This window comes from Hippopotamus amphibius, chromosome 10 (assembly GCF_030028045.1).
Source record: "Hippopotamus amphibius kiboko isolate mHipAmp2 chromosome 10, mHipAmp2.hap2, whole genome shotgun sequence".
NCBI classification, from domain to species: domain Eukaryota; kingdom Metazoa; phylum Chordata; class Mammalia; order Artiodactyla; family Hippopotamidae; genus Hippopotamus; species Hippopotamus amphibius.
This window is the reverse complement of record NC_080195.1, coordinates 113,771,746-114,019,757: the sequence shown is the minus strand read 5'-3', so window position 1 is coordinate 114,019,757 and position 248,012 is coordinate 113,771,746. Positions and strand designations below refer to the sequence as shown.

General features: G+C 52.3%; 3 protein-coding genes across 20 annotated transcripts; all 3 read left to right on the top strand.

The window, feature by feature from the left end:
• Positions 1–63,584: 63,584 nt before the first annotated feature.
• Positions 63,585–81,928, top strand: ZBTB21 (zinc finger and BTB domain containing 21). 7 transcript variants are annotated; one of them, XM_057697049.1, is made up of 3 exons: positions 63,989–64,865; positions 66,496–66,691; positions 74,706–81,928. In XM_057697049.1, exon 3 carries the CDS (start codon positions 74,718–74,720, stop codon positions 77,844–77,846), a length of 3,129 nt encoding a protein of 1,042 aa, XP_057553032.1. In that variant the 5' UTR covers positions 63,989–64,865; positions 66,496–66,691; positions 74,706–74,717; the 3' UTR covers positions 77,847–81,928. The 7 variants fall into 7 exon arrangements, with proteins under 7 accessions (XP_057553034.1, XP_057553036.1, XP_057553032.1 ...); XM_057697052.1 differs by lacking the exon at positions 66,496–66,691 and adding an exon at positions 72,310–72,461 and having other exon boundaries at positions 63,989–65,487; XM_057697048.1 differs by having other exon boundaries at positions 63,989–65,487; positions 66,558–66,691.
• A 29,665-nt stretch (positions 81,929–111,593) lies between these two features.
• On the top strand, positions 111,594–167,945 carry C2CD2 (C2 calcium dependent domain containing 2). Of its 7 annotated transcripts, none has more exons than XM_057696755.1 (15): positions 111,594–112,195; positions 121,004–121,102; positions 133,176–133,295; positions 136,057–136,161; positions 141,178–141,300; positions 143,153–143,273; positions 144,800–144,908; positions 147,913–147,977; positions 149,621–149,745; positions 150,210–150,384; positions 151,202–151,315; positions 153,246–153,373; positions 155,442–155,763; positions 164,926–165,082; positions 167,154–167,945. In XM_057696755.1, exons 1-15 carry the CDS (start codon positions 111,923–111,925, stop codon positions 167,164–167,166), a joined length of 2,049 nt encoding a protein of 682 aa, XP_057552738.1. In that variant the 5' UTR covers positions 111,594–111,922; the 3' UTR covers positions 167,167–167,945. The 7 variants fall into 7 exon arrangements, with proteins under 7 accessions (XP_057552738.1, XP_057552740.1, XP_057552739.1 ...); XM_057696757.1 differs by lacking the exons at positions 164,926–165,082; positions 167,154–167,945 and adding exons at positions 158,550–158,586; positions 158,714–159,944; XM_057696760.1 differs by lacking the exon at positions 167,154–167,945 and adding an exon at positions 119,959–120,012 and having other exon boundaries at positions 112,079–112,195; positions 121,006–121,102; positions 163,965–165,067.
• A 4,416-nt stretch (positions 167,946–172,361) lies between these two features.
• PRDM15 (PR/SET domain 15) lies at positions 172,362–226,173 on the top strand. Of its 6 annotated transcripts, none has more exons than XM_057697390.1 (25): positions 172,812–173,502; positions 181,597–181,702; positions 182,138–182,183; positions 182,703–182,796; positions 184,441–184,594; positions 186,790–187,042; positions 193,903–194,004; positions 195,265–195,489; positions 197,258–197,378; positions 198,753–198,934; positions 199,062–199,156; positions 199,506–199,593; positions 204,245–204,412; positions 206,528–206,625; positions 208,825–208,956; positions 209,558–209,692; positions 210,439–210,602; positions 211,480–211,559; positions 211,877–211,996; positions 213,394–213,525; positions 215,073–215,156; positions 215,532–215,707; positions 219,962–220,042; positions 221,712–221,921; positions 222,793–226,173. In XM_057697390.1, exons 3-25 carry the CDS (start codon positions 182,147–182,149, stop codon positions 223,267–223,269), a joined length of 3,408 nt encoding a protein of 1,135 aa, XP_057553373.1. In that variant the 5' UTR covers positions 172,812–173,502; positions 181,597–181,702; positions 182,138–182,146; the 3' UTR covers positions 223,270–226,173. The 6 variants fall into 6 exon arrangements, with proteins under 6 accessions (XP_057553375.1, XP_057553372.1, XP_057553371.1 ...); XM_057697391.1 differs by lacking the exon at positions 172,812–173,502 and adding an exon at positions 180,130–180,620; XM_057697389.1 differs by lacking the exons at positions 172,812–173,502; positions 181,597–181,702 and adding an exon at positions 172,363–172,439 and having other exon boundaries at positions 193,909–194,004.
• The last annotated feature ends 21,839 nt before the right edge of the window (positions 226,174–248,012 follow it).

Here is a 248,012-nt window from a genome sequence, read left to right as displayed (position 1 = left end):
AGGGATGACAGATGATAGCTGATTTGTTTTATTTCCGTAGCCATCATGCATTGTGTGAGCTGGATTTTTAAATTTCCTATCAAATACTTCCTAGTTGAGGACCCCTCCTTATTCCTCTGTTGGGTTGTCTTTCATTGCTTGGTATGACTTTTAACGTTGGACTAGGCACAGCCACTAACGTTAGATGAAGATCACCTTAGCTCTACTGAGAAAACTTTCAAATAGGGTCACAAAGATCCGTCTTGGCTACATGGTTCAGAAGCGTAATTCCCTTGTGTTCAAAACACAAAGCAGTGCTGCCAGAAGGGCCCTTCCAGCCGAACTCCCAAAGAACATCACTACGTCTTTTATTCTCGGGAGGTTAACCTCTGAGATGATTAACTGCACCTTTGCCTGGTTAATGACTAGATCACAGATGCCAGGACAAGAAGAGAAAAAAACAAAACAAAACAAAACAGAGCTGGAAGTAATCACGTAGCTAAGGGGCTCAGTGCAAGTCTCCTGGGGGGCAGCACCCTTTATAGAAAAACAAGACTCCAGGACTGACTCATAAACTCTGCTGCTCTAACGGGGGTGAAAAAGGGGTCAGTAAGAAACGAATACATGTTAAAGCTATAACATAATATTCAAGAAAATAAAATTTGCTCAGCACTCACAGAATACATAGGAAAAGTATTATAATGAAGGGCAATACGAACATTTAAGATGTGAGATGAATCGGACTACAACATCCTATTATCTCAGAACTTTTGCTACTACAACACGGGCACGTCTACAAAATACGAAAGCGGAATCTAAGATGATGTTATCTTTTAAAACTTGAAATTGGCCCCGTGCACCATTTTTTCTCATCTTCAGAGCCACCTTCTGAAGTAGGTCCCTTACCCGCCTGGTACAGATAAAGAAACGGAGGGTCCGAGAGGCCACACAGCAGCAGGTGGGATTCATCCACTCCACTCCGTGTCTGGCCACAGTGCCAAGAGAGGAGAGCAAACACAAGACATTTTGCCAGCTGAGCACTTCGTGATAATTGGAAATTGTCCATAAAATGTTGTCACCACATGACATATTAAAACTCATATGATTTTAAAAAAACAACCCTCAAAATTGGCAGCCTGCTCCTAAGTGTGTCCTCTCTTACCCTCCTGTTCACATCCTACAGGCACAGGAAGGGTAAGCGTGCAGTGGTTTCTAGTTCGCCCTCAGCGAGATGTTTCCTTTCAGCGTATTTTTGTGCATGACGGCCACGGGGATTTTCCTCATTTGACTTTCCCTGTAAACGCTTTGAGGAGGAATAACTGTGCACTGTAACCAGCGGAGAGCAGGCTGTGCCTCTAGGAGGCTGTGTCTGGGTGTCTGGCCACCAGAGCATCCAGCAAAGAGCCCCCTGGCCCCTCTCCTGGGGCAGCACATCCAGCATCTCGCTGACACTGTGTCCAATGACTGGGGATCTGGGGGAAGCCAGCAGGGTGCAGGGCTAGACCTAAGGACACACACACACTCATTCACACTCCCAAACTCACACTCATGTGTGCAAACACACTCACACTCACATGTATACACACAGGCACATTCACACACTCACACACGGCAGCAGTCCTACATGCACACTCACACACACTCACTCTCACACACATGCACACGTGCTCACACACATCCACACTCACACACACACGCATGCTCATACACTCGCACAAACACGCAGGATGAGGGTGAGTTCCCCGACCCTGGAACCAACCAGAGTCTCCTCAGACCTGAGCTGTGCTCTCTGCCATTGGTGACGTTGGTGACATTGGTGACGTTGGTGACGTTGGTGATGGAGCCTGGACGGAGCTCAGCCCACTCCCTTCGCTTCCTCCATCTGGAGAGGAGGGGGTTGAGTTAGGTGACCTCCAAAGGACCTTTCTCATCTCCGGTTCTGAGTTCTGTGGTCCTGTGAACCGTGGCTCAACAGATTAAATTCCATCCGTCGTTACCCTGCCGGCCAAAATACATAACGTGCCCAGCGCGGTCCTGGGATGTGGGATCATGTCCCAAGGGACAGATGTGCAGGGCCACTGCCAGTCTCCAGGTGTTGTCAGGGCGGGAATGGCACGGGCAGCATCGCTCCCAGCCTCCTGCCTGGAATCCTGCCCACACGCAGCCCTGGCCACGGCCATCCACCAGGCGGGGCGGGCGGGAGGGGCCCCGCGGGGCCGTCGGGGCTGTGCCCTACCTGGCCCAGGCCGGGGACGATGCGCAGGAGAGGCGTGGGCGGCAGAGGTGCGGGGACCGGGGTGAGGGCTGCCGTGGGACACATGGGAACTGGGGGGCTCTGGGCAGGGATGGCGTGTGGTCTGAAGAGGATTGTCGCCGACTGGTGAGGACAAGCGGGAGGTGGGGAGGCAACCCCGTCTCTAAGGCTTATGTCCAAGGACGCTAGACATGACAGAGGGTCATGATGAAGTTGTAAAAATGTTGGCTTTGGAAGACACCCTGAGCGATCTGGTCCAACTCCTGACCCAGTCCTGGCTGCCCTCTGCCGCCGCGGTTGCCTAAAGCCATGCTTCCTGGGGCGCGGTGAGAACCACCCGCATCAGAATCACTCCGCCGGGCTTGTCAGAAGTGCGGGGCGCGGGTGCAGAGAGGGGACCGGAGCGCTCGAGGTCTGGGGGGGCGGGGGTGAAGGGGAAGCTGGGACGCAGCGAGAGAGCAGCACAGACACACATATACGACCAACTGTAAAACAGATAGCCGGTGGGAAGTTGCTGTATAACAAAGGGAGTCCAACTCGAGGTTGGAAGATGCCTTAGAGCACTGGGACGGGGAGGGTGGGGGGGACTTGAGGGAGGGAGGGAATACGGGGATATGTGTATAAAAACAGATGATTGAACTTGGTGTACACCCCCCAAAAAATAATAAATAAATAAATAAAATTAAAAAAAAAAAAAGTGCAGGAGCCTCCTAGCCTCGCCCCAGACTTCTCAGGCTCTTTGGGGTGGGTCCCCAGGGGCTCGGGGCCCTCAGGGGCACACTAAAGCTTGAGCACACCCACCAAATGTCTCCAAACACCCGAGGACGCGGTCCTGTGTGGAGCAGCCCCTCCCTTGCAGGAAAATTCCTCCTGACGGGGCACACACACACACACACACACACACACACAGAGACATACACACACACACACAGAGACATACACACACACACACACACAGACATACACACACACACATACACACACACAGAGGCACACACAGTGACATACACACACACACACAGAGGCACACACAGTGACATACACACACACACACACACACACAGAGACATACACACAGAGACACACACACACACACACACACAGAGGCACACACACACAGACACATACACATACACACACACACAGAGAGATATACACACACAGACACATACACACACACAGAGGCACACACAGTGACAGACACACAGAAGAGGGGCCCAGGAACTCAGGGAGGTGAGGAGGTGCAGGAGAAGGGGCGGCCAGGGGAACAGGTCACCTGAACCCAAGGCACGTTCTGCACCAGCGGGGCTGCCTCTGAATAGATGTCCGGCTTAATCCGGCACCTGGAGGTGGCACCTGGAGGCAGGTGTGCTACACCCTCTGCTCTGCCACCATTGCAGGGGGGGAGGGGCAAGCAAGTGGCAGGTGGGGTGACATCCCGGTGGCTGCCTCACTGCCCCTCCTCAGAGGCAGAGGGGCTGTCCCAGGGGGTCACATCCGGAGGCTTTCACCTCTGCCTGCCCTAGAGATGGAGTAAACAACGGTCCTGGTTTGCCAGGGTTGAGGCACTTCTCAGGATGTGGGACTTTCACTACCAACCCCAGGAAAGTCCCATGAAAACCAGGATGAGTTTGTCAACTGCTGGGAATTCAGAAATACTGGTCTCCACCCCAGCCAAGGAAAGGGCTTAGAACCTCTGGGGGAGGGGCAGGACCCTCTTTCTTTAAGGTACCTGGTTGGGGGGGGTCAAGGGGCAGCAAAGTGGACAAGCTCTTGTCTAGTCCAGACCCTGGGCGGTTTGCCAACGAGGAAACGGAAGTGAGATGCCCTTGGACAAGGTGACCCCATGTAATGGGCAGAATGGTGGCCTCCCCAAAAGATATGTCCAAGTCCTAACCCCTGGTCCCTGTGAATGTGACTTTTTTGGAAATAGAGTCTTTGCAGATGCAACCAAGACAGAAGCCAGAGTGATCCATCCACAAGCTGAGAGACGCCAAGGGTCAGCGTCCACACCGGAAACTGGAAGAGGCAAGGAACGAGGCTCTGTCTGAGCCTCCGGAAGGAACCACGCTGCTGGCACCTTGGTTTCAGACCTCTGGCCTCCAGGACTGTGAGAAAATGATGTTCAGTGGTTTTTGGTCCCCCCAGGACACTCACACACCCCATTGGTCAGAGGTGGAGGCTCACCCACCTCTCATCGGACCCCCAGCTGGCACTCTTACCACCACCACCGCCCTCTGCCCATCTCCCCTCTTCACCCCCACGAGCCCTGCCCCACTTCCAGCAGAGTTTATTTGGGGTGAACAAGGAGAGACATTTGACACACGTGGGGTCTGTGGGCCACAGGTTCACTCATCCTTTCAGGAAGGGTAGGCATCAACCTAAAATAACACGTCCGGTTCTGTGACTTCCATGCGCAGGGCTTTCTGCAGCTTGCAGAGCCCCAGGCAGGCCTTCGGGAAACGTCTCCAGAGATAACTGAGAAGTCACATCCCTGGGCATTTCCCGTTGACAGCCCAGCCCACAGTCTTGCTCTGCCAGCCATGGTCGAATGGGTGTAGAACACCTTCATCCCACCAGGAAAGCACCTTTTCCGTCCTCTGGTGTGACAGAGCTGTGCTTGGGGTTGGGCTGTATTATCTCAGCCACATCTGGGTGATTCCCCTGCAGGGGCGACTCCCTGGTGGCCCACACTTGGTTGTTCACACTTGGCACGGGCCCTGCCTGGCCCTGCCTGGCCCTGCATGGCTTCTTTGCAAACCTGCCCTCGTTTGCTCTCAGTGTCTGTTTCTTGTTTGGCCTGCAGTGAGTGGTTTGCAGAGAGGGCTGTTTTGGTCCTGACGCCTTTATCCCACTGGATGGTCCTGGGGGTCAGTGCTGGGGCCTTAGCAGAGCTGAGGGTCTGGGCGCCAGAGCACCCAGCTCCCTGCATCAGGGCATCCAGGGCCCCAGCCCAGCCCCAGCCCCTGCCTCTCTGCCGGTCACGGCCTCAGCCAGGGGTCCATGGCGTTTTTTTTTTTGTGCTTCATGAGGAGAAAGGAGATTTGCCCTGACAAAACTGGCATGTGTGCTGTGGGCTGAATGCTTGTCTCCTCAAAATTCACAGGTCACAGGCCTCACCCCATTGTGGCTGTGTGTGAAGTAAGGAAGGTGGAGCCCTATACCAATGTTGCAATTCAGTGTTAACTCGTGGCCTAGCGACTCAAATCCAGAGTTAGCTCGACCCCCCAGCAGCCCTTGTTTCCTAACATAGGCTTTGTTTCCTGACTTAGGCTGGCTGATAACACGACCCCATATTAGGGAAGGTATTCACCACATAGGACCCTAGCCTGTCACCTAAGGATACCCTTTGCCTTACAGCACACTGACCAATTGATTAATGCCATTTTCCTAACAGGAATTTTCTTCGTCTTGGGGTTATAAAAACTGACTGCAAGCCCACAAAAGTGTTGGCTCTCCTCGACTACCAAGAAGTCAACCTGCTGTATTTATAGGGTGTCTTCTCTCTAATAGACTCTATCTTCCTTACATTCTGCCTTGTGTCTAGAAATTGTTTTCCAACCTACCTTAAACCACAGCAAGGAAGTATATAATTAAGGTTAAATGAGGTCAAAAGAGTGGGCCCTGATCTGAGATGATTAGCGCCCTTATCAGAGGAGACTCCAGAGCCCTCTCTCTCTCCCTCTTTCTGCCATGTGAGGACACAGGGAGAAGGTAGTAGTCTGCAAGCTAAGAAGAGTCCTCACCAGGAACCTATGCTGCTGGACCTTGATGGTGGACTTCCAGCCTCCAGAACTGTGAGAAAGTAAATGTCTGTTGTTTAAGTCACACAGTCTGTGGCCCTAGCTTACTAAGCGTATCAAGAAGCTACTAAGAATGTTGATGGAAGCAGCCACCCAGCACTATGGGTCTTGCTGGTTTTCTGAAATGAGGTCAGAGATGACTTCAGAGCCTCTGAAGGGGGAGGAGAAATCTCCCAAGATCACAGCCTGAGGGGCTTCGCGAGGCGCCCTGGGTGGGATTTTGCCTGCAGACAAGTGGAAACAAGAGGACATGAGAAGGCATTGCCTGGCCTCCAAAGGAGCAAGGAGGGTCTGCATCTCTCCATGCAGCTGTTTCCAAGGTGACACAGGAAGCCAATGCGGACGAGTGCGGGGCCAGAGCCCAGGAGAACGCGCCATCACGGCTGCTCTTTCTCCCGTGGGCATGTCCAGCTCTGACGGTTTGATACTGAAACAGATCCAAGGAGGGGCAGGAAACAGGAAGTGAGAAGGGGGGCGGGGGAGGGGAGGCCTTGACACAGAGAATTCGCATTTGAAAAGAATCAAACATACAAGAAAGGAGAGGAAGAGAGCGAGAGCTTGCCTGCCTGAACCAGACTCCTCTGGGATGTCCGTCCTTTTCATCCACAAGCTGTCTGCCATCAGCCTGTCTGTCCATTCATGCCACACACGTCCCAGCGGTGACTTCCGGGGCCACCTGGGGACTCAGCAGTGGACAGGGCTGACCTGGACTCAGAAAGCCCTCAAGTCTGCTGTGGGTTAAATTCTGTCCCCAAAAGATGTTCAAGCCTGACCCCCAGTACGTGGAAAATGAGGTCTTTGCACATATAATTTAATTACAATGAGGTTATCCTGGCGTAGGGAGGACCCTAAATCCAATATGCCTGGTGTCCTCTGAGGAGGGAAATTTGAATACAGACTCACAGAGACCGAGGCTGGGGACAGCTGCAGGTCAAGGGACACTGGGGACCGCTGGCCATCACAGAGTGGGGCACAGCCCTGCCAACAGCTCGATTTTGGACTTCTGGCTCCCGGGCTGCAAGAGAACAAATTTCTGTTGTGTTAAGCCCCCCAGTTTGTGGAGCTTTATTACAACGGCCCTAGAAATCTAACACAAAATGCAATGCAGATGTCCGACATTAAATATAATTTCACAACTAATTATGTCCTGACAACAGGGCCCGTGGAGAAAGCTGGGACCCGGAGGCCAGGCACTGCCTGCAAAGGCTCTGGGGCCAGGAGCCTGGTTCCTCCAAGGAACTGATGGAGGGAGGGGCCTGGGGGCTCACGAGGCCAGATGCAGCCCCAGGCCAGCACTTCACGCACCCTTCCAGCCACAGCCCAGGACAGCGTGGCATCTGAGGTCTTTGCCTGTGTTGAAGTGGGCACTGTGGCAGAGTGCCAGGGAAAGCATCCCCAAGTCCCCTCCACCTGGGAGCAAGGTGCTGACCTCCACGGGGAATGTGAAGGGGCCTCTGTGCCACTCAGGGCTGCGTCACAGGAGGTCGATGTCAGTTTCAGCAGAAGGTATGTGGGTCAGATAACCAGGGCTGTTAAGCCCCGGAATGCCGTATCGAGAGCACTGTGACGAGGAAATGCTGGCGCTGGGGCAGCTGGCCACCACCCCCCCGCCCCCTGCAGGCATCCACGGCACCAGGGTCACACCCACCAGCCCCTCCTCCACGCCTCCAGCCTCTGCATCTGAGATTACAGTGGCACGGCGAGGCTCCCTTCGCCAGGGGGTGGCTTCAGCTGGGGCTGAGCAGGCACTCGGCTAGGAGGAGCAGGATACAGAGCCAGAGGGACCCACTGGCCGCCCGGGAAGAAGAGGAGCAGGAGCTGCCCTGGGCCTTCAGGCCCCATGGACCCGGCTCCATCACTCCATCACCGCTGCTTTCCGGGCAGCCTTGGAAGGCACAGGGAAAGTGTGCCTCCTCACGGGTGGCCTTACAAGCTAGAGACCGTAGCATGTGACTGCAACCAGTGTTTCGTCAAGGCTGTGGTCCTTGCTCCGTCCTCGTGAAGGTGGAGAACAAGAGTGACCTTGAGATGACCTTGTGCAGGAAAGGGCAGTGAGGTGTCCGCTCCCGTCACGTCCATGCGTGAGAATGGCTGGACACATAGACTCCTTGCCACTGGTGGTCTGGAGACAGACAGGCAGGGCGTGGCCTGGGGGTGGACCTGAGGGGGGCTGAATGTGCTGGGAGGGAAGCTGCCCCCACTAGTGGTGCAGTGGGGGGTGCTCCACCTGGCCACGTCAGTAGCCTGTCAGGATTAGGGCAAGCAGGTGACACTGTGGCAGCCAGGCAGCATGGATCATGGGCACACGGATGCCACAGACAGGGAGCCAGGGCAGGGGTCAGCTGGCCAGCCTCCGGGAGGTCCACCAGGGGTGTCAGGGCTGGCCCAGGGCCACAAACTCCTGACCCCAGGAGGACAGTGCCCAGAGACATCTGGGGACAGGAGGGCCCCTGAACAGACCACAGGACCAAGGCACAGAGGCCAAGCTGAGCTGCAGGACCTGGGTCCAGGGTCCAGGCCAGCCTGGGGCTGGAGGCCAAGGTCAGGCATCACAGTTGGGGTCTGGCCTGAGGGAGCTGATCCTCGGGAAGGACCCCGGGGCCGTTGGGTCAGGGATGGACCAGCAAGGAAACAAATATTGGACCCATCAGCAGCAGCTCAAATACTAATTCCTCCTTGAGACCTCCTGCCCTCCCCCTCTCGCAACTCTCTTCTTTCGGACATTTTTGGCTCCTTTGTCCTTCTATCCACGTGACTAAAGGTCTCCTACCCTGATGGATGCTGGGCAACTCAAGGGGAGGAATCATGGCTCAGACCAGCTCTTCCTGGTACCCAGCCCAGTGCCTGGCATACAGTAGGTGCTCAATAAGTTCTGATTAACCAGATGGCCTTGGGTCAGCCTGCATGCATATTAGAGGATCACCAAGACAAGCACACAGAAGAGAGGTTCCCCATGGCCAGCCTTGGGAGCACCTTATTTTCGGCTCAACAAACCCCAACAGAATTATAGCCTTGCCTCCCAGAGTCATAGGACCACGCTGGTGTTAAGACCTTCAGGAAAATGCTTCATTCTAGTGACCAGGGCTCAGGCTGGTCGGGTGCCCTTGCCCACAGAGGTTACAAATGGGGAAAGGTACTTTTCAGCAGCTTTCTTCACCTGCTTCCTGGAGGAAGAGTCCAAAAGTGAGAGGAAGACCTTCCCAGATGAGAAACTGATGCCCAGTGGTGCGTGTGGTCTTAGAAATATGCCTAAATGTAATATTATTATGTACAGTAATTCCCCTACATACGAACCTTCAAGTTGTGAACTTTCAAAGATGCCAACGTATTATAAACCTATTACAGTGCAGTACTACATAGCCGATTGTGTTAGTTGGGTACCTAAGGCTAATTTTGTTGCACTTATGAACAAACTGGACTTACAAATGGGCTCTCGGAACGGAACTCATTTGTATGTAGGAAAATTACTCTATTTAAAATTCTGGGCTTCCCTGGTAGTACAGTGGTTAAGAATCTGTCTGCCAACGCAGGGGACATGGGTTCCATCCCTGGTCCAGGAAGATCCCACATGCCACAGAGCAACGAAGCCCATGCGCCACAACTACTGAAGCCCTCGCGCCTAGAGGCCGTCTCTACAACAAGAGAAGCCACTGCACTGGGCAGCCCGCGCACCGCAACGAAGAGTAGCCCCTGCTCGCAGCAGCTAGAGAAAGTCCACGTGCAGCAACAAAGACCCAACACAGCCAGTAAATTAAATAAACAAATAAATTTATTTTTAAATAATTCTTATGGGGGGCAGCTCCCTTTAAATCAGACCACTTTACAAATCATTGACCAAGAAAAGACTCTGAGTCTGCACCCTAGGACAAAGAGCCTCTGGAAAACATTGGTGGGTATTTGAACCTGGAAGAGACGCAGAGCCTAACGCAGAAATCTCTGCCGGACACTCAGCCCTGAGGCTGGGTGATGCCTTCCTACGGGCTGGACGGCCAGGTCACCACAATCACCCTCAGGGTTTGGCAACGGCTCCTTAAAACTGGGAACTTCCTTCCAGATGAGTAACTTCTTTTCTATTTTCCGAAGTCGAGGAGGGTTTTGTTGTTGTTGTTGTTAAGAAATACACTGGAAGCAATGTTAGGAAAAACATACCCTTTCAGAAAACCTCAAAGTATGTGAAGAAAGCCCACCAGCGTCCCAGCGCTTTGCTGAGGCTCTTCTGGGGGAGGGAGGGCCTGGAATTCCGAGCGCAGCATTTGCAGAGTAAGTGAACTAGTGTTTACCCCGCAGCGTTCGGCGGTTTGGGGCTTGTATAAATAAAAGACAGACAGATGAGAAAGCCCAAATGGAAAGACCGGCCTGGAAAGTCTCGCTGACTGGGGAGGCCATGGAGAGCAGTTTTCCATCCCAGAAGGAAACAGACCACGCACCGTTTCCAGCACGACACCCGGGGAATCTGCTGAACGAATTAGGAAGAGGGGATACGTGCGATGTCTGGGGGCAACCGTCTCGTGGATCTCGACGGGGCTGGAAGGGAAAAGAACAAGTAGAGGGGCACCTGAGAAGGAAACGAGGACAGCCAAGGGTGGCGGATGTAGTGGGTAGAACAGTGTCCCCCTGCCAAAAAAAAAACACTTCATGTCCACCCAGAACCTCAGAATGCGACTCTTTTGGAAATAAGGTCTTTGCAGGTGTACTTAAGGTACAGAGAGAGAATGAGGTCATCGTGGATCAGGGCGGGCCCTGAATCGAGTGAGCCCGTCCTTCTAGGAGATGGAAGAGGACACCCAGAGAGGGCAGAGGTTAGAGCGCTGCCTCTCCAGGCCCAGGGACACCAAGGTCAGTCGCAACACAGGGGCTGGAAGAGGCAGGTGGGTTCTCCCGCGGACACCTTGATTTCAGACTTCCGGCCTCCAGCCTGCGAGACAATAAACCTCTGTTGTTTGAAGCCATGAACGTTGGGTGATTTGTTGCAGCACCCCAGGACACTATTACAAATGAAAGGGATTAAAGGATCCCACAGGACTCAGGCGGGTCCCACCCAGCGTGTTTGCTCCTCCGCAGACATCACAAGGGCCACACCTGTTATAATGCTCGCTCAGAGCTAAACCACAAGGAAGGGAGTGATGCTCCGGCCGAGTTATGTCTGCTCACGATAGATGATGCCTCTGGACACAGAACCGGTGCACGAGTCTTAAGTGGTTTGCCCTCAGAATTTCCCAAACTATTTTGAGCAAATTAGACAAAGAAACTGTTGGACAGGCAGTGGCGGGAGAAGAGGATGGAAGGAGGGATTCTGAAATCAAGCTCCGACTCGGCTTCCAGGCTGAGGTATCTCCTCTCCCCAGGCCTGTGAGCCCAAGGAAGAGTGGCACTGTGTCACCAAGCGCCTTTGGGGGTGGGGGTGGGGGGCGGAGATGGGGAGGGGCAGGGGAAGGACCAACCAGGCTAGGCCTGGTCGTGCACAGGCAAAAAGGTTTAAACCAGCCCCACGACCACACAGGACCCTCACGTCCATCTGTCTACTGAGGGATCCGGCCACACCCCCCCTGGGCCCTGCAGAGCTGAAATCCAGTGACGCACAATAACTCTGAATTCTCTTTTTCCCAATTTTTATAAAATAGAAATAAAATGGCCTTTTGATCAGCTACTTTATCCGCTTGGAAATACTCTTCCTGAGAAGAATGGAAGGAAAGAAGGAAGAACGGAAGGGCACAAAAGAGGGAGGGAGGAGGGAAAAAATCCCAGCGAGTAGGCCGTCGCCTCGGGTCAGGGCCACCGTCCTCCGTGCTGGCTCTGTTCCCTGCGGTGCCACCCCCGTGGCCCTCGGATAGTGAGTCCGGCCCTGGCCTTGGACTTGTAGTCATGCGCTTGGAGCTCCAGCAGGGACACCTGTGACTTTGCCCTTGGGCCTTAATCTCTGTCGGTGGGGAGGAAACTCAATAAGATCTGTGCACCGCCCCGTGACCCGAAACTGCAGAGGCTGAGGAGAGGGGGTAGAGGGGGGCCCTTCCACCTGGTGTCAGCCCCTCGGCCCTGCGCCCTGCGTGCCCCACACAGAAGGTCCCGAGTAAGGAGACGTCCTGCCTCAGCTGCGCTCTGGGTTATCCCGCTCTGTGCCAGGACCGCTCCGGGGTGCCCAGGGCAGGGCTGTGAGGCAGGCACTCACGTCTCACTCTACCCTTTCTCGGGGGTCCTTCCTGCATCCCGAGCTCTCAGGCATCCTCCTTGCCGGCCCAGGCTCACAATGCCTGCCCCCCCCCCCACATTCTACCCGCATGGTGTGGGGCGAGGGCACAGCCAGGCTGGGCCCACCTCCCGCGGCCTGTCACACCAACCCCGCCTCACCCTAGATGCCCAGTCCTGGCCTGTCTCCCCTCTGGCCAACACCACCTGGAGTCCAGATCTTCCTGGATGCATAGGGCCAGCACTCATTAACTGACATATCCGCAGGAGGAGAAAAGATTGACGGAATATGGACTTGCTAGGCAGGGGGTCGGGTGTGGGCAGAACAGACGTGGTGCCCACATATGGAAATAGCTCCCCTAGAAAAGACTGAAGGCAGGCGTGATGGCTAAGGTCAAATGTTTGGACATCTGTCGTGGAGAAGCAGCACATATTTGTTTGGTAGAAAGCCAAATGTTAGGGCAAAGGACAATGGCTGGAGATTATTCCCAGGTGGGTTCTGGCTCAGTTCAGGAAGAGATTTCTCATGGTCAGACCTGGCCAGATGGCTACCGGGAATGGTAATGAGCTCCCCAACACTGGGAGTATTCAAGCAGACTGCAGGCCATGGAAGGTCCTCCGAGCTGGAGAACTGCAGGCAGGCCCCATGCTGCCAGCATGGGCTGAACCCTTGCCCAGAGCAGCAGTGTTAGACACTGATTCACAGGAAAGTCCCTGAAGGGAGAAGTGGGTTGTCCACTGAGTGGGAAGGAGCTCTGGGGAGAGAGAACAGCCACAGAGCCACAATCTGATCTTGGGTCACCTAAGAACATCCAGAGGCCAAAGACATCCTCTGGGGCTACTCTGGCTTTCGGGAAGGAGAGCTCTGCCCCAGGCCTGGGAAAGGGACCTTACCTGCTGGGCGTCACGCCTGCGCTGCTGCCTGGGCGGGCCCCGCAGGCTGGGACGTTCCCAGACTCTGTCCCTGCGGCACCATCGCCTTCCGGCCAGGGCCACAAAGAATGCAACCAGGGCCATGGGGCCAGCGGGGGCCAAAGTCAACACAGAAAGGGTTCCCCCCCCACCCCGAGCCCAAGTTCTCCACACACCAGCCATGAGGGTCTTCCTCCTGGACTTTGCTCACCAAGGTGAAGAGCAGCCCTGAGCACCTCTCCAACATCTTCTTATGGTTGCTACCACTGTCTGGAGGGGTTTTGGGGGCTGAGTGAGAATGGGAGGTGGAGTCCTCTGTAAAGCACCAACCCCCGGGCTTCAAGACCAGAGGAGATGTAAGAACAGCTGGCGGAGGCTTCACGGTCCTGCGGGAGAAGCCGGCATCTGGAGTCAGCTAGGCTGGAGCCTTTGTGAGACTGCCCAGCAGCTCTGCCACTTGGGCCTCAGTTTCTTTCTGTGTCAAACAGAGAATTAAAAATATCCTACCTAACACACTGGACACTCTCTTCCCGAGAGACATAAGCCAATCACAAACTCGTTCTCACGGTGACATGACCACCCAGGCCCTGCCCTTTTCCTGGACACGGTGGGAGAGGTGACGAGCACACCTCCCCCTGCCCAGCAGCAGAGCAGGGCCAGCCGGGGTTCTCGGAGGCAGAAAAGACAAAATTTAGACTCTACACAATTTTGGAGCACTGGCCCTGGAGCTGTTGACCTGGATAAAATGTAACAGGCCCTCAAAGATGGATGGAGGCAAAACAGAATATGAGGTTGGGGGTTTTGAAGGGTCACTGACGTTGCCCTCCAGAGTGGCTAAACTTTTAAAAAGACAACATAAAATTCTGACAAAGCTGTGAAGTGACGGGGGCTCGCAAACCTGGCTGGTGGAAGCATCCAGTGGTGGGAGCCCTGAGGGAAAAGTCTGGAAGTTTCTTATACAACTGAACATCCTACCCTAGACCCAGAAATTTCACCCTAGACATTTACCCAAAATACACAAAAAACCAAGATATCCACACAGAGATGTGTTCTTGCATGTTCCTAGCAGCTGAATTCATAATAGCCAAAATAGCCAACCTGAGACTCCATTAATGAGGGGATGGATAAACAAACCGATGTGTGTTTGTATAACGGGACACTACTCAGTAATAAAAAGAAATGAATTTTTTTATTAATTAATTAATTTATTGGCTGCTTAGGGTCTTCATTGGTGCACGCGGGCTTTCTCTAGTTGCAAAGGGCAGGGGCTACTCTTCATTGAGGTGCTTGGGCTTCTCATTGCGGTGGCTTCTCTTGTTTCGGAGCACGGGCTCTAAGCGCACGGGCTTCAGTAGTTACGGCACACAGGCTCAGTAGCTGTGGCTCGTGGGCTCTAGAACGCAGGCTCAGCAGCTGCAGCACATGGGCTTAATAGCTCCACAGCATGTGGGATCTTCCCAGCCTAGGGATCAAACCCATGTCCTCTGCATTGGCAGGCAGATTTTTAACCACTGCGCCACCAGGGAAGCCCCAAGAAATGAACAATTTTTAAAGATTTTTTTTTCTTGATGTGGACCATTTTTAAAGTCCTTATTGAATTTGTTCCAATATTGCTTCTGTTTCACCTTTTAGGTTTTTTTTTTTTTTTTTTGGCTGCAAGGCATGTGGGATCTTAGCTCCCCAACCAGGCATGGAACCCACACCCCCTGCATTGGAAGGTGAAATCTTAACCACTGGCCAGCCAGGGACATCCCCAGAGGTGAACTTCTGAGGAATCACAAACAACATGGAAGACCACAAACAAACCAGACGCTGAGTGGAAGTAGCCAGAAACAACTGAGCACACACTACGTGGTTCCATTTATGTGAAGTTCTAGGACACACTTAGCAAAGCTCTGGTGGAAAAAATCAGAGCAGTAGTTGCTTCTGAAGGAGATGCATGGGCACCGCTTGGTAAGGGGCATCAGGGAACTTTCTGGAGTTCTGGTGGCGTTCTGTACCTCGATGGAGCTGTATACTTTCGTCAGAACTCAGTGGATGTGCAAGTAACATGCGTGCATATCTAAATTTTATTTCCAAAAAATACACACTACTCTATATAAAATAGATAAGGACCTGCTGTGTAGCACAGGGAACTCTACTCCACACTCTGTAACGACCTATATGGGAAAAGAATCTAAAAAAAAAAAAAAAAAAAAAAGAGTGGCTGTAGGTATATGTATGTATAACTGATTCACTTTGCTGTATGCCTGAAACTAACACAACATTGTAAATCAACTATACCCCAATAAAAATTAAAAATATATATATATAGATACTTTAGGAATAAATAAATAAAATACTTTAACAAAACAAAACCAAAAAAAAGCTGTAAAGAAATGTTAGACTCTAATGTTACCCGTCGTGAAGTATTTAGGGTGAAATGTCTGGATGTCTGATGAAAAACAAGAGACCAAGGTGAGCAGGTGGGTGTGGCAAACATCAATTGTTGGGCTCCCTGGTGGCACAGTGGTTGGGAGTCCGTCTGCCAATGCAGGGAACACGGGTTCGAGCCCTGGGCCGGGAAGATCCCACATGCCGTGGAGCAACTAGGCCCGTGTACCACAACTACTGACTGAGCCTGCGCTCTAGAGCCTGCGAGCCACAACTACTGAAGCCCGTGCGCCTAGAGCCCGTGCTCTGCAGTAAGAGAGGCCCACAATGAGAAACCCGCGCACCAAAATGAGGAGTGGCCCCCGCTCGCCACAACTGGAGAAAGCCTGCATGCAGTGACAAAGACCCAACGCAGCCAAAAATAAAATAAATGAATAAATGGTAGAATACATCTTTAAAAAAAAAAAGGTTAATTGTAGCATCTAGGTGTAAACCTTCACAATTTTTTCCAACTTTTCCTTATGACTGAAAATTTTCAGAAGAAAATGTTCAGGATGAAAAAGCTGGCTCCCGGGAAGCCCTTGCCCCCGATCCCTGACAAGGTGCATAGACAGCACTTGCAAGCCCGGTGAGGTCCCTTCCGTGTATTTGATCGCATTGCTAAGATCCAGGCAACGATACGGCTGCTTTTGTGTGCGTGACCACGCGAATTCCTTGAAACAACTACGGGAGCAGAGAGGGAAAGGTGTCCACGTACTTGTTTCCAGACAGAAAGTGAGGATTCAAAGTCAGAGCATCAGATCCCACACCCTCGTTCTGCCTCAACAGGGAATCGGGGTGCTTTTGACAGAAAAGTAGGTGGAAGGGAGTGTCGTTTTGAAATCATCAAAGGGACCAGAGCGGGACATGCCTGGGAGACCAGGGCAGAGGCGGTGCCGACCAGGGGCAGAAGGCTGTGCTCCCCTTCCCGCCGCCCGAGGGCACCTCCAGGTAAGCGGCTCCTGGCTCACACAGCATCCCCGCAGCCTCTGCGGCCAGGTCGTACCATGGTCACCTCTGAGCTGGTGACCTCTGGGATGATGATCTCTGAGGTGGTGACCTCAAAGGTGATAACCTCTGAGGTATTGACCTCTGAACTGATGACCTCTGAAAATTTTAGAAGTCACCTCTGAAACAGCCTGACTCCACCCCTCACTGGCTGGGTCACCTTGGACAAACCTCCTACACGCTGTGAGCCCATCCTCCTCACCTGCAAAGGAGGACAGGTGTTGTAGAAATGTTTGTTTTTATCACCACTATCAAAGCACATTTAAGAAGGTGAGACCACCTCAGCACCCGCATGGAAAAATGTAATGTGGGACCCAAGCCAGGTTTAGTTACCTTGTAAGTATCTTCTGTCCACCCATGAAACGCCCTGGTAAAATGTCTAATAAATGTTAGAAAGATTTTTTTTTAGAAAAAGGGATCTTCATTTTGTGGGTGGTCCTTCACAGTCTCACCTGCTGGAGGCTGGGATGCAAGAGGTCCCAGCCCGAGGTTGGTCAGAGGCTCTGGTCTAGATCCCGCCCTGGCTCAAGACCTGAAGAGTGTGGCCACGAAGCACCTCAGCATCACCTCTCTCGTCCCTTATCTGCACCACACAGGCCCTCGGAGATAACGCCATCCCACAAAAGGGCTTTGAGGCTGAGGTGACTGACCTCACTCTGGACAAAGAATTATTATTCAGTTATGGAAGACGGGCTGACCACTTGACACCTGGTGACTCGAGGCTTTAATTCAGCCGGGAGGCTTTCGTTCCTTCACCTCTAGGGCAAAATTTGTGATCAAGTTCCTGATCGAACAGCGTGGTCAGAAATCGGCCTTTCAACACAAGAGCAGGGTCTAAACTCCGATCCAAGAGCAGAGAAACAGGCACTGTCATGTAAACAGCAGACTCAGGACAGGCCGGGGTCAGGACCGCAGTGCTTCGTAAACTGACACCTGAAGCCAGGCCCTGGTACCCTCTCCTCCCCGATGTGATGTCAGTCACCGGAGGCTTGCCCAGGTCGATTTTTTTTTTAGATTTTGTTTTCCAATCGATGGACAGGATTTGTGGATTCCAAGTCTTTAAATAAAAGCAATGTTTATGCCATTGGCTCCAGTTTTATACTTTACTAAAGAAAGTGAAAATACCGTCTCTCGATAGCATTACAATCATGACAACTAAACACAAAGTGTGTTCTGGAGAGCACTCTGGACCCCAAAAACGTAGTCATAAGGGGCATCTATTTTTTATTTTCTTAACTAAATTTTATTGGAGTATAGTTGCTTTACAAGGCTGTGTTAGCTTCTGCTGTACAGCCAAGTGCATCAGTTATACTTATACATATATCCACTCGTTTTCAGATCCTTTTCCTATACAGGTCATGGCAGAGTATGGAGGAGCGTTCCCTGCGCTGCACAGCAGGTTCTCATCATGTGTCTATTTTATATATAGCAGTGCGCATATGTCAATCCCAAGCTCCCAGTTTATCCCTCCCTCCACCCCCCACCGTCACCCCCTGGTGACCGAAGTTTGTTTTCCACATCTGTGACTCTATTTCCGTTTTGTAATTTTGTGTTTTATAAACTACCGAAAAGGTGAGCTCACTTGCAGGACTTCCTTATTTTCCTCCTTATCAGTGGCAACATCTCCCCCTCGAGAGGTATCCCTCCGTTCCCCAAAGGAAGTGATGTCTAGACAAGTAATCATTTGAAAGTTTTTCAAACCCTCTAGACCTCTTCAGTGGAATAGAAACAGGCAAAGAGAGCCTCCCTTGTTTGTCCTGGGGAGGGAACGTGTGAGGACGATGACAGCGGACTGAGCAGCCAGCAGCCTTGACCCACCTGGAGGAGGCAGCAACAACGCTGTTCCCCTTCACGGCCTCCTGCCCGCGGGAACACCCACCATCCCTGTGATTTGCTCTAACGTACTGATGGTGGAAGTGGTAACTGTACAGCATCCAATATTTGTGCTATACATGTTTTTAACGTAAACAAGGCATTGTATTTGAATATAGATGATGAACCAGAGACTAGGGTCTAGCATCGTTAAGTCTCCTGGTTTTCATAACTGTACTATAGTGACGTAAGAGGGTATATTACACACACGCACACACATGAAAACATAGGTAAGAGACAGAGATAGTATATGTACATATGAGAAGACATACACAGAGATGACAATATATGTATGAAAAGATACACGTATGGATAGTGTCTTAGTCCGTTCAGGCTGCTGTAACAGAACACCACAGGCGGGGGTGCGTGGCTTATAAACCATAGACATTTATTTCTCACAGTTCAGGAGGCTGGCAAGTCCAGATCAAGACTCTGGCCGACTCAGTGTCTGACGAGGACTTCTTCCTGGAAGAACCACTTCCTGGTTCATAGATGCCATCTTCCCGCTGTGTCCTCACATGGTGGAGGGTGAGGGGCCAGACCTCTGTGGGGTCTCCTTTATGAGAGCATTGATGCCATTCATGAGGGCTCCACCCTCATGACCTCATCACCTCCCAAAGGCCCCGCCTCCTAGTACCATCACATTAGCGATTAAATTTCAACAGATGAATTTTGGGAGGACAAAACACATTCAGGCTACAGCACAGAGGTTATAATATACGTATATCAATATATATATGTATGTGTATATATATATATGTGAAAAGTTTTACAGATTATACTATATATATGTGAAAAGTATATATACAGACTATTCTGAATGTATCAATATATATCAAAGGAAATATATAGAGACAGATTATACTATAAATATCTAAGCTATCTATGCATAGATGGAGCTTATAGTACATATATGAAAAGATATAGACAGACAGAGATTATACTATATAAATGGAAGACAAGATATATACATAGAGATAAAACTAGAGAGAGAGAATGGAGCAAAATTCTACCCAATTGGTGGATCAGTTGAAAGTACAGGAATTGTTTTGTCCTGTTCTTCCAACTTCTTTCTAAGGCTGAAACTGTGTATCACAATGAGAAGTTTGGAAGGCATCACGGTGGCAACGCGCTGCCCTGATCCCTGAGGGCTGACCTGGGAAAACTGAAAGGTGGTCTCTTGCCAGGCAGGACCTGTCTGAGCCGTCTGCCCTGAAGACCCCTCCAAGCCGAGGTAGCTGCCCGGCGTGTGCCCACGTGAGGGCTTCGAAGGGCACTTACAGAGTCAAAAGCCTAAAATAAGGCTTCATGGGCTGCCGTCCACCGGGCTGTGCGGGGACCTCAGTGGCCGTGATGAGTGGGGACATTCAGGCCACACATCCGTGGAGCGGAGGGTCCTGGGAATGGGGGCCCAGTGTGAGTTCCTCCTCCAGGACCCTCTCGGGGCCCTCAGGCCTGTCCTTGCTCCCGGGCCCCGGGCACTTACACCTGAGCAGACGCCACCCCCCTCTGTGAGGCGACACCCAGCCCCCCAAGTCAACAAAGGCTCCAGGAGGGGCGGCGCCCGGGACCATCCAAGTGGCAGCTCTGACCCAAGTACGCGGAGCCGGATGCCCAGCTAGGCCGCTGCCTGGTTGGGAGCCCAGCACAGTCCGAGCCCCCAGAGCCGCGGTAGGTCCCCTTGGCCCCACCGATGATAACCTGGGGCTGCACCAAGCCCCACGATTTCTCCTCTGGAGATGCAGGCTCAGCGAGCTTCTTCTCCCCGCCAGTCCGACAGTGACCCTGCTCGGGCACAGCGCCAGCAGGAGGAAAACCCATCACCAGCCACCCACTCACCCCCCAGGTGGTCTGAGCCAGCCTCCTGCACTGATGGGACCTGCTCCTCTCACGGTCCTGCCCCATTTCCACTCCATCCGTTCAAGGTGCACTGACTGAGAACCTGCCGTGTGCCACCAGCCTGTCCCAGGCCCTGGAGTCCGGTAGTGACAGTTCAGACTGGGGCTCCTCGGAGCTCTGCGGGGACAGGGTCGTCTCTGCCTGCTTCTCCAGGACCCAGCCTTGAGTTCCGCCTGAATCCAGCACCAGGCTGCACTTGGTGCTGCAACAGGAGAGCCCCTGGCCGCCCACTCACAGATCCCCCCAGGTCTCTTCATGGGCGTCCAGGCCCCACTCGGCTCCCCTACGCCATCCTTCTTCTTCCTTTTCGAGATGGACCCTGCTGTCCTGCTTCCTCCGTGCAAGAGCCCCTTTGCCTTCGAATGAATCTCAGGCCCCCCAGGGCCTCCTCTTCTCCAGACCTCAGTGTCTCCCATCCACACCTTCCTAGCTGATGGAGAAGTCAGTCTTTCCCTTGCTTCCCACCAACAGGAACCCACTGTCCACCCACATTCAGGCCATCAGCTGGGCCAGGGGGTTATGTCTGTACTCTGACCTGTCAGGATTGTGGAGAAGTGTTTCCCAGCACCCAGTGTGCTACGGAGGAAACCATATCGGGAGCAGGTCTGGAAGTCTCCTGAGGTCCAAGGAGGTTCTGGGTTGGGTTACTCAAAGTGTGGTCCCCGGACCAGGGGCAGCAGTATCACAGGCAGCTTGTTAGTCACGCTGAGCCAGGCTGGCTCCAGACCAACTACATCAGAATCTGCAGTTTTACAAGCCCTCCAGGTGACATGTGGGCACACGAATGTTTGAGAAGCGACCGGTTTAGAGGATGCTTGCTATGGAGAAAAAAGGAAAGAAAAAAAAAAGTGACAACGTTTCAGTCAAGGACATCTGCCCGGGAGCAATGAATCCTGCTGCAGGTGTGAACACTGAGGTTTTGGCACAAACTCCCACCACTTCCCACCCATCCGTCCCTGGGATCAAACAAGCAGCTCACGGGCCGTTACAGACGAGGTCAGTTAGATGCCCTCAAGCAAGTTGCCAGAGCAACCTGACCACCCCCCACCCTGTTACTATGGAGGAAAGGAAACACTCAGATGGTTTTCCTGAACCCCCACAGGACGGGAGCAGCCGCCACCTCCCCTGGACCTCGCCTCCTCACAGCACAGCACCTCGTGTGCCAGAAAGTATCGGCTGGAATCAACAACAGCAGCAAAGCATCTGGGGTGGCGGGTCCTTCGCGAAGCGGTCCGCAGTGCGGCTGTACATCTGGCCTCGGCAGCAGCCAGCCAGTGACCTCACACCTGGCTTTGGTCTGGGCGTTGCGGTAATGACCTAACGCTGGAGAGAGGCATTTTCGTCTCCAAGACAGGGCGCATTGCTCAGAAAATAAAGTCCGAGGTGATGACATCAGAATCTTAAAATAAATTCCTTTTGGCCACAATAAGGGCTAGAAGTACAGCTCGCTAATGCTTTGCTCACACCTTCTAACTCCTGACATGCACAGTGGGTACCTTCCCTTAGAGTCAAGTGATGGCAAGCCTCTCTCCCCCAGTGCCTGGCCCATCCCGCTGCGAGGTCACGCTGGACTCAGCACAATGAGGTCACCCGCTTCCCCGACAGACATGGAAACCAACAGCTCCCCAAATGTTTGGACTAGAGACGCTGAGACCCAATTTTGGTTTCCCGGCATTCCTCCCCCCCCCCCACCCCCACCTCCCCCAGCACAGCCTCTGTTACACCAGATTTTTTTTTCCACTGAGACAGGTTTTGAATAAATACTGCCATCAAAGATTCCATCCTGCTTCAACTAAACATGGAACAGTCAGTTGCCAATTTCTAAATCCTACCTTATTGTTTTAAAAACAAATTTTAAAAGCCGTGATCCCCTGGCCCTGCCTCTCACCAGAGTCTGCTGAAATGGTCTGACTTTTTCTTTTGTACCTCGGGGCACAGAGAGGACGGGTGATGACCGTTGCCCTAAAACGAGACTGAATCGAGGAAGCAGAGTTTCTCCCTGAGCCACTGGTCCCGTCTCTGGCGGGGAGATGGGCAGATGCTAAACAGAGGTCAGCCTTGGTTCGGGGGAGCCAGTGGCGATCTCCTGAGGCGCCCAGACCAGCTGGACGGCCGGCCTCCAGCCGTTCAGGCAAAGGTGGACGTGGAGACTATAGTCGTGGGAGACTAAAACGGTCCCCTGGTGACCATGACAACGGAGCCACCTCTGAGCCCTCTGGGAAGCTAGGGCAGGGATGCGGAATGTTTCCTGAATGCAATCATGTCCTACACAGAAAGCCAACACTTCCGATTCTCCTTGATGTTTTTCGGCTTATTTATCCATGATCTTCCCCACCCCCCTTGTGGAAAGGGCTGCTTCTGATCCTTGTGGAAGCCAGTGGATCCTGTGTTCATTCACTCAGAGCTGCTGGAGGGACTCTCCCCCATCCGCTTACTCCGCCCTGCATCTCCACGGCCACACGTTGAGCAGACAACCTCCCCCCAACCCCCCGCCTTCACCTGCCCCACACATGCATCCCTTTGGGGGCGTTTCAGGACAGATAGGGGCTATCTTAGCCCAGGTCACACTCAGTGAGAAATGCAGGACACAGGGGAAAAGACTGCATGCAGACAAATCGTTGTTTTGCGTGTGCTACACTCTCTGCCACGGACTCCAGCTATGAGAAGAGTTGTCTGTATTTGAATTCCACTTTCAGCACCAACAAAGCAGATCTGAATCCTCCGTCCTTCCACCTGTCCGGGTCTGTGCTCCTACCAGGCATCCGAGGCTCATCCCACACCGCGACAGATGCCAGCACTCGGCGGCGGACTCCAGGGACCACGGGAACTTAGTCATCCTGAAACAAATGGGCAGGGAGGGGGCTTTACCAAGGTGGGCGTGGGGGGCGGGCGAGGTTTGGGGAGGAGAAGGGTAGTGAAAGCAAGGACACTTGGGCTCCCTGGGTCTTAAAAGTCTTAAGGTGGGAAAATTCATAACAATGCCACATACTCTCACACGCACGCACGTGCGTGCGCACACACACACACACCATTTAGCAGCAATCTCCCTCATGAGATTTAGCTACAGGGTCTAAATGCAGTTGGCATGTGACTGGCCAGCCCCAGGGCCCGGAGGACTGAGGGGTCAAGGCTGAAGTTCCGACCCCCAGGGCATTTCCTTCAGCCCCATCCCCATGCCCCTGCCCACCCAGCCCCCAAGGGAGCCTGTGTACCCACGAGCCCTGAAACAGGCAGGACCAAGACCTCAGAGGGCCCAGGGAAGCCTGAAGACTGCCCGAAGTGGACAGGAGAGGGGTCCGCCCCCTCCTGCCCCAAGGACACCAGGCTGGCGAGACAGAGACCAGAACTTAACGGAACCAGAGGTGCCGGGTGGGGCTGAGGCTGGGGACAGTGGCCCATGAGGGCAGTGAAGGCTGGTGGCTGGGCCAGAGAAAGGCTGGGCTCAGATGTGTTTACACAAATTCCAGGCCTTGTAAACAAGAGGAGTCCCGCACAGTCCAAAAGAGGGACGTAAGCAAACAGCACTATTTTATGCAATAGCTTGTCAACTTGTGGAATCAATTTCTTTCTTCTCCCTCCCACCAAGAAGGGGTCCAGGCTGAAAATACAAAATATAAATAGACAACGCCTTAGTCCGCTCAGGCTACTTAAACAAAACACCAGAGACCGGGCAGCGAATAAACAGCAGACATTCGTTTCTCACAGTCCTGGAGGCTGCAAGATAAAGGTACCTGCAGATTCCGTGTCTGGTGAGGGCTCTCTTCCTGATTCTTAGACGGTGCCTTCTTCCTGGTTCCTCACGTGGTGGAAGGGACAGGGAGTTCTCTGGGTTCCCTTTTATAAGGGCACCAATCCCATTGGCGGGGGCTCCACCCTCATGACCTCATCAACTCACAAAAGCGTCACCTCCTAGCAGCATCACATCAGGCATTACGATGTCAGCATGTGAATTTGGGGGGACACAAACATTCAGACCACAGCAGCTATGCAGGATTGTGTGATGGTGGAATTTGGGGGTCCAGCTTCTTCACAGACACCTGCAACGTGGGGGATGGAGAGATCTTGGAGAAGCCCATTCCAGGGATCAAAGCCACAGCACAAGGAGTGCCTGGGGTGAGCCGGGGCTGGAATCTGATCCCCAGAAGAACGCCCCCAACCCACGCTGAGGCAGACTGGGTGGGGAGGGGCGTGAAACAGGGCACGGAAGGTGGGCTGGAGAACCTGCCAAGAGGAATGAGTTAAATGGGGCCTATATGTCTGAGCCTTTAACCAAATGGCGGTGGGGTCCCAAGGCTACACGTGGCCCCTGTTGGCCACCCTACAAATGATGCCCTTGGTTTCCAGGGACTGAAGAAGAGCTCACGGATGGGGCTGTGGGGCCGACCAGGACACCTACCCTCCCGCACATCCACAGGCATCCCAAGAAGAGCCATTGTCACCAAACAGAGCCAGAGGCAGGCCCTGAGGCTCAAAGTGCTGCTGGGTCCCAGCTTCATCACTTACCACGAGCCGGCCGCAGCTGTCTTCCCTGAGCCTCTGCTTCCTCTTGGGTAAAATGAGGATGTGACGAATACTTGCCCCCAAATCCTTGTCAGGATCCATTGAAACCATGGATGGGAGAAGCCTTTGTAAATGTAAAGTGCTTTCAGTTGTTACTGTCATGGTCAGTGCTGTTGGAAACACTGATGATGGTACTAAAGTAGATGCCACGGGGACAGCCATTGGCCGGAGGTTAGAACACACATCCCGTGCACCTCACCCTCAGCATGGCGCCGGGCGTCCTGCGGCTCACTCGTTTCCCCCAAGTTTCCCCCAAGAGACCACGCGGTCCAAGGTCTCCAGCACGTGGCAGTTACCACCCTGGTCTTCTGACTCCATAGACCAATAAGTCAGGAGCCCCTAAAGGGAGAGAATCTGTCCTGGATGGGGAGGGGGCACCACGATTTTCCCTAGCGGAAGGGTAAACAGATGCTCTGGAATATTACATCGCTCTTTAGATCCTGTAGTCCCCTGGACCCACCGCCACCCCACGCAGCCCACCTGGGACTCCCCGTGGGGGGAACCCCCGCCTCATCCTCAGGCAACACAGATGGCCGTGAGGGGCCAGCAGGGGCCCACCTGCCACCCCGGGGCTGGCTGGGCAAGGGCACCAGTGAACAGCTACAGCAGGAGAAACGTAATGAACTAGCGCACGTCCAGCTGCTATGCGTCATTCTGTTTTTGGCTGCAATTACCTCACGGCCGGGCGTGTTAGAAGGAAGGTTGACTAGGACTAGAGTCTCTGCCCATCCTCGACTCTGGTTTGGGTCACAGCAAAACATCTGCCTTCGTGATTTACCGCTGCTGTCAATTAAAACATCTCTGAGGCCCGTCACGTATAGATTCCCAGCCGTGGGCTCAAGAGTGCACGATGCTTGCAGGCACCTGCTACCTGACATCCGGAGCTCCCACCGTGTTTTTATCTGTTTCAGATCTCACCCTGCGGGAGACACCAGCTGGGTGTAAGTGAGGGAAGAGTTGTGTGATCTTCACGGCGGGAAGATCAGTGCTGACTTGTGGTTCAGGCCCAGCCTACCCGACGGTTCCTCCACGGTGTGATTGAAAACTCGTTAGGAAGGTCAGCTCACCCCAAACACAGCCTGCTGGGCTGAACCTCTCCTCCCCATCATGCTTAATCAGAGTAGGATGGCAGTTGGCAGCTATACATCAATTTTGCAAGACAAATTAATTTGGAAGCAAGTTTCTAAATGTCAGAAAAACCTAGCTCCAGATGTTTTGTTATTATCCAGCACTCACCATGAATACTTTGGACTCATTATGACGGAATGAAATGTATCACAGAGCGTTACTCCTGGAATAATATTTTCTCCTTCTGAAACATACTGTGCCCTTTTTCGTTTTTCAGTTAAGTGGACATTACACACCCTTATCAATTTTCCAAGTAAATGAACGTAATTGACCATAGTACGTAAGGAGAACTTTCGTTCAGAACTTCTGAATTTCACTTCCTTTACAGCAAACTCCAAGATGAGGATAGGTGTGCAAGTAGTTGGTTTGGATGGTGGTCCCGGGAAGCATGGGGCTGAGGGTGAGGGTGGTGGTCCCGGGAAGCACGGGGTGAGAGTGAGGGTGGTGGTCCCGGGAAGCGCAGGGTGAGGATGAGGGTGGTGGTCCCAGGGAACACGGGCTGAGAGTGAGGGTGAGGGTAGTGGTCCCGGGAAGCGTGGGGTGAGGGTGGTGGTCCCGGGGAGCACGGGCTGAGAGTGAGGGTGAGGGTGGTGATCCTGGGGAGCACGGGGTGAGGGCGAGGGTGGTGGTCCCGGGGAGCACGGGCTGAGAGTGAGGGTGAGGGTGGTGATCCTGGGGAGCACGGGGTGAGGGCGAGGGTGGTGGTCCTGGGGAGCACGGGCTGAGAGTGAGGGTGAGGGTGGTGATCCCGGGAAGCATGGGGTGAGGGTGAGGGTGGTGGTCCCGGGGAGCACGGGCTGAGAGTGAGGGTGAGGGTGGTGGTCCCAGGGAGCACGGGGTGAGGGTGAGGGTGGTGGTCCCGGGGAGCACAGGGTGAGGTGCGGGAATTGAATGAGAGAGTCAGTCCCCCTGAGACTGCATGGAGGGACCAGGCGGAACACATGGCAGAATTGTCCCAGTGAGGAAAGCAGGAGCTGAGGCTTCTCTGCAGCTTCCAGGCCCATTGCTTGGGGGTCATTTGCGGACCTCGCCTCCCCACCTTGTAGCCCGTCCTGTGAGCCGGACAGACTCACGCCTGAGGTCAGGGAATGTCACTCTTGCTGTTGGCACAGAGCAGCCAGGCCTTTCCGGGGGAGGGCACCCTGCGATGTTGGCTGGGGCGCCGACCACTTCCAACGGGAGGGGCGATACTTGGTTCTGTCCTCTGCATACTGTAGTGCTTTCCTGTGGGGTGGGGGGGGGAGGAAGTTGAAGAATCTGGATGCTTTCTTGGAAAGGCCTGCCGTCTCTCCACAGCACCCCTCTCGTCCCACCCTCATCCCAGCTCCGCTGGCTGTGCCCGTGACAGGCGTGTCTGTGTCCAACGTGGAGCCACGTTCCCAGCCCCACAGGTCGCCTCTTCTCTGCACCTGTTCCCTCCTTAAAGGATCCCACAACCCACCAGTCGTTCATGCCAGAGACAGGGTCACCGTGACCCTCCCCACGCCCTCATCCCCCACGTTCCATCAGCCTCTGGTCCAGGGAAATTCAGCCTCCTGGATCCTGTTTGTATCTGGCTCTGCTCCCCTGCCGTCACTCTGACCCAAACCACTACCCTCCCTCCGCTCCGGACGTGAGTGGCCACTTCCAATGTCTGCTGCCCCGTGGTCCACACTGTACACAGCTGCTCTGGGCACCAAACTCTCTGTCCTCCAGCCTGTGGTCCAGGTGCTCCAGAGGACGTCCCCAAGTGAGTAAACGAGTGAGTGAATGACTGCTGTTCCCTTCACACGTGTTTGGAATGCACCACCTGCCCTCCACACACACACACACTCACACACTGCCCTTCGCTGCCGCACAACTTCCAACTCTTAGCCTAAATGCCACTCGCAGATGCTTTGTCTGGCTCTGAGGGCAAATGAGGTCCAGTTATAACAACACGAACTTTCTCATCAAACCCCTGATCACAACGGAATTCAAGATTTGTAGAATTTCAGGGAATTCCCGGCGGTCCAGTGGTTAGGACTTCATGCTTTCACTGACAAAGGCTGGGTTCCATCCCTGGTTGGGGAACTAAGATCCCACAAGCCGCGCAGCGTGGCTGGAAAAAAAAAAGATTCATAGAATTTCACATTTGGTAATTGGGTAATCACGTGTCTTCTCCCTAAGACCGTGAACTCCCTGGAGGCCAGAATGACCGCAGACTCCCCAGCCCTGGTGCCCAGCAGGTAGCCAGCACGGCACCTGGTGGCTGGTACCAGAGAGTCGAACTGGATTTGAGGCGGCAGCTGCTGCGAGTCCTCGGAGCCGGGGGTGGGGGTGGGGGGCGTCCAGCACTCATGAGACGGGGGTGTTCAAGTGAGCTGAGAACTGAGAGCCTCCCTCGAGGAGAAACCAGAACTAAGATTGCCAACTCTGAAGCAAGAAGGGACAGGAGTCCGCTGCGGGGGGCGGGGCAGTGGGGGGCGCCAGGGCGGGGGGCGGGGGGAGCTCTAAGGCAGCTGGACCGGGAAGCCTGGCTCCTGGTCTGTCACCCACGGGCCGGGGAGGGAGGCTTCGTCAAGACACCAGCTTAGGACAGAGATGGCACCGCTGAGCCTCAGCTGAGGAAATGGCCTCCTTAGCCAGCTGAGGAGCGTGCTCCCAGCAGATGAAGCCAGCAGAGGGAAGGACCCACCCAGAGGCCAGAAACACAGGTGACAAATTCCGGAGGTCCAGGCGGGTCCCCAGGGGCTGGAGCCGTGATGCCCCAGGGAGGCGAGGGGGACCCGGAGTCTCAGGACAGGTGAGGACGAGTCTGAGAATTCCCTCCAAAGAGATGGTGAGGCCACCCCAATCTGAGCTGCACGGGGGTCAAGTTCAGGTTACCCAGCTCAAGCTCCACCTCCAGGCTTGGGCAAGACTGACCCCTCTGCGAGCATTGGGAAACTCCGGGATGAGCTTTAACAGGGGAGTCAGAGAAGAAGCGGTGGAGAAAGGGACCTGGGCTTGTTCCTACCGGGGGAGGCCTGTGTCCACACAGCTAGTTTAACTTTTAGGATTTCTAACAACTCCTCTTTTTTTCCAGCCTTGCCAGTCTCCCTGCCTCGGCCAGTAGTAAACCTGGCATATCAGCTTCCTGTGGCTGCTGCAACGACCGACCACAAACAGTGCTTGGAACGGCACAAGTGGACGACCTTCAAGTTCTGGAGGTCAGAAGTATAAAATCGAGGTATTGGTGGGGCTGCATTCCTGCCAGAAGCTCGAGGAGAGACTTGGCGTCCTTGCCTTTTCCAGCGTCTGGCGTCCACCTGCACCCCTGTCTCGGGGCGCCTCCCACGGCCAGCAGCACAGCATCTTCTCCCCTCCCTGATCTCTGCTCAGTCGCATCTCCCCTGACCCCCACCCAGCCTCCCTCTCTCTCTCCCTTGTTAAGACCCTTATGATCACCCTTGGGACCCGGCTGGGTGATCCAGAATACTCTTCCCCTCTGAAGATTCTTTTAGTTTTTTTTTTTTTTTAGGAACCTTTTTTTAAAGTCTTTATTGAATTTGTTACAATATTGCTTCTGTTTTATGTTTTGGTTTTTAGGTGGAGAGGCATGTGGGATCTTGTTCCCAGACCAAGGATCAAACCCTCACCCCCTGCTTTGGAAGGCGAAGGCTTAACCACTGGATCACCAGGGAAGTCCCTGAAGATTCTTAACTGAATCACACCTGCAAAGTCCCTTTGCCATGTGAGAAAACACATTCATGGGAAACGTTCCTATTTTGAGGATTAGGGCCTAGGCCTCTTTGAGGAGCCACTATTCTGAATGCTGCAGCCCTTCGGAATGAAAAGCAGGTTGTGTCCTTGTCTTCAAGAGAACAGAAGAGAGAAAGCAGCAGGAAGCTTGCACCCAGCTCCCATACTGGGAGCTGAGAGGAGGCGGGGCAGATGAACCCAAGGGAAGCCAGTCATCACAGCCAGGGCAGAGCCTCGGGGAGGGGGAAGCCCAGACCCCAGGGAAGGGAGGGGGGAGGAGGAGGGAGCCGTGCAGAGCTGAGAAACAAACGGCTCTGTGGCTTGGCCAGCAGGCAGCAGGGGTTTTCCACCTTGGATACAGACAGGATTCTGGAGACACGCTCTTCAAGGTCATCTCATCCCACCAGACATCATCTCTCCAAATGTCACTGTGGAAGGAGTAATATCTCAGTTAAGAAGGACTCTAGAATCCCACCAGTGTGGAGAGCTATCGTAGCACGTGTTCCAGAACACGTGGCTCCAGATGGAGAGAGCGAGACCTGTGCCAAGAACCGCAGCGACTGACAAAGTTTTATGTCAGTTCAGGATGAAACTTGTCGTGTCCTGACCAACCTGGATGCTGCAATGCTGCATCTGTTTACACTCCTGTCACTCATTTATTCGGTTGTGCAATACCCCAGTCCCTGGCAGAGACTGCTCACAGACCTTCGACCTGCTCCAGGAGTCGGGCCTCTTTTCCTGCCGCTTCCACTGAGAAAGCCATGGCAGTCAGGCACCGTGCTGACTCCCTGGAGACCAAATGACAGCATGAGAATTCAACTAGAAAGGTCAACATACTGTATTCTGAAATAGAACAGGGCCGCGGTGGCAGGTCCCAGGAGCAGGAGGCCTCCAGGTCAGCCTTGGCGACACCTAGACGGTCCGCAGCTGCTGACCCAATTTTGTTTCTTTTTTCTTTCTGTCCTGACAGCTTTGTTGGGTTACAGTTCACATGCCATACAATTCACCCGTTTAGAGTGTAAAATTCAATCATTGTTAGCACATGCGTGGAGTCATGCTGTCATCACCACCATCCTTTTCAGGACACTTTCACCCCCCCAGGAAGAAGCCCTTCAGCGATCGCCTCCCCAGGCCTCCCAGCCGCCCCCTCCCCGCCAGCCCTGGGCAGGCACTCCTCTGTTTTCTATCGCTGTGCATTTGTCTGTTCTGGACCTTTCATATAAACGGGATAATACAAAATGTGACCTCTTGGGATTGCCTTCTTTCACTTAGAATGTTTTCAAGTTTCAGCCATGCTGTTGCAGGTATGGGTCCTTTGTTCTTTCTCATGGCTGAGTAACACTCCCCTGTGCGTATAGAGCACTCTTGTTTTCCGAGCCGTCTGTCGATGGGCACGTGTGTTGTCTCCACCTCTGGGCTGTTGTGAAGAAGGCTGCAGCACCCCCCGCCTTGAGTTCTACCTTCTCACAAGAGAACTGTGCTCGTTTGCAGCAGGGAGGGCCCCTTTGTCCCACCAGCTCTAGGTTGAGGCCGTGGGTGCCCCCTTCTCTGTCTTTTAGGCAGAAGCCTTGGGGAGCACCCCACTTCCCTTCGAAGAGCCCCAAAGCTTTCATCTCTTGGAATGTATGGCCAGCCCTGCCCCACTTAGTGTATGGCCTGAGGACACGCGGAGCCCATTTCCTGCCACCAATGACCCGTGCATTAGGTCAAACCCTGTGTAAGAACTTTCAGCAGGTCCCCTCTTCCTGGGGGGCCTAAGAGTGAACGCTGAGGACCCTGGGGTGAGTCCATCCAGCCCACGTGCCACCAGCCCAGGCCCAGGGGCCCGCAGGAGGCTCGGGGGGAAGATGGTGGCCACTGCGGGGCTGTGGCCATCGCACCTAAACCACAATCGTTAGGTTCCGGTCACCTCGTGCCCTGGAATTTGGCCCCTCACGAGTGCTAGCAACTATAAACTCAAGAATCGGTTTTCATAACCCTGATCAAAACACCATGACGTGCGTTGCTGTCCACACCCGACACGGTCGTTATAACATTCTTGGAGCAGAACCTTTCCCTGCTCACCGTGCTTTCTTCTCTGGGGTCAAATCCCACTGAAACCAACAGGTTACTTCTGTTCTCACGGAGAAATTGGTGGGAATCCTACCAAAAACTGTGCTATACTCAGCTCACCGGGCATGAAACACGGGCAGGTGAAAGGGGAGAAGCAGCTCACTGTGTGCAAATCACAGACTCCGACATACACCCTGCATGCTTGTGCACACGTGCACACATGAGCACACACGCGTGTGGTGTTGACTTGTCTCTCTGGGCCCCAAAAGGTCCCCTCCAGTTATGGAAAAAGGAAGAGGTAGTGGGTGATGTGTCCTGAGGACCATTGGGTAAATGACCCAACCAGGGCACGGCCACATGGAGGGTGTTTTAGCCCCACAGAAGGAACCATGCAGGGAGAACACCAAAGTCAAAGTAGCTGGAGGTTTGGAACTGGGAGAAGAGACGTTCTGGTGACTATAGGACACCGTGGAAGGAAAGAGTGGAAAAAGCAGGAGTAATTGAAAGGAACCAGCAACTTCAACCAAACAAGGGCACAGACTGGGTGAAAGGCCCTGAAAATCCATGGGGGAAAAGGGCTGAGGAAGGAGAAAGCTGAAGATGTCTGCTACAGCATCTCTAGTGGGTGAGCTGCGGGTGAGGAAAGTAATGTGAAATGAATAGTGACCCAGAGAGAGAAAGCACATAGAATGCTTAGAAGGAAACATTAAGTGCTGCAAGGAGCCGGGAGAATCTACGAAAACACTGGGACTCGGGTGGAAGGAGGAGGCCGTCTGCTTTCCACCCAGAAGCAAGGTCAGGGTGTCAACAGCAGTGGTGTCTGTGCCACACTTTGCACGGCCGCCCAGCCCATCTCACCTGGTCTTCACGGTACACCTGCGGGGGGGCGGGGGGGTGGGGCAAGCGGTAGGGTTGCTCCTGCCATCCCCATCCCCAGGCAGAGGTGAGGACCAGGACTGGCCCAAGCTTGTGCGCAGGACCCAGATCAGCCCAGGTCTCCTGGCCTCAGACTCTGGTCCACAGAAGGGGTCCTCAAGGGGAGGGCTTGGTGAGCTGACAGCCGGGCAGCTGCCCCAATGCCCAGCTGCCCACCCCCCGTGCCCTGTTCCACCATCCAGCCTGTGCTGAAGATCTGTCTGGGGTGCAGCCTAGCATCAGGCTTTCAGAAAGTTCCCTGGGCAAGTCTGATCACTACCGAGATGAGGCTGAACACGGCTGCTGGGGACGGGGGGACTTCCATGGGGCCAGGGAGGTTCCATCCTCATTCTAGAGCCTGCCAGCGGGCCAGTCACCAGCCACGCACAATGCAAAAATGTTTAAGTCTACAAACAGCGCCATCGGGTCATTCGTGGGACTCTGTGTTTTAAAATGAGCTTTGAACCAAAGGCCCCGCAGGGAGGATCCGCACCCAGGAGCAAGGGCGGTTCCCCATCACCCACCCCCTTGGAAGGGCAGGTTCAAGGTGAGCCACTCCCATGAAGGCACAGCACCTGCCTATCAGGTTAGACCAGTCCTGGGGACACCTGACAGCCAGAGAGCATCTCCTCTGGATCAGCCTGGACATGCTGTGGGGGCTACCTTATCATGGGCCGGATGGGACAGCCCGAGCTGAAGCCGGCCCACCCTGGGCTGAGTCTCAACTGGGCAGGGACCCGCCAAAGAAAGCCTGAGGCCAAGGACAACCTCCTAGGCCAAGGACAACCTCCTAGGCCCTCGCCTTTTAAATCCTCACCCCGGGGCGTGGCTAGAGCAGAGCAACCTCTGCATGAACTCCGCCTCCAGGTCCTCACAGTATCTGGAAGAATTCTAACCCCTTAGAGAGGGGGAAGGAGAGCGTCTTAAGAGTATGCAAAGCCCAGGTGCGCCTAGTCTGGTTGCTGTTTTGAAATAAGTCATCCAGTTCGACCACAGATACCTTCCGTCACTCAGCAGCAATTACTGAGTGCCCACCGGGCGCCTGGCTCTGGCCCTGCCCTTATCTGTGGCCTAGTGGCCATGCTACTCGCTACTTGTAGCTGGGCCAGAGTCCCGTTGTCGCCTGGGGCTCGCCCCAGGACCGTGGCCATAGGGACGTGGCCCCCTGTGCTGACCTTCTGGGATGCCTTTGGGGTCTCTTCCACACCCCCACCACCCTGGCCTGCACCTGCCTGGGGGACAGGCAGTGGGCACCGAGGGCCCCGGAGCTGCGCTTCTCCCAGGCCTAGTCCCACCCTTCCTTCTCCCCACTTATTTTTCCAAACTGCAAAGCTCCAACCGACTTCCAAAGTCACTCATTTTACAGAGGAAACACATGGAAATGCCAACGTGGATTAAGATCGAGGGAAAGCCAAGAAAAGAAAACAAAGGAAAGGAAAAAGCTCTTCACAGACTCTCTGGCGGCAGCAGCTCGGCACACTCATGGCTTCGCGGAGTGGCTGCCTGGGTTCCGAAGGGCTTCCTCTGGAGGGAGTGTGGGGCGTCCGAGTTGCTCATGCGCGAGTTTCCCAGGGCTTCCACTTCCCTGGTGACCCGAGAGAAAGTAAAGCGGTAAATGTGGGAACCTGAAGGACACCTCATTTTCCCGAGTTCACCATTTAACTCAACGATTCTTGGGCCCCACGGGGCAGCAGAAAAAAGGCGGAATTTCTAGTCACCAAACACATGCTCATGTACTTTTCTAACGTCTTGGTGTCCAGGAGTCATTTGATCTTGGTCCATGGAAAATGTTAGGATTCAGTTCAGTTGAATATAGCAAAGATCTGATGACAGTGGCTTAAATGCACAAAGGTTTAATTGTCTCACATAAAAGACATCTGAAAGCAAACATTCCGGGGCAGATACGGCAGCTTCATGAAGTCAACAGACCCCCACGCCGCTTCTATTTTTCTGTCCTGCCACACGTGGCTTGCCTTCTCAGAGTCAACTCATGGAACAAGATGGCTGCTGGACCTCCAGCCGTGGCATCCACATTCCAGGAGTGGAAAGAAAGAAGCAGGGGGGTGTGAGAGAAGTGCCTCCTCCCTTTGGAGGAGACTTACCAGAATTCCCACATTTCCATGGACATCTCTTTGGCCGAACATTACATGAAGGCCAAGGGGGCCAAGAGGCTGGTAAAGGCAGTTCTTTAGCTGAACACATTGCCACTTTAAATAAAATTACTCGGGAGGAAGGGGCAGGTGGGAGTGGGGGCGGGTACCAGCAATCTCTCACAGATGCTCATTACCCTGGTGAAAAGGTGTAAAGGTGATGGTCACGGCCGGTCTCCTCCTTTATGTCCATAGTTAACACGTGAAGAGGGTAAAAGCTGCAGACGATGCTGGCACAGTTTTCCTAGGACCTTGAGGGGGTTGATAAAACCTGGAGCGGAAGGGGAGGGGTGTGGCAAGATTTAACTTACCTTTTTTGGTTTTTTTTTTTTTTTTGCCTTGATTGAATTTCTGTGTCCACAGCCCCATCTGCTAACTAATCAGCAGTGACCAGGTGTTACTTTGTGCAGGTGACCCTGGCTTGGAGATGACAGCCTTCGTGGGACTCTCACCTGAAGTCAAACACTGCTTCTGACTGTCCTCCCCGACCCCCGTCAGCTGTGGCTGCCGTAGTGAAATACTGCAGACTGGATGGCTTCAACAGGAGGCATTTATTCTCTCGCCATTCTGGAGGCTGGAAGTCCCAGATCAAGGTACCAGCAGCGGTGGTTCCTCCGAGGCCTCTGTCCTCGGCTTGGAGGTGGCCATCTTCCCCCTGTGTGCTCACACGTTCACCCCTTGGTGTGTGTCTGTGTCCTCATCTCTTCTTGTAAGGACACCAGTCGCACTGGTTAGGGCTCACCCTGATGCCCTCATCTCAGCTCAATCACCTCTTTAAAGACCTCTCCAATAAGGGCACATTCTGAGGTACCGGGGGTTAGGACTTTCAATATGTGAATTTTCAGGGGAACAATTCAGGCTGTAACACCCCTCAAAGCAGGACGCCTGTCACCACTGTCTAAGACACCACTAAGAGTCTAATGGAACTACACTTCAATACTTCCGCAGAGTATTCCTCCCGCCCATCTGTGTTTCACCAGAGCAGAGGGACATTGTTATCTGTTTCGGATGGTTGTTTCCTGGAAGCTGTAATAAACAGAGCCTCAAAAGGTGATCGTGTTCTACCACCAGGCTTTTGGCATTTCTGGGGGGAAAAAAGTGAACTAATTTTAGGGACTCTGTCATTTTCCTAGGTAAGTGAAGGAGCTCCCGTTTTGGACCGTTGATCCTGAAATAAGTTCACTACTAAGCTTGAGTTCCTTGAGGTCTCTCTTTTTTTTTTCCTTTTTAAAATGTATTTATTTATTTATTTTATTTATTTACTTATTGGCTGTGTTGGGTCTTCGTTGCTGCGCACAGGATTTCTCTAGTTGCAGCGAGCAGGGACTACTCTTCATTGTGCTGTGCGAGCTCCTCATTGCAGTGGCTTCTCTTGTTGCGGAGCACGGGCTCTAGGCACGTGAGCTTCAGTAATTGTGGCGCACGGGCTTAGTTGCTCCACGGTATGTGGGATCTTCCTGGACCAGGGACTGAACCCGTGTCCCCTGCATTGGCAGGCGGATTCTTAACCACTACACCACCAAGGAATCCCCTCTTGAGGTCTCTTAAGCCTCTCAGATCAGCCCCAACCTTGGGTCTGCTGCAGTTTGACTGCATCCCAACAGCTGTTTTTATGCAAAGCCAGCCCGGAGGTGGACCCCAAGTGTACAGGAATAGAGACACAGCTCACCTGTGCAGGCTCTGGAGCCCTGAACTGAAAGGTGGGCAGCAGGATGGCACTGCCATCCTACACGCTGCACGTGCCGGGAAGGGAATGGACGGCACCTGTACTGCAGGGAAGGGAGAACATCCCACACTCCAAGACTTTGGGGCCAGGCGGCACCACCACCAGTGTCTACAAGGACATCCAGAGCTGGTGAAGGAAGAGCCAAGTGCAGGACCTGGACACCTGGTACTGTGGCCCCCGCCATCAAGTTCACCTTCCCACGAGAGGCCCAGCTTTAACCTGGCACTGATGTTTCATCGCAGGATGGAAGGGGACCTTTCCCAGCAGGCTGGAGACAGGCAGAGGCTCTATGCAGCCTTTGCTACCCTTGGAGAAAGAGCCCTGGAGTCAAAGATCTGAGTTCTGGTTCTGACGCTGCCCCTGGGCTGGACAGCTCGGCTCCCCATCTGAAAGGTGAGCAAGTGGAACTAGAGGCCCCCAGGCCCCTGTACATCTCCAGAGTCCTACGACTTTTTCTTGGGAACCAAGAGGAACTGATTTGCAAGCCAGCCTCGTAAGGTGCAACTTTGCCTTTCTAATCCAGGAATCCAAACCTGCCATGTTCCCCAAGGCCCTGTCCCACCCCCTGCCCACAGGGAAGGCTGAGACACATGCTCTGTTTGGGTTCAGCCAGGCTCAGCTCGCCTTCCATCTCCCACAGCCATCTGCAAGCTGCTCTTTATTAAGCATGAGGTATGATGGAAGTACAGCTTTAAGGATGCGGAGCCCATGGATTCCGAGTACTGACTGTAAGGGACTTGAGCATCCTGGGATTTGGGTATCAAAGGAAAGTCCTAGAACGAATCCCCTGAGGATACCCAGGGACACCTGTATTAGAAGCAAACTCATTTCTTTCCACTTCTTAAAATAGATATACATTGATATACGCTTTCAAAAGAATCTTCCTTTATCTCAGTTAGAAAGAGACTAAGTCATACATGTGTCCTGCACTTTCTGGTTGATTAAAGAACAGCTCGACCCGATAAATGGAAATTTTAAGGCGCTTACAGGGCCTGGAAAGAAACGTGGAAGCCAATTTGAGCGTAGAATAAAAATACCATCTGGGTTTCGGTGACAATGAGTAACACTGTTGGCTCGTCTGAGCTCAGACAACTATTACACGAAAAAGAATTTTTTTAAGGCTGCACAGTTAAAATGGTAAAAGATGTTTCATGGTGAAAAAAAAGAGACGAAATTAACCCCCATAGTCATGCATTGCACACCCTGGTACCCAGGGCGTTCGTTATGTTGGAAACAGGCAGAGGATGGAGAATGTCGTCAGGGACATCTTCAGCCCGGATGGGTATGAGATGATATCATCCTGTGTTCGGAGTTTCTGGTCGCCTCGTACACCCAGGAACTGACAGGCGAGGGTGGGGTGGAGATGAGGAGAAAGATGAGCTCGGACTATGGGCACTTTCTCAAAATATCTGGACTCAACTGAAACCCGCATGTGTCAGTGGCGGATCCCCTCGTCTCTTAGTCTTGTCCGGGAGACTCCGTCGTGTCTTTGAATCAGGACTAGACATCAGTCCCCCATTCAGCATCTTAGCCTGCCTGTCTAACAGCCCCAGTCCTCAGGCCACCCACCTTCCCCTGGTTCTGGGACTTCTGCCTCCCCTAGTCCCAGTCTGCACCCAGGCCAGCCCTAGAAAGACAAAAATTTCTCTCTTCAAGGCTAAAAGCCACCTCCATGGCTGTGGGCGAGGTGGGGATCCCCACCCCACTGATAGGGAGCAGAGATGGGCGTTGAAGGAGGGATGCTCAGGGCTCTGAGTTCCCCAAGGCAAGGAGGAAGCCACAGACGTTTCTGCCAGTGTGGTTCCAATCGCAGCTCACACTGAGTGAGCCTTTATGTGTGCCAAGCACAGTCCTAGGTGCTTTTTTGTGTATTGTTTCATATAAAAATAATCACCCAACAGTTAGACTCCTTCCCATATGTAAACCACAGAACCCCTGACCTTCACTTACTGTCTGGACACCATCCTGCTTTCTCTGCTCCCCCGCCCCACCCAACACACACACACACACACACACACACACACACTCTCACACACACACACGCACACACATTGCTGTCCTCATTCCTTGCCTTGCATTCTTTTTTTTTTTTTTTAATTTGGTCTTGCTGGGTCTTAGTTGCGTCTTATGGGCTCCTTAGTTGCAGCATGCGATCTCTCAGTTGCAGCATGCATGTGGGATCTAGCTCTCTGACCAGGGATCAGATCCGGACCTCCTGCATTGGCAGGTTGGAGTCCTAACCACCGCGCCACCAGGGAGGTCCCTGCCTTGCATTCTTGAACCAACTTTCATCAGGCCGTCATCTCCTCCGCGTCCCCCAAGCAAATCTCAAGGTCACCAGTGATGACCCTGCTACTCAATGTGGAGCTCGATCCTATTTTTTTTAATTAAAAATATTTTATATACAATTTAAAAGGTTACTTTCCATTGACAGTTATTATAAAATATTGGCTGTGTTGCCCGCGTTGTACAATACATCCTTGAGCCTACTTTACATCCAAAATTTGTACCTCCCACTCCCTGACCCCTGCATTGCCCCTCCGCCCACCCACTGATAACCACTAGTTTGTTCTCTATGTCTGTGAGTCTGCTTCTTTCTTATGTTCACCAGTTTGCTAAACTTTTTAGATCCCACACGTAAGTGGTAACATACAGTATTTGTCTTTCTCTGTCTAACTTATTTCAATTAGCATAACACCCTCCAGGTCTATCTATGTTGTGACAAACGGCAAATTTTCATTCTTTTTATGGCTGAGTAGTACTCCATCTTCTTTATCACTCCTCTGTCAATTGACCGTTAGGTTGCTTCTGTATCTTTGTTTTTGTTCTTTGGATACGTACCCAGGAGTGGAATTGCTGGGTCACATGATGATTCTATCTTCAGTTCTGTGAGAGACTTTAATACTGTTTTCCCGTCAGCCTCTTTCTTGACTCTGCAGGCAGCACTGGACATTGGATCACTCCCATCCTCTAGAACACTTTTGTTAACCACCCACTTCTGGCCTGTGTGATGCCTTTGTGTAGATCAAAAAAAGCCACCGCGCAGGGCACATGCAGCTCCATGGGCATCCAGCCCATAAGCAGAGTGAGGGTGGCCCCCCTTCACCTGGAGCCTTTATGCAGTGTACAGACTATACAACTGTACAGGGCAGTTCTGCAGGGCTACAGGCTGAGGACAGGCTATCTGACAGTGAGAAGTCAGAGGCACAGAACAGGGAACTCGAGCAGACCGCAGAAAAGGTAGGTGGAGATAGGACAAGGTTTTTGGAAGGAAGGACAGACTGGAGGAGAGGGCATGTCTTCCTGTGGGATAACATCTTCCCACTGATCTCTCACCGAGAACCTGACCCAGGGCTTATGTGAGAGCATATTCTGATTATTCCGGAATAAGGCTCAGGAAGCATGTAACTTACAAGACTCAGCCCATATCTGTGTATGTATGTAAAGAGGGAGAGCAGAGGCGCAAGAAATGGGGCTGAAGGTAGATGGACGTTCTATGTACTCTTTCTGCACTTGCAAGTGACTTCCATCCAAGATGCTCTTTTAAGAAGGAAGGAAAAGCAAACCTATGGAGATGGTAAGGAGATCAGAAGTTGCCAGGGGCTGGGGAGGAGGAAGGATGAAGAGGTGGAGTGCAGAGGATGTGCAGGGCAGTGAAACTGCTCCGTGTGGTATTGTCAGAGTGGATACATGTCATCACGTGATACACGTGTCCTCACCCAGGGAACACACAGCACCGAGTGGCCCCTCACGTAAACCTCGGATGACAGTGATGAGTCCATACAGGCTCATCAGTGGTGACAAGTGTACCATCTGGTGGGATGTCAGTAGTGGGGAAGGCTGTGCCTGTGTGGAGAAAGGGGTTTGTGGGAAATCTCTCCACTGCTGTGAACTTAAAACCATTCCAGAAAAATTATGTCTTATGTATTTTTTTAATTTGTTTTGTTTTTTTGACCATGCCACACAGCAGGTGGGACCTGAGTTCCCCAACCTGGTATTAAACCTGGGTCCTCAGCAGTGAAAGTGCAGAGTCCCAACCACCGGACCGCCAGGGAATCCCCCAAATGTCTTTAAAGTTTTTTTAAGTAGCAGCAGCTGAGCCTGTATGACAGCCAGTTAGCAACCCAAAGAGCCCACCTTCATGCAACCCCAGATGGGCTGTGGGGCAGGACCACGTGCTCTCAAGGACCTGCACCCGCAGATCAGCTTCTCAGAGGCCCAGGTGTCCCCTGCAAACTCTTCATCTCAGGCCTCCTCCAGCATGGGGCCCAAGGGGCGAGGCCATGGGCTGGGGAGGTGCTGTGTGGACAGGAACCCGGGAACGCCCACGTAGCTGGGAGCTCTGTGCGAGGAACAAAGGCCAAATGCCGCCGTATCACCGGATTCACATCCAGGGAAGGCGCCGCTGGCTCCGGTCCCCACACGCAGGTGTCTGGGGCAAGCTGTCCAGAGGCCACAGCTGAGGTCCGGGGGCTGGACTGAGACCTCCCGCTTCCGCACAGACCCACACCCCAGACTCAGCTTGCTGAAGCCCACCTGCAAGGAGAGGGGACGGCCAGCCCCAGGACAGCATCTCCTGACCTGACCCAGGAGGACAGCCTGGCTCTACCTCCCAAGGAAAGATCCCGAAGGGGGCAGGAGCAGCGTCTGGGCTGGTACAAGGGACAGACCTACAACCTGAGCTCCACTGAGAACAGGCCCAAGGCTCCCAGCCTGCCCTACAGGGCCCGCTGCCCTTGCCCTCTCGAGAGCCGTGCCAGGGACCCACGGGCTGGGCAGTTCTTCCCACGTGTGGCTGGGCCTGGGGCAGACGGAAGCAAGTGGACAAAGGCGGGGAGGGGGGAGGCCGAGCCCCACCCTACCCAATGGCAACCATCTCACTTTCCCCATTCTGAGGTCCAGGGTCGAACGGTGGCTCCCAACAGATGTAGTCTTCCAACTAATGTTTTATTTCAAGGTGTATAAACTTCGTAGCATTGGTTTTGACTCTTCAATCAAAAATATCTGCCCAAACGAGTGATCTCACCATTCACATTTCTGCATTTAGAAATATTCAAAGAGAACAAGTCCCCACAAGCAATGCTTACTACAGATATTGTTTCCTAGTGTCCTTGTTTATGGAAAACTTAGTGTCTGTACCGAAGGTTCAGCAAGGAGTTGCGGGATGGATCCTTGTGTGACGGAGGCCATCATAGTCCCAGAAAACATTCCTACATCTTATGTTTAAACAGATCAGGAAGCTCAGGCCCAAAACCTAAAACCCAGAAAAGAAAAGATTCAGGAGGGATTGCTCTGAAACTCTGTCTTCCTCTGGGCTTCTCAGGGGAGTGTGGTGCAGGGTAGAAAGTTTTCCCTTCTGCCCTTCTAGGTTCTTTGGCTGGTATGATCATTAAACCCATAAAAGAGAGATTCACAGGAGAAACAAACAAAGATGACTTAGGGGACTTCCCTGGTGGCACAGTGGTTAAGAATCCGCCTGCCAATGCAGGGGACAAGCGTTTGATCCCTGATCTGGGAAATCCCACGTGCCACGGAGCAACTAAGCCATTGTGCCACAACTACTGAGCCTGCGCTCTAGAGTCCGTGAGCCACAACTGCTGAGCCCACATGCCGCAACTACCGAAGCCCACATGCCTAGAGCCCGTGCTCCACAACAAGAGAAGCCACCGCAATGGGAAGCCTGCGCACCACAGTGAAGAGTAGCCCCCCACTCTCTGCAACTAGAGAAAGCCCGCACGCAGCAACGAAGACCCAATGCACCCAATAAGTTACTTAATTATTTGGGGGGAAAAAAAAAAGAAGAAAATGACTTAGGTATGGGAGCACCAGAAAGACATGAAGACTCAAAAGGTAACTGAAGCTTGTGTAACATCCTGAGTTAAGGAAAGGGGAGGAGGGCCCTTCACAGGGAGGCAGAGGAGATGTTTGGAAAATACAGGTTGCCATGTTACCCAGGCAAGCGTCTCAGGTGAAAAGGCGTGCCTGGCAAGAGCTCTCTTCCTGGTACAGGCCCCCCCTGCAATGTACATAGGCAGAGCAGGAAGTACAGAGCTTTTCCTGAATCTGCTGGGGATTTGATTGTGCTTCGCTCAAAATCGTCACTGGGAAGGGGCACATTTGGGGTGGCAAAATCTGCCCCCCTTCAATGGCAAGATTTCAGAAGACTTTAGGACCATGTGAATTTGAGTCTTCACGCTTTCTGAAGGAGGGCTTGTTTCTCATTCTTCATGTTTTTCTCTTTAAGACGGATTTATTGAGGTGAAATATACATATGATAGAATTTACTCATTCCGTGATATATGCCTGTATCAAATCATTATGTTGTACACCTGAAACTAGTACGATGTTGTATGTCAATCATATTTCAAGAGAAGAGTTCATCCTTTTCAGCTTTGCTGTCAGTCACCTCCCCACCCTCCCCACCCCTGATCTATGTTCCTATATTTTTGCCTCTTCCAGAATGTCGTATAAATAGAACCATGGAGTACGTAGTTTTAGTGTCTGGCTTCTTTCACGTAGCATGATACTTTTGAGGCTGTCATGTTGCTGTGTTGGCGACTGTCTACTGCTAAGGAGTGTTCCGTTGTGTGGAGGTGACACTTCTTTATCCAAGTGCCAGCTGTTGGCCGTGGGGGTTGTTTCCACTTTGGGTGATGAAGCTGCCAGTTGTTTTCTCCTCTCCTGGGTAAACACATGGGAGTGACACCGATGGCTCACTGAGGAAAGCAGATGTTTAACTGCAGGAGAAATTGCCAAACTGTCTTCCAAAGGGGCTGTACCATTTCACATTCCCCCCTGCTGTGTGATTCCCAGTTGCTCCACATCCTTGCCGATACTTGATCGTGCTGGCGTTTAAAATGTTAGCCATTCTCATAGATGTGTAGGGTATCTCATTATCACGTTAATATTCGTTTCCCTGACGACTAGTGATGCTGAGCATCTTTTCATGTGCTCATTTGGGATCCGTCTCTCTTCTCTGGAGTCTGCGCAGCCCATTTTTAGACATGGAAGCTGTATTTTCTTATTCGGGCTGCTAATGGGTGGTGGGGTAGGGCGTGCGTGGGAGGCATCTCAACCTGTCGGTTCTAATCATTTTTCTTCACACCACCTCTAGGATGCCCCGAGCATCCCTGAGGTTCTGTAGGACACACGCAGCCATCCTGGAAAGGCTCCTCGGAGTAAAGGTCTCAGGACCTGGGCGTGTGGGTCACTTGTGATATGTGACATCCTCTCATGGACCCTGTAGGGATGGTTCAAGGGCCTCTCCAATTCTGTATTCACATGCCCTTCTGAATAGAAGAGAAAGTGTGAACCATGCAGCTGGCACGTTTAGAATCCCCAGAACCTGTAGCCTTCCTGGTGCTGGGCCCTCAGGGATGGTCGGATTCCAGCTGGTCTTAACCAAGTTCTTATGGCAGTGAAGGCCATGGGGCCCTATGGCAAGGCAACCCTGAGGCTCTGGCCAGAAAGGGCAGGGCAGGACCCAGAATGGACAGCCCCAGGCCTCTGGAACTGCATATAGGCTCCAACATGAAAATGTCAAGCCCTGCAGCTCCTGGGCTCCTGTCCCCATTTGCACTGCCACCACCCTCCACCAAGGTCATTGCCTTCCCTGTGCACAGTCTGTGTGGCCTCGTAGCTTCGGCCCGCGGTGACCCCCTTCCCAGGCTCCTCCCACCCCCTATGCAGCCTGGCTCCTGCCACCCACGCCTGATGTTCTGGGCCCCCCCCCCCCTAGCCAGGGGACATTGGGCAATGTCTAGAGATGTTTTCGGTTGTCAAAACTAAGAGGGTTGCTACTGACATCTCCTGGATGTGGGGCCAGGGATGCTGCCCAGCCTCCTGCAATTCACAGGACAGCTCCCACACCCAGGAATGACTCAGCAGCCCCCAGCACGTCCCGATTCACATCTGCCAGGCACCCAGCCAGCCCGTGACAGACGTGTCCAGTGCACCGGCCCATCATCGACACTGATGGTACCCTGGGCCGTTGCCATGCTTACGAGCTGCCATGTTATCATTAATTATCATTAATCCCATTGTATTTTCATCCTCGTCAGGGAAAAAAAGCAACCAGGAAAAAGGCAAAGATAAAGACGGCACGAGTAAGGTACGTGCCCGCTCATTTGGACGGAGCTGGGACTGAAGACAGGAGTGTCTGCTGATGAGGCAGAGTTACCGCTGTGCGTCTGTCCTGCACAGATGCTGCGTCCGAGGTCTGAGAAACCCACCTGTCGTTCTCTTCAGTGGTGAGGCGTCTCTATTTTCATTCTCACATTGTTCGTTTTAATTGGGAGGCTTACAAAAACTTAACTTGTTTATAAAAATAAAGCTAAATTAAAAGCTACATGAGTCATATGCGATGGTTAATTTTACCTGTCAGCTTGGCTAGGCTGTGGTACCTGGATTTTGGTCAGAGATGATTCTAGATGTTTCTGTGAAGGTATTTTTTTAGATGAGATCAACATTTAATCAGTAGACTTTGAGTAAAGCAGGTTGCCCTCTGTATTGGGAGAGAGGGGTGGTCTCATCCAATCAGTTGAAGACAAAACAGACCCACGTCTCCCAGAGAAGAGGGAATTCTGCCAAAAATAGACTTTGGGTCCAAACTGCAACTCTTCCCTGAGTCCCCAGTTTGCCGGCCCAGACGGCAGATTTTGGATTTGCCAGTCCCAATAATTGTGTAAGATAATTCCTTCAAATAGATATTTCTCTCTTTCAATATACAGTAGATATATAAATACACACACACACACACACACACACACACACACACACACACAGCCCCTCTTACCCTGTTGGTTATGGGATATGTTTCTACGGAGAACCCTAACACACTATACTCTTTTTCTTGTAAAATGGCACTTGTATGGGATTTTTTAAATGGCTGATACTTCATCATTCACATGACTATTTTCCCTTCAGAAAGACTTTTTTTTTCCTTTTTTTTCAGGATGTTGAATATATCCCTGTGCTACACAGCAGGGGCTTGTTTTTTTGCCTATTTTACGCATAGTAGTTTGTATCTGCTAATCCCAAACTCCTACTTTATCTCTCTTCACCCTCTTCTCCCCTTTGGGAACCATAAGTTTGTTTTCTATGTCTGTGAGTCTGTTTCTGTTTTGTAAATAAATTCATTTCTATCATATTTGAGATTCCACATGTAAGTGATATTGTACGATATGTCTTTCTCTTTCTGACTGACCTCACTTAGTATGATAATTTCTAGTTGTATCCATGTTGCTGCAAAAGGCATTATTTCATCCTTTTTTATGGCTGAGTGATATTCCATTGTATATATGTGCCACATCTTCTTTATCCATTCACCTGTTGATGGCCACTTAGGTTGCTGCCATGTCTTGGCTAGTGTAAATAGTGCTGCAGTGAACATTGCGGAGCATGTATCTTTTCAAATTAGAGTTTTCTGTGGATATATGCCCAGGAGTGGGATTGCTGGATCATATGGCAACTCCATTTTTAATTTTTTGAGGAACCTCCATGCTGTTTTCCATAGTGGCTGCACCAACTTACATTCCCACCAACAGTGTAGGAGGGTTCCCTTTTCTCCACACCTTCTCTAGCATTTATGGTTTGTAGACATTTTAACGATGGCCATTCTGAGGTGATACCTCACTGGAGTTTTGATTTGCATTTCTCTAATAATTAGTGATGTAGAGCATCTTTTCTTGTGCCTATTGGCCATCTGTATGTCTTCTTTAGAGAAATGTCTGTTTAAGTCTTCTGCCCATTTTTTGATTGGGTTGTTTGCTTTTTGTTATGAGTTGTAAGAGCTGATTGTATATTTTGGAAATTAAGCCCTTGTCAGTCACATCGTTTGCAAATATTTTCTCCCATTCTGTAGGATGTTTTTTTGTTTTGTTTATGGTTTCCTTTGCTGTGCAAAAGCTTGTATGTTTCCCTTCACAAAGATTCTGAATTCCATCGATACCTAGGTCACCAGGTGCACATGTAGCTTGTGTGATCACAGTGGAGAGGATGTCCGAGGAACAGTGTCGAAAGCGGCTGTCCCGTCACCCACGGCAGGGACGCACAGACACAGAGCCTCCGTCAGATGCAGCCGTGAGCAAGACACAAACAGAAGCTCAGATCACACGTGTCCCCCTCCTGGGTACAGGGAGAAGGGTGTGGGAAACCAGCTCGATTTGGAACGGAACATGGGACATTTAGAGGAGAAAGAAGCTCAGGACAGGTTCAAGCGGGAGAAAGCTGGACCAGAGTTAGAGGACCTGTGTTGTGAGACAGAGCGGGAAGGGCTCCCCACCACTTGCCACTGACCAGCAACTCCCAGGAGATGATGGTGAGGAGCACCAGGTCCTCATACCCCATTTTATCTTTCATAGACACGAGAATGCAAAGGAATACAAAAACAGCCACTGAATGAACACGTGAATGAGTGAATCCCATACAGTCAAAGTATAGGAAGTTTCTGTGCACACACAGATGGGTTGATCCCTGCACTCTCCCCAGCCACTGAAGAAACCTCAGGCAGGAGCGGCTGGCACCTGCTCTCACACATGCGTCAGTGGTGGCCCAAGGCTCATGTGTGAAATCCGTTTTCAAAAACCTGTCATTTCCCGCATCTTAAGTGAAGATACCTCCCCACAATTTCTAGTTTTCACAAGAGGCAGTGTGGTGCGGTGAGTCGTGTCCTCCAAAAGATACCCTGGAGTCCTGATGCTGATGCCCACGACTGCGACCTTCTTCGGAAGCAGGGTCTTTGCAGATGTCATCACATTAAACTGAGGTCATTGTGGAGTGAGCTGGTCACTAATCTAATGCCTGGGGTCATTAGAAGAGAGAGAGATGAAGACACAGAGGAGGACCCACAGGGAGGCTGTGTGATGACGGGGCAGGGGTTGGAGTGATGTGTCTGCAAGCCAAGGAGGGCCGGGGAGTGCGGCACCCACAGGAGCCGGGCGAGGCGGGAAGCATCGTCCCCTAGAGTCCTCAGAGGGGGCACGGCCCTGCTGGCTCCTCCGTTTTGGACTTCTGGCCCCCAGAACTGTGAGAGCAGAAACTTCTGCTGTTTAAGCCGCCCTGTCGGTGGTGCAGAGAAAGAGCACACATGAAATGCCACAGAACAAGGCTGCGTCCTGGGAGCCAGCACTAGCGCTGAACTGAACAGGAAACAAATGCTGAAACACGTAACCAGCACCCTTAGGGGCTTACGTCAGGCTGGGCACCTGTCCACTGTCTAACACTCCAGACTCATGACTCAACCTTTCAACCACCCGGGGGCAGGGGCGGCAACCAAGGCACAGAGAGGTTAAGTAACTCACTCAAGGTCACACAGCTCATCCCCGGCAGGGTGGGGATGTGACTAAGTTTGGACCCAGAGCCTCTTTCTTCAGCACTAAGTGGTTCAGCCTGTGTTCTTGTCCTGCTGTAACAATGTACCACAAGCTCAGTGGTTTAAAATAACAGGAGTTTATTCTCTTACAGTTCAAAGAGTCCAGAAGTCCAAGATCAAGGGGTCGGCAGGGACTACGCTCTCTCTAAAGACTCTAGGGAAAAACCCCTGTGTACCTCAGCATTCCTTGGCCTGTGGCTGCCTCACTCTAATCTCTGTGTCCTCACACGGCTTCTCCCTGGGTATCTGTGTGTCTGCAAATCGCTCTCTCCTCATAAGGACACGGGTCATCGGATTTAGGGCCCACCCACTGCAGGATGACCTGGTCTTAACTAGATTATATCTGCAAAGACCCCATTTCCAAATAAAGGTCATGTTCACAAGTTTGGGGGTTAGGAAGTGAACATATTTGGTGTGCAGCCCTATACTAAAGTCACAAGACAAAATGCCAGAGTTAACCCAACCCCCCACAGCAACCTAATCCCCAAATTAACTTGACCCCCATGGCAACGTTTGATTCAGGACTTGAACTAGGCGATAACCCGACCATATATTAGGGAAGGTATCCACCCTATAGGACCCTAGCCTATCACCTAAAGACACCTTTTGCCTTATGGTACCCTGACCAATCGATTAGTGCCACTTTCATAACAGGGATTTTCTTTGTTTGGGGTTATAAAGGCTGGCTGCGAGCCCAAGAACGTGTCGGCTCTCCCTGGCTACCAGGAAGTCAGCCTGCTGTCTTCACAGCGTCTCCTCTCTCTAATAAACTCTATCTTCCTTACATTCTGCCCTGTGTCTGGGAATTCTTTTCCAATCCTAGCTCAGACCCCAACATTTGGGGACATGCTTCCACCCACTACCTGCTCAAACCTGCCTCAGGGATGCAGTGTCCTCAGGGGTGCTAAGGCCAGCTGGAGGAGGCAGGAAGCAGGGCAGTGCCCCAGGCCTCCCCCAGGGCCAATCCCGCTGCTCTCCGGGGCCAGAGAAAAGTGCCTGAACGCACATGCAGCAGGAACAGAGATCTTGGCGACCACAGGTCTCAGGAGACAGGACCCTGGCCTCTGCACTGCCCTGGATGGGGCTCCTCCGTCGCTTCAGCTGAGCCTCTGGGTCTGGAGGCATCCTCTCCACGGCACCGTGGTTTCCCTACGAGCCCCCAGGGTTATTCCCAACAAGACACTTTGCGGGCAGCACAGCGCCAGGACGTGAAAGTGAGTTGACCGTGTCAGGAGAGACGTGAAAGTGTTAACTGGACAGCTATTCAGTGAGCAGCTACGATGTCCAGTCACCACCAACCATCAGAAATTCTGGGTTGGACCTGCCTGCACACACTCGGCACTTCTCTTCCACTCTGCCTCCCTGCCCCATCCCCACCCTCCTGCCCCACCTTCCCAGCCCCACCTCCCCCATCTTCAACTCCCCATCCCCTCTTCCCCCCCACAGCTTCCTACTCTGTCCCAGCCCTGCTCCAGGCCTCCTGCTCTCAGATGCCTTGTACCTGTGACCAGACGCCCCCTCTACACCTCTGACCATGTGACCCAGTCCTTCCTGGCCCTGCCTGCCACCATCAGAGCTTATGACCATCTCCCAAGTCCCATCCGCCACCCCCCACACCAATCCAAATGTGTCCCCCCTCGTGCCACGCCCAGACCCATCTTCCTTTCCACCCTCATCTCCTTGATCTGCATCCCTCTTCTGGTCCCCAAAAGCATGACGCTTCTCTACATGCCAGGCAGGATAGTAAACCCCAGGGCTGCCAGCAGGAAGAAAAGGTACAGGGGGACAGGTGAGAAGATACCTGTGATTGCACCCACGTGATAAGTGCTGTGCCCAGAACACACCTGAATCCCAATGGAACAGAGAGGAAAAACTACCAAGCTCTGTGCAGAGGTCTAGGAGGGTTGCCTGGAGGAGGTGACACCAGACTGAGTCTGGGAGAATGGGGAGGAGCTGGCCAAGTATAAAGTGGAAGGACATTCCAGGGAGGAGAAGGGAGGAGAGAGAAGCTGTGCAAGCTACCTGAGCTGAAGTTAGCTCTACCTGGTGGCAGCTCAGCCCGCCTGTGGGCCTCAGAGGGCCAGAGAGACAGGCATGAGCTGTATCAGCCCGGCCTGCATGCCTTGCCAAAATCCAGAGGTGGTAGGACAGCCCTAACTGCCACTGTTGAATTTCCACCCCTTTAGATTCTATTCATACGTAGGTTGCTTATTCCTGGTTCTCTTTCCAGGTGTTTCCTCACCTCCTCCGGACCCAGAGAGCTAATAGCACGGGGCTGTTGTGCTGGGGTCAGCCTCCCTGTGCCTTTTGGGGTCAGTGCAGGTGGGACGCTGATCTTAGGCCCACTGTGGCAGTCCCATGCTGCGCTGGGCACGCGTCAACGTGTGGGACCCAGCTTGGGGATGGGAAGGCGGAGGACACAGGGACCCGTTGCCTGGCAACAACACCCCACCCTTGCCAGCCCAGCCCGCCCTGGTGGTACCTATTGTGACTTAGTTTTCCTCCAACTACCTGCACGGCGACCGCACCTTGTCGTTGCAATTTGCCCTACGTAAGATGCTGGTGTGGGGGCTTCCCCCTGCCCTGTGCCTGGGCCCCCTTCCCCCCAGTGGCTGACGACCCTGGAGCACCTTCTCCACCCCTGGGTGAACCAGCTCCCAATCCTGGGGTTCCAGAACCCGACTCCTACCTGCTCATCCCCAAGGCCCTAAATCCACCTGCTTGGTCACCAGCCCACTCTTCTGCACACCTTTTGCAGGTCCTGGCTTGGTTCTCTGGTCCTCTGACTGCATCTTGCCTCACACCCGAGGCCTCCCGAGCCCCGGTGCGTGCACTGACACTGTCAGGTGAAGGCCTGCGTCTGCCGCGCATCCCTGATTTCCCAACACGCTCACGACTTCACACCGTCACTCTTCATTCTAAGAAGTCACGTTTCCCACCAGTTGCCAGTTTCTGCATTCAAAGTGCATCTCCTGGACTTCTGCGAGCTCCAGCACGCTGCCCACCCAGACCACAGCAGGGCTTGTGCCTCCAGAACGGGTTTAAGAAGCACCATTAACAGACGACTAACCCCCTTCTTAGCATGTGTGTAATACAGTCGAATCCCTCCCCATCCGAGGCAAAAGCTGCTTACTGAATGGACTCTGCCCTATTCGGGAGGGTTAATTAATTAATCTGCGATTGATTAACGCAGCTGGAGCAAAGATTCAACAGGCAGGTGGCAGGCTGTGGGGCGGTGTCCTGGTGTCCGGGAATAGCATGCCCGAGGGCATGAGAAGGAAGGTGGGGTGGGGAGCAGCGGTTGTGGGCTGGGCCCTAGGGCACACCTCCCTCCCTCTCCACCCAGCAAACCCAGGGAGCCACAGTGACCTAGAATCTCCCTCCCAGATGTTTGCATCAGTGACCACAGATGCTGTCTTATTTCAGGCCCTTTCCATTTCTCATCACAAACATTGCAGGCGACTCACAGCTTCCAGGCTCTTTCCTCTCCTCCAGTCCTCTGCAGAACACCCAGCCTCACAAGCTGCACGTGGCTCTCCTGATGGTGGAGCCTCTCCCTGTGTCCCTGTTGCCCAAGGGAAGGCCAGGCCTGGGCACGTGCTCACAGAGCTCCCACCCATCCAGGCTCAGCCCTCACCCCCGTGGGTGCCAACTGGGCCCACATGAGTGCAGCATGGACTCCATGAGGGCAGGAGTTTTGCTTTGCCTGTTGATCTATCCTAAGGGCTAGAACAGTTCCCAGCATGAAGTAGGTGCAAAAGAAAGAGAGAGAGAGGGGAAGGAAGGAAGAAAGAAGAAAGGAAAGAAAGAGGAAAGAAAGAAAAGAAGGAAAGAAAGAAGGAAAGACAGGAAAGAGAGAAAGAGGGGAGGGAGAGAGAGCAAGGGGAAGAAAGAGAAAGAGAGAAAAAGAAAGAAAGAAAGAAGGAAAGAAAGAGAGAGAGAGAAAGAAAGAAAGAAAGAAAGAAAGAAAGAAAGAAAGAAAGAAAGAAAGAAAGAAAGAAAGAAAGAAAGAAAGAAAGAAAGAAAGAAAAAGAAGGAAAGAAAGAAAGAGAAAGAAGGAAAGAAAGAAAAAGAAAGAAAGGCAAATAAGTGGCCTCTGGGTTTGGTCACATGGACGTTACCAGTGACCTTGGCAAGTGGTGGAGACTCAGGAAGACTCGAGCGACCTGAGGAGCATCCAGGGGGAGGGGTGTGAACAGAAATGGGGACACAGACACCTTTCCAGGGTCCTTATCACACTGAATTTCACGTTGATGACTTCGTGTGCATCATCGGTCAGCTGAGCTTCTTCAGGGCGGGGCCTGAGCCCCGCACATCTCTGCAGCCCACCAGCAGCACAGAGCACCCCCGCCCCTTGGCACATGCTCAGTAAACGTACCGAACACCTGAATAAAGCTGTTGGTGACAAACCTCACTTCCGCTCACAACCCACCAGCCATAACTGGTCACGCGGTCATCCCTGACGGCAGGGGCAGGACATCTAAAGACTGTGAGTGCCCTGGGGTGGAGGGAAGGGGACTCAGAGGGACGCACAGGGACTGCCACTCCATCCACTGTGGATGGAGCCCCCCTGGGGCCGGCGCCCACCTGCTGAGCATCTTCAAGCTGAGAAACAACCATGTCGGGGAAGAGGCGGGCTCTGCCTTACAGAGCTCACCACCTCAGCCTGGTGACCGGCATGTAAACCCACATTTCTGGAGGAGAGGAGTGTCCCAGGCACTCCCTGTGGGAAGGACCAGGGAAGCAACACCCAAAGGCGGCCTTTGAAAGATGGACTGGTGTTTTCCAGCGCGCCTGCTCTTCAGGGAGGCGATGCCGCGCTCACACATCGTGTGCCCCCGACCAAGGACGATGGAAGGTCTGTCGCAGGCACCGTCAGACCCTTCACAGGGTTCCAGTGATTCTGTGTAAAACCATTGGGGTCATCCGTGTACGGCAGAACCCTGAAAGTTAACTTAGAATGTCCCGGTTATCAACGAATGTCTGTTTCCCCTGTCAGATAACTCCGTGATCAGGTTTACAGTTCCCATAACTCAGTAGCGAATTTCACTACCAAAAATAATTTTGAGCTGGTTAGGTGAGCGAGCATCAGGGTGACCCTCGGTAAAGCACCAGAGGAGCAGCGCATCTCAGTGCCGCGGATCAGATCCCCCCACCTGCCAGGAGTCGCTTCACCCCGAGATTTACCACAGGAGCCAGGCACCACCACACGCGCGTGGGAACCTCCTCTTCACATCCTGCAACCAGCATCCCTGACACGGCCATGCTCAGAGCACATCCGGAAACTTCCCATCTCACCCGAATTTAGTATCTCTACTTAGCAACACCTCCTGGGGTCCTATTTTTAAAATATTGTAGATTTGTATAGAATTTCCTTGCATTTTTCAGTGTGTACCAATTTACAGGTTTCCCTGGCTTTTGGATTGCCACTATTTTCAAATGTGAATATATGCGATTTTGAGCAAATTACTTCTATCAATTTATTATGACACAAATCATATCACATGAGGGATTCTGTCTTTATTTTGTGAGCTTTTCGTTATCCTGCATCATTCTTTTGCTTTGTTTTTTAATTTATTTTTTATTGAATAATGTGTTAGTTTCCGGTGTACAGCAAAGTGATTCAGTTATACATACATATAGATTCTTTTTCATGTGCTTTTCCATTATGGTTTATTATAAGATATTGGATATAGTTCCTGTGCTATACAGTGGGACCTCACTGTTTATCCATTCTATGTATAATAGATTGCGTCTGCTAATCCCAAACTCCCAATCGATCCCTCCAACCCACCCCTTGGCAACCACAAGTCTGTTCTCTATGTCCGTGAGTCTGTTCCTGTTTTGTAGAGAAGTTCATCTGTGTCATGTTTTAGAGTCCATGTATAAGTGATATCATCTCATCATCGTTTTTTAATCTCATACTCAGGAGTGTCCCAGACAGCACCTTCTCGGGCTGGTTCCGCTTCATCTGTGCGCCGTCCCCTCCGGGAATACTCCTACCTGCACTTATTCTAGATCCAGGAATTTTTCCCTGGAATAGAGTAGTTCTTTAAGGAAGGAGTAGAAATAACAGCAATAATACCTAATTCTCGTTGAATGCCTGCTCTGCGCCAGGCAGGGCTAAGCAAGACCTTTATTATCTCATTTTATCCTCATACAGGACCTGCGGAGGTGTCGATTGTCAGTGCTCCCATTTTAGGGAGGAGGAAACTGCAGGTTGCAGAGGTTATATATTGATAACTTGCGCAGGGCCACCCAGTTATTCAGTTGAAGAGCTCGCACCTGAACCCAGGACAGATCGTCCTCACCTCACCACACTCTCAGCACCGCCTATTCTGCTTCTCAGTGCCCTCCTTTATAAAAAGAAAAAAATCAACACCCCCTGCATTTCTGTGGCTGCGTCTGAGCCAGACGAGCCATGCCTAGCAAAATCACCGCAGCTCAAGTTCTCCTCCACTCTAATCAGTGACACTTGGTTCATCATTCCTAATTGCAGAATTAAACCCTACTTTCTCAGCAGAGGGAGGCTTCTTCATTCACTGTACAATTGATACCAAGTCGCAGATGTGCAGGCATGTCAGTTTCACTAACATCTCCACAACAGCTCGACTGTGCTTGGTGACATTCGTTTTTATGATATGTCTGGTGATGCATCACTGGTATAATTTTTACTTATTGTCTCTTTACATTTTTGTACAGATTTGGCCCCACTTAAAACATTATCTGACCAGTGCTCTCCTGAAAGTTAGTTTATTCCTGCTAAAAGAACTGATGGCTTATACTATCGTATCATTTTGGTGGCCACTTAGATTTTTTTGGTACCTGAGCCCAAGATAGGCCACTCCCCCTGCTGGGCAGTAAAAGACAATTAAAACAGTGAGGCCCCCTTTCTTGCAGCACTGGGAGGGGATCTGAGCTTTAATTCAGAATTCTGATGAGCTAACTTCAAGCCCAGGAAAAAGATCACAGCACTTAATTTTAGAATAATTATTACACTGCTGATGACACAGTGGTGATCATATCTCAATAAGCATGCCATCATGACAAAATCAATCACTCCGGTCCATTAATTGCAAGGGGAGAACTAAATCTGAAACGGAAATTAGATTTCAGAGGGATGCCGAAATATTTTTCACCCTTACCTCCCTATCACATACTCCGAATATCCTATTTTTTAATCTAGTTGATTTTGATAAGTCAAAACTTCTTGGGAATGTTTCTAAGAATCCTTCGAGAACTCTAGACTTATCATAACCAGTGATACATCAAGTGAATTAAATGTGCAGCCTTGGTAACATCTCAGATGATATCACTGCGGTTCTTGGTCATTGGTCAGCATCACCTATCAACTTTCAAAGCGTTAAGACGTTGGCAGTGATTTGTCTACCTTATTAAGAAAGCTAGCAAGTGTAAGAGGGTCAGGGCATCTATTTTTAGGAGTATTAATTTCACAGATATCAGGGAACCAGACAGGGTACCAAATCGACTGAGTAGCATATTGGAAGAGGGGTGTGCTCGCTAATGGATAAAGCAGAGTAAATCATTTGAACCAGCTTCGTAAGCAGACTTCACGTTCTATGTTTTATCAAGTTTAGTTCTGTAATTGCTATTTTAATATTAATTGGGGGGGACTATTAAAGATGTTTAAATGTGTCAAATGTATAGCATAAAACAGGCCAAATATCTGAAGGCATCTTGGAGGTGATTAAGTACAGTAAGTATTTTTAAAATCAGATTTAAATGCACATTCATATTTTTTTTTTCAATAGGGTGACTCCTGTTCTGGACCAGGCTCAACAAGGCTAACTCTTGCCAGAAGAAAAGGAGCAAAGCTCTAAAGGCTCCAACAGGAATAAAGACACAGACGTAGAGAACGGACTTGAGAGGCTGGGACAAAGTGAGAGAGTAGCACTGACATATATACACTACCAAATATAAAATAGATGACTAGTGGGAAGCTGCTGCATAACACAGGGAGATCTACTCGATGCTTGGTGGGATAGCGAGGGCGGGAGGGAAGCTTGGGAGGGAGGGGATGTGGGGATATATGTATACATATAGCTGATTCACTTTGTTGTACAGCAGAAACTAACACAACACTGTAAAGTTATACTCCAATAAAGACGTTAAAAAAAAGTCTCCAAGACTTTTTTTAAAAAAAGGAAAAAAAGAAAAATAAAAAACAGTGACATCTCTGATCTTTCACAAATGGCTTCAGGGTCAGATCGAATTAGTCAGATCAATTTTTAGTCCTCTCTTCACCATGTGCACAGAAATACACAAAGCTTCAGGTCCAAATGGGACACACGTGCTCAACCGTTTGGAATGTCCTGGTGAGAGATGCCACCAGGACACCACACACCATTCCGCTTGTAGATACCCAGAACAAACATCTGTGTGGAAAGCGCTGCCTGACCAATGCCTTTTGGTGAGTTTGTTTTTCTCCCACAATCTGGTGTCTTGGTCTAGAAACCCAGAATGACTGTCAGCTCCCCCATGCTTGCCCTAGACCCAGCACAACCTGTGTCGGGATTGAAGCTGGAACGCCTTATTTTGTGGCCATTTATAAGAAGTGGGTGGCTAACTGATTCCAGAGCTCTCATCATGGCACAGAGAGGACAGAGGCTGACAAGGCCACCTCCAGCCTCAGGCCCACCCACGTCTGGGTCCCTGGGAGAGGCGGAACTGCCCCCTTGGGCCCCACAGTTCTGAGCACACACGAGTGTCATAGCATTTACCACCTGGACCAATGGTTCACATCGACTTCCCCAGAGAGCATGCCAGTTCCTCGAGGAAAGGGACCACCTGGTATTCAGCTTTGCAGTCCCAGAGCCGGGGTCACAGCACACAGGTAAATCATAATGCTGAAGGCAGGAAAGGTGAAAAGGAGACGTGGGGACTCCCCTGGTGGCACAGTGGTTAAGAATCCGCCTGCCAATGCAGGTGACATGGCTTCGAGCCCTGATCCGGGCAGATCCCACATGCTGCAGAGCAACTAAGCCCATGCGCCACAACTACTGAGCCTGCGCTCTAGAGCTCATGAGCCACAACTACTGAGCTCACGAGCCACAACTACTGAAGCCTGCACACCTAGAGCCAGTGCGCAGCAGCAAGAGAAGCCACTGCACTGAGAAATCCACATACCACAATGAAGAACAGCCCCTGCTCGCCACAACTAGAGAAAGCTCACACACAGCAACGAAGACCCAATGCAGCCAAAAATAAATAAATAAAATAATAAATAAATCTTCAAAAAAAAAAAAACGAAAGAAAAGAAAAGAAAAGGAGAGGTGAACAAGGACCCGAGGATGTACGTGGTCCACATCCCCACACATCTCACTCTTTACGGAAAAAGTAGCACATCCGCCAACTCACTTATCAAGCACAGGCTGTGGAACAGACCCTCTGCTTCCTGCCTCCTTCTAGCTTTCCCGACGGCACACACGATTCCCCCTTCCCCAGCCATCTAACCAAAGCTCCGAGCTCTGGATTACCCCTTCCTATTAGACGAAAAAGAAGATAAAAGGCTGACCCGTTAACAAACTCCCCCCGCACATCTGAAATATGTTCAGAGCAGCTTCTCTGAAGGTCTTGGCCTCTGCTGTCCGCCCTGGTTCTGACTCCTACTGCTCCACGTCCTAGTCTCCACGAGCCTCACTCTCCTGGTGTGTAGGTGGCATTGGTTGGCATTGGTCATCACAAAGGGCAGGGTAGTGGTGGGCGTCCGATCACGATTGAGGGAAGACGCTGTTCAACAGGGGCTGCCGTCCTTCACCCCACCCCACGGCCTGGGGACGCGGGTCCATCCTCCTTTACCAAAGACATCCCGCGGTGCGGCATTTAAAAGAATTGCGTTCCTCCCCACCTTTCATGAGAGCAGCTTATGGAATGGCACACGAGAAATCCCACCTGAATCCATTTTCTCTTTGCACAGTTCATCATCAAATACTCAGAATTACAACTGCAGTCCCCCCCCCACCCCCACCAACACACACACACACACACAGTCCTCGCAATCTTGCGGAAGGCAAAAAGGCTGCTAGGAACTGGTGCTGAGGTGTTGATGTGATCCAGTGGCCATCTGTGGTGACTGTTGGCTGAACTGGAGGACCTTGAGATGTCTAGGTCTTTAAGGACCAGGGTGGTGAGAAGAGAGAAAAGGGGTGATCCGGTCCTGCCCAGGAGGGGAAGAGCATGGGGGGGCTGATGCTTCTGCTCGGGGAGGTTCTTCAGTTTGGTACCCTCCCTTTTCTTACCATAATGTGTAAAGACCAGGTTTTTCAACAGTGAGAATGCAGTGGAATTGACACTCAATCTGGCCCAATTTTAACCATGCTTGAGAGCTGGGGCCCGCCCAGTTCTGAGGCTCACTGGGCACCTGATGAGGCAGGCACCACAAGGCTGCTTGTCATAATTCATTCACACAGAATCTAACATTTCCCCACTTCTCATTCCCTCTTTTTTTCTATTTCATCGTATGCTTTTCAAAGACCTTCCCCCACTGCTAACATGCAGACAGGAACACCGTCTTCACGTGTAGTAGGTTAACTAGTAGCCTCCAAAGATATCAGGTCCCGATCTCTGGAACCTGTGATGTGACCTTATATAGGAAAGGGGTCTTTGCGGATGTGGTTAAGTTAAACCTCTTGAGATGGGGAGATGGTCCTTGATTCCCCAGGTGAGGCCTGAATGCCATCCCAAGCGTTCCTATAAGAGAAAAGCCACAGCCAAGGAATGCCGGCCGCCACCCGCAGCTCACAGGCCACTGTGGACTTCTCCCCTGTACCCTCCAGAGGGAGTATGGTCCTGCCAGCACCTTGCTCTCAGTCCAGCAATACTGACTTCCGATTTCTGACCTTCAGAACCATGAAAGAATAGATTTCTGCTGTTTTAAGTTACCAAGATTGTGGCAATTTCTTAAAGAAGCCACAGAAAATGAATCCACCACCCTCTATCCTAACCTGTTTAAAGGGACAACCCCTTGTTGGGCAAATTTGGTTGTCTAGACACAAGTTCAAACTGAAACGGAGAATCACAGCTGGTTAAAACTTCCCACTTCCAGGGAATTCCCTGTTGGTCCAGGGGCTGGGACCCTGCATTTTCACTGCCAAAGGTGCCGGTTCAATTCCTGGTTGGGGGTCTCGATCCCACTAGCCACTCAGCCCAAAATAATAATAACAAATGAAAACTTCCCACTTCCACATGTATAGAGGCTAATGTTTTTAAATCCCAATTTATGAAAGGGCTGTTTGGTACAAGAAATGAGAACACGTCGAGTTACAGTGTTACTGACACAGACTCCGACATCCCTGTGACACCAGTTTCTGAGGGAAAACTGGCCATCGAGGGCAGATGGCCCAGGACACAGCACTAGCGACAGGCCCCAAACTCTGGGGACACACGGGTTAACGGGAACAGTCTCTGCACCAAGAGCCCACAGGTGCAGCAGCTGACCTGAGAGCAGCCAGTAACCAATGCCTAGATGTCACAGCATGGCAACAGCAGTACAGGGCAGGCAGCCTGGGGCTGCTGCTTGGAGGAGAAATGGGGTCTGCGAGCGGACTGAATTTTTTTTTGGGGGGGGCAGTGCCCATCCCAGCCGTGCATGGCCAGAGCAGTTGGTGAAGGGGGGACACCCAGAAACTGTCTCCACTGCACTTTTTTTTTTTTTATAATTTTATTTATTTATTTATTATTTTTTGGGGGGGTACACCAAGTTCAATCATCTGTTTTTATACACATATCCCTACACTGCACTTTTTAAAAAAATTATTAGTATATTTTTATTTTTTGGCTGCATTGGGTTTTCATTGCTGCACACGGGCTTTCTCTAGTTGCCGCGAGCGAGGGGCTACTCTTCATTTCAGTGCACAGGCTTCTCATTGCGGTGGCTTCTCTTGTTGCAGAGCACGGGCTCGTGACTCGAGGGCTTCAGTAGTTGCGGCTCGAGGGCTCTAGAGCTCAGGCTCAGTTGTTGTGGCTCACAGGCTTAGTTGCTCTGTGGCATGTGGCATCTTTCTGGACCAGGGTTTGAAGCCATGTCACCTGCATTTGCAGGTGGATTCTTAACCACTGTGCCACCGGGGAAGGCCTGCCACTGCACGTTGTAAGCTGTGCCAGCTCTGAGGCTACAGACAACATCCGATTTGCCCTTAGAGAGGTAAATCGGACTAAAACCGAACTGGACTTGGACAGGAAGGTGCAGACCCGAAGCAGGAACTTGGTTGAGTGGCTACAATGCCTGGCCAGAGGCCCTGGAGGCAGGGAACAGCAGCAGGAGGTCAGGTGAGGACAGATCAGGGTGTTTGGAGGTAGATTGATAGGCTGAGTGCCAGCTGAATGCAGACATTGAGAGAGAGAAGTGTCTAAAATTACCGTCAGGTTTCTGGCTGAGGTGACAGGGCAGCCCCACTAAGTAGGACAGGGACAGGGGAGGACGGACAGGTTCAAGGGAAGAGAGAAAGCCCACAGGAAGTTGAGCTATGTGAGTGCATAGCTGCAGGTTATCCAAACGGTGATATCTAACAAGAAGCTGGCCAGATAAATGATGTGAACTGTGTCTAAATAAATACACATGTATATGGAGCTAGAAATCCTGCCGGGATGCATTCATGTATGGAAAACAAGCAATGAAAATGCAAACGCCTGGGACTTCCCCAGTGGCGCAGTGGTTAAGAACCGGGTTCGATCCCTGCTCCAGGAAGATCTCACAGGCCACAGAGCCACTAAGCCCGTGCGCCACAACTATTGAGCCTGCCCTCTATAGCCCGTGAGCCACAACTATTGAGCCCATGTGCCGCAACTACTGAAGCTCACATGCCTAGAGCCTGTGCTCCGCAACAGGAGAAGCAAGTGTGATGAGGAGCCTGCGCACCGCAATGAAGAGTAGGCCCCACTCACTGCAACTAGAGAACGCCTGTGTGCAGCCATGAAGACCCAATGCAGACAATAAATTAATTGAAAAACAAAAACAAAAAACGAACTCCTACTACAGGTCAGGCTCTGTGCTGGGCACCAGGCAGGCCGCAGGGAACAGGAAGCCCACTGGGGGGAGAGGGTACCTGGTGCACAAGTGTGCACCAAGCTACACAAGCCATGGGAGTCGGGGGAGCACCAAACCCAGACCGAGGCTGAGTGATGACAGGGGAGGGGGCCGGCGGGGTCCTGGAGGAAGGAACGAGAGCCGGCAAGATAAAATTATCAAGGGGAGACTGAGTGTGCAAGGGGCAGAGGGAAGGACAGCTCGGGGGGCGGGGAGGACAACTCCTGAGGACACTCAAAGGTGAGAGGCAGAGCGTGACTTGTTCGGAGAGGATGTGTATCTGTGTGGGTGCGGGGACACGGGGTTAGAGGCGGGCTGTCACCAGTCTGGTAGGTCTCACATTATGAAATTTGAATGTCATCCTTAAAGCAAGAGACCATCAACAACTTATGCAAGGGAGTGGCGTGATACCTTTCGGAGTTTTAAAAAGATCCCTGGGACGGCAAGATGAGGGTGGGCGGAACGGGAACATCCTGGAGGCTGGGGAGCCGTTAGGAAGTCGGGGACTGGCCCATGGCTACAGGATCAGAGGAAGTCAGGAGGTAGATGGCCCAGACTTGGTGACGGGCTGAATACTGGCAATGAGGGAAGGGCTCTAGCTCAGGCAGCACGGCTCACGCCCCAGGGATGGATGGGACTGAATGGGGCGAGGGGAACAAGAGGGCCACGGGCGGTACATCAGGAGACCTAAAGTGCGAGGATGGTTTGGGCAGCGGAGCAGACACAGGAGGCTGAGAACCAGAGGACGGGTAGGGGGTAGAAAACCCAGGGGAATGAGGCATCACTGAAGCAAGCAGGCAGAAAATCCAGGGGAGGGAATCCCTGGCGGTCCAGTGGTTAGGACGCTGCACTTTTAGTGCTGAGAACGTGAGTTCAAACCCTGGTCAGGGAACTAAGGTCCCGCAAACCACGTGGCTAGAGTTCAAAAAAAAAAAAAAAAGAAAAGAAAATCCAGGGGAATGCAGCATCACTGAAACAAGTTGGTTTCAAGAAGGAACTGGTAGAGTCACAAACCAAAGAGGCCAACTGAACAGACTGAAAGGTTCCGCTAGATTAAGCAGTCAGGCCCCTTTTAGTGAAATGGCCTGACCACATGGCTTTCAAGAGGAGACAGCAAGGTGCATCTCCCCGAGGCTGGAAGGGATGCAGGCAGAGGGAGATTGCTTCTGGCATACAGGACAGTACACTGAAAATGAAAATACCTAGCTTCTAGCTCCGGCTACACAGCTGGTACAGGTTTTCTCACCTGTAACGTGGGGACAACGATGTGTACTCGCCCAGCCTAACCACAGGGGACCCTAAAAGTCAAGGCCCTTTGAAAGGCTTACAACCACTGTTCTTTTACGTTCAAAGCCACTTTTTGCTCTGCTACCAATCAGTTCAAAATACAAAGACACTTTTTAAAGTTTTTAAATAGTTGCAGAAGAAAATTTTTAGGTGCAAGATTCCTCCTTCGAGACTGAGTCCTCTTAAAATTAGTGAAAAGAACTGACAGTAGAACTCTTCATTTCGCAACGTTTTTAATTTTAATCAACCTAATGCAAGATTATTCCTTACACACATCCCTCGCACACTTCACAAATTATTTTACCTAGGGTCATGTGCATGCATTCAACGTTAAAAAGTTACCTTTATCTGAAAATTGACATCTGAAAAATGTTAAACAACGTGGATTTAAACTGCGGGAATGTAAGCATCGGCCCTAAACCTCCTCGCTTTAGAAGGCCGTGGCGGGAATTCACCAGCGGCCCAGCGGTTACGGCTCAGCGCTCCCACTGCGGGGGCACCTGCTGGATCCCCGGTCTGCGCACTAGGAACCCGCGTGCCCGGGGAGACAGACAGACACGCACGCACGCGCACACACACACACACACACACACACACACACGCGCCACCGAAAAGCAAAGAGAAGAGGCACTCTCCTGCCCCGCCGCCCCCGCTCCGCCCGGCTTCGCGGAGCACGTCCAGGCGTCCCGCGCGCCCTGCCTAAGGCAGCCTCTCTCCGGAGCTCGCGCGCGCAGCCCCGCGTCCCTGTCGCTGACTTTCTGGCTCCGGACGCGCGGGAGGCGAGCTCGCCAACCGACGGCTCGCACCGTTCGCGCAAGAGCGCGACAGTCCACGAGGCGGCGAGGGAGACCCGGCGGCGAGGGAGACCCGGCGCCGCCGGAGCCCCTGCCTGTGAAGGGCAGACGACTCCGCCCGCGGCCGCCCGCGGGATGAGGCCGGAGGCCGGTGCCCGTCCCCCCCCCCACCCCCCGGTCAGCCCCGCGCGGCCCCCGGCGCCCGGCCGGGAGGGGCCCCAGCCGGCGAGCCCACCGGGGCAGCCGGCGGGGCCGAGCTCGCCCCGCGCCTGCAGCCGCGCCGCCGCCTCGCCTCAGCGCCCCCGCGGACCTCGGCCCGAGGCGGGCGCGGGCGCGGGCGGGGGCAGGGGGACGCCGCGCGGGAGGCGCGCGCGGGGACGCGGCGGCGAGGCGGCGGCGACCCGGCGGCCGTCAGGCCCGCCCCCGCTCGCGCCCCGCCCGCGCCCCGCCCCCCGGCGCCCGACAGCCAATCCCAGCGCCGCGCACGTGACGAGCGCTGCCTGCGATGACCTCATCCCTGGTGTGGGATGACGTCAAATTCAAGATGGATGGAATCACAGCGGCAGCGGCGGCTGCGGCGCGCGCGAGCCGAGTGTGAGCGGAAAGGCGCCCGGCGTCTGCCTCGGGGCTGAAGACCGGTGAGTGACTGTCACGCCCCTCGCCCTGGCAGAACTGCGGGGCCCGTGGGAGCCCACAGCCTCCCCGCAAAACGCGGCCCTTCCTGACGTAACTCTGAGGTGATTTCTCTCCTCCTTTTTCTCTCCGCCGGCGGGTTGCGGGCTCGCAGCGCTGCTGCGCGTGCGCCGGCCCCGGCTCTCACCGCGCATGCCCCGGGCTCCCACGTAGCCGCGCGTGCCTTCACACCGCGCATGCTCCGTGCCCGCACTTGGCCTCGCCCTCGCCACTGCGCACGCTCCGTCCCCGCCTGGGCTCCCCTCGCCGGGCCGGGCGCCCCCGCGCCGGGCGGTTGGGGCGCCTTCCGGCCGCGGGCGCGTGCTTCGTCCCGGGCCGGCGTGGAGGCTGGCCGGGGGGCGGGGGGGCCCTGCACCTGCCGCGGCCCGCGCCCCCGCCCCGCCGCTCCTCGAGCCCCGCCTGGCGGCCGCCGGCGCCTCCGCCCGGCGACCCGAGGGGACCGCTCTCCCTGCCCAACCTGCTGGCCGGGCGCCGCAGACCCCCGGGGGGACCCGTGGCCCCGGCTCTGCGCCGCTGGCCGCGAGCGCCTCTGCCGGAGGCGGGGGGGGGGAGGGGGTCCCGGGTCCCGAGCGGCCGCGCCGCAGACCCCCGCCCGGGAACCTCCGCTGGCCGGAGTCCCCGAGGTCTCTTCTCGTACCGCCCAGAGCGCTTGCCGGGAGCGAGCTCACGAGCCGCTTCCCGGACTGCATGCCTTGCACCGCAGGAGCGCCCCGCGACCCTGGCCCTTCCCCCGGCTGGCTGCGCGGTTCCGGAGGAAGCCGCTGCGGCAGCACGTTAGCGGGCGGGCGGTTTTAGAGGCAGGGTCTCCAGCGGGCTTGCCCGGCAGGGTCCAGCAGCATGGGGGTCTTCGTGCGAGAGCGCCCAGCCCCCGCTCACGCCTAGCAGGCGAGGGCACCGGCCTCTTCAGCAGAGCCCATGACTGTTCATACCGGTGACCCCGAGTCATCGGTAGCAGCCAGCAGTGTGCTGGTTCCTTGTTCGGAGGAAAGTGGGTTCATCCCTTTTAGAAAGGTCTCTCGTTGACAGTTGTCTTTGAAAACTTAGGTGCTTGGCGGAAACCCTTCATCCCTTTAATGACTAAGTCATTACGTTTAAATTTGAGTACCGCTGAATATCGAAGGTAAAAAGAAAGTAGAAATTTGGAGCACTGCTTTACTTAAAGATAACTATGTTTAATTCATTCTTCATGTTAACACTTCGATGTAGAGTGTGCTTCATTCTGTGGAAATGAAAGTTGAAGAGGACATGACCCCCGTCCTTGAGGAACTTAACAGTGTTCATGGCAGGGCGTGTGGTAGGCAACAAAAGAGGGACCAGGCTGCCGAGAGAGTCTGGGTGAAGGGGGATGCCTGGAGGAACCATTTCGTTTGGCCCAAAGCCAATGGGGGGATGCGGAGAGCAGATTCTAGAGCCGTTTATGAGCAAGGCTTGACAGGCTGTGGTCACTGGCTGGAAAGGAAGGGGAAGAGGTTCCAGTTTGGGAGACCTACTGGCTGGCAGCACCCCAAACTAAATAGGGAATATGTGAGGACCAGCACATGTGGGGGTAGAGGGTAGGGTCACATGTGTGTACCATCCTGGACAAGAGGGATGTCCTGTGATGGAAGAGTAGTGAGAAGCCTAAGCAGGGATACAGAGTTGGGAGTCATCGTCCAGTAGGAATTAAGGCCACACGCGCTCGTGCAAAAAACAAAGACACCTGCCACATGCCGTGCCCTGTGCCAGATGCTGGAGCAGCAGAGGTGAGCCAGCTCCGGTCTCCAGCCTTAGTGATGGTTTCTCTCTCTGCCCAGTAGGCACCTGCTGGGCCTGCACTAAGCATTAGGAATACACAGATGAAAACAAGGGTTCTTCCTTTTCTGAATTGTCATGAGAGGGTAGCTATAAAGGCAGATCACTCAAAATATTCGTGATATTGCAGAGAAGATGAAGTATTGTAGCTTAGATGGCTGAGCTACTGGCCAGGGAGCACAGCACTAGAGCTTCGTAGAGATGGTGACATTTGAGCTGGATCTTTCTGTGGGAGTTAGCCAAGTAAAGGAAAGGTAAGATAGTCGGTGGAAAGTGAGTGTGCAGGTTTGTAGGGTAGATACTCACCCTTATGCTGTGCGGTAAGGGTGGTGAGATGAGTTGTGATCAGAATATGAAGACTCTTGCATGCCAGCCGATAGAGTTTGGATTATCTAGGGAGGAGTAGGAAAATCAATGTAGTATTCTAAAGGGCACTGGTGGGACCAGCTCTGCTTTAGGAAAACAAATAAAAGGCACTGTTTCCACTCCTGCATCTAATTAGAGTGTCAGAGTACAGGAAAATCAACAAGTGTTTCTTGTTGTGTAAGATACCATGTTTGGCATTGTGAAGACTGTCAGAAGACATTAAATAGATTCCTAGTCCTTCAATAGCTTACAGTTCTGCTGGGGAGACAGACAACTAACAGTATACGGCACTGAATAAACCTGGTGCAAATGGTGTCCCTCTGTAGTACTGGAGCGGAAAGGTGTTTGCTCGTTATAAGCTGGCATGCTCAAGGACGGTGTGTGTATTAGTTAGCTGGGGCTGCCATAGCAGAGCACCACAGATCGGGGGCCTTGACACCGGAAGTGTATTTCCCACAGTTCTGGGGTGCAGAAGTCCAAGGTGAAGGCTCCAGCAGGGTTGATTTCTCCTGAGGCCTCTGCTCGGCTTGTGGTCAGTCATCTCTGTCTTCACACGGTCTCTGTCTCAGTGTCCTCATCTCCACCTCTTACAGGGACAGGTCGTGTTGGATTAGGGCCCACCCTTAAGGCCTCATTATAACTTAGGATCTCTTAGAAGACCCTGTCTCCAAATACGCTTACATTCTGAGGGGCTGGGGGTTTGGACTTCGACATAGGAGTCGTGGGGAACATTCCAGCCCATGACTGAAGGCATAGTGGAGGAAACAGCCATGAGCTGAGCTCTGAAGGGTGAGTAATGTTCAGCTGAGTGGTGTCAGGGGAGGGGTTAGCAGGGGTCTGGGACATTGCAGGTTGGGTGATGGGAGAAGTGAGACCTGCGGGTTGTGTCTCAGGGACAGAGCTTCTGAAGCAGGAAGTTATCACAAGGAGATAAGGGAATTTAGTTTGAAAATTTTAAAAAGTAGTTTGAAACCAGAGCCTTGATGTCCGTGTTTTTAAAATATCACATTTTAACCCAAGGGAGAACCATCTTTTTTTTATCATTTTATTTCTTTTTACTCAGGTCTTAGGTCTTAGCTGAACTGTCACACTGAGACATTTCCTGACCATCCTCTCCAAACCCTTGTTCCTCCTCCAGTCCTCGCTCCCTGTTTATTTCCATTGTAGCTCTCAGCACAGACAGAAGTGGTCCTTTCATTTGTTTCCTTGTTCATTATCTGGTCTACCCCACTACAAAGGGGGGCCTTGTCTGTCCTGTGCACCGCTGCATTTCACGTGTGTCTAGGTGTGCCTTGCACATAACAGGAGCTCAGTAAATAAGATGAATTAGAAGGAGTAATATGTAATGCGGGCATCCAGTGAATGGTCAGACCTCTGGTTCAGGAAGCTAGTCTAGCAGCAGTATTGTAAACGCTGGATTTGGGGGTATGATAGGGAGGATGAATACCGCGTGGAAATACATTATTTGGGTCCTTTAATAGCAAGAGCAGAAACTGACAGGCCAGCTTGAATAGAAAAAGAAATTTAAAGGTAGAGGGTTACTCTTGAGGTTGAAGGAAAAGACAAAGAATTGGGCCAGGAAGGACAAAACCCAAGGTAGCTGTGTGGCGGGCACTGCAGGCTGCGTTTGCAGGCCCGGGCTGAGGTGAATCAGCTCTGCTCGCTGCTGCCTTTGTTGTTCTCAGCCCATGTTCCAAAGGAGAAAGTTTCTCACGGGCCTGGCGGTGGTTGTGTGCCCAGCCCTGAGCAGGACGGAGGCGCCCCGGTGGGAGGAGCAAAACAAGAGGCTGCTCTGTTACCTGGGGTGCGTTGTTCTGCTGGGTGTGGCACAGCCCACAGCCGTGGGCCAGATCAGACCTCCCCTGGGGAGACTGAACGTGTGATGAGATGGGATCCCAGGGAGTGACCTCCCTGCTCATGAGGGGTCAGGTCAGCGAGGCCAGCTTTGAAATCCGAGGAGCTTTAGATGATGTCTGGATATCTGCATTGTGTCCAAGGGAGCCGTGATAAGACCTAAACTCAGAGCCGACTTCCTGTCACCATCTCATGGTACAATCAAACGGAGAGGGTCAGGGCTACATCCAGAGGAGAGGGTTTGGGGGTAAGCGGTGTGTATGTTTGTATTCCGAAGTCAAATGCAGATGCTGTGTTTTTCTAACGAAGTGTTTGCTTTGTGTTACATGCATTCCTTCTTTTTCCCAGTGTCACGGTTAGGACCAAATAGTCTCCAGCATTCCAAAGGATTGTGTGACCCGAGTTCAGTTTCACATTAATGTTTTGGACGTAAAGAGAGATTTTCCTGTAGGACTGGTAGTGAGGGTTTTGTGGGCTAGTCTTGGTTGGAGCAAGTTTGGTGTATGATGTATCTTAGCTCTGATACCAACCTGAGTCTCCAAAACTCAACAGCTGGTGTGAGGGTATTCTGGTCCCTTCGCACCTCCCTTTCTGGGCCCCTCGTTCCCCTCCTGGTGTCTTTTATCTGAGTGTCTAGCTCTGCTTTGCTCTCTTCTGTTGATATCTCCAGAATGTTCTGTAGTCCAAAGCTGCCTACGTTTCCTCCATCTCCTTAAAAATCTTAACTTCCTGCCTTCGGTAGGAATTATTTGAGGGAATTATTTGCATTGAATTAACTAAAGATATGAATTCCCTGCCCCTCTTAGCACTTGGTACCTGAGGACTTTGAGGTGATGGCATGATAGAATTTTTCTGAAACCCATTCGTGAAGGGCTTTGTATTCTAGGGAATTGGAACTTCAGGCCAGGAGCTTCCGGAGTTCTTAAGCCCTGGCCCTCCTAGATGCATGTTTCTGAAGAGCATCTACAGTAGGATGCTGAAGGGGGGACCCGCAGTACCAATATTGTTACAGTCGTCCAGTGAGCGGTGCGTCCCCCGTCTCCCCTCCCCGTCTCCACTGTTCACTCATCGAGCCTCCCACTCCTGGGCCAAATTCACAGCTTCCTGAAATCAGGATTCTCACAGCACTTTTTGTATGCCTCGTTACGTTTAGTCTTAGATGTCTGTCTTACCATGGAAATGTTCAGGAAAGGAAGAGGAGGAGGAAGTAAGCTGCCTGCTTGCAGACGGGAAGCGCTGTAGGTACCAGGAGCTTGCAGGCATGCTGCGCCTTTTGTTCTTCGTGAGAATCCTGTGTGCGGGCAGCGTTCACCCCACTGAGCAGGCTGAGGAAACTTGTACTCAGGTGGCGTGATCTTTACAAGGTTACGTACCTGATAGGTGGCAAAGCCAGGATTTGAGACAAGGGAACCAATTTGAAAGTCTTTCCCATGGAGCTATAGTGACAGCCATGAACTGTTAACCCTAAAGATTCTCTCATTTTGAAATATCAGGAAACAGCATGACATAGAAACAATTCAGGCAGTTTGGGAAGATACTTGTGTGCAGGGGTCCTAGTGGTAAGTAGGCCAGCCCTGTTTCTCAATCTGGTTTTCCTGGGGCATTTCCTCCCAGCTTTTTCTATGGTAAAGGGGCCTTTTCTTCCATATTTCACCCACTTTTCTTGTAAGAGCGCCAAGGTTTCCACCATGGCCAAAGTGGCAGCGGGAGCTTAGGCACTGGGGACTCATGGAGACGAGCAGTGGGGAGAGGGGCCGGGACGCAGGGCAGCGCGTGTCCACGTGAGAGCCTTCAGACGTACGACGCGCTGTACTCTGTGAATCAGAGGGCCTCAGAGTCCACAAGGAAGACAGGCATGAGAGGCTGGAGTTTGATGAGCCGGCAGGTTTATGGAGGAGACGGTGCCTCCAGCACTGGAGCTGGGCTTGTCGGAGGCTGAAAAGCAGAAAAGGCAGACGGGTTTGAGCGTTCAGTCTGCATGCCCACCAGCCACAGAGGGCTTCCTGGATCATCTCGTGGCGCTCAGCAGTCGTGATTTCTCCCCATTTTTGCCTGCATTCTTATTGTAGCATTTTATATTTTTAATGAAGTTGTTAAGCTCAATAAATACACCTACTGTGTCATTAAAACACAGAAGTCCAAAATGATAATTTTTGCAGCTGGACCAGGAAAGGGCCTTTGTGAAGCTTTGATGATTGAATTACAAGGTAAAAGCAAGGGCCTCTAAGTGAACGTAAGGAGTCTGCACTGCCGTGCCTGCTCCTGTCACCCGGACACCCAGCGCCCTCGTCCTGGGCTCCTGAAGAGGATGGGAGAGGCCACTCCCTTCCGATGACCCTTGAGGGGCCTTACTCTTGCTCCCAAGGCCTGGTGCCTGCACTCCCTCCCCAGCCTCCTCACCCGCCGTCCCCTACATGTGTCCTTTGCTCCAGCCGGGCACTCGGTCTTATCTCTGTGTGCTAGACACACTGTTCCTGTCCTTGACATGTCCTTCACCCTTCCTTCCTGACTCCCCTGTTTCCTGACTCCCCCATTTTCTGACTCCTGCTTGTTCAGGAAACTTCTTTTGTCGAATGCCTTCCCTGACCTTCCTCCACCTGGCCCCAGCGCCATCACCTGTACTCCATCTGGACCTCTGCCCCCTGCCGCCTGGTGCTTAGCACACCAGAGTGTGTAATGGGTTGACCCGTCCTGTTCCCGCGCAAGACTACAAGCTGTAAGGCAGGACCGTGCTTGTTAGACTGATATCCTCCCTGTCTGGCCAGTTCTAGCACATACTAGACAGGTGCCCAGCCATGAGAAGTGTGTAACGTGGTGACTGAGATTTCAGGCTCAGGGGCCAGACTCCCAGCCCCACTGTTAACTGCCTGGGTGACCTTAGGCACACTACCTGACCTCTCGATGCCTCGGTTTCCTAATTTGTAAAACAAGGATGATGGCAGTGCCTAGCTCAGGTGTTCATGTACAAATTAAAAGAGGAGACTAGAGGTGGTATGGCGTGCTGGTTAAGAGCTTGGCCTCCGGAGCCAGGTCACCTGGTGTGATTTCTGCTCTGCTGCTTATTATCTGTGCAAACTTGAGCCTCAGGCACATAACCTTAACCATATGTTGCCTCAGTTTTCTCAAATGTAAGATGGGGATGATAATAGTACTGCCTCCTAGGGTTGGTGTAAGTATTGAGGTAATGCATTAAAAATGTTTACAGTAGTATGTGGCAGAGTAAGCATTCGGATATTAGCTGTTATTCATGTCCAGTCAGTGTCCAGGGAATGGAATGGAAAGTCAACACCTGGAGTTCTGCACTGGTTGTCAGGGATTCGGACACAGCCACTTCTCAGTTCTCGTTAATGACTCTGAATGATGGCTAGGGTCAAATGAATAGTTTTAAATTCCAAATAATTTTCAAGGACAGTGACTATTCCTCTTACAGCTCATCTCTCAGTGATTTATTTTTCCCTAATTCCCCGTTTCGTTCAAAGAGTGGTTTAGGGATTAGAAGCAGTTACTTAGAACAAAAATAGACATGATAAGTTGAAGGAGGAAAAAGAAGGAAACTTTTCCGAACAATTAAAAGTGAGAAAACGTTTGGGGGTTTTTTGGCCTGTAGAAATAGGGAGCAGATGGTACGTGAATTAGTATTGCTTCACGTCCAGGGACATAGAAAATCTCACTTGGTTTAGTCCTCACACAGTTGCTTGGTTTCTTAGTTTGGGTTCCCCCAAAAACAGACCCTGAGACAGGGATTCTGATGTAGATGTTTATTTGAGAAGTGATCCCAGGAAGCACAAGAAAGGTTGTAGGGAAAGTAAAGCAGGAAAGGATGCCCATAAAGGGTACATTAATGACCGGGTTCCTACTCCCGTTTAGAATATCTAAACTGAATTCCTGAAAAAATCTGAACCAGTTTTTCTGTCAACTTTCCTCTCAAGTAAGGACGTCCTTCCAGTTCTGGCGGGAACCTTGAAGACACCCTTAACCCCTCACCCTCTCATCCTCTGCGGTCAGCCCGTTAGGAATCCTGATGTCTGTCTACCTCCACCGCTGCCACCCTGGTCCAGGCAGCATCCTGTCCTGCCTGCATCCCTGCAGTGGACTCCTAGCTGACTTCCCAGCTTATATACCCTTTCCCATGGTCCACTCTTTGCAACGTAGCCAGAGGAGTCTTTTTGAAACAAAATTCAGGTTGTTGTCATTCCTCTGCTCAGAATCTTGCGACGGCTGCCCTGGTAAAAGGTGCTGTCCTTCCAGTGGCTCCCGGCCCTGCACAGGGTCTCCTCAGGCTCCTTCGGTGTCGTCGTCCACAGCTCCGTCAGCTCCGCCCCAGGCCTGCTGTTACCTAGGCTCTTCCCTTTGCCTGTGAGCTCTTCCGCCAGTGATCCTCACAGCTCATCCTTGCGCCCTTCAAGCCTTCTCAAGTGCATTTTGTTGAGTGAGTGAATGGGTGAATGGCGTGTGAAGTTCTGGTACAATTTGTAGTGTGTCGTGGGTGCTGAATAAATGGTAGCGATGACGGGTTTCTCTCTCAGTTCTCACAGTAACATCATTGTCTCTAGTTTACAGTGGGGAGCACTGACTTTCAAACTGTCTTAACTGTGACCTACAGGAAGGAACGTATTGTACAGTCAGTCCTCCGTATCGACAGGTTTCACATCCATGGATTCAGTCAGCCACAGATGGGAAATATTCAGAAAGAAAAAAAATCCAGGTAGTTCCCAAAAGTAAAACTTGAGTTTGCTGCACACCAGCAACTATCTAAATATCACTTACATCGTATCAGGTATTGTAATGAATCTAGAGATGATTTACAGTATATGGGAGGGTGTGCACAGGTTACGTGCAAGCGCTGCACCATTTTGTATGAGAGGCCTGAGCATCCGTGGCTTTTGGTGTCTGCAGGGGTCCTGGAACCCATCCCCTGCGGATACTGAGGGAGGACCATACGTCTCCACCCAGGGCCCGCTTACACGTGTGGACATGTACATATGTAACATGTGCAAGCATCGCAAGATAATAGGCAGCCTTACTGCATTTGAGACATTCTGACCTTTTCTACTCTGCCCTAGTCATTTTTTTTAATTGTTCATTTCAAATCACTAAATTGATTTTAAGAAACCCTTTTGAAAAGTACAGTCTAAGCCTTTGATTCTGCCTCTGCTGCTTTTCCTTGTGGCAGCATCTGAACTAGCTGTGTGAAAAATTGTTTGCACTAAAAATAGTGTTCGGAACACAGCCGAGTTATGAGGGTGGCATTATAAGCTTATTTTTTTCTTTGCTGACCTCTGTAAATGATGACAGGGGTTTCTTTGCACCTAAATAAATGTGTGATTATAAAGACAGTATAGTAGATTAAGGGAGAAATTTAAATGAGTAACCCCCCCCCCCAAAAGAAGGAAGGGAAAACCTCCCTCTCAAGCACTCCCCATCGAGGTGAAATGATGCCGGGCAGGAATGAACCGCAGCTCTGCACAGGCTGACCACGGCAGCCATCTGTGCACGGGCTCCAGCATCGTCCCGAAGCACTGTGGCGCCTCCCGTCAGTCCGTGGAGTCAGCACCCCAACAGGAGCCAGAGCGGTGGCGAAGAGGACCGGGGACCCCGCTTGGCCACTCCAGGTGGTGGCCTGGGAAACGCTTCTCTGCAGGCTCTTCTGACGCGCTCGGGCCGGTTGACAACAAAGGCGGCTCCTCTGAAGCCCGAGGAGAGGCTGCAGACGTGCGGGTGCCGTGTTCGGTGTATCTGTGGCTCACCCTCTAGAGGATAATAAAATTGTCCAAATAGTCTTAGTTACTCTGAATCCATTTTATATTAAAAATAAATGTCATAACTATTTCAAAGAACAGGTGGTGTTATAAAACCAACCCAAAGAGATGAGACATTCCTGTAGCCACAGCCTGCGGGAGGGTCAGATTTGCAGTCAGACGTTGTCTCTGTGTGAAATGGCTTCATCTTCGTCTGGGGTGACTCTGGACCCTTTTATTCTGAATTAAGTGTCTATTAATCCTGCAATTTCTGAAAATTAATTGCACATTACAAAGTATGAGATACAGGCTCGTGTAATTTCTGCAACAGCCCTAAAGGAGGGCACAGTTGTTACCTGTCTCACGTGAGAGACCTGATAATCTGAGACCCTGGTTGACCACAAGGGAGGAGCCAGCATCTCACCCCCAGCCTCTCAGCAGACGCTGTCCCCGCCCCTAGGCCTTTCGATCTCACCTTTAGATTTGAGGAGCATTTCAGTGGAATCAGGTCAAGCCCTAGGTTAGAATTAGTGCAACTAAGCTTCGATCCAGGCTAAAGTTTCCACTGGGCTATGGTTGAAAGTGTAATTTGTAAGAAACTTACTTGGGTTGCAAGGTGTTTAGTATAAGAAAGAAAACAAAATTTTTTATTCTTTAATATTTCTACTCTTTGCTAAACACTTTGATGCACTAGTAATTGGCAAATGATTTTCCAAATTCTTACCTATTTTTGAGACCTCTGCTTTACAGCCTGCTGTTAATTCACATTGTGTTTAATCACATCCAGTAATAAAACTGCTTTCCTTTCAGAATTCTGGACTTTATGGGGTTTGGTACTTCCTGCTTTCTCTCCGAGCTAGTAAGGACTAGAATTACACATCAGCTGGATGAGGGCCCTGAATAATAAGCCTTTTTTCCAAATATTGCTTCTCTACATACCCGCCAAGTTCTAGCTGCCTTTCTGATGGTATGAAATGCCTGTCACAGGCTTTAGTTCCTAAAATTCTTCAGTTTTAGTGATTGATGACCTGCTTAAGCCGTGAGACTTGTGTCTTTATCTTTTCCATGTTATTTAAGTAAGGTTGTTCATCGAGAAAGCTCTTGTCGGGCCACAGTCTGCTAAGTATTGGCGCCTGCGAGAAGACAGCTCCCTGCCCTTGAGGAGCCCTCACCTGGGCGGCGTTCACAGTGATTGTACGTTTGTCTTTCAGGTAAGCCCGAGCATGGAGGGGCTGCTGCATTACATCAACCCAGCCCACGCCATCTCTCTCCTCAGCGCCCTCAACGAGGAGCGCCTCAAGGGGCAGCTGTGCGACGTGCTCCTCATCGTGGGGGACCAGAAGTTCCGAGCGCATAAGAACGTCTTGGCTGCCAGCAGTGAATACTTCCAGAGCTTATTCACAAATAAGGAGAACGAGTCACAAACTGTGTTCCAGCTTGACTTCTGTGAGCCAGATGCCTTTGACAACGTGTTGAACTACATCTATTCTTCGTCTTTATTTGTGGAGAAGGGCGGCCTGGCTGCCGTGCAGGAACTGGGCTACAGCCTGGGCATCTCCTTTCTGACCAACATCGCTTCTAAGACGCCCCAGGCCCCGTTCCCAGCGTGTCCCAGCAGAAAGAAGACCTTCACGGAAGACGATGAGAACAGTTCTCAAAAGAGAAGCGTCATCGTTTGTCAAAGTAGAAACGAAGCCCAGGGGAAGACCGCGAGTCAGAACCCACCCGATCTGAGCCACCCTCCCCGGCCCTCGCCCGGCATCGCGGTCAAGGCCAACACTAGTAAGGCCCCCGGTCCCAAACCCACGGAGCTGCCACATCATGTGGCGTCAGCTGAGAAGAGTTGGCCGAAAGATGGTCCCGCGGGCCTCGGGAGGCCCCCTGAGCTCGCCGGGCCGTCTGAGGAGCCGAGCCGAGGCGGCCTGGCCAAGCGGAGCACGGCGCCGCCTTCAAAGCCCCTGCAGGACCGGGTGGCTGCCGACGAGAGGCCGGGCGCCAGCGCCCCGCTCCCCAAAGGCGTGGCCGTGGAGCTGGCGCTGCGGAGCCCGCGGCCACCCGTGCTGGCCCTGCGCGGCTCCCCGGAGACGCCCTTCCTGCTGAAGGAGGCGGGCCGGGCCGGCGGGCCGGGCGAGGACAGGAACCTGCTGTACTACTCCCGGCTGGGGCTGGTGATCCCCGCCGGGGCGCCGGCGCCCGGAGGCCAGGCCGTGGACAGGAGTGGCCCGCTGGTCAAGAGCCTCCTCCGCCGCTCGCTGTCTATGGACAGCCAGGTCCCCGTCTACGCGCCCGCCGCCGCCGACCTGCAGCCCCCCCAGGGCTCGTCCTCGGGCGCAGGCGACGCGGCGGGGGGCGTGCGGGGCGCCTTCTCTCCCAGGCTCTCCTCCAAGGACGCGAGCGAGACAGCGGCCCCCGACGCCCGGGCCCCGGCCCCGCAGCCACACCGCCTCCGGTCCTTCAGCGCCTCTCAGCCGGCAGAGCGGCCCGAGGTGCGGGTCAAGGCCGAGCCGCACAGCCCCCCGGAGCCCTGCGACATCATCCGCGTCACCGTGGGGGACGCCGCGGCCGCCACCAGAGACCTGGCCCTGCAGGCGCAGGACGACCGGCAGGACGCCGGCCGGCTCCCGGCTAAAAGGAGCTTCCAGGCGGGCAGGAGGCCGCCAGCCAAGCAGCCCAAGGCTGAGGGCGCGGGCTCACCGGGCCCGGGAGACCCCCGTGAGGAAGGCTCGAGCCCGCCTCTCCTTGAGGCCGACTTCCCAGGTTCTGACTTGAGCAAAGACGAATTCGGTGAGTTGGAGGGAACCAGACCAAACAAAAAGTTTAAATGCAAACATTGCCTTAAGATCTTTAGATCCACGGCCGGCCTTCACCGGCACGTGAACATGTACCACAACCCCGAGAAGCCCTACGCCTGCGACATCTGCCACAAACGCTTTCACACCAACTTCAAAGTGTGGACGCACTGCCAGACCCAGCATGGCATCGTGAAGAACCCGTCCCCTGCTGCCAGCGCCCACGCCGTCCTGGATGAGAAGTTCCAGAGGAAGCTGATCGACATCGTGCGGGAGCGGGAGATCAAGAAGGCCCTGATCCTGAAGCTGCGGCGCGGCCGGCCCGGCTTCCAGGGCCCCGGCGGCTCCCCCGCGCAGGCCATCAAGAGGGGCCTGCGGTCCCGGGCCAAGGGCGCCTACGTGTGCACGGCCTGCGGGAAGGCCTACCGCTTCCTCTCGCAGCTCAAGCAGCACGTGAAGATGCATCCGGGCGAGAAGGCCCTCGGGGCCGGCCGGGCCGCCAGGCCCAGGGAGCGCGCGGCCCCTGGGGGCCCGGCGGGCGGCGGCCCGGAGCTCTACCTGTGCCGCCTGTGTAACGCCAAGCTCTCTTCTCTCCTAGAGCAAGGGAACCACGAGCGCCTGTGCCGCACGGCCACCGTGTGCCCCTACTGCAGCCTCAGGTTCTTCTCGCCCGAGCTCAAGCGCGAGCACGAGGCCAAGTGCGAGTACCGCAAGCTGACGTGCCTGGAGTGCATGCGCACCTTCAAGTCGGCCTTCAGCATCTGGCGGCACCAGGTGGAGGTGCACAACCAGAACAGCATGGCCCCGGCCGCCGGCGCCTCCCCGCCCCGGCCCGACCTCAACGGTGAGGCTGCCGGCCCGGCCCGGCCGCAGGCCCCACCGGAGCCTGGCCGCCCCGACCCTGCGGCCGCCGCCAAAGACGACCCCGCAGGCGGCAGCGGCCCCGAGCCCGTGAACTTCGACTCGGAGGACTCGTCCTGCCTGCCCGAAGACCTCAGCCTCTCCCGGCCGCTGAAGATCCAGGTCAAAGAGGAGCCGGCGGAGGAGGCCGAGGAGGAGGCGCCCGAGGCCGGTGCGGCCCCCAAGGACCTGTGGCCCTGCGAGAAGTGCGGCAAGACCTTCCCGGCGCCCAAGCAGCTGGAGCGGCACCAGGAGCTGCTGTGCTCCGTGAAGCCCTTCATCTGCCACGTCTGCAACAAGGCCTTCCGCACCAACTTCCGGCTCTGGAGTCACTTCCAGTCCCACATGGCCCAGGCTGCCGAGGACCCGGCACACAGGGAGCCCGAGGTGGGCCCGGGCCCCACCGGCTCCCCCTCGCCGCCCCCTCTGCCCCCGCCGCTGCCCAAGATCCAGCCCCTGGAGCCCGACAGCCCCACAGGCTTGCCTGAGAACCCCGCTCCCGCCACCGACAAGCTGTTCGCGCCGCGGGAGTCAGACACACTGTTCTACCACGCGCCGCCCCTCTCCGCGATCACGTTCAAGAGACAGTTTATGTGCAAACTTTGCCATAGGACATTCAAGACGGCATTCAGCCTCTGGAGTCACGAGCAAACCCACAACTAAAAGGCCGCGCCCTCTCCCTCTTAGGAGCCGGGAGCCGGTCTCCAGGTTTCAGCCTGAATCGTAAACTGTGTCATAAGAAACAAAATATTTTTTAAAAAAGAATAATAAAGGTTGCAAATCGTTATGCTTGAATACAACTTTGAGGTAAACTGATATTAACTAGTAATGTCCTTACTCAACCTAAAAAAAAACTCCACAAAACCTGTGCTTCTGGACCTTACAGTCCCAGGGTGACTTGACTTCATCACTGTTGAAATTTGTTCTTGGTCGTTTGCATGGTTCTCATTCCATGGTGTCAGCATAATCTTCCACTTGAGGTGGTGTGTGGGTTTTTTTCTTACTGATTTGCAATTAGTGAAACACTATCGAAGTATCTCTTTTGATTCCATTAAGACACCTAAGTTCTAGTTAAACCTTAGCCATGTTCTTAAGTCCAAAATGTATCGGAACGAAGTGGAGTAGTTTGCAGTATTAAGATCTTAGAATACTTCAGCAATAAAAAATGATAAACCTCAACTTTAATAAGTTATCCTGACACTTGATAAAAATAAATATTTGGTATTTTGTGGTCATTTAGAACTTTTTTATATGAAAATTGTGAGAAATTTAAATCAGCAATAGTAAATACTTAGATTTTTATAAAATAACAAAAACTTGCTCTTGGGTCATGTAATATAATTAGTGATGGAAGACTGGGGAAATGAAAACATTGAGATTTCTGGAAGCCTTCTACGTCAGTTTCCAAGGCTTCGGTAGTGACAGGCACGGTAATCCGAAGTGCTGCATCACGGCCCTGAATTCAGACCAGCGTCGAGGGGCTGTGCGTGGTTGCTTTCCCCTGGTTTGTGCTGTCACAAATTGAAACTCCGAGTGTACTGGGGCCAGAAAACAAAGAGAGTGTATGGTGCAGATTTTGAATTGAACAACATTAGTGTAACAAGTAAGGTCAGGACGTATATTTACGTAGATCGCAAGCCCCCGGAGGGAGTACAGCTGCTCTAAGTCCCGAATTACCGTTTACTTTCCAAGACTTGAAGCAGAGGGAGAAGCCACACTGCAGTCTCCATGTGCTTTTCAAGAACAATATATACAGTAATCAATTTTACTGCCTCTTTGTCTTGTGATCTCTGTTAGAATTTTTTGGAGTTTATGGTGGTAAAATGTCCGTAGTGAAACCATTCTGCTTTAAGTCACTGCCTAATATTTCATAAATGTGTCTTGAAGTACTATCAAGGGTCCAGAATTAGTGTTTACTACTTATTTTGGCCCATAGGGCTTGGGCTTCTTCTTTTTATTTTTTTTTCTATTTTGTATAAGTTGTAATTCAAAGCCTTTCAGTAGGTGTAATCCAAAGTTCAGTGGGGTGTTTCAAAAGGAAAAGAATTTTATTTCATTGGCAGGGGCGGGGAAGTGAGATATATAAAAGTAGAAATATTGTTGAAACCCCTAAATTCTGTTAAGGTAGTGATGGATTCAGCCTCCAGGTTTATTAATTTTTTTGCAAGCTCTTCTTCCAAATAAGAAAATCAACTGCTGTGACTAAGAAATCATCTGCTGAGTACTTAAATTGATGCTCTCGAAGAAGAGAAGGCTACTCATCAGTCTCATTGCCTGCATTCCATACCAGTGGTAGGAAAGAGATTCTTGCTTTTTTATTGAAACACAAGCATTTTTATAAGATTCTGACTTTGTACACTGTAGTTACATATGAAATTTTACCTTTTATTCTTTCATTTGGAACTACCAATAGTCCCCACATACGGTTACTTCCCGGTTTTGTTCTTAAATGTGATGGAGAGAGCAGAATTAAGGTGCAGTTGTTGACTATTACCATCTTTATATTTTCTTGAAGAAATCTATGCATTTTAAAGACAAAACAAAAAGCATGTGATTTTTTGTGAAACATCAGGGTGGATGACTGCTCATTGAATTCGTTCCCTATAAAATGTATTTCTTACTCCGAACACCTTGGTAGCTGTCACTTCAGAAGAAGACAGTCTCCTTCAGAGTGATCATTGCTTAGGCTGTTGGAGGGTGGGTTAAACTTCCATGATACATGGGGTCTTGGCATTGTAAACTCAGTATCCCAGCACTTGAACCTTTATGCTACATTTTTGAAGATTTTTTAATAATGTTAGTTAATGAAAAATATTTTTGATCTAAATATAGGCTCTGCATATCTGTTAGATTTTAAAAATCGCCAGTGTTTTGTCTTGTTCACATTTTTGTCTAGGCAAGGAACATAAGATTTCAAATAAAATTTTGAACCAAAAACATTTATAATGCAGTTCTGGTTTTTCTATTACTTTTTATACTGTACCTTAAAAGCATTAGGCTGAAAGAGTTTATTTTGGTGGTCAAAAAATAGGCTTCCACTCATTTTAACTATTTTAAATGTTAAGATGTAAAATAATGAAAGACAGGAATTGCTTTATTCAGTAAGGGTTTTTTTTAAGAATGTTTATCTCAGCCAGTAGGCAAATACTTGGTATAAGACAAGTTGGTCTTTTCTTCTTAAAACACGTTAGCTAGTAAAGATATTCTTGAAAATGTTTTTTTCTGATGGTAATTAATTTTTGAAAATGTAGAAAGCTCATTATTCCTTGTAAGTATTCAGGATGCCTGCTTTTTTATGCAATTGTGGAAAGAATGTCAGATGTTTTAATATATTATTTGTTAATCTGAAAACTTGTTATTGCATCATTCTCTTCATTTGGGGGAGAGAGGAACACCACGAAAAGTGTGTTTTTATCCAAGTAAGCAATGGAGGTAACAAATTGTGTGCATTTTTTATAGTAAAAATATTTAAAGAGTACTAGAATATTCACTATTAAAACTAGTTATGGTTAATATGCGTTTATAATTTTGTCAAAATACACAATTAACAGTTCGACAGTGATGTTGTCTACATTTGTAGGGAGATGGATGTGATTCCTGGTTTTCTGTTTGGGAACAGAGCATCATAGCCTTCTCTTAAAAAATATGCCCCAGCACTTCATCAGTGGTAGTCTTGTCCACACACAGCACCCACTGGTGCTAAGAGTAGAAACAGAGACAGGAGTAAAATGTGCCCTTTGGTGGAGAAAAGAGGTGTATTCAGGCCAACCGGATGGTCGGATGAGGGAGGGACAGGAATGGACTGACCCAAGCGGGCCTTTGTTCCCTCAGACTGTGTGTGTGTGTGTATGTGCACGTGCGCGTACGTACAACCAAAATCTGGAACTTTAGGAAATAAAAATTATCTTCATATTCTTACTGCAAAAATAGTGTCATTCATAACAGGTTTTTTTATAAATTGCACTAATTAATATTGGAATGTTACGAGTCAGTTTATCAATTTCTGATGTGTCTGATGTTTTTTGCAATAATTGTGAAAAGCATTATTGATTTAAATAATGCTAGCACTTATTCTTTAATAAGTTCTTTAACACTGGCTTTTTTTTTTTTTTAAGTTTTACAAATAGGTTTTTCTCTTGTGGCTTTAGCACTTTAAGGAGTCTGGCGTTTGCATAGTTTTTGGTGTCCCGGTGTATGTGCTAGGGCACCACGTTGCCACGTGACTGGGGAGAAAACTCATGGTCCGTGTTTAGATTCTGAAGGAGAAAAAAAATGAGTCAATGTCAGGTTTTTTAAAAATTCCATTTAGAGACAGTCGTTTGGGAACCAAAGTATTTTACTGTAAATCTTTAATTGAATTCAGTGCTCTCTAGTTGTTTATTAGTGCTGTCTAGATTTTCCACAAAGTTATACTTGGTTGATACTAATTCTCAAAAGGTGATAATTTCTTATTGACATTAATCCAAGACTGTTTCACAATTTTCATTGAATAAATGCTTATCGCTAAAAGAAAAACAGGTGTGGTTTTATAACTGTGTGTATTTTGTTGTCATATGCCTCAGCAGAGAAATCATTGTTCAGTTTTATTTAGGAATAAGCTTTTTTGGACTGAAAATTCATAGTAAAATAGGACTTCTACCTAATGTTAAGCCATTGCTTATTTGTATCCAATTGTCTGTTTACTTTGCTTAAATCTTAACTAAGATTGATTGGAGTCAATAAATTTGTACTGTATTTTGTTTTGAGTCATGCCTCATTGGTATGTTTTGGACTTTAATGATATAATTAATAGCATTTAAATTTATGGAAGTTTAATTTATGAGATAAAGCCCTTCTCCTTGGGTAGTATGAGTAGCCACTTACGAGCTATGAGAGAGGTTTCATTCCCCGCCACTCCAGGTGACTTGTAGACTGAAATTTGCACTCAAGCTTAAGTTATCTGAGCACTACAAATACATGATAATTAAAACCTCATCGGGACTTCCCTGGTGGTCCAGTGGTTAAGACTCTGCTTCCACTGCAGGGAACAGGGGCTGGATCCCTGGTCTGGGAACTAAGATCCCATATGCCACCCAGTAAGCCCCCCCCCCCCACCAAAAACCCAAAGCAAACAAAAAAAACGGTAAGTGGCAATCTTTGCCTATTCACCTTTTTCTTCACTGTTCAGATGAGTAGTTTTTAAGATGATTGTGGGGTAAATGCCTGAAAAGACCGTGTTTAGCACCCTGCATTGACATTTCAGTGCAGCAGTCCATAAACTAGTTTTGTTCCATGTTTTAAGGGATTCCACGGGGCAGCATCTTTTATCATTATAATCAGCCTCTTTCAAACCACCAAGACGAGTGCACTCTTTATGCTGTTAGCTTTCCCTGTAAGTGAAGAGCAGGGTGACCAGGGCAGACGCTCTCCACCTGGACTGCCCTCGCCTCTTGCCGTGATTTTGTTTTCCCAGCTCCTCTCTTGGGAGCCTCTAGCTAAAAGTTTCTTGAACACACTGCACCAGGAGTAAGTGGCTTAATCTTTATTTTAATCTGCTTTAGCCATGCTATTCAATTTGCCACCAAGTATTGTTTGGTTTAAAAAAACTTAGGTTTACCCTTTGTTGTTGGTAATCACAGGCGTTTGGGGGTTGGGATCGCGGCACTCCTATTGCATCCTCGGTCTTAGGCAAACACCCAAGACAGCAAATGCTTGTGGTGGCAAAACCATGTCTCCAACATGTAATACTTTCCCAGCCAGAGGCCAGATCTTGACTCTGTGAACTGTGGAAGTTGAGTGGCAGGTATTCCTGATACTCGGCGTTTGGAGAAAATGATTCCCCATGTTGTCACAGAAGCACTCTAAAAATGTGGCCCTGCTGTAGCTTGAACTTGGCTATCACGATCGGCAGTCAGCCCCCATCCTCTGCGGTAGGATCCCTGGGTCCGTTTGTTGACCTCGCAGTAATGCAAACCTGCTTTTCACCCGGCTGAATGTCTTATCCCACGTACTGTGGTTGTGTCATTTCTTCCAGCAAATACCTCCTTCCCCTGTCCACCCACTCCTCACTCCAGCCCAGAGTAGCCGCCCTGCTAAGGGTTCCCGTAAGACCCTGACAGCGTGCTGCCACTCCCCTTGCCACCTCCATCTAACCACGTGTGGTTTGTACCAGGAGACTGGGAGGGGCCCGAGGGCAGGGGCTGTTATTATCCATCTCCGTTTCCAGGGCCAGGCAAGGGAAGGGGCCTATTAAGTATTTGGTAAATAAATACAGCAAAAAATCCCGTCCAAGATGAGAGACAAGCAGACCATTGGTTTTCAGCTAATATTAGAAGGAAACGTCCTGAACACCTCTGCATATATTCCCCAGAATATTTTGATTCAGCTACTCAGTAAGAGATCCAGAGTGTATGGTCGTTTTTGTGTGGTTCTCAGTAAGCCAAGGGAGGAATGGAAATGTCCCAACAGCAGGTCTTAGGTGGATGAGCCCCTGACCTCCGTAGGCGCATCACCCTGGTGCTGCTCTAACCGTTCTGGACATGTGGCCCAGCACTGTCCAAGTGCCCGTTAGGTCACGCCAATGTGGCCAGTTGCCTGATAAGTCCATCAGTAAACCTAGGAGCAGCAGTAGCGAGTTGACAGCTGTCCCCAGTACCGTAGGAATAACAGACGCTGGTGCTCACCGCGTGTGAAGCACAGCGCACGTGTGTCTGGGACTTTGTAAAGGGGCAACAGGTTTGTTCTCCTTCCATATTAGTTTTGACTTTCCCTTCCTGGGCTTCCTAGGTGGCGCAGTGGTTAAGAATCTGCCTGCCAATGCAGAGGTCACGGGTTCGATCCCAACTCCAGGAAGATCCCACATGCCGCCGAGCAAGAGCAACTAAGCCCGTGTGCCCAAAAAAAAAAAAAAAAAAGACTTTCCCTTCCTGCCCCCTGTACTCCCGCCCCCTTCTCAGATAGCCCAGTACTCTCTGGTCTCCCTCCTTCTGGAATATTCCTCAGTCTGTCTTTGACGTTTGTGGCCTTGGTCATTTTGAAGATTGTTGGCCAATCATCTTGGAGATTCCCTGAACTGGAGTTGGTCTGGTGCTTCCTCATGAGGAGACCACGTCCTGCGTCTTTGTACCAGACTATCACAGAGGCTGTGTTCTCTCCATATCAGCCTATGGGGGGCACACGATGCCTGCTTCTTCTGTTACCGGCGGCATTCGTTTTAACCATTGACTGAGATCTTTTCTTCATAATCCTTCTCCTTCTTTGTTGTTAACAGATGTTTTTCAGGGAGACTCTCTGAGACGATGTAAAATCTCATTCTTCATCTCAGTTTTACCCACTAACTTCTCTGTTGATGTTTCTCTGTCTTGCCCGAATTATTTTTATAGTTGTCGCCCAATGGGGATTCTCGCAAACCTTCATTCATCTGTGGGATTTCTACTGCAAGAAAAAAAATATTCCGTGAGTCCCATTAATTTGTTCATTTACTGGTTGATGTGTCGTGGATTCGTGGATTCCTGTTCTGCTCAGTGGGTTATATTCAGTTGCCATCCGTTTTGTTTTGTTTTGTTTTCGTTCTCAGATTATCCTAGATTTAGCCAGTGGGAGCGTCACCCTGGCTTCTCTGGCCTTGGGCATATCCCCTTCATTCCTTGAGTATCTTCTTACTTTCTGACACATCAAGGTGTTCCAGACCCCTCTCATTCCTCCTCTGCCGGAGCCCTGAAATAAGCCATTTCTCTGAAGAGTCTGATTCCTTTTAGTGGAGAATGGTGTTTGGAGACCAGGATCTAGGTGTTAAGTGTGTTGCTTCTAACTCATGTCTGGACGTTCCCAGGCCCTTCTGTGGACAGGCTTAGAAGGGAAACACACACACACACACACACACACACACGAATTTATCTGTGAATCCCGTAGACCTATTGACGTATGGTTCACACCCATAGCTTCAATTCCAGTCCAACACCACACGATGTATTCTGCGGCTGCCTCTCTCCAGGTTTGTATGTCTCCTCTCTGAGGATGAGAAACTCAGCTTCCATTACCTGTCTCCTTGCTTGTAGCCAATCTCCAACCCCCTTGGGCCTGCCTGCCACACTCAGGCTGACTGCCCTCCACATGGGCATCTCCCTAATGGCTTTTAACAAAGGAAAGAGGATGGAGGAAAGAAGGAGGGAAGGAAGGAAGAAGGAAGGGAGGGAGTGAGCACGGAGGACTATAATTGTTTCTTTCCTTTCAGTTCTATTAATTTTTATATCATGTAGTTTAACACTAATATTAGGTGCATAAATGTACAGGGTTGATTAATCAACCCCTTTATCATTTTTAAAATGACCTTCTTTGTCTACTGTGAAACCTTCATTGATATTAATGTAACTACTCCAGGTTTCTTTTGACTAATTTTAGCGTGGTATATTTTTTCCATCCTTCTACTCGTAACCTATTTATGTCATTATATTTAAAGTATATTTCCTGTAGGCATGTATTTGGGTATTGATTTTTTAAATCCAATCTGACATCCTCTGTCTTTTAATCAGGGTATTTAGATCATTTACATTTAACATGATTATTGATATGATTGCAGTTAAATTACCATCTTATTATTCATTTTCTAGTTATTTCACCTATTCTGTGTTCTCTGTTTTCTCTCTTTCTTTTTTTGGATTAACTGAGTTTTTATGACTTCATTAATGATTTTTTAAAATCATTTAAGGATTTCCTTTATCTTCTTTGTTGGCTTATTAGCTATAAGTTTCTCATTTTAGTGGTTGCTTTAGGATTTACAGTGTGCATCTTCACCTTATCATAGCCACCTCTCAGCAGTACCATGCCAGCTTATGGATGATGTAAGAACTGACAGCAGGTGCTTCTCAGTCTGTGTGCTTGGTTGTCATACATTTCATGGCTGTGCATGGCACGAGCCTCACACTACATTGTCATTATTTTTGCTTTAAACAGTCAATTAAATTTTTTAAGGAATTTGGTTAATAAGAAACAAGATCTTTATATTTGCCCATATGATTCCATTCCTTGAGCCCTTCATTTCACCTGCAGATCCAAGTTTCCATATGACATAATGGTCATATGGAAAAGACATTAATGTTAATATTTCTTGTAGAAAAGGTCTACTCATGCTAAATTATTTCAGCTTATGTATGTCTGGAAAAATCTTTATTCTGCCAATTTTGTTTATTTGGTATTGAAATATATTTGATTTACAATGTGTTAGTTTCAGGTGTATAGTAAAGTGACTCTGTTACACATATATATGTGTATATCTATATTCTTTTTTAAAATTCTTTTCCATTATAAGTTTCATTTTGCCAATTTTGAAAGATAGTTTTCCTGGGTATAGAATTCTAGAATGGATAGTGGGGTTTTTTTTCAGTACTTTAAAATATTGCTTCACTGTTTCTACCTTGAATTATTTCCAGTGAGAAATCTACTCTCCTTAATTTTGTTCCCCTAGACATAACATACCAATTTTGCTTTTAGATTTTTCTCTTTATTACCAATTGTATGCAATCTGATTATGACACAGCATGGTGTACTTTATGGGGTGGGTGGGTGTGTGTGTGTGTGTGTGTGTGTGTGCGCCTATGCACACCTGGGCTTATTTAATTTCTTAGATGTTTGAGTTTATAGTTCTTATCAGATTTGGACATTTTTCAGCAATTATTTCTTTAAATATTTTTTTTTCTGCACTTTCTCCTCTCTCCTTCAACACTCCAATTACACATTTATTGGGCCACTTGAAATTGCCCCAGAGATTGCTGTTACTTCATTAAAATTTTCCCTTGTGTTCTTTCTGTTTCATTTTGGATGGTTTCTATTACTAGCTTCTAGTTTACTAATCTTTTTTTTTTCCGCAGTGTCTAATCTGCCATTAACCATCTGGTGTAGTTTTCGTCTCTAGAAGTTTGATTTGGATCTTATATTTATCTTATATGTCTCTACTTAACATTTTCAGTCTTTCCTCCAGCTTCTTGAACATATGGAATACAGTTATGACAACTTTTTAATGTCCTTGTGTACTAATTCTATCATCTGTTCCATTTCTGGGTTGGTTTCAATTTACTGCTTTTTCTCCTCATTCTGGGTAACAGTTTTCTGCCTCTTGGCATATCTGGTAATTTTTTTTTGGATGGTAGACATTGTGGATTTTACCTGGTCCGGTGCTGTGTATTTTTGTATTCCTATAAATATTCTAGAGCTTTGTTTGGGGGACATAATTAACTTACTTGGAAACAGCTCTATCCTTTTAGGTTTTGTTTTTAAACCGTGTTACGTGGGATCCAAGCGACATTTAATCTAGGGCCAATTTTGCTTCACTACTGAGGCAAATACACTCCTCTACCCAGCGTCCCGTGGATTATTCAAAGCAGCCTGAGTTCTGAGATTGTTCCCTCGAATATGTTCGGGTCATTCTTTTCTGGCGTCACACATGTTTCCTCACACACGTGTGTTGATCAGTACACACTGAAGAGTCAAGAGACCGCTCTGTGCAGCTTTCTCCTCTCTGGTCCTCCCCCCATGTCTTCCCTGGACTCCAGCTCCAGCTCCTCAATCAGGGAGATGCTGCTTTACCTCATTCCTTTCTCATCCCTCCCTGGTCGCTGTTCTTCATTGCCTGATGGTCAATGTTTTAAAACTCATTCTTTCATATGTTTTGTCTGGTATTCAGTTGTTTCAAGCAGGATGGTAAATGCAGTCGCTGTTACTCCATATTGGTCAGAAGGGGAACTGAGACTAGTTACTGTTATAGCTTAGCTGATGTGTCCTAAAGCATCTACCACTGCATGTTTGTAGATGCTACATGAAAAAACTGTCTGTGGAAAATTCTGCCCAATTCTAAGCAGCTTGTAAATGAAAGAATGCAACAGGGATTTTCTCCAACTTGACCAAAAGATCACATACACATCTCACTAAGTCTAAACGAAACCTGTCCCCTCCTCACCTTGCCTTTAATCGGATCTCAAAAAGCCTCCATTCACCTCAACACCAACCATCACAAAAGAAAAGATGGCAGAAGGGATGTCAGGATGGAAACAGACAACCGTTCTCTTGTGTTTGGTATGTGCCTGGTCACACTTTATTATACAATTTGCCAATAGTTAGATAATTTATGAAGTGTCCTGCACAAGTGAGGGGCCCTGGAGCCTAGCTTCATTAGCTACACATTAAATCTGCCTCTGTTTTATTCATTTATAGTGAAAAACCTGTCACAACCTGTCACGTGGATTTCCTAATCTAGTAATGGGTCACAACCCACCGTGAGATGCTTTATCCTGCCCAGGTCTTCAGATAACTGGGTGTCAAGGGTGTCCCCTGTAGGAGGAAGCCAGGGGACCTGGGACTTGCTGGCTGAGGGAAGAGCTGTCCCTTTCGATCCTCAGTGTTTTGGGTGGCAGAGATGATAAGTAGTTAAAGTAGCAAGTGCACCAGACCTGTCTTTCTCTCTCATGTGATAAACACATCAGGATGAAACCTTAATTTGTTCCCCTTGAATCAGGAATTTGGTGTGTAAGGAAGCAGAGATTTGGTTCTAATGGTCTCAGTGATGAAAAGTAGGGGTTCACAGGCATTCAGGTTAAGTCCCCAAGTTGAGTTCATTGAGTTTATCAAGAACCTAAGACTCCACTCTTCCACTGCAGGGGGTGCAGTTTCAATCCCTGGTCGGGGAACAGGGAACTAAGATCCCACATGCCACATGGCACCCCCCCCCAAAAAAGGCTCGGTTTCCATTCACAAAATCAAAGACCAAAGATGGATTATTGATTATTGAATAGTTTGTAACGTTTGTTGTTATTTTTGTCTGTTTTTTTCGTAACGTTCAAGAACATAAAGTGCGAAATAGCCTCCTAGCCCTCGTTTAAAATCAAATCATTTCCATCACGTGCTGTTGGGTCTCTAAGAAGAGCTGAGCTCTGTTTGTAGCCATAGAATCTTAGAAACATCAGGGCACTTCTCCAGATTTGTTGCGTTGAATAGTTGGAAATGACTGTAGCCGACCACTAAGAAAGGTTTACACAGTTCAGGAGCTGAGGCTCTTTCTCTGCAAACTTACTTTGGTCCAAAGCCTTATAGTTGAAAGAGTTACCAGAGCTCTGGAACAGTCTTACAATGTATTACAACTTAGAAATTTGTTTTTTGAAATAACCATATTTCCAGTATCAATGCTAGGAATATAGTGTGTTCCCAATAAGTGATTTTCTTAATATGTCGAAGGCAGGGCCACATTATAACTTTTGTTGGCCCCAGACACTTTGGGGGAACATTTCTTCGGTAGAAACATATATATTAAAAATTATATTTTACATTTAAAGTACAATATGTTTTTCATTAAAAAAGAAAAATATAACTCAGGCTGAATTGAGTTAAAACATTTTCCAAAAAAAAAGAGGTAAAACATTTTCTTCAGCTCTTCAAAGCTCGTTTTTTTTCCTTCTGATTTTCAAAGAAATTAAAATATTTTGTGGTCCCTATAAACACACTTTTGTGGTTCCCCAAAAGTATCATGGACCCTAAACCCTGTGCCTAGTGGATAAACCAGCCCTGATTGCAGGAAGGATGAGGCCAGCAACTGTGCAAGCTGCCGAGAGACCCAGACTCCCCAGATAGAGAGATGGGACCTGGGCTTCCAGACTTTCTGGTTAAGAAGTTATTATTCAGTGGATGACCCCCTCCCAACATTTATGTTTATTTTTTTTTTGGCCTAATACCTGAGATGAGGAATTCTTACTGGGTTTTTTTTTAAGTATTTAAAAAAAATTAGTGCCCTTATGAAAGAGACCCCAGGGAGCCCCATCCCCCACCCTTCTGCCAGGTGAGGACGTGGTGAGAAGACCCCGTCTGTGGACCAGGAAGAGAACACTCATCGTGCGGGCCAGTGGCTCTGACCTGGCTCTGTGTTGACATCAGCACGGTGACTGTTAAGAGACACGGGTGCCACAGTCACAACCGTCCAGACGGGAAGTGACCCATCACCCCCAAGGGCAGCCTGACGTGCTCCCACAGTGGACGTGTGCACCGTGGTGTGGACGGGGCAGCTCAGCTACGCGCAGCAGCTTCTAGAAGAACCACACCCCCTGACCCCGGGCTGTCCGCCGTCATCACCTGGTTACCTGTGGAGGGGGCGAGGCTGGGAGGGAGTCCGTCCGAAGGGCCCCGGGTGCTGGTCACGTTTAGCTTCCCGATGCGGGTTACGTGGGGGCCGCCCATGGGTGACGACTCACGGAGCTGAACACAGGATTCATGCATTTTGATGTGTATTATGCTGCAGCAAACGTTCACAGCGTGACTGTAAAGTACACAGTGCTGGGCCCACCCGCAGGCCAATCAGAGTGTCCGGGGCAAGCCCAGGCCTGAGGCAGCCGTGCCCGCTCTCCGGGCGCCCCGGGCAGATTCCGATGTGGGAACTGAGCGCAGCGCCTCTCAGACAACAGTCAGTGTGCATCAGCTCGCCTCGCGTCTCGTTTACTGCAGCCCCTGCTCTCCCAGGCCCAGGCGGGCCCAGGACTCTGCATTCCTGCTCGCATCAGAACAAGCCGAGCGGAGGCGATGCTGCCCGGCACAGCAGCACCCTGGGGGCAGCCAGGTGGTGACCGTTCACTGTCCATGCCCAGGGCGCCTACGGACCTGCATTTTATTTTTTAATTTTGTAAATTTTTTAATTTTTATTGGCGTATAGTTGATTTACAATGTTGTCAGTGTCTGCTGTACAGCAAAGTGAATTATATATATACATATACCCACTCTTTTTTAGACTCTTTTCCCATATAGGTCATTACAGAGTATTGAGTAGCGTTCCCTGTGCTCTACAGCAGTTCCTTATTAGTTGTCTATTTTATGTACAGTAGAGTGTACATGTCAACTCCAATCTTCTGATTTATCCCTCCCCCGCACTTACACCCTGGTAATCAGAAGTTTGTTTTCTACATCTGTAACTCTGTTTCTATTTTGCAGATAAGTTCATTTGTAGCCTTTTTTTAGATTCCACATATAAGCGTTTTCATATGATATTGGTCTTTCTCTGCCTGACTTCACTTAGTATGACAATCTCTAGGTGCTTGCATGTTGCGGCAAATGGCATTATTTCGTTCCCTTTTATGGCTGAGTAACATTCCATTGTATGGATGCACCACATCTTCTTTATGCCTTCCTCTGTGGATGGGCACTTAGGTTGCTGCCATGACCTGCCTGTTGTAAACAGCGCTGCAGTGAACATTGGGGTGCATGTGTCTTTTGGAATGATGGTTTTCCCAGGGTATATGCCCAGGAGTGGGATTGCTGGATCCTATGGTAGCTCCATTTTTAGTTTTTTAAGGAAACTCCATACTTGTTCCTTAAAAAACTAAAAAAGGGACCTGCCTTTTAAATAAGCACCATGCTCCTTAGGCAGTTTTGAAAAATACTGATCCGCTTCCCCATTGCCTCTTCAGGTGGTGAGAATTTCCTTAGAATTCACTGTTTTTCTCCAAATGAGAAAGTTGGCTTAAGGGATTTCAGAAGCTACTTTAAAAAATGATTTTTAGAAAGGGGGAGAAACCAGCCAAGGGCAGCAGGCACATTCCAAGCTGGGAGGTGACTTGGGGCGGGCACTGCGCAGGTGAGGAAGGAAAACGGGGAACCCAGAGACACCCCTTCATCTCAAGGGAGGTTCCCCAGAGCCCCCACGCTGACGGCACCCTGGCCGACCAGCTGGAGACAGAGCTGGGACCTGCTGGGCGTCCTGAGCAAGGCCGACAGCCTGGGAGAGCGCCCGCCCCTCCGCTCTAGGGGCCCCCATTCTATTCCGATTTGCTTCTGGTTCTCCCCTCACCCATGACAGCAGTCCCCAAACTAAACACATTCAGCCAGAAGGAGCGGGGCGTTGCAGCCAGAGAAGAAGACTCTTCAGGTCAGGTCCTCGGGCCCGGGTGGGTTAACACTGCCATGCCGGCAGGTGTGACGAGAATCCCTGTGCTAGGAGCTGGCAGAGCGGGGACAGGTGTGTAGGGGCCTCCTTCCTGTGAGCCCCGGCCCCCTGCAGCCCTGGGGCACCCTGCCCGGCAAGAAGGGGGCCGAGCTGCCTGCAGGAAACAAGTCTGTCCAGCCCTGCCTGTGCCCGGGCGCTGGGACCGACCTGATTTGGGGCTCGGCTAAGAGACCCTGGCTGAGTGGTCCTCTAGGCTCACCGGCACCAGTGTTGCCAGTCTGCCTCCTTGTTTACTGGTTACTTCACTCCCAGCTTATTCGGAACCTCGGTGAGGAAGAGCAGTGCTAATTTGGGGAGGGGGCCCCACTCAGAGTGTCCAATATAAGGTGTAGTGAAAAGGGGAGTGGAAATGTCCCGATTGTTCTGCAGACCCCAGAAAGTTTAGTCTGGCGATGTTGGCCCTGAGCCCTGACAGCACTCCAGGTGCAACATGAAGCAGGTGATGTGCGAAGATCTGGAAAACAGCAGAGACTCGCAGCCAGCCAGGTCCCCACCATTCAGCCCCAGTGCACGTCGCTGGTTCCCAGGTTCTAGACCCATCGCTGCAGACACCTAAGACATAGCGTCCCCCTCATGGACCCAACGTCCACCTCCCTCTCCCCTCCAACCTGCTCTCAGCCCTGCAGCTCCACAGAGGATTTCACTCCCACCCATGGAGGACACCCGGCAGTTGCCCCATCCCTGCCTCTGCCTCCCCCCAGCCCAGATTCCTCACCAGGTGCCCCTACCCTCCGCAGAGCCCCACAGGACACAGTGCCCTCCCCACCCACCCTGCCAAAAGCATCTGCTTCAAAGTGTCCTGGGGTAGGAACTTCTCAAATTTGATTTTTATAAATTTATTTATTTATGTATTGGCTGCATTGGGTCTTCGTTGCTGCATACGGGCTTTCTCTAGTTGCAGCGAGCAGGGGCTACTCTTCATGGCGGTACGCAGGCTTCTCATTGTGGTAGTTTCTCGTTTGGGAGCACGGGCTCTAGGCGCACAGGCTTCAGTAATTGTGGCACATAGCCTCAATAGTTGTGGTTCACGGTCTCTAGAGAGCAGGCTCAGTAGTTGTGGCGCATGGGCTTAGTTGCTCCGCAGCATGTGGGATCTTCTCGGACCAGGGATCAAATCCGTGTCGCCTGCATTGGCAGGTGGATTCCTAACCACTAGCACCACCAGGAAAGCCCTCAAAATTTAATGTGCATTGAAATTCCCCAGGCTCTTCTTCAAATGCAGGCTTAGGGACTTCCCTGGTGGCTCAGTGGTTAAGACTCTGCACTCCCAATTGCAAGGGGCCCAGGTTCGATCCCTGGTCAGGGAACTAGATCCCACCTACATGCCACAACTAAGGAACCCTCGAGCTGAAACTAAGACCCAGCACAACAAAAAAAAATAATTTTTTTTTTTAAGTGCAGGTTTGGCTTCCACGGGGCCTGAGGATCTGCATTTCCTACAAGCTCTGACATACTGTACAAACTCTTCCTTGTTCAGCCCTTGGCTAGTTCCCCTTCCCTTTAGGGCTAAGACCCTGCTTTCAGCATGGCCACTTCTGGCCAGGTCCTGCCTGCATCTCCACACTCATCTCCATCAGGTCCAACCAAACACGTTTAACATCAGCCGCAGGGGCCAGAAGCCAGCACGGCCTGCTCTTACTTCCTGGCCTTTGAACTCCCTGCTCCTCCTGCTCCTCTCTATGCCTGGCCCTCCCGGCCCCACTTCCCCTTCAGGCTTGCTGACTTCTGCTGGTGCCCAAGACCCTGTTCAGACTTTCCCGGACCCATGGCCTCCCCTCACAGTAGGGCTCTCTTTCCTCTGTGCCCCCTACACACACTGTTCCGTAGCTAATGGTTCAGGGGTACCTTTGTCCATCCCTCTGGACTGGGAGCCCTTGTGCAGCTTTCGCTGGGTCTCCCCAAGGGACAAGAGCCTGCCCCTGGTGGTTCACTTTTGGAAGCAATCCTAGGGAACAGGTAGGGGCTGGGAAGAAGGCCCCACCCCCGAGAAGGTAGAGTATTAAGCTAGTTATGCTGTGGGCACAGGGGCTGGCCCCTCCTGCTGGGGCTTCTCTGAGTACAGGCAGAGGGGACCTCTGAGAAGGAAGACACAAAGAGGGCAGTGCTTGTCCTGCATCTCCTGTCACCACCAGTCAGGGCTGGCCCAGAGCATACTGATGTTCTGTCATTTCAAGACTTATGTGTGTTCCAGAATGGTTGTGCTGTCCATGAGGAGGTAATAGAGAAAGCTGGTGCTAGGATCCATCCATCCATCCATCCATCCATCCATCTGCCCATCCATCCACCATCCATCAATCATTCATCCATCCATTCATCCATTCATCCATCCATTCATCCATCATTCATCCATCTGGTGCAGAGACAAAGTGGTGCTAGGATCCACCAGGCACAGCCAGTCATCAGGCAGGACTGAGGCTAAGGGTACATCAGGAGGGGCCAAAGCACCTGACACCAGGCAGGACTGCAGCTGCCCCTGGGCGTGACCCAGACCAGGGACCACCGCACCGGGCATGAAGCTGGCTGTGAGCTGTGAACACAAGGATGTTGAATAAATGGATGGGTGGTTGATTGATGGATGATGGATGATGGATGGATGGATGATGGATGGATGGATGGATGGATGGATGGATGGATGGATGGATAGATAGATGATGGATGAATGGATGGATGATGGATGGATGATGGATGGATGGGCAGATGGAGGGATGGATGGATGGGTGATGGATGGATGGATAGATGATGGATGGATGGGCAGATGGATGGATGGATGGATGGATGGATGGATTATGGATGGGTGGATGGATGATGGGTTGATGATGGATGGATGGATGATGGATGGATGGATGGATGAACAGATGGATGGATGGATTGATGGGTGGATCAATGGATGATGGATGGATAGGTGGATGATGGACAATGGATGGATGATGGATGGATGGATGGGTGGCTGAAAACAAGTAGCTTTGTTTTCTTTGCGGATCTGCTTGTCAGGCTGACAACCAGGAACTAATCAAGGCCTCTCCTGAAGGTGGGTGTCGAAGCATATCTGGAGCATACAGCCCACACCCACCACCACTCGGAGAACCAGCCTCAAGACAGAGGCTGAGGACCAGCCCATTCTTGGCTGATTCTCCATCTTTCTGAGGCCTCAACCAGTGCTGGCACCCATTTCTCAGTTGAAGACTTTGAGGTCAGACAGACATTGCTCAAATTTGCAGATAAAATCAAAGCTGGAAGAATACCAAATAGATCATGGGCAAGGCAAAAAGAAAAAGAAAAAAAAATCTTTGTGGGAGCAGGAATAAGCTGGGCCTCTGCAGAACTGCTTCACACGTTGGGAGGAGGTTAGGGTTGGTTAGAGATGCTAGAATCCATTTACCCCTCTAGGTGTCAGGGCATTAGAAACACCTTCAAAAGTGTGTGAGAAACAACACTGAGGCGTGCGGGGTTGGGCGGGTGGGACATGGTCTGTCTGGGGGACAGCTTAAACCGAACAAGAAGATAACGGAAACACGGTGGGTCTGCCGGTGCTCAGATGCTGATGTGAAAACAGCCAGGAGAGCAAACACTGGCTCTTTAAACTGGAAACGTGAGTATGTGAAATGAAAAACAAGTTATATTTGCTAGTGGCTTCCGCACATGTTTATTTTGGAACTCACTGTCACAGCATCCTCCTCTAACCCCCACCAGCATCCATGTGTCTTCTTCCTCTCCCGGGACAAGAGAACAGCCGAGCCCCCGTGTAAACCCCCAGAAAAGCTGAAAGGGTCCCCGGCACTGCCTGTGTCAGGAAGCACCAGCTCCTACCAGAATTTTGTTTTCTGTAATAATCCAAATGCATTGGACTACAGGTTTGCTTCTCTGTCTTCACCCTGTGGTGTGGTTCCCTGCTTATAAGGGACGTCAGCAAAGTAAAGTGAACGTAAACCAGAACAACGGAAAACCCGAGACCTGATCCGGAACCCATGGGGATCGAGCTCCTGAAATGGGACTGTGGTTGAATTTCCCTCTGAGTCAGGAGGCCGCTGAGGAGCCAGCCGTGGCCGCCTATACAGTCACGTCTCAGGTTCAACGGGGGGACGACCACAGGCTGGCGGTAAAGGAGGAATTTATGACTTAACTGAAGGGTCCTTGGTGAAATAACCAAGTCTGCTGTGTTTCTGAGAGACCAGAAATGTTCTTTAAACAAATTGTTTTTATATTGGACCCTGTTAAAAGCTGAAGGTCCATCGTTAATGTTAACTCAGGGAGATTCTTCCCATGGGGGACAGAAGCGAGGTGCTTTTTCCTCACAATTTAACTTAAAACAAGACAGAGTTTCAGAATCCCAGAAGAAAGGCTGCTCTAGGTGTAGGTAAGCACCTGATTCTGTGAGTCGTCTTTCCGAAGCTGGATGTCGATGTGGCCCCAGCGCCCACGGGTCTCCCTGCATCCTCGATGACTTTCACGGACCAGGGCCTGATGGACCAAGTTCTGTGTGGCGTTTGCTACCAATAATTTGCTGTGACTTGTGTTCTCACCCAGACCAAAGCCCACCTATGTCCCCAAAGTGGAGAACCACGGGGCCCCTCTATTCTAGTCCACAATTATCTATAGGCCTGTACTGGGGGCCCAGGCTCCCGTGACGGGTGAGGGACAGCTCAGACGCAGGTGCTGCTCGGTGGGGCTCTCCATCGGGAAGGCCACCCATACAGATTACAAGCGCGGAAGGGATTTCAGAGGGGACGGGCAGGTGACGGTGGCGTGAGCCCCACCGAGGGCTGAAGGGCACCCCCCCTGCCCCGGGGGGGACCCAGCCAGGCCGGCGTGCCAGAAGGGCGCCTCCAGAGGGAACGACTTAGAAACCATAGCGCTGCCGGGAGAAGAGGGTGGGAAAGAGCACGTGGGGCCTGCGGATGCCAACCCCGCGCGCGGAGCAGGAAGAGAAAGCAGGGCGGGTGGAGAGCGTGGCGGGGTGGTGGCGGCACAGCCTGGAGGAAACGGCCTGCTTTCCCCCGACGAACGTACGGGCTCTCGCCTGCCAGGGAGCTGGGTCCCAGGGTTCGTGGGTGAGCCGTGGGCAGTGAGGGGAAGGCCGCGTGAGACGTGGGGCCAGGTGTCCAGGCCTGCGAGGGGGACCTGCTGGCGCCCAGGGCGCCTAGCGCCGGTGAGCGCCTGGGGCTGGTGCGCCCGGGATCGCCCCCCCCCCCCCCAGCCTGTTTGTCTCGCAGCTGCACCCGTGGAACCCGCCCAGCTGTCCCCCTCACGCCCACAGGAGACAGAGCACAGCTTCTCTCTCCTTAAAATAGGAACACCCTCCCTGCCCCGAGCCCGCACAGCCTTAGCCTCTGAGGGGCTCTGCTTCCCAGCCCGCGCGGCTGCCTTTGCAAACCCTTGAGCCCTGTGCAGCCCGGGGAGGACAGGGGAACTGGGGCTGCCGCCGGCCCGCAAGGACCCTCTGTGTGTGTTAGAGAAAGATGCCCCTTCCTCCAGGCAGATGCACCAGGATTCAGGGCAGCCCCAGTCACCCCTTCGCCTGATGTCCTTGTGCAGTGAGCAGCCTGAGCAACTGAACAGGAGGTCAGGAGTCGTCATAGGAACCCCTAAGGGGTCTCAACCTCCAGGGCTGCTGCCAGGGCCTCCGCTGTGCAGTGAAAAGAGGCACAAAGGGGGTATCCAGTGGGGCGGACCTTGGGCCCCCAGGGAACCCAGAGAAGAAACGGGAGGGAGAGGAGGGCTGTTCCCACCTAGTGTGTGTGAGTCTGAGACAAAGGAATACCCAGACACGGAAGAGAAGCCACAGGCTGGCTCCTTCACTCCGAGTTTTCAGGCTTCATGGACGTAAAATAAATGCAGCACGGAGAACTTTGGTTTTTAAATGCATTTATTGTCCATCCTAGATCAAGATGAATAACCGCAAACTTCCCCTCATGCGGAGATGGGATAACGGCATGACCCTTGATTTTGACGCCAAAATCACACTTATTTCAAGTAGAAGCGTTTCAAATCAGGGAAGCCGTTCTAGCATCCAGCAGTCGGGGGACTCGGGGCTGTCAATGGCTCACGAAGGTTGCCCTGCACTTGAGTCCCTGCCCAGGAAGCCCCAAGGATGCTTGTAAGGGGAGAATGCGGACACGGAGTCGCCTGTAGTGACCAGAGGTCACAAGGGACCACTCTCGGCCTGTGATTCACCACCCACGACGGGCGGAGAAAATCCCGGGTGACTGTGGGCACTGGTGCATATTCAGACTCTGGGACCTTGACTTGGGTTCTGTCTGGACATTCAGGCAGCTGCTCTTCGCCCGAGGCCCTGCTGGGGAGAGAGGGGCGCTCCTCCACCCAGCCCCACAGGCCCTCCCCGAGGGAGACAGAGGAGACGTCCCTGTCCGGCACCAACAGGCTGACTTTACACTCGGGGCCAACAACCAAAATTTCACTTGAAAGCTTGCTTGTTGATTTTCACTGCATTCATTTATTCGTTCATTTGTGAATGAAATCTACTGCCCGCCACACCGGTAAACAGAGGCTGTGGCAGCCATCAAGCCATCACACTACAGCTGCCCGCTGGTGAGCCCTGAGGGAGCTCAGGATGGAAACAGGGTGCCCGCCGTCTCGCCAGCAACCCCTGCAGACATCCATGCCCCCCATCCCCCCTGAGAAGACTCAAGATGGGAAAGCACAGGACACTGGCCCCAGGTAACTAAGGCGCACATCTAAGGAATGATTTCAGTGGGCCCAGACTCTTGCATCTTCCCACATCTAGAAAAGCGCTAAATTACTTAACTTGAGAGGTCTGGTCTTTCTTTAATTAACAGTGATCCTTTTGGTTTTTGTTGCAAAAACTCCTGCATATCCTGGCTCCCCCCCTTGCCTCTTCAGAGCAGTCCCTCGGAGCGATCTGAGACACTGTGTCCCAGGCTGGAAGTCTGCATAATGTCCACCAAATAAAACTTAACTCTTGACTTGTAGGTTGTGTGATTTTTCAGTTGACACATTCAGTCATCCAACAAATATCCACCGAGCCTGTGCCCTCTGACCTGTCTCCTATTTCGCGCTGGAACACGACACTGCAGAGGACAGGAATTCCCGGTCTCGTGAGGGAAGAGACACAGAAGAATGACCACTTCTGCACATCACCCAAGAGGCCTCGAGAGGGCCGGCCAGAGCCAACGGAGAGGCCTGGGAGCTGGACCACTGCCGGCACTGTGCTCTTACACACGTGTGTTAGCTTGTTCGGTCCTCTTAGAGATAAGAATAATAACCCCAGTGCACAGATGAGGAAACTGAGGCACAGAGAGATGAAATTACTTGCCTGAAATCACAGGGGCCAAATCTGCCCTCAGGCGGTCTGACCTGGAGCCTGAGGTCTTAACCCCCATGTGACAGTTCCTGTTAGGGGGCGACTTTGACCTGATCCTGGAAAGAGGAGAGATGTTTGCAGGTTCCGGAGAAGGAGGGAGTTGCAGGCAGAGAATGGCCTGGGTGACGCCGACCATTGGCTTGATCTAGGGTCTGAGGAGGCCCCACAGGAGGCTGGACGTGGCTGGGGAGGGCCCAGCGGGACCCTGAGAGGGGACAATTTGCCATTGCTTCCAGGCTGAGGGCAAGCAGCTCTACCCGCCTGTTGGCATCACAGGAAGACAACCCTGGTTGCAGCGGGAAGGACCAATCCCAAGGGAGGGGGGCAGGGTCTCTTGTCCCCGAGAGCAGACTGTGCACACCTGGGTTCAGGCACAGACGGCAGCCCTAAACCCAACTTAACTCTGGGGCTCGAGCTACAAACCTCTAATCCAGATAGAGAGATGCATCCCAGATACCTGCAGATTCTTACAGAGAGAACTCAAAGGACTGTGGTCTCAGTCCTAAAAGAACTTGAAGTCTAGCGGGGCTGCACACACACACACACACACACACACACACACAGGAATATCCGTGAAGATCCCTGTAGCAGTCCCGCACAGTGGAGGAGGTGTGACAGCAGAGGGCGTGCAGGCTCAGGTCCCGGGCAGGACCCAGCAGGTGGGTGGTGCAGGGAGCACCGGCTGAGGGCTGTGACCTGGGGGAGGACCGGTCAAGCAAACGGGCAGTGGAGGGGGCTGAGTGTGTGCATGGAGAGAACCAGGGAGCTCAGTGCCAAGAAGTACTCCTGGGCAGCCATGGACCACACCTGACCCTCTCACCTGTGCCCGGCACCATGCAGGAGCCCTACACCCGCTGGGGTCGCCAGGTCCCCGAGCGGCCAGTGAGCTAGGAATCCTTGTGCCTGCTTTGCGAGGGGAGGTGAGAAAGGCAGGTCACCCAGCCTGGAAGTTGCATAGTGGAGGGGGAGTGGTCAGCCACAGCAGGTAATTGGAAGGTGGGAGGCAGGTGTTGTGGAGGAGAAAGTGACACAGCCATGGGAGGACCAGCTGGAGAGCCCTGCAGACAGGACCTGGGATGAGGGAAGCAAGAAGCTGCATTCAGACTGAAAAGGATGGGATTTGGGTTCTGATCCACCAGATGGGATGAGAGAAGAGTTGGAGAAACGAGGCTGGCAAAGATGATTCTGGTGTGCTTGTGAGAGACCACGATGCCCCTGGGGCACAGGTAGAGAAGCTGGAGGGCAGGACTCTGTCTGTTGTTGCATAAACATTTTAAATTGTGCCTGTGTGTTGCCTCTCCAGCAAAGTAGATGCTTGGTAAGCACAAGCTACATGAATGAAAGAGCCACTCCCTTCCCTTTGTGCTTTCTTCCTTGGCGTGTAACAAACAGAAGCATCGCCTGCCATGGATGGGTTATTACGTTCTCCTTTTACTCCATTCACTACGATTTTTCTTTAATAAATACAACATTCCCATAACATAAAAGTCACCATTTTACAGTGAGCACTTTGGTGGCGTTTAGCACATTCACAGTGTTACGCAATCATCACCCTAATTCTAGGACGTCTTGATCGCTCCAAAAGGAAACCCACAACCATTCGGAGTCCTTCTCCATTCCTCCCCACACCCAGTCCCTGGCAGCCACTGAAGTCTGTCTTCTGTCTCTATCCATTGGCCTGTTCTGGACATTTCGTATAAAGGCAATCACACTCCCTGTGGCCTCTCATGTCTGGCTTCTTTCACTCGGCATCACGAGTCAAGGTTCATCCACATGGTACCGTGTGTCACTACTTCATTCCTTTCCGTGGCTGCATACTATCTCATGGTACCGGTCACCCCTTTGCTGATCCATTCATCTATCGATGGACACTTGGGCCTCCCCTCTCGTTCCTGCGGACTCGAGTCCTTGCCTTCTTGTGGCTGGTCCCAGAGCTGCAGGATGAAGGGACGGTTACCTTCAGCCTCACCTGGCATCATCTCAGGACAGAGCTCATTAAAAACGATGGATGGATCAGCTCTCCCCAACAAAAAAAAAAGGATGTTCCTTTTGTCACCACCTCTCACCAGCATCTTTAAATTGCATAAACCTACCATCAGGAAGCATCTCCCATAATGGTCCCGACCTTGTCCTGGGAGGAGGGGAAACTTTGGTGAGGCGACAGCATCTGGGTCACTCTCATCCAGTATTTCTAGACCTCAGAGCAGGACACAGAGCAGGTCAGCACCCCACCCATATTGGTCTGCCCCTCGGAGGGGCACATTTCCACACTACACATGCCTCTGGCAGTGACAGAACTTCACATAGGCTGTATCTTTTTTCCGTTCTTTCAATTTTTTTAAATAAATTTATTTATTTATTGGCTGTGTCGGGTCTGTTGGTGCACCTGGGCATTCTCTAGTTGTGGCATGCGGGGGCTACTCTTCATTGTGGTGCGCAGGCTCCTCCATGCCGTGGCTTCTCTTGTTGCAGGGCATGGGGTCTAGGTATGTGGGCTTCAGTAGTTGCGGTACATGGGCTCAATAATCGTGGCTTAGTTGCTCCTCGGCATGTGGTATCTTCCTGGAGCAGGGATCAAACCCGTGTCCCCCGCCTTGGCAGGTGGATTCTTAACCACTGTGCCACCTAGGAAGTTCTGCTCTTTCAATTTTGCATAACTTCTTAGATCAACTTTTCTAAAAAAGACAACATAATCCCCCGTGGAGGTGGATACTGCATTTGAATAGTGATGCGGGGAAAATTCCATCATCTGAGCATGCGTGGTGACGCCTGTGCAATTTTTCACTTGAGAGCAGCCTTGGTGATGTTTTTTTGAAGGAACAGGCAGGGGTGTATTACTAGAGCAAATATTGCCCACCAGCCCTTTACAATAGCTCGGGCTGAAGACCAAGGGATCCCCAGGGTGCATCCAGGAGGGCCGGTGTGTTGGGAGTGAGGTTCGCTGCCCCTGGTCACTTCTCTTCCCCAAGGCTGTTCTCAGTGAGCGGGGGAGGGTGTGGGAGCAGAGGTGCCCTGGAGACACCCATGACCGCTCAGCTGTGTCCGTAGTGAACGCAGGGCCCTCCGGACTGCAGGCTCCTACCCCAAACAGGGGTAACACGTCTGCATCATAGCACTGAGAGGGCTAGAATCAAAACATGTCTTGACCCTCGTTCACGGTTTAATTCCCTTTAAAGAGTCTTCAGTCATTTTTACTCTGGGTTCGTCTACATTCAGTCGTATTGCCTAAGATTCTGGATGGTTTCAGCTGCCGACTTTCCCCAAAGGTTCTGTAACGTGGAGTCTGTGTTCCGTGAAGCAGTTTAGCCGAGGGTCTTCGGGGTCAAGGTGAAAGGCATTGCTCTACAGAGGGGCTTCTGTGGGTGCCCTGGGCGTTCCCAGATGATGCCCCCTTTTATAGAAATGTTTGCATGGATTTCTGAGATCAATATCTGAGTTAACATAAATGTAAACCAGCTTCCTTGACGTCATCCATTACTCCCAGGGCATTCTTTTTCTGGTTCTCCTTCAAAGGGTCTGTCCAATTTGAGGGAGGGGTCTTATTTCCATCTGTTCTTATTTATCTGCTCTCCTGTGGCCTTAAACCCCCAGCTCCTTGGTGACAAAGACCACCGAGCCTGCCCTGCCTTGTCCTGGTACCCGCACAGGAAATCACCCCAGCCTTCTTCCTGTTCCTTTGGGGAGGCCTTGGACTCTGGCTATTTTCCAGTCAAGTTCAGCTGTGCATTTGAAAGGCTGCTGGTGTCACTCCCTGGGCATTCCTCCAACGTGTGGGGGCAGGACGGTTCTCGGGGTGTTTTGCCCCCCATCTTGCTAGACACAGAAGCATGGAGTTAAAACAGTGTATGTATGAAGATGGCCAACAGGCACATGAAAAGATGCTCAATGTCACTAGTTATCAGAGAAATACAAGTCAAAATTACAATGAGGTACCACCTCACACTGGCTAGAATGGCCATCATCACAAAGTCTACAAACAATAAATGCTGGAAAGGGTGTAGAAAAAATGGAACCCTCTTGCACTGTTGATGGGAATGGAAATTGGTGAAGCCATGGTGGAGAAGAGTATGGAGGTTCCTTAAAAACTAGAATTAGAGTCACCCTATGATCCAACAATCCCACTCCCGAGCATATACCTGGAAAAGATGAAAACTCTAATTTGAAAAGATAAATGCACCCCAGTGTTCATACCAGCACTATTTATAATAGCCGGGAGATGGAAGCAACCTATATGTCCATCAACAGAGGAATGAGTAAAGAAGATGTGCTATGTGTGTGTGTGTGTGTGTGTATGTATAATGGACTATTACTCAGCCACAAAAAAGAATGAAATAATGCCTTTTACAGCAACGTGGATGGACCTAGAGATGATCATGCTAAGCAAAATAAGTCAGAGAAAGACAAATATCATATATCACTTATATGTGGAATCTAAAAAAATGATACAAATGAAATTATTTACAAAACAGATATAGACTCACAGACAGAGAAAACAAACTTACCGTCACCAACGGGGGAAGGGGGAGGGATAGATTAGGAGTTTGGAATGCAGAGATGCACATTACAGTACCATATATAAAACAGATAAGCAGCAAGGACCTATTGTAAACACAGGGACATATATTCAATATCTTGTAATAACCTGTAATGGAAAAGAATCTGAAATATATATATATATATAAATAAATATATATATATACACACATATATATATCTGAATCACTTGCTGTACACATGAACATTGTAAATCAACAATACTTCCATAAAGAAGAAATACTTAGAAAACAGTATCTTTATGAATAATCAGGAACTCCAACGCTGCAAACACACTCGAGGCAGGATTCTTGTTTTTGCACAAACGGAAAGGGTGGGGCTGAGGCAGATCTTTCTCTCCCCCTGGGACCCATCAGCTGCCTTCGTCCTCTCGCCTGGGGAAGAGCCTGAAGGGTGAGGGCTCGGATGCTTCCCTCCCTAGAGGTCCTGCCTCATCTTTGTGGCCCCCGTTAGCAAAGGAGAGTCAGGACGATTGGACTGGACTGGACGGGGAGGGAAGCTGGAGTCTCAGGGGTGTCCCCCGTCCCTGCTCTGCTGGCTCCCCGGCCCCTGGGCTCAGCGGGGCCCCCTGAGAGGGAGCTGGCAGAGCTCCCAGAAGGTGACTCTGCTGGAAATGATGCACCAAGAGATGTGTGTGATGACCTCAGGTGTTCATAGGTACAGCCACGCCTCCCACCCTGAGTGGGAAGATGATGACTCCATCAGAATCAGGGAAAAATGAGACATTGAAATAAATCTCCGTAAGGAATCGCTCTTGAATTGCACAGGGACGATCCACAGGTGTAGCAGGAAGGATCACACGGAGAACACCTGGATTCCAGGTCTAGTGCCACTCAAGCCACGCGGTCCCCGCTGAGTAACTTGTTATAAGACTCATTGCAGAGTGCTAGGCAAACAGAAGGCATTTGTGTTTTCCTCTTTTAATCACTAGAACGATTGTTTCCAGACAGTAGGATTTTCCAGACCAGCAAAATCGTTCACTTTGTCTTACTGGACTGCTCGGTGAGCCACTGGAATAGATAATCATCATTTTAATTAGCACATCAATTCTTTGTAGGTAAATAGGTGTCTTTGGGTTGTTTTTAAAGCCCTTTAATAGCAGTTTCCTTTAACTCTCAAATATTCCTCCAGGTATTATCCTTGTGCCAGCAAGGGTTTTTCAAAGAAACACAAGGCACAGAGGAAAGTCGGGGCCAGAATGAAGGTAAAACATTAATTATATGGTGCGTGCCACAGTGGGGGGATGGGAGAATCTTTCCAGGGTCCCCCACGGGCTGGCTGAGCCATGGCCCTGCCTCCAGCTTGCAGGGCTTGAGACCAGCCGTGAGCACATCCTTCTGCGGCTGCGCCGTTCCATACCTCCAGTCTGTGTTATCCTGAAGTCAGCACCGGGCGTGCCAGGTCAGGGGGCGCTCACAGGCACATCCCAAGGTCCTGAGAATGAAGGGGCAGTGCCCCTTCATGCCCAGGAACCCGTATCCAGCAAGAAGCCCCCACGGTGGCCCCGCCAGTTGGAGCCTCTGATGCAGACAGAGCACAGTCCCAACAAAGTGATGTCTGTCTTCAGTGCCTTCATCACTCTCTTCCTCGGCGTGCCTCCCACCAGGCCGCCGCCACCACCCTATGCACTTGACCTCTATGTGGAGGACACATCTGACTCTCTGACAGTGTGACTTCAGACATCAGAGGACAGGTGCAGGGCAGCACTCTTTTGAGTCATGAAAAAATGTACAGTGTGTGTGACTGCCTCCCCCCCAAGGACTTTTTGAGCATAAAAAAATACGAGCTCAAATATTTTCATTCGTAAGTAGGTCCTAGCCTCGGGCACAAGCAAGCTTGCCCAATCCCCTTGCTCTTGGGCGGCCACACAGGAGGCTTCCCTGAGCCACGGGCCAGGATGGAGCTGCCGTCTGGGTCACATTCCTCCATCCGCCCCGTGTGGGCGCAGAGTCACAGGGACTGCTTCATCAGGGCGGCCCGGGCAGGCTTTTGGCAGCCGGGCTGGCCCGCAGCAGGCTGCCAGGCCCTGCCTCTGACCCTGCCGGGCCGCCTCCCTGTATCACCAATGACTCAGGCTTCTCAGTGGCCGTCACCAGCGGGAATCAGGGCACATCCTGTTGACTGCTGGCTCTTCGGTGAGAGGTGGATGACCTGGAAGGCCCTGCAGGGGTGGAGGCGAGAGGCTCAGACCCATCGTGGTGGCCACCAGCAGGACGGCTGTCTGACTGCCCTGCAAACTTCCCCAGAAAGGGCCTGGGATACAGCAGACACCACACACAAGTCCCTCTTGCATGAAAGACCCCTGAAGGAACTTCCTTTCCCTCCGGGTTTGAAAGAATCCGTGTCTCCTGGACTTCAGAACACAAAAGGCAATTCTTCTCCTTTAGACAGATCTTTGCCCGGGCACATGAGAAATAGGACCCCTTCATTTCCAGCTTTTAACATGTTTCTGTTTTTAGCAGAATTTTTTCACTTTATAATAGTTGATGGAAAAATTATGGGCTTTGGTGTCGACACGACCTGGGGGCCACCTCTGGCTCCGCCATTTTCTCCCTGTGAAGCCTTGGGCAAGTGACCCAGCCTCCCTGAACTCAGCTTCCTCACTTCTAACTCGGGCTGATGCCATCCTTCACGCTGCCATGAAAGTTAAGTGAGTCCCTCAAGTGGAGCAGATTCTCAGTGTCGCCGGCGCACGGCTGTGCCTACGGTGAACCCCTGCAGCCACCCAGCCACACCAGGTGCACCCCAGGTGCAGGGATGACCTCACCGAGGGCACACGCAGGACGGACAGTATCTCCTCTCTATCACAGGCATGTGGCCGGGGTGACTTGCGTGTGGTCTGCTCTTCAGACTCAGAAACTTTCTCGCAGCCCTCCGGATGCTGTGATTTGGAGTTAAGGCAGTTATGCAGAGGTGCTGCCTTCCTCTCAAGGAAGGCATCACAAAATCATGAAAATTACCAGCAGGAGGATCCAAGGCCTTTTCGTGCCTGACGCTGGTTCCCTGCATCCCCTCTCACCCTTCCCTCCCCCCTCCCCGCCCCCCACAGGCACAACAGGAAATGGTCCCCAGCCCCCAAGCCTCCAACTGTGGAAATGACTAAGTCCTGCCAATTCAGCCAAGGAGACGGGGTCAAATGTCCCCGAGGACCCCACTGCTGAGGGCTCAGAGCCAAACCTTAAAAGCGTTTTTCCGCTAAGAAGGAATTCGCGGAATGTCTTCTGTCAAGTGCCGCTGGAGCAAGCTGCACGTTTGTCCTCCCAGGTCGCCCATCACAGCCCTGTTGGGGCCCAGGCCGGTCCATGGGTCCATCAGGGCAGTGCGGGCAGGTTGATGGTTCAAGCAATTGTCATCACCCTCCTGCAAACCGCCGCAGGGTGAGGGAGAGGTGTCCTCACCAAGTCAGAGACAAACTGGAAATTTCCTGGATCTGCCCTTTTCCTCTTCTAGAAATGTAAGGTAATCAACTGCAAACTTAATGACATTTTTGGTAAGTATTTAAGTATATATCCCAAGTTTGTGTTGAGTACTTTTAAAAGCCCTTAAGAATATGGGGTTCAATAGGCTGAACGCCTCCGGAGGACCCGGGTATGCCTTGTTAACTGCCATGCACAAAACACCACCACTCTGCTAATAGCACCTTAAAATAGCTTTAAAATATTTCTGAATAAATGGTAGGCTAAAAAAAAAAAAAGAATATGTGGTTCAATGGTAATGAGTACTTTCTAGTATTAATAAGTATAACCTTGCTTGTAGCTATGAAACATAAGACTCTGGACATACTTATTAATTTTAAAAAAATGTATCATCATCACAGAAGCTCCTGGGCTTGGTAGAAGGAGACATTAAAATACTTCCACAGAATATTACTCACCCATAAAAAGGAACAAAATTGTGCCATTTGCAGAGATGTGGATGGACCTAAAGACTGTCATATGCCTATATGTGAACTCTAGAAAAATGGTACAGATGAACCTGTTTGCAAAGCAGAAACAGAGACACAGACGCAGAGAACAAAACTATGGACGCCGAGGGGTGAAGGGGGTGGTGGGAGGAACTGGGAGATTGAGATTGACACATGTACACTGTTGATACTATGGATATAATAGATGCCTAATGAGAATTTACTGTATAACACAGGGAACTCTGCTCAGTGCTCTGTGGTGACCTAAATGGGAAGGAAATCCAAAAAAGAGGGGATGTGTGTATATGTGTAGCCGATTCGCTGGGCTGTACAGCAGAAATGAACACAACACTGTAAAGGAACTATACTCCAATAAAAATATAATAATACTTTTAAAAAGAAGAATGTTAAAAAAAATAAATCCACGGAAGATGCACAGATGAGCCACCACATGGAACAATGGAGGATTTACTCCTGCTTCCTGAGCGCAGGCTCACAACCAGTTACCATAGAACATTTGGAGGAGGAATTTGGAAACATAGTTTCTGCTGTTGCCTCCTGCAGCCATGAGACCCACCTGGTCCGAGGTTCAGAGCATGCCTTCCAGAGAATTTCAGGCAGGTGGCTGCCCCTGGAGCATCCAGTGGGTTGATGTGAAGATGGTTTCCCTTGGGCCCCAGTATGAGTGACTGGCTTGGGAACAATGGCCAGCACCTGTGGGCCCCTCCCCTGCACCCAGACCCCTAGACCCCTGCCCCGCCTGCTCACAGGAGCTCAGGGCTAGTGCTTGGAGGATTCAAAGCACAGTAGTTTCCTTTGAGGAGTAGTTAAAAGCAGCAAACCACTGCTGTAGAGTGTGACGGACTCCAACTCATTGGAAGGTCTGGTGGGTGACAACGAGGGTCCTTCCTGGGCGGAGCTGCAGCCTGGCTCCTTGGATGGAAGGCATATGGAGTGGGGGAGGGGCCAGCATGCTGGGAGCCAGGACTGTCACCACCGGTCCGGGGAACGCTGCTCTTCCTGGAGACTGCGCTCTCCAGTATCCTCCACGAACAGGACAAATGGGACTGAGCACCGGAGCAGAAGTGAGGGGACTCTGCTCTTTTTCACAGCTTTACAAGGTGTTTTAGTTCCTATTGCACATTTTGGCCAACTGCATTTCCCTGTAAGCCTATGGTGTTCCTCATTTTCCCTCACTTTGCTTCTCCACAGAAGTAATTCAATATTTATATGTTTACCTTCCCTTTGAAAAACTTACACCACTGTGATGGAATTCCAAACCTGGGGTAGTTGTTCGTTTACAGGGTGTGACAAGCCTCTAAATGAGCCAGTGGGGTGAGCGTGCCTCGGAGACATGGCCACAGAGGAATGAGACTGGTTCCACCAGTCACCCGGGATGGGGACGGCTGTGTCCTACCTGCCACACAGCCAGTGCACATGCGCACACGTGTACTCCCCCCGTAACAGGGAGACGGGGAGCCCTGGGTATCCAGTTATCCCAGTTATTCTGGCAAGGGGGCCAACATGACTTATTTTATTCAACTGCATAGATCTGGCTACAGATCAGAAAATAATTAGATGTTTCTTCCAAATAAGAAGAGATTTCTGAGAAAAGGAGAGCAACTCCTCTCAACGCTTTACAGCCTGGGGGCTGAAGGGCGACCTACCGTTTAAGGTATAGATAACTCGCAGGCAGTTGATAGGATCATTGTATTTACACTTTCTAATATCAGACCTGCCTGGTAAGGGCTGGTTCTCCCCGGCCCCAGCTCACCTGGGCGATTGGATGAATTCTCCTCCCTGCCAGCTTCTGGTCCCGTTCCCCACTAGGGCTCTCGGTCCACCTGCCTTCCAATTCCTTCCTCCTTCTCAAAGAAAATCGGGCCCTTGGGTGTAAACTCCTTCGCCCTCCTGCCGCTCCCACAACATCAAACTCACCCGCCCTAAACACAGCAAGGTCCTCTGTAGAGCCCAGGGAACTGTAGTCAACATCCTGAGGTAGACAACCGTGGTAAAGAATACGAAAAAGAATGTCTATATGTGTACAACTGAAGCACTTTGCTGTACAGCATAAATTAATACAACATTGTTAATCAACTCTAATAAAAGAATTTAAAAAATTTAAAAAACCCCCACGCACCCTTATCTCCTCACCTCCAGTCTCTAAGCCAGAAATATCCTCTCCTGTGAGGGCCCATTCGCTCCCTTCTGCCATGTACTAGGCCTACTTTAAGCCTTTCTCCTGGACCCTTGGGATCACCTTCTAGGTGGTCTCTCTGGCCCCTCTCACTTCCTACCCACCCAGCTTCCCCTTGCTGCTAGGAGTGGTCTTTGTGAAATTCAGTTTTTTCACTCTGTGCTTAAGACAGGTTGTTACTTCTTCTTCTCTATGACACAATCTACTACCCATAACTTAGGTGCTCCAGGTGCAGCCTCTGCCCCGCCTCCCGGCTGCCTCCAACGCTCACACCACCCTCTCACACTCTATGACTCAGGGAACTGAGCCACATGCACGCCTCAGGGCCTTTGCACACACACACTTCCTCAAATGCCCTTACATCAACTGCTCCCAGGGTTTTTGCAAAATAGGTGTCAATAAATGCCACTAGCCTCCGAACCAACCAGACCTTAGATCCTAATCTCCATCGGCCAAACACTCGTCCATCTTCTTAGCAATCTCCCCTCTGAACCAGGTTGGAAGACCTCTCTTTCCCCGGTGCCGTGTCAGGGAGAGGCTGGGGAGGAACCAGCGAGGACCCTCTGCCGCAGTGAGGGGGCCAGAATCCCCACTGATGTTACCAACCAGACAGGCAGAGCCTGGCTAGGTAAGAGAAGGCTAAGTGCTCAGGTCTAGCCGACCCAATTCAAGGTCAAATTCCCTCCATACAGCTGCAGAAGTACAAGCAAATCACTATTTTATGATTCGGGCTTTTCATTAGGCCATGGAGAATCTCAGGCTAGTGTTTGGAGGCATTTCCTAAGGACAAGGGCTGGCTCTGCAAGGTGAGGGGCACCAGGCGCGGGCCACACACATGCACCCACACAAACTTCCTAATGGGCATTTTCTGAGACCCTCCGGGGGTGCGCGTGGGGGGATCACGGCAGCTCCTAAAGCGAGGCTGCAGACTTCAGCGTGCGAGTGGTGGATTTCTAGGGACTTTTCAAGTGTGTTAAAACCAGACCCTGTCTTTTGCTGGTGGGCAGGTGGCGATGCTAGAAATCACCCTTCCACACGCACACGCGCGCGCGCACACCCATGCACCCACAGGCGTGCACACACGCTCACGGAAGCCCAGCCGGCCCGCCCCACCGTAGCCCTGGGCTCGGGCTGACTAATTGGAAAGTCCCGCGCTTTCGCGTCTCCACGCCGGGGACGCGTCCGCTCAGGAGGATGCGGCGCCAGCGCACACCCGGCCCCGCGCCGCCGCCGCCCGCGGGAAGGGGCCGGAGTGGGGCGGGCGGAGAGCGCGCGGGGCCGGCCCGGGCCCAGGCCGCGGCGGGGGCGGGGCCGACGGGAGAGCCGGGCGCCGGGCCTTTAAGGGGGCGGGCGGGGCGGGGCGGGCGGCGGGGACGACCGGGCGCAGGGGAGGCCCCGGCCCCGCCCCAGCCCCGCCCCGGCCCCGCCCCGCAGGCCGCGCCCCCTCCCCCGCCCCGCCGCCCGCGCCTCCTCCGGCCGCTGCGGGGCCGCGGGCGGGACGCCTGGGGCGGCGCGCGCAGGAGGAAGCGCGGCGGCCGCGGCCCGGGGAGCTGCCCAGACGCCGGAGTCGGGAGCGCGGGCCACCGCGTCCCCATTTGCCAGGTGTGCGCGGTTGGAGGCGCCGTCCCGGGCCGTGGCCGTCGCGCGCCGGCCGGGCCTTTCCTCCCGCTCCCCGCACCCCGCCACCCCGGCCGGCCGCGAGCCGATGTCCTGAGCTCGCCGCCCGCGGGCTGTGCGCCCGGCCGGGGGCTGCCTGGGAAGTTGGGGCGAGGCGCGCCGGGCATGCGGCGTCACCATGTCCCGCCTGGGCTCGTGGCTCGGTGAGCTCCAGTGGCTGGTCTTGGTGGCGCTCTTCGTCGTGGCCCTGGGCACGGTGGGCCTGTACCTGGCGCAGTGGGCGCTGGCCCGGGCGCGGGCGCGCTCCCCGAGGCGGCCGGCGGAGCCTGGCGAGGGCCCGCGCCCCGAGGCGGATGCGCTGCTCGCCTGGATCTTGACGCTGAACAGCTGCAGGAGCCGGTGGCAGGCCGCCTGGGTGACCGCCCTGAACGATGAGGCCAAACGGAAAGGCGTGAGTTTCTGTGGGGGCTGGTCGGTCCTGCTGCGGGGTCGGGTGCCTTGACCGCGGGGTGGGGGTTCAGGACGGAGCTCTTCCTCCCGGGAGCCGCGCCACAGCCCTTGAGTGATTCGAGGGGCGCAGCATCCTTGAAAGTTAGGAGCAAGACGCTGAAGACTGGGGGGCCCTTGATGGGGAGTCAAGACAACGTGATTAGATTTTATGAACCAAGCGTGAGGGGTGCCGAGCCCTAGGCTCCACCGAGGGACAGACGGGATGTTGGAGAGACTTGTCAGGGGAGGCTCCTTCCCCTTCAGGCTGGTACCCGCCCTCCTGGCACCCCAAGTAGATTCCCCTATTCACGTGGACACTGAACTGCTTTTGCATCTGATGTCCGAATAACTGCGAACCCAAGATGCTTCCATGGACAGAGCTGCATTTCACCCAGAACGTATTTCCGAGAGGTTTGCATTCCTTGGCATTTAAAATTAGTGACCGTTGAGGGCCAGCCACACGCCAGACTTGTACTGGGGGCTTCAGGTACCTCTGTCATCTCTGAATCGAGGGCTCCTGGGACAAAGCCGTTGTCAGCATTTTACAGGTGGGGAAACTGAGGTTAGGTAACGTGCCCAAGGTCACACAGCCTGTGGGTGGCAGAGCTGGGATGTGAACCCAGTTACCTCAACACTCAGGGGCTGATGACTGAACACTGCTGCCTCCTGCTCTGTGGTTACGTCCCTTATCTGGTTAATGACTGGGTGACTTATTTTTACTTTTAAGACATCTTGGTTTAATGACGAGCTCCTCGCATCTGCTATTTCTAGGCGTTCCCTAGGAGGAATGGGGGCCTGCTGGGTTTGGGGCGGTACGTCCCAGCCTTCGCCGGTCCTCCTGGCACCCAGGTGTACCACCTTCCTCCACCTGCTTGGGAACTCAGTGGAGAAGCCTGTGGCCTTTTACTTTGGAAACAGCGAATGCTGTGTGTCTGGGCCATCAACCTCCAAAATATTCCACGGTGAGCCCTCTGTCTGGTCTTTGTGCCGTGGCCTGGGCTCATGTAGCCATGGATTTAAAAAGCAAAAAAGCTTTGCGTGTGAATGCGTGTAAATCCAACAAAAGACCATGTTTTGAACCCTGAAAAAAAAAAAAGTAACCATACCTTTTGGATGAAAAAAGCCTTCAAGGTCATTTGACTGCTGTCTGCCTTGGTGTCTGGGGTCAGCGCCCAGCCGCCAGCTCTGCAGAGGAGCCACCCCATCTCTTGTGGGAGCCCTAAAGCCATGTGACCTCACCTATGTGAGCAAACACAGATTTGTTTCCCCACGAAGCTGCTGTCATTGACCCCTGGTTGACCTGGTGTCCCGCGCCTGGCTTCCGGGGCTGAGTACACTGCAGGCTGGAGTTGTGAGCGGGTGAAAGTCTTGTCCCAGCTGGATGAGACAGGGGCTGTGACGTGGGCCACCGGTTCTGCTTCTCAGCTGTAACGTGTGTGTTGGTGTTGGGTGAATGATCTGTGGGGTCCTGGTCGTGCCGCTGGGACTCCTGAGAGAGTCAGGCAGAGGCACGACCCTCCCTCCTGTAAGTTTGGGACAGTCCCGCTGAAACCATTCTGCCTCGTTGCCTGACATTTCCCGATTGGCATAGCATCTATGATTGCCTTTGATACAATGCTTCCAGATTGCCCTCCTGCCTGGAGCGCTGAGAGAGAAGGGAGGAAATCCCTGCCCTGGAATTTGTCTGCAGCCAGGCGGGTTATGCTGAGATCTGAAGCACATACCTGATGGTTTCGGAGGGAAACCTCTCGCCCCACTCACTTGAATCTCTGTGTGGGAGGGGGGTGGGCCCTCAGCTCAGGGGGTGGGGAGAGGGTTGTGGCTTCCTTGCATCTTCTCTGTTCTCTGCTATTCGCCATGCACTGCAGTCTTAGACACCAGTTTTTCCAGAACTCCTGCCCAGAAGGGGCAATAATGTACTGGGTTTAATCAAGGCAGCCCCGAGTCTTCTCTGACAGTAGATGGGGTCTGATTGTGGTGTCAGGTGGTTGTGTGTGTGAGTGTGTGTGTGTGTGTGTGGCAGGGGTGGGAGGGGGGTGTTGCTCTGCTCTCCCTGGTGCCTGGAAACGTTGCTTGCTTTGAATTCAGGTGGAAGGTTCTACAGGCTGATAGGACCTGAGTAGCTCCAACCAGTGCCTTGTCACACCCCTCCCCTGTCCAGGGCCATCCCTATTGTGGTACTGATGACAGCGTGGGTGAGCAGGCCCTGGTATCACGATAGTGGGGGTCCTGACCTGGCAGCCAGCCTGCGGAGTCTCCCTCTGCCCTCCCTCCAGCTCGATTACCACTAATCCCCGATTAGGGTTGACGCTCCAAACCCACACTCGGCCCGGCGAGCCACAGCTTAGCGGCCCCCTTCCACCGCCACCCTGTCCTGTTATCTTCTGCCCTGGCCCGGGAGGAGACCACTTCTCTGCCTGTCACTGGGGGACTGCCAGTAACTCAGTTCTCTCCAGCATCTTCTGTGCAAGGTGGGATTCTCTCCCGAGTGGAGTAACTCCTCCCATTCTGTTTTACCCTGGCTTGTATTTTAGGACCGCAAGGAATGCTAAACCCTTCTTGTGGCACCTCTTCCTTCTCCAAAAGGGGAGACCAAGGCCCATGAGCTGGAGAGATTTGCCAGGGTTGACTGAGACCCTGGGCCGCCTGTCTTCATGGTCTATCCACATCTGCAGTCGTGGTCCCCTGTGGGCAGCGATTTTGACTTTGAGACTCAAATGTTTCCTTTAGTTGAGGTCCAACAAGAAAGGATGAAAGGGTACAATTGTTTAATGCATCTTCCTTAACAATAGGGTGCCTGTCTCCTGGGAGCTGAGGATGGGTCAGTAGCTTGTGGAGTCTCCTTTGGTCCTGGATGACCAGTGACTGTGGCAGTGCAGGTCCCCAATGTCAGAGGGGCCCCCAAGATTTCGACCCTCACTCCAAATAATTAGGATGGTGAATTGGAGAGACAGGCGAGAAAACCGTGGCTGCCCTACCCACTGGTCGGGCAGGTGCCAGTGTTTGGGGAACACTGGTGAATTGCCTAGAAAGCTTTGAAAAAGTATGCCTGCCTGCCCTCTCCTCCACTTCAGACTTAGGAGGTTGGTGGGGATACAGAGAGCTTACTGTATTTTTACAAGTTCCCCAAGCTAACTCCTCACTAGTGAGAGGCTGCCGGACACACACAGTGTCCGTAAGCCAACCACCAGTCAGTCAGTCAGGGTACCCCGCACCCAACCACAGCTCTCCACTCTGGCGTTGCGAACACCTAATTCCAGCTGATCAGATCGCAGAGAACAGAAAGATCCCAGAACTGACTCAGTCACCAGACGGGGGACGAATGCTGTGTTATCCAAAGGCAGCAGCTGAGGTTTTCCCTCTGGGTCCTCTGCATTGCCGTGAACATTTACAAAGTGGTATGGTGTGACGGTCACCCCAGCCTTGACAACGTCCTCGACACCCACCTGGTGGCTCCGGGGTTGCTCTTTGCACAGCAGGTCACCAGCAATGGAAGCCAGTGTGCTCATGGCCCTGTGACCCCCGCCCGTGGGCTGGACAGCGCCTCCATCAAGGCTGATGCTGTCGGGACCATGTGAGGAGCAGCGATCCCAGAGCGAGGGCCGTGTTTGGGACTTGCCCAGGAATGGGCCACTCGAGCAGGCCCAGGCCCAGGCCCCGGCTGGGGAGGGTCACCAGGGCTCTTTGTTTCTTTAGTGCTTTGCCCCAGGATTTTTTTCAGAGGAATGTTCTAAATGCAGATGACCAAGATGGTAGGACAATTTGTGGTCCTCATGGAAAAAAAAAATGCCGTGTGAACTTAGAATATGTTATTAATAGCTCTGACTTGTATATGAGCTGCGGCAATTTGAAAAGTAAACAACGTGACAAAGTGACTTGGGAGTTTTCTTATTCTATAATGAGCTTCGTTCGAGCGCTGGTCACAAAAATTCAAGCTCCTTGACCACTGACGGTGGCCACAGGATACGAATCAGCTGGTAAGAATGGGAAGGTGACCTCGGGTCAGGGCCCCCCCTCCCCCTGACCCCCGAACCTGTCTCCTTTCCATTGCTCAAGCATTTGGGGTTCTTTCCTGTGGGGGACCTTCCCACAGGGCATTTCTTGTGTCTCCAACACTTAGTGAACCTTTCTCCTTATTTAACTTCTTCCAGTATTTCAAGTCTCAGCGCAAAGGTCCCTGACCTTCCCAGTTTTTGGAGGATGCTGCCCCACCCCCACCCCAGCAGCACCGTGTGGTCACGGGTGCCCTCTTCAGCTCCCGGGATTGTGAGGGAGGCCAGAGCCCTGTCCATCCAGGCACAGCCCACCCGGTATCCAGGGCACGGCCGGCTCAGGCGTGAATCACAGGCCCTGTTAGAAACTTGTCGCTGGAGGGAGAGAAACGACGGCGATGAGCCTCACCCCATCTGGACTCGGGCCTCCCCTGCTTGGGCGCTGGCCAAGCCTGGGCCAAACAAGCTGTTTAATGTGCCTTGTTTTCCACTTCTAAAGAATCAGCATTACAGGAGGCTCGCTGATGACTTTGCAAATTGTCCGTAGAGACGAGGAATAGATGCCAGTTCAGGTTGTTCTGTGCCTTCACCCATTCTCTCCGCAAGACGGGAACTCAGGGGAAGGAAGAGTGGGTGTAGTGTTAACGTCAACTAAAATGCAGCCAAAGCTAACTTCCACTCGCGTCGGCCCCTCATGGATGCTGAGGAGGGAAGGGACCTCTGGAGCTGCTTGGAAGAGCTGTGTGATGTGACCACCGCTTCGGCTGGAAGGCAGCTCTGGGGCTGTGTGACCTTGGGCAAGCCCTGACCTCTCTGTGCTTCATCTGTGGAAGAGGATAACTTTGTGTTCAGTCTGGAAAACAGCATCCACTCCAGATGAGATCTGTGTGAGGCCTTTAGTCAATAGAGTCAATAAAGATGGGCTGCTTTCTTGTAACACCTCCCTTAAAAAAAAAAGTTTTAGTTTTTTACTGCTTTTAGATTTAGAGAAAAATTGCAAAAATAATTCAGAGTTTCCATACTTTCCTCACCCAGCCTTACATAACCATAGCACAATGATCTGGACCAAGAAATTAACATCGGTACAATGTTACTATAATTTATAGTACAATGATATTAACATTGTAACAGTATAAGAAACTAACATTGGCACAATGTTACTGTTATTTCATAGTATAATGATATTAACATTGTAACAGTACAAGAAATTAACAGAAGTTTTTAACTCAACTGGAAACCCTACATGAATTTCACTGATTTTCCACCAGTGTCCTTTTATTGTCCCAGGGTCCCCTTCAGGTCCTACATGATATTGTGTTGTTGCTTTGCATTTGTCTCCTGCGGTCTGTAATGGTTTCCCAGTCTTCCCTTGTTTTTTTCATGACCTCGACAACTCTGAGGAGTATTGATTGTTATTTTGCCAAATATCCCTCAATTTGGTGTTTTCACACAATTGGACTGCAGTTACACAAACCACAGAAGTGATGTGCTCCTTTTGGTGTCCTGCATCCCAGGGTGCGTGATGTCAGTGTGGCTTACTGCTGGGGACGGTGGCCTTGACCCCTTGGTTAAGGTGATTTCCACCCGTTTCTCTCTTCTATCTTACGTCTCCTCTTATCCTTTCTCCCCGTAGTTACCAAACATCTCGGGGAGATACTTTGAGACTACACAAATCCTGTTACTCCTCACACGTTCACTCACTGATTCCAGCATCCATCTGTGTGCCTAGTCTGCAACAATTAACTTCTGTGGAGTTTGCTTAATGTTGCTTTTCTGTTTCCCTCTCTCCATCTATATTTATTCTTTGGAATCCTGCTGCAAAAAAGAGCTGCCACTTCTCCTCCATCTGTGTATTTAGTTGATTATTTACATCAGCATGGACTCGGCTATTTATTTTATTCTGTGGATTATAATCCAGTAACATGGCAATTTATTCTGTTGCTTAAACTGTTCTTGTTTTGGCCACTAGAAGCTCTTTTGTGTTCTTGCATCGAGATGTGTATACGTGTGTGTGTGTGTGTGTGTGTGTGTGTGTGTGTATGTAGGTTTTTTCTTGTTTTAGCGTTTCCTTACTTGATGGTCCCACAGAATGCTTGCTCCAGACTCGTCTTGTATTTTCCTCTTCTCTGCTCCTAGATTCAACCACTTCTCTAAGCAGCCTGATTCCTTTTACTGAAGAAGTGCTTAGAAATCAAGATCTGGGCATCAGGTGTGCTCATTACTCCTGGGGTCTCATTGTTTCTAGGCCCTCTTAGTGGACAGACCTTGGAAATATATGTGTGGGTGCTAACATATACATGTACACATGCCTCTCTGGCTGTATCTTCAAGACCGTGACTGCACTGCTACCCCGGAGTCCAGGTCAGCGGCACAGAGTTCATTTTCTTCTTCCCCTTTCCTTATCTCTAACTTCCTCCTCCAGGAGTGAGGCATCTGGGACTTACTATCTATAAGATATTCATTTGGTCAGTTCTAGTATACACATAATGTGCTCTCTGAATTGCTGGCCCGTAGCCCCATGAGACACACATGTACTAATTAGATTCTGGCACTTACATGCAGCCGGGATACTGTTTTCCCCAGTTTCTCAGCTTAGATCTGTTTCCTGCCTCTTCGGGTGGCTGTGTTCTTTGCAGTGAAGTTACTTTTGTATTCTAGCTGGAGTTCCTCCCACATCCAGCTTTTTCAAAAACCCATCTTTCGCCAGTGATTTGGGATGCCACCTTTGTCAGTTCTGTTTCCGCATGTGTTGGGGTCAATTCCGGACATCCTGTTCCAGCCCCACTGGTCATCTGTGTGTTCACACTCTGAATTACAAAGGTTCTGTAGTGCGTCTTGATGTCTGGGAGAGCTACTCTCTTGTTTTTCTTTCTCAGTGTTTTCCTGGCAATTCCTGCCTGTTGCTTTTCCCTGTGGACCTAACGTCTTGCTCTAGTCTGAGTGGGGTTGAGTCCGGAATGGGGCTGCCTGCCCAGGGACAGGGTGCGGAGCTGCAGGAGTTTGCAGTTGTGCTTCACGCACGCCGGGCTTCCTGAAACTCAAGGATCAAGCAGAAATGGCAGGGGAAACTCTGGGTCCTTGTGTTAGCTTCATGATGTATTTCCTTTGTAAGACTGCTTCTTGACATCAGAATATTTCCAGGGTTTTCATTCAGAAGGTGCCCTGGGTAAGAGGGCATAGACGGCACCTCCTGATGGGTAGGGGCAGGAGGTGGCATCCGGGCTGCTTAAGGCAACGTAGTGTCTTCTGGCTGGTGCAAAAGGTACGTTGTTTCGCACGCAGCCCCAGCAGCTGTAAGGACTCCCACGAGGGGTGGGTTCCCTGCCTGGCTCTGGGCTCTGTGCTGAGTGCTGCTTCCAGCTGCACGACCCGGCACACGGAACAATGTCATCCCCAGGCCGCTGGCCAGCAGGTCACACCAAAACAAGCTCTAACCTTGGAGAATGTCAGCAGAGCAGCCCCCAAACCATGACTTCATCACTCTCGAGAAGTAGATTTAATTCTCCCCTGATGATTTTTAAGAGGTGAGATCGATGTTGCTGAGACAGGGTGAGGTTAGAAGCATGTCAGTGACAAAGCTCTGTGCCTGGTGGGTTGATGCTAGATCACTGGGGATTCTTAAGAAACAGCCCTGTGATGACTTCATTCTTACCCATCTGCGCTCCACTTGCCAGGAGAGCTTTGGTGCCACTTTGCACCATTTTTATTCCCCATCCTTGATCTTGCCTTATAGTTGGAACCAGCACGTCCCAGCTGAGAGTCTCAAAAATAGATGAGATATGGAGGGAAGTTGTGGGCCTGAATCTCGTCTTTAATCACTCGATCAGAACTCCCTTGACTGTGATGTGCTTTCCGGAGCATGTCGGGAAAAGAGTTTAAGAAGAGTTTCATTCCAGGGTTGTGTTGTTGGCATAGTGTTCAGCCTCTCAAGGGAACTTATTTTTAAAAGGCCGAGACTTGGTTGGCAATCCAAGTGCTGATTTGTTCTTTTATAGAGCAGCAATCTTGCTGCCTCGTGGTCATATTCATTTACTGGCACCTCTTGCACTTGGAGATTTTAATTGCAAGAACCAAAATGGACATAGGGTGATACCCACAGAGGACTTTTCTGGAAGCGTATGAGAGGGTGCTGAGAGCTGAAGGCAGAGTTGAACTGGGAGACCCTGGAGAGCAGGAGCCCGGCAGCCCCAGAAGAACCCTATCCTTGGGCACAGCCACCAGCTGGCTCGGTTCCAGCCAGGGAATCCCACATTCCAGGGAGAAGCAGCCCTCCCCCCTTCCCCCCTACTAGGTTCCCACTCACCTGCCACTTGGGCAGTGGGAGAGGAGAAGGGGGCACCCTAAGTAGAGTGCAACACCCGTGTGGAACCGGGAGAGGCGATTCTCTGAAACCGGAGAGAGAGCTTTCCCAGACGAAGGGCAGCACAGCCCTTGAACCTGCTGTGCTTGGCCAGATGCCGTGCTTGACCTCCAGACCTGCCGTCCACCCTGGGATCCTGGGCTTCTCCCCTTACGCTGTGACCAGCAGCTCTCAAAATACCCTTTGCTGCCTTTATTGTGACATCTTTGGTTTTGTCCCTGCCTTTCTTACTGATATTTACCCATTGCTGCTGTTTAGAAGCACAGATTGTACTAAAAGAAGTCAGATCACATTTTCTGAGATCTGCAGAGCTTTGCAGCAAGCACGTCACTTCCTTTAGACAGTACCTCCACCCCACCCTCCCCGGGCCCGCTGCCCCTCAACGCACCCATCTCCTCACTGTTCTTCTCCGTTCCAGGGCCCGCTGCTCCTCTGCTTCCAGGAGGACCCGCTACAGCAGCCCCTGGAGCTGGCCGTGCAGCAAGTCTCCAGCGTGGCCCGGTCGGCACAGGAGAAGGTGAGCTGGGCGCCATCACTTGCCGCAGGCCTCTCCTCCCTGAGGAAGCAAATTTAAACCTGGGGGTGGGGGGATTTATTCTTAGAATTATTGAAAATGCCAGACACCTTACATCAAAAAAATAAATAAGATCTGGTCCATCAACTGATGAGTGGATAAATAAGACATGGCATACCCACACAGTGGGGTATTGATTTGGCCTCATGAAGGCACGCACTTTTGACACATGCTCCCACGTGGATAAGTCTTGAAGACACGCCACCAAGTGAAAGAAGCCAGACATGAAAGGACACATATTATAAGATTCCATTTCCATGAAAGATTCAGAATAGATAAATCAGTAGAGACAGAAAGTAGATTAGTGGTGTCCAGGGGCTGGGCTGGGTAATGCTTGAGGGGATGTGAATGGTGACTGCTAATGAGGACAGAGTTTTGGGGGGTGATGAAATGTTCTACTTTTTTTTTTTTTTTTTTTTTAAATTTTTGTTGGAGTATGGTTGCTTTACAATGCTGTGTTAGTTTCTGCTGTACGGCCAAGTGAATCAGTTATGCGTGTACAAATATCCACTCTTTTTTAGATTCTTTTCCCATATAGGTCATTACAGAGTATTGAGTAGCATTCCCTGTGCTATGCAGTAGGTGCTTATTAGTTATCTAATTTATATACAGCAGTGTGCATATGTCAATCCCAGTCTCCCAGTTTACCCCTTCCCCCCTGGTAACCATAAGATTGTTTTCTGCATCCTGATGAAATGTTGTAAAAGTGATTCTGGTGATGTTTGTACAGCTGTGTGAAATATATTTAAAACCATTTAATTGTATAGTTTAAATGGGTGAATTACATCTAAATTTATATATATATTTATATAAATAATGATATGTGAATAATTCTGTCACATGAGATATAGATGTGAGCCATTTAGATCTTATGTAGAGTTTATTTTATAGTTGCTAAAAGTTCACAGGCTGAAATTACTTATCAGACTGGTCAAATACCATAAATAATTGTAAAGGTTTTCTTTTGTTTTGTTTGGTTTTTTAATAAAAAGTATCGGTAGAAGTGCTGAGACACTCTTAGGTACAAGGCTTACCCTTGTATCTCTCTATATGTTATTATCAAGTTAAACGCATACCATTTAGCAGACAGCTAGGAGGGGACACCTTGGTGGCCCCCAGGCCCAGAAGGAGCTCACGTCTAGCCCCCCTGGAACCCCTCCTCTTGTGTTTCTCCTCCCCGGCTCAGCTAGAGCATCATTTGTGCATTTCAAACATTTATCGTTGTGTGTGAACGATTTCACAAGCAGCTTTCTCTCTCTTTCTCTCTTTTTTAAAATAAATTTATTTATTTATTTATTTATTGGCTGCATTGGGTCTTCATTGCTGTACACGGGCTTTCTCTAGTTGCGGCAAGCGGGGGCTACTTTTTGTTTCAGTGCATGGGCCTTTCATTGTGGTGGCTTTTCTTGTTGCAGAGCACCGGCTCTAGGCATGGAGGCTTCAGCAGTTGTGGCACTTGGGCTCAATAGTTGTGGCTCGCAGGCTCTAGAGCACAGGCTCAGTAGTTGTGGCGCACGGGCTTAGTTGCTCCGCAGCATGTGGGATCTTCCTGGACGAGGGATTGAACCCGTGTCCCCTGCATTGGCAGGTGGATTCTTAACCACTGCGCCACCAGGGAAATCCCGAAGCTTTTTCTTTATAGAACATGGCAGTGTGGCAGTTTCCTCCAGGTTGCTTTGCGTCTCTCTAGTTCATTAGCTGGAACTACAGTGCAGGATTCTGGGTGGACCACGGCTGCATTTTCCACCTCCCACAGATGGATAATTAGGGAGTTTCCTCTTGGTCTGCGGCAGCTCTGCTGTACTTGAGAAAGTCTCCCGAGTCCTCAGGCACAAGCATGGGGGCATCTCCAGGGCAGGTGTCGGATTGCCAGGTGGTAGGTACACACGCTTCAGCTCCACCACGGATTCCAGAATTGGTCTCCCAGGTGCCAGCCCAGCTTCCTCTGCCCGGGCAGTGCAGGAGAGCTCTCTTTCCCCATCCCCTGGCGGATACCAGGGTCACACAGCTCCATAACCCCTGCGACAAGCGTGGGGAAGTCTCTGGAAGATTTTGGGAGGAAACTGGCAGCAACAAGACAGGACCCTGACACTGGCACAGCCCATGAGAGCTGGAAGGGCTGTGCAAGCAGGTGGCCCAGCGCCTGGCTTCCAAAGGCGGGGGGCTGGGCGCACATTGCTGAGGCCTGACCTACCCGAGGCCCCAGCTCGGGAAGTGCCTCCGTGCAGTGGGTGCCCTGTAATTGCAAATAGGCCCCAAGTCCCTTTGTGGTGGGCAGTTTGTTTGCTGGTTTCTGACACGGTCAGCGTTAAGAGGATAGATCTCAGGGGCTGCCCTGGAGGTGCTGGGAGGGAGCAGAGGTCAGGAAAGGCAATAGACCATTTTTAAAGGTCTTGATATGTGGCGCCAGAAGAACCACCTTTGGCAAGTGGATGTTTAAACTGTGTTTGTTTTAATCCCATTACAGAAATGGTGCATATGCCCGTCCGTAGGTTAATGACAATGTATACAAGTGCATGGGCTTTTTTTTAAGTCTGCGCTCTTCCTCCCTGCCCTCAGCCCCACTTCCTCTGCTCCCCTGGACGGGACCACGGACGGCTGTCCACACTGTCTTCCAGGAAGCTTTTTACCCAGTAAAACTGGGAAAGTATACGCAAGCTTGTTTTGATTTGCAAGTTGCTTCGTAGTTCTTGACTCCTGTGTTTTCTTGGCCAGGAAAGATGTGACAGCCTGCCAGTGCCCTGTTGTGCTGGGGCCAGGGCCCTCCTCTCGGGCAGGCGCCCGGCCCCCTGAGCGGTGCAGGAATGTGGGTTGAGTGTCATGGTCCCCGGGACCAGCCCGGGTCCTGTGCACACCCGCCCGTGGGGCGCCCAGTGGGGATCCACCTGTCTCCTGGGAAGTGGGGAGCAGGACACCTCCGGGCGCTTGGAACCTGTCTGTGGCCTCCTCCTCTTTTGGACGAGCATCTTGGCCGATCACAGCCCATTTCAGGGTTCCCATCAGCAAAGGAAGCCAGCCGGGCTACTCAGTGTCTCTTGTAACATGTCCCCACGGGAGGTGCCCTAACATCCACTCCTTAAACGAAGGACCGACGTTGTCCCAGGAGCGCGTGCTCTAGGACTGCCTGTCAGGCAGGACGCTAATGCGGGTGACTTCCTTCCTCTGTTCAGGATCTAAACCACCCCCCCGCCCCCCCGGGGTTCCAGAGTTAGACCGAATCCTGTGCCAGCCCTGTCACATGTTCTCTCCGCTCTCATTCTTGAGAAGGGGAGGACTGTAGCAGGACCTGAGGACTCCGAAAGTGTCCGGGGAATACAGGCTAGAGGTTCAAGGGCATCCCCCTCCCCTTTCTAAGCTCCCTCCCGAGTGTCAGGGTCAGTGTTTCTCATCCTTCTACCTCAGCCCCGACAAGGGACGTGTGGATGGCATTCGAGGTGATGAAAGGGATGAGTCCGCCTGGACCGGGGGGTCTGATATGTAGTCCTGTCTTCCATCAAGCAGATGAGTATGGGGCTCTGTTCTCCCTTTCTGAGCATCTTCCCGACTTGGGTTTGGTCTTTTATTTTTAAATAAATTTATGTATATATTTTATTTATTGGCTGTCTTGGGTCTTCATCATGTGCAGGCTTTCTCTAGTTGTGGCGAGCAGGGGCTACTCTTCTTTGCAGTGTGCAGGCTCCTCATTGTGGTGGCTTCTTTTGTTGCAGAGCACGGGCTTTAGGTGTGAGGGCTTCAGTAGTTGAGCACATGGGCTCAATAGTTGTGGCTCGCGTGCTCTAGAGCGCAGGCTTAGTCGTTGTGGCGCACGGGCTTCGTTGCTCTGCGGCATGTGGGATCCTCCTGGACCAGGGCTTGAACCTGTGTCTCCTGCATTGGCAGGCGGATTCTTAACCACTGCGGCACCAGGGACGCCCTTGGGTTTGGTCTTGAGTCTCCTGGCAGGACCCTTGCAGAACAGAACTGGGCCACCCCTGCCTTGCAGCTGCTCTGTGCTCAGACTTTCTCCTGCAGCCCCTGAAGCCCCCCGTGTGGAGAGCCGTTTACTCATGACTCTTCTGACAACAAATGTGTGTTTTTTCTTCCACCCAACACGCAGTCCTCCAATTGTCTGGACGCCAACTACAGCACACTTTGATTCTGGCACTAAGTACCCACCCAACACAGAGCCTGTAGGTTAAGGGCTCGGCCCCACGAGACTGCCCCATTTCAGACGCCAGCCCCAAGTCTGGGCCCCCTGTACCCACCAACCGGCTGTAAAGTTGAGGGTTCCCGCAACCCCCTCCTCGTGCTGGAACAGCTCACAGTTTACTTGCTATTATCAGTGTCTGACAAAGGACACAGCTCAGAAACAGCCAAGTGGCAGAGATGCCTGGGGCAGGGAAGGGAGAAGGGGCGGGGAGCTTCTACACCCTCCTCGGGTACCACCCTCCCAGGACCCGAAGCTCTCTGAACACCATTGTTTAGGGGTTATATAGAGGTTCCATTACAGAGGCAGGGCTGAGTAAACCAGAGGCGTGGGTGAGTGTTCCATTTGTGGTCCCTGTCTCCTCCCCTGAGGTCCAGGTGTGGGTCTTTCTGGCCCCCTACCCCCGTCCTGATGTTATCTAGGGACCCCCAACCACCAGTGATCTCCTTAGCATGCAAAAGGCATTCGTATCACTCCAGAGGTTCCAAGGGTGGTAGGAGCTGTGTGCCAGCAACTGAGGACAAAGACCAAATATTTATCCCGAGAGGCGAGCCTTGCAGGTGCTGGGGCATTTGTTTACGGGAGTCCTTCCGGTACAGGGCGCCTGTGCTGGTGGCAGCTGGAAGGGCGTCTGTTTGGGTGGCAACTGGAAGCACCCCTGTCTCCAGGGCTCATGGTCTGCAGATACACGTGTGCTCAGCTTGACTGACTGGCAGGACCAGCAAGGGCTTCATACTAAGAGGCGTTCTCGGTGGGGCGTGCTGCATGGAAGAAGGCATCGCCCTTCAACTTCCCTTCAGGGCTCCCTGTGTCCTCCCTTCCAGTCTCAGCATGCCCCAAGTGCATTTCTCTCTTCCAGGCTGCAATTATGCTCTTACACAAGAGCGAGTTGCAGCTATGTGCTCTTTCCTCCTGTCCTGGGAGAGGTTTGCTCCGAAATGTTTGACCCAGAAGATGCAGACTTAATTCCTGTATCCAAGTGGCCCGGAAGCAGCTGCTCCTCCTCGGGGCGCAGCAGTAGCCCCTCCGTGGCACATCTGGGGGTTCAGAAGCTCTGTGGAGGCGTGACGTCTACAAGGGCAGTGTGGGAGCTTCCCGAACGTGAATCAGGCTTAGGGGAGTTGTGCTGTGACAGGCACGTACTGCAAAGGCCAAGCGTTTCCTGCACAGGCGTGGCAAGTGTCCCTGTGAACAGGATGCACATGTGGAAGGCTTGTTGGGGGAAAGCAGGGGTCACTTGGTAAGGGACTGCAGTGACGCTGGTCTTCTTGGTGTGTAGCCCTTGTCCTATGGAAAGCGTGGATTATCTTTGTTTTCAGTGTCATTTGCAAATAAACAGAGGCTTCTAATGGTACAATGATTAGCTGTAGGTTAAAGTTTTAAATGCACAACCCTCCACCCAGCCTGGAGAAAGGCCAGGAAGTCAGGGAGACTAGGGCCGGATCCGAGCTCGTCTTGGGCACATGCTTGTCTCTCTGAGCCGTGGGCCTATGCAGCACCTGCAGCGCCCCTGCCACATGGTAGCGCTGATGCTTTCGGGCTATAAGGGCCGTGTCTGTTCTCATTAGTGTCTACAGCCCTTCTCTGCCCAGGGAAGCATCGTGCCCATTGTACAGAGGAGGAAACTGAGGCCAAGACAGGCTGGGGCACTTGGGCAAGGGAACTAAGAACTGCTGAATAGCAGAGGCTGGAACTGAACCCGAGTGGCCTCCAGAAACGAGCTCCAACCGCTATGCACCAGAGACCGTGCTGTGACTCTTATTTTTTACATTTTTATTATCATCATTTCACTTAAGCTCCCACCCCTCCACCTCCATCAGGAAAGAGACAGTGGAAAACGGGAAAAAGGGAAGTGAAAGTCACTAACCAAACTTTGCTTCTGTAAAACCATAGCAACAAACAGACCTCGGGCAATTGCATGGAATTTCCCCCAGAATCTTCTTCCACGTTGTATGTCGGGGAACCCCACAGCCCTCCCTGGGTATGAATTGTGCATTGTGAGCACGTGGGTTTTTTCCTGTTTAAGGCTGTTATATGTCTTCTGTGCTCTCTCCAGACCTTGGTGGTCCTCTTACTTTGCAAGGTAGAGCCACTCAAGGTTATAGTTGCAGAGAAGAAATTTGGTTGACTTTTTTTTTTTTTGGCATTGCATGACTTGCAATTCCAGGTACCCCATTAGCCTGGTAATTATGCAAAAATACTGAGAGGTTGTGAAATGGTTTTGAAGCGGGGTCTTTCCAAGGGCAGGTGAGATTCCTCATGGGAGGCGCGCCCTTTGAGATGTGAATGGGAGCAGGGCCTCTGGGAGAGCCACCTGTTTGGATGGAGGCAAGTGGAATCTTGGGCTGAGTCAGCCCTCAGGTACTTCACCTGGTGAGGATGGGGCAAAAATGCCTCCGGGCAAGCTGGGGATTTGTTTGTGAGTTGGAACTCACAGCAGAAGCATTAAGTGGCGGTGTGACCTAGTGACCTGGCCAAGACCAGGCATACTAACAGCCAGCCTGGAAGAGACCCAGTTCCCTCCTGCCTTTCATTTTAAAGGAAGTGTCTTGTATATGTCTTTTAATGCATAGAGTCTGTGGAAGAGAACAGCACATTCTCAGATTTTTAAGCCAAGAAATTGCCCCCATTAAACCACATGATGTAGTAACAATACCTCCTGGTAGTGTACTCGTACTGAAAAGCCTGTTGTTCATGTTAAAGTATCCCGACAAGAGAAGGGATGGAGAGTGTTGTTGCGGGTGGGGTGTCGGAGCCCGCGTGGTCCAGGGCACCCTCCTCGAGGGGATAAAATACAGTATCTACCCGGCTTTCCTTGGGTGGCTGCCGTCTTGTTTCCAGCCTTTGTCACCTTGGTCCACTGGAAGAGTCCTTATAAAAACACACCTGCAGCCATGTATTGTGAGCCAGCGGCCACGTAGGGTTAACTTTCTAGATGTTCTGAGAATATTCAGCTCTGACGGAGTTTGCTTTTTAAATTGAGTCTCTGTTCCAGAGTAGAATATTTTATATCAGGCTCATTCTGTCTTAAAGAATATTTATAGGGCCAAGACGAGGTTGCAGAGTTGGGTAAGAACTCTACCTGGGAGCTCTGAATGATCAGTGTAGGGTCTTTACTTCCACTTTATTTCGAAGTTCTTTCCCCACAACGTCACATAGTGTGAATAAAGTGAAAAATACTCAGTGACGTAAACCTTTTAGGTCCTTTTCCTCAGCTGTGTTCCTAGTTCTTTGGGAGACAAAAGTAATTAAATTATTTCCAGTTCTCTAGAGTGTTCTCAGAGAAGGAGGGCTGAGGCAGTCGTACAAGAGGCTTAATTGAAAAGGAAAGTGGAAAAGCGCCTGAGATTGGAAGATATCCAAGGACTTTCTGGTTGACAAGCAATAGCAAAACCTGGACTACCTAGGCTGGAATTCTCTGGGCCTCTGTCTAAACAAAGGAATCTGGTTTGAAGATAAGACCTATTTGCATAGGTATGTCGTTTAAGTTTAAGGTCTGGAGGCTGGAGAGGACGAAAAACCTTGACTCAGGGCCTGTCTGCAGTTATAACGAAATATGCCCACTTTCACATCCTGAGGATGCCTCCCTCAGCTGCCTCCCCTCTTGACCCTGGGGGTGGACCAGGGACCCTCACCCTTCACCTGTCAGCCCAGGTACTCCTTGGGCTCAAGACCTGCACCTTTGGGACCCTCCCCGTGTGGAACCCATCCCCCACGAAAGGCTGTCCTGTGCAGAGAGAAAGGGGGTTTATCTGAATACATGGTTCAGCCTTCTGTTGTGTGCTTTTTTTAAAATTAATTAATTAACTATTTTATTGGCTGTGTTGGGTCTTTGTTGTTGTGCACGGGCTTTCTCTAGTTGAGGGGAACAGAGGCTACTCTTTGTTGTGGTGTGTGGGCTTCTCAGTGCGGTGGCTTCTCCTGTTGCAGAGCATGGGCTCTAGGCACTTCAGTAGTTGTGGCACGTGGGCTCAGTAGTTGTGATTCATGGGCTTAGCTGCTCTGAGGCATGTGGGATCTTCCTGGACCAGGGATGGAACCTGTGTTCCCTGCATTGGCAGGTGGATTCTTAACCACTGTGCCACCAGGGGAGTCCCCTGTTGCATGATTTTTGAAATGGTTTGTGTAATCGAGGATTTCTTTGCTTGCTTTAGGGAAAAAAAATCTCGAGAATACAGCAGGTGGATTTGCGGCTGGCTACTTTCAAGGGAGCTCACTTCTCTGTGCCCAGATCTTGGCTGTGTGGAGTCGTGCTCCAGGGCCCGTGCCACATCTGTTCTTGGAGAATTCCTTGGTCCCCCCGCAGAAACTAGATGTTGTTTCAGTTTGACTTTAAAAATCCAGTATCACTGTCAGACGGCTTCAGGGGGAGGCCCACGCATTAAAGATTTAACAGCCATATTTAAACAGCCCCGTATAATTGGGATGCTCTAGAGAGCTGACTTGTAACTGCAGAGGGGAGCCTCATGAACTCGGCTGTGTTTGGTTGGGGTAGGGAGACTCTAGGGTCAAGATCTGGGTCCGTACCTGTTCGTCCATATTTAGGTAGAAGTCAACCCTAGGCACTCTGGCACTACCTGGAAGGGTCTGCTTAACCTTGCATCAGGTAATCCTGCCTTCTGCTGTTCCCAGAGGGGACCCCAGGGGGATGGGGACGGCCTTGCCACTATTTGCCTGGGTTGAGAGAATTTAATCCCCTTTGTGGATAACACCTTAATGCACTAAAAGAAGATTACTTATTTTTAAAACCTCCCTTCCACTTTGTTCTCATCCATTTGGCAAATGGGACATGATTACTCTCAGGGTGGCAGGGGCAGGGGCTGGCCCTGGAGAACGATTTGGCCCTGATGTCATCCCTCTAACTGGACTCACAGGAATGGCGCTGGTGTTTCGTTTGGCCATAGCAAAACTGATCAGATTGTTCTTTTCATTAGTTTTTCCAGCTAAATACTGAAGAGAGGCCAAGAGACGGTTGGTCTGTATGTCAGGTATTATTTAGAAGGTCGGGAAGCCATAGGAACAGGGAAGACCCTCCAGGGGGGTCTCTATGAAAAGGACATTCAGTCCTTTAGGAGTGGTAATTGTGACCTTTGGAGGCTTGCATTCTAGAAGTTTTAAAGTCTTTTAAAATCTTTCTTGGATTATTTATTTGCTTTTAACCAGGTGCTTGGGCTATCCATGTACCTGGGTACAAATGGAAACCAAACTCTTTCTTGAGTCAGGACGCTAATGAAGCTTTCTGTGTTCTGGGTACCATTCTAATTAGCTTCGTATAGAAGGGTCCAAAGAAGTAACAGAAGTCAACCAGTCACCGTCTGTTTTTTTTTTTTTTTTTAATTTTATTATTATTTTTTGGGGGGTGCACCAAGTTCAATCATCTGTTTTTATACACATATCCCCGTATTCCCTCCCTCCCTTGACTCCCCCCCCACCCTCCCTCGAGTCCCCCCCCCACCCTCCCCGCCCCAGTCCTCTAAGGCATCTTCCATCCTCGAGTTGGACTCCCTTTGTTATACAACAACTTCCCACTGGCTATCTACTTTACAATTGGTAGTATATATATGTCTGTGCTACTCTCTTGCTTCATCTCAGCTTCCCCTTCACCCCCCCCGCCCCCTCCCAAACCTCGAGTTCTCCAGTCCATTCTCTGCACCTGCGTCCTTGTTCTTGTCACTGAGTTCATCAGTACCATTTTTAGATTCCGTATATGTGAGTTAGCATACAATATTTGTCTTTCTCTTTCTGACTTACTTCACTCTGTATGACAGACTCTAGGTCTATCCACCTCATGACATAGCTCCATCTTATCCCTTTTTATAGCTGAGTAATATTCCATTGTATATATATATGCCACATCTTCTTTATCCATTCGTTTGTTGATGGGCATTTCGGTTGCTTCCATGTCCTGGCTATTGTAAATAGTGCTGCAATAACCATTATGGTACAAGTTTCTTTTGGGATTATGGTTTTCTTTGGGTATATGCCCAGGAGTGGGATTACTGGATCATATGGTAGTTCTATGACTGTCTGGTTTTTAATTTTAAATAGTAAAATGGCCTCGGCTATTGAGACAAAGAACAGAGAATTTTCTCCGTGTCCTGTCACTTGCGTGTATAATTCATCTGGCACAATACGTTCCTTCTGGGACGTCCCTGGTGGTCCAGTGGGTAAGACGCCACACTCCCAATGCAGGGGGCCCAGGTTCAATCCCTGGTCCCTGGTCGGAGAACTAAGATCCCATGTGCCACGTGGTGTGGCCAACAACAAAAACAAAAACAAAAGAAATTCCTTCTAAAAGGATTGTTTATAGAGCGTTTATTTTTAAAATGAATCAATGGCATTTCTTATACAAACATTTTTTTGTTCCAACCTTTGATGAACTCTGGAGATGCAATAACATGGCGAAGATATGTAACTAATCCACATTAATCAGTCCTCTGAGAGGGACTTTACAAGGATGGGTGAACATAAGAGTTGTGCAATTTTTCTGCCAGTATTTGGAAAAGGCAAGGTTTTCTTTTTCTGACCCTGCACCATCGAGAGCATTTATAGTGGACACTGGATATGGGCTCCTTGCTGGGGGGGGCCTGTCGTAGTACAGGTCAGGTTTTTGTTGGAGGGGCAGGTAGACTCCGAGTGGAGAGATGCTGGGGCTTGGGGGGTGGGGGAGGGGGTTAGCCAGAGATCAGCAGGGGGACATGTTTTTAGCCTGAACTTTGTGAAATAGCAGTTACTCCAACAAAGTAATGATTTTGATAATCTCTCTACTTGGTATTTTAGGTTCTAAATCCACCAGAGAATTAAAGAATTTTTCCTTCCTTCCCAAGTGACACCATCCAGTGTGGGGCCAGCAGTTCCCTCGGGAATGTGGGGTCCATCCTGCCTTACTCGTAGCCTCTGATGACCCGGCTTCGGCCTGACACACTGGCCGCCTCCCGGACCCCCCCATCCTCCCCCACTGCTTTCCTCCCTGCCCGTGCTCACCTGACACCTGGCCTCGTGGTCATCCCACACCGGGCTTCCTCGGCATCCTGCCAGGAGGGTGGCTAATGCCTCGTCCTGGAAGGTCTGCTCCTGTAGGGGGATTCTGTGGCAGAAACGCAATGCTTCTCTGTGCGGTAACAGCTTTCACAATTGTCCCGCTAAAGTGCTTCGTGATTTATGTCAGGAATATGGTCTGGTTTACTCCTGATGTAATTACTTTGTCTCATAGGTCTTTAAATGAGCTCATTTTATAATTCTATTTTTGTTAAGGCTGTATCATTTTGTGACTGTTTCATATTTCATAGGTCATTTGAATTATGCCTGCATCTTTGAAAACCACAGCAGGTTAAAAATTATTTAAATAGAAACAATTTCTTGTGTTCTGGGTATGTTTTTTTATTTTTTACTTGTAACATCTATAAGTAAGTTTCTTTTTAAGGCCCGTTTTTAGTGAGAGACCATGGTTAATGGCTTCCACTCCATATGAAAGTGGAAATGTCTGGGCAATTTAAAATTAGCTAGGTGGAGAAATAGAACAAAGCAATATTTTAAGGAAAAAAAACCTTGATATGTGGAAAGAGCCTAACTAGATTTGGGCAAGACAGAGTTTAGCTCCAGAGAATCCCATCAGGAAGAAAAGATCTGAAACATTGTTTCCAGTTTTCAAACTACCGTATAATAGAAAAGATGCGAATCTGGATTTTCATCCTCCTTTGAAACTATGAATTCTCATCCTTGCTGATTTATAGAGTCCGGATTATTTTGTTGAGTGAAATGAAGATGGGTAAGATGCCAGCTCTCCTCTCTCGTGTGTAAAGTTCTCTTCTTTTCTGGTCCCTCCTCCAGGTGGTGTTTTGTCACGTGGTGGGCGAGACCATCCAGTTCCTGGTCAGCGTGGGGCCACCCTCATCCGAGGACACGGGGCACCCGCTGTACAGTGTGCGGCTCTCCCCACTTCATCTGCAGGTAAAATTGGGGAGATTGAGCAAGTCCTAGGAAAACAGCTCTTATCAGCCTGCAGGGTGAGCAGGGTGCGGTCACAGACGTGAACGCTCCTGTTTGTCACGCGTTACCGTTCATTGCGTAAGTTTCAAACTGTCACCTTCCATATTATATTGTCTCTGTAGGAATAAAGTGTGTGTGAAATAGGTGTGTGCATATATACACACACGTGTATACACACATAGGTATATACGCACACACACATACATACACACACATGTGTGTATATGTATATATAATAAATCCAGAGTTTCCCATCTACCAAATATGGGAGATACAGTATTTTTCAAGGCGCTGAAACATATCAAGGGTGTTGTCGACTGATTGAGGTAAGTGGCATCTGGGATGAGGAGAGTGGTTCTGTTTCAGAATCAAGTACCAGACCTCGGAAGCCTCCTGCAGCTTGGAAAACAGCTTCGGGGCTGGACTTGGCATTCCTCCTTTTACTGTTTGAAAAAGTCAACTTTAAAAGTCCCCTTATTATTTTCATAAGTTAAGAAGTGAGTATTACCATTATTTTTTGGATAATAGACATTATTATAATAATTATAGTAGACATATATAACTTTTATAATCGGTATACTTAAACATTTTACATAAATTAATAATTATACCTAGAACAATTGTACATAGAGACGTATATAATAATTATAACAGATTATTAGTGAAACTTCTGGATGCCTAAGCCATCAGATAACTGCATGTCACACACGGAGCAGTTCACTGAAGCTCTTGTTTAGCCGGTGTGTATAAAATTTGTGAATTGCTGGGTCTGCTTTAGGGGTCGCTGCCGATTCAGCCTGTTCCCTCTTCCCTCTCCCTGTGCTTGGCTGCTGATCTGGGGGAATGAGCCCAAGTCATTCGGGATTCTTTACCACAAGGGAAGATTATATTCCGTTCTCGTTTCTTAAAGGACGTGGTTTTAAACAACCAGAGCAAACAAAAATTTCTGGCTACCTAAATGGCTTTCCTTCGGAAACCCAGCCCCTATCCACACCCACACCCCGGGAACACCCCCTTTCCGAGAGGTTACGTTGACCTCACGGACTCATGGAATGTGAAAGCCCTCCTGCTCCCCCCAGTTTTTTGGACAATGTGATTAGAAGATAATTTTAAAGTCTGGGACCCAGGTACCCCACACGACACACGTTTCAGGATGGGGCTGAGTTCAGCAGGGACCACAGCATTCGCTGAGGAAATGTGGTTTCTGAGGCGCTGGTTAAGTGCCATTCTCCGCAGCTCAGACACAGGTAAAACAACCGTATCTTAGATCTCTTAACACAGTTTGAAAGCAGTCTGGGGATTACCTGTCAGAGCAGAGGCAGCTGCTAGAGGCTGGTGAATTATTAATTCTCATGGCAGGAGGCATCCCTCCTCTGCTGTCCTTCAGATAAAAGGTGCATAGAGACCAGCAGCTACCCCTCTCCCTGACCTGGTGGGAGCGACTCGGGGACGGTGGCAATGAAATTAAAGTGCACGTTTGCTGGAGTCACCAAGAATTATGGAGCAAGGGGAGCATCATTTCTCTTACCTGGTTGCTAGCAGTAGTGAGAGCACTGAGTATTGAGAAAACAAGTCTAAAGCCGTTCTTTCCTTCCCTTCCCTGGGTGGTGGGGGGAGGCATGGAGATGGGAAGGGTCGAGATTTTGGCTTTAGAATGAGCCTCCAGCTGAAGAAGGAAGGATGTAGCAGTTTGCTATGGCTGCCACAATCTTAGCCGAAAACAGCGCACATTTATCACATCACCATTGGGGGGGTCTGATGTCCCACACAGGCTAAAATCCTGCTGCTGGTGGGCTGCCTTCCTTTCTGGAAGCTCTCGGGGAGAATCTGTTTCCTTGCTCACCCATTGTCAGCAGAATTCAGCTCCTTATGGTTGTAGGACTAAGGTCCAATTCCTTGCTGGCTGTCAGCTGAGGGCAGGTCCCAGCCTCTAGAGGCAACCTCATCCCGGGGCTCCTGGCATCCTCCTCCATCTTCAAGTCACATCTCCCTGGCATGCTCTTCTGTCTTCCTCTTGCATTTTTAAGGGCTCTTTTGCCTCCATGGGGCTCACTGGGATAATGCAAGGCTGTCTCCACACCCCAAGGTCCTTACCCTAATCACACCTGCAGCGTTCCTTTTGCCATGTAAGGTAACGTATTCACAGGTTCCAAGGATTAGGGTGTGGGCATCTTTAGGGGGTGGGGGGTGGGGTGGGCATTATTCTGTCATGCCAGTGGGTAGGGCTGGATGGGGCATTGGGAGAGATCAGAGTCCAGCTGGAGGTTGTGTAGTAGCCCTGGCAAGAGAGGACACGCATGCTGATGTCTCTGCACACAACCCTCAGGGGCGATGTGAACATGTGAGGCTGGACAAGGCGTCTGCTCCCTTCTCTTTGTCCCTCTGTCTCCTTTACGCCTTGGTGATGCTCTCAGAAGAGCACTTCAAAGCAGAGGGTTCATCACCAAGAGGCTGCAGGGCTTTCATGGCATCCGGCCTTCAGCCCTGACCCTGCTGTTCCTCTCCGAGGGGCAGGTTGAGGCAGAAGAAGGCGGGGGCGGGGTACACAATGGGGAAGGGGAGGTCGGGGAATTTGGGACCCTCCTTTCCACTTTGAAAGCACACAGGATGCCAAAGTGGGGATAAACAGTTGTCTGAGAAAATAAATGAACACACGGGTGCATCTTGAGGCTCCGGTGGGGAGAGCAGTCCTCCAACAATCTTTTATTTATGTTTTTAATAGCTGGAGCTCCACATGAAGGAGAAGAGAGAGGACATTCAGATCAAGTGGTCCTTCATCAGCGCACCAGAGATGGCCATTACCATCCAGCCCAAAGCACCCGGGGAGGTCAGTCCGTGAGTTTTCATGATTCATGAATCATGTATGTGCACATGTGGGCACTTTACAAGCACCTGCTCTGGGAGATGGAGCCTCTGATTAATGTGTGTCTGATCCCAGAGAATGATGGGGGGAGTGATGGGGCCGCGTGGGGGTGGGGCGGTCCGTGGATTTAATGCCAGGCTGCACCTGCAGTCACCTGGCAGCTGTTAAAAATCCTGCAGCCTGCCCCGACCCCCAGGCAGGTTTAACTGGACTGGAAATTTTTTAAAGCACCTGTGCGCAGTGGCTGTTGAAAACCATTGCAGTGATGGAACCTAGGTTTTCCTTACTGTTCTGTCACACCTGACGCTCAGATGCTGTCCTTCACTGCGAGGGCGCCTCACTTGCCCACAGCTCGGGCTGAGTCCAAAGGCTGGCTCCCAGGGCCACCACCTCCTTTCTCTCCACAGTTTTCGCAAAGCTGCGTCTCAGATCTCAAGGTCATCTCCCTGCTCCTGTGGCTTCAGGTGTTTGAGGACGTGAATTTGGGAACAGGAGGGGGCCTGCTGAGTCACGTGGGTGCTGTCACTTTCAGTTGCTGGAAGGATCAGGCAAAATCATTTGCACCAAAGACCGAGGTTATCAGGTTGTTCCTTTGCAGTGGCTTTGATGATATTTCCTTGAATTTTTACTCTATGTGAGACTCTTGTTCGGCTACAGAGCGATCACCACAGCTGAAATATGTGAATTTAATAACTTGTCCATAAGTACTGTAACCGTTCATGCCTTGATATAGGTGTAGGCAGGTTTTCTTTTTTTTAAGACTAATTGTTACTCTTTTCCCTCCCATACATCGGAATTGGAATTGTTGCCTGACCATTTAGTTATACAAAGTACGCGTGTTAAGTATTTCCCTAGTCGCCGGTTCCTTTCCTTTTCCTCCTTCCTGCCCACGTTTCTATCTGCTTTCCCCGACACGGCCTCACTTTTTCAGGCCCACAATATACACAAAACGGTTTTGTAAACCACTCCTCACCCCTCGGACATCAAACCTACCAGATTTCAAGACTGCCCTGCTGTCTTCATAGCAGCGTGCACCCCACCCGGGGGTACTGAGTTCTGTGTTCACAGTGTTTTCCTCTGTGTGGTCATGTTACCGACGTGGTGTGAGTTAATGTAAGCAGATGTCAGCATTTGCTTCTGTTTGTACAGTTCGAGTTTTGTCCCCCATCTCTGTTGATTTACATAGTTTTTGAATGTGCGAAATATTAACATAGTTCAAAAGTCAAAATTACGTGAAATATTTCGCTCAGAAGTCCAGTCTCCATCCCTCTCCCCGCCACCCCATTCGCCCCCTGCTCTCTGCTCGCTTGTTTCTTTTGTTTTCGTTTACCCATCCTAGGTTTCTTTCTGCAACATCGACCGTATTCCCCCTTTCTTACCCGCTTGGTGGCACGCCACGTACACTCTTCCTGCCCTGCTCCCCACCACCCTCTGTACGTTTCTCTGCCAACCCCGGGCCCGCCAAATGAGTGAGAAGCACGACTTTTCCAATGAAGCAATTCTGTGGGATTCAACCAGCCCCTTGGAGCTGGGTCCTGGGGGCTCAGTAACCCTCTGCGCCCCGGGTGGATGAGATGGCGTGGGGGCAGGGGGACAGCTATAAAGGAAGGTCCCCCCATCAGCTGCTCTGCGGATATAACATGTGGTGGACTCTGAGCACCCCAAAACTCATCTTTCCCCCTTGGTTTCCTCCTCTGTAAAGTGAGGAGAAATGTGGGGTTACAAAAGGTAAAAGTAGATGAACAAGGCAGTCCATCCACACAATGGACTATTATTCAGCCATAAGAAGACTGCAGTACTGATCTGTGCTAGAGTATGAGTGAACCTTGAAAACCTCGTGGTCAGTGAAAGAAGCCAGATGTAAACGACCATGTCACATGATCCCACTTCTGTGAAATACCCAGAATACACAGCTCCATGAAGATGCAAAGCAGATTAGTGGCTGCCAGGGGCTGTTGGGGGAGGGGTGCGAGTGACTGCTCTTAAGCAGGGCTTTACTTTTGGAGGTGATGGAAAGATTTTGGAACTAGATAGAGGTGATAGTTTTACAATGCTGTGTATGTGCTAAATGTCCCTGGAATGCATAGTTTATTTATTCATTTTTTAAAATTTATTTATTTGTTTATTGGCTGTGTTGGGTTTTCATTGCTGCAGGCCAGCTTTCTCTAGTTGCGGCAAGCAGGGGCTACTCTTTGTTGTGGTGCGCGGGCTCCTCATTACTGTGGCTTCTCTTGTTGTGGAGCACGGGCTCTAGGCACGTGGGCTTCCGTAGTTGTGGCACACGGGCTCAATAGTTGTGGCTCACAGGCTCTAAAGCGCAGGCTCAATAGTTGTGGCACACGGGCTTAGTTGCTCCGTGGCATGTGGGATCTTCCTGGAGCAGGGATTGAACCCGTGTCCCCTGTACTGGCAGGCGGATTCTTAACCACTGCGCCACCTAGGAAGCTCTGGGATGCATACTTTAAAATGGTTAAATGTGTGTTATGTGAATTCACCTCAACTTAGAAATAAGTGTATCAGGCACCTGATGCCATGAGAGGAGGATGACAGCAGCAGTTCTGAGTGCAGACCCTGAAGCCTTAGTGCCTGGGCTTGACTTGGCTCTGCCACTTATGAGCTAGAGACCCCACATGTTAATTAATTTCTCTGTGCCTCCGTTTCCTCGTCTGTAAAATGGGGATGATGATTTTCAAGGCAGTTGGGAGGATGAAATGAGTTAATAGTTAATATGTATAAGTCCATAGACTTGAGCCTGACACATCCTAAGCGTGAGATAAGTATTAACCATTTTGGTTATTATTGGGTTAGAGTCCCTGGCAGAGAGTAAATTTTCAGCATCTGGCACATTTGGCCTGAGTTTGTGTCACAAGGCCTGGCCAGCCGGTCGTCCTGGGGACACTGCAGACCAATTTCCTAAATCATTTCCAGCCCTGCACATTGGAAGGTTTTCAGTAAGTCTGTGGTCCTGGTGGAAATCAAGTCCTGTCAGTGTCCGTCCCCCTGCGCAGGAGCCCCACAGTGGGGGCATTTACACCAGAGGTGACGAGGGACACAGGGCCCTGGAGCTGTCGATGGTGGAGCCAGAATCACGGCCAGGGTGGCCGAGTGTCGGCACTCACCATGCTGCAGCTGCCCTCCTGAAACCACGGAAAGATGGCGTGAATGCCAACACAGCCGGCAGAGTTTGACATTTTCTTTTAGCAAGTGTCCAGCCAGATCCAATCTTTAAGAGTTCAAAACAAAAGCTGTAATATTTAAACAAGGCTTTTAATTGAGATTAAAAGATGTAGATCCTCCTTGCTTAGAAAATAAGAGATAAGATATGCAGAAAGGTGCACATGTTATAAGTGCCCAGCTCACTGAAGCTTTCACATGCTGACTATTCCTGAGTACCCAGCACCCAGCTCAACAAACAGAACAGGGTCAGCTCCCCAGAAAAGCCCCTCTGCCCCCTTCCACTCACTACCTGCATCCCCCACAAAGCGCAACCATACTCCTGACTTCTGACATGTATGAGTTACCTATGCGTGCAACTAATAATTACCACAAGCCCAGCAGTGTGAAACAACACACATTTATCTCGTAGTATCTGTCTGTCATTGCAGGCTTAACTGGGTCCCCTGCTCAGGGTCTCACAGGCTGTCAGCATGTCTGGGCTGACCGTATCCTTCCTAAAGCTCAGGATCCTCTTCCAGGCTCATATGGTGGTTGGCAAAACTCAGTTCCTTGTGGCTGTAGGACTGAGGCCCCCAGTTCCTTGCTGGCTGTGGGCCAGGGCTGCTCTCAGTTCCACAAAGCCCTGTAGTTCTGTGCCATGTGGCCCTGTCACATGTGGAAGCTGACTTCTTCAAGGTCAACAGGAGAATCTCTTGCTCCTGTTTGCCAAGAGGGAGTTGTATATACCATAACCTTTGACCTCGCAGCACCTTTGCCATATTCCGTGGGCTGGAAGCAAGTCACAGGATTGCCACCTGCCCCCAAGGTGAGGGGATGATGCAGGACGTGACTCGTCGGGGGTCACCCTGATTCTGCCCACAAACAGTGTAGCTTAGTTCTGCCTGTTTTGTTACTTTGAATAAAGAAGGCATGCGGTACTGTGTGTGTGTGTGTTTCTGTGTTTGGTTCTTTCACTTCACGCCACATCTGTGAGGCTCACCCTTGTCGTTGTGTGTGCTTATGTATTGTTTTTGCTTAGAGCCCTGTGGTATTCTGTTGTGTGACTGCACCGTAACGTGTGTCTGTTCAGATAATGATGGATACTTAGGTAGCTTCCAGCGTGGGGCCATTATGAATAGTGGTGCTGTGAACATTCTAGAACACGTGAACACATTTCTGTTGGGTATTGATTACTGTAGCCTTACAGAGCTTGACATCGGAGATGCAAGTCATCCTGCTCTGCTGTCCTTCTACAAGCTTGTCTTCACTTTAATTGAGCCTTTCCATTTACCTGAATAGCTTTTTTTTTTTGATGTCGACCATTTTTAAAGTCTTTATTGAATTTGCTACATTATTGCTTCAGTTTTTATGTTTTGGGGTTTTTTTTTTTTTTTTTTTTTTTTTTTTTGGCCGTGAGGCATGTGGGATCTTAGCTCTGTGACCAGTGATTGAACCCGCATCCCCTGCATCGGAAGGTGAAGTCTTAACCACTGGACCACCAGGGAAGTCCCTTGCATACCTTGTAATTAAAAAAAAAAGTCAAATATCAGGCAAGAAAGAAAAAACATGTGTCTGTATGTTTAAGGGAAAGGACTGAAAAGACATATACAGATATGTTAACATATTTCTATGTTGCTCATGTCTTATTGTTAACCCCTTTTAAAAACAAGGACAAGGAAAGACTTCTGAGATCAGTAAAGATAAGAACGAGTGAGTGTCTCACTGTTTCATCTCAGGGACACCAGGAGAGCTGTGTGTTTGCCTGCCCCCTTGTACAAGTGCCTGGTTAGGAGATGATTTGGTGACTTCCTCCTCTTTTGGCAGGACCGGGCGGTTGTGACAGATGCAGTTTCTGAAAGTCTCAAGGACATTTTGAAGCACCTGGTTAGCTCCGCCTCCCCGTCGGTGGTTCTGAGCACCAAACCTGTGGATGCGAGGGACGTTCAGGTACACCAGTTCCTGGGGTGTGGGCGCTTCTCCACCCCGTGGGGGACCGTACGCCACCTGCTTGGAGAATCTGTGTACATTTCCCATGCCCTCCACGCCCCCACCCTCCCCCACCCCCCGTGGTGGAGCAAGATTGCATGATTGCTTGCTGGTGGGTGATGACCGCGGTCTGGGGCAAAGGTTTGCGTTCAGGGCACAAGGTTCCAAAGCCCCGTGGGAAGGAAGGAAGAGTGTCTGGACCGCTCAGCATAGTCTAAGCCTCCGTAGCCCAGATCCTCTCCTTTTCGGGAAGCAGAACTTGACTTCACTGTCCAGCCAGAGCTTGTTGTCTGGGACCTTATCCTTCCAGGATTGAGGTACCTGGGAACTCACCCTGAGGCAGAGCAAGCACACGGGACCCACGGACTTTCAGCCCAGGCCGGGGAGCACGTGGTGATCAGGCCCTGCCTCCAGCAGCACCACCTCTTGGAGGCCTGTCTCCCATGGGCGGTGAGGACACACGAGGCCGTCTCATCTGTGTGGGCCGTTCCCATGCTGCTGGGCCCCCTCCCCACTGCCTGATTAGGTGCTAATTCTCTGGCTGAATTCCCATCCAGGACATTTGCCCAGGGCACCCTCCCTGGGCTTGGTCTCTCACATCTTTATTGGTGACACATCTAAAACCCTTTGCTTGAGGTGAATTAATTCTCCCAATTATGAGCAGATCTTTTTATGATGATGATGCAAAACAAACATTTACAGTCCCTAAAGTTATTTGTCATACGCATCTCCAGTATTTTTGTGTGGCGTGGTAGAATATCCACCATTATGATACAGTTGGTGGTGAAGTTGGCGTGAAAGTGTAACTTTTACGGTGACTTTCTGACGCAGGCTCTAGGTGTCTGGTTCCTGCAGGGCATCACCACTGTGAGTGTGTAGAGTCTGGAGACAAAATCTCTTTGATTTACTGGACAAATATCAGTGGATCACATTGCTTTGTGGTTCACTCTGGGCACTGAAGGTTATCAGAGTGTAAGAAGCAGGCTTCACCCTCAGAACAGTGTTTTCTAGGTGATGACCCAAAGGACCCTGCAGCTGCTTGAGACATCAGTTAGCATCCCCCCCGCCCACCACGCCCACAAAAGCACTCTGAGGTCAAACCAGCTCCTAGGGTCCCTCCTGGAAGGCTCTCCCTGGGCAGAGGCCCGTGAGGTCTCTGAGAAGCCTTTCCAGGATTCCCAAATGTTTGTGTCTAAGGAGCCCCTTTTAAAGGACGCTTGGAGCCATGAGTGGGAGGCGGAAGCTAGCCTGGAAAGGCTGGTCTGAAGGTGGGGCCGCCCAGGCTTGGGGAGGTCTCTGTTGGAAATGCTGATCTGAGGACGTGGTGATGAAGCTGCCTCTGCTTTGGCCCCAGCACGACACCCAGATGACACTTAGATCCTCCCCGTGTGGGGGGTGGGTATCTTCCTGGAGGTGGGAAGTAGCCTTTCGTGTCCTGGCTGGTGTCCCGCTCGGTGCTGGTGGGCAGTGGGCGCCCGCAGCCTGGGGAGGGCGCCCCACTCTGTCTCCAGGCCCCGGCCTGGGTCAGGCGTGGTCCCATCTCTATCCACAGCGAGATTCAGGGACGTCCTCTCTGGGTGAACGCTTAGCTCCTTTGCCTGCTTTCTCTGGGATGTACAGGCTCCCACACAGGGGAAGCGGCTGTGGGTGACTGGTACCCGTTCTCCCCAATAGAAGGGAAGGTGGTTAGAGAGCAGGCCCAGGGGCCAGGTTTCCTCTGCAGGTTTTCTTGAAGATTCCTTCCATGTAGCAGGTGTCCGGCGGCCGCTGCCTCTTCCCCACGGGTCACTGCTCTCTGTTTTCCTTCCTGCAGCGTCTGCAGTCCACTTCATCTACTCAGGAATCCTGCCCTCCCAAACCTCCAAGGGCTCATGAGCTCAAACTCTTAGTGAAGAACATCCGAGCCTCGCTGCTGAGCCGCCCTGGTGCTTCAGGTGGGTGACGGCGCTGCAGGGGCGCCCAGGGGAGGGCAGGCACCCGGCTGGCTGTGGCCGTGACCGTCTGCAGCGTGGGCACAGGGGCGGGGGTGCCTTGTGTTGTCCGTGGCCTTTGCTTCCTCCTGCGGCTGTCAGCCGTCGGGTCTGTGGTGTCATCTCTGCCCTTCAGCAAAGAGGACCCCCTGAACCCCCATTAGTGATGTAGCACGATTAAAACACAATCTCAGTTTTGCACACGTGAAGCTGAAGGAAGAAGGAAGATGCTTGTTGCTTTTGCCCTTTTCCTTAGTCTGGAAGCAACTGGAAGTCTTTTTACCCTCTCCTAGTGACCCTGTAAAATACATGTTAAACATCCCTGACCCACACACTCTGCCTTCCCGAAAGGGGAGGTGCCACATGGGGGGATGATGGGTGTCAGGAGGGCTTCGGGCCCACCGGGACCCTATGTTGCCAGAAGAGGGTGCTGTGGAAGGAAGACAGAAACATCGCAGAACGCGTGCCTCCTTTTCGGTGATTCTGAGTCACGGCCGAGACCCCGGATGCGGAGTCGCCTGGGACCGGACACATCCTTCCACTGCGATGCGGTTTTTGCTAAGAATAGCAATGAGTTCTCTTTTAGTGTCTGAGAACCTCAGGGGTTACTTATGTTTACTTGTGGGGAGTTTCCTCCAGTTCCAGAAGTGCAGGCAGACCGCACTGAACAACCAAGGCTCTGCGAAGGAAGCTGGGTGTAGGTGACTCGCATGTCGTCCCCTGAGGCCACACCGCCCAGCAGCCGGGAGGGGCTCCCGGGACCCAGTCGGCCAGGGTTGGGGTCCCCGTTTCTAACCTCTGCCAGCAGGTCCCCCCCGGGCCTGAGTACCCCCTTGAAAGTGACTGTGGCGATTAGTAAGACAATGTATGTGGAACACCGAACGCCACCCGGTACACGGTAAAGGGCCGATAATCCCAGGCCTTTACCATTGATTGTTGATGACACAGCGTATTCACAGCTGTGTGCCGTGGGGCACGCATCGCCTCGAAGCAGACAGAACTGTTCCCTAGAGAAGTGTCCTGTTATCGAGATCAAATACCTCAAAACGCTTTGATGGAGCTGAGTCAGGTGTAGAATCACACATCATTGTAAGAGGGAAACGGGTCCTCTGTGAGGTATCCCCAGATTTGGCAGTTACCCCAGAGGCCCTTCCTTTTCCAAGCGGTTAGTCTTGTCTGAAGTGGGGCCCACGTTTCTGCTGCAGTAACGTTGCGCCCAGCGAGGGTCCCCCCCGGGGGGGCTGTGCCTGCAGTCAGAACTGCGGGGGAGCAGGGGCATGTGGGGCAGCCCAGCGCGGACGTCCAGTGAGGGTAGGACCTGTGACCCCCGAAGAGATGCTCTGAGCGCCGGTGCACGGCAAATGAAAGGAACGCTGGGTGAGCCGAGACCACAGACACCGAATTCAGCCTTTCTTTTACATGCAAAATGCGTTCATCCAACTAGAAAAGAAAAACAAAAGCCAACACGGTGCCCCTCTGTTTGTTTACAGGCAACGCTAACCCAGTGTGTGTAGTTCAGCTCAACGATCCCGCCCAGAAGTTCTCCAGCACCCTCACGAGAAACACTAACGCCCTCACTTGGGAGGAAGAACTCACCTTGTGCGTAAGGGCCTGGGTTCCCACGGCCACACCTACTCAAGACTGCCACATTCTGGAACCATTCTGTAGCACTGTTCATATGAAAGAAGGAAGGAAGGAAGGAAGGAAGGAAGGGGTGGGGGAGGTAGGGAGGAAGAAAAAAAGAAAAAAGAAATGTATTAAGCGTCTGAGGTAGCTTTAAGTCAGACGTGGATTTCTTTCTGAGGGCAGCTCTTAGCATCCATTCACCCATCTGCCTGCATCCCCACGCCCTGCTGTGATGAGACAGCGCTGTGGCTGGGCCTCCCACTTGCTTTAGAAACACACACCGTTCAGAGCAGAATGGAAGGAAACTTCTGATTGATACCAACCTCCGGCAAAGAGAACGGAAAAAGGGAAAAGTATACAAGAAATAGTATACAAGTAGTGGCAAGGAAGAGGTAAAACGAAATCATTACTTGGAGCTGATATTATTGTGTATCTAGACTACGCGAGAAAATCAGTTGAAACTATCAGAAATAATGGCCATAGGGTAGAAATAATAACATTATAAAAACCAATATAGGGGCTTCCTGGGTGGCGCAGTGGTTGGGAATCCGCCTGCCAATGCAGAGGACATGAGTTCAATCCCTGCTCCAGGAAGATCCCACATGCCGCAGAGCAACTAAGCCCGTGCGCCAAAAAAAAAAAAAAAACCAATATAGATAATATTTCAGTAAAGTAGCTGTCTACAGAAATACTGAGGTCATGACTTTCTGGTGCTTAAACAAGAAATAATTAGAAAAAGTAATGGAAGAAGGTGTCCCATGTATAATACAAAGATTGTTTATAAATTACTAACGAAAATATGAGCACTCTGTTAGAAACACTGGGCAAAATCTCTGAACTAGAAATGCAAAAGTAAGAGCTATAGACACATAGAAACATCTGAAAAGATGTTCAGTCTCAGAAAGAGCTACAGGGATGCAAAGTTAAACAAAAGAGATTGTTTTCGACTTTATGGGTTGGTAAAGAAAAAGTGAGAAAGGCCAGTGGAAATGCTGTATACATTGGAATCATCATTCGGAGGTCATCAATATGTATAAAAAAAAAATCTCTCGCACGCACGAACCTTTCGATTGGCAATTGCTCTTTTCCTAAGGAGATATATACGTATGAGGATGTTTATCTCAGCTTGTTTGTAATCACGAAATACTGGAAACAACCCATTATCAAGGCTTGGTTATGAAGGAATTGGCTGAAGAAAATCTCATAAAGCTGGAGAGTGGAATACTAGATGCCTGTCAAAAAGGGTGTTGCTCTGTAGTTCCTGACACGGAAATGAAACCGTGCACCTCAGGTTGGGGCTCGAACCTACGCGGCCGGGACTCGAACCCGGCCGAAACTCTGCTTGGGACTCGAACCCACAGTCTTTTCGTTAAAACGACTTACTGGCGTCTGGAGTTACTGAGGCTCAGGTTCTTTGTGTCTCAGGGCAGAAGGAATTCAGAGAGAGGCAAAGTGATAGGCAAGACGTAGATTAATAGGACGCTTGTGAGAGATGCAAGCAGGCAGGCGAGGGGACTCTGCCCTGAGGGTTAAGTGGGCTCCAATTTTATAGTCAAAGGAAAGGGGGAGGGGAAAGACCGCCTTCTTCAGTAGACGGCAGGCTTACATCACCAGCGCCTCTTTCGCGTCAGGCAGGAGAGTGTCTGACCCTATGAGGTCAACCTAGGACGGTCATAGCTCTTATTCAAATCAGTAGAAGGGTGGTGACGTATTTCTTCCACCTAATGGCTTGGGGCATATCTCGTGCTTTTATTTATGGTTTTGTAGCTAAGCAAGCCTGCTTGTTCCACGAGGTTCCAATAGCTTTCTTTTTTTTTTTAAGCTCTTTATTGGAGTATAATTGCTTTACACTGTTGTGCCAGTTTTTGCTGTACAACAAAGTGAATCAGCTGTATTTATACATATATCCCCATATCCCCTCCCTCGCACAACTCCTTCCCACCCTCTCTATCCCAGCCATCTAAGTCATCACCCGTCACCAAGTTGATCTCCCTTTGTTACGTCTTGAGTGATCATTAACTTACAGTGGTCTCCCAAAATTTCCCTCTCTATCTGTAGTCCCCTACTGGGACCTCTACAACTATCTGTATGACCATCCTTTTCTATCCCTATCAGAAAGATGTCCATGATATCTTTTTTTTTAAGATTTATTTATTATTTTATTTATTTATTTTTGGTTATGTTGGGTCTTTGTTGCTGCGCACAGGCTTTCTCCAGTTGTGGCGAGTGGGGGCTGCTCTTTGTTGTGGTGTGTGGGCTTCCCAGTGTGGTGGCTTCTCTTGTTGTGGAGCACAGGCTCTAAGTACGTGCGCAGGCATCAGTAGCTGCAGCACACGGGCTCAGTAGTTGTGGCAGGCAGGCTCAGTAGTTGTGGTGCACGGGCTTAGTTGCTCCTCGGCATGTGGGGTCTTCCCAGACCAGGGCTCGAACCCATGCCCCTGCGTCGGCAGGCAGATTCTTAACCATGGCACCACCAGGGACGTCCCCGTGGTATCTTAAGCGAAAAAAATAGGTTATAAAGGAGGAGGGGGTATATCATGTTCTATATTTGCTTTCAGACAGTTATAGAGCAATACCTTTCAAAACAGTAACTAGTAACCACATGTAGCTCTTTAAATTTCAATTAATTAAAATTAAACAAAATTACACTCAGTTCCTCAGTTTGCACTGGCCACATGCCAAGTTCGCAGTAGCCGTACATGGCTCGCGGCCCCGAACCTGACAGCAGCTCTCCAGGACGTTCCCCTCATCATCTGAAAGTTCCGTTGGGTAATCCCGGGAGACTAGTCACCAAATATCAACAGTATTTCTGGATGGTGAAGTTGCAGATTATCTTTGTATTTTGGTTCCGTGTCTCTGTGGTTTCTTAAATATTGACGGTGATTTGCATTCCTTCCTATCGTCAGAAAAAAAAATACTATTTCAAGCAAACAGTAAAGGATTTGTAAGGATTCACGGCCCTTCTTGCTTTCCACAGTGAGTTGAATGCCAAGTCGAGGGAGCTGCACCTGCAGATTGCGGAGGAGGGGCACTCCTCAGAAGGTGGGTGGTGGGCAGGGGGACGCAGACCCTGCTGTCTGGGAGGGTCCTCCAGTGGCCCTGCCCAGGGCCTTGGGGCGGGGAGGGCGGGAGACCCCGCGGAGACGCCGGCCCCTCCCCCTAAAGCCACTCCAGGTCTCCCCAAGGGAATGTTTGGTTCAAAGTCCATCCCAGGTATTAGCAAGGTCAGACATTTTGGGAAAGAGTGTATTCAACTGGTTCTTTTCTTTTTCTTTTTTTAACAAATATCCAAAGTCTTTTATTCAATGATTGTTGGCTTAAAGAAGCAGTTCTCAACCCTCTTAGCCTTAATAGACCTTTTACTTTTTTTTCTTCAGGTTTTAATTGTGTTAAGATACATATAATGTAAAAGTTACCGTCTTAGCCATTTTTGAGTATAGAATTCCGTGGCATTAGCTGCATTCATCTGGTGAATGCAGTTCACTCACTCCCCGTGCCCCTGCGCCCGCCCCCAGCACACACCCTTCTGCTTTCTGTCTCCATGACTTACAACTGGCTTTTCCTTATAAAAGAAGCCACAGCAGCTTTGCTTGGACACATGCTTTAGATACAGAAAAGCAACAGTTAGAGGTAAAACTCACGAGAGTGAACGTGGACCTGTGTGTGTATGTGTGTAAATCAGTAGTTTCAGTGTTTATCAGGTTTTTAAAATTCCCCATGGATGTACCAAAACCGGGAGAGGTGACCCTTGCCTGGCTTATCCAGCTGCGAAACCAGCCGTCTGGCTATCTCCTAGAGTTAGGAAGACAAAGGAAAGAGCAGTCCACGCTCCCTCCCGGTCATCAGCAAGGGTGTCCAGGCAGTTTCCCGGGTTCTGTTGTCTGAAGAGAACTGCAGAGCTGCTCCTGAGATAAGCGCTGACATTCCAAGGGAGGGCGTGTGGTCTGAGCGCGGGCTGGAATCGCTGTTTCCTAATCCATGCCTGGGCACCACCCCGGCTGGCTCCATCAGAATTACATTCCAGTCCAGCCGGATGGGATCCGTGCAATTTCAAACTTAAAAAAAACAAAAGCAGAACAAAGAACAACCACGTACCCTTTACTGGGGCTCACATAGTTTAAACATTTTGCCCCGTTTCCTTTATTATTTGTGCCCACAATGGGTGGTTGCTCTCACTTGGCTCTGTCTGTCTACACACACACACACACACCCCCCACACACACCATGAGAGGGTACATGTGCGAACCGTGTGAGTCTAAGTTTCAGGCATTCTGGCCCTTGGCCCCTAAATCCTTTAGTGCGTGTCTCCTAAGAGAGGGGGTATTTGTCCGCAGCGCAGTTATCAGCTTCCTGAGTTACACTGGTCCACTTTCATCTATCGCCCAGGTTCCAGTTTCCACCAGCCGAGCCCCTAAGGTCCTTCCGGGTATTTCCCAGTCCGGTGCAGGATCAGATATCACCACTGATCGTCACATCTGTAGCCTCTCTTGGCCTGGAACATTTCCACAGCCTTCCTTTGTCTTTTATGACACTGACTTTTCTAAAATGTCCTGAAACGGGAGCATTTCCCAGGGAGCAGGGCGTGCGTCCCGAGCAGTCCTGGCTGCTGCTGCTCGCGGGCCGCCCTGCTCAGTGGAAGCCCGTGCAGACACCCACGATGCTCCCTGCTTGTCCCCCGTCTCTAGCTCTGTTGGCGATGACAACTGTCCCCTTGGATTTGTTCAAGAAGCAGCCTTCTGGGCCACAGAGCTTTACGCTGACCAGCGGGTCCTCCTCGGGCAGCTCGGCGTTGGGTTCGGTCACCGCAGAGGTATGACGTCATTCTCTACGAGGCCAGGGTCCAGCTCGACCCACTTGAGAAAAGGGGCGTCTCCATTTACATCTGTCAGAGTCTTGCTCTCACTTCAGTGTGAAACAAGAAGTTTGTCCAAGACCTGATGTTTCCTCCTAGGCATTTCTAGACGTGAACGGGGAATGCTTCCCGCCCAGGGTCGAGTTGCATTGTCTGCTTGATGTAATCTTCCCTGACAGCCTTTCATGCGGGCCTAACCCAGAAGGGCTGTTTTATTTGGTTTGGTTCTCCAGGTTTTGTTCCCATTGTTACGTGCTGCGTGGCTGGGTCCAGCCTGGGTCTCGTCACCCTGTGTCAATTCTGGGGAAATCTGGTTAATTAAAAGTTACTTATGACACTAAGCGACAGCAAAGAAATCAGAGGTTATGACAAAGGCAGGCAGCGTGCCAGGCTACAGAACCCGTAACCAGCCTTCTCTGCAGTTTTCTTATGTAGAACCCAGTGAAGCGAAATCCTGGCAAATGCCTCCACCTGTTCCTGCTGCAAAGATAGAAAAAGACCGCACGGTGATGCCGTGTGGGACCGTGGTCACTACTGTCACTGCCGTGAAAACCAAGCCTCGCTTCGATGCGGGGAGGGCGTCCCCGCTGAGCTCTGGTGAGTTTCCTCCCTGCAGAAACTCTGAAGTCACGCTTCCCCTGTAAATGTCTCGCGTCTATAAACTGCAAAGCGGTGTAGGCTGCAGGATTATCTGTAAGAAAATGTCCTGGTACAGGAAGAATGGTAATTGGCAAGGCTTTTGCATAGCATTTTTTTTTTTACACAATTATCTTTCTATCTTGTCAGACAAGCCAAAGCAAGGTTCAAACCTGTTGTGAATTCTGAAGCGAAAATCTAGATATTAGATGAAGTATCTCATTAAGCACTCCATGACGTTTGCACAGGGACAGCACACTGTCTTGAAACGTTAGATGTGAACGGCCAACGGAGTTTCTCATGTTGAACATCATTCATTCAAAAGCTTGATGCACAGTTGTTTTAGATCTCGCCGAAACTCTGCACCTGTCCCCACAGCCAGTGCCCTGCACACAGCTTCTGTTTAAGTGTATGATTTATTATTTCTTTAAAATGTATACTGTGTTCCTGACTGTACAAAAGTATGATCATCCCAGAATAAGCCACTTGGCACAGTTCATGAATGCAGAACAGAAAGTGAAATTCTGACTTAATTACAAGGTTTCTGAAATTTTATGTAAACCTCGGCTTCCAGGCCCCCTTTCAGGCACCTCCACCCCCCCCCCACCCCCCACAAAAAAAAAAAAAAAAGACTTAGAGCATTAAAAATATCTTACGGTTTACCTCTTACCTTTTCCAACTGCATGAAGTAGAGGTGAAATGAGGTATGACTTCACTTTCCAGTAACTGTAGAGTCAGCTTTCAGAGGGCACTCATAATCAGGATTTTTCCCGGGCAGAGTCTCCCCTGAGGACACCTGTCAAGGTGAAGGTCATCGAGAAGGACATCTCTGTTCAGGCCATCTCCTGCCATGGTGCCCCTGTCAGCAAGACGTTCTCGTCCTCAGATACAGGTAATGCAGGACCACTCGAGTTGGTCCCCACTCCCTGCTTCCAGCTCTGCTCTCGAGTCCCGCATCTGGTGAGGCTGCGTTTCCTTTTTAGAGTTTGGGGAGAGGTTTTTTAATATAGTAAGTGAGGAACTAGAAGGAGAAAAGGGAAGTGGAAGTCGATGGAAGACCAGGAGTGGCATTGGCATCTCTGCCCTGAGTTGTAGGGAACACTCAAACAAAATAAGCACAAAAACCCAGCTCACTGTGTAAGATTGCTGGATGTTATTTTTTTCTCTTGTTCAACGTACTAGTTACATGGATATCATAAAATAAGCAGGACTCAGGGGACATAACCATAAAGGCAACTTTAGCCTGTTGGATAGGAAAGTGTCCCTGCAACTCTGGATGCAGATTTCCCACTTTGGAATCAAAGCACAATCTCAGTTTAGGGGTTAAATTTTCTCCCTTTGCTCATGTGTGACCTGCAGTCCAAGAAGGGGTGGGTGGGCAGCTTCTCCCCACCCCCATCTACCGCCTCCTCTTTCTGATCCTGCCAAGGTCAAGGTTGGGACGGGGAGGAGCGGGCAGCGGACAGGCAGCTCTCGTTTGACGGCTGCTGTCTTGGGATGGCTGTGTGTCCTCTGAACGTGCAGAAGTGGAAAGCTGCCTTTATCCCTGTGGGAGCTTCCCTGGTTCTTGGGATGCTGCTGGGTTCCCCCAGTTGCAAAATCCTGGATGGAAACAATGCCCCTCATTGGCCGCCCGTGGGGGCCCTTTCTCAGCTCTGCCTCGTACCACTGGGACACCTTCACCCTGGGCTGACGTCCCCACTGTGGTTCCCCCCTTGGTCCCTGGGTGGTGGCACCAGCCTGCACTGTGCAGCCAGGGACCCTGGAAGCTTCCTCGGGCACAGCTGGCACATGGATGGGTTCTCTGAGGATGGACAGAAGGTCTGGGCCCAGCAGCACCCCCCTGCCCGTCCTGAGGTCTGGGACTCACAGTGCAGCCGTCTCCCCAGGAGTCCTCACCACGTCCCGAGTCTTCCCCAGGGGGTTGGCGGCCACGCAGGTCTCGGCTGCTGGTCCCCCGCCGCTGCCTTCAGAAATGTAGCATCTGTTGTCCGCAGTCCGAGGCCGAACTGAAGAGTTCCTGTTAACATCCTGCCCCTCGACCCCATTGTCCTTTTCATTTTCCCGCGGCAGCGGGCACCTTAGTGAGTTCCAGCATCAGCTCTGAGTGGGGGAGACCTGGCCGGGCATCTCAGCTCCGCCGCCCACCTGGCCACCTCCCATCTTCCCCATCCCTCACATGGGCACTGCAAACCGCCTCCCTCGGCGGGCTTGGGGGTAATCGCCTGAAATACCAGGCACAGAGCTCTTCGCAGGGCACGGGTGCACAGCAGGCATTCCCCAGACGTGGGCCCGGGTGTGGGAGCAGCCCTGGGGAGGAGCAGCTTCTGTGAACCGGCCCTTGGTCGCCCTGAGCACTAGCGTGTGTTCGCCCGCTCCTGGGAGAGCCAGGGGTTGTCTCTCAAAGTTCACCATCTCCCCACAGCCCGAGGTTTCTGTTTGCCTACCTCCCTTGGTTGTTCGTCCCCTCATTTGAAGCATAATTGACGTTCATTAAAGTGCATGATTTGAAGGGTACACGTCGGTGAGTGTGTGTAACCAGAGAATCAGCTCCAGACGCAGGGGCCTCGCCTGTCCTGCTCATAGAGTCTCCCCAGAACCCAGCCACACGCACTGTTGCCTCCGGTCTCTGCTTGCCCGCTTCCCGGGCAGCGTGGAGTACGGGCCACAGGCCGGCGGCCCGCAAAGCCCAAGTGCTCCGGCCTTTTATAGGAACTGTTTGCCACCCCCTGCTTAAAGACCAAGTCTGGCACCAGATCTCTGAAGTTCCTGTCAAGGTTTCAGAGTGTGCTAACGCGCCGACCCCGCCTTTCCTCCGGCAGAGCTGCTGGTGCTGAGCGGAGCCGACCCGGTGGCCGAAGTCGCCATCCGCCAGCTCAGCGAGTCCTCGAAGCTGAAGTTCAAGTCCCCGCGGAAGAAGAGCACGATCGTCATATCCGGGGTCTCCAAGGTGAGGCCTGCGCGTCAGCCCCGCCCTGGCCCTCACCCCCGAATGCCACCTTACGTTCCCCGCGACCGGGGCGGACCGTGGCATCCCGTGTAGGCAGCTCTTCCTGTTGAGGAAGCAAACGTGGAAGTTTCTGACCGGGGATGCTTTGGTTGTTGAGAGGTTGGTGGATCATCTGAAGAAAAACGATTGGAAGAGAAAGGCCAGCATGATCTCAGCTCCCCTTTGCGGCAGACCCTCCACCCTCATCACCGCCTGGTCGTGGGGACCTTTCACTTCACACATGACGCATTTCCACACCGTTTCCATTTTGTAGGGAATCAGAGAAACGAAGCTTGTTTTAAAACGCATCTGGGTCCCTCTCCCTTCCTTCCTTCTCCTGCTCTGTTTGTCCAGCGCAGGTGGAGGGTGTGAGGCGTCCCTGGGGCCGCCGGACAGGCCAGGCTGCTGGAGAGGCCGGCCCCTCAGGGCCACCGCCCACCTTACGGTCCCTTACCCTTTTTTTTTTTTAATTTATTTATTTATTATTTATTTTATTTATTGGCTGTGTTGGGTCTTCGTTGCTGCACATGGGCTTTCTCTAGTTCCTGCGAGTGGGGGCTACTCTTCATTGTGGTGTGTGGGCTCCTCATTGTAGTGGCTTCTCTTGTGGAGCATGGTCCCTAGGCATGTGGGCTTCAATAGTTGCGGCACATGGGCTCAGTAGTTGTGGCTCACAGGCTCTAGAGCACAGGCTCAATAGTTGTGGCGCAAGGGCTTAGTTGCTCCATGGCATGTGGCATCTTCCCAGGGCAGGGCTCGAACCCGTGTCCCCTGCATTGGCAGGCGGATTCTTACCCACTGCGCCACTGAGGAAGTCCCCTTACCCTTTTTTAACCTTTCAGAACGAGCAAGGAGAACGTGGGCTGCTGGGACATTTGGTAGTTGGGAGGGGGGGAGGAAGAAGGTGAATTTTTGGACACGGAGGGTGGGTTGATGCTTTGAGGGCACGAGAGGGTGGGGTGGGAGGGCGTGCTGACAGCTGATCGCCTGGCTGCCAGGAGAGGGGCCAGAGGTGAGTCACCCATGTTGCCCTGTTCCCAGGCCAGGTGATGCCTCCGGGCTTCCCGCATGCACTTCGAGCAGCAGCCAGCAGGGGGAGATGGTGTCTCTGGAAGCACCTGGCCCAGTGGCTGGGTTTTCTTTAGGATGAGTAAATGAGAGAGGGGACTTCCCTGGCAGTCCAGTGGTTAGGACTCTGCACTTCCACTGCAGGGGGCACAAGTTCGATCCCTGGTCAGGGAACTGAGATCCTGTATGCCAAGTGGCACGGCCAAAAGCAAACAAAACTAAAAACCAAAAAAAAAAGGAGAAATGAGGACAAGACGCGTGGCCCTCTCCATCTCCTCTGCACCTTCTCTTTTATTCTAGATCAGTTAGATCATCCAGCTGGGTGCAGTTCATATCTTTACTGATGCTTAAATTGTCCCGGATCGAGTCAGTGGGCACTTCTGACTTCAGTCACAGAAGGGGAGTTGTCACCTGTCACTAAGCAGACTCTCCTGTACAATGGCCACACAGATCAGGAACAGAGGACCAGCGCCCAGGGGGCCCCCGTGTCCCTGCAGTCACTTTCCTGCCCTCTATCAAACCACTTTCCCACCCCCAAGCACCTACATCTCTTTTACACATAAATGTAACTCTTGGGATACAGAGTGCATAGCAGTTAATTCCTGCTTGCAGGAAGCACAAAGATGCTGTAGGAGCAAAGGTTAAAGACACGTCAAATCTGGTACTGCAGAGCTCGCGTCCTCTGTCACCCTGTGTGCCATCCGTACGGAGAAGGGAAGCTCTGCCCCGACTCCTCCAGCCTGTGGCCTCGGGCCCACCCTCTGCCGCAGGAGACCTGTGTCGGCTGCGTTTCAGCCCGTGCTTCCTTAGCTGCCTCCTTGGAGGGCTGGGGTGCCTTCTGACGCTGAAACCACCAGCCAGGATGTTTGCACAGGGCTGCAGGGGCTTTTCCTCGCCTGCCGCTCCTTCTAGTGTCCTTGGCATCTTCCTCACCCTGACTTTGTGTCTCACCCCCGGGCAGACCTCGCTATCTCGGGACAGCGATGCCGCCCTGATGCTGGACTATGCGGCCTCCATGGACGGCACCCGCCAGGAGGATGCCCTGGACCATCCGGGGGTGGCCGCCGCCTTGGCCCCACCCGAGGAGGGGGAGGAGGCCCCAGCAGGGACCCCGCCTGCCCTAGAGCCTCAGAAGACTGAGCCAGATTCCTGGGACTTGGAGAAGGAGCCGCCGGCTGGGGCGTGGGGTGGCCAGGCCACGCTGGACCCCGATGGGGACGAGCTGTCGGAGAGCTCCCTGAGCGTGTCCGAGCTGGAGCCGGGCGCTGTCAAGAAACATAAAGGTACCAGCCCCTCCCCTCCCCGCCCACCCCCACTCCCGCCCCACTCCACAGCTTTGCTCTCCTGCTAGTTTCCAAGCGAAACAAGTTCTCGCCCTCTGCTTTCTTTCCCTTCTCCTCTACAAGGGCACCCCACCCTCAGCACCCCCACACCTACAGAAACACCTGCGCTGAACATTTGAGCCCATGTACAGCCCATGGGCAGAGGTAGGGAGTCCGGGGCGCATTTAGAGCCCTTCTGAGTGGGAGCAGCTGGGTCATCTCTCTGCATTTGTGGAGGCAGTTTGTGTTCACGGCCAGAGGCACCGCTTCCTCTGTCTGGGCACCCCTCCCCACAGGAGTAGAACTGTCCAGAGCATTGAGAGCCATGTACCATGAAGGAGCCAAAGAGAGCAGCCGGGCAGAGACGAGGGTCCCCTCAGCTGCGGGCGTGGGCACCCCTACCCTGTGTGCCTCTCAGATTCCTCCCTCCAACTGAAACCAAACCAGACCTCCCCACTCGACCCTAACAGGGTCCACGGGGAGATGAGCTCCCTAGAAAATTAGCCAATTAACTTAATATGTGCGCAGTGGTGAGGGAATCATTGCATTACCGTAAGCAACTGTTTCCCATCAGCACCAAATCAGTGCTCTAAATCTGTAAATTTCTTCTACTGTGCACTTTTACCCAGACAGCGCTTTGGCACGATGGTGACCTGGAGATGTTTGCCGAGGGAACATAGTCCAGAGGCTGGGCCAGTTCTAGATGTGAGGCTTCAAGACTCACTGAGTCTCAGCTCCCACCTCCATAAACGGGGATGTGCCCACCATGTGCGCCCACCTCCCCGAGAACCCCGCCAGCCGGGCAGTAATGGGAGATCCCAGTGCAGAGGACAGGACAGGAGAGCCAAGGCAGGGGCCGGAGCCAAGCCCGGCGTCCTGGGCGCAGCTCTGCGCTAAGCCGCAATTCCCCCGAGAGTGTAGGCATGAGGAATCTCAGTCCCTCGGGTCAGGAACCTTGGTGACCTGCTCTGTCTCTGCTCCTTTCTTCTCGGTACCGTGGACCAGTGGTTCCTACTTGGGGCGATCGTGACCCCTCCCCAGGGGACAATGGCCATGTCTGGAGACAGTTTCAGCTGTCACAGCTGGGAGTGGGGCGTGCTGCTGGCTTCAGGCGGGTGGAGGTCAGGGGTGCCGCCCAACACCCCTCAGGGCGCAGGGTGGCCCAGCGCAGCATCACGTGGCCCCGGTGTCCATGGGGCCAAGCTGGAGAGCCCCTCTGGGGAGGGTCCCCATCCCGCCTCACCCCCTCTTTCCTGTTCACGTCCTGTCTCTCCTCCATGACCCACCCCCTCTCCGAAGCAGAGCGGGGACACGTGGGGGAGGAGGCAGACGTTAGAAGAGGATGCGAGAGAAAGGAGCAGGGTTCCTGGAAGTGATTTCCAGACCCTGTGATGAAGATGGGCTCTATCTGCCCGCTGCCCTGTCTTGGAGTCTTATCCCGCGGAGCCCGTCGGGTGGCCGGGGGCAGCATGGAAGCGATGACCTATGGCTCTGTGGCGGCTCCCTGGCTTCTGTTATGGAAAAGGTGGCCCAGCTGCTGGTCCACAGCCTGGCACGTACCCCCAGCCTGGGCTTTGTCTTGGGGCCAGAGCAGCCCACGGGGGTCTTACCTGGACCCGAGGAAGGCAGGTGGGCACTGGGCAGGTGGGAGTGCAGGTGGGGGTGCCCCTTCTGCAACCCGGTGGGCCAGCAGCCCATCTCCTCTTCTCCCAGAACCCACCCCTCCCTCCTGCCCTCCGTTCACTCTGAAAGGCCGTGCCTCACCGGCCCAGGTCCGTTCCAAGACCACTGTTCCTTCATCCCTTCCTCCCTCCCTCTGTCTGCTGTTCCTTCCAGGGAGCTCTTTCCCTTGGGGTTCCGTCCTTGCTGTGTCCTGGCCACCCTGCTCCTCTCCTGTCACCAGCCAGGCGGATGCCACCCTCACTCTTGGGGACCTGGTGCCAGCAGGTGTGCCTCTCGCTCCACCCTAAGGCCTGGCGGGTGGGGCTGGGCACGGACACTGAGACCCCAGAGACGCATCTCGCTCTGAGCGCTGCACAGACCCAGGATTTTTTTTAAAGGGACGTATTTGGCAGCATTTTAAACACGGCTTTTCATTCTGGTGCTTCTGAGGGATTCATACTCGGCATCTCTACGAGATGTCAGAACCGTAGGTGATTATGCCTCGTGGGTACCAAATCGTTTTTTTTCCACCAAAATTTTCTCAAAACTGATGACCTAGGGGGCAGCTCTGTGGCGTTTTCTCTCCTTCTTAAACTAAAGCTTGTTTTTCAGTATCTCCTGTCAGAGGAAGGAGTTCACGGTGGCTCTCAGAGACTGCCTGCCTATTTAGAATTCCCCTGGAATTCTGCTGATTGGAAACATACATATTGTGATGGGGCAGCCAAGACAGGAAATGCATTCCTCAAACTTGGTTTTGTTTTTAGCGTAACAAAGCACTGTTGTGCTTGTACAACAAGGTGAATGCACTTAACATAACCCAACTCTACACTTAGAAGTGGCTAAGAGAGTACATTTTATGTGTATTTTACCACAAGTAAGAACAAAAGCATTGGTGGAGACTGAAAAATATTAAAAAGTAAAAACAAAAGCAAGCCTTGTCGAGCGTCCTGCAGAGTAACGTCTTATGTTGTGTGTACTGTAAATGCTTCAGACTCTCAGCGTCTCTCGTTCTGATTTTGCTGTTGCAAACTTTTCTTTTCACCTCTTCCTTTTCTCCATCTCCTGCTCACCCCCTTTAACTTAAGAGGATCGCTATGCCAAGCAGAATTCATTGTCTACACAGTAAGTTATTTTTGTTTTATATATATATTTTCAATTAAGTATAGCCTAGCTAGGAGAAAAGCACCCATCGTACCTGAGCTGGAAGTTAACCCCTCCCCTTTTCCTTACTCCTCCCATCCCTTTCCAGTTTGACCTTCCCAGGATCTTTCCCATCTTCCTCCTTCAAAGCGCCCTGGTGAGGTAGAGAGAACCATCATATCCAGGGATGGCATCCCTGTGTTAGCTGATGTGACAAAACACCCTGGCCAAGAAATTCAGACAGACGACTCCCTTAATTGTCCTTGGTTCTAAAAAGTCATCCCTTCCATAATAAATGGGCCTCCCGTGGTTCCGCTTGAAATCTAAAGCTGTTCTTTGGGCAGCAAACTGCAATTTCTAAGGTTGCTTTTGGTCACTGTTTGCCTACCTGTAGGATGTTAAGACGCATTCCTCAGTGAGTGATTTCTGTCTGTTAAACTGTGGAGACAAGTGGGAATGAATCTGGGAATATTTGCAACATTAAAGCCATAATTGAGAATAATTACTTTTAATTCCTTCATATAGTTGTTTATACTTTAGCTGTATGATTGTCTTTTATTTACCTTGCTAGAACCAGGGAAACATTTTTTTTCCCTTCTCTGTCCCATCTAAGATTTTGGTTGCTTGCCTTAAATTTCATACAACTATTTCCAAATCTTACCTTCAGGCGTCTTTAAGATTGGGAATGAAGTCTGAGTCTCGCTTCTTGCCTGTTGGGTGGATGAGGTAGTGCGGAGGAGAGGAGGTGGACTTATTAAATCCAGATGGCCCCAGCTCCCTTGCCCCACTGATGTGAATTTCCCTATTGGCAAAGGGTGACGGGTTCTGTGGGCCCAGAGTCAAGTGTGACGTACCAAGCCAGAGTTCTTATCTCAGTCAGGGTTTTCCAGGGAAACAGAACCAGTAGGTTCTCTATTTCAAGGAACTGGTTCCCATTGATGAGTCTGAAATCTGCAAGGCAGGCAGGAGCTGACACCGCAGACTTGGGGCAGAATCTCCACCCCCAGGCGTTCAGTGATTGGATGAAGCCTGCCCACATCACTCGGGATTATCTCCTAGAGCTCCGGCACAGATGGGAGAGCTGGACCACATCAACCAGGTGCCTTCCCAGCAGCATTCAGCTCAGAATTGGGATGGAGTGTCTCGATGCGCCAGGCAGACTGACACAGAAAACCAAGCTCTGGTGTCCATTAGTTGCGGCGGCTCCCAGCAGCCAAGGTGGCGCTCACCAGTCTGAGCTTCAACCCCACACCCACCTGGGGCGCAGCCACCTCAGCGTCCACTGAGCCCACCTGTGGCCGTGTCCTTCCAGCGTTACTGGCAGAGGTCATTGTGCTTTAGTGGCCAGGTTTAAACAGACGATAGCTTTCTTATTTAGTCGTGAAGATGGAATAACCTCTGTGCTGGTTATTCTTCACGTTTGGTGAGTTAAACTGTGGACCCCGGAGATGGGCTCACCACGCTAGAATGTTCTGTCCTACCCAGGCCGCCAGCATATGCCCCCCGGGAGATTTACATCATTCTGGGAAGCCTGTCTGAGTCGTTGCCGGCAAGCAGGGCTCTGCTCTGTGATCCCTCTGAGCGCTGCATTCACCCCGCCCTCTAGACGCCTGCCAGCCGCTCCCAGCTCAGATGCCATCCTCAGCAGCACAGAAGAGCCAGGCACGAGTGCACAGCTTTGTAGGACAGAGCATGTCACCCCTCCAAGTCTCTGCTTCCTTATCTGTGAGCAAGAGAGAAGAGAACCCTCAGAGGTGGCGGGGAGACGTAACCGGGGCTCCAGCCTGCAGGTTTGCAAACCTCCCTCTCTCCATTCACGCGACTGTCCTCTGTCCAGGAAGCCGAAGTCCCCACAGAAGCCGTGACAAGTCGTGTCATGTTGGGGAAACGCAGGCCTGGTGGGCCGTGCACGTGACTTCAGGACGATTCGCGCCTGGGTACACACGACAGCATCCGGTTCTGGCGGTGACGCGGAGCAGGCAGAGTTAGCAGCACAGCACACCTGCTCCGGCGGGCAGGCGGGCGTGAGGCCCAAGAACAGAAACCATACGTGGCAGGCCTGCGGGGGCGGCGCAGGTCTGCAGCAGGTGGGGCTGGCTGGGGCGGGGATGCCCTTTAAACACTCAGGGCCAACACGTCTGCCCTCTCCCAGCTCTGTTCCCGAGAGGCACGTCCTTGCTGTTTGATGTTAATGTGGCAAGAATTTGAAGTGTCGGCCTTTAAAGTGAGTGCAGGGTCACTTAAACGCGCTAAAGCAACTGCTGGGAAGTGTGCAGACTCCCTTTTTAAATAGCTCTGAGCAGAGCCGCCCCTTGCCTGTTCCCGTGTTCTGGCTTCGCTCTCGATCCGGGGTGCAAAGCCGGACCCTCGGCACTGGGGGCCGTGCCCTGCAGGGCGGGCTGCCGTGTCCCCGTCCCCCGTCCCACACGGCCCGGAGATGCCAAGACGTGAAGGGACATCAGGAAACTACGGAGAAGAGAGCGAATGCCCTGCTTACCTTCTGCTTTCTGGTCTGGGCCCCAGCGCTGATGTCTGTGTCTTTAGTAAAGCGTTTCCCACCTTCCGAGTGCTGAGCGCGGTTTGACCTGACCTCGGCAGGTGGTTTCGAGGCCCAGCTGCACGTTAGGAAGACCTGGGATTTCTTAATAGATGCTGATGTCGAGGTGTCTCCCCGGAGCCCCTCACATCACATTCCCCAGGGCTGGGACCTGGGTGTCTGGAGTGTTTACTGGCTGCTGCCTGACTCCAGCATGTCTTGGGGCTGGGAACACCGCTCCAGTGTCTGCCCTCTGCCCCCATCTTCTGCATGGCGTCTGGGGTCCAAGGATAAACAGGAAGACGTGGGTGGTGCTTCAGGACCCTCATCTAAGTCAGATCCTCCCCTCCCCTCTCTCGTCTGCCTTGGATTTCTGGGGCCGCCATAACAAAGTACCGCGGACGGTGCGGTGTAAACAATGGAGATTGCTTCTCTCTGAGTTCTAGAGGCTGGAAGTCCAAGATCAAGGTGTGGGCATGGCTGGTTCCTCCTGAGGCTGTGAGGGAGCATCTGTCCCAGGCCTCCCCCAGCCTCTGGGGGTTTGTGACCAATCTCTGTCACGCCTTGGCTTGTAGAAGCATCACCCGATCTCTGCCTTCATCTTCACGTGGCGTCTCCCTGGGTGCATCTCTGTCCAAATTTCCCCTTTTTATAAGGACACCAGTCATACTGGATTAGCGCCTGTCCTAATGACCTCCCTATAACTTACTCGCCTCTGTAATGACCAGATCTCTAAATAAGGTCATGTTCTGAGGTACTGGGGTTAGGATCCCAACATCAGAATTTTGGAGGGACGTGATCCAACCTGTGACACTGCCCTGCTCACACCTCCGACCCCGGCTTCAGACCCCAGGCGGAATTTCAGCACAAGGACGTGTAAGAAATGGTCTTTGCGGATGGAGCCTTCCAGGGGAGACCCTCTTACTGCCGGCCTTCCACATCCCTAGGTCTGCAGCTGGTCTGGGAGATGGACTGGTCTGCACCCCCCCCCAACTCCGGCACACCCTTCCATCCCCTGCCCCCTGCCCCAGGGAGATTGGGGTGGGGTGTGGCATTAGGGTCCAGGTTAACCGAATGGACCCCGCAGATCTTCCTCTCCTCTCTTGCAGTGTGACAGCCCCATATGTATGTGCTATTTGGGGGTGCCAAGCTTAACCCAAAGCAGGTACCTAGAGATCAGAAATACCTCCCAGGCCCCCCCAACCCCCCAACCAGAAGTAACCTGGTCAGGCTGGGAGGCCCAGGGGCATTTGATACGCTGAGCAATTAACCGCTGGGCATCACTGCATCCACCCCACTGGCCAGACTCCAGAGTCAAGCCCTGGTAAGTGGTGGTGACTCCCGCCATCACACACCCTACCTGGTGATTTTTCAAGATACGCCGCATCTTACAGGGGTTTGAACGGCTCCGGGAATGGACCTTTATGGCCCAAGGAGCAGCCGGTCAGGCCTAGGGACAAGAGTAAAGCCACTGACACTTTTATACCCACGCTTCTGCTTCGAGCCCTTTCCAGCTGTCCTCAGACCCCCTGTACACTGCCTCCCAACTTCAAACAATTGTAAAAAAAAAAAAAAAAAGTCCTAATGAGTCTAGGTTGATTGTATCCAAAGAGACAATGAAAAAAAAATCTCTTGTGCAGCTTTGACCACATTAAATTCAGCTAATTCCTCGGAGCTCTTGAGCGACTGCGTTCTGCTGCTTAACCCAGCAGAGCAAGGAGGACTGGCATTCTTAATGCCAGGTGCAAGACGTGGCCTCTTAAAGTCCCCAGTGTGCTGCTTTCCACGCGGTAAGTGCTGAGTGTGCAAAGGTCCATAGGCGGGGGGGTCAGATCCCGCGACGGTCCGACTCTCCATACATTTCACGTAGAAAAGCCAAGCCATGCCCTCCAGCCTCCCGGGTGGATACACCCGGATGCTCTCTGCGTGTGTCATGGCTATTGAAGTATTCGTTGGATCTGTCACAAAAAGAATGAATTGCCAGGTTAGCTATAAAGCTCCTTATTGGGGTGGTCAGGCCATTCTTCTTTCAAAGTCATTAAGACCTACGTGCACATGGCCTGGCTGGAAAGGCCCCCTGAGCCCGCTAGGCCTTGTTCATAGGACGTTAAGCTCGTTTGTGGAAGTGGAAGCAGGTGTGGGCTCTGCCCATGGCTGTGTTAGCTGGCATTTAACCTTTGAGGAACCCTTGCCGTGGAAATCATTGCTGCTGATTTTTTTTCTGTTTCCTATTCCACCGCTTGACATCATATGCAGATAGGTCGAGGCAAACAAAATTGAGGTTTTTAGGTCAAAAGTGATCAAGTAACAGACATTTCATGTGACTTGGCCTGATAGGCACACACTGGATCTGGAGTTCCAAAAGCTCTTCCTCGCCGAAAGAATAAACGTTATTTAAATTTCCTAAGAAAGTGAGTACCATTGTTCTCAGAGCCCTGAATTTGGTTTTAATAGCGTGCACATCCTTTCTGGGGCACGAAGCAGTGCTCTACCGTTTGTACCCCTCTTCATGGTGGGGAGCGGGCAGGGCTGGGGGGACCCCTAAAAGTCAGGGATCTAAATGCCTGCCTGGGAATGGATTCCAAGCGACAGCCCTGCTCACTGCCCTAACTTTCACTTTTTAAGCGGCTCACTGCACCCTGGAAGCGCTCATGCTGTGCTCAGGCCAGACCCCGCTGCCTCTCCTGTGCCAACTGCGGGGCGTGCTGCAGGCACAGACCGTCTCGTAGGAGAGTCGCCGGAGCTGCCTTCTTTCCTTTCCTCCTGGACGCCTCACCCGGCCGTTCACCCGCAGCCCCCCTGACCCTGTGCCTTGCTCTTGCAGGAGGGATTTTAAGGAAGGGTGCGAAGCTGTTCTTCCGCCGGCGGCACCAGCAGAAAGACCCCGGCCTGAGCCAGTCCCACAACGACCTTGTGTTCCTGGAGCAGCCCGAGGGGACTCGGAGGAAGGGGACGACGCTCTCCCGGATCCTGAACAAGAAGCTGCTCTCCAGGCACCGGGGCCAGAGCACCGCTCACGGCGCCCCCCTGGACCCCTGCCTGTAGGCCATCTGCGCCTCCTTCCCTGGGATGCTACAGACGCAGGCCCACCATGACCACCCGCCTGGACACAGCCAGGGGGCCAGCGAGCTGTCCGACGGCCGCCCAGTCGCCAGTCTGGCTGGGTTTTTTCCCAACAATTTCGTCTTTTAAAGGGAAAAAAACAACCTGGGTCTCCAGCCAGGAGGTTTGCCCTGGAGAGAACCTACAAAGCCCAATTTGCCACCAGAAGCCATGAGACCCGACGGCTCCACCGCGAGGGCTGTGCTCTCATCTAAGGGTTGACATTAAATGGGAGAAGGATGTTTACCACTGTGTGAATTACGGAACTTACTGTAAGGCGCTGTGGATGGCCAGGTGGGAGGACAAGCTTTGCCCTCCACGCTCCAACTTTGGTCCGGGCCTGGACCGCATCACAAGGAGGAGGGTCCCTCTGTGCTGTCACTGTGAACAGAATGGATGGGTCACCTCTCCTTATTGGCTGCTGAGAATAAAAAGTGCCGCTGGCCCTGAGTACTGAGAGGTGGGCCACAGGCAAACAGAGGAATTACCATGGGAATGGAAACACTATGACAGATGTAGGAAGACATTTGCCTTTGATATTAGCCATGTAACTTGAAACATTATGCAAATACTAAATATATCCTATGCATATTAAGCTGAACACTTTTCTAAGTTTACTTTGAGCCTATTTGCAAGTGGGAGATATATAAATCCTTCTGTGGTTTTTACATTTTTCTCTATAGCGTCAGAAGCTATAATAGTACCGGCAGAGCAGCCAGCACATGGGCTGCTTCTCCCCTGTGCAGCATCCTGGCAAGCCCATGAGATGAAGTCAGCAGCAACCAGCCACAGCCAGAAGGACACGGTCACCACACATGCATGGTTTTTCTTTAGTCCAAGGTTGGTTTGCCAATATTGCCAGTAGCTGGAACAAAGCACTTTTAGGACAAAAGAGGAAATTATTTTATGTCTCAGGTGTGGGTCTTAGGAATGGAAGTTGAGTAAGAAATGAGCCACACGTGCATCCAGTTTCTTTTGTGAGCTCCTCAGACTTCTACTGGGAACAGTGCTCAGCCCCTCTTGGGATGCCCTTGTTTTGATTTCCGGTGGGAAAAACAGCCAGCCTGGCACACGATGCTGATATCCCTGTGCATCTTCCAAACCACTCTCCTCACCCGTATGCCTCTCCCCTGGGGCTCATTCACGATTTTCACATCGTCCGCTCCTTCTGGATGAGCCGCTTCTAGGAGACATGCTTATTCAACAGCAGTTGTCATCAGGGTGAAAGGTCTTGAGTAAGATTCATTTTCCTCCAAAGAGATGTAAAGTCAATACTGAAAACTTGGCTTCTGTCACAGATGTGAAATTGGGTGAGTTCCTTCCTATAGGTGCTTTTGTGAATCCTTAAACATATTTCAGGGGTAAAGAGAGCCATGGCTGAGCAAAAAACCTTTATGAACATCAAAATTATAGAATTTTTTCCTTTCCTTTCTTTTTTTTTTTGAGGGAGAGATTAGAACACTACATTAGCAATTTTATGTTGGGACGTCCCTGGTGGTCCAGTGGTTAAGACTCTGTGCTTCCAATGCAAGGAGCACGGGTTCAATCCCTGGTCAAGGAGCTAAGATCCCACATGCCATGTGGCACAACCAAAAAAAAAAAAAAGGAATTTTATTTTAAAACGCACAATTTAAAAATCCTTAGGTCTCCCAAGAATTATCAAGTGACTGTAAAATGACTTTTTCAGCATGCTTTCCTTTTAAAGATTATACTCCAATTGTAATCACTGTAAATGAGCACCTGGCATTCCAAAATAGAGTATGTTCACACCACGTTACTCCCCACAGGCGAGTAATCGCTGCTCGTCTTTTTGGAATCGATGGTCTCGTTAATGTTCTGTTGTACCTGAAGGATCACTGTTCTCTGTCATGCGGTTGGCAGACCCTGTGACATTCCAGAATCAATTCTAAGAGGATGTCGTGTCAGAATTTCGGAAGATGTTAGTACAATTTTTTGTTTGATTTGGACTCGATTTATTCAAGTGTGAAGGTGTCAGAGCTTCAGATTCAACTTGCTCGCTCTAAAAAAAGTCTTAACCTTTCCCATTCCTGAATGACCTCACGAGCGTTCACTCTTTCATCCAGGGCTCTGCTTTCTCAGCTTCCTCATGACTTGAAACCTCTTCAGGGTCCTGGGACAGTGTCAGATGGGCTGCGCCTGCCCATGCATGAGAAGCACGTGCATTAACAGGAGAGGGGCAGTGTTGCTGGGGAGATGTGTTTCTTGGTGTCTGTTAGATGCACAGCAAGAACCCTGTACATTTGAGTCAGTCCGGGAGCCCACCCTCCAGACGTGCACACAATCGCCACCGAATAGCTTTTTCTAAAGTTACAGGGAGGACACCAATGTCGCAGAAAATGGGACAAGAAAAAAAGCATAGGGTCAGGGCAGCCCCAGGAGAACATGGGCTGTGTTGACACTGTGAATGTTTCCTTTCCGAGCTGTTTATCCAGGTCTGTTTTTTAATGATGTAGGATATCTATGTGAAGGTAAATGTCATTAAGGCCAAACATCAATTAAGATTATACACCAAATGCAAAACCTACTCATTTGTAAATCACCTATTCCGTTACTTTTTCCACACGTCAGAGTGGTTTGAGGGCTTCTGTTTTTGTTTTGTCTTGATGAACTTTTTGCAGAGTGGTGCCTTGAAAGCAATTTCTCATGGACACTAATATTAATGTGTGTGTGTATGTCTGGAACCAGCTGCTCACGTTGGTTTTAGTGAGCGGTCAACACTCCTTTGGATTAATTTAAGGACGCGCCTGTGTTCTTTGCGGAGGAATGAGATGGACCTGTAGGTGTGTGCGTGTGTTTTCATGTAACATCAACAGAAGTACCCATCTCATCGTTCCAGTTGAAAGCCTGCTGTAAGGAAGGAGGTTTAAACCGAGCACTTTATTTAAATCAGGTCTCAAGTTTAAGTTCACAAGCAGCCTGGGCCCGCCGCTGCCAACCGGTGACAAATTGGATGCCTGTCCAGATGTTCGATTGGTTTCACTGGCCACATCTGTAGAAGAATGTTGCAGAGTTTCTTCTTGAACAAAAAGGGAAAGATTCCTTTACGCTGCGGCCACTCAGTTCGAATATTTTCTGAGTAATGATCTCACGGCTCTGGGTCTTGAAACCTGAGAGTATAAGTTGGTGGATGTTGGAAGTCAGAACGTTTAACTCCATCAGATGAAAAACAGATCTCGGTGCCGGCCTCAACCCTGACGCCAGGCCCTGCCTCCACTGCCCCAGACCTGCCAAGGCGTGAGGACCAAAGCAAGCAGCTCGGGGACACCAGCACTGCTAATCCTTTAAGCAAACTCAGGTTACACCTCTCTGGTTCCTTTTTTTTGACGTTCCTACCTTCCGGATGAGGAGGTGTTTGGAATGCAACAAACCGCCCCATTCACCCAGCTTCCAGCTGGTCAGCGACATGCCGTCTATAATTTAGGCTTAAAGATTTTTTTCCCCAACGTCATTTCAAAGCTACATTTTTTTTTTTTTAAGAAGAAAAGAGGTTTTCCAGGTATGTGGAGAGCTTTGGCTGGATGACCAAGCATGGTGATGGATTTACCCGACAATGATTGTACCCCTGGGTAGCACTTTAATAGCAGACTGTGGTCCCGCGCCGACCCTGTGCGGTTGGTTCATTCCGGGAAGATGTGGCTGGAACACAACAGTCTTTGAAGGAAATAAACGTGCCCACGGAACACTAAACACTGAGTTGTTTTCGCTGAGTCCTGTGCTGTCCCCAAAGTCCCGAGGCTTCTCTGAGGATCTCGGGATTCTGGTCTTTCTTTCAAGAGGTGTCAGCCTGGTCAGCTGCTTAAAGGAGGAGCCGTCCTCCTGACATTCTTCTTTCATGGTTAGTAAGTCGCTCAGCACCTGCTTTAGGCCTGGAGCTAAAGTCATTTATTGGACTGGCCAAAAGGTTCGTTCGAGATCTTACGGAGAAACGCGAACCAACCTTTTGGCCAAGCGAATACTGGAACGTCAGTGTCTCCAGTGAACTTTTGGGTTCGGGTGAATTGCAGGCGCTCCAGTCAGGATCTGCTTGGCTGGGGTCCCCCAGCGGCCACGTGACCCCGTCTGATTTCCAGGGACCTTCCTAAGAGTGCTGTCCCCTTGGGGTAAAGCCTTTAGCCATCCATTACCCCGTTGTCATCACCCCACCCCAACAGGCACCCGAGGGTGGGTACACAGAGGGCTCCTGCGTGGGGTCGGGAGGGCAAATGCTGGGCAGGGCCATGGGAGGGCTGGTATCCAGGCTGGCACAGGCCCGTCAGCGGCTACTGGGTGGGGATGGGGCAGGGAGACTGGAGAGACAGAGGACTTGTGGCCTTACGTAGTGTTTCCTGAACGTTAATGCTCCCTGTTGTGGGAGAGAATGATAGAAAGTGAGGTGCAACTGCTTTGCACATAGTAGGAGTGAGATTATTTGCTGATTACTTCCCTCTTTATCTGGATGGGAAGAGTTAGCCAGGCTGGGAGCAGGAGCTAGAGACGGTGTAGAGAAGTGGCTTAGGATATGTACGTCCATACCGTCCCCTATTTATTTTTTCTGGCTGCACCACGTGCCATACAGGATCTTAGTTCCCCCACCAGGGATTGAACTTGTGCCCCCTGCAGTGGAAGGGTGGAGTCCTAACCACTGGACCGCCGGGGAAGTCCAAAGGAGTTTTATACACTGTATTTAAATTAACAAAAAACCAGAGCTGATGAGACAAGTTGATTGGAAAGTACATGTGTCAGGCAGGCCAAGGTCAGGGCTGGGAGCACGACCCCCGATCTGGGGCCACACGGTAAACTGATGACATCCTAACATCACAGCTAGTCTCTGTTTGGGAAGGGAAATCCACTGACAATAATGGAAGCTCTTCTCTGTTTCGTTGTTGTTTTTTTTTAATTCTCCCAATTTATTTTTAAAAATTCCAAACCTAAGGAATAACCTACATACCCTTCACCTAGATTCACCAGTTTTGCTACATTTGCTCTGTCCAGGATCTATCACTCAATCGATCAATTATTGTTTGAGGACATCGTGTGTCACGAAATGCTTCAGAAGGCATTTTCTAAGAACACAGGCATCTTCAGTATCATTCAACACAACGATCATGCCTGGGAAATCTAACACTCGTGCAATACTATTATCTGGTATCACAGTCTATGTTCACATTCCCCCAACTGCCTCCATGACATCCTTTTTAGGTGGTTTTTCTTTTTTTTTGCCTGGGATTCAGGAAAAGCCTGTTGCATTAGTTGTTTACAACGAGAATTTGAACTTTCAGCCACAAACCTTCAACTTTAGAATTCTGGATACAAATCTGCCTTAAAAGGAATTATTTCCAGCCCTCACAGACAGAATATAATGAACAGGCTGAGAATTCTTTTGAAGAGGCAATGATCTTGGGGAATGTGGACCCATCCCTGGGCACTGCTATGAGAAATGGCTTTAGAGGGGCTGAGGTCTTGTCTGCTTTTTCACTCTTGCTCTGACCTGTCACTGTTTTCTATAAACGACCTGCTCTTGTGCATATATGCCAGTACTTATTCAGGGTGCAGAGACCAGAGGACCAGCCATCTGGGATGAGAATTGTGAACGATGTCACCAGAGGGGTGGGTGTGTAGGTGTGTGTGTGGGGGGGGGTGCACGTTAGCTGTCATCAGTTTGGGGCTTTGGGGAGTTGGGGTGCATTTGGGCAAAGACCTGAAGGATGGGGAGATGGTGGTGGAGAACCTGGGAACGTGTTACAAGATAGAGGGAGTAAGTGCAGAGCTTGGGAATGTGTTGGAAGAACAGAAGCTGCCGTGAGGCTGGGTCTTCACTGCTGGGTGGGGCGCGAGCTGGGTGGAGGGGAGGGGCACAGGTGAGGTGATCCAGGTGTGGAAGGCTGTAGTGCAGACCTACAGTGGGAGTCACAGGGAAGCCACCGCAGATCGTCAAGGGGGGGTGGGGGGAGTGCAATGAGCCCCAGCGGCACCCCACACTCGGTAGGCTCCGTCCCCACTCGCTGTGGACATGCCCCGCTGATGGGTACTTAAGATCAACCTTGGAAATTCCCTGGCAGTCGAGGACTCTGTGCTTTCACTGCCAAGGGTGCAGGTTCAATCCCTGGTCAGGGAACTAAGTTCCCACAAGCCACACAATGCGGCCAAGGGGTGGGGGGGGAATCAACCTCATACACGGACCAATCATACAAGTGAGTCTGGCCGAAGGATAAATTCCTGCAGGTGGGACTGCTGGGCCAAAGGCGATGTGCATCTAGAATGTCTGTGGATATTAACAAGATGACCCAGATGAAGGCTGTACCATTAAGTCAGCCACCTGGAAAGATGAGACCGTTTGTTTCTCTGCAGCCTCTTCAAAATCATGCTTACTAAACTTTGAAAACCTTTGCTAATGTAATAGATAAAAATGACCTCACTGCAATTTTGCTTACATGCATAGTTGCTACAATATAGTTGACTAGCACCTCCTATGCTTAGGAGCCATTGTATTTTCTGTGAACTGTCCACAGGCTGTTCATTTTTCTGTTGGGTTCTTTATGTTTTTCTTATTGGTTCTTCAGGGCTTTACATATATAAGGGGAGTGAGCCCTTTCTAATATCAAGTCATTTCCCTCAGTCCAGCCCCTCTCTTTGACTTTATTAATGAAGGTTTTTGCCAGGCAGAAATGAACAAGACAGCTTCCCTCTCTGAATCTGAGACGGCGGGACTAGATAAACGATCCTGCTAGTGCCTTTCTATTTCTGATACTTTGTGACCGCTTATCCACTGAATGGTGGGGGTCAAGAGGCCACACCAGCCCCCAAGCTAGGCAGGGGGAGGGGACAGAGACACTCAGCGCCAGGGAGCCCTCTGGCCTCAATTTCGCAGCCTGGGTCCGTGTCCGAACTTTGCACAGAGCGGGGTGGGGTCGCGATTAAGGCGGGGACTTCGGGGACCCACGGGCCTGGATTGAAATGCCCGGCTCTCCACTCACCAGCGAGCTGCTCTAATTCACGAGCTTGGGGGGCACAGCGCTTCTACGCGTTTCCTGGGCGGACAGAAAGGTGACCAAGGAGAATGGCAGCAGCCCCTGAGCTAAGTTCAGAAATCATTATGCTCGGGCAGCGAATCTTAGACCTGTTTTAGAGAAAATCTTGACCCCCTCTCCCACCTAACCCCCCCCCCCCCAAAGGAAATGAAGGCTCGACCAGGGGGTGGGGTGGGGCTGTGCGAGCTGCGAAGCTCTCCTGGGCCGCGGTTCCCGGCTGCGCCGCCGGGTAAGGGGCCGCGCGTGCCCGCCGGCCGCCCCCTCCAGCCCCGGGGAAACGGCAGCCGCAACCCGCCCCGCTTCTCCCGGCCGATCCGGATCCACGCCGCCCGCTCACCCCGCGCCCCGTCCACGCCTCGCCACTGCCCTGCGCACCCAGCCCGCGCTCTGCCACAGTCCTGTCTGCACTGCTGCCCCGCGTCCACCCCATCCGCTCCCGCTCCTCTGGTTTGTGACACCTCCTCCGTCCAACGACCCGCATTCTGGGGCTCGCTGGTCCACGCCGCCCGCTCCACCGTTCCCCGTCCACACTGCCCGCTTCCGCGTCCAGGCCGTCCGCTCCGCGTCCACACCGCCCGCTCCTCCGCTCTCCCGCCCACACCGCCCGTTCCGCGTCCCCACCGCCTACTCCCAGGCTCTCCCGTCCACGCCGCCCGCGCCCCGGGTCTCCCGTCCACGCCGCCCGCTCTCGCGTCCACGCCGCCCGTGCCCCGGGTCTCCCGTCCACGCCGCCTGCGCCCCGCTCTTCCGTGCACGCCGCCCGCGCCCCGGGTCTCCCGTCCACGCCGCCCGCACCCCGCTCTCCCGTCCACGCCGCCAGCACCCCGCTCTCCCGTCCACGCCGCCCGCGCCCCGGGTCTCCCGTCCACGCCGCCCGCATCCCGCTCTCCCATGCACGCCGCCCGCACCCCGGGTCTCCCGTCCACGCCGCCCGCATCCCGCTCTCCCGTGCACGCCGCCCGCGCCCCGGGTCTCCAGTCCACGCCGCCCGCACCCCGCTCTCCGGTGCGCGCCGCCCGCTCTCGCGTCCGCACCGCCCGCGCCCCGAGGGAACTACGAGTCCCACAATGCCCCGCCGCCGCCCCCCGGCTTCCGGTGCTGCGCAGTTTCCGGAGCGGATCGCAACCCGGAGCCCGGATCCGATCCCGCTCTGCACATTCCGGAGGCAGGTAAAGCCCGGGCCCCGCGCCCGCCGCCGGCCCCGCGCGCGCCGCCCCCGCCCCGCCCGCCGCCGCCCCCGCCGCCCCCGCCCGGCCCGCCGCCCCCGCCCCGCCCGGCCCGCCGCCCGCCCCGGTCCGGCCGCCATGCCGCCTGTTCTTTGTTACATTCGCCGGCTGCGGGCACCGTGGGCGATCGGAGTCAAAACCCGGCTGGATTTCCCGGAGCCGCTCCGGGATCGCCCCGCGCGCCGCCCGCCCGCCCGCCGCGGGCCCCGCCGCCCCCCGCCGCCCGGCCCCCCGGCCCCCGGCCCGCCCGCTCGGGGCCCGGGCCGCGCTCGCCCGTGGGCGCGGCGCGGGGGGTCCTCCTGCCCCGGCCCCCGGCCCCCGGCCCGCCCCCGGGCGCCCTCGTCGCCGGCGGTCCCTCGTGATGTCACTCTCGCCCGTGCTGGGCCCGGCCCCCGGGGGCGCGCGGGGAGGGTCCCGGGACCCCCGCCGCTGCGGTCAGCCGGGCAGACCCCCGGGTTCGGGCGAGGCGGCTGCCCCGGTCCCCCCCACCTCCACCCGCAGCCCCCTCCCCGGGGAACCTGCATCCCGTCTGTGTGCACCCCTGGGTGGCGGAGGCAGGGGCGTGAAATCCGCGCGCAGCGGACGCGCGCCCGCCCTCGGGTGGGTGGCTGCGCTGGGCAGCGGCGCGCCGGCCCCGCCCTGGCGCGGACAGGTGGGCCGGCCAGGTGGGCGCTGGCGAGGGGACGGTCATTTGCGGTGAGGCTCGGCCGTGAGAAGAACGTGGGAACGCTGTGCAAGTGCTCGCCTTCCTGGTAGCTGCGGTGGCTACGCGTCCGTCTTTATGAAGCGCTTCATGTAGTGGATGACAGTTGTTTCGCAAAGGCTCAGAAGTCGCCCCCTCCCCCACCAAGGGCAGATGAAAATGGTAGGAACAAGTGTGATCAGAGACACGTGCACCCGTGTGCACATGTTAAGCTGCCAACCCGCAGAAGCCACGTTCGCTCAAGCCACTCTCAGAGTCCGGACTCACCACATGCATTTGGAGAACCCAGCTGGGTTCCTGGAGGTATTTTTTAAGGATGCAAAGTAAATGAGCAAGTGGTTTTGTGGCAAATCTTAAAAAGCAACAGGGAGAAGTCTCCCTGGAGAGTAGAAGGATGTAGACACTTTGTTTTCATAAGTCAGCCTCCCCCCCCCCCCCCCACTTTGTTTCAAACCTGGACGTTTTCCCATTTTCCACATTTTCATTGCTTCACTCTGCTTCTGGATTTCCTTGACATCACTGCCTTATGGCGAATGGATAAGAAATAGGACCATAGTTTGAATTTGAAAGGGAAAAATAGTAAGATTTATCCTGCTAAAGTTTTTTTTCTCCTATATCTTTGATTCATATTTTTGCAGAAAAGCTGCCAACAGAGGATACAATAATATGTTCTATTTTGTAAGCAGAAGGAACAGTTATTTTTTCCAGAAGACCAATAAATAAATTTAAAAATCGATCCCAGTGGGAAGGCTAATAGCTTTTCTGGGAATAATTATATTTGAGAAAGAACTCTGTTAGCGTGGGATATACCTCTTATATACCATTCTTTTGATATCATTGTCTGTGTGGAAGCCCAGAAGAACACTCCTCCCATTTTGCAGATTTAAGGAAGACGAAAGGCAGCTGTGATCTGACAGGTTGGGATCGAGAGCAGGGACTCAAATGCTTTCTCAGCCCCCTTTTCGCAGTTGTGACATGTGACGATACCTGTCTCGTTCATCTCACATGGTTCACGCCTGCGCGTGTCCATTGGCCATCCACCCAGCAGTTATCACGTGCAGAGAGCAAGAGAGAAGGCCCTGTCTAGTGGACCGAATGATCTGGAGGGAGGGAGGTGCACAGTGGTTAGAACATGGAGGAGAAGGTAGGAAGGGCGGCAGGTGGAGGCGGGGGGTGGATTGGGGCAGGGAGCGGGCAGGCACACTCGTGCGTGGGGACCAGGAAGGTCCGTCTGAGTAGGGGATGTTTGAATGAAGACCACCAGTGCTGTGAGGGCTTCAGTAGCGGTCTGGGATGAGGGTGTCAGAGGCACACATGGCAAGTGCAAAGGCCCTGGGGCAGCAGCAAGCTTTGTGTGGCTGAGTTGGGGCAGCACAGGTGGGCAGCACAGGCTGTACTCAGAGTTCACCCTGAACGCCAGGGGACGCCACTGGGGGCTTTGGGCAGGGGTCCAGCGGGATCTGTGTCTTTTTAGAGAGGACCCTGTGCCTGTCCAACAAGGTTGCCCTAGAATTAGGGTCGGAGTAGAAAGGGAAATGAGGTGTCAGGACAGGACAAAGAGTATTTCTAGGAGAGGCAGGCCTTGCTGCTGCTTTGGGTGGGGAATGTGCAAGGGGTGACAGGGGGTGCCACTCACTGAGGTGCAGGTGACAGGTGTGCAGGTTGCAGGAGTGGTCGGGGAATTGGGGTCCGGGAGCCCAGTGGCATCTTCAAACTGCCCCTCGGGATGGGAGAAACTCTTGCCCAGGGCCCATGGTCCTGGTCCTCACCTTCCTTAAGTGCCGCATCCTAAGGAAGGGTCCCTCCCACTGTCCAGAAGCTGGTGACCCCCAGCCCCAGCCTTGGTGTGGGCCGGGGTCAGTTCCCAAACGTGAGAGACCTCACGCATGTGGTCATTGCTGCGTGGCGGCCGTGACAAAGCTCCTCCGTCCTGACTGCTTGTCTGTGGAGCAGGGTCTGCTGCGCTCACACCTGCAGAAGCAGCAGGTAGGCACAGCCTTTGAATCCAGTCCCACGATACGAATGGAGTAAATGGGTGGGGGGAAACGTCCTGTGTGCCTCATTAAAGCCAGCGTCTGTGTCAGGTGACGGTTCATTAGTGTGGACGGCATTGCCGTGTTGACCAGCGTTGTCCCAGTTATTGGAACGATAGTCCAGGAGAAATGGGCACAGACTCACGGTCACAGGAAATCAAGACTAATTTGATCTGTATGTGTAAAAGGGGGTCGGTAGTCATGTCAAGCACAGATAGAACACGTTGGGTTGAACATCTGTAGTGATGCACACAGACGACGGTAGAGACGGAAGTGCCGTGAGCCTCCTGACAGCTGGAGAAGAGCTTGTCCACGTGCCTTGTGACCAGATGGCAGTGGGTATCACAATGTGCTGCTTCGACTCCAATGGACATGTTTAAAAGAGCCACATAACAGTTTTATTTTGAAAAGTTAATATTTATAATATGCTGGAAACTACGTCCCTTGCAGCTGTTGAAAGTAAGGCTGAGCAGCTTACACTGTCGGCTGAAGGGAAGAAACTAGCATTTTGTAAAACACTTTTTGTGGGACCATCGGCAGAGAGGTGGGTCAGAGGCCTGGTGGACTTGGGCGTGGGAGGTGATGGCGGGTACCTGCTGGGTCCGGATGGAGCGAGGACGGGGGAGCCAGCCTGGGTTGCCCCACTGTGGTGGCTTTGGATGGGAGATGGGAACACAAGAGGGGCCGCGGGGGGAGCAGCAGGTGGGATGGGACAACGGGGAGACCTCGCAGGAAAGTGTTTCCAGGGGGAGGGGTTGAATGCTGCCCAGGGGATGATGTGGGGAAAGCCTTTGGTGGAGCTTCAGGGCGATTCTTCCCATTCAAGAGAGAGGCCTTCCCAGGATTTCTGCAGTGAAAGGAGACAGAAGTGGGGCATTAGAGCCAGGCGGAGGTGACGTTAGAACTTTTTTGTTTGTCTTCATGAGAGAGGTCTGTTGGAGGCTGGCTTGAAGAATCCAGGGTGTGACTCTCTGCAGCAGGGAGAGGTGTGTGGTAAGGGAGGCGCAGGTGGGGTGGGGCCTCCCTCGGGAGAAGGGGGCGGCGTGCCTGCCTGGCGTGTGACAGGCGTGGCCGGGGGGGGGGCTCTAGAGAGGAGGGACCATTTGGAAAGGTTAGGTGGGCTTCGGCAGATGGAGGGCGTTTCTGGAGGAGGAAACAAGAGAAAGGGGTCGCGGAGGCTGGGAAGCCGCTCATGGACCCTTTGGGTGGAGGGGACCCCTTGGCCGTCACGGACGGAGTGGCTCAGGGTCCCGGCGGGGACCCAGTGGAAGCCGCTCGTCCTCATGGTATCCGAGGAAGCCCAGCTCTGGATGTGCCCCTGGAGTCTCCCAGAGCCCGTGGGGTCAGGTTTCCACACACGTACACGAAAGGGAAGTGTGGGCTTTCCAGAGGTGACGCCCTTCTTCACCGAGAGGTGCGGGTGTTATTGGCTCCGTCAGGCTTGTTTTCAGTGTTCAGCACCATCTGCTTCTCCGGCCTACGTGCTGAAATACTGCAGGTACCATCAGAAAGCCCGCAGTAAATGGCCTCCCAGCGCGACGTGGCCCGAGGCAGGTGTCGTGGTCCGACCGTCCCCGAGTCGTGATTCCTGCCAGGGGCCTGCACGGGGCCGTGTGCCGGGACTGTCACCCCCGCTCGCCCTCGGGAGAGGGGACCCTACCTGCTGGACAGAGTCTGACTTCGGGAAGGAGCACCTCTAGTGTTTTGTAACTTAGGTCTTTGGCGTTTTGTAAGCTTAAAGAATATGGGTGCTAATGAGTTGTAGTAAGTTTGCCTTTTACGGTGACCAAAAACCTACATGCAGTTTGGTGCCGTGTTAGGAGGTTTACAGAACCTGTTCCGACCAGGCGGCTTCAGCTTTCTGTGCACTGACCCCTGTGCGCCCCTCCCCCACCCCCCTCCATCCCTCTGCGTCCCTTTTTCCCACACATCTGACTTCTCTGGGCTTTGTTCTCTGCGGTTTCTCCTTCCGCTGTGCTCCCACCCTTATGTTGAGAATGTGTGAGGATCTTTTCACCACCAAAGCTCTCAGGGTGCCTAGTTTTAAATATCTGTCTCACAAGGCCTATTAAGTAAGAATCGGGCTTCACATTCTGCTTTTTTTTTATTAAGCAAGATGACTGCCCGTTAGAGCTCTCATCCGCCTGGAGGTCAGCGCTTAGCTCCGTTTCCATTTTTAAGATGGCAGAATGCAGACCTCTCTTGCCGCCTTTGCTCAGAAATCCCTTCTAAAGAACCAGATATGAAAATCAGAAAAACAGATGTCGTCGTTGATGAAACCAAGAGGTTCGGAAAGAGGAAGCTGAAGAAATTATAAAAGAAATAACACAAGAAAATCCGAGGACTGCAGGACAGGAGAGCCAGGCTGAAAGGGCCAGCCCGAGCTCAGCGCCGAGGCTTCAGGTCCCTGGAGCCAAAACAGTCTAAGAGATTCGAGGGTGGGGAGTCACATACAGAGGGTTTGCCTGCTGGGAAGTCCTCAGACCCCTCTGTGGGAGCATTGGAAGCTGAGGACGATGGAGTCTCGCTTTCAACCTTCTGCAGGAGAACCACTGCGAACCAGGCAGAGCAGCTGGCCTGCGAGATTGGAGTAAAGATGTTTGCAGACAAGGCAGGTCCTCGGAAGAGATTACCTCCCAGGCACGATTCTAAGGAAACTACTGGAAAATGTGCTCCCCAGATCAAAGGAAAACCAAGACAATGGAAGCAAGGGGGGCTCCGGAAACAGGAGGACAGACGAACCCCGGGTGACGGTGGAGGCGAGGCCCCGCGCACGCAGCCTGTGTCACACTGAAGGGCAGTGGGACAGCTAGGGGCCGACTAGAAAGTGGGCGAAAGACACAGAGAGACATTTACTGAAGGGGATTCACACCTGGCAGAGAAGCACAGGAAAAGATGTGCTGTGTCATTAACCGTGAGGAAAATGCGAATCGAAACCACCACGATTTGCCACTGCACACGTGTGACAATGGCTAAAATAAAACACGGTGACACCGAATGCTGGCATGGACGCCGAGAAGTTGGAGCTTTCAGACGTTGCCAGTGGAGCAGTTTCTTTAAAAACTAAACATCCACCTAACGTAGGACCCCGTAATTACATTCTTGGGCGTTTATCCCAGAGAAATGTCAATTTATGTCCAAAAAAAACCCCTGTGTGCAGTTGTTCATAGCAGTTTTATTTGTAACAGCCCAAACTGGGGACACAACGAAGTGTCCTTCAGTGAGTGAGTGGTTAATTCACACGGAGGCATAAGAAGCAGTAAAAGGGATGAACTATTGATATAGGTAGCAACCCAACCCCATTGTGCTGAGTAGAAAAAAAGCCAGTCTCAAAAGCCCACATACTGTGCGGCTCCCTTTATATGACATTCTTGAAATGATGAAATTGTAGACTTGGAGAACAGCTTAGTGGTTGCCAGGGGTGAGGGATGGTCGGGGACAGGGTGTGACTGTAAAAGGGCACACGAGTGAGGTCTTTTCAGTGATAGAACATTCCTGAATCTGGACTGTGGAGGTGGTCCCATGAGTCTGCACCTGCGATGAGAAGACACAGAACTGCGTTCACACGCACAGTGCCAAGGTCAATATCCTGGTTTTGAGAGTGTGCTGCAGTTAGTGGAGGGCTGTGGTGTCATACACTGTTACATAAGATATAACTCCTGGGGAAAACCGCACGAAGGGTTCGGGGGACCTCCCTGTGCTATTTTTGAAACTTCCTGTAATTATTTCAAAACTTGACTAAAAACCTTTTAGCTAAAAGGTATTCCATGTGTGGCTTACCTTATATTTCTGTCAAGAGCACCGCTTTACTCACCGAAGAGGAGAGACTGCGAAGTGGGCTGGGCCAATAGCGGACGTGCAGGACAGCAGCCTTCATCCCCTCCATCCTTTATCCATTCCCCTCTGGCACACAGATGGGCCGGGGATGGCCCGGGAAGGCCCAGCCGGGTTAACAGACGAGAGAGAACCTTCGTTTCGTACTTACATCAACAACCTTCTTGAAAACACCTTTTTCTTTGAGTTATTTTTAGCTACCTGTCTTTTAAAATGGTGAAGTTTTCCTTTTCCAGTGTTTCAGAACCGATTGCTTTTTCTAAACCCCAGCTTCTGCAGGTCACATTTAAAAATAATGCTTATCGGGACTTCCCTCGCGGTCCAGTGGTTACGTGCGACCCCCTGCCCACCCCTTCCCCACTTCCGCTGCTACTGTCAGAAAACCCATAAAATAGCAGGTGTTGGTGAGGGTGTGGAGGGCATGGAAGCCGGCACAGCCGCCATGAGAAACAGCACGGTGGTTCCCAAAAAATGAAACGTAGAATTAGCATGTAATCCCGCAGCTGCACCCCTGGGTGTAGACAGGGTGGATGGCGGGGACCTGAAGAGGCATTTGCACCTTGTTCATAGCAGCACCATTCACAGCAGTTAAAACGTGGAAGCCACCCAAGTGTCCATCGAGTAACGGGTGTGGACCACACGTGTGACGGGGTGTTTTCAGCCTTTAATAAGAGGGACGTTCTGACACACAGTCCAGCGTGGATGAACCTTGAGGACACGATGCTGAGTGAAGTCAGCCCATCACGGAAGGAGGAACACTGTCTGACCACCTACAGGAGGCACCTCGAGGCCTCAGAAGCTGAGCCATCATCGCTGTGAAGACTGTTCTGTCCCACGTTTGGTGCGTGGCTCCCTTCCAGGACCTGTTTCTGGGAGGATCCGGATCCAGCTGGTCTGCGCTGGGATGCAGGGGCGGCTCATCCTACCCTCTCTTTCCTCTCCAGGCGGCGTTTAGCCAGCGGCAGGGTGGGGAACACGGCCAGTGGCGGGGGTCTTGCGGGACCACACTGTGTTTTTTATAGAGAATTCGTGCAGAACTGACAGTCCCGGGAGGTTTCTGGACTCTCTGAGTTGAGGGTGGCGCAGAGGAGCTGCCTGCACCCGAGTTCTGGGTGACGAATGTTTGCCTCTGTAGGAGGGGACCTGGTCCCCAACCACCTGCCTGAGGGCCAGGCTTGGCCGCCCGTGGCCCTCGAAGCACCAGGCAGGGAAGCTGGGAGTGGCCCGGGGTTTGTTTTCGGTGTGTTGAGCTGCTACGGGCTTCCAGGCAGAGGTGCGGCTGCGGAGCTGGGTGTAGGTGTGGGACCCTGCGAAGCGTCCCCAGCATCACGTGGTGTGAGCATCAGCCGCAGAAGCAGGTGTGACTGCCGGGGAAGAGGGTCCAGCATAAGGAGGCACGAGACGGGGCCGGCACGGAGCCAGCACGACAGTCAGGTGGTGGAGGATGCCTCCCCGGGGAGTCGGGGCACTGGGAGAGAGCAGCTCATCAGGGACGGGAGAGGAGGGGCTGTGCAGGAGGGCGCTCGGCCACGTCTGGTGTGACCCAGAGGTCAGGTGAGGTGAAGGGAAAGATGTTTGGTGGGCTTGGCACGCGTTCAAGGCCCGCTTTGGGGGAAGCACTCAGAGAGGCAACAAGAGGAGGACGTGGGAAGAGTGTGAGTCTATTGGCACCATGTACACGTAGTTTTAGTATGAGCACGTGAAACAGTGGACAGGCTGGCAGCAGCCGGCCCCACGTGTCCATCACCAGCCCAGCCGTGGCGGCCCAGGCCCGACGGCCCCCACCACCCTGTCCAGGGCTCCCCACCGGTAGGACTTGGAGGCTGCCCTGGTCACGTCACTGCATGTGTGAAAATTTCCCCCAGTGGTACCACCCTGCACAACTGCAGTACCGGATGGCAGCGGGGATGGTGACCTTGATGCAGTCCAGGTACAGGGTGTTCCAGCCCCACGAGGATCCCTCTGGTGCCCCATTATAGCCTCCCTCTCTTTCCTTCCACCTGCTCCCTCGTGGCTGGGCCAGGAGTGGGATGCAGGAAGGATGCGCTGGGTTAGCTTAATTGGGGATGGAGGGGTGAGAGGGAAGAGGAACGATCATTGAGTGGCACACACGGGGTGTATCTCAGCTTGTTCTCCCCCCACAACTACACGAGAGGAGTATTTTAATTTCCGTTTTATGGAATCTGAGGCCCCACAGTGACCATGTCCAGATCACCCCTGAATATGTAGGGGGCCTGAGCGCAACTGCCCGCCGTGGAGGTGCGCCTGAAGGTTGAACAGGAGGTGGAAGTGACCGGATGTGGGAAAGGTTTTGTGGAGAGCAGGAGGGCTCTCCTCCGTGATGTCAGCCGGTGCTTTCGTCCCCAAGAGAAATTTGGTGTCACGCACAGACTGGCAGGTGGAGAAAAATAGAGGTTGCGTGAGATGTGGTTGCCCTGGAGGAATTCACAGCCCTGTGAGGGAGGGAGAAAATAGGAGCACCAATGTGAACACTGGCTTTTAAAAAACGGTGGTATGTGTATTTTACAAGTGGAAATGGATGGCTGATATGAAAGTTGGAAGCCTGAGTTCACGCAGATGTCCTGATCCAGAGCCTTTCGCGTCAGTGGCGTATTAAAAAAGCAGCAGCATGCTAGGTGAGAAAACATTTCAAGGCCCCCACCCAACCCACGATAAAGGGGACCCTACTGCATGTTGCCTGTAAAGCACAAAATCAGGGACTTCCCTGGCGGTCCAGTGGTTAGGACTCCGAGCTTCCACTGCCGGGGCCTAGGTTCGATTCCTAGTCGGGGAGCTAAGATCCTGCAAGCTGCGTGGTGCGGCCAGAAAAACAGAATAAAATATTTTTTTAAAAAAGCACAAAGTCACACAGGCTCCAGGGGGCCGTTAGCAGGAACTGTCTTTAAAAATGCCAGGGGAGAAGAATCTGAAAAGGAACGTGTATGTATGTATAACTGAACCACTTTGCTGTACGGCAGAAGTTAACACAACATCGTAAATCAACTGTACTTCAGTTTAAGAAATGCCTTTGGCCAGACGCCTGTCACTAACGTGGTGCTCTGTCCTGACAGGTGGCGGCCATGGCTGAGGATGGCAACGAGGAGATCATGTTTATCTGTAAGTGGCCCGTGGCCCGTCCGCACCGCGGAAGGCAAAGCCACGTCCACGTGTGGTTTTATCGTAGAGAAGAGCTGTCTCCTTTAGATGTGGTTTAACTTGCTTTAAGACCCACGATTTATTACCCCAGAAATGTGCTGCCGGGTACGGTTGTGAAAGGATCGTCTTTCTGAGAACTCCCAGCAAAGGGTACTTGGCAGGGTGGCAGTTGACTCCGAAAAGTAATCCCAGGTTTTAGAAAGAGGTTTACGACACGTGAGATTTATGATCCACAAGTTGGTGAATTTTCATTTCCGCCCGTTCCCTGGGGAAGCCTCGTCCTCCGTCCCCATAGAGGCGACTTGCCCTGCTTTGCCCTGTGCCGTGGAGCTGGGTTTTCTCCTGGGGGCACACGTCCTGCGTTGCATTCTCTTTGCATTTCTGGGGAGCACTGTCGGTCACCCCCAGGCCGCGTGATGCCCTGTGGGCATCTCCCTCCCCGCTGGACGCCCCCTCTGACGCCGGGATGTCTGTTTGCAGGGTGTGAAGACTGCAGCCAGTACCACGACTCCGAATGTCCCGAGCTGGGCCCGGTGGTCATGGTCAAAGACTCCTTCGTGTTAAGCAGGGCGAGGTGAGTGGCCGCCTCGAGCCGTTTTTACTGTCCTGCCCGTCCGATGGGGTTGTCGGCGTGTCACCTGGGACGCGAGCCTGGCGGCCCCCATGTCTACAAAAAGGGAGGGAGGATGGAAGATGCCTTAGAGGACTGGGACGGGGAGGGTGGGGGGGACTCGAGGGAGGGTGGGGGGGGAGTCAAGGGAGGGAGGGAATACGGGGATATGTGTATAAAAACAGATGATTGAACTTGGTGTACACCCCCCAAAACTAATAAATAAATAAATACAAAAAAAAAAAAAAGGGAGGGAACAGCAAAAGAAGGAGGAGGACAGACCTCGGTGAGGCCTCGCGTCTGAGGCCGTCTAAGATCTCCATCCCACCGTGAGCTGAGGCTCCTGTCGCAGAGGCTTTTATCTGGTTCCTGGTTCACCGGTGGGATGAGTTGGTTTGTACGTTGGTTGGCCACGGCCAAGGTTGTAGGTCTGCTTGTTCAGTCTCCCCCTTGGCCTGCCGTCTGACAAATGCCTGCTGTGGGCGGGGGGGAGGGTGCGTGCCCTGGGCAGTGAGTGGGGGCAGCCAGGCAGAGCCGTGGCAGCTTCTGGACAAGCACTTGCAGATCTGCTGGGGAGGCTCGTGGCTCTGCTAGTCCACGTGTCCCTGGGGGAGGACGGACTGTGTCCCCCGTGGGCTGCCCAGGGCACAGCCCCGTCTGCCGTTAGTAGCTGCTTGAACCTGGTTGAGACATGCTCTTCTCCGCGCCTCGCTTGCCTCAGCTGTAAAGTGGAGAGAATAACTGCCCCCTGGAAAGTTGCTGGGATCATTCCACCTGATTTAGGGCCTGTCCCGTGGTGGCGCTAAAGTTATCTCGTCCGTGCTGCTTCTAGAAGCCTCCCAGCTGGTTTTCCCAGCGTCTTTGTTTACTCTGCCTCACTGTGACTTACCTGCACAGAGCAAAGAGATTACTGTTTTTGCCCAAAGTACCGATCGGATGCGCTTTCTTCCAAAAACCTTCAGTGGTTTCCTGTTGCCCACAAAAGTCCTGTGGGAACCATCGGTCCCTCTGTGATGGGTCCCTTGTCTCAGCACAGCTTCCTGCTGGCTGCTGTGAGGGGCCTGTGCTCCAGGCGTCCCGGGGGTCCACCCCACTCCCGACGTGGGTCAGGCTTGCCTGGCCTTGGCTCGCGCAGGGCCCCAGCCCGCATGCCTCCCCGTCTGGCACATGTGCCCCATCCTTGACATTCTCGAGTTTACTTGAAAAGGCCACATCCTTGATGAAACCAGCCCAGTGCAGCCTGGCTGGAAACCCTTTCCTGGTCTTTGGAATGCCGTGGCACTGCTTGTCTTTCCCGTGGTACTTTCCACGTGTCACCTCATTGTGGTCTCTGTGTGGTCCTCCTCCCTCTCTGTTTGATCGAAGTGCACACTTGGGGGGTGGGTGTGTGTGTGTGTGTGTGTATGCCTGTGCACACGTACACACATGGGCTCTGTCTCCTGGCCGGGGATTTTAACCTCCCCCTTGCGTCAGCGCCCCTCCACGCCGGCTCTGGGGGCCAGTGAGAGCGACCTTCCCTGTCGTCCTAACCACCTGTCCCTGGTGCGGGTGGCCCATTGGCCGGTGGGCACGCAGGGCCGGGAGTCTCTTGCTTCGCTCCATTTCTAGGTCGTCCCTTCCCTCCAACCTGGAAATCAGACGCCTGGAAGACGGGGCTGAGGGAGTGTTTGCTGTGACCCAGCTCGTCAAGCGCACGCAGTTCGGCCCGTTTGAGTCGCGGAGGGTCGCCAAGTGGGAGAAGGAGTCCGCGTTTCCCCTGAAGGTGAAAGCCGGGGCCCGTGGGGGCGGCGGAGCGCGTGTTTTGGGACCTTCCTCGTGCAGAGGGAGGGGCGTGCCCGCCGAGTTCCGCTGGTTCACACGTGTCTCGGAAACAGCTCTACACGCTGTAGTCTGACTTTCCAGGACAATGTTTGGATTGTTTTAAGTTTGTTTTTATATCACAAGAGCATCAGAGTTAAGTTAGTATTTGGTAAAACCCTAAAGAGAGTGTCTTTAGAACATATGCAAGAGTGGACCCCCCGTGCAGGCTCTAGGAGGGGGGCTTTCTGTGGCTGTTTGCAGGGGTGCGTCAGTACTTTCACACCGGTGCAGAGCGTAGGGTACTTTGCAAGGCTCTTTTGGAAGGAAGGTGTCTTGTCGAGGCAGTGATGAGAGGCCAGTTCAAAATTTGGCAGCTCTGCAAAGCACAACAGAGTGGGAAATGACAGCTGTTATGTGACACTGAGAAAAACAAAATGGAAGGAATGGCTGGGAGGGCTTGGATCACGTAAAGTGAGACCCACGGAGGTGCCGTGAGGCGGGGGACGTAGGTGTCAGGCACGGCTCTGTCCCCGTGCCCAGCATGTGCCTGGCTGCAGCCAGCCTTCAGAAACACCTGTGAAATAAACAGAGAGGAACAGAGGCTGGTCGGGCAACGGTTACTCCCGGAGGTGAGCTTTCCCTGGAGACCCTTAGCAGAGACCCACATGTTTCAGGACAGATGATCTAGGTGACCGCGGGGTTTCGACCGTCCTTGGAGAACTGAGTTCACCAGACAGACTTCAGCACAGCGGAGAGAAAGGAAAGGGCGCTTGATTTGTTTACAAAGAAAGAAAGGAAAGAAAGGCTGTTTTATGTGCAAGAGTGATGTAAAGAGGCCTGGGGCCGGCGCGCGTCATGGCTGTGGGCCCGAGGGGGGCCGAGGCCCCTTTGAAAAAGTCCTTTGTGCCCGTTTTGGTTTCTTTCGGTGACTCAGATTCTGAAGGTCTGTCCGGTATTGAGTTGTTTCCAGCACTGGCTCAGCATTGGGTACCCGGATGCCGGGGGCAGCTTTATGCCCATGGCAGGAGGGCACGGGAGCAGCCCCCGCACTGGCTGGGGGTCGTCAGGCACCTGTCGGCTCCCTCTGCCCCCTCCCCTTGCTTCTGAGGGCTCCATCCTCAGAGGGGGCCTCCAGCGCTTAGCAGCGGGGAGCTCCTATGGAAAAAGCCCAGGAGGGGGGAGAGTTCTTCCTATGTCGAGGAAGCAATGATTACATCAGAAAATAGGGGACAGGAGCTCCCTGTCCCATGTGGTTACTTGAACGTCCAAATATTCCGGCTTCTGCCCTGGTCCCTGCCTGCATTTAGTCCACGAAGCAATGGCGCTGCTCTGCAGGTGAGAGCGCAGCTTGTAAAGATCGAGGAACTTTGCTAAAGTCAGTGAACATACTTGCAGCAGAGCCGGGAGAAGAACTCAGGTGTCCTGATGCCCAGACAGACCATGAGTAGAACTCAGGCATCGTAATTCCCACCTGGGCCATGTGTAGAACGCAGGTGTCCCGATACACCTGGCCCAGGTATACAGTTCAGATGTCCTGACGACGTCTGGAATAGGAATAGAACTCAGGCATCTTGATTGCCACCTGCACCAGGCCCAACACTCAGGTGTCCCGAAAGCACCTGGGCCAGGAGTAGAACTCAGGTGCCGCCTTCATGCCCGCTTGAAAACTGATTAGAAGTTGAGTGTCCAGGTTCTGCACCTGGACCGCAAGTAGACCTCAGATGTCCTAGCTCCCAGCTGAGCTATGCGGAGAACTCAGCTCTCCTGTTAACTCCTGGCCTAGGAGCAGACGTCAGGTTTCCTCGCGCAGCCTGGGACAGGAGCAGAACGCACGCGTCCAGGTGCCCACCTGGACCGCAGGTAGAAATTAGGCCTGCCAGTTCCCACCTGGGCCATGCAGAGAACTCGGGTCTCCCAGTGACACCTGGCCTTTTGCCTGTGACCAGCCTGACCCGTTCAGGGGTCCACCTCTGCCCGCCCCCTCGTGAAAGCTTAGACAGTCCCGTCCAGAGCCCGGTTTGGCCTCTGTCCAGACCGGCCCCTCAGCAGCCCCCCTGCACACCCACACGCTCGCCCAGAGCACACGCTCACACACTCATCACACACGCAGACACGCGCACTGGTGGATAACCCTCGTTGGGCCGCGCCCGCCCCCAGGTGTTCCAGAAGGACGGGCACCCCGTGTGCTTCGACACCTCCAACGAGGACGACTGCAACTGGATGATGCTGGTGCGGCCGGCGGCAGAGCCCAGCCACCAGAACCTGACGGCCTTCCAGCACGGCAGCGACGTGTACTTCACCACCTCCCGTGACATCCCCCCGGGCACGGAGCTGCGCGTGTGGTACGCGGCCTTCTATGCCAAGAGGATGGACAAGCCCATGCTGAGGCAGGCCTGCCCCGGGCTCCACGGTACGTGGGGGTCCTGCCCGCCCACCCCACGGGGACCCCAGCCCCTTGGCCACGCGCAGCAGCTCAGTGTTCGTGAAAGGAGTCAGGCCGGGCAGCCTGGCGGGTGTGGGGAGCGCTGGGGGGTTGGTCCTGACCCACGTGGTGGGTCTGTCTGTCCGCTTGTTGAATGTCTGGGCTGAGGGACCGTGAGAGGAGCTCGCCCCAAGCCAAGTGCTTGCTGGTGGGCAGTTCTGCCCCAGCTCTGCGGGGGGCCTGGGTTCCCGGACGGACGCAGTCACTGCTCAGCTCTGTCCTTGGGGCTTCCCACGCGTCACTCACCCGCCGGTCCTCTGGGGTCAGGTTATGGTCCCTTGGTTTGGGCAGAGGGAACGGAGCACAGAGAGGTTAAGGGACCTGCTCGGAATCACAGTGCAGAGAGCGAAGGAATCAGGATTTGAACCTGGCGCAGGTGCTGGCCACCTTCCAGCAGCCTCCTCCCAGAGGTGCATGTGTGTGCGTGTGCAGCATGTGTGTGTGTGTGTATGCAGGTGTGTGCACGTGTATCATGTGAGTGTGTGTACGCAGGTGTGTGCACGTGTAGCATGTGAGTGTGTGCACATGTAGCGTGTGTGTGTACACAGGTGTGCACGCATGTAGCGTGTGCGTGTGTGTACGCAGGTGTGTGCGTGTGTAACGTGTGCGTGTGTGTCTATGCAGGTGTGTGCCTGTGTAGCGTGTGTGTATGCAGGTGTGTGTGTGTAATGTGTGTGTGTATACACAGGTGTGTGTGTGTGTACACAGGTGTGTGCGTGTGTAGCGTGTTTGTGTGTGTGTATGCAGGTGTGTGCATGTGTAGCGTGTGTGTGTATGCAGGTGTGTGCATGTGTAGCATGTGCGTGTTTAGCATTGCATGTGTGTACGCAGGTGTGTGCATGTGTAGCATGTTCATGTGTGTATACGCAGGTGTGTGCGTGTGTAGCATGTTCATGTGTGTATACGCAGGTGTGTGCGTGTGTAGCATGTGCATGTGTTTATACGCAGGTGTGTGCGTGTGTAGCATGTGCATGTGTGCATATGCAGGTGTGTGCGCGTGTAGCATGTGCATGTGTGTATATGCAGGTGTGTGCGTGTGTAGCATGTGAGTGTGTGTGTGGTCAAAGAAAGACCTGGTGGAGTCACAGATGATTCACCCACATCGTATTGGAAAAGCAAATCAAACTGCGTGTCCCACTGACCCGGGGTCTGGGGCATCACCTCCTGAAGGGGGCCGGTGAATTTAAACCTTTTCTACCCATGTTGTGGGTCCTTTGGGCACACGTCCTCTCCATCTGACCTTGAGGGACCACGTGCAGTGGCTCACATGTGGCACTGTGACCTGGGAGAGCAGGGCTTTCATACGGCCCACCTGCACTGGAAGGCGAAGTCTTAACCATTGGACCATGAGGGAAGTCCTCCGACCACCCTTGTTTGTAGCTGCCTCACCCCACGCCTGCCTGGGTCTCTGCCTGTGTCTCTGGGTTCCCTCCTTATGAGGACTTGGTCACTGGATTTAGGGCCACCTTCATCCAGTCTGACCCATCTTATCTTGATTACATCTGCAGAGACCCTACCAAAGGTTCCAGGCAGACATGAATTTCCAGGGCCTGTCTCCAGTCACTGCAGGCTGGGTGGGGGATGGTGGCGTGTGGAGCCTCCTGGGGGTGCCCTGGGGCTGGCCCTGGGTGTCTGGGGGCAGCAGAGGGTTTGCATCTTCACAGGGAATGTGCAGAGGGAGACTGGCCTTGATGGGCCTTTCTTTCATTTTATTTTATTTTTTTATAAATGTATTTATTTAATAATTTATTTTATTGGCTGTGGTGGGTCTTTTTTGCTGTGTGCGGGCTTTTTTTTAGTTGCAGTGAGTGGGGGCTACTCTTTGTTGGGGTGCGCCAGCTCCTCATTGCGGTGGCTTCTCTTGTTGCGGAGCACGGGCTCTAGGCGCGTGGGCTTCAGTAGTTGCAGCACATGGGCTCAATAGTTGTGTTGTGGCATACAGGCTCCGTTGCTCCATGGCATGTGAGATCTTCCTGGAGCAGGGATTGAACCCATGTCCCCTGCATTGGTAGGCAGATTCTTAACCACTGTGCCACTTAGGAAGCCTGGGCCTTTCTTTATTTTGATAGTAGAGGGGACAAAAAGAATTTGGAGAGACCCTTGGTTTTTCACCAGACTGCTCTAGCCCCACCCTCTAGGATTTGATAAAACCGGGTATCTGGCCCTGCTCCCTGGGAGGCACCCACAGGGCACCCTGCTTTCAAGCACCAGGATGAGGCCAACTCCCTAGGTGCTGTCCAAGGTCACCAGGATCTCCCTGACCTGGTTTTCTCGTGTCCCGGATTCCTTTCCCCGTGGGTGTCTTGGGACCAGCCCAGACCCTTGTTGGGGTGTGGGCCGTCAGAGGCTGTCTTTGTCGTGTCCTGGGGGTGGCACACACACCCCTCAAGACTCTCAAGGTCAAAGTCCGTGCAAATGTCGCCTCTCATCAGAGTTCCAGGTGTTGTTGGCTTTTTCCCTACGGGAGGGCCCTTTAATCTGGGGCCGAGTTTGAGAGCACACGTCTTTATGAAATTAGCGCAGGGCCATGTTGTCCAATACATGCCTGCTGATTGCGTCCTGAGCGCTCCCGTTCGGGACACTAGGGTAGCTGGGGCTCCTCCTCTGGGCTTCTGAGAACGTAGGGCACTGCTGTTCATAGTTACACCAGCCGAGCAGCGTGGTCACACTCGTTCCTGAATTGGGGAAATAAATAAGCAACTTAGGCACCCTAAAGTTTTAGGAATAATTTTTATGATTTTTTTCACTTTCTGTTTTGGGACAAATGGCAGGTACTTCTTGGCCGTGTGGGGAAGGTTATGGACGGCTGTCAACTAGTTGGTTAGTTGGGTTCCTTGTTTCTTTTCTTCCTGGGAGAGCCCTCTGCTGAGTGACCGCTTGGCCCTGGCAGTGCTGCTGGCAACCCAGGAGGGCCACCCGGTGTCCACGGCCACATCGCTGCCAGGCGTCAGCGCCGGTTGGCAAAATAGGGACGTGGCAGCTGCCCCAGGACCCCTGTGCTGCCTCCTCCCACCCCCTTCCCCGAAGCCCGCCCACCCCTTCCCTTCTCTGGAGTCCCCTCCTGGCACAGCGGAGCTTCTGCAGCCCACGCAGGTGCCCGGGGCCCAGCGCGACCTCAGGTGTGTGTTTGGAACCTCACCCAGCCGCAGGCGTGGCTGGGGGTACAGTTACGGAGCACCCGCTTCCCAGCCACTTGAGCAGATAACAAGACCTGTGAAGAGGGGCCTCGAAGCCCAGGGACGCGTCTTTTCCGCACGTCTGTGATGCTCAGAACTGACAAGGGGGAGATGGCCTCACCCCTCCCCGCGGAGACGAGGCCGCTCCCATCCCGCCTCTGGTCTGGACACCCCCGGGAGACCACGTGCAGCCTCTGTGGCCAGCGCTGCGCCTTTGGCCTGGTGGGGGTGGGTCAGAGCAAGGTGAAGGGCCTTAGGGACCACCAGTCTGTCCTGGAAGTCACGAGGGGCCTGTGGGCAAGGAGCAGCCCGGCCACACGTTATCTGTAATCCTAGGTACGCATCAGAACCGCTCAGGCTCATTAATTTAACTCTGTCTCTTCTTTGGATTTCCTTCAAACATGCATCCTTGTCATAGAAACCAGCCAGGTTGCAGGTCGGCAGAGTAGACTTTTAAATATAGAGGGAAGTGGACCTCCTTCCCCCGAAGGAGCAGTGACACACTCCTTTAAAAAATTAATCTGTGTTTTTTGTTTTCTGGTAGCGGATTTACCTTCTCATCACATGTTTTCCTTGAGCTCCCATTAAGGTTGATTCCTCTTCTTTACACACACTTGGACCCACTGGCCGATGGAGGAGGAGGCCGGGGAAGCCAGTGGTCTCAGTGGGTAGGCACATGGGGTTCAGAGCCGGCTGTCCGCGTCAGATTTTCAAAATCACTTTTCTAGTGAAAAAGATGAAACCTAAATACATTTCATGACATTTGGGGAACTTTAAAATCACCTGTAACATCACCATCTTAATGACTTTTGGCATTTTTGATTAGCATTTTCTAGTAGTTTTGAAAAACCAGCACTGCGGGCATCTCGTTTACAAACAAGAGAACAGCTATTTTACGTGGCAGTTCAGAGCTTGGACGCATGTCTGCAGTTGCATGAGCGCCACCACGATCAAGATACGGGACATTCTCAGCACCCCAGAAGGTTCCCTCGTACGGCTCTGCCCCAACCCCCTGGTGACCAGCCTCTACCCTCTGTCCCTGAAGTTCTGCCTTTTCTGTCGTTTAAAAAGCCGTGCGCTTCTGTGTGGTTGAGGTCTTGCTGCACACGTGACCACGTGACTGGGCTTGCTGGTGGACCACGTGACTGCTCTTCCTTACACGTTCTGCTGACCGTCCCGTGTGGGCCTTTTCCCCGTCTCTCTACCGCCAGCCACTGTTGCACTTTGCGTAGATGCTTCTCTTTTGTCAAATGCGTGAGTGATTGGGATCAGGAATTGTCTTCTGATTGTTGGCTAATTTTTTTCTTAAAAAGTCTTATCTTCTACAGATAATTTTTGGAAAATAGAGTACTGCCCTGGGTGGGAGGACAGCCGTCATGCCTGGTGCTTCTGGTTAGTCCTGTCCTCCTAGCGTCAGGACACCGGGCTGAAGAGATGGGTTTCCTGCCTCAGGTCAGGTGGTGTGAACGCCATTGCTGGCCTTGTGGTGGAGACAGCAGCTCATTCGCGCGGAAAGGATTTGCCTTTATTCCCGAGGGTCTTCCTCCCTCTAAACCCCCCTCAACCTCTGAAACGCCCTTGTGCAAGAGTGCTTTGCCCTCTTTAGGAAGATGTGTGTTTGGGAAGTTGAGTGAGGTCGGGAATTTGGCCCTTTTGCCCCGTTTGTCCCCGATCTCCTCCTGACGCTCTCCGGCCAGTTCCCGGAGGCGGGTGTGGAGGAGGCAGAGGCTGGGCCGCGGGCATGTCTGAGACTGTACCCTGTTCCGTGCTGCCCGCGCTCCACCCTCTCTGCTGTGGTTTTATAAACAACCCTTCCCTATTGCTCTTGCAGGTCTCCCTTCTTGTCCTCTTAGGGAGACTCAGAAATGCCTGCAAGCAGCTGTAGCAGTGGTCTCCATCTTCTTCATCCATCCTTTGTAACCTTATCGCTAGTTTTTTTTAAAACATTTGTTGAATTTTGGCAGCATCGGGTCTTAGTTGCAGCACACGGGCTCCTTGTTGCAGCGCGAGGGCTTCTCTCTAGTGGCGCATGGGCTCCAGAGCGCGCGGGCTCAGTAGTTGCAGCACGTGGGCTTAGTTGCTCTGCAGCATGTGGGATCTTAGTCCCCCGACCAGGGATCGAACCCATGTCCCCTGCATTGGCAGGTGGATTCTGAACCACTGGGCCACCAGGAAGGTCCCGATGGCTAGTTTTTGACACAGAGAGAGGTGTGCTTCCCCTGGTGTGGAGTGCGTGTGCACGCACAGTGTGGGGGGCTTGCTTTGTGAGGGGCCCCGGGGTGTCACAGTGGGTCTTGAGTGTCAACACAGGCCACACAGGCGGGCGTGGAGGTGGCGGTGAGGGCTGGTGGCCCCCGTCCAGCCCTGACAGGCTGCCCAGGGGCTTAGAGAAATCAGTTTCCTGGGGCAGGAGATCACGAACGAACATGCACTTAGAATGTCCCCGTTCCCGAGCCCAAGCTCCTGCTGCTTGCCTCACGAGTGGCCACTAAATCCAGAGACGAGGTGTTAGGGAGGAAGAGTGACTTTATTCAGAAGCCGGCAGACCGGGACGGTGGCGGACCAGCATCCCCAAGAACCACCGTGCCTGACTTAGAATTCAGGCCGCTTTTATACTAAGAGCAGAGGGAGTAAAGTCAAACACTTCCTGGCTCCCGTCTGCCTCCGGAGGGGATGTGTGACTTTCTTCCTCCCTGCGACTACTCACAGGTGGGCTTCGTCAGGATGGTTCCTGTGAGCTAAACGGAGGTATTGTAGCTTCATGCTTGTTACCTGGGAGGCAGGGCTCCTCGAGACGGCCATTATGTATACCTTAAGCTTATAGGAGGCATCCCTTTAGAAATGAACTTGGAATAGAAGCCAAAGGTTCTTCTCCATTACATGCCCAACTTTGAGGTCTCGCAAGAGCATTGGTAGTTTTTTTTGTCTTTTTTTAAAAGAGCCCGCACAGCCAGGACCTCCCTCTGTGTTCCATGCACCCTGGTCATCTTCCGCTCCCAGACTCCCATGGGGGTGCCGGGAGGGCTAGAGGCACTGGCCCCAAAGCGAGCACCTGCCCCGGGCGGCTGTTTAAACCTAAATTCAAGTTCAATAAGCATGAAAGCCCAGGTCCCCGGGGGCACTCGGCACACGTGGCTGCCCCCTGGATGGCTGTCGCTGCAGAAGGCGCTGTTGGGCGGCGCCGGGCAGGAGCCGGGCCTGGCTGCTGTGGGTTCCACCCTTTCTTGTCGCGCGAGCCAGTGGGAGATTGGGGAATTCGATGTGGGCTGTTTTGTTTTTCTTTGTCATATGGGGGTGGGGGGCGCAGAGTCGGTCCCACCGGACTGGCTTCTGGGAGGAGGCACATTTCCGTGACTGGTGACAGCCCTGTCAGGTTCTGGTTCCAGCTCTCCGTGCCCAGTTTCCTCATCCGCGAAATGGGGGCCTTCACGGGCATGAACAAGTCCGTGTGGGTAAAACTCTGAGAGCCGTGCCTGGAGCGTGGGACCTGCTCCCCAGCAGTGGCAGCTGTTACCGCTGTCATTGCCACCTCCTGCGAGGGCAGGCGCGCCCGGCGCTGGGCTGCAGGGAGCGAGGAGCTGCGGGACCAGCACCCCCTCTCGTCTTTTGAAGCTGCAGGTGCCCCAGAGAACAGCGCCACGGTGGAGGCGGAGCCCAGCCAGTGGGTGTGCAAGGTGTGCTCGGCCACCTTCCTCGAGCTGCAGCTGCTGAACGGTAAGGGGCGGGCCGAGCGCTCAGCCAGCCGCCAGCGAGTCCCGTGTTGCGCTCACTCCGACGCGCGCTGTCCCGTCCACGCCGGCCCCCCCGGATGTGGCAGAACACACGGGAGTTCCCTGGCCTTGCAGGAGCAGCTCAGCTCTTAGCCTGTGTCTCCCAGGCCTCCTCCTGGGATCTGTCCTTTGGCTTGAAGTTCTCTGTATGTCTGGCACCGAGGGATCTCGTGTTCTTTCTCTGAAGCTCAGCAGAGCATTTCAACTTGGGGTGGGGGGTGGTCTCTCTTTTTGTAGCCTTTCCAAGCGCTTGCGGCCAGGTGGCCTCGTCGTTAGCTTGTTCTGCTACGTGGCCAAACTTCCAAACCTTTCCCATGACACATGTCACGTAACGTTGTTTGCGTTAAAACTTTCCTTCCCTCACTAGACCTGGCCCCTCGAGGGCACACGCCCTGCGCAGTGGCCCTGAGTGTGGAACAGATGGGAACGTAGCGGCCACTTCACACTGAGGCCCGTGTCAGCCAGTTGAGGTTGTTGCTGGGGAGAATGGGACCTCCGCTGAACGAGCAGGCGGGCGCTGACGGTCACTTGAGGGCACTCGCCCCCGCCTGTCCCGTGGGTCACGCCTCGGCCCTCTTGCTGCTGTCCTGCCCTGCAGCCAGCCTGGGCCCAGCTTGTCTTCATTCGGGGAGCGTGGCCAGCCCTGTCTGTTTCCTGTGTTTGGCCCAGTTCTCTCTCCTTGGGAGGTCTTTGAGGTTTTTCCTGTTAAAAATAAAGCAAAGATTTTGGCTTTCATGCAGTGTTTTTAGAGACAGTTTTGTTCACTGTGAACTCAATATTTATCAATATTCCCCTTCAAAGGCTACATTTACAATAATTGTATTATATATTCATTGTAGAAAAATTAGAAAGTTTAAATAAGCTTTAAGAAGAATGTGAAAATTGCCTGTAAGGTCACCATAGAGACCACATTACTGTCTTAGTGTGTTCTTCCGCAGTTTCTCTTTGCACATGCATGTGTACCCATGCTTTTAGTTTTTACGTAACTGTGTGGTGTTATAAAACTGCCCTGCTTCTGTCGCCTAATTGACTTTTTTAAGTGGTGGCTGTGTTTGGTGCCGTGCGAATACTTTTATTTCTGAAGCAGAGGAGGTGAAGTTTACTTGCCTGTGCAGCAGGCACACTGTTAGCAAATAAAACTAAACACAAACAAAATGGAGGTGGAGGGTGGACGCCCCTTGTGCTTTGCTGCCCTGTCCTGCAGAGCACCTGTTGGGTCACTTGGAACAATCCAAAAGCGTCCCCGCCACCAGCCAGCAGGAGCCAGCTCCGGAGAAGGGAGCAGACGCGCCCCGGGGAGAGCCTCCCACCGTTCCCAAGAGTGTCAGTGCCGCCAGAGAGCAGAAGAAAAAGCCTCGAAGGGGCAGAAAGCCCAAAGCATCCAAACCGGAGCAGCCTCTAGTCATTGTTGACGGCAAAGAGCCAGCAGGTGAGGCTGGACCTGGGGGAGGGGCCAGCAGGTGGGCTGGCCATGGGGGAGGAGCCAGCAGATGGGGGCGATCCTGGGGGAGGAGCCAGCAGGTGGGGGCGATCTTGGGGGAGGGGCCAGCAGGTGGGCTGGTCCTGGGGGAGGAGCCAGCAGGTGAGGCTGGACCTGGGGGAGGAGCCAGCAGGTGGGGGCGATCCTGGGGGAGGGGCCAGTAGGTGGGCTGGTTCTGGGGGAGGGGCCAGCAGGTGGCTGGTCCTAGGGGAGGGGCCAGCAGGTGGGGGCGATCCTGGGGGAGGGGCCAGCTGGTGGGCTGGCCCTGGGGGAGGGGTGACGGGAGTGGGAAGGACCTGAGGCCATGTTGCTTCCATGCCAGGTAGGAAAACTCGGCACAGAGCCCACATGGCGGGGAAACCTAAGCCCTTCTCTCTCTCTCCGGAGCAGCTCTTTCACGTGCATCTGGGAGAGCGGGCCGGTGTGAACCTTGATAGGCGGGTCCACCTGTGTAGCTCGTTATCAGGACAGAGAACGTTTCCATCCCCCCAGGCACTTCCCTGCTTGTCTCGGGTGGACGGGAGCTCTGCGTGCTGGGCAGGCTTTCTGTGCCCGGCGTCTCCCAGGTGGTGTGTGGGGGAGACGCCTCCGCACTGGGGTCCCGGCCGCTCCCTCCCCTCTGCTGCTGGGCTGTGTTGGTCCGTCGTGTGGATGCCCCCCCATCTGCTATCCCGTCACCTGCGGACGGGTGTGCAGCTGGTTTCCAGGCCATGGCTGAAGCCGTTGCCTGACGATACGGTAGCCTCCGTTGAGTTTGGAGGGCTCTTGGACCCTTGTTATCGGGTGTGGGGTCCCCACAGGGCCGTGTCCCCTCAGCCCCCACGCGGCTCTGCCAGGAGTGCCTGGTGCCAGCGGATTCCTGGCAGGTGTCGCATGTGGGGTCCAGATGTGATGCTCAGACACTAGTGAGCCCCTCTCTACCTTCCTGACCACTACTGACCACTGCACAGGCTTTCTTTTTGCTCTTTGCTGTAGCCCAGGATTTCTTTTGCGAGAGTGAGAAGAAATTCTTATTTCTCGGAATTAAAGAGAGTTCAGAGGAGCAGCCTTCATGTAATGTTCTCAGGAGAAGGCTTGAACTTCCCCTGGACAGTACTTCTCTATAAACAAGCAGAGAAGACGAGAAAGAGGTGAAAAGCTTGTTAAGTGGTTATTTCACGGATTGTCAGTTGCATTAGGAAGACGTATCATGGTAGGTGAAGTGGCTACTCTTTTCGTGTGGTCTTCCGGTATTTCATTTGTCCAGAGGTTCAGGCCTAGGTCCCTGTTACTGTGGGTATGTGATCCTTGACTCTTGTACAAAATGATTATCTTCTTTTGAACATACTCAAGATGGCTCGTGTAATTATAAAAATTAATATTTCCAAATCTCTGTCAGGACGAATTCAGTAAGTTATAAAATCCCACTATATATCAGTGTTTTGGTTTTAGGTGGTAGGAAAAGGAATTGAAATAGTGTCCACTTCTGTGGTTTTAAAAAAGGATCACAGGTTATAACTCCAGTTTTGAGTTAAGAATAACATTTTGCTTTTCTAATCTACAAGTCAATGTGTGGACTCTAAATTATTGCTGGGTTTTTTCCCCTGTGTCAATCTTGTGACCCGTGTCTGCGACGTTGGCCTGACCATCGTGGCCCCTTGGGCCTCTGGTCTCGGGTCGGTTGTGTTCCAGCCCCGGCACCGGCCGTGACACAGCTTGTCCCATCCCCTCCATGCAGAGCAAGTGGCAGACATCATGACCGAGGTCGAGCCTGTGGCCACGTCGCCGGACGAGAGGATCATGGAGCTGGTTCTGGGGAAGCTGGCCACCACCCCCAGCGACGCCAGCCCAGTGCCAAAGTACGTCCCGGAGCGGCCCGCGGGCCCGGCTGCGCGGGCGAAGGCACCGCGGCGGCTGCTCCACTCTGGAGGGAAGGCCTGATGAGGGGATGGTTTACTTCTTGTAGGAAACTCACATGCTCGGGAAGCAGCAGGAACTCTGGAGCTCAGCGGGTTAATAGAGCATCTGCTGTGAAAATAACTTAAAAATATTTATTAGTGTAGTAAAATACACATCGTGTGAAATTCACCATCTTAACCATTTTTAAGTGTGTAATCCGCGGTTCTAAACACACTCGCATTATTGTACAACCAACCTTCCATCCATCTCCGGAACTTTGCCATCTTCCCCAAACGGAACCTCCACATGCGTTAGACACCGACTCCTCATCACCCCCTCCCAGCCCCTGGCCCCCGCCGTTCTGCTCTCTGCCTCTGTGAAGGCCTTCCAGGAGGGACTTGTGTCCCCAGGGACCTCATACAAGTGTCCTCACACGGTATTTGTCTTTCTGTGACTGGCGTATTTCACGTAGCATAACGCTCTCCAGGCTCGTGTGTGTCGTAGCAGGTGTCAGAAGGCCCTTCCGTTTTAAGGCAGAACGATAGTCGTGGATGGACCACATTTCGTGCATCCGCTCTTCCATCGGGGCACTTGTGTTGCCGCCACCTTTTGGCGGCTGTGAACGAATGCTGCTACAACAGAAGTTTGTGTTTAAACTTCTGTATGTTTAACACCCTGCTCTGTTTCTTTTTATGAACGAGGAAAATATTTGTATTTTAGTTACTATCCTTAGGTAACTTGTTGCCCTTAGGTTGAGTATCTGGTGGCAGTATTTTTTTGCAGCCCTTTTTGGAGTGCCTCCCACAGTGTCAAAATGCACCTGGTCCTGTAGGGTCCGGGAAGCTGTGGAAAAACAGAGAGCAGAGCAGAGCAGTGTCAGAAATGGTGAAGGTGACCTACTTTATCTATACTCCATCTTATTGCCCAGAGGCTATCGGTAACTTACCATTAGAAACACATTTCATAGGGGGAAGAAGTTTGAGAAATCAGGTTCAGGGAAAATATGAAACAGGGTAGAAGCAAGTGAAAAAAAGAGAACAGGTATGGTTACTCTGGTCAGCACACCAGTTGAGCTCCAAGCTTCCTGGTGGCCAGAGGTAACGCCCAGGGAGATGAGTGGCTGGTACAGAAAAGCTGACTGACGTCACTGTATATGCGGGGTGTCTCCGTTCTAGACGCCCCAAAGCTGGGGGGGACACCTGAGCACCGTCCCTGCTCTTGTGTCAGGCTAGGAAGATTTGACAGGAGCTCTTTCCAGGATGACTGTAACTTTGGACTTTCCTCTCCAGCCCCATCTCGCACCCGTCTCACCAGCTTGTGCGTCTGGCCCGCAGGTTCCCCCACCATCAGAGCGGCACCATCACCCTCAAGCGGAGCCTGGTCCTTTCGAGCCGCCACGGCATCAGGCGGAAGCTGGTCCGGCAGCTGGGGGAGCACAGGCGGGTCTACCAGTGCAGCATCTGCAGCAAGGTCTTCCAGAACAGCAGCAACCTGAGCAGACACGTGCGCTCGCACGGTGAGTCCCCCAGGCGTCGGGGCCGGGCGGCCGTCCGCCCCGAGGGCTGGGCGGCGCGTCCCAGGTGGGCACCGTGGTCTCGGTGCGCCTGGAGGAGTGACGCGGCTTGTCACGGGTTGTTCCTCAGGGGACAAGCTGTTTAAATGCGAGGAATGCGCCAAGTTGTTCAGCCGCAAGGAGAGTCTGAAGCAGCACGTCTCTTACAAGCACAGCAGGAACGAGGTAGGTGAAGGACCGCCGCTCTGGCTCTGATGGAGGAAAGCAGACCCTTGATGTGGATGAAAGGGTCACGGGAGTGGGGAGGGGGGGCCAGAGGGCTGAGGTGGGCCCTGGGCCTGGCCAGGTGCTGCCAGGGCTCGGGGAGGCGCGGGAGGCCCACGTAGGCAGCGAGGTCACTGGATGCGGGCTTCTCTTGCGGGGGCAGTGGGATGGCCAGACGTGGCTCACGTTCTGAGCTGGGCGGGAGGGCAGCAGGAAGGGGCTGTGAGCCACACCCACGGGGCGGCTGCCGGAGCGGCTTCCTGCGGGGAGGTGTCCCAGCTGCCCTGCCTCCCGCCCCGCCTCCCACCAGGTCGACGGCGAGTACAGGTACCGGTGCGGCACCTGCGAGAAGACCTTCCGCATCCAGAGCGCGCTGGAGTTTCACAACTGCAGGACAGGTGCGTGGCCCCGCCCGGCGCCCAGGCCCAGGTACCCGCGGGGCGGGAGCCGCGTGGGTGTAACACACAACCTCACCTGTAACTGTGCCCTCTCCTCCGCGTGCTTTCAAGCAGCTGTTACTCGAAACAGACACAGATGGAAACGTCTCATTTAAAAGTGTGTTTATTTTACATCCTATTATTCTTCAAAAGCAGCTATCTTTGGCCCACATTTGAGACAGTGGTGGAGCGGGGGGTTTCACGCTCACCGAGGGTGATGAGCGGCCGTGTGGGGGTTATTCTGAGACCCCGTGAGAAGTACAGGAAGAGGTGGGTCCCGGCTGGAGGAGTGGGCTTCTGCCTCGTGGTCGGCAGGACCTCCCTCAGCCGTCCGCCCTCCTCCCTCCGAGGGCCCTGCCCGCGTCCAGGCGAGGGCCTTGCCGCTCCCTCACACACACTGGCTCTGCTCTGAGCCGGCCTCTGTCCCCGGTCCCCACTCGTGGACCCTCGTCTGCTCGCCCGCAGCTGAAGCTGGCACCAGCCTGTGGCCGGGTCGGGTCTCTGGGCCCGGCTGAGGGTCTCGGGCCCTGTGTCTGGCCGAGCTCACAGCTGGTGGGCGTCTGCGGTCTATATCAAGCCCCGTGGACGGCCAGGGGACAGCTGTCCAGGAGGAGGCCTGTGTCCTGTCCCCGCGGCTCTTTCCCTGTGCCCCGTGGGAGAAGGCGTGCTGCCCCCACTCCCACCCACGGAGGATGGGGACGGGGAGGTCGCTGTTGTCTTTTCAGCCCCTCTTCTGGGAAGCGTCGCACAGCTGGGCGGGGGGTACCAGTGGCGGTCGGCTTAGAGACCTTTGATTAACCTCTGATTCTGGACCCCCTTCCTGTCGAGCCCTCTGTGTGTGTCACAGGTCACTCTGTTTCTGTGCTGGTTCTCGTTGAGGCGCCGGCCGCCCGCGTCTCGGGGCACCCTTACCCCATCACCTGAGTAACGGCCGCCCCTCCCTGCCGGTGGCCCCGGCCCCTGCGGCCTCGGACACGCCCTTTTCTTTGGCTTATTTGCTTGTTCTGCTTCGAGGGCTCCCGCTGGAAACCACGGCCGGTTTCCCCATCCAGGAGCCTCGGTCCCACGGCGGGGCTCTTCTCAGTGGCAGGCGGGTGAATCTTGTCTCACCTGAGCTCCGGCTGCCCCGCAGCATCAGGCACAGCATAAAGTGGCCTCGGAAGCTTCCGGATGGACTTCCAGTGTGCCGCACCCCCTGCGATCTGCAGTCCAGGTGTTCCCCAGGCCCGGGGAACTGGTGGAGACCAGTCTTATGCTGCAGCGTCCGTCAGAGGGGCCTCGGCTGCGCTTGTTGCCCGGCGGTGGGATGGCGCCCCGTGTGGCCACACCCAGTTCTGCACGAGGGCGGTGGGGGGTGGGGGGCAGGGCAGCGTGGAGGGCACCCCCCCGCCCCGGGCCCTGTCTCAGGTGTTGGTGAGGCCGGCGGGAGGTCGAGGAGGAGAAGTTGTCCTCTTTTTATTTCTCTGGACACAAATGAAACAGGAGGCACGAAGGCAAAGCAGCAGTCGCTACGGGTCAGCACAGAGCTGCGACAGAAAGGTGTTTGTCATTACGTAGAAGGAACAGCGGCAGTGAATTGAAGTGCAGTTCCTCTCTGATTTCAAAGGTTAGACGTCTTGGATAGAAAACGAAGGATTAAGCCTGGGAACTGAGCTCATTTGTGTAGTACAGTCTTCACGTGCTGCTGTCCTTTCTCATAGACGTCACCTTGGGAGCGTGTGTCTTTCACAGGCCGTTAAGTCAGGGGTTTGTGCCGTGTCGGGGAGAAGCTCTGAAATGATGGGCCTGGTGGACTTTTCTCGCACTTTCACTCAGCGGGGCCTGTCCGGGGTGTAACTCACCTAAACGGCCCTCGTCTGCCCTCGACCTTCCCGACGGAGCTGGTGAAGAGCAGAGGGTCGCATCCAGGCCCCGGGCGAGACAGGGTTCCCTAGGCTCCCTGGAAATCCCCTGTCCCTCCTCCAGGTGATCTTGTGCCCTCCCCGGCCTTCATCAGAGCCAAGACCGGAGGCAGCGACAGAGACATCAACTGTTTATTGGACAGGGGACCTTACCGTCCGAAACAAAGGTCCTGAAGGCACACCTGTCACATGCAGGCGGCAGGCAGCACACGTGGCAGTCCTCGCGCCTCGCAGGGAGGAGGAGGCTGCCCTTCATAGGGGACTGACCTCTGGTTGGCTCTTCAGTTACCACGGGAGCAGCGGCTGGGCCACACCCCTCCCCGCCCTTTGGCTTAATGACCATCACGAGGGCAGGTGTTTCCCTTTAATGACTTAGCAGGCAGAGCCTTTCTGGCCTGAGGATTGGAACTGTCCCAGCCGGGGCACAGGGCAAGCAGTTCACGTGAGCAGGTGGAGGTGAGGCGGGCCCTGGTCGAGCGGGGATGGGCAGAGAGCGGGGGACAGTCATCCTGAGTGGCCTAACCATACACTACGTAATATGTGTTTGTTCTCAGTTGCTGCGTTTTGTTAAAATGCGAGTGTAGACCTCGAGGGCAGCAGAATTATGGGTGGGAGAAGGTTGTCGTTGAGCACCTGTCTGGATTCCTGAGCTGGTGACGTGTGGATGCCACAGCAGGAAAAGCTACCCGTGGTGACAGCCTGGCCTGGCCCGGACAGCTGCTCCAGCTCTGCTGTCACCCGCAGAGGCCACACCTGAGCCGTCGGGAATGGTTAGACATGGGTCCTCTCCATATGCCGGGAGGGACTCAGAAGCAGCTGAAGTCCAAGGGCCGCCCCGCACCTTCCACGGCTGGCGGGTTCCTGGTCTTGTGGGGCCCGCTGCCCGGGAGGGGGGCTCACCTGTGCAGCTTAGCAGGCCAGGGGTGGGCGGGGTCTCGGGCCATCTGATGGAACAGCACTGTAAGGGGTGGCCCTTCACAAGCAAGTTGGCAGATGCCCTTGTGTCTGGTGGTCTCGTTCCTGAGAATCCATGCTGAGGAAGTCTAGCAGGAAAAAAACTACCTTACTGAGGATCACTAAATTACCTACAGTATCAGAAATGATGACGTCAATTGTGATACATGAGCGGGGTGGAATATTACATAGCCACCACATAAGCAGGAAAGTGTGTGCATGAGAGGCACACGTACTGCACGCGCGTGCACACACACACACACACACACACACACACACACACACACACACACACGTGCAGGGGATGGTGCAGGTACCCCCGGGCCTCCGCCTGAGCCGCACGTCAGCGTCACCTGCTGAGGCCTGAGCCCCCCGGGGGCGCTGGACGGAGCGTGGAGCCGGCTGGGTTGCAGCGGCTGCCGTGGGGGGGGGGGGGGGGTGCTGCCGGCATCTGGTGGTGGAGGCCAGTGCTGCAGCTCAGCACACAGGGCACAGGACCCCCCCGCCCCCCTGTCCAGAGCCATCCGGCCCAAGTGTCAGCAGCGCCCAGGCTGAGCTCCTGGACGTGGGGGGCCGTCCTCCAGCAAAGAGTGAGAACCCCGGTCAGGGCCATCGTAGAGGATGAACCTTTGCCTCTGGCCTCAGGATTCGTCGGCAGTCATTTACGGATGATGGGACGTGGTCATTGGGCTGTAGCCGGGGCCCAGAAGTGAGGGTGACCCGGCGTGTCCTCACTGTGGGGGGTGCACTTTGTCATGCGCACCTGCACAGGTGACATGGACAGGGTTCCTGGTGGGCAGTGAGGCTGCCTTCTGGGGCTGGTTTAAGTGCCAGACCCTTGGGCAGTTACGCGTCCTGGCAGGAGCAGGGTGGGCACGGCGGGGGAGGGGACAAACCTGAGGGGAGGGCGCTGGGTGGGGGCCCTGAGACCCCCTAAACCAGGGGCAGAGGCCAGGTGGGTGGGGCCAAGGCAGACAAGTGAAGAGGTGCCCGGGCCACACAGGTGCCCTGATGGCCCGTCTCCTGTGCTCGCAGGGAGCAGACCCCCCCATCCTGGGCTGGGGGGAGGGGTAGGACAGCTGAGGGGATGCCCTGGGCGGGAGCGGGTGGGGACTGTCAGAGGCCCTGATGGGGCAGTTTGGCCGCCTCTGAGGAGGGACTGGCGGTGAGGCCAGGACGTCAGGATGTGGGCATTTCTGGAGGCTTCCGGGTGGGGGAGGGCATGTGCAGGGGTGTTTGGTGCCCGTGAGGCACACGTCTACTAAACGGGTCCTAAGAGCAAGACCGTTCTGTTTACAGGTGGGAGGAACTGGGGATGTGTGTGGGCAAGGGGGAGGAGCGTGTGGAGGGCAGGTGGTGGGTGGGCTTCCGGGAGCCGTGGGAGGGGGCAGGATGGCACCCATCCGAGGCTGGGGGAAGCAGGGGCGGGGGCTGCGGTCAGGCTGGGTCTGGGGGTGAGGGCCCAGGACAGCTGTGGCTGGGGCCGCTTTCCTGCCTAGGAAGCCCCAGGTGTGGCATGCGGAGGGGGCTGGCACGGGGAGGGGGCTGGGTTTGGCTTGGCAGAGGAAGGAGAGGAGCTGTTTGCTCTGCAGGCTGCTCAGGCCTGGCCTGGCAGGTGGGCTGCGTCAGCTCAGGTGGTGCTGTTTCCGGCCTCCGCCTCTCACCTGTGCCTCCTGCGGTCCCCCGGCCACGATGCTGAGCCTGCACGCGGTGTCCCGTACCTAAAGTCGCCGTGTGTTTCCCTGCTTCCTCGACAGACGACAAGACGTTCCAATGTGAGATGTGTTTCAGATTCTTCTCCACCAACAGCAACCTTTCCAAGCACAAGAAGAAGCACGGGGACAAGAAGTTCGCCTGTGAAGTCTGCAACAAGATGTTCTACCGCAAGGACGTCATGCTGGACCACCAGAGGAGGCACCTGGAAGGTGAGTGCACTTGCCCCAGGGGAAGGGGGCGGGGCTTACGCGCTGCTTCTGTGGGTACCTGTTGGTGAGGCGGCGCCACCTGCAGGGAGTTGACTTGGGCATCGAGAGGTCCTGGTGGGGTTACAGCATCACGTGATGGTGGGACATGGGAAGGTCCCAGACGCGCCACAGCGGGGAGGTTAGGAAAACACGACTCTGTAGGACTGAGTGTTGCCAGTCACCAGAAGCATTTGTTTTCAGAGAGTTTAGTATTGTGAGAAAATGCTTTCCATGTGAACGTAGGAAAAAAGCGGTGTTTGGAATTTCACGTGGGGTGTGCTTGCCGCCGTGTGAGTGGAGCAGAGCATCCCTGGTGGAGGCTGTCGGGGCGTGAGTCCCCCTTATTTCTCCTCCTCTGCTTCCCGAGGGGCCCCTGAGGACCCTCGCCGTTTGCGGTGGGCTTGGGGTGCCGGGGGGCCGCCTTTCTACGTGGTAGGTTTACAAGAGGCCTGCACAGGACAAAGGTGGAGTCAGTGGGGTGAGTAATGGGGGGGAGGCAGCGTGATGAAGCAAGAGGTAGAACAGGAGGGAGGCCTGCGTGCAGGCGGCAGCCCCCCACGGGAAGGCAGGGGATCCCGGAGACGGGAGAGACCTGGGCTGCAGGTGTGTCCTGAGCGCCCACCCCACCTGGGGGGCTTTCTCAAAGAGTCTGCTCTCACAGACCCTCTTGCAAAGCAGCATTTTAGTTTTGGTAATCCTGAAATTTTAGTTTTTTACCCTAAAAGCCACTGCCCCCTTGCTAACCAGCCTCTGTAAGCAGCATTCACTGACCAGAGCACCTTCTCATAAAAGTTTGTCAAAAATCAGCTTACAAAGAATTGAAAATGAAGTATAGGCTTGTTGGGGAAAAAAAAAGAGTCAGAAACCAAAGTTGTGTGAGAAGGCTCACCATTGCACACAGCTGTGCATGTACACGTGTCATCACGGCTTTTAAAACAAGCCCGGAGTCAGGTCACATCCTGCATCACCTCTGTACCCTGCCTTGTCACCTGTCCCTTCTTCTTGTGGGTTCATAAGCTGCACCCACTTCCCTGTGTGATCCGATGGTGCACGTAGGGCCTGGTGTCCACTTAGCGACTGGGTGGCCTTGGTCACACTCCTGGGCTTCAATTTCCTCATCTGTGCGGTGAGGACGGCCATGTGCCCACCCACTGGGCTGGCTGAACTGGACCCCGGTTATAAAGCCCTAGGCGGGCCCGTCTGTGCCGCCATTACTGCCGGAAGTCAGGTGTTTCCTGATTGACAGATACACAGGCTGCCTCTTACTTTATCTTACAACATTTTACAGCTGACTCATCTCAGATCCTCTTCTTTGGGAATGAGCGAATGCGGTGTGGCTGTTGGTTTTTGCCTCTATACTGAAGCGTAATCCACACCCGCATCAGGCCTGTGTGCTTTACGCCGCTGGGAGCTTTTTGGAGAGTGACGTATTTACCTCCTGACCAGCTTGCCGGTCATTCTTGAGCCCAGCTCTGCATTCACACGGTTTAGGAGTAATGTCCCAGGAGGACGGGTCAGTGGTATAGAGAGAGACCATGAGAAGGAGCTTCTCTCTTCCTTTTATTCAGAGATTCCCCGATTCCTGACAACTTCTAAGTCTGTTTGGATCCCAGTTATGAGGAGTTGTGCCTTAAAACCATAAAGATTTTATTATCGTCTCACCTTTTACCTTGATCCCAATTGGGCTGCTCTAATTTGAAGGATGAACACTAGTATCTTTTTAATGAAAACGCGCTCCTGCTCATAGCTGCCTCCCAGAACCCCACCCTTGTCTTGAGCCTTGAAATGGATCACAAGTACCTTCCTTGCCCGTAGCTCGTTCTGACCCTTCTACATGGTACGAGACACTTGCTGCCCTCGGATTTCCAAGTTTCAGGTGCGGCCCGGGTTCCAGAGCCCGCAGTGTGGACCGCCTGCCCCATCTCCTGGGCCCCGTGTCGGAGCGGCGGTAGTGCTGGTGCATCACGGACGAGGGACCCCGCTCGTGTGCAGCCCTGTCCTCCGTCAGCTGGAGGTGACCCCGGCTGATGTAGGAAGGTCCCGTGTGTGCTGACTCTCACGGGCGGGGGGTTTCAGGAGTGCGGCGGGTGAAGAGGGAAGACGTGGAGGCCGGCGGCAGCGAGAACCTGGTGCGCTACAGGAAGGAGCCGTCGGGATGCCCGGTGTGCGGCAAGGTAACGCAGGCGCTGCCCGGGACCCCGGACACAGCTCTCCTTTTTTTACAGGAAAATTCAGCGCTCTGCACTGCACGTGGCGGGAGGAGTGGTTAGGGTCAAGGGGATACTCTGATGTCCTGTGCCATGGTCCCCTCATTTGGTGCTCTGGTCATTGCACTCTTACCTTTGGGATGGGTCTCCAGTGGAGGAGCTCAGCCTTGTCTGCCCTCGGCCACAATTTCCCACCGATGCTGCCCGGGTGCGCTTGCTCCGTCGGCAGCGCCCTGAGCTGTGAGCTTCTGGTGGAGGCAGGACGTCCCGGGTTTACCTTCCTGGTCAGCGCTAGTCCCCTCGCTGCATTTCTGTGGCTTGGAAGTGACCAAGCCACAGCCACATGCTCTGTACCTGGTCCGTGGATGCCGGTGCCCCGAGTGAGCAAATCTGTGCTGGGACGTCGGGGCTGGTTGTCAGGACTGACTCCTTGGCAGACCCAGAGTGCACTGCCCATCCGAGCAGCCCCGGGCCACAGCCAGCAGCGGGCATCGGCCAGCCCTGTGTGGGGAACCCCGTCCGGGCACTGCCGTCCAGGCCACATCTGCTCACCACGGGAAACGGTGGTGGTCAGGAGCTCCTGGGCTCGGCTGGAAGTATGGTTGCTCATTCCTTAGACTCGCCTCCCACGACGCGGGGCGCCCAGGCTCTCAGCCACGGGCAGCCCACGTGAGCCGCGTGGCCCTGGAGCGACAGTGCACCCTCAGCAGCTGCCAGGAGTGAAGGCTCCGGGCGGACAGCCAGCTGTGACTCGGGCCGGCCAGCTGGCACGTGGCAACATTGCCAGATCTTTTGACCTTTTCAAGAGAAAACGGAAATCCGTGCTTTTATGGGAAATTTCCTGATTTTTTTTCAAATCACAAAGCAAACAGTTCTGCAGGGTAGTGTGGCCTGTGGGCCCCATGTTGGGGCTCTGACTTAGTGTGGATTTGGGGGCCGTGGGGGGGAAGGGGAGCCAGCACAACGGAACACAGCCCTGAGCCCAGGTGGCCAGGTGGGCTGCTCGCGGGCAGGGGTGGATGGAGGCTACGCCCCACGTCTAGATGTGCTGGTCATTCTGCCCGCTGACCATGGGCTCTGAGCAGTGGTGGCACCACGTCCCTTCCATGGCCTTGGAGATCATGTGCGTGAAACCAGTCAGCTGTGTGACTGACCTTCAAACACATTTATTCTGTGAGATGTTCACTAAACGCTCACGGAGGGTCCAGGCAGGCAGGGAAAGAGCCTGAAGGTCTCTAGGGCTGAATTCTTCACTGCTTCCAGCTATTCCTTGTCTTCAGCCCCATCTGCCTGGAGAAGACAGGTGCTGGGGGACACCTGCGGCCTCTGTCCCTCCCTGGGAGGCCCATCTTCCTGCTCTGCTGACTTCCCACCCAGCCTCCCCGGGCTGTGATCTCAGGGCTGTTGGCCCCAAGTCACCTGCAGATCGTGAAAAGAGATGTCCCGTGAAGGCATTAGGCCCTGTTCCTCGTGGACCGTTTCCCTTTCGTGTTGCATTCTCTTCCTGAGAACGTGCGTGGTGCGGCGAGCTCTAAGGAGGCCTGCTCTCTGGGTGACTTGGCCATTTGGGGGAAGGTCATGCAGATGGAGACTCCCAGATCAGTGGGGCCCTGGGCTGGTCTCTGCTGCCGGTCTTGTCCACTGAGCTCTGCTGGTGGACACAGGGCCACATCTGGCCTGCGGGCCACAGAGGGGACACCCAGTGGGTGAGTGTGGCGTGAATGACTGAGTCCCCACACTGGTCATTTTAGACAGGAAATCCTGAGAAATTGGGGGAGATGGTGTGAACTGTGCATGAAATAGGGAACAGACTGAGGACGGAACTCTCCTTGATACCCACTCGCAGAAAACTTCAGCTGTTTCTGCGACTTGGTCTTCCTGGTAGGCACCGTCCTAGTGAAATATTTAAGTGAGTTGAATAAAGTGGAGCAGGATACCGTTTTTAGCATTCTAGACTAGAGGATGGTTGATTCTATATTACAAGGTAAGCACCAGCTGTCGTGGTTCTACTACCGAGAGGTGATTTGTGTGTCAGACACCGAGAAGTTATTGCAGCTTAAACGTTGGGGGTGGACGCACTGGGTTTTCGTGCCCGGTTACAAGGATCTCTCAGCGAGGCCTGACGTGCACGTTGAAGGCTTCTCCGCCCGGCTCCCCTGCCCGCAGGTCTTCTCCTGCAGGAGCAACATGAACAAGCACCTGCTGACCCACGGCGACAAGAAGTACACCTGCGAGATCTGCGGGCGCAAGTTCTTCCGCGTGGACGTGCTCAGGGACCACATCCACGTCCACTTCAAGGTGAGCCAGTGTTGCCACGGGCGGGGCGCGCGGGGGGCGGGGCGCGCGGGGGGCGGGGCGCGCGGGGGGCGGGGCGCGCGGCCTCCCCGCTGCTCTTCAGGTGAGCTCTCTTGAGTCTCTTTGCTGTGTCTCCTGCAGTCCACCTGCAGCGCTGGCCTTAAAATCCCTCCAGGCTAGGTACCTCCCAGGAGAAGAACAAGGGTCGGGCCGGGGGCTTCTGCTTCCTCGCCTGCCTCTGAGGAACCTGAGACAGGAGCTTGGGGGTGGGGGGAGGAGTGAGGAGCCAGGGTCCTCGCTCCGGGGAGAAGCAGCAATCCAGGGAAAAGGAAGGAGTGGTAGGTGGCGCCGAGGCCCAAGTGAGGATGGAGAGCACACCCTGCAGACGCCTCCCAGCTCGGGGACTGCCCTCCCTGCCCCCCGCCACTCCCGCCCTGGCGTCCAGAGCCACCCTGAATGGACGCAGGGCCTGACTGCACTGCCGTCAGGGAGTGGGGTGGCCCAGGTGGCCCGAGGGCGTGATTTCTGCACCTGGTGCACACATCACGGGTTAAAGCCTCTTCCACCAAGCGTGTTGGGAGTCGGCTCGATGGCTGTTTCCCAGGACATCGCGCTGATGGACGACCACCAGAGGGAGGAGTTCATTGGCAAGATCGGGATCTCCTCGGAGGAAAACGATGACAATTCCGACGAGAGTGCAGACTCGGAGCCTCACAAGTACAGCTGCAAAAGGTGTCAGGTAAGCAGACCGCGGCCTCTGAGCGCCGGGGGCTGCGGGGCTGTTGGCCGGCAGAGGCTTGGGTGTGGGGGTGCTTCACTGGCATCTTGGAAGGCACCCCAGGTCTCACTGCTTCTCCGGGATGGTGCACGCGGGTCTCAGTGCTGTCACAGGGACCACCGTCTCAGAACCAGTCTGGTCCACGTGTCTGTGTGGCTGACCGGTGGAGAACCGTGTCCACGAAGGTGGGCGCGAGCCAGGGCTCCTCTCTCCTCAGCCTGCCCGCCACGTGCCAGGGGTCCTTGCTTAGAGGCTGGGGTGGGGGAGGCGTTTTCAGCAGTGTGTTGTACGAGCCGTGGTCACCGCGGCTTCACTGCTCCGGGCGCTGGGGTTCACCACTGCCAAGGAGGTCCCCATGTTCTCCTTCGGTGTTCACACCTGTGTGCTCGGCACAGCACCTGGCCGTGTACCTGTCAGGGCCTTTGGGCGTGGGGAGGAGATGGGGTCCGGTGGCTGGAGAGGAGGGTTCTGGGAGCCGGCTAGGGAAGGCGGGTCGTGCCAGGAGGTGCAGGAGGACCTGGGGTTCTCTTCTTATGCGCCTGCCGCTTCATGATCTTGCCCACCACTGGCCCTGCCGTCGGGAGTCCCCCTCTCCTGCTGGAGAGCAGGCTCTCCTCGGCATCTGGGGCTGCTGGGTGGTGGTGGGGGGGTCATTAGCTGTGGGGATCGGGGCTGCGGGCCCACGTGAACAGTGTGTCTGTCCGCAGCTCACCTTCGGCCGCGGGAAGGAGTACCTGAAGCACATCATGGAGGTGCACAAGGAGAAGGGCTACGGCTGCAGCATCTGCCACCGGCGCTTCGCCCTGAAGGCCACCTACCACGCCCACATGGTCATCCACCGCGAGAACCTGCCCGACCCCAACGTGCAGAAGTGAGGCCTCCTGGGCCGGGGCTCCCGGTCTAGGGTGGTGTGGAGGGAGGGCTGGCTTCCTCACAGAGCGGCGGGTGCTCGAATCAGGGGTCTGGAGCGCAGAGCAAGCCGTCTCCTCCGGGAGCCCTGGGCGGGCCTGGGGGAAGCGCTGGCTCTCTCGTTTCCGGGTCATCAGCCCTCTCCCAGCCTGCACACCCTCCCGGACCCCTGGCGCAGTGGGCCGCATTGCAGCCTGCCTGCCTACGGCCAGAGCCCCCTTTCCCCACAGTAACTGGGTTTCATGACTGTCAGCCCCACGTGGCCACAGTCCGCGGTCAGCGCTCTGTGTCCCAGCGCGTCAGCAGCAGCCCTGCTTAGAGCTGAGTGGTCGGCTCGGGCTGCCAGCCGAGTGGCTTGAACAGCAGAAATGTGTCATTTCAGTGCGGGACACCGGAGGCCCTAGATGTAGCGGGGCTGGTTCCTTCTGCGGCCGAGGGAGCGTCTGTCCCAGGCCTCTCCTTGACGTGTGGATGCTGTCTTCTCCCTGTGTCCTCATGGCCTCCCTCTCTGCGTGTCTCTGTGTCCCTGTTTTTAAGGGCACCAGTCATGCTGGATTAGGGCCCGTTCTAATGACCTCGCGTAACTTAACCACCTCGGTAAAGGCCCCATCTCCAAGCACAGTGGTGTTCTGCGGTGCTGGGAGTCAGGACTCCTGTATGTGAACGTCAGTGAGGACCATTCAGGCCAGATGGAGGCTAAAGTCCCTGGGTCCCTTGTCACCCCCCTCTCCCAGCACCTCTTATGCCCCTCCTGCTGATAGAAGCTTTCAGGCGAGTGCACTCTGCTGCAGCGGTCCCGCAAGGCTCTACGGCCGTCCTGAGCCTGTGTCTGCTTCCAGGTACATCCACCCGTGTGAGATCTGCGGGCGGATCTTCAACAGCATCGGGAACTTGGAGCGGCACAAGCTCATCCACACAGGTAGCCGTGCCGGGCAGGACGCCGGTGCCCAAGCTGACCCGGCCCCCTCCGCGTGCTTCCTGCCCGGCGGTCTCTCTCGCCTCCCTGCCAGGGCTTCTCTGCCCGTCCCTGCCACGCCTCCTCCCAGCGCAGCCCCCCCCTCCCCCCCCCCGCCCCCGGCCTGGTCTCTGCGGATCCCCGTGGACGCCAGGGAAGGAGGGCTCAGTGGTCACTGCTGCAGCTGCAGGCGGGGGCTGTGCGCCTCTGCTTCACTGCTGTCACGCAGTGACCACGGGTGCGCATCGCCTGCTGTGAGAGTCTGGCCTGTTTGCTCGTAGGTGTGAAAAGCCATGCGTGTGAGCAGTGTGGGAAGTCCTTTGCCAGGAAGGACATGTTGAAGGAGCACATGCGCGTCCATGACAACATCCGCGAGTACCTGTGCGCCGAGTGCGGGAAAGGTGAGCGCAGGGGGGACCTGGGCTGTGTGCTCAGTGTGCTTTTGGGAGGGTGACGGTGAGGGCCGGCAGCACACGGAGGTGGGGGGGGCCTGGCCGTCAGGCGGGAGGGGCAGCAGGCCGAGTTGGGGGTCGCCCAGACCTGAGTCGTTGACTCAGGAAAAATGAGACGCGAAGCATTTAAATGGGAATCAAGGAGAAAAATACAGCAGTCAAAGCAGGGAGATGGGATAAAATCGAAGCACAGGTAAGTCGTTTTCAAAGTAGGGAAATGGTGCGACTTACCGTTGTTTGAGGTGCAGAATAACCCGGGAGTCACCGCACAGCCTGAGTGTAGACGCAGCGTCCCTGGCTGCGGAGTGGACCTGCTGCCTGGGACCAGCTGTGTATTAGACCCCGGGGCACTGCTACCAGGGATGACTGTGACCTTTATTTCAGTCAGGTGAAAGTAGCTAAATAATAATACATCTATCAGTAAAATAGCGCACATCAGTAAGTGGAATGAGAAAAAAAAAAGAGATAACCCCAGTAGACAGTAAAATTTTAACCCATCTCTGTTTGAAAACAAACCAAGACTGTCAGGAAGACTTGGAGCAGTGGGTCTTCGGCGGTTTCAAGTGGCCGCCCGTGCTCTGCGCGGTGGAGAGCGCAGGGCCTCCCTCCTCCAGAGACGGGACAAATCCAGCGCATCTGCCTTGCCGTTAGGATTTTTTTTTTTAAAGTTAATATCCCATAAAGTGTTTACTTTTTTCCTTTATTTGATTTTTAGAAACGTATGACGAAAACAAAATGCCCCATAATTCCACTCACTGGATAAACCCCTGTTAGACTCATAAGATAAGAGTACACGTGGCTAAAAGCATTCACTGCAGAGAAGAGCAGAAAGTGAGACGTCCCTCCCCCCCTGGCCCACAGTCCCTCTCCCCAGAGGGGACAGTTTCCTGTTTGTTCTCCAGATAAACTGTGTGCAGCATGTAGGTTGTTGCATTGAAAGAGTAACACACGCACCTAACCAAAAACAAAAATAATTTTTTAAGTAACAGAATTGGAGACGCAAAATAAAGTTATTCCCACCTCAGACCTCAGTTACGCTCTTCAAAAGAAGCATGCGGTTGTTGTGCACGCGCACGTGTAGACGTTTCTGCGCGTGTCCGTGGCGATGGCTGGAGCGTCGGCTGCAGCCCCCTCCTTGCCGCGGCTCTTCCAGTCCCCTCCCCGCAGGGCTGGAGCCGGCGGAGGTGGGATGGGCCGTCCCCCCAGGTGGGCAGGGGCAGCCACCCCTCCACCCTGCGTGCTGCTCGGCGGGCCCGGAGGGCGGGGCGGGGTGCCCGGGGCGGGCGCCGCGGTGCCACAGCGTCCCTTCGGTACGACGTGCATTTCCGCGGGGCGGGGTCCCGCAGGCATGAAGACCAAGCATGCGCTGCGCCACCACATGAAGCTGCACAAGGGCATCAAGGAGTACGAGTGCAGGGAGTGCCACCGCAAGTTTGCGCAGAAGGTCAACATGCTCAAGCACTACAAGCGGCACACGGGTGAGTCCCCGCGCCCGGCTCTCGCGGAGAGCGGCCAGCTTAGCCTCGGGAAAGGGCCGCCGCCGCTCCTCACGGCCTTTAGCTCCCGACAGCCCCCAGGCTTTCTGATCGAGCTCTTGGAGGCTGGTTCAGCAGCTGCTTTCTCAGAAGCTCCCCGTCCCTGCGGGCGACCTGTGTCCCTGCGCCCAGACGCCGAGCCCGGGTTATCGCCCAACTCGCCGCCTCCCCTCCCACTCAGCCGTCTGCCTGCGGGAGCACGTACCCAGAGAAGCGATGGTGTGAGGGCCTGGGACGTGCGTACGCACTAGTCATCGTGTCATCTTCCGGACAGGAGACACTGGACCATCTTAAGTGTCCATCAGTAGGGCAGGGGCTACATGGTGGCGTGTCCACCGTAAGGAACAGGGCATCCAGCAGGTGGTGGAATCATATGTTAACTTATATAGATGTTCATGGGGCAGTGGGAGATAAACCAGCCTGTACAACAAATGTTCCTTTTTCATAAGACGTTTGTATGTGGATAAACGTGTGCGTGTGAGAGAATTAGGATAGAGAGCAGAGTGAGAGATGGTTGTCCCTGGGTGATGGGGTTGTGCCTGAAGTTCTGGCAGGGGCCTCTGGTCGGTTCTGTGTCCTCTCTAAAGTGGATCTGAGTCCCGCCACTGCCTGGCCCAGCTCACCTGTGCGCCCACATCTCTCATGGCCCCCAGGGCCGCCCAGGCCACCACGCAGGTCTGCCTTGGGTGCCCATGGAGTGCCAGCCCCCAGGGTATTGGGCTTTCACAAAAGCGTGCTGCCTTCTTTCTGGGGATGCTCATCCATTTCGCGTCCACTTTCCTGGGACGCGCTCCCTCCCCCGGGACTGGGTCCTGCGCCTCCTCCAGGGTCTCACACGCTGGGGTGTAGTGGTCTCTGTCCCTCTTGCCTCCGAGAGCCACAGTGAGTGTACAAGGGGTTCCATAGATGCAGGACCGAGATAAGTCCGAGACACGTGGGCCTTGAAAATCACTCGCCTTGTTTCCGTTTGGGGGGAGCCCCTGTTTCAGAGCCATGCTGAGGGTCCGTCTTCTTCCCGTTTTGGGAGTGAAACAGTCTGATGGCTCGGTGCTTCCTCGCCAGCTGCAGGCGGGCAGAGTGATCGTCCCACACCTAGTGACTGATCTGAACACTAGAGACTGGAATGGAGAGGGGAGCAACCTTAAACGTGGCCCACATGGGGCCCTGCCTTCCCTGCTCACCCGAGCTGTGCAGAGTAAACTCACTGACTTGGGTTCTGCTAAGTGAGCCTCCGTGGCAGCTCGTGGGCTGCCTCTGTCCTCACCACCGTTTCTGCGGAAGGCGCTCACCCGGGCCCCTGTGGTAGGGTAGCTCTCAAGCTACAGCTTGCCGGCTGAATGTGGGAACAAACGCTTACTGTCTGTTGTCTCCTGGTAACGTACCTCCCCCCGCGGCCTCTACAGATACGGAAATGTGTCAAGGACAAGACCACGTCTGTGTGTAGTTAAAACACTCATGAAACGTGACGTTAAATGTGCCTTTTTCTGCAGGGATTAAAGATTTCATGTGCGAACTGTGCGGGAAAACTTTCAGCGAGAGAAACACGATGGAGACGCACAAGCTCATCCACACAGGTAAGCGGGGTCCCCTGGGGCCTGCCCGCCCTCTGCCGGTCTCTTCTGAGGCTGTCTGGGTGCATGGGGTGGGGACGGTGTGGCTGCGATGCTGTCGGTAGACTTTTTCAGAATAGTTGGTGCTGTTCTGCCTTAACCATGGCCCCTTGCCGCAAAGCTCAGCCTGTCAAAACTTTCAGATATGTTCTTGAGTTTTCAAACATTGGAGCAGCGACTGGGCTCCAGGCTCCAGGAGGGAGGAGGCCACGCTACCTGTTCCGTGGCCTGACCACAGAGCGGGTGACCCGGCCACCCTGGCCGCACGTGCGGAAGCCCACCCCCCTCACCACCCCGCTTGTCTCTCCCTCCCTCCTCTGCGTGCCCGCGTGCGGGAAGTGGGCAAGCAGTGGACATGCCCCGTGTGCGACAAGAAGTACGTCACCGAGTACATGCTGCAGAAGCACGTGCAGCTCACCCACGACAAGGTGGAGGCGCAGAGCTGCCAGCTGTGCGGGACCAAGGTGTCCACCCGGGCCTCCATGAGCAGACACATGCGGCGCAAGCACCCCGAGGTGAGCCTGGGCGGGGCGGCCCTCCCCTGCCCTCTGCCCTCCCCGCCATGCAGGCGCGGCCCCGCTGCCCCGTGGCTTCTCCTGCTCCTCAGCGAGCCCGCCACGTTGGCGCACACCCCTGCCCCCTGCAGACCTGTGATGCCTGCAGGCAGGACCTGGTCTGACGCGCCCCTCCGCCTGCGCGTAGGACGCGCCCAGTGAGTGAGCAGAAGTGCCTCAGACGTGCTTTTGCTGAGGCTGTAAATTACATTCTCGCTGGAATTACAGCAAGGTGGGATTATGACCCTGACCTCTCCCCCTTTCCTCCCCTTGGAGTAACTAAAAAAAACGCAGAACGGGGAGCCTCCGTGTGGTGTTGGGGGCTGATTAGAAGGTGGCCCTCAGGACCGAGAGGGAGAAATTATGTCGAGGCAAGTAGGCCCTGGCTCACCCAGAAGCTGGTTCTAAAGGCAGGTCCAGGGCATCGAAGAATTCAGTGTACTTTAAAAAGGAGTCAGCTGAAAAACAAAGCTAGAAGAAGATACAGAATAGCCATCATACCACTGAAAGGGGGAGACTTCCTAAGCACAAAAGCACTGGAAGAAGTTTAGAACAAACAATTTAATTAAATAAGCAACAAAACATTTAGAACTTCTGTAGGGCAAGAAAATAAAGGGAAAACTGAAAAAACGTGTTAAGATGTTACTGTCATGAACAGATAGAAACTGTTTTATTAAAGGTAATACCCATTCCATGAGAAGGACACCAAGAACCTAGTGTGTCCAACGAGAGGAGACCCATAAAAGGAAATGCATGTGGTGAAGACACAGGAGAAAGCCTTCACAGTCGAAGGTGCCATCCTTCTTCCACTGAATTAGGGGAGGTTCTTAGATTCAAAATGACCATGTGCCTGGCATGAGCTGGGCACCCAGCTGTGGCATGTCCTCCTGGAGGGCAGTGTTCCCGTCTCTCTCCAGTGTTGTTTTTTTGCTTTTGTTTTTTTTTTTTTATTTTATTTATTTATTTCTTTTAATTGGCTGCATTGGGTCTTCATTGCTGCACATGGTCTTTCTCTAGTTATGGGGAGCAGGGGCTACTCTTCATTGTGGTGCTTGGGCTTCTCATTGTGGTGGCTTCTCTTGTTGCAGAGCACAGGCTTTCAGAGCATGGGCTCAGTAGTTGCGGCACGTGGGCTCAGTAGTTGTGGCTTGCGGGCTCTAGAGCGCAGGCTCAGTGGTTGTGGCGCAGGGGCTTAGTTGCTCCATGGCATGTGGAATCTTCCTGGCCCAGGGCTCGAACCCGTGTCCCCTGCATTGGCAGGCGGATTCTTTTTTTGTTTGTTTTTTTTTTTTGGTTAAGTGAGCTCATGCCTGGTACCTATCAAGTACGCATGAATTTTATTATCTGTTAAAATCTGTTGCCGTTATCAGTATCATCATTTTCCGTACAAGCCCCTAATCCCACCTGCCAGGTGGATTCTTAAGCACAGTGCCACCAGGGAAGTCCTCTCCAGTGTTTTATAAATGGAGGTTTATTTGGACCCCTCAACATCCAGCAAGAGAAATGTGATTAAGTTCCTGGTAGTTTAGTGATGTGAGTGACTGTAACATGTTTGCAGAGAACTCCGGGTAAAATTGTGAATGTTTGTTGTAAGAAGGCAGTACACCCCATGTGTGTACTCCATGTGTATATACAATACGTCGTTCACGTTGCGTGTGTTTATAGGATACTCACCTGTGTAATATAAACGAGGCAGGTGAAACAAGGAAGGAGGAAAGCATTGCACAGTGGTCTCCTGGAGTTGAAGTTTCAGTTGTTTCTTATCTCCATATTTTTCTTGATTTTAAGTAGTTTCCTCTAATGAATGTGAGCTACTTTTGCAGTTGTAAAAGCGCCATCCGCCTCATTTGGATGATAAGGCGTCTTTTTCTTCCGTTACCTCGCTGGGTCCTCCGCCGCCCGGGCAAGTCCCGGCGTGGGAACTCCGAGCTCTTCCTGCTCAGCCCGAGGCTTCACTCTCTTTCCTCCCGGCGCGGCCAGCGAGCGTTTCCACCTAGGACAGCACAGTCGGGGGCAGGAGCCTGCAGTGGGAGCGTCCACCCGGCTGCCCGGCGTCAGCACCCAGGGCCCTGCAGGGCTCGGGGCCCAGGGCAGGCACCGCAGGCGGCCCCAGGGCTCGGGATGCGTGGCCGGGCGTGGCTCCCCAGTGACACGCGGGTGTCTGCAGCCCCCGCACGATCGGAGCGTGCACCGCGGGTTTTGCAGACGGGATGTGTGATGCGCGTTGCCGGGCTCGGGAGGCCTTGCGGGTGCAGAGCAGCGCGGCATCTGGTTGACGGTCGCTTCCTGACCCATCCTCTGTGCGGCCACCTCTCAGCCCCTCTTCCTCTCAAGCCCATCACGCTGGGCAGCAAAGCGCGCTGGAGGGGAATCAGCAGACAGAGGGCCCCTCTGCCGGGGCTCTGTTCTCAGGCCCTTTCGTCTCTGAAGCCTTCAGCCTCTTCCCCTCCCGGGCCGTTCCTTTGGTGTTTCTCTGTCCTTTCCTTCTGTGTTGTTCAAACAAATACAATGAGGTGCCCGCGGGGGTGAGCACTGGTGACTGGCCGCACAGGGTGCGTCCTGTCCTCCTGGACCCACCGTGTCGGGTGGGAGGTGGAGGGAGGGGCAGGACACGGACCAGTTGTTCAGAGAAGAGCAGACAGAGTGAGGCCGAGAGGGCCTGTGCTGCTGTGCGGGCGCCGCCCCGGGCTGGGCCGTGCTGGGCCGGGGGGAGGCTGGGGGCCCACGCAGTGCTGGGCACAGGCTCGGGGGCGGGGTCCGGCAGAGGCCGCCTAGCGTGTTACAGATGTTAAGCGTACACTACTGTTTCATACGTGACATCTTTCAGAACGGATGCTATTTTATGACTTCAAGGTGCGGTCTTTCCCTCTGCTTTGAGTGAATGTGACGTTCAAAAAAATTGAAACGCAAAACGTACTTTTCCTGTGTGGTCTTATCTCCTGCTAAGAGCAAAGCCAGCGGATGCTTCTGTGCTGGCTCTCCCGTGGCATCCGCTTCTGGACAGTGTGACTAGGACACTGAGGATGTCGTCGTTGATGATGATGGAGGTGGTGGTGACAGTGACAGTGTGGGGTGGTGACAGTGATGAGGCGACAGTGACAGCAGTGACAGCGGTGGAGGTGGTGACGGTGGTGACGGTGGTGGGGTAGTGACAGCAGGGACCGCGGTGGAGGTGCTGATGGTGGGAGAGGACAGGCGGTGGCATCTGGCTGCTGTGACTCAGTTTGCAGTGCCACAGTCACACTCAGGTCCTCGGTGCCCCGTCAGCGTTTATGTTGACCAGGACCACCTCGCTGGCCGTCGTGTCGGAGGAGGCCCAGCACTGGTCTTAGCACCTAAGCCTGGAAAGGCAGTTCCCCATCCTCCTTCTTAGCTAAGCCACACCCACTATACATAGCCTATGATTTTGTTCTTAATTTTTTTTGAGCAAAAATGTAAAGATGCTTGCAGAGCCATTTGGCGGAGGAGCCAGTACAGATAGACCTTCCCGGTTGCCCTGGTCTCGTGCAGCACTCCCCTCCTTTAGCGACTCCCCTCGTCACACCTCCCTCCCGCGGATCCTGTTCTCTCTGCACTCAGGGTCCGTCACCTCACTGTGATTTGTTCACTTAAGTGACCACAGTCACAGTACAGCCGGCGTCCGCGGGTGTGTGGACCGGGTTCAGGGGTGGGAGGCACCAGGCGGGGCCGTGGCGTGAGGGTCTGTGTGCTGAGGACCGGCCAGCGTGGCTCATGCGGGGGGGAGAGGGTGCGCAAGCAGAAAAGAAAGGTGTTTGCGGTGTACGTCTCATTTTTGGTGGTTCCCTGTAGGACGGGCTTACCGTGCTATATCATATCCTGCTCCGCTCTTGGTCTGAAAGAACAAGACTGAGTGAGAATGCACGTCCTGGTAACACCTTAGTGCAGGATGAAAGGGAGGGAGTAGTCTCCCCCCTCGGGTGGCGGACAGTGTGGTGACACGTGGGCGGGGTGAGGTGACACCCCTGTGCGTGAGACCCCAGCAGAGACTTGAAGAGAGGGGACCTGGGAGGAGGGAAGCAGAGCCCCTATGGGACTCGGGAATCCAGGCTTCCAGGTCCCGAGCAGAGCGGTGGGGGTGTGGGGGCCTTCAAGGGTGACGGCCCGCTGCCCGCAGGTCTGGGTCCCTCCTGGCCTGGGCCCAGGCCGGCCCTCCGGCGTGGAATCCTGGGCTCACCGCCCCGTGCTCACTCCCAGGTCCTGGCCGTGAGGATCGACGACCTGGACCACCTTCCTGAGACCACCACCATCGACGCCTCCTCCATCGGCATTGTCCGGGTGAGCGCTGCGCACGTGGCCTGGGACCGTCTCACCCGAGGGGCCCCGGCAGGTGCCCTGAGCAGCCTTTGGGAGGAAACCCCACGTTTCACACTCGTCTTCCTCTGTTTTAGTGGTTGGTTGTCAACCCAGGAGGCTTTTAGTTTCTGTAAAGGTTTCTAGAATTTCAGTTTTCTGAATACTGATGTGTCACCTTTTGGAGAATAGATGGTTTATTACGTCAGAGTTCCCCAGAGAAAACAGTCAATAAAGCGTGTGTGCGCGCGCACATGTGCATGTGTGTGCGTGTGCGCGCGTGTGTGCATGTGTGTGCGCGTGTGTGCGCACGTGTGCATGTGTGTGCTGTGTGCGCGTATGTGCATGTGTGTGTGTGCGTGTGTGTGCACACACACTTAGAATTAGATTTATTTTAAGGATCCCAGTGTAGGGCTGGCAGGCCCAGAGTCTGCCGGGCGGGCGGAGGCTGGGGCCCGGGAGGAGCTGCTGCGTCTGAGGCCATCTGGAGGCAGGATTCCCGCCACCTCTGGGAACGCGGGCATCTCTGGAGCCATCACCTGATTGGACGAGGTCCCCCGCATTGCGGAGGGTGCGCTGCCTTACTCAGCATCACTGATTCAGTGTGAACCACGTCTGAAAAGTACCTTCACGGCAGCATCTAGACTGGTGTTCCAGCACCTAACCAGGCACCCCAGCCCAGCCACGCTGACACTTAAAATTAACCATCACAGGTGGTTTCCAGAAAAGTTTAGCGTGATCAGTTTGTTAAAAACAAGTCACTTTAAACATATTAGGTGAACTTACTTTTTAAAAGACTTTTTAGTCCATGACGTTATATACATATTTTCTCTTATTTTAAAGGGAACTCGTCATGCTCTCAGTTACTTTAAAATCACGTCTGTACCTCTGTGTTTTGAAAGGAGCTCTGAGCGCAGCGCTCAGCGGCCAGGTCGTACTGAGCAGCCTCGCGCCGCGTCTCCGCAGCCCCAGAGGCCCAGGACCACGTCCGCTCCTGACCAGGGCAGCCCCTCAGTGGCCATGTCCTGGCGGGCCTCCTCCGGGCTGTCTGCCCCAGGTGGGACCAAGTCTCACGGGATGGCACCGAGGAGCAGGCGGGGTGCTGGGTGGCCAGGGTGGAGAGCCCTGCTGGCCACCAACGCCCAGTGGCCTTTTGATGCTGGGCCAGCCCAGCTGTGGTTCGGAAAATGGGCCACACTCAGCAGCTCACGAATAAATGTGCAGGGTACCCTTCTGGGGTCGCTGTTACCACTGGGCCCTATTTGCTGTCCCCCAGAAAGGTGACCACACCGTGCTTGCAGTTAGCCTTATTTTGATCCAAGATTGTGTCCGCGGCGAGTTTGTTCTCACCCGGGGATGAGAGCCCTGATGGGAAAGTGTTTTCAGTCTCAGGCTGAGCTCCACAGGGCTGAAACAGGGGCTCAAAAAATTCGTTTTTAGAGATGTTTCTGTTTTAGCACAAAATGCGCTTTTAAAGATATGGCTTGTATCTAATTTCCTTTACTTGAAAGGAAAGCAACTGAAACCAGCAGGAACTTGCCCCCACCCTTAGAAGCGCAAGTTAGCAGACAGGCTGCGATGGTGCCGGGATGCCCTGGCCGCCTTGGGGACACGGCCCAGTGATCCCCCGCTGTCGCACCTTCTTTCCCTGCAGCCTGAGCTGGGCCTGGAGCAGGAGGATCTGGCCGATGGGAAGCACGTGAAAGCCGCCAGGAGGACTCACAAGAGGAAGCAGAAGCCGGAGGAGGAGGCGGGGGCCACGGGGCCCGAGGACGCCGCCTTCAGCGAGTTCTCGGAGAAGGAGGCCACGTTCTCGGGCGGCGTCGGGGACGAGACCGACTCGGCCGTGCAGAGCATCCAGCAGGTGGGCCGCTGCTTCTCGCGCCGTGTCGGGGGCCCAGGTGCGGGAGGCTGGCCTGCGACCGTCCCCCTCGCGGGGGGCTTGGACTGTGGCCGCGGTCAGCATGCGCCCGTCTCCCCATAAGCGTTTCCCAGTTTAGACCCAGAAGGCACAGCCATGGTGGTGAAGAGCGGCCGTGCTCCCTGGTTGGGAAGGGGGCTGCGTCTATCCTGGGGAGGTTCTCGATGGCCCGAGCGTGCCGGCGGGCCGGGGAGGGCCAGACCCTGCACACCAAGCGTGTGGCCGGCCAGTCTGCTGGCCCTTCCGCGCTGGGGTTTTGAGGCCCCCGGCTCCTTGTTGGCACGTGTCGGTCCCCGCACCTCTCCTGACTGGCCGTGGGCATCCTGGTTACAGATGTTCCTGCGTTTCATCCCTGTCCCTGGGGAGGAGCGGTGCTTCCTTTTTCACTTACGAGCTCATGCACCACACGTTGGTCCACTGCCCCTCTGAGCTTTATGGTTGGACGTTCCACGCACCATCATAACCTCGCAGAAGTTAAGACACAATGAAGAATATGCACTCTATTGTTCTCGTGATTACTTTTCTCTATTTTTTTATCTTAGCCACTGAAGTCACTTATTTCTCAGTTGCAGCTGGTGGCCTCGATGATTATGTCTGTACATTGTTTCTCTCTTGCACTAGAATTCTCTTTCCAGCAAAAATGAACTGGGTTTGATCTCCCACCAGCAGGCGTCTTACCTCCTTCCTCTGGTCCGGGCATGTCATGATTCCAGTGTCACTGGACGGCCTCCGTGACAAAGCGCAGCACGGGAAGCTGCTCTCACTCCCAGTTCTGCAGGCTCTAACGGTCCCGTGTCGTGCGTGCCTCTTCCAGGTGGTAGTGACGCTAGGCGACCCCCACGTGACCACCCCGTCAAGCTCCGTCGGCCTGAGCAACATCACCGTGACCCCCATCACCACTGCGGCCGGGACCCAGTTTACCAACCTCCAGCCGGTGGCCGTCGGGCACCTGGCCGCCCCCGAACGCCAGCTGCAGCTGGACAGCTCCATCCTGACCGTGACCTTCGACACCGTCAGCGGCTCGGCCATGCTGCACAACCGCCAGAGCGACCTCCAGGTCCACCCCCAGCCAGAAGCCTCGAACCCGCAGTCGGTGGCCCACTTCATCAACCTGACCACGCTGGTCAACTCCATCACGCCCCTGGGAAGCCAGCTGGGTGAGCAGCACCCGCTGACCTGGCGGGCGGTGCCCCAGACGGACGTGCTGCCGCCCCCGCCGCCGGCCCCCGCCCCGCAGGCCGCCCAGCCCCCGGTGCCGGCTGAGCAGCAGCCGCAGATGTACAGCTATTGAGTCGCCTCGTGGGGACCCGGGAGAGAGAACCACAGACGGGCGGTTTGTTTTTATTTGAGGTTTGTTTGCTGGATACCAAACAAAGAAAAAAAAAAAACACACACACGCATTGCAGTGTCAGTAAGGTTGACGTAGCTTTTGCAGAATTATCTCAAAATCCGCCAAAAACCATCACCGTCTGTCAGCTGAACTCAGAAGTGACCCCAAGCAGGCCAGTCGTGCACCTGAGCGGCTCCCACGCTCTGCCCGGTGAGGCCAGGCCCCCAGGCTTCCCTCCCAGGATGCGGATGGACACAGGGTTTGGAAAAAGGAAACGGCGAAGAGGGGCAGCTTCTTAAGAACCTCAGGTTATTAGGCGAAGAGGGGCAGCTTCTTAAGAACCTCAGGTTATTAGGGTTGTAGGTGGTTTGTTTCATTTTTCCCTAAGGGCTCAGCTACTGTATTAAAACGTAGCCAGTTTTCTCCTGGCTCCTGGACTTTTTTGCTAACCAGCAGGTAGAAGTTCAAGTAACTTGTTTACTCTCTTTGAAATTTGAGTTGAGTCAAATTTGTTCTGCAACTGCGGGCTGAAACCACCTGGGAGGATGCCCTGTGGGGACGGACGCCCTCCTCTGGCCTTTACAAGTTTGTCTCGGGCAAGGGGTCACATGAGGTCACTGACCAAGGCATCTTAGTAATAGAATTCATGAATCGGTTTTCAGTATGGCTTTTTCCTTTTTCTGTTAAAACTTTATCTCGAGCATATATTGTGTGTTCGAGACTGTGGAGACCATGTTCTCTTTTTCCCTTTAACACGCTGAAGTCGTTTGCACTGTAGGACTGTGGTCCACGTCTGGCTCTACACGGCTGCCCCGATGCAGGGGGCACGGTAAACGTGCATCTGCGCGCCTTGCGCCGGCCCTTCCGGAGGCTCCTTGGAGTTGTCTCAGGATTCTCTGCCATCCAAATGTATTTATCGTGGCTGCGGCTCAGCCACAGCCCCCTGAACTGGAGAACAGGGAAGACATTCACGTCTTTTTTCTGTTTAATTCCAAAGGTTGGTGTGTTTCAAGACCAGTTTTCTATACAGATGTTGAACAAGCTTGGCTCTGTACAGCAGAAAGGTAGAGGTTTTCCTGAAATACAAAGACAGTGCTATTTCCTGCAACGTCGTGTGAAAGCAGAAAAGGTTGTTAGCTGACCAGTAGAAGCATCAGCGCCCTCACGAATGAGTGAACGTGCTGGGTGACAGCAGCTCCGCTCCCCCGGGGGGCACGCTTTCACACCTGTGCGCCCATTTCACAGGTGGCGGGTGAGGCTCAGGACCACCGAGGTGGCAGTCAGCTCCCAGCCCTCCCACTGCCCAGCCGGGGAAACAAAGGAGCTTCATTTCCCCTCTCCTGACGCTTTAACGCTGTCCAGAATGAAGCGATACGTTTGCCTTACTTTGTCCTGGTCACTGCGTGTCGCCGATCCCCTGTTATTTGGAGACCATCCGTAGCGGGTTGATGAGGCAGCATATGTGAGGCTGCCAGGGAGGCTGTGAACAGTGTGACGCAAAATGCAGCGTTCTCAGCACGTCACTTCGTTCCAGATGGCAAGATTTCAAGGAGGGGCTAGGCTTTGATTTGTGCAATACAGGCCTTCGTCACCCACACCGCATGTGAAAGGGGGCTTCAGGATTCCCCCTCCACACCCAGCTCACCCGGAACTCCCAACGCGCACCTCTCTGTTGAATTAGTAGCGGGGGGTTGTTTGACCTTTAATTTATGATAATTATTTTTATGTTATTTATGTATATAATTGCTTTATACATAATAGTTTCATCAAATGAACTTGGGCTAGGGGTGATATATTTTCTAAGTATTGTCTCTGTTCTCCAAATGTAAGTGGTCCAGATATCCGTGGAATCGTTAAAAGCGCCAAGGTTCCTGAGGTATTTTTTTAAAAATCACTGACCATTTCCTTTTGCATTTGCAGAATAGAAGGGATGAATGACCACGTGAAAAACCCAAACATGATTGAACACCCGCTAGCATCTATATCTTTTATTCCTCTCCTCTATGACATAAAGGCCTTTTAAATCACGATTTTATTTTTTTAAGAGAAGTTGTTTTTGTGCCCAGAGTAAGGGCGTGTCAGATGTTTTTAAAGGACCTCATTTAGTTGCGTGGCCCCAGCGTACTTCCCGCCGTTGATTTAAATACACAGATGCGTGATGGTACTTCTTGTTATAATAAGTGAGAACTCACAATAAAAATCAAATTTACTCCTGAGTTTTCTGTAGAAATATTTGGTCTAATAAGGTCACTATCTGAGGTAAAATAGGTTCATGCCGTCTTAAAACAGTTGCTGTGAATTTGCATATAAAAACTGGAAAGCAAAAAAAAAAAAAAGTACTGCTCAGCCAAAAGAGTTATCAGCTCTAGACTGTTCTGCACCTTTATCACTGATTTGTGATGGAAAGGGTTTCATTTTTTAACTGATCCCAGGTGCACAGCTGTATCCACAGGAGGAAATTAGATGCAGCCATTGTGACCACTGAGCTCTGTGAATCCCTCTGGGTAATTCTAAATTAATAAACAAAAGATGCTTGGTTTCGGCCCATGAATTTGTGAAGTTGTGTCCTTCTGTGCCACACAGCGGTGTGGGCCTTGCAGAGCTGGGCCCCGGGGTACACCGCCTACCATCGATGGTGTGTCTTCAAGGCGAGGAGGGGGCAGGGCCCCAGAGTGGGAGGTGTTCCGTGTGCCGGGTGCCGCTCCTCTGTGACCGACAGGGACCCGCCTTGGAGGATTTGGGGCCGGGAGGCAGATGCACGGACCCCTCAGTCATGGCACCCAGAGCTCGAGGCTCCAGCTTAGGCCCGTGTCGGTCACCTTCCCGCTGGGTTTTGCAAGGCGTCAAGGCTGAGACGTAACGTGTGTTTCATGTCCCATCAGTTTGTATAACGACAAATAAAAGCTGCCCTGAGCTGTGTTTTTCCATTGCTGGCCCTCTGCTCAGACTACCCGTCCCAAGTAGTGGACACACTTGGTATATTTTGAGAACGGCTGTAATAGTTTAGACCCTGTGCAATGTTTGGTTTGTTTTAAATTGACCCAAACACTGAATATAAACAAGATACTGAGATATCAGAAGCTTTCACAGGGGTTTCTTGTGTTTTTTTCTAAAACAACAAAGCAGGTGGTAGTAGCATTTTTTGTGACGCTTGGATGGAGAGAACGGACACAAAAAAAGATGAGTAGCCAGAGAGAGAAGAGAACGTCTGGTGTTTCTTAGGGCAGGTGGTCTGAAACTCCCTCATTTCACTGATCAAACATTAAATGATGCTCTGATCTGTTAGGAATAGTCATTTTACAGTTATGAGACGCCTGGAGTATCATCCGATCTTCTGAGGATTTGAATTATGAGAACCTTGTTTTAGGTACTTCAGTTATGTCTTAGAGAGCAATTGGTGGCAGCTAAGTCTCCTGCCAGTGAATAGGATTCATCCACTCAGCAGCCAGCGTTCTTGTGTGTCCCACACATTCCAATAGAAAGGGGAGACCACCGGGCCTCCAGCTGCTTCCTCGTGTCCAGTTTTACGTCTGGCCTGGGTGCTGCCACGTCAGAAGGTCCTAGTCCTGGAACGACAGCCGATGGCCTGGCTTGCGTGGTGGTGCAGGCAGAATTATCTAGGTTGCCCGCACAACGAGCTGGCTGGGACCACCCCTCCCACCCGCGCACCCATGCCCATGGACCTGAGGCTTCCCCTCCCTGAGCTGGGGCCAGCGAATCCCCAGCGCCTTCCAGTCCCAGGTGCAGGCAGCTGACGTCCAGACAACACCTGAGGGCCGGTACCCCACGTCCAGACTGCCTGGAAACCAAGCCACCTGCTGTTCCCTGCTGACAGGGCTGTTTGCCCGCACTTGCTCCATAAGGAGGGAAGCAGACCCCCTCTCTATGGAAAGGTGTCCGAGACCCATGCTGGGTCTTTGCGAAGAGCCCGACCCAGCATCCTTCCCCAGAAGAGCAAGGATGCAGGACCCAGGACTTGGTACCCGCTGATTACTGTCTGTTTCACGGGGAATGTTCAACTCCTCCTGGACGCTGGTGTCTCACCCGCTTGCTTGACCATCTGGAGCTTGGCCTCAACTCCAGAAATTTTCTCGTCTTCTAAGAATTAGCCAAAAAACAGGGTAGTAAGGTTACGAAGAAAAGAGAGGGAGCGGCCACCGTGTTGCAGGCACTGCTCTAGAAATCCAAAGGCTGCACTGTCTGCTTTTCCAAAACAATCTGGGGGACAGGGTGGGGGTGAGGGTGGCTGCAGTTGGGAGTGGCCACTGTGTCTTGTGTGTTGCCATCCTTTGTTCCAGGAAAGCACACCGACTCATCTCCACCTGGGTGTCTTCAAGGACCATCCAGCTTGCACATCTGACCCTGAAATTCTTGAACCCCAGCCCCACACCTGGCGCTCCCGCACTGTCCCCACTCACAGCTGACAGCCCTGCCCTCCACCGACTCACGCAGGCGGGGACCCAGGGACATCCCACGCGTACACGCACTGGGCCTTTGGACCTGTCCAGGGGTTGCCACCTCCATGACCGTCCCCCCCGCAACTTCCCAGCTGAGGGGCCGCCCAGCCCTCACGCGTCCCCAGGAGTCTGTCCTCCACATGGCGGCCTCGATGGATGGCCCTTGGAAAGGTGTCACTCTCTGTGTCACCCACACACCAAGGCCCACGTCCTCCCATGGATTCTAAGTGCTCTCTGGACACACGCCCATCCTTTCTGTGGCGTCGCGGCTGCAGGGGCTGCCCTGCCTCCCTCCTCCCATCCCCTCCCAGGGTCTCCCCACACCCAGCGCCCTGACCTCCGCTTGGTTAATGCTGCTTGTCCCTCAGATCTCGGCTCCAATGTCACTCGCTCAGAGGAGCCTCCCGCTCCTATAGCAAGCACAGCACTCGCCAGTTGGCAATTACACTGATTATTTACTCATTACATGACTCTGTTCCTATCTGTGCCTCCCTGCCGTTCAGCAAGCTCTGGAAGGGCAGGCGGGGACTGTGCTTTTTCTCATCATGTCATCATTTCTCCTGAGTTCCCACGCGCAGTAAGCCTGACCCACAGTAGAGATTAATAGAGAAGTGTTTTTCCTAAGCATGGAGGGAAAACATACTTCCTTGGTCACCAAAGCTTTGAAGCTCCCCCCCGCCTAAAAAAACCCCCCAAATTTGTTATATCCAGTTAGAATTATGACTTGAGATTTCTAAGTGTTCATGAGACTCTTGGAAATCCTAATCTCCAATGACTCGATCCTGCGGATAAGATTATTAATTAGTTCTTCAACTTTGTTTATTAAATTATGATTTTTGCCCCATTAGCAAACAGTAAAACGCGAGTATCAAAGCCTTTTGATTCTTCATTCTTAATGATTAATGGCAGGTGATCATTTAGTAGAAAATGGTTTTTTCTTGAAGACAAGTGCTCTTCATTATGTGAAATGATCACATAATGGAAATGGGAGTGAAAAAGACACTCACTTGACACCATCATCTGTTTCGTGACTAACATCATAGTACATTTTTGCGGACCCTGAAGTACAGGTCAGTGTTCAAATATAGAAGCTGGTGAAATAATGCTGCACCCCATTTAGTTTTCAAAACATATTCCGCAGACTGCCCCACGCCTCCCAATCATCGCATAACTTTCTAGCATCTTCGCTGTGACGGTCTATTGGAGACGTTGAGGAATGGAATAGAAGAACGATGGAAATTTCTAACACATGCCACAGTGAAAAAAATACCCATGCCTTGTGTTCTCAGTATCTCAGAATCCTGAGCAAAGATCTTTCACTGCAGTTGGTTATCTTTGTGGTAGATTGGACATTGGTTTTCCTAGTCCTTTAGAAACAGAGCTGAAGTTGTGTCTCTAGCTTTTCAGTTTGGGTGCATCTCGTAAGCGTCAGCAAAAACACATAACTGAAAGGAGTTGTGTTTAAATACCTCACACGTCTGTTTAGGGTAAGAAGAGCAACAGTCCAAAGTACTGACTCTTGCTCAGACAGGGCTCCACCGACGTCAGCTCAGCCAGTGACCCCAGCGGCCCCCCGAGGTGGCCGTCGTCTCATTGTGTCACCAGGTGGGGTTTCTCAGCAAAGGGTAGACCTCACTGCCAGCGAAATATCATTAGGAAACTTTGTCTTGACGAATCTGTAATGTCCTGTGTGTGGAACTGAGTTTCTTCTCCTGTATTTAGAACAGTGTCAGTACCTCTGGAGACATTGTGAATTTTGGCCTGCGTGGCCAAACAGTTCATTTTAAGAAAAGAAGACGCCGGTGCAGCTGGCCCAGCAAGCCGACATTCTTAGGCTCCTGACTGAGAGCCTCCCACCAGGATTCATCAGAATGTCTCCAAAATAGCCAGGATCTGAATGTGGCACCAAATAGTAAGAGATTTTTTTAATTTATTTTTTGGCTGTGTTGGGTCTTCGCTGCTGCACTCAGACGTTCTCTGGTTGTGGGCAGCAGGGGCTACTCTTTGTCATGGTGTGCGGGCTTCTCATTTCAGTGGCTTCTCTTCTAGTGCATGGGCTCTAGGTGCACGAGCTTCAGTAGCTGTGGCACATGGGCTCAGTAGTTGTGGCGCACGGGCTTAGTCGCTCTGCGGCATGCGGGATCTTCCTGGACCAGGGCTTGAACCCACGTCCCCTGCATTGGCAAGAGGATTCTTAACCACTGCACCACCAGGGAAGCCCCCAGTACAGGGACTTTTTTTAACCAGAGGCCTATTTTTTTTCCTTTTTATTTTTTTTAATTTAAAAAAATTTTATTGAAGTATAGTTGATTTATAGTGTTTAATTTCCGCTGTACAGCAAAGAGCAATATATCACATCATTATCCATTCTACACATAATAGTTTGCATCTGCTCATCCCAAACTGCCAGTCCTTCCCTCCCCCACCTCTCCTCCCACCTTGGCAACCACAAGTCTGTTCTCATGTCTGTGAGTCTGTTTTGTTTGGTAGGTATGTTCATTTGTGTCTTATTTTAGATTCCACATCTAAGTGATATCATATGATATTTATCTTTCTCTATCTGACTTGCTTCACCTAGTATGATCATCTCTAGGTCCATCCATGTGGCCGCAAATAGCATTATTTCATTCTTTTTTGTGGCTGAGTAGTATTCCATGGTACGTATGTGCCACATCTTCTTTATCCAGTCATCTGTCGGTGGACATTTAGGCTGTGTCCATGTCCTGGCTGTTGTGAATAGTGCTGCTGTGAACATTGGGGTGCGTGTATCTTTTTCACCTATAGTGTTCTCTGGATATATGCCCAGGAGTGGGATTGCTGGATCATATGGCAACTCTAGTTTTAGTTTTTTGAGGCCCCCCCATACTGTTTTTCCCCCTTTTAAATTGCAAATGCAACAACAAAAAGTTAAATGACTTTACTGGCTCCCATCCAACTGTTTGTCACCCCTGGCTCAGCTTTCCAACTTTGGCTATAATTACTCCCACCCCACACCTGCCTTCAAGTGGAGTCAAAGCCTAAATATTTTAACTGATTAGTCAGCAGCCACAGTCAGACTTCTGACTCTCCAGGGCTTACCGTCACCTCCAGCTTGCCGTGCAAATCGCCGTGAGAACTTCCACTGGAAAACAGCCCGTCCCTGACTCCGGTGACTCACAGCCCAGCACTGTCTTTTCCTCAACGTGGGACCAACTCAAGTTTTATCGCCCAGAGCTGCCATCCGGCACCATTAGTTCAAACCGAGAACAGAAACATGGCTAAACTCCCCCAGACATGATTTATTTTATTGTTAATGAGGCAAGTGGAAGAGATTTCATAACGTAATTGTTTCTGTCCAAAGACATCCTTGTGTTGAATAGTGGAAGGTGTTCCCTCTTGTTTTGTTTGTGGTAGAGATCAAGCAGAGCTGATTACAGCTTTCTGTCTAATAGCCTTTCACTTCTTAAACCCACGAACTTACTTCTTAACCTGCCCTTGTCCTTCGGCCTTTTCTTTTGATGTTTTATCTGCTCAGACTTCCCCTCGGACCTTCAAGGGTTCCAATATTTTTCTTATTGAAGTATAGTTGATTTACAGTGTTGTGCTACTTCTTGCTGTACAGCAAAGTGATTCAATTATACATATATATACATTCTTTTTTCATATATATTCTTTTCCATTATGGTTTGTCGTAGATATTGAATATAGTTCTCTGCCTATGCTGTAAACAACAAGGTAGGACCTTGTTGTTTATCCATTCTATATATAAAAACTTACATGTGCTAAGCCCCACCTCCCACTCCTACCGTCCCCAATCCCCCTTTCTTGGCAACCACCAGCCTCTGTGCATGATTCTGTTTCTGTTTCATTGATAGGTTTACTTGTGTCATATTTCAGATTCCACATATAAGTGATGTCATGTGGTATTTGTCTTTCTCTTTCTGACTTACTTCATTTAGTATGATCATCTCTAGTTGCATCCATGTTGCTGCAAATAGCATTATTTCGTGCTTTTTTATGTCCGAGTGATATTCCATTGTATATATGTACCACATCTTTATCCCAGTCATCTGTTGATGGGCATTTAGGTTGTTCCCATGTCTTGGCTATTGTGAATAGTGCTGGTATGAACATAGAGTTGCGTGTATCTTTTTGAATTATAATTTTGTCTGGATATATGACCAGGAGTGGGATTGCTGGATCATATGGTAATTCTATTTTTAGTTTTCTGAGTAACCTCCATACTGTTTTCCATACATTCCCACCAACAGTGTAGGAGGATTCCCCTTTCTCCACACCCTCTCCAGCTTTTGTTATGTGTAGATTTTTTAATAATGGCCATTCTCACTGGTGTGAGATGATACCTCATTGTAGTTTTGATTTGCATTTCTCTAATAATTAGAGATATTGAGCATCTTTTCTTGTGCCTGTTGGCCATCTGTATGTCTTCAGTTCGAGAAATGTCTATTAGGTCTTCTACCCATTTTTGGATTGAGTTTTATGGGGGTTTTTTTGTTATTGAGTTGTATGAGCTGTTTGTATATTTTGGAAAGTAAGCCCTTTTTGGTCACATATTGCAAATTTTGCAAATATTTTCTCCCATTCCATAGGTTGTCTTTTTGTTTCGTTTATGGTTTCCTTTGCTGTGCAAAAGCTTGTACATTTGATTAGGTCCCATGTGTTTATTTTTCTTTTTATCTCTATTGCCTTGGGACACTGACCTAAGAAAACATTGGTATGATTTATATCAGAGAATGTTTTGCCTGTGTTCTCTTTAAGGGTTCCAAATATTGATTGTAAACCCAAAATTATTATTTTGCATATTCTCGTTAGGGTCTTCCTGATGAGGGCTGTATCTAGTGACTTAGCAACTCCGAATCATTTTCCTTCAATTAAACATGAGTTAAGTACATAGAGTTTCTAGAATGGATTGACTATTGTTCTGTCTTTGGTGATAAAGTTTTCAGGACATCCCTGAGATAGTAGCCTTTTTAAAATCCTCACTTTCTTGCGGTGGTAAAACAATGAGGAGTCTGGACCACTTTCCTGTGATCTGAAAAAGGGAAACGGAACATGTTGGCCACCTTGGGGGCTAAAGTCTACGCACAGGTGATAAAGAGTAGCTCATGGGAGGACCCAGGACAGCCTCAGAAAGATCCCGCACAAAGAACATTGCTCAAAAATAGGGTCCTTACATACTTCTTAATAAAAAAAAGAGAATGATAAAGCCAAGCAGAAATCTACCTGTTGCTCATACTAGGTTCTATTAGTTCACGTACATAAATATTATGTTCATTTTTGTGCAGTCGGAACTTCATTTCTTGTTTGTGTACAAAAACAGTTCATGTTGTGCCTTTCTGTGCTTTTGTTTTCTACCCAAACATGGTACTCCATATAAACTTTGAAACACTGATCCATTTGTCAGTTTTCGAGGGAAATTTAGCTTTTTAATGTATCCATCATCCAAAGCATTGTGGTTACATCTGGATGCGTTTACCAACTATAAACAGTAAACTGGGTTTGTCCATATCCAGGGCTGGTGTGCCCCTAGGCTGCACACTTTTCCCAGCCTTTTCCTGTTCTTTGAAAGCGCGTGCACTAGCACTGACAATTTCAGTTCATTCCGTCCCATCTTGATTAGATGGGAAACGTAACTTGAATTGTACTATATTGTATGTGTGCTTTATGTTTTTCTTCTGTTTTAAGTGAATGTGAAGAGGGTCCTCCCCTAGACAAAGGCTGAAAATATTGCTTAAGTTAATCATCTGTCTTTCAGTTTTAGAATGCCTTGCAAAAAGTAATGTTACCTTTATCAGGTGATCCAGTTGAAGGAGAGCTCTTTGTTACCTACAAGGACATGCCTTTAGGGTGGGGGCCCAGGAGAGCTGTAGCTACCAACCCAGCGGGCACTCAGGACACACCCTCAGGAAGAAGTTCTGGCTTGTCCTGCTTGTCCAGGAATGTTTTGCCAAAATATAAATTTTTGAACTTGTGAAACAATAGGTTCCAGAGGACAATAAGTCCATTGCTATTTTTTTGGTAACAAATGAAATAGTCTTGCCAAATACTGTCTTTCTGTGGTTGGATTCAATTAGGAGGTTAAAAGCATGAAGTTTTGAAGGTTTGTGAATCACAGTAATATGCTTTAAACTGGCACCTCCTTTTGAATCTGAAGTCAAGGGATGACTGTATATATAGGACGTCCAAGCCTTCTGGACAGACTGGCAGACAATTCCTCAACTGATCATTGCAGGTTAGTAGGTCTTTAACAACTTCTTTTTTTTTTTTAAACATCAGTTTTGTTTTGTTTTTTTCAATTTTATTTATTTATTTATTTATCGGCTGCGTTGGGTCTTCGTTGCTGCGTGCGGGCTTTCTCTAGTTGTGACGAGCGGGGGCTCCTCTTCCTTGCGGTGCACGGACTTCTCATTGCGGTGGCTTCTCTTGTTGTGGAGTATAGGCTCTCGGTGCGTGGGCTTCAGTAGTTGTGGCACATGGGCTCAGTAGTTGTGGTGCACGGGCTTAGTTGGTCTGCAGCATGTGGGATCTTCCCGGACCAGGGATCAAACTCATGTCCCCTGCATTGGCAGGCAGATTCTTAACCACTGTGCCACCAGGGAAGCCATTTAACAACTTCTTTTAAACTGCATTAACAAGACAGTGACGTCAACCTCACCATGTCATTGTACAATGAAGTCGCAGGCTGTGGACGGTAACGCTGCTGTCAGATGGGTTCGGGGCCCAGGCAAGTGCCCTTGTAGATGAGATTTGCTGTCTTGCCTTCTTCTGGGCTGCCACTGTGAAAACACACTGTGTGCAGACTTCCCTGGCAGTCCAGTGGTTAAGACTCCACGCTCCCAGTGCAGGGGGTTCGAGTTCTATCCCTGGTCAGGGAACTAGATCTCAAGTGCCACATGGTGTGGCCAAAAAAAAAAAAAAACAAACCCCAAAAAACACCACTGTGTGCAATTCCATCAAAGTACTCTTTTCAAGTTCGTTTTATTTATTTATTTATTTAAAAAATTCTCATTTTTTAAAGAAACCAAAGATTTTTATTATTTATTTATTTATTTACATTTTTATTTTTGGCTGCATCAGGTCTTAGTTGTGGTGCGTGGGCTCCTCTCTAGATGTTGCATGCAGGTTTTCTCTCTCTAGTTGTGGCACAAGGGCTGCAGAGCGCATGGGCTCAGTAGTTGTGGCTCACGGGCTTAGCTGCCCCACAACATGTGAGATCTTACTTCCCTGACCAGGGATCGAACCCTCGTCCCCTCATTGGAAGCTGGATTCTTTATCGCTGGACCACGAGGGAAGTCCCTCAAGTTCATTATATTTAGATTTGAAGTTCTTTTAAGAAAGATTTAGAAAGTGCATCACTTATTGTTAAGACAGAAAAAATGGAAGTTCAGAAACTGGAGGTTTGAGGAAGGTTTAGAACTTTTACAAGAGAATGGCATATTTTGTTGTAATATGGCTGTAGTTGTTTTTCACTCATTTAAAACAAGAGCTTTTTTTCCTTTAGGAATCTACTCCATTTGCTTTTGAATGTTGTCTGATCAATAGCTTCATCCCAGCTTAAAAACTCCTTGACCTCTTTATGTTATTGAAGATTCTTACTAGATATCAGGATAAGGAAAGACATTTTACCAAAAATCTAAGGTGCCTTTAAAGATGTTTGTCTTCATATCTTATCATAACTTTTGGTGACATACGAGTGACATAAACTTTGGTGTTGACAAATTTGGAGTAGTCTCAGAGTATGTAAGGAATCAGGGTAATATTGGCCTCTCCGGGTCCAAGAGCAAGAAAAGAATTTAGCACTTTTCTTCTGAAGCATTAACTCTTAGGCACCTTCTTGACTTTGTATGGATTCGGGGCAGCCTGAGGTCCTTATAAACTGCTTGGGTCCCAAATATCTCTCTTGAATTAGAACGGGCCAAAATGTCCTGGATTTGTGCCTTTCCAAATGGAATGCATGCCTGCGGTGCACACTTTAGGAACAGGCAACACATGGCTGGGTTCGCGTGAACCATAAGGAAATCTGCTGCTGGCCTAGTTCTGCTTTCAAAATTTGAGGCCCTGCTTATAGGAAGTTTTTCTTGTAGGAAATGTCAGTTGAAATAAAACATTTTCTTCTATTCAGTCAAACACACATTCATATGTACAACTCACGTTCAAGATTTTCAATTAGGGGACTTCTCTGCTGGTCCAGTGGGTAAGACTGCTTGTTCCCAATGCAGGGGACCCAGGTTCCATCCCTGGTGGGGGAACTAGAGCCCACATGCAGCAACTAAAGATCCTGCATGCCGCAACTAGAGATCCTGCATGCCACAACTAAACATGTCACAATGATGATCCCACATGCCACGACTAAGACCCAGCACAGCCTAAATAAATAAATACTTTTAAAAAAAAGAAGAAAAAAGATTTTCAGTTAGTATTTTAGGTTAGGTTTTTATTTTTCATATGCATTTAGTGTGTTTTTGCAAATGAGTGTTTAACAGTAGAAATATCTTCAGAAATACTTATATTTGCTGATCATCATTACAATTTATATTTAAAATGTTGTAATTGCAATTTTATTTTGTTTTAATTGTTTCTGTCTGTGTTTAACTCCGCTTTCCGTGTGAGCCTCATTGGTATTTGCTTTTACCTCACATGTAGATTTTCAGGAAAAATATGAATGATATTTTTAAAGAATCTTTCATTAAACTGTACTTTACTAAGGAGTTTATGTTTCATTTTTTGGTGAGTTTACATTTAATTTTTGAGTATGTAGTTATCAATATTGTAGCAAATATTTTGTCAATAAGAGAATTCTACGGAGACAGGTTAGAATGCCTGGTAAGTTAGAGTGCTTTGTGCTTTTCCAATAGTTCACAGATCACTGTGTGGAGATTTTTAAACTTATATACAAAAAGCAATGTTACTTTGTAGCTATGTGCTAGTCTATTCTGAAAAGGGTAAAGAATAACTCAAGTTTTAGAATTTGATTAATTAGAATCTACCAAAGCTGAGGAAAGAAAAACCGAGATGAATCTCTAGAGTAAATGACAAATTTATCTTTAAAAAAAAGTGGGCTCTTTATATTCTGAATTTCCTTGTATTGAGTTTTCTTTTCTTTCTTTTTCTTTGCTTTTAATGGCGGTTTTCACGTTTTGGCGCCTGGCCCATGATTTGATGCTGGATAGTTTAGATAGAAAAGTGTATGGTTTCTATAGCAACTAGGTTTCTTTCTCTCAATTCCTGCTTCTGACCAAGGCCACCTGCAATTTCTTGCAGTGTGGGGGGCGTTTCATTCTCCCTGTGGCTTTGAGCGGCCAGAGGAGCCCCCTGCAGCTCGCAGGAACCATCCTGTCCGGCCTTCCCTTGTCAATGCCCAGAAGGGAATAGGAGGCCAGCACGTGGGGACTGGGGGGCCCCGGAGCCCACCTCTGATCGTTGCTGAAGAAGAGACCATCCTGGCAATGTGGGCCCATTGGGGCTGTGGGTTAAAATATTTGAAACCACTGTTTTCAAACACTCCACAGTGCCCTACAAATAGCTGGGGTTTGTTGGGAACAGCATGCATATTTATTCAAGACAGCTGACATTCCTTTAAACATCTTTGCTACTAATTACATTTTAATAAGTAATGCAAATATCATGACGGTTGCTTGCAAAGACTTTTGTTTGGTTTTGCAAGTTGAAGAGTTAAAACCTTGACTCAGATAAACCAGGCTGTTTTCACGTTTCCACTGATTGTCTTTTCGTTAGCCATACAAGCTGTCTGTTGTGCACTGTGGTTTGTGTAAATGTCTCCTCTCTGAGACAAATGGCTCCTGGATTGTGGTTTCTGTGATAACAGGACAGAATCAAGGAGAAGACAGTTGGACAAAAGTAACTGAGGTTGGTGGTACGCAGGAAACATTGGTGGCAAGCTGGGAGAACACACGTGTGGGAGGTGTCACATGCATCACTGTAACACGAGTATTCTTACCAGCCTGAAGAAAAGTAAAGGGGTAGGTTATTATTATTATTATTATTAAATAAGACTTTATCAAATAAATGAAAGAATGATCTTCAGCACTCCAAGTTTCAGATATGATGGAGAGTTTAAAAAGCGCTTCTGGCGCAGCAGTTAAGAATCCGCCTCCCAATGCAGGGGAGACGGGTTCCACCCCTGGTCCAGGAAGATCCCACATGCCGCGGAGCAACTAAGCCTGTGTGCCACAACTACTGAGCCTGCGCTCTGGAGCCCGTGCTCTGCAACAAGAGAAGCTACTGCAATGAGAAGCCCGCACACCACAACGAAGAGTAGCCCCCGCTCGCCACAACTAGAGAAAGCCTGTGCCCAGCAACGAAGACCCAACACAGCCAAAAAGAAACAAAACAAGTGCTTCTGATTTATGTTATACAATCTTAAAATATGAAAATGATCATATGATAAGAAAATATCAAATTGTATGCTTTAAATATATGCAGTTTATTGTATGTCAATTGTATCTCAATAAAAGTTCTTAGCGACAAAAAACGATCATATGAATTCGAGTTAGTAAAATATTCAATTTTTGCCTAACATCTTCCATCAGTATGGAATAAAGCCAACAGAAGAGAGAAAGACAAAAGGCTATATAATTTAATAGTTTCTCCGTTAACATTCATAATGATGGTTTATTTTAAATGCCATACGTTTTTAAATTTAATTTTTATTTGATATTGGATTTACAATATTGTGTTAGTTTCAGGTGTACAGTTAAGTGAATCAGTTATACAAATACATATATCCACTGTTTTTCAGATTCTTTTCCCATATAGGTCATTACAGAATATTGAGTAGAGTTCCCTATGCTACACAGCAGGTCCTTGTTGATAATCTATTTTATATATAGTAGTGTACATATGTTAATCCCAGACTCCTAAAAAAACGGGTAGTTTTATGTAATAGGTTCAAAAGCATCTCTAAGGAGAGCTTATAGAAGACTTCGGCGTGAAAGGCAGGGTCTCTCCCTGAACTCTAAACCTAGAGTGTGTCACGGCTCTCAGGGAACTCGCAGCCAGTCTCGCGGTCTCCTCCGGGCGCCAGACTGTCAATATTTACCGAGTTAAGGCGAGCCTGGTACCCATGCCACGCACGCACCTCTGCCCCTTCTCCATGCTGTTGATGTGTGCATGGATTGGAGCTGCTTGCAGAAAGAATTATTTCCACAGCAAGTGAAAGTATTTAAAATTGATCCAAAAATGTGGGAAAATGGGAGGCTTTAAAAAAAAGTATTCACCTATTTTCAGTGTGAGGTTAACCTAAATGTTAATATTAGCTTACTTAATTTAAACGTTAATTTTAAATTATTAGTTAAAACTAACCAGTCTTGGTTTCTAAACTGTAACAGCGCAGGACATAAATGATGGTGTTGATGAGGAGGAGACTGGGGGGGTGCAGTGGGACAGGGGGTAGGAGAATTCTGTATTTTCTGTGTAATTTGTCTGTAAACCCAAAACTGCTCTAAAAAAGGAAGTCTATTAATTTTGTTAAAAGACATACATATATGTATGGATATATAAAATTATACCTCTGTGTATGTATGTGTGTGTATATGTATGTATATACATTTGTGTATATATGTGTATATATTGTGTATATATGTGTGTGTGGTGTGTGTGTATGTGTGCGTGTGTGCGTGTGTGTGCATGTGTGTGTTTATGTATGTGTGTGTATGTGTGTGGTGTGTGAGTGTGGTGTGTGTGAGTGTGTGTGCATGTGTGTGTCAGAGTGTGCGTGCGTATGTGTGTGCATGTGAATGTGTGTGAGTGTGCGTGTGTGTGTCTGTGAGTGTCAGTGTGTGTGTGTGTGTGTGTGTATGGCATTGGCAGGAGATCAAAGTGGTTGGGCTGGCTTGGAGAACTCTCATTTTCTTTTAAAGTTACGCGGACATCTCCCCCACCATTCAGCCATTCCACCCTTAGGCATTTACCCGAGGGAAATGAAATCATGGGACGGGCGTGTCTCAAGGTGGGTGCTCCCACCGGGGCTGGGAGACCAGGTGTGAGAAGTGGAGGGTGCGCTCCTGCCTTGTCCTCCCTGTTTTCGTTCTCGTCCTAATTTTTACCTTATGTACGTGACACACATGCCGTAGGCCAGTCCTGGAAGCTCCCTGTGCTCTTCCCTTGGTAACCTTGCAGTCCCTCCATTTCTCTCTCCTCTCTTCTGGAGTTCCTGTGCGTTGGACGTTGGCACTCTCCTGCGTCTACTCTACTTTTTCCTTCCATCTCTTTGCCTGTTGTCGACATCTCTGGAAGATTTCCTTGGCTTTTCAAGTTTTTAGGTTTGTGATCACAGGTTAATTCCTAAGAGTTCTTTCTGGTCCTCTAGGTGTCTTTCTCCCCACTGCCACATCTTGTTCTACCTTCACAGGTGCACACATCTTGGTCCCCTGGCATCATGTGCAGGTCTCTTGTTTTAAGGCCCCTGCCCCTGCCCCCCCCCCCCGCACAGCTGTTTCTGGACTGTCTCTGTTTCTTCTGAGTCCCCTTCTCTGATTATTTTCTGCCTCTCACGTTAGAGGCTTTCCTCAAATTTCTGCCGAACCTGCAGGTTCTTTGGGTGTGGGTAGGGCTAGCGTCACTGGTCCCTTCCCCAGAGGCCCTGAGTGCTGTGTGTAGAACGTGGGGTCATCTGTGTGATGGGACGTGGGTGTGGGGGCAGGTCTGGGTGACAGTGTCCTGCGGAGAGGCGTCTGGTGCTGCTGAATGGGGAGACGCTGGTTCAGGTTCACACACACACAAACACACGTGTGCACACACACAGGGTAAAGAAAGTGCTTTAGATCTTAGGAAGGAATAGGGTTCAAGGATAAAGTTTTATAAAAGTTAATTAATTTTGTCATGTATTCTGCAGCCACGCCTTTGATCTTTTCCCTGCTTCCCACTAGACAGGTCTTGTATTTCAGCCACATTCTTTAATGATAAATATCGACTTTTCTCTCTGCAAATTAAAAAGGGGCATTTAAAAATGCATCGTTTGTTTAAGCTTTAAATTACAAGTGAAATGAGTAGTCATAAAGCAGAGGTGTGTTTGAGAATAACTGAAGGATGACGTTGATGGAAGTCACCTTCATCCGAGTTCTCTCCAGCTCTACAGCTGCACGTGCCTCCCTACGTAAGCAGGTGGGAACCTCGCGTGACCGTCTTCCAGGACCAGCAGGTGGGATTTCGCTCCAATCACCTTCCAGAACTTCAGATCAGGAGTCCGAATGGGAGTCGGTTACTGAAAGCATGAAAATCCTCATTTCTGCAGAATGATTTTATTCGTTGTGTGTATAACTTGGACGTGCTGTTGTCTGATAACTTTCAAACACTATGTTATTCCAGAAAGTGAATGTGTTTTGCTGACCTTTAGGATTAATAGTGAAAAATAAAAAATGATGATAATCTCATCACTGATCATGAAGAGAAGTAACTGATCGGGTGGGGAGGGCTTTGGCATTTTAAGAGACTGTAAGTAAACGCCTAATAATCGATTTCACCTTTCCGTCTTAGGATGGCCTAAAGGTTCACTGCAGTAAATGCAATGCCTCTCATTTTGGGAGAAATGGGAATTTTGTGTTTGTTTATATAAAAATAGTTGACAGAAGGTGCAGAAGAGGAGAGACCTTTGCTGCTTGGAGGAACAATTCCCCGAACATGCACCTACCTTACGCTGCATAATCAGCTCAATGTACAACACGTTCGCACGATTAAATTTTACTTATTTTGCTGATGTCTCTGTGGTAATATTCCCTTTAAGTTCAGAGCGCCTTAACTTTCACTCTCTCAAAACAGAAAACTCCACAACACAGGTAATGACAGACTCTGAATATCTCATTTGCTTTACCCCTCAACACACAGCAGCCCCTGAATAATAACACCCGCAGCGTGATTATAAGAAAGGTCTAGGTTTTTCTCCTTCTCATCGTTCTTTTTGTCCTGGAGTATTTTCCCTGGGAGTGACGTTCAACTTTCCATGTTTCAAAGTCACTTGGAATAGCTCCCCTCTGGTCAGTCGGGCCTCCAAAAGGATAAATATATGGTTTGCCATATTTTATTTTTGACATTTAGGATTGCTTTTTTATTTTTTTAATTAATTAATTAATTTATTTATTTATTGGCTGCATTGGGTCTTGGTTGCTGCTCATGGGCTCTACTCTAGTTGTGGAGAGCGGGGGCCACTCCTCGCCGTGGTGCGTGGGCCTCTCACATTGCGGAGCATGGGCTCCAGGCACGCGGGCCCCAGCAGTTGTGGTGTGTGGGCTCAATAGTTGTGGCTCGCAGGCTCCAGAGCACAGGCTCAGTAGTTGTGGCGCACGGGCTTAGTTGCTCTGTGACATGTGGGATCTTCCCGGACCAGGGCTCAAACCTGTGTCCCCTGCATTGGCAGGTGGACTCCCAACCACTGAGCCGCCAGGGAAGTCCAGGATTGCTTTTTTAAAGTTAATTTGCTCTGTAAGTATGTGAAATATTTGCACGGCTCCAAAGTGGAACCTATAAAACAAGGCACATACAAAGACGCTGGGTTTCCAGCCCAGGTCTTCCTGCTTTCTGTGCCCGGCCCCCCATTGAAGGTATCCTACAACAATACTTACGGATTGTTCTCCCATTGCTTATTTTTAAAGTAGAAATAGAGATAGATAGATAGGTAGACAGACAGAGATAGATAGGTAGGTAGATAGACAGAGATAGTGTAGATAGAGGTAGATGATAGATGATAAATAGTTGAACGATCGCTGATTGACAGATGGATTATGCTAGATAGGTTCCTAGATAGTTGATAGGTTATGATAGCTGATAGATGATAGGTAGTTGATAGATCATGATGGGTGCATGATGGATAAATAACTGAACGATAGTTGATTGATAGACGGGTTATGCTAGATAGACAGGTACACAGGTAGCTGATAAATAGTTGATAGGTTATGGTAGACAGATGATAGATGATAGATAGTTGATAGATCATGATGGGTAGGTGACAGACACATAATTGAATGACGGTTGATTGATAGGTGGGTTATGATGATAGACAGGTAGCTGGCTGCCTTCCTACCCCCCACCCGTCCTGGACAAACTGTAATGTACGCTTTCTGCTTCCCTCCCCCGTGCTCTGTTTACAGATCACTGTGATGACCCCAGGGCCACCGCTAGGGACTGACCTCCTCCTTCTTCCTGACCCAGGGCCCCATCAGTGGGGGTTTGGGTTGCTTCCAACGTTCTGCTTTTAAAAATTGTATAATATTTTAACAGAAATGTATTTTCAATGGGAAAATACACCGGGTGGAATTAACAGAAGAAGCTTCCCATGCATCACTGAGAGCCCATGAAAACAGCGCAGACAGAAAGAAGACACGCGAGACGACGCTGGCAGAGGCCATGCAGACACTGCCCTGGGGACACGTTTGTTTACTTAATTCCCATAATCCTGAGAAGTCGGGACCCTCAGCTCCACCTACCTCCTTCTACAGAGGGAGAAACTGAGGCAACAGAGCTCAGTCACCTGCTGGGAGGTGGCGAGGCAGCACTGGACACCACGGGCAGCCCAAGCGCCACCATGCGGCCTGCTGTCATTTGGACTGATGGACCCAGGGGCCCAGAGCCAGGCCATGGCCACGCGTGCCTACAGGGTGCCTGGCACAAAGCAGTCACCACCAGGATCTGAGTCAGGGAGGGACCGCGGCAGCCGCCACTGCAGTTCCCAGCTCGGCCCACAGGTGGCAGAGTCCACCTCGCGGAGAACTTGGCAAAGCCACCTGGGCGTGCGTGAGAAGCAGGCCCCAAGGAGAATTCCTTTTCAAATAGACATCTTGGGGAGGAAAGTCTTAGCTGCTGAGGTCTGATCTGGATGCCCGATAGGAGAGACGCTGCAGGCCACGTGCATGCAGGACCGGGCCCTGGGGTGGGCCTGGCTGGGGGGTGGTGGGCGAGGGGACATGGGGGTGGAGGCAGGAGGCAGCCTTCTCCTGGCTGTGAACATTTGTGTACAAGTTTTGTTCCAATTCCTCTTTTCAGTTCTTTGGAGTATATTCCTAGGAGTGAAATTGCTGGATGATATGGTAATTCTATGCTTAACTTTTTGAGGGACTGCCAGAGTTTTCCCATAAATACTTCTTGATCCTAACTTAATGAACAAAACTTCTGGACATTTCTTTGGGCCCAGGCACGCTGAGATACTAAAGGTACGTGTGGGGAAGAAGTTTAGGGGCCTCTGACTTAGGGAGCCCGTGCTGCACCACCCAGGCCCTGGGGGCTCTGGAGGCCAGCCAGGCAGGATGTACTCTGAGCAACTGGACTCACCAAGGGGGGGTGTCAGCAGAGCGATGACAAAGCCTCCAGCCTCCTGCGCGGCTCCGGGGGATGCGGTCCAGGTAGAGCAGGTCAGTGCTGCGTAGACAGGAAGGCCTCGGGGAGGAGGTGACACTGCACAGACAGAGGGGAGGGTTGGGGGGGAGTGGATTGGGAGATTGGGATACCAAATTGTACGCGCTAAATATATGCAGTTTATTGTATGTTAACTGTATCTCAATAAAAGTTCTAAAAATAAATAAATAAATAAATATAATGAAGACCCTTCTAAAAAAAAAAGAAAAAAGAAAAGAAAGAGGGGAAGGCAGGTGAGGCCAGCGGAGGATTAGGGCCAGAGCATCCCAGGACCAGGAGCCGCACATGCAGAGGGGCTGAGGGAAAAAAGGCCAGTGGCTGGGAGAGAGGGGGTGGTGATCCGTGATGAACCAGGATAGGTAGGCGGGGCGGGGCGGCGTCAGACACGGGCCTCTGCCAGCGGAGGGAGAGAGGCCACCCTGCCCCCTCGGGGCCCAGAGTTCAGGAACCAGGTATTCACCAGCAGTCCCCCAATAGACACGATGATACACCCGGCCACATGCCCTGAGTCTGGGACTCGGGTAAAGCAGAGAGACGCGCTGAATGGGAGTAAACCAGGCTTCAGCTGAGCTCTGAGGCAGACAGGACAGCTTGTGCAAAGGCCCAGGGGAGCCTGAGTGGAGGACCTGGGAGAAGCAGGGTGGGGGAGGGGCTGCCCAAGGACAAGGGCAGCGGAGAACAGAGGATGACGCTAGAAAGGCAGGCCCGTTTCCATCCTAAAACAGTGAGGTTGGATTTGTGTTTTCAAAACATCAGCTACAGTGTGAAGACCCCTCTGAGAAATGACCAAGTGGCCCAGGGGCTGGCATGGGAAAAGAAGCTTCCCCAGGAGGTCCTCAGGAGGGAAGAGCTAGTATCTTGGTGACCAGACCATGCAGATATTTCTGCCAGGGATGGGTACAGGTTGAAACCCACATGCTAATTGTCTAAATTGTTGAACACTATAAATCCAGCTAACCAAACGTTAAATAAAATGTATTCGGTCCTTCCGCTTCGACAAACACACCTTCACGACACCTTGGAGGGCCAGAGTCCAGCTGGGAAATCTCAGACCCCAGCTCCTCCTTCTCTCCACCTCCAGCTTTGGGGCATGCAGAGGGAGGCCTCCCAGGGCCACCCCCAGCTCCACCCTCATCTCCTGCAAACAGCTTCCTCTAGCCGTGCCTTGGGCCTAGGGTGCTCACACCAGCAGTGGGGCCACCCTCTGGGGGACAGACCCACACAGGGGGTGAAGAGTGGGCATGGGGACGTTTGGGCTGGGAATTCCAGGGTTGCAGGTGCCCAGAGCTTGATGTCCAAGGGTGGGCATCTCCTGGCCCTGGGTGGACGGACAGGACCAATGAAGGCCAGACAAGCGCCCTGTGGGGCAGCTCTGTGGTCCAGGTCTAGGGCAGGGCTGTTGGCAATGCACTGGATCTTATAGGATGGGGGCTGCACAAGGTTCTACACACACTTTTTGGTTCCCGGCCTTCAGAACAGAGGTGTTTTATTCACAGAGATGGGGGACTCTGAAAAGAACCAGTCCGGGGGTAAAAATCACAGGCTCATCTCAAATGTGTTGAGGTGTGTTAGAGGCATTCCTCTGTTGGCGCCACATGGACACTGGGTTTCGGGGTCCGGAGCTCACAGGAGAGGTCTGGCCTGGAGTAGGAACACAGGGGTCATTGTTGAATAGATGGAAACTGAGGCAGCAGGCCTGGGTGAGCTCACCTAGGGATAAAGAGGAGACTATCCAGTGAAAGAGAAGAAGGCCTGGATGGGGCTTTACGGAGCCCAGCACTTAAAGGCTAGCATGCAGGGACTTCCCTGGTGGCGCAGTGGTTAAGAATGCACCTGCCAATGCAGGGGACACGGGTTCCATCCCTGGTCCGGGAAGATCCCACATGCCGCAGAGCAACTAAGCCCGTGAGCCACAACTACTGAAGCCCACATGCCTAGAGCCTGTGCTTTGTAACAAGAAGCAACCACAATGAGAAGCCTGTGCATGGCAACGAAGAGTAGCCCCTGCTCTCCGCAACTAGAGAAAGCCCGCGCAGCAACAAAGACCCAACACAGCCAATAAATAAATACGATTTTTTAAAAAAAAATAATAAAGGCCAGCACGCAGAGCAATAACACAAGCGTAACTCAGCAAGCATCTCCTCAATGCCGTGCTCTTGCCGCTGAGGGCCTCTGGAGGCTCTGTCCCCAGGGCGCTGACCCAATCAATGACCTCACATGAAGTCCCCCAGGCAGGACAGGTATGGGACCACGAGGGTCAGAAGAGGGGTCTCTGAAAAGGAGGGTTTGGGTAAAGAGAACATATCTGCTTGAGAAAAGCTAGAAATCAGAACTCAGTTCCCCTCCCTCCTTCCTGCCCGAGCCCTGGGGCGGCTGCGGACATCCCTGCCGGGAATCCTGCTCCTGGCATCCTGTTCTCCCAAGTCACTTTTCCAGAATTAATGGAGACGGGATCGCAGCCCCGAGCAAGTGACGCTCTTTCAGCAAACAGCGTTCACATCACGCAGGGAACTCTCAAAAGCAGCCACGGAGGCGGCTGGGGGGGCTGCAGTTCCAGGAGAGCTAGGCCACCTTCCTAGGCAGGAACCTGCGGGCAGGAAGGGGGCAGGGTGGGAGGCGCCGCCGGGAGGGTGGGGGAGGGGAGAGGGCGGGGAGGAGGCGGGAAGGGGGAGGGGAGGGAAAAGAGGGGCGGGGGGGAGGAGCCCCGGGGGGAGTGGGGAGGATTGAGGGGAGGCGGAGGGACGGGAAGGAAGAGGGAAGAGCGAAGAAGGAGGGGAGGGGAAAGAGGGGCGGGGAGGATGGGGGAGGGGAGGAGGAGGCGGGGAGGGGGAGGGGGAGGGGCGGGGTGGCCTAGGCTCCCCTGCCCCCTCTCTGTCGGCCGGTCCAGCGGGGGGGCTTTAGAGGCGCTGGCTTCACGCTGGGCCCCGGGGACACGGTCAGTCCCAGCGTAACTCCGTGACCTAAGTGAGCCGTTCGCCTCGGAAGGCTGTGCCAGGGGGCGCGCTGCCCCGGGGACCCCAAGGAGGACAGAGATACGTTTAAACCCACGGAGCCCACACACGTCCCAGAAGTATTAGACAACCGACACTGTTTATCCACCACCGGGTACCTGCCAGGCGCAGTCCTTGGAGCCCGACGCCATCCCGAGGCAGGGACCCTCACTTCAGGGACTGGCAAACATCCGCAGTCACGGCGCTGCGACCCCGCCCCAGGGAGAGTCGTCGCACCTGCCTGTCCTTGGCCGGCAGGGTCGGCCGGTCCCCACGGTGGGACGCGAAGGCGGTGAGTTCCCGGCCCCTCGCCGGCTCGCAGGGTCAGCGCGCGGGGCTAGATGGCCACGTGGAGAAGGGGACCCCCGCTCGCAGCCGCGGGCACAGCCGGAGGGATCGCCTGTTGGGAGGCGCTGGCCGAGGACCCGAGGGGGGAGGAGGCGGACTCGGGAATTCTTCGGGAGGAGGACCAGCGGCATCCCCGGGGGCTCCCTCCTCTCTGCCGCTCCCCTGCTCACCCGCGCTCCCGGGCGGGGTCAGCGGTCTCTTATCTGAGCGTCAAGCCCTCGGGGCGCTGCCGACGAAAAACTTCGCTCCTGGAGCCCCTGCGGGGTTCCTGGCGCTGCGCCCTCATGGGGCGCCCCTGGCCTGTGCCGACTGATTTTGGGCACCCGGGCACTGCAGGGGCGCGCTCGCGCTCATCCTCACGACGGCCACTAACCAAGTGCCAGAGGCAAAGCTTGCGCCGTTATCCACCCCATATTCTTCTTTAAATCGGCCCACTTTTAGTTTTACCTAAAATGTAAGTGAAACTATGCTTTGATTAAAAGTCTTCAGTAAAAATTATTGACACTGGAGTGGGTTCAATATTTCAGCGAATATGAAGGTTTACTAA

Bases quoted from the DNA above. Each gene is read 5' to 3' on its own strand.
- ZBTB21 (XM_057697046.1), top strand. From the start codon at position 65,452: ATGCCGTGCCCTGTGCCAGATGCTGGAGCAGCAGAG. The intron at 65,488-74,705 runs GTGAGCCAGCTC...TTTGTCTTTCAG, and splicing joins CAGATGCTGGAGCAGCAGAG to GTAAGCCCGAGCATGGAGGG.
- C2CD2 (XM_057696753.1), top strand. From the start codon at position 111,923: ATGTCCCGCCTGGGCTCGTGGCTCGGTGAGCTCCAGTGGCTGGTCTTG. The intron at 149,746-150,209 runs GTATGACGTCAT...CCTTCTCTGCAG, and splicing joins TGGGTTCGGTCACCGCAGAG to TTTTCTTATGTAGAACCCAG. The intron at 153,374-155,441 runs GTGAGGCCTGCG...ACCCCCGGGCAG, and splicing joins TCATATCCGGGGTCTCCAAG to ACCTCGCTATCTCGGGACAG.
- PRDM15 (XM_057697388.1), top strand. From the start codon at position 182,147: ATGGCTGAGGATGGCAACGAGGAGATCATGTTTATCT. The intron at 187,043-193,902 runs GTACGTGGGGGT...CGTCTTTTGAAG, and splicing joins GGCCTGCCCCGGGCTCCACG to CTGCAGGTGCCCCAGAGAAC. The intron at 199,157-199,505 runs GTAGGTGAAGGA...GCCTCCCACCAG, and splicing joins ACAAGCACAGCAGGAACGAG to GTCGACGGCGAGTACAGGTA.